Source organism: Leopardus geoffroyi, chromosome B1 (assembly GCF_018350155.1).
Source record: "Leopardus geoffroyi isolate Oge1 chromosome B1, O.geoffroyi_Oge1_pat1.0, whole genome shotgun sequence".
NCBI lineage: Eukaryota > Metazoa > Chordata > Mammalia > Carnivora > Felidae > Leopardus > Leopardus geoffroyi.
The window spans coordinates 172,138,839-172,386,002 of record NC_059327.1 but is presented as its reverse complement, the minus strand read 5'-3'; the positions used below and the strand labels follow the sequence as shown (position 1 = coordinate 172,386,002).

The following is a 247,164-nucleotide window of genomic DNA, read 5'->3' as shown; positions in this document are numbered from 1 at the left end:
TCCATTTTTCACTTTAATATACAAACTATTTTCACATGCTTTAGTGTAGTGGTTCTCCTAGTGTGGTCCCTGAATCAGCAGCAGGGGCAGCAGCATTTGAGAACTTGTTAGAGATGCATGCAGATTGTTAGGCCCACCCCCCACACTAGGGATGGGGTCCAGGAATTTTTTCTTTTTTTAAGAAGTTCTTCAGGGATTCTGATGTACACTCATGGTTAGAAACTATTAAAAGTCGGGATTAATTATCTAAGTAGTTCAAAGATCAACATCTGACTTCTAAATCCATCTCAGGCATATCCAATGAGTACCTGTTTCAAATACACCTGCTGGGACCCAACAATGACCACTCTTAATTCATTGATTTGTAATACCTGTAACGATCGTAATAATACTGCCACCACAATGGCTTCGGAAGGAAAACGAGCGCAGTGGATTTTCTGGGCTTATACCAACAACAAATGGGCCAGATCGAGTTCTGGAATGGTGTTTTTATAGACTAGACACAACCAGGCACATTAAGCCCGTGGGTTCTGGGACTGGCTGAGTCAGGACGGCGCTCACAGCCGAGTGGGGCCGCGTGAACCCGTTAGGTCGGGCTCAGCCTTCAGTCAGAGGCCACGGCTGGAAGCGGCGACCACACCACAGAGGCTCGAAGAGGGGCGGAGGCACAGGAGAGGACCCAAGAGGCCCGGGCAAGGCTGGCCAGCGCGGAAGCCGCACCCTCCTGGCCCCAGACGCCGGTAGGGCGGAGCCACGCGGCCGCAGCTCCGGCAGAGACGCGCTGCGCGGCGCGGCGCGGCGCGGGCTAGCGTTTGAGGCGTATGGGGCTACAACGGGAGCGGCTGCGCCGCTCGGCCGGGTCAGCGTCTTGCGCATGCGCGGATCCGGCGCCATTTTGGTGGCCGGCGCGGAGGTGATTCCACACTGAGGAGAGCGCGGCGGCCGGGGTGGCGGTGGCAGCGTTCGTGTGCTCGGGTGTGAGTCGCCGAGGGAGGAGGCGGTGGTGGAAGAGGTGGCGGCGGTGGCGGTGGTCGTAGCGGTGGCGGAGGAGGCGGGTACGAATCAGCTGCGGGCGGAGACATGGCCAACATCGCGGTGCAGCGAATCAAGCGGGAGTTCAAGGAGGTGCTGAAGAGCGAGGAGGTCAGAAATGAACTCCCGGACATCCCCCACCTCAGCCCAGGGTGGGAGGGTTCTTCCTGTAGCGACTTCAATGTCCCCGGTAACCCCTGGGTGGCCCTCCTTGCGGTCGCCCATCTGCCTGTGGGGAAGCAGCAGTCTCCCCCTGCCTGCTTCCGTCGCCTTCCCCTCCCCTCCCCGGGCCCTGGGATGGACCGTCTCGCGGGCGGGTGGTCTGGAGAGGAACACGGTTTGGGGGGCAGATGGAGAAGGGGGCACTTCTTGGAGGGGTGTGAGCTCTAGAGAGAGCCCTGAGGCTGTGGCAACAGCTGGAAGTGTGGCTGTAGGGTGTGGAGGGAGCAGGCCGAGCCTGAGAAAACCCGGGAAGTGGGTTGGGGGAAGGGGAAAGGTGGTAACTGGATCCGGAGAGCCGCGCTGCTTAAAGGCCCACACTTTTAAGGGTATTCTATATTATAGCCTGTTTGGCCTCCACCCCCCTTTCCTTAGGGAAGGAACGAAGGAACGGTAAAGGATCTTAGGTGTTGATGAAAAGAGACGATCAGAGTTACTCCTTAGTTCGGTGTTGGGAGAGAAGAGGAGACATAAGGAATACTATTTTATTTGAATGGGGGGATAAGGGAATTTTCACCTGAGGTAGGAAATTAATTCCAAATTAGATTATCTCGTTTTCACCCTCCCCCCCCCCCCCCCCCCCCAATTCCTAGGCCTCTTCTGTTGACATCTAAATCTTTTTGACTGGGTGAAGGCAAGTTGTTTGGTGTATTAAAGGCATTTAAATATTTTTCGTTAGGAAAAAATAATGGAGAGTATAAGTAGCTTATTTCAAAATACTGTTTACAAGTTACATATCAGAGTCTCTCTTAACACAATGCCTCTGTGACTGTTGGGTTGTGCCATGAAACTTCATTATGATGTCCCTCATAGTTAACTTCTTACTTTTGAAAAACAGCCCTATTTAAAACATGAGATTTCACCAGATATTAGTACATTATTATATCTCCTTATTGAGTAGGTTTATCCCGATGTAACCTGAAATTATTTAAAAAAAATTTTTTTTTTTTTTTTGGTCTCAAGCTGTTTATGAGTCCTGAGGAATTTAAATACTTTAGTGTTGGCCATATTTATGTATATAACATATTCACAACATCCTAGTGATTTGACTCAAAACTATGCAATTATCAGTACAATTTTTCATACCCAAATCAACAAGAATGTCAAGTTTTTCCTCCTTGGATTTAACAGAGATGAAAAAGTAATACTGAAATAGTTATTTTCAAGATGTCACATACCATTATAGAATGTATCATTGCTATTTGTATTTTTCTTATGTTGAACTTTGATAATCCCAAAGATTTGTGAAATTCAGCATTCTAAGTATGTGATGAGTAATTAACATAAACGATAACACTTGAGCTTTATATCACTGATTCTACAGTTACTATCTTTCCAATTAGACTTGGAGAATATAATTCTTTAAAGTTACTTAAAAATAACAAATACTAGCAGGTTTACTGAAGGTTGTAGTATATAAATAATGATCTGTTTTACAGAGCATGTGTATGAACTCTGACCTCTGTATTTGTTCAAGTGCCAAAACTCTGAATGGAAGGATGACTTTGTATTTTTTGTGGTACAGTGCAGAAATAGGGTCATAAATGTCTGTACTGATAAACAGTGAAACAATGATTCTAACTTTTTATTTGCAAGAAAATATATTCCAGCACAGTTGACATATATGTTCCTAGTGAAAGATTCATCTAATACTGTTGCCAACAGCCTAAAACATTTTTTCTATAAAGTTGTACATGCCTGAAACTTAACGTAAGACTTCTAATACTTTATTTTTTATTACTTAAAAATGGCAAGTTGCTGCTTGTAATTCATATGGTCTCTTTGCTTTATATGAGGAGGCTTTCACCATATTTTTAGTACTTCCAATTAAAGCTTAAAAAATCTTGTATTGCTCTCGCAATGCCTATTGTTAAAATAATACTGCTCTTTATATGTAAGGGATGATGAGGGCTGGCTTCGTAAGCGTTATAGTTTTTCAGACGAAGAGAACAGGAAATGCAAACACAAATTATTTTAAGAAGAGTGCCTTTATAAATTTGGAAGGAAACTTCTTCCAGAAAAGAAGTTGCAAAGAACATTAAGGAAAGGGTCAAATAATTTAATCTGGATTATAACCAATAAATAGCTTTATTTTAACCAATATTGTATTTCATCCTATTTTAGTAGGCCCAGTTCTATAAGTGTATTATGTTGGTTTTTTATTTGGAGCTCTTTGAAGGACTTGTACAATCCACATGTTTCCTTATTAAGTGTGTAAATGCAGTATTCTGAGCGTCTGGTCAAGAAATCAAGTATTTCATCATGTCATCTATGTAAATCTCCAGTTCACAAAGTTTGTTTCATATGCTTGTATTTACTAAGAATACTGACTGATTTAAGGGCTTTTTTTTTTTTTTTTTTAAGTTCTTTTATAAAGATAGCTGATATCTGCTGATTCTGACCTTAAGAAGTTATAAGTGGGCATTCTTGGAGTGTGTTAATTAAAATATAGCCTCCAAGATAAATCAAATGTGAAAAGCAAGGTGCAGAATAGTGTGGAGGAGGCCACTATTTGTGTTGGAAGAAGGAGGAAATATGTGTATTTGTCTCTGCGGGTGAAAGGATTAGTGAGGAGAAATTGCTAAAATGTATTAGTTATGTATAAAGGATTTGGGTGTCTGGGGTAACTGGCATCAGAGGATCCTTTTTGAATTTTGAGACATGCAAATATGTTATTTACTTAATAAATAAAGGCATCTAGGCCTTTTTTTCCTGGAGACTGTTTGGAAATCATCCTTTTATGTGTCAGACATTAATTTTAAATCTGTGTGAATTTTAAGTAGTATTTCAAATTGCCAGGAATGGGAAATTGATTAAAGTACCTTTTATAGTTACTTTATGAGTCGAATTACATAAATGTTGATTGTGAGGATATAATAAAACTATAATCTGTATTCACAGATTGTGTTATTAATTATTATTGCTGTTAACAATAACCACTATTTGTAGAGTGGCTCTCAGTACCATTTATTTATGCATTATTGCTAATTTTCAAGAACAATTCTTTAAATTAGATTTCTTATTTCTTAGATGAGGAAATTGAGATTCAAAGAAGTTAGATATTTGTCTGTAAACATACAGGTTTTGGGTTTGGATCTAGATCTCCTAGTTTTTATATTGTATCACACTGTCATGACTTTCCAAGGATAGGCATACTTTAATTATTTAAAAATAGTTGAGACTGGTTTGTGTTACTGGTTAAAGGATTTAAACCAATCTAATAGTTTAAACATTAAAATAAGTGTTACCTGTAATTAAAGATTTACTTGCATTTCAATACGCAAAATCCTTTTAAATTTGAAGCTCAGTGAAGTAAAATGCCCTTAGGTCAATGCACGTACTGTTGTTTGTTTTTGTGTTATATATTACCTGTAGTTTTTTCATATTGTAGCTGCACTTTGCTAACATTCTTTTTAGGATTCCAATAGGGAATATTTAAATCTGTGGCGTTAAAAATTGGTGTCATGAAAACTGTTACTGTGTAAGTTTTCTTTTAAGTGTTTAAATGGATTTTGTATTTAGTGTCATTTTAAATTTAATATATTTTATCTATAGAGCTAGTAGGCAAATCTTTAGAAGTTAAAGTCTTGATTACTGTAGACCATAGTTCCTTGTTTTGGGCACTGTTGACATTTTAGGCTGATAATGAATTCTTTGCTGTGGGTGGCTCTCTGAGTTGTAGGATGTTAAGCAGTATCCCTGGCTTCTATCACTGGTGGCCGGTAGCATAGCCAACCCTCCTCCCTACCCTTCCTGCCAGTTATAAACTAAAAATGTCTGCAGACTTTGCCAAATGTTGAGAACCACTGCTATAGAAAAAACTCTTTAGAAGAACGTTTCAGACTATTAACTATGTAAGATGTGTGGTATAATTTATTGAAAGGATGAATGAACAGTAAAGGTACAAAAAATTTTTATAACATGGCTATTACTAGCTTTGAATGTTGTTTTTAAGACTTTAAGTTTTTCCCTTTGTAAATTAATGATCATCTTTTTCTTGTAAACTTTTTCCTTTTTGATTTAAAGAGAAAGGTGAAATTCCCTGCTGAAAATGAATGTAACCAGAATTTGAACGATATTTTTAATAAGAGTACAAAAGTGGTTTGCTTTCACAGTTACATAAGTTACAGCTCTGTATAACTTAAATGGTGTGCGTTATGGGGTTCTCTGTGTGGATTGAGTGAGGAAAGCTTTTGATTGAGTAAAAAAAAAAAGTCTGGTTCAATAATACTGTTTGGGTTGCATTTCTTGTTTTATTTCACTATTATAAAGATTTTGATCAGGCATAGCTTAAATTTTTTTTTTAATGTTTATTTTTAAGAGAGAGAGACAGAGCATGAGTGGGGGAGGAGCAGAGAGAGGGGGAGACACAGAATCCAAAGCATGCTCCAGGCTCTATGCCGTCAGCACAGAGCCCGACGTGGGGCTTGAACCCACGAACCATGAGATCATGACTTGAGCTGAAGTAGGGCACTCAACCGATTAAGCCACCCAGGCGTCTCTGATCAGGCATAGATTTAAATGCATAGGGGATTCCCTAGCATGTCACCATTTTGTAAAGAATATGTGTTCTTATTTTCCAGTAAATAATGATATTAACAGTTATTGAGCATATTGACCATAGCCCCAAGAGACTTGGTTGGAGATAGATTAAAACTTAGTTAAATACAAAGGGTAAATGTTATGGGAGTTCTGAGGGTGTGTGTATGGAGGGAGGGTTTTTTTTTTCTTTTTTTTTTTTTTTTTTTAAGTTTTCATTTTAATTCCAGTTAGTTAACATACAGTGTTATCTTAGTTTCAGGTGTACAATATTGGAGGGAGGTTTTTGAGCTAGGGTCCAAAGGAAGGTTAAGACTGACCTCAAATTTCAGAAAGTGCCAGAGGAATTACAGGAATACTGGAATTTATAAGTACATTTTTTTTTTCTGTAGGCACCTGAATTGGAACTAGGGAGCAGAGATGATTGGCGAAAATTAGGCAAGAGACACATTTACATATTTTGAAAGATTGCATACACAGCCCTGATATACTGTAAACACGGTTGTGGAATTAGCACCTAAGTATCTTCACTGTTATCTTTAGGAAAAAACACCTTTTTCATATCAAAGTAAAATTTAACAATAAGGTGTGACCAGTACCCAGATCAGATCTGAAACAATATTATAAGCACCATAGGAACCCCCAACTGCCCCTTTCTAGTCACTTTCTGACTTGTTTTTTGAGAGAGTGATGGAGACAGAGCATGGGAACAGGGGAGCGGCAGAGAGAGAATCCCAAGCAGACTCTACACTGTCAGTGTGGAGCCCGATGCAGGGCTCAAACCCACAAACTCGGAGGTCATGATCTGAGCTGAAACCAAAGGTCAGACACTTAACCGACTGAGCCATCCAGGTGCTCCACTTTCCTGACTTCTAATAGCACAGATTAACTTTAAATATGTTTGAGTAAAGAATAGACACAAGTGTATACTATATGTGTTTTAATTTTGAAGGTTTTCAAAAGATAATCTTTAAAATATTTGTTCAAAAAATGTATTAGTGGTGTGTATATGTATATATATACATACACATACATAACGTGTACAGCAGACTATTGGCAATGAAAAAGAATGAAGTCTTGCCATTTGCAACAATGCGGATGGAACTACAGCGTATTATGCTAAGCGAAATGTCAGAAAGACATACATGATTTCATTCAAGTGGAATTTAAGAAACAAAACAGATGAACATAGGAGAAGAGAAGGGAAAAGAAGATAAAAACAGGGAGGTAAACCATGAGACTCTTAAATACAGAGAACAAGAAATTGAGGGTTACTGGAGGGGAGGTGGGTGGGGGGATGGGCATTAAGGAAGGCACTTGCTGGGATCAGTACTGGGTGTTGTATGTAAGTGAAGAATCACTGGGTTGTACTCCTGACACCAATACTACACTGTATGTTAATTTGAATTTAAATTAATAGTGTACTATATATATCTACTCATATATACTATATGCTACATATAATAGTGTCTTAGAAAACATGTTAAAATGCATGGAGTATTAGAATTGAAAGACACCATACATCTAGGCCAAATTCCTCATCTATAAGATCAGGAAACAGGCCTAGAGAGAGATTGATTGTTGTTCAGTGTCACAGATCTGGTTAACTAACCCAGGCTTTTTGCATACCAGTCCATTCCACCCTTTATATATGGTCACTTTACTGGACTTTTTTTTTTTTTTTTTTTTCCAACATTTATTTATTTTTGGGACAGAGAGAGACAGAGCATGAACGGGGGAGGGGCAGAGAGAGAGGGAGACACAGAATCGGAAACAGGCTCCAGGCTCTGAGCCGTCAGCCCAGAGCCTGACGCGGGGCTCGAACTCACAGACCGCGACATTGTGATCTGGCTGAAGTCGGACGCTTAACCGACTGCGCCACCCAGGCGCCCCTGGACTTTTTTTTTTAATGTTATTTTTGAGAGAGAGTGAGGAAGGGACAGAGAGAGGAGAGGAACAGAGGATCTGAAACGGGCTCTGTGCTGACAGCAGCGAGCCCAGTGGGCTCCAGCTCATGAACATGAGATCATGACCTGAGCCAAAGTCAGATGCTTAACCAACTGAGCCACCCAGGTGTCCTGGTACTGTTTTTTTTCATGAATAATACTATAAATGCTAATAAAACTTCAAGTAAGAGTGACAATTTAATATTGGCTATTGTATTTAAGTATATCTTGCTTTTTTTTCCCCTTTCGGTGTTAGAACTTAAATTTGGGAGGAGGCAGAGATATTTCACTCCGTAAGCATGATACAGTAAATTTAGCTTAGTGATTAAGAGCGTGGGCTTCAGAATTTGATTTGATTTGAGTCCTGACTTTTCTACACTTAACCTGCAGCACTGACTCTGTATCTTAGTTTTCTTATTTGTAAGAATGTAGGAAGATTAAGAGCATCTGTACAGTGCTTAGATCAATGCCTAGGACATATAAATGAATAGCCTATAAGATACCAAAGTTAGTGATATGTTCGTATTCTGCTTATTGTTGTTCTTGGATCCTTCAGTGGTGTAGTGATAGCTCTATGAGAATTTGCCTCAAGAAAAGATTTAAGATGAAGGAGCTTTAGTACTTCTGATAGTGATTCTTTGTCATCTGTTTGCAAACAACCTGTGGCCAAGGGGAATTCAGAAGAATATATCTGGGTTTTGTTCTCAAGGTGTTAATCTTTCTTTAGGAGACAGTTAAAAATTGGGGAAGAGTTTGTTAAAATGTGATCTTTTTAAGTGAAAAAGAAATACATTATTTGGAAGCCTTTCAGATAATACAGTGGATTATTTGGGATTTCTTGATATGGCTTTGGTTGCTTTGAACTGAACTAAGAAAACCAGATTCTAATTCTATGGTCTATGTAATCTTCAGTCTCTTCGTAAAATTCTTAATTTATTATTTATTTATTTATTTTTTTAAATTCCTAATTTAGGGGCGCCTGGGTGGCTCAGTCGGTTGAGCGTCCGACTTCGGCTCGGGTCACGGTCTCGCGGTCCGTGAGTTCGAGCCCTGCATCGGGCTCTGGGCTGATGGCTCAGAGCCTGGAGCCTGCTTCCGATTCTGTGTCTCCCTCTCTCTCTGCCCCTCCCCTGTTCATGCTCTTTCTCTGTCTCAAAAATAAATAAATATTAAAAAAAATTTTTTTTAATTCCTAATTTAAAATTGGGTCTTGGAAGCTAGAAAGTGGCAGTCACATCCATCTAACATCCGTGGTGGTCTCTTAGTAATTCTGAGATGAGATAACTTCATTTCATCCAAAATTCTTGCCCTTTTTCTTCCTTTAGTTCTTTGTTTTTATTACAAGTTTAAAATAATAAATACCTATAGTTGAATGCATGTTGTCTGCCATTTTATGTGTATGGCAGCCTTATGAGATTGATGTTATTCTTGTTTTCCAGATTAGAAAATTGGAGCTCTGCAGAAACTAAATAATTTACTCAGTATCAAGCAATTTATTGGTGGAAGAGGGGTTTGAAACCAGGTCTCTGACTCCCAGACATTTACTGATTAAGGTGTAAAAAAGAGTGTACAATCATATCTTCTGCTTGCTTCCTGCTCATTATTTTTAAAGATTTTTTTTTAAATTATGGAATATTTTACACTTAGAAGTTTAGAAGACAGAAGTTTAGAAGACATAACATCTTTTATGTCCATGGTATAGATTTAACAGATCTTAACTCTCTCATACTAGATTAACTCTCCCCTCTCCCCCAAGAAATAAAACAAAACATACAGATGAAGATCACTTTGTAACCTTTTCCCTATTCCATTCTCTTAGAAGTAATCACGTGCAGAAGATGGCCTATATCCTTTCCATTCATACTTTTGTTTTTACTATTGAAACCATAGTATTTTTGAGTGTAAAAATACTTTTTAGTGTTTTTAAAAGTTTAAAAAATTTTTTTCATAGTTGACTAATATTCTAAATTGGCAACTTTTCTTCTTAGCCTTTTTTTTTTTTTTTAGAATTTGTCCATGGCAATGCATATTGCTTTAGTTCTTTAAATTATGTAGAATTCCACATCAGGTTTTGTTTGTTTCTTTATTCATTCTCAATGGGCAGCATGAACTTTCAACATTTAGCCCTTTAAAAAAAGAGAAAAAAAAAAAAGAAAAAATCAAACATTATTATGTTTTCTTGGGCACATAAGAATTTTCCTAGGAAGTAGAATTGCAGGATCTGTGTGTGTTTTGCATCTTTTACATCACTGGGTGTTGCTTCATTGTTCTATGGATGATTGTATCATTACACTTCTCTAGTGGTGTATAGGTTCTGGTGACCTGACATTTGTAAGACTTAGATTTTTGTCAGGGCCCCTGGGTGGTTCAGTTGGTTAAGCGTCTGACTCTTGATTCCAACTGTTAATTTTGTCTCAGGTCATGATCTTGGGGTTTGAGAGATTGAGCCCCATGTGGGGCTCTGCTCTCATAGTGAAGAGCCCACTTAAGATTCGTTCTCTCTCCCTCCCTTCTCATACACACACACACACACACACACACACACTAAATAAGCATAAAAAAAAGGACTCAGATTTTTGTCAGTCTGATGGATGTGGAATTGTAGCTTATTCTAATTTTAATTTCCTTCACCAGTAGAGATATTAAGCATATTTTTGTGTTTATTGGCCATTAGGCGTTCTTTTGTGAATTTAGTGTTTTCATTCCTTACCCATTTAAAAAAATTTGGATAGTTTGTATTTTTCTTATTGATTTGCAGAAATTCTTTATGTATTTATATGTATTTATACGTATTTACATTATGTGACTTTTTTTTAACTTTTGTGCTCTTTTAAAATTGTGGTATGCTATACATGTAAAACTTAAACATCTTGTATATTTTTAAGTGTACAGTTTTAACGGCATTCATTAACATTGTACAACCATTACTACCATCCATTTCCAGAACTCATTTCATCTTGTAAAACTGTGAAATTCCCACCAAAAACTCTTTACTTCTTTGTTGCCCAGTCCTGGAATTCATCACTGTACTTTTTGTCTATGAATTTGACTATTACATGTTATTTGTCCTTTTATGACTGTCTTATTTTGCTTAACTTTGTCATTTATTATCTAACTGAAGTTTAATTTTTAAGTAGTCACATTTTTTGGGCGGTACCTCTGCCTCAGTTGAGTGTGCAACTCGATCTTGGGTGAGTTCAAGCCCCACATTGGGGGTAGAATTTACTTGAAAGAAAGCAAGAAGTCACATTTTTCTATCTTTTCCTATATGGTATGCTTTTTGTATTTTGTTTAAGAAATCTTTTCCTACTTTGATTATTTTAAAGATATTCAATGCTTAGTTATAGGAACAAATATAGGTTATATTCCCTAACTTTTTTTTTTTTTTTTTAGCGTTTATTTATTTTTGAGAGACAGAGAGAAACAGAGCACAAGCAGGGGAGGAGCAGAGAGAGAGAGAGAGAGGGAGACACAGAATCTGAAGTAAGCTCCAGACTCCCCAGCTGTCAGCACAGAGTCTGACGTGGGGCTTGAACCCACGAACCGTGAGATAATGACCTGATCTGAAGTCAGATGCTTAACTGACTGAGGCACACAGGTGTCTCCCCACCCCACCACCCCCGGTTTTTTTGTTTTTGTTTTTGTTTTTGTTTTGGTATTCCTTAAGTTCTGCGTTCAGGCTTTTATCCTGACCATATCATATGGAAGCTACTTCAGGCATTACCAGTATCTTCCGATACATCAGACTAACTTCTCAGCGGTCCATTTTGTATACCTTTCACTTCCATTTCTGTATCAGAACTTGCCTCTTTTGGTTATTCTGATCCTGCTTTTCTGGTTTTCCTTGAATACTATCATTTATTTTTTGTTTTTGTTTTGAGAGATCACACATGCACTCTTGCAAGGGAAGGGGACAGAGGAGCAGAGGGGGAAAAAGAATCTTAAGCAGGCTCCCTGCCTAGTACAGAGCCCGACTCAGGGCTTGATCTCATGACCATTAGGTCATGACCTGAGCTGAAATCATGAGTTGGACACTTATCCAACTGAGTCACTCAAGGGCCCCTGTGTCACTACTCTTGGTAAGTTGATTTCTTCTCCCATTCTCCATTTATCTTCTAAATCTTTGTTTCCTCTTTTACATTCCTTTTAAACACTCTTGGTCAGGTTTGCAAAGCTCAGGTGGGCTATTTATAGTAAAACTGTTTGCTTATTTACACTTACTTCTCTGCAACCTCTGTTCAACCCTCCTAGTGCCACGCCACAGAATTTAATTTTTAAAGTATGATCTTGTCATTTTCCTTTAGGTTTTCTATTGCCCATTGTACAAAGTCAAAACTTGTATACTTTTGTTCTAGTCTATCTTTCCTGACCTATATCCTGTCAAGTCTCAACACAGTTGCATGCCTACATGTACTTCACTCTCTCAAACCTTCAGCTACACTAAATTGCATACTGTTTAGTGCTGTGTCTGCCTGGGATAAGCCCTTACCTCCTCCTTTGCCTTTTGAAATTTACTTACCCTAAGATGCCTCTCCTGATAAATCTCTCATGAAAACACAGTTTACTTTTGTTCTCCAGTGTCACTTAGTCAGGATTTTGTTAGAGCAGTTAATGTATTGGTAACTGTACATATGTTTTTCTGCTCCTACTCGATATCATTGAGCTCCTTGAGATACTTACTCATCTTTATTTCTTCACCTTGTATAGTGCCTGGAATGTAGTGTGGGCTTAGTAACATTTAAAATAAGCCACGGTGCTTGGATGGCTCAGTCAGTTGAGTGTTCAACTCAACTCAGGCCATGATCTTACGGGTCTTGAGTTCTAACCCCACCTTAGGCTTTGTGCTGGCAGCATGGAGCCTGCTTGGATTCTCTGTCTCCCTCTCTCTCTGCCCCTCCCCTGCTCATGCTTACTCTTTCAAAAATAAACATTAAAAAAACATATTTTAAGCCAAAAAAAACTTTGATAGGCACCTAATATTTTTTTGGAGCTGCTGTCCAAAGCGCAAAACCTTTGCATAGGTTTAGGGCAGGCCTGTTAACTCGGTTAATTATTTTCAGCCTTTTTGCAATTACATATTTTTCTAGTGATTACAAATGCAGGACTAGTATATGTAACCTTCTCTCAAGTGACTGGGTATTTTTAGGTTTCTTTGTTTTGTGTGGACTCTCCTATTTGGAATTGGCATACTCAAGTGTAGATTTCTGATACTATTGCTTTTCAGCAGTGATAATACATTTTGTGCTTCATTTTTCTTAAATCATTTTGTAGTAGTTCCTTTTTTCTTTAAATATATAGAATATACTGAAGTTTATGCATCTGTTGAACATTTGGTTATTTTCCAGCTTTTGCTGGTGTACATGGGTAAGAATTTTGGGTGTGTATCTTAGAGTCATTGGGTGTTTGAATGAGGTATTAGGTGGTTAGATGTGTCAGACATTGTATCTATAGGCTTGCTCATACTTTGGCTATATCCTTAGGTGTTTACTTAGGTGCTTTATCTCTATCTGCTGGCTCTTAGGAACTGTGAGTGTGAGTCATTGAAGGCAGAGACTTATCTTACATTTTCAGTTCTCCATTGTTTAGCACACTGCCAGGTAAGCAGGAAGCACTTGTTTTCCCACATGAGCTTAAGGACTTTTTTAAGTGCCAGGGAGCTCATCCCCAATCACTGTAAAAGTAATACTGCTTATTCTGCTTCTGAGACTAGGGACTTTATAGTATATTGATAAAGGTGGCCTCTAGACGAAGTTGGGTTTCTGTTTAAGTGTTGATAATGTAGTCAGGTTGTGATTTGGGGTAATAGTCAAAGCCAAAAACTGGGAAATAGATGGTGGAAAGGCAATCTATTTTTGTTTTATTCTGTAGTTTTCCCTGTTAAAGATTTCAAGGAGCATCTATTCAATATTATATATGACATCGTCTGTATCAGTGTGGGTTAACTCTTAAGTTTACGTTTTCTCCACTTATTCAACAAATATTTATTGAATGCCACCTATGTTTGTTAGTAAGATATGGTCTATGCTATTATGGACTAAATTATGGTCTGGTAAGGCAGTGACACATTGACAATTGTATGTATGTTTGTTGAGTTTAAATAAGGAGAACTGTGGGGGTGAGGTAACCTAACCTCAGGGAAAGAGTTCCTAGGGAATAACCCTTAAACTGAAACTTGGGAGGGTAAATTGGAATTAACTTAGTCATACATTAGGATGATCAATTCTTGTATGCCTATAGAAAGCACTAATAATCATTATACAGTGAAGAATGTAGAACCATTTAATTACTTTTCCCTTTTAAATAAATAGCCGATTTTTGTGAATACAAAAGTAACACGTACTTGCTTATTGAATTTTGGAAAATACATAGAACTATAATAAAGTAAAAATTATGTGTAATCCTACCCCTGGGGATAATCCTTTTCTTATGTTTTTGTTTTGTTTGTGATATATTTTAGATATACAGAGAAACATCTTAATTTTGGTTATTTCCTTCCATTGGTTTTTAATGTATGTTCATATATACATGTATTTAGGAGTGGTTTTTTGTTTTTTAAGCAAGGCTTTTCTTAAAATGTTTATTTTTTTAAAATTCTTTTATTATTTATTTTTGAGACAGGGTGTGAGCAGGGGAGGGGCAGAGAGAGAGGGGGAGACACAAAACCGGATGTAGCTCCAGGCTCCGGGCTGTCAGCACAGAGCCCAACACGGGGCTTGAACTCCCAAACCATGAGATCATGACCCGAGCTGGCTGAGCCACCCAGGTGCCCCTAATGTTTATTTTTGGGAGAGAGACTGAGACTGAGCGTGAGCGGGGGAGGGGCAGAGAGAGAGGGAGACACAAAATCCAAAGCAGGCTTCAGGCTCTTCTGCTGTCAGCATGACGTGGGGCTCGAACCTGTGGATCGTGAGATCATGTCCTGAGCTAAAGTTGGATGCTTAACCGACTGAGCCACCCAGGCACCCCCATATTTAGAAGCTTTTAAAAGACCTTTGAATATAATTCGAATTTGACTTGCATCCCAGATTTGTAATTTTTAATGTCTTTTAGTCATTTGAAGCTGTCTTTCCCTACTAGAGTCCCTACTCTTGAGAAGCTCTAAAGTAAGCATCATGGCTCCTCTTTGTATCATCAGTATCAACACGTCTTTAATTGATTTAACAAATATTTGAAGGCTTCCTTTATGCGAGGTATTGATATGTGCTGAGAATATAGTGATGAGTGGGGCAAGGTAAGACAGACAAGTGATAAAAGTGCGGAGAAATATGTTGTATAGATGAAATTAATTAGTTGGGTTTTTTTTAATGTGTATTTTGAGAGAGAGCGTGCGTGCGCACAGGTGTGAGGGGGCAGAATGAGGGAGACGTTGAATCCCAAGCAGGCTCCCTTCTGTCAGCGCAGTGAGATCATGACCTTAGCCTAAATCAAGAGTCAGATGCTTAATCGACTGAGCCATCCAGGAGCCCCTAACTGGTTGTTTTTGATTGGATGTTTAGAAAAGGCCTTTCCTAAGACTTTAGACTTAAATTGAGATCTTAATGACAAAGCTTGTTTCTAGGGGAAGAAAATTCCAGATCAGAGGAAATAGTTAATACAAAACCCATAAAGTAGGAATGAATTTGATATGTTTAAACAAGCAAAAGGAGGTTATTGTAGCTGGAGTACTGTAGGTAAGAGGCAGAGAATGACGTAGGCAGGAGCCAGATGACATAAAACTTCTAGGCCCAAAGTAACGAGTTTGTATTTTAAGTGACTCTAAGAGGATTTAAAGAAAGAAAAGAACAAAATTTTTGTTTTTAAAAGACCACTTTGATGCCTTAAACTTCTGAGTAAGAAAAATAACGGTTTGGGTGATGCCTGAATCCTCACTGCTAACGTGAGATGAGATGAATTTCTGAGTGGGTAAGGTTGCCCCTAAGGTGACCTGCCTGTTTTGTGGGATCCTTGGGAGTCAGGATCTGCCTGTCCCCCCTTAAAAAAAAAAAGACCACTTTCGCTGCTGTGTGGAGAATGTATTAACCAAAGATGTAAGGAAGAAGGATTTAGGAGTTGTGGGTTGAGTTTGGCTGGGTGTAACCAAAGAAATGGTAGTAGTGGGTTAAACAATATGTAAACTCAAGAGAGAAGTATCCTAGAGTTGCGTGGTTAGAGGTTTTACAGTGTTAATAGACTACTAACTTTCAATTTACCAGTAGGAGTTTGACCCTTGTCCTTAAACTCTCAAAATGCCTGGCAGAGGTTCAGACAACATTTCTGAATTTTCAGAAAGGGAAACGCATTACCTACATGTCCAGCTGAGTTCACCCTTTTTAAAGAGCTTTCTGAGAAATCCCATTCAGTGACTTCTGTTTTTATTTATTTTTTATCCAGGATTGTGTCATAAAATCTTGGTTTAAGGAAGACTAGGAAATGTTTTTAGCGGAGCACATTGCTCCCCAGTTAAAATCAGCATTTCATTAGTAAGGAAAAAGAAAAGAAAATTGGTTAGGCATTTTGTCATGTGGGGGTGGGGAATGGCAGGAATGAATTTAGGAAGATTATTTGGGAAGCCTTTCTAGATAGCGTAGGCAAGAGATGATTGTAGCTTGGGGTTATGATAGAATAGGAGGCTGAAGAGAAGTATTTGGAATATGTTTTAAAGGTAGGGTCACAAGAGCTTGCTGATGTTACAGATGAAAAGTGAAGATACGAGAAAAACACCTAGACTTTTGTCTTTAGCAACCAGACAGATGATGCTGCTAATTTCTGAGATGGGAAAGAGTGGGAGGAGCACATTGAAATTGTCTGGGAAGATTAAGATTTTTGCTTTGTTCTTGTTAAGTTAAAGCTTAGACTGGATGACTTAACTCTAGGAGAATTTAGTTAGAAAAGGAGGGAGTCTAGGACAAAGTCCTGGTTTTTGTCATGGACCCCTAGCATCTTTTGAAGTTGAGCCTAGAAGAAACAACAAAAGATAAGAACAGTGAACTATTAGTGATATATTAGGAAAACCAGGGAGTGTGGTATCATTGAAACCAAGAGAAGACAGAATTCCGAGTGTGGTCAACTTTATTATGGTGCCGAGTGGGAGAAATGACATTGAATTTGAGATGCAGTGATTATTGATGACCTTGACTGGAATATTTTCATTGGAATGCTGAAGATGGAGTTATGATTGGAGAGAGTTAGTAAAAGAAAATGAGATAAGGAACTGACACCTTAAAAAGCTAAAGCAACTTTTTTAAGGCTTTGCTTTGACAGAGGAGCAGAGAAGAGAGGGGGAGCTGCAGAAGAATATGACTTCAGAGATCTTTATTTTTTTTTAAATGCTTCTTTATTTTTGAGAGAGACAGAGACACAGAGCGAGAATGGGGGAGGGGCAGAGAGAGGGAGACACATAATCCATATCAGGCTCTAGGCTCTGAGCTGTCAGCACAGAGCCCGATGTGGGGCTCGAACCCACGAACTGTGAGATCATGACCTGAGCTGAAGTCAGACGCTTAACCAACTGAGCCATCCAGACGCCCCAGCTTCAGAGATCTTTAAAAAAAATTCCGAGGGGCACCTGGGTGGCTCAGTCGGTTAGTCCTGCAACTAACTCTTCATTTCTGCTCGGGTCATGATCTCACGGTTCATGGGTTCGAGCCCTGCATTGGGCTCTGCACTGACAGTTCAGAGCCTGCTTGGGATCCTCTCTGCCCCTCCCTGCTTGTGCTCTCTCTCTCTCAAAATAAATAAACTTAGGGATGCCTGGGTGGCTCAGGCGGTTAAGCATTTGACTTCAGCTCACATCATGATCTTACGGTCCATGAGTTCGAGCCCTGCGTCGGGCTCTGTGCTGTCAGTTCAGAGCCTGGAGCCTGCTTCGGATTCTGTGTCTCCCTCTCTCTCTACCCCTCCCCCACTCACGTTCTATTTATATCAAAAAATGAATAAACGTTAAAAAAAATTTAAAAATAATAAACTTAAAAATTGATATTGATTATATTTATGTGTTGATGGATGGGAGAAATTGATTATACTAGAGAAAGGAGGAGTAATTGAATGTGTAAAGTTCTTGAGAAGAACGGAGGGGTGGTATCACTAGCATAAATGGAGGGATTAATCTGTAATAGGAGCAAAGACACTTAGGGCAAATGTTAAGTTTTCATTTGGGATTTGTGGTCTTCACTTGAACATGAGACCAATTAATGATGGTTGTGTGTTACTGTCCCCAACCCCAGCAGTGCTGCTTCAGGCAGACACAGAAAGGATTTTTGTTTTTTGTTTTCAAGTTAATTGGGGAATAAGTTTAACTAGCAGTGGGGCTTTGCCTTATGAGTACCTCGAAGGAACAAAAGCACCAAGGTTTGCAAGGGAGTGATTGATAATGAGGGAGAGTGGTGATGTTCAATTAAGCCAGCTAGTAGCTAGGTTTGGAGTACTAAAGTGAACTTGATTTCAAGAATTTCAGAATCTGAGAAACTTGAAATGGATTTCAGAGAAGGTGCAATTTTGGTGATGACAAAATCAAGTGTATGGCCATGGGTTTAAGATCTTATGGTCTGTAAATATCAGAAGCACAGTCTTTGTTTCCTTGTTCTTTTTTGAGAATTTAGAAATGTACAAAGATGACACATGTAAGCAACAATCTCATCAGTCACAGATATCTGTTGCTATTACCATCCTTTTTCTCTTTATACCAAATCAATGTCTTGGTTACATACTAAGTATTGTTTTGTACTTTTTTCTCTTAATATATCTTGTATTTTCTGTGTGACATTAAATATTCTTTTAAAACGTTTACTGTTTAGGGGTGCCTGGCTGGCTTAGTTGGTGGAGTATGCGACTCTTGATCTCGGGTTGTGAGTTTGAGCCCAAATTTGGGTGCAGAGATTACTTAAAAATAAGATCTTTACCTGGATGGCTCAGTGGGTTAAGTGTCCAATTCTTGATTTCAGCTTAGGTCATGATCTCATGGTTTGTGAGTTTGAGCCCCATGTTGGGCTCTGTGCTGACGGTGCAGAGCCTGGTTGGGATCCTCTGTCCTTTCTCTGCTTCTCCCCTGCTCATTCTCTTTCTCTCAAAAATAAACCTTTTAAAAAGTTTAAAAAAAAAATAGGGGTGCCTGGGTGGCTCAGTTGGTTAAGCATCCGACTTTGGCTCAGGTCACGATGTCACAGTTGGTGAGTTCCAGTCTTGCGTCAGGTTCTGTGCTGACTTGTGTCAGGCTCAGAGCCTGGAGCTTGCTTTGAATTCTGTGTCTCCCTCTCTCTCTGCCCTCCCCTGCTCACACTGTCTGTCTCTCTCAAAAAAAAGCCATTAAAAATTTAAGTAAAATAAAATCTTTAAAACAAAATGTTTACTGTTTAAATATTAAATAGTATTAAATATTAATAGTAAGTTACATATTTAATATTTGGTATTGCCTGACCAAACCATCCTTTTTTTTTATTATTTATTTTTTTTAAGTTTTATTTAAGTAATGTTTACACCCAACATGGGGCTCGAACTCCCAACCCCAAGATCAGGAGTTCTATGCTCTTCCCACAGAGCCAGCCAGGTGCCCCTAAACCATTCTTTTGTTGAACATTTAAAAGTTATTTTTTCCACTGTGTGTGTGTAGAGAGAGAAAATGGAATATCTTTACATAATTTTTATGTGAGTTTATTTTCCTAAGATAGATTTCCTGGAAAAAAGTTACTGGGTCATAGTGTCTGAACTTTTCATATGCTTATGACCAAAGTGCTTCCCAGAAAGTTTGTTGTCAATTTCTGTAGTACTGGCACTGCATGAGGCAGCCCATTTCATCATATTCTCACCATTAATACAATCTTTTTTTAAAGTCAAATAGAAAAATCAATTGTCCAATTTTATTTTTTTATTTAACTTTTTATTAAGAAAACTTTTGGGCACTTGGGTGGCTCAGTTAGTTGAGTCTGGCTTTAGCTTAGGTCCTGATCTCGCAGTTGTAGGTTCAAGCCCCACATCGGGCTCTGCTGACAGCTTAGAGCCTGGAGCCTGCTTCAGATTCTGTGTTTGTCTCTCTCTCTGCCCCACCCCCGTTGTGCTGTCTCAAAAATAAGTATTTTAAAAAATTTAAAAAATTTTTTCAAGTGGAAATTTGAAATATACTTACATTCTCACTACCTAGGTTGAACAATTGTTAATGTTGCTGTTATGAAGATAATTCACTACCAAAATCTTGAGCATATATCTCCTAAAAACAACATTGTTTTACAAAACCATGGTATCATTATCCTATCTAAGAAAATGTTAATTCCTTGATATCTAATATTCATATTACCTCAGGTAACTAAAAACTGTTTCATAGTTTTTTGGGGGGCGGAACAGGATCCACTTACAGTTTACAAATTGCATATGGATGTAATTTTTAGTCTTTTAAAATTTACACTGGTTCTCCCCCACACACCCTTCTTTTTTTTCCTTTTTTTGACACTGAAAATCCTGGAGATTTCCTTATAGTGGTGCTTTTTATATTTATTATAAACTGGGAGTTTATGTGTAAAGCTTTGACTAGGTTCAGTTAGACATTTTTGACAAGTATAGTATATAGTTCATACTGAGTCAATTTAATAGATCTGTAATAATATCAGGTTGTTTAGTGATGCTAGGTCAGTTGGATCTTGCCTGAGTCAGTTATTTCATTGGGGGTTGCAGAAATTTGGTTTTCCTAATTACCAATTTTACATTTGTATAGCTAATTATATATATGTATATATATATATGTATATATATATAATACGTCTACATATTATATATACGTATATGCACACACAGTATTCTTTTAGAAATGGGTTTTCTGTCACCAACTGGAATGAAAATTATTATTAAAGATTTGGTATAATAGTCCTCTCCACTGGCAATAAATGGTCTTTCTTTTCTTTCTTTCTTTCTTTCTTTCTTTCTTTCTTTCTTTCTTTCTTTCTTTCTTTCTTTCTAAGTTCATTTATTTTGAGAACTAGAGAGAGAGTGTGAGCAGGGGAGGGGCAGGGAGGGAGAGAGAGAATCTCAAGCGGGCTTGGCACTGTCAGGGCAGAGTCTGACTCAGGGCTCTAACAAACTGTGAGATCATCACCTGACCCCAAGTCAAGAGGCGCTTAACCAACTGAGCCACCTAGGTGTCCCATCCTCTTTCTCTTTCTTTCTTATCAGTGTGTGGATGTCTTAGTCCACCTGTGTTACCATAACAAAATGTCATAGACTGGATGGCATAAACAAAAATTAATTTTCTGACAATTTTATTAGAGTTGGAGACTTGCAAGTCACAGATTCAAAAGCAATTTGAGATTTGTTTCAGTTGTTTGAAATTTTTGTGGTTAAAATAACATTTATGCAAAATAAATTCATGTTGAATTTTATGAAAGTGTTTGTGTTTAGGGGTGCCTGGGTGGCTCAGGGTGTCCAACTCTTGATTTCAGCTCAGGTCATGATCTCACAGTTCCTGTGATTGAGCCCCACCTTGGCTCTGTGCTGACAGTGTGGCACCTGCTTGGGATTCTTTCTTTCCCTCTTCGCCCCACCCCTGCTTGGTGCACATGCACTCTCTCTCAAAGTAAATAAACTTAAAAAAAAAGTGTTTAGATGGAAGGATTACTCTAAGTGGTAGAAGTAATAGTATAGTTTGTCTTTCCCTTTTTTAAGAAAACTAATTTTGTCTCAGTTTTAGATACATATTCTTTGTCAAAGTAAAGGCTGTATTTGTCAGATTAAGGCATTTCCAGATACCTTTTTGATAAAAGTTTTCATGGAGTGAAGTCATTCTTGAATTCTTAGAATAAATCCCTCTTGGTCATAGTGAATAGTACTTTACATTTGTAATGGTATATCAACCAAGATTTTACTCAGAGTTGTGTATCTTTTCGGTGAGACTTGCCTGTATTTGTTCAGAATTGTCCTGGTTAAGTTTGGGGGCATCAAAGCCATATTTATTTTACAAAATGTGTTTATGATTGTTCTATCCATTTCATTGTTTTGAAACCATATGGGATTATTCTTTGTAAATTGGGGTGGATGTGTGTTTGAGAACCAGGTGGCTTTTTAGAGTGGTTGCTGAAAGACATATTTTTTTGTGAATTTTTCTTTTTCTGTGTTAATATTTTGTTCACATTCAAAATGTTTGTCAGTTTAGGTGTCTTTTAAAAAAACCTTTTACGTAATACATCTCATTATTTATGATGTTATTAATGTGTAAGTAAACTGAGGGCATGGTTTGCCTCAGTTTTTAGTTTCTTTTCTTTTTCCTGCCTTTAGTTTACTTATTCTTTGTCTTAACAGTTGAGCCTGTGACTTTTCAATTTTATTTTAGTTCCATGTTTCTCTTCCTTTTTGTTTCAGGTTTTTTCGTTTGTTTTTTACTTGTTTATTTTTAGAGAGAGAGAATCTTAAGCCTCCCTGCTCAGTGTGGAGTCCAAAGCAGGGTTCGATCCTACCATCCTGGGATCATGACCTGAGTCGAAATCAAGAGTGGATGCTCAACTGATTGAGCCACCCAGGCACCACATGTTTGAGTTCTTTAGTTTTGTTAGTTTTTCTTTTTTGTTGTCAGTACGTTTTATCATTTAAAGTTCCTTTGGCTTTGGGGCACCCGGGTGGCTCAGTCAGTTAAGTGTCCAACTTCGGCTCAGGTCATGATCTCACGGTTTGTGGGTTCGAGCCCTGCATCGGGCTCTGTGCTGACAGCTTGGATCCTGGAGCCTGCTTCTGATTCTGTGTCTTCCTCTCTCTACCCCTCCCCTACTCACGCTATCTGTCTCTGTCTCTCAAAAATAAATAAATGTAAAAAAAAAAAATTAAACTTCTTTTGGCTTTAAAAAGCTTCTGTATTTTGAGAGAGAGAAAATCCCAAACAGGCTCCACACTGTCAAGAGTTGGGTGCTTAACAGACTGAGCCACCCAGGTGTCCCTTAAAGTTCCTTTTTGACTTTTCTTAATGATACAGGAATTTGGGTGATTTTTTTTTTTTTTTTTTTAATTTTTTTTTCAACGTTTATTTATTTTTGGGACAGAGAGAGACAGAGCATGAACGGGGGAGGGGCAGAGAGAGAGGGAGACACAGAATCGGAAACAGGCTCCAGGCTCTGAGCCATCAGCCCAGAGCCCGACGCGGGGCTCGAACTCACGGACCGCGAGTCGTGACCTGGCTGAAGTCGGACGCTTAACCGACTGCGCCACCCAGGCGCCCCAGGAATTTGGGTGATTAAAAAAAAAAAAAGTTGTTTTAAATTAAGGATATAGTGTCTTTGTGAAAAATTTTTTAGTACAGAAATAATACAGAGTAAAATTTTTTGATACTTACCCTTTCCTTCCTCCCCTGAGTCCTCATCTTCTCTTTCAGAGGGAACTTTCAACAATTTTTTCTATGCATTTATATATTTAGTAAATACAGGAACTTTCAGTTTATGAATTTCCATAAATAACAAGGGTATAGCCACACTAAAAGCATTTTAGCTCTGTGTGTGATGGTAGTTGTTGTAAAGGAAAGCTTGTGCAGTATCCCAAGATTTAAGAAGAGCAACTTTTTTCAAAGTTTTATTTAAGTAATCTCTATACCCTATGTGGGGCTTGAACTCAGTGACCCCAAGATCAGGAGTTGCATGCTTTCCAACTGAGCCAGCCAGGCGCCCCCAGAGTATTTTCGTTGCTCTGGAAATCCTGTGTCATCCTGTCCATCTCCCCACCACCACCACTGCTGACCTTTCTGCTGTCTCCATAGTTGTTTTTTTTTTTTCCAGAATGGCCTATAATTGGAATTGCACAATATGTAGCCTTTTCAGATTGGCTGCTTTCACTTAATAATAGGCAGTTAAGCTTCCTCTGTATCTCTTCATGGCTTGATAGCTGTTTCTTTTTATTGCTGAATAATATTCCATTGTCTGGATTTACCACAGTTTATTCATCTACAAGTATGTCTTGGTTGCCTCCAAGTTTTGGCAATCATGAATAAAGCTGCAATAAACATCCACATACAGGTTTTTGTGTGGACATAAGTTTTCAACTCCTTTTGGGTAAATAACCAGGGAGTATGATTGTTGTATTATATGGTAAGAGTATGTTTAGTTTCTTGAGGAACTAACATTGTGTCTTCCAGAGTCACCGTATAATTTTGTATTCCCACCAGCAATGATTAAGAGTTTCTGCTGCTCCACAGTTTGCCAGCATTTGGTCTAGATTTTGGCTATTCTATTAGGTGTGTAGCGGTATCTCATTTTTTCTTTATATTTGTTTTGAGAGAGAGCTCGGGCAAGCGGAGTGGCAGGGGAGAATCTGTAGCAGGCTCAGTTCTGTGAGCATAGAGCCCAATGTGGGGCTAGATCCCATGAACCATGAGATCATGACTAGAGACAAAATCAAGAAATCGAGTCAGATGCTTAACCCACTGGGCCACCCAGGTGCCTCATTATCTCATTGTTTTAATTTACATTTCCCCCATGACATATGAAGTGGACCATCTTTTCATATGCTTATTTCCCATCTGTGTATCTTGTTTGGTGTGGTGTGTGTTAAGGTCTTAGCTCATTTTTTAATTGTGTTGTTTGTGATTGTTGAGTTTTTACGAGTTTGTTGTGTATTTTGGGTAACAGTCCTTTATCAGATGCATCTTTTGCAGATACTTTTCTCCCAGTCCCTTTTTCCTTCATTCTCTTGAGATTATCTTTTGCAGATCAGTTTATTTTTAAGAAGTTCTACTTGTCAATTATTTCTCTTATGGATTGTAGCTTTGATGTTAACATGTAAAAAGTCATAGCCATACCAAGTTTAATCTAGATTTTCCCGTGTTATTTTCTAGTAGTTTTACACTTTTGTATTTTACATTTAGGTCTGTGATCCATTTTGAGTTAATTTTCTTTTTTTTTTTTTTTTAAGTTTATTTATTTATTTTGAGAGAGAGAGAAGCCAAGCAGGGGAGGGGCAGAGAGGGAGAGAGAGGATCCCAAGCAGGCTCTGTACTGTCACCACAGAGCCCAATGTGGGGCTCGAACTCATGAACCATGAGATCATGACCTGAGCCGAAATCAAGTGAGACGCTTAACTGAGCCACCCAGGCACCTGGACCAATACCATGTCTTGATTACTGTAGCTTTATGCTAAGTCTTGAAGTTGGGTATTATCAGTCCTCTGTTTTTTTAGTTCTTTGATACCATTCATCAGAACTTGATGGTTTTCCTCATAGTTTTTGTTTTGTTTTGTTTTAATGTTTATTTTTAGAGACAGAGAGACAGCACAAGCAGGGAAGGGGCAGAGACAGAGGGAGACACAGAATCCATGAAGCAGGCTCCATCCAGTCTCTGAGGTGTCAGCACAGAGCCCGACAGGCTTGAACTCACAGCAAGATCATGACCTGAGCCAAAGTGGGATGCTCAGCCAATGGAGCCACCCAGGCGCTCCACCTCATATAGTTCTTTTACATATTTTGTTAGATTTATACTTCAGTATTTTAGGTTTTTTGGTGCTAATGTTAAGTGGTATTGTGTTTTTAATTTCAGATTCCACTTGCTCATTGCTGATATATAGGAAAGTGATGGACTTTTGTATATTAATCTTATATCCTTTAACCTTGCAATAATTGCTTACTAGTTCTAGGAATTACTTTTGTCATTTCTTTCAGATTTTCTACATAGATGGTCATGTCATTTGTGAACAAAGTTTTATTTTCTCCTTCCTAATTTGTATGGCTTGTCTTTTTTTCTTATGGCATTAGCTAGAACTAGTATAATGTTGAAAAGGAATGGTTAGAGGGGATATCCTTGCCTTGTACCTGATCTTACTGAGAAAACTTTGAGTTTCTGACTATTCAATGTGATGTTAGCTGTAAGTTTTTTTGTAAATATTATTTATCAAATTGAGAAAGTTCCACTCTACTCCTAGTTTACTGAGTGTTTTTATTGTGAGTTGTTTTTGGATTTTGTGAAGTGTTTTTTTTGCATCTGTTGATATGAGTGTGGTTTTACTACTTTAGCATATTGATGTGGTTTATTACATTAATTGACTTTTGAATGTTGAACCAGCATATATACCCAGGATAAATCCCACTTGGTCATGGTGTACAATTGACCCTTGAACAACACAGGTTTGAACCACACAGGTCCACTTTTACATGGATTTTTTTTTAAGTTTGTTTGTTTAGAGAAAGAGAGCATGAGCAGGGGAGGAGCAGAGAGAGAGAGAGAGAGAGAGAGAGAGAGTATGTGAATCCCAAGCAGGCTCTGCACTGTCCATGTGGAGCCCAATGTGGGGCTCAAACTTCCGAACAAATCTCAAGATCATCACCTGAGCTGAGATCAAGAGTCAGACCCCTTAACTGACACTTAACTGACTGCACCACCCAGGTGCCCCTTGACTTTTTTCTCATATGTATATGCATTCAATGTGACTCTTCCTCAAAGCACTATTTTTATCACATCCTGCAAATTTTGATAAGTTGTCTTTTTTTGTTTTCATTTAGCTTAAAATATTTTAAAACTTAAATTAAGGTGTCTTCTTATGTGTTATTTAGAAGCATGTTCCTTGTTTATATTCAATTTTTTATTTAAATTCTAGTTAACATATAGTGTAATATTGTTGTCAGGAGTAGAATTTAGTGATTCATCATTTACATACAACACCCAGTGCTCAACACAAGTGCCCTCCTTAATACCCATCACCCATTTAGCCCATCTCCAACCCAGCCTCCCTCCATCAACCCTCAGTTCTCTATTGTAGAGAGTCTCCTATGGTTTGTTTCCCTCTTTTTTCCCCCCTTCCCATGTGTTCCTCTGTTTTATTTCTTATATTCCACATATAAGTGAAATCACATATTTGTCTTTCTCTGCCTGACTTATTTCACTTAATATAATACACTCTAGTTCCATCAGTGTTGTTGCAGATGGCAAGATTTCATTCTTTTTGATGGTTGAGTAATATTTCATCGTGCATATATACCACATCTTAATCCATCAGTCGACAGATATTTGGGCTCTTTCCATAGTTTGGCTATTGTTGATAATGCTGCTAAAAACATTTGGCTACAGGTATCCCTTCAAATCTGTATTTTTATATCCTTTGGGTGAATACCTAGTACTGCAGTTGCTGGATCACAAAGTTCTATTTTTAACTTTTTGAGGAACCTCCCCATACTGTTTTCCAGAGTGGATATACCAGTTTGCATTCCCACCAACAGTGCGAGAGAGTTCCCTTTTCTCCACATCCTCACCAGTACTTGTTGTTTCTTTTATTGTTATTTTTAGTCATTCTGACAGGTGTGAGGTGGTATCTCATCATGGTTTTGATTTGTATTTCCCTGGTGTGTGATGTTGAGCATCTTTTCATGTGTTGTTAGTCATCTGTATGTCTTTGGAAAAATGTCTGTTCATGTCTTCTGCCCATTTCTTCACTGGATTATTTGTTTTTTGGGTGTTGAGTTTGATAAGTTCTTTATAGATTTTTGAATTCTGGCCCTTTATCAGATATGTTATTTGCAGATATCTTCTCCCATTCCATAGGCTGCCTTTTGGTTTGTTGATTGTTTCTTTTGCTGTACAGAAGCTTTTTATCTTGATGAAGTCCCAGTAGTTCGTTTTTGCTTTTGTTTCCCTCACCTTCAGCAATGTGTCTAATAGGAAGTTGCTGTGGCCAAGGTCAAAGACGCTGCTGCCTGTGTTCTCCTCTAGGATTTTGATGGTTTCCTATCTCACATGCAAGTCTTTCATCCATTTTGAATTTATTTCTGGGTATGGTGTAAGGTAATGATCTCACAGTTCTTAGGATCGAGCCCCCATGTTGGGCTCTGCACTTCTGTCTTATCTTTTATTGAGCATTTTATATGACTCCATAGTGGATTCATCTGTTTCTCATTATAGTTTTATTGTTATTGCCTGATGTATTTTGAAATTCGGTTCTTAATGCTCATTGACATCTTTATCATTATGCTTTTTATCCCTGGTAATCCTTCCTTCTTTCCTCCCCTCCCCTCCCCTCCCCTCCCCTTTCTCTACACCCAACATGGGGGTCAGATTTATGACCTTGAGATCGAAAGTTGCATGCTCCTCCAGCTGAGGCCATCCAGGTGCCCCTATCCCTGGTAATTTTTCTTGCTCTGAAATCTACTTTGTCTGAAATTGAAAGGACTACTCCAACTTTCTTTTGATTACTGTTAACATAGTGTATTTTTCTCCATCCCTTTATTTTTTCCAAAATTGTGATAAAATACACTTACCATTTTATTATTCACATTGTTGTGCAACTAATCTCCAGAATCTTTTCATCTTTCAAGATTGAAACTATTTTTTTAATTTTTTTTTTTTTTTCAACGTTTATTTATTTTTGGGACAGAGAGAGACAGAGCATGAACGGGGGAGGGGCAGAGAGAGAGGGAGACACAGAATCGGAAACAGGCTCCAGGCTCTGAGCCATCAGCCCAGAGCCCGACGCGGGGCTCGAACTCACGGACCGTGAGATAGTGACCTGGCTGAAGTCGGACGCTTAACCTAAGACTGTGCCACCCAGGCGCCCCCAGGCACCATCTTTAAGTAAGGTCTGAGACCTGCAGTTCAAGTTATAACCCCTGTTATTGCACAGGAACCCTATTGATGTGGTGGCTGGGGGAGGGAAAGCACTTTATAGTCCTGTAATTGGGTCTCAGTCTTTTTAGCTGTGATTTTAAATGCTTCTCAGTCCCCTTCCACCCTTAGATGTTACTGGAAGTCTGGAGGGATTTGGAATCGGATATTTTCCCTTAGGTTGGTTAGGTCTGTTAAAAAAAACTCTAGTTGGTTAGGGTCTGGTGAAAGTTTCTCTTGAGGAAAGGCCTTATTAAGCAGAATACCCTGGGTGTAGATATACCTGGGTGGCTCAGTTCGTTGGTCTGACTTTGCTCAGATCACGATCTCATGGTTTGTGAGCTCAAGCCCCGCGTTGGGTTTTGTGCTGACAGCTCAGAGCCTGAAGCCTGCTTTAGATTCTGTGTCTCCCTTTCTCTCTGCCCCTCACCCATTCACACTTTGTCTCTCCCAAAGAATACCATGGGCTTATTTCAAAATGGCTTCTTTCCCATTCCTCCTGCCAGAAGCATGAGGGCATTTTCTCTTATCTTCACTGTGTAAACCTGGTAGGGATCCTGGAGGTAAAAACTCAACAAAAGTGGGAAGTCTCCTTGGGAGTTTTTCACTTTAAAATTCATCCTGATTGTGTCTCTAGCAGTTTGTCAGTTACAGTTTAGGTTTTCCTACCTGAGTAATGGTTCATGCAGAGATGCTTGTGAGCTTTTGCCCTGGTAAGTTTTGAATCTTATTTTCTGTCTTCTCAGTTTTGGGGGCAGCAGTTTGCCCTGAGACTTCAATTCTCTGGTGGATTTAAGAAGAGTTGTTGGGGGCGCCTGGGTGGCTCAATCGATTGGGCGTCTGACTTTGGCTCAGGTCATGATCTCACGGTCCGTGAGTTCGAGCCCCGCATCGGGCTCTGGGCTGACAGCTCAGAGTCTGGAGCCTGTTTTGGATTCTGTGTCTCCCTCTCTCTCTGACCCTCCCCTGCTCATGCTCTGTCTCTGTCTCAAAATAAATAAATGTTAAAAAAAAAAAAAAAAAAAACGTTGTTGATTTTCAGTTCCCTTTTTTCCTTCTGTAGGTGGGAGTGATGTCTTCCAAGTTTTTACATGTTGGATTGGAAACCAGAAGTATACTCATTTATTTTTGTTTGTAGTATTCTCTATTAAATTGCACCATAATTCTTGTGGACAACCCTCAGTTAATGGATACTTAGGTTATTGTTTTTCATTATATTTAATGCTTCAGTGATTACCATTATGGTTATATATTTTTTTCTACCTATAATGAAATTATTTCTTTACGCAGTTTCTAGGAGTGGTAATACTGGGTTAAAGAGTGTGACAAATTGTATGGTGTTAATACTTCTTGTTGTATTGCCATTAAAAGGGTTTCTGAGCTTTATTGGTATCCCTTCAACTTTAACTAGTATTGGATATTAAGAATTTTGACAGTTCAGGGGCACTTGGGTGGCTCAGTTGGTTAAGCATCTGACTTTGGCTCAGGTCATGACCTGGTTCATGAGTTCAAGCCCCACATTGGGCTCTGTGCTGACAGCACAGCACCTGCTTGGATCCTCTATCTCCCTCTCTCTCTTCCCCTCCCCTGCTCGTGCATGCTCTCGCTCTCAAAAATAAACATTAAAAAAATTTTTTTTAATTTTGCCAGTTTAGAAAATGAAAAATGTATGATAAGATTACTTTGCATGTGGATTTCCAACTGATCTAGCACTGTTTTTGTTGAAAATATTTTTTTTTTCTCTATCCAGTTGCCCCTTTGTCAAAGATTAGTTGACTACATAGGTATGAGCCTTTCTGAGTTTCCTGTTTTGTACCATTGGTTTGTGTGTCTTTCCTCTTACCAATACAATGTTGTTGATTTTAGTAGCTTTATAGTAACCCTATCAGAAGTGGGATTTAATCCAACCAAAAAATGGGAAAAGGAGTGACTGTTCTCATACAAGATAAGGTGAAGTAGTGTACAAATGTGGCTGTGGATATCACCTTTGTTTTCATATTCTGATATGATTGTAAACATTAGAAAGTTTTAATCCAGGCATGTTTTAATTCTGGGCATGTATTTCTTTTATAAATTAGAGCTTGTTTAAGCCAGTTCTGGAATGTATGGAGCCCTTACTATGTGCTAGGTACTGAATTAAATTTAGACCCTGTTCTTAAATTCTTCCTCCCAGTAAGTGACTTTTAAAAGACTATGCTTGATCAGGATGATTATGTTAGGGATCACATCCCAGACTTAATTCCTGAAGATTGTTAAATAGTTCACACTAGTAGTGTGGGAAAAGGTTAGAATTTCATTGAGGATAGAAAAATGAGACCTACACAGCTTACATTCACATAACTTTCTCTTTGAAGTGTTCTTTATATGAGGTCAGTCATTTATTTTTTCATTCTGGATTTCACCCATTCTTCCCCATTCCATTTTGTTCATTACATTATCTGTCATCCTTTATTTTACTTATTTAAAGATTTTATTTTTAGGGACACCTGGGTGGCTCAGTAAGTAGAGCATCTGACTTCTGCTCAGGTCATGATCTCAGATCATGATCTCTGCTGTCAGCACAGAGCCCGCCTCGGATCCTCTGCCCCCCTCTCGCTCTGCCCTTCCCCCATTTGTATGTGCATATGTTATCTCTCTCAAAAATAAACATTAAAAAAAAAAAGATTTTCTTTTTAAGTAATCTCTATACCCAATGTGGGACTCAAACTTCTAACCCTGGCATCAGCAGTCACATGATCTACTGACTGAGCCAGCTGGGTACCCCTGCCATCTTTATTTTTACCCTCTCCCTCTCCACTATAGCTATCTCACTAGCATTTAAACATACTATTTAATGGTTATGTTAAGAAAACTTGTCCTTCTACCCTCTTTGTCCAACTTCTGCTCTACTTCTCACTCTTTATAACCAAAATTTGTTCTCTGTATGGTCTCCATTTCCTCACTTCTCATATACTACCTAATTATAGGGGATAAATTACCATTTGACTTTTGCAAGGACCATCAGTCTTTTTAACGTGTTTTGCAGAAAAAATTCTTTATGTGTTTAAAATAGTTTTCAAACAGTACCTTGGTCTCCCATTTACCCCAGATCCATAGTTCTTAGTTTTACTACGCTAAGCAAACCACTATTGCCAGTTTCTTATGTATGTTTCTGGAAGGGGTGTGTGTGTGTGTGTGTGTACACACGTGTGTACGTGTGTGTGTACACACATTCAGGGCTTTCAATGTGAAGAAAATAACTATTTTGCTTATTTTTTTCTTTATGCAGTCTTAAGAGTGATATTTGTAAAATCTAAAATGTCTTTAAGTGTAAAATAAAAATTCTATATGATAAAATATTGTGTTATAGTGTAAATAAAGGTGTTTTTTTCTTTTTGGCATATATCAGGGCATCCTGTAACTGATGGTATCTTAGAGTCAGTGAAATAAAATGTGTATATCTTGGCTCACAAGTCATTTTTCAAACCTGGCTTCACTAATTATTAGCTCTGTGACCTCCTTGTATCTCAGATTCCTTATTGGTAAATACATAAAATTGTTAATGAGGGTTAAGCGAGTTATTACATATAAGTCAAAATGCTACTTATAAGGTGTTACATAAGTATTAGCTATTATTATTACTGTCAGCAACATTAACTTACTCTCTCCTTAAACATTTTTCTTCCTTTGGTACCAGTGATAACAGACTATCCTGATTTTTGCTGTCTTGCTCATCCTCATATCTTTAGCCCAGATCACTCCTGAACTCTAGACCTGAGTTTTCAACTATGTACTTGGCCCTTGGGATATTCAGTTCTCAACATGTCCAGAACTGAATTTTTTATTTTCCCTTTCCCCAAACTCTGACCTCCCAATTTCTTGTTTATCTTAGTTTAATTATACTATCATCTACTCAATGGAAAAAGCAAGCTGTAAGAGTGATCCTTGTTTCTTCTTTAAGAGATTATACACTTTGTTTTAATAGCTTAGTCCTAGAACTCTTACCTCTCTTCTCTCTCTTAATTAATTTACTTCGTTTCATCTAAGTAGATTTTCTCTCTGTTTCTGCTTTAATCTACCTCCAGGCTTTTTCCCTTCCCTATAGTTGGTTATTCTTTAAAAGAATCAAATCTCATTGTCGGGTTACAACTTTCAGTGTTTCTCATTGTTTTTCATGACCCTGCATGATCTGGCTCCTGCCAACCTTTTTTGCTTCATTTCTGCTCCTTTATTCTGTGTATTCTAGGCACATGGGTGGCTTTTCAATTCTTAAACATGCTAGGTCCTTTTTTTGGTTCTGTTTTGTACAGGGTGGACTTTCTACTTGAAATGCCATCATTGGCTTTACTAGATTAAATCTTTTAATGGTAGTTTCCTCAGGGAAGCTTTTTCTTACTCTAAAGATTCCATCTTTGTTAAATATTACTCTCATGATATCCTGTACTTCATTTAATAATATTACAAATTATTGTTTAATACTTAAGAATAAAGGCTCTGTGGGAATAGGGTGGGTCAGAGAACATTTCTGGTCGATCATTTTTACCACTCAATCCCTGTTAGCCTTGTGAATAGTGTTAGCCTTATGAATAGGATACTCAGTAAATATTCATGGGGTTAATATGTTCAGAACTTTAATTATTCTGCATTATAGATTGTGTGAAGTATGTGATAGAAATTCACAAAGTAAAATTTAAATGACACACTGTTGTAATTGGAGAGGCTATGATTTCCTGGTTCTCTAGAGCTGTACTTGTCCAGTACTGTAGCCACTGGCCACATGTGACTTTTTTTCAAGTTTTAAAAAACTTTTTGAGTTTAAAAAATGTACAATTCAGTGGTTTATAATATGTTCACAAAATTGTGCAACTGTCACCGTTATCCAACTCTGGAACATTTCTCCTAAAATAATCCTCGCACCCATTAGCAGATCTTTCCCATCTCTCTTCCCTCTCCTCTCCTAATAACCAATAATTTACTTCCTGTGTCTGCAGATTTGCCTATCACATGTGTCTTTTGAACACCCGAAATGTGGACAGTCCAAATTGAAAAGTGTTACAATTATAAATTACACACTGGATTTTGAAGACTTAGTATTTTTAAAAAAATGAAAATATCTCAAATTTTATTTTGATCATAGGTTAAAATGATAGCTTTTTATATATATATAGGAGATAAATAAATCATTGAAATTAGTTTCTCTACTTCCTTTACTGTTTTTAATGTGATTACTAGAAAATTTTAAAGTACATTTGTGACATACATTATTATCTATTGAACAGTACTGTTCTAGAACTTGCAGTTGGTAAGGGTCATAAATGTTCCTCATGGCCTTCTAGTCTCTTAGTTTCCATGTCAACCTGCTTTGGGTATGTGACATGCCCCAAGTTTCAGAGGATCTTATTTTATTTTACTTTATTTTATTGAGAGTGAGTGGGGGAGGGGGGCAGAGGAAGAGCAAGAATCTCAAGCAGTCTCCACACCTAGTGCTGAGGCTGACATGGGACTTGATCTCTTGACCCCTGGGATCATGACCTGAGCCAAAATCAAGAGTCAGATGCTCAGCCAAATGAGCCACCTGGACCCCCCTAGAATTTTTTTTATAACTGCTTGAAAGGTGGAAATCTTTCTTATTTGGGAGGGCCTTAGGATAGTAGGGGAAAGAGAAGTCATTTATATTAAATTATGTGAACATAATGGCAACTGTTAAATCTTAAGCCTCTGGGGCACCTGGGTGGCTCAGTCGGTTCAGCATCTGACTTCGTCTTGGCTCAGGTCATGTTCTCACAGTTCATGAGTTTGAGCCCCATGTCAGGCTCTGTGCTGACATCTCAGAACCTGGACCTGCTTCAGATTTTGTGTCCCTCTTTCTCTCTGCCCCATCCTGCTTGTGCTCTGTCTTTCAAAAATGAATAAACATTAAAAAAAAATTTAAAAAGCCCTTTTAAGCCTCATTTCCAACAAATTAGGAAAAATTGAATTTCACATTCATTTGCATTATACCCTAAATTTTGGTAGCTGTGATTTTTTAAACCTTTTTTTTTTTTCTTAAGTGAGAGTGCTAGCAGGGGAGAGGAGGAGAGGGAAGAGGAGAGAGAATCTCAAGCATACTGAGCATGGAGCCCAGTGGATACTCAGTCCCATGACCCTGGGATCATGACCTGAGTTGAAATCAAGAGTTGGGTACTCAACCAACTGAGCTACTCAGGTGTCCCACTACTTGTGATTTGACTAGGACACAAATTAATAGTTTCTTTACTGGATATAAGAATTTATCTATAATTTTAGGGGTAATGTAGAGCTATATTTGTCTATCTAAATTTAGGTTGAAATTTTTAGAGTAAATTTTCCAGAGTAAATACAAGTAAGACTAATGTGACAAATTGTCCTTAAAAAAACATACAGTATTGGCTTTGGTGGAAGTTTTCTGCTCCAACATCATTGTTAAAAGTCAACATATTACAGTGTTAAATGACTATACATTCAGCATTTACTATATGGCGGGCATTGTTTTATATACTGTATTAGTTCATTAAATTCCCCCATGAACTGTATGTAGTAGGTACTGTTATAATCCCCAGTTGACAGATGATGAAACTGAGGTACAGAGTGGTTAATTAACTTGCTCAAGGTCACATAGTAAGTTTAAACAGGTTAAATAATAATGTACTTAGAGCTTGTTTATGTATGTATGTATGTATGTATGTATGTATGTATGTATGTATGTATGTATTTAGAGGCAGAGACAGTGTCAGTGGGGGAGAGACAGAGAGCGAGACAGAGAATCCCAAGCAGGCTCCACACCATCAGCACAGATTCCGATGTGGGGCTCGAACTCATGAAACCATTAGAACATGACCTGAGCCAAAACCAAGAGTCAGACACTTAACCAACTGAGTCACCCAGGTGGCCCCTGTACTTAGAGCTTTTATGATAAAATCTTTGTTTTTAGTTTTTCCTACTAGAATGTAAGCTCCAAGTGGGCAGGGACTTAGTTTTGTTCACTAACACTTGATATTTCTTTCTGGCATAGAGTAGAACCCAGGAATTATTTGAAAGAATTTTGTGATAATGGTATCAATTCACCAAAAGACTTGGCCTTGGAAATCTATTAAAACTGCTTTAAGTCCGCACCATTGCAAATTGGCAGTAATGTTAATTTACCACATCCAAATTACGTTCAACATTATGTGCTATTTTGCATATTTTCTGTTATATTTTAATAGATTATTTTAAAAATCTTTACTAGGAACTGTAGTTCTGTTCATCTCTTTTCCTTTTATCTGTTAGAAATGCATTGGAGCAGCAAAGGGACATCAGAAAAATCAAGACCAGCAGAGGTCCCACTGTGTGTTTAGTTGAGTTGGCAGAAGAAGGTATAGAAAAGCAGTTTTGCAGGTGTTCTCACAAAAAAATGTAGTACAGTGATAACACATTTCTTCAAGGTTTCATCCAAAAGCCTTAGCATTCCTGGTCATTAAAATGAATAACACATTGTTTTGTTATTTATTTTAAGAAACAACATTTCCATTCTTAGACTGGAAGCACAACTGTGAAATAAATTTTATAAAATAAGGCTTTGAAAGCAAAGGTTTTTATAATTGATACTGTCACTTCTATCCACAATATTCTCATTTAAATTGGGTATGTATTCTCATTTTACAGTAATAAAATTGAGAGATACTAAGTGACTTTGCTGAATTAATGCCACAAGTAAGTGGCAGAACTAGGATTCAACTCACATCTGTCCGACTTCCATACTTTTTAAAATACTGTCATTTTTTACCATTTTCCATCTTCCTTACAATACTTGAGTCTTAAGTGGGATTTTAAGTTAGTTTGCTGAGAGCACTGGGATCAGAATTTTGGATTGTGGAATAAACTGGATATTAAACTGTGGAGGTAACGAAGGGTAATTGTTATGTGATGGAAAAAATAAGCTGTGAAAAATCTGTCTTTAACTTTCCATTTTCTTTTTATCTTTGGTTATCTGCAGATAAGTACCTTACTCTAGACCATATAGGATGCTTCTTTATAATGGATTCATCATGGTGATTGTATTTTTTTTTAGCTAATTTAGTAAAATTTTCATACACTTATAGTGTACTTTCTCTAGAGAAAAGAAAGAAAAAAAGACCCATTTTCCTCTAATTATAATTTGGGGGTAATGAGGACAGAAATAGGACAGAGGTATACTAATAAAATTAGTAGTTCTTATTTAGCATTTTACTAACTCAAGAATTGGTGGCAATCCAGAAGGCCGCTTTTCTAATTTCCGTTACCTCCTCTTTTCCTCCCAAAACTTTAATCATGTCCTTTACTATCCTGACATTTTAGGGCTATTTACTTCTTTTTGGAAAGGGAGTACTGTGGGAAGCTATAAAGAACTTAGAAAGCATTGATGATGTGCAAGATCTAATTATTCTTATTTTACTTAGAACTGTCAGGGGAGAAATGGAAGTCCGTAGTTCTACTTGTGGCTTCTTAAATTGGTTAGTGAAAGTGTATATGGCGCCTCTGATTTTCATTTTAACATTATTCATTCCTGTGCATACTAGACGAAGTATTTTATCATTGGTAAAATTGTACATTTCATCTTCTGCAAATACCAAGGATGTTAATGATTTTTTAGGGCATAGGATAGAGTTTGCCATGGTATGTTTATAATTACTTTTAATTTTGGTATAAAATTAATTTCAGAAAAATATGAAATACTTTGATCCCAAATATTAAAAGGTTATTAAATAAACCTAATTGTAATGTTTTTAAAATGCATAAAGTTTTAAAATCTTATTAAAAGATAAGATTAATTAGGAGTCATGTGAAATCTTTTAACATTTGGGTTTTAAGTTACAGATTTTTTCAGTACTTAACATTCTGTATTAAAAGTGTTTAGCATAGCAAAAGAGTAAAAATGGTATTTTCTGTTGGAGGCTGGGGGAGGAAGGACCTTAAAACAGTAATTCTTACATTGTCATCCATTAACAAGTTTAAGAAGGTAGGTTTGAAATAAAAAAAATTTATTATTGAACTCTTGTGAGGCTTTTTCCATAAGAGCAGATATATTGTGTCACTTAGGTAACAAAATATGAAGTCCTAACCAAAAAAAATGAAAATGTAACTGATATATTAAGGATTTATGTTTTTAACAATTGAGAAAAGGAGATTTGCCATATTAGGAATATAGACCTAGACTAGTAAAGTGTAGTGTAGATTAGAAAATATAAGTGGAGAGCTCGTTTGCAGATGGGTACTTTTGAACATGAATGTGAATTCCACTGGAGGGTTTTCTGAATCATTTGAAGGTCACTGTTGACTCAGAATGGATTGAGAAATTGAAATGATACTATAGATGTGAAAGGACTTAGAGAAATACAAAGTGGGAAATAAATAGATATAGATAAATTTAAAAGTCTGTTTTGAAAAGTAGGTAGTTGCCACTGAAGTAAACTAAGCAGTTTAGCTTAGTTTAAAACTAAGCAACTTAAATTGAAGAAGGCATTAGATGATTCTGGTGAGGCATTGATGCTTCAAGAATTTTCATGGAAAGGGAAATTAGATGCTTGGAGTTTTCACCATCTGGGTAGATGGTATATTATTTCAGTTAACCTAAACATCTAGAGTTGTGGTTAGTTCAATTGAGACTTTATACACTAAATGGCTTTTAGTGACCTTGAATTTTCTGTTTATATGGATAGAATCCATGTAACCTGGGGTTGTAGTATAACAGCATTCATCTACAGATGAATAGATGGATCACTTTGGACTGAACATACATGAAATTGGCAAATGTAAAATAGGTGTCTGCTATTTTTGTCTAAACATTCCAGTAAAGTCAACAAGCCATTGTACTGTTCAAAGTGGTGTTATTTCATTAAAAACATTGAAGTGAAAAATTGTTAGTTTTTTGGTTTTAAATATTCTTAAAACTGGCTAATTAAATCCTAGAAAAGCACAGGCAATTATTTTTACTAGAGGAGATAATCAAGTTTATGAAAGAGGGTCTTCAAAAATTTTTATAGGTAATACTTTAAAATAGGCTTTTTTCTTGCTGATATGACTAACATTTATTTTCTGTTTATTTTTAAGACGAGCAAAAATCAAATTAAAGTAGATCTTGTAGATGAGAATTTTACAGAATTAAGAGGAGAAATAGCAGGACCTCCAGACACACCATATGAAGGCAAGTACTTTTTTCTGTATCAAAATATTGTGTGTATTAGAACTTGTCTGAAACATTAAATCAGAATAATCTTAAGCATCCTTAAACTACATGGAAGGTAACTTCATTTGGCTTAGGGTATTACAAGAATATTTAAATACTAAATTTAGGTATTTATATAGACCGATTTTTTTTTTTTTTCAACGTTTATTTATTTTTGGGACAGAGAGAGACAGAGCGTGAACGGGGGAGGGGCAGAGAGAGAGGGAGACACAGAATCGGAAACAGGCTCCAGGCTCTGAGCCATCAGCCCAGAGCCTGACGCGGGGCTCGAACTCCCGGACCGCGAGTCGTGACCTGGCTGAAGTCGGACGCTTAACCGACTGCGTCACCCAGGCACCCCTAGACTGATTTTTCTTATTGAATTTTAGCTCATTTTTTTCTTTCCCCAACATAGATTTAGTTAGGGCCAAATTACAGGTTATATAGTTAGAATTTAACAGGGGAAAACATCTAGCATGTCAAGCCTGTAATTTACATGGACTATAGATGCTCAATTATCCTTCATATGGTATCTATAACAAACCTTGCCTTAAATTTCTGACTGATAAAATATTTATTAAAAAAGCTTCCCTCCCTTTTGTCATTTAGCATTTCATTCATTCGTTTGTCTTCGTACAGGCTGTATTCCAAATATTTAATTTTCTTTATTCAGAAAAGCTTTGAGTGATCGTTTCAAGACACATAGAAAAGAAAGGAGGCAACTTTGCTGAACTTTGTGTTCACAGATTTAGTCTGTAGCTACTTTAGACAGTGGAATTGGGTGGTAAGATAGAAGGAAGCTTTATAGCTTTTTATTTCCTCATTAGGCAAACCTTCGGTAATGAATATTATTATAAATTTGGGTTATATAGCATAACCAAGGTTCTTGCATATAATAGGCACTCAAATGTATGGTTAATAGAAATCATATAACAGAATTTGTAGTAGTAGCATTTATTGACTTATTTTTAGAGCTTTACATGTATTTTCTCATTTAATCCTTGCAACAAACCTTATGAGGTAAGTAGTTATCATTGTTTCATAGATGAAGAAATTTAAGCTCAGAGAAGTAACTTGTTTAAGGTCACACATCTAAATGGCACATCTGGGATTTGAGTCCTAATAGCCTATGACTTCAAACCCTATGTTTCTAATTACTTTCTGCTTTCGAATGAATGAAGATTGACTGAATATTGGAAGTGGTGGTTATGTCTATTTTGATTGGGGCAGTCTGTAATGAATAGTTAACCAGAAGTTATCAGAAAACCAAAAGTTATCAGAAAAATTCAATATTCTAGAATATCTTTCAATTTTCATTTAAATTTTTAAAGACCCTAGGATGTCTTTAGCATATTGTACCAAATCTTAAATGATAAAATTTTATTTTCTGTTTTATAGTTCATAATTGCCATTTCTTGACCTCATTTAGTTTTAGATTGTTTATTGAGTGCCTCCTATATGCTAGGCCTTGTCTGGATGCTTTCATGGATGTTATTCATTTAGTCCTTTTGGCAGTCATTAGGTGGAAAAGAGATCTTTCGTTGTCTTATAAAAATCAAGTTCATCTTTTTTTTTTTTTTTTTTTTTTTTTTAAATTTTTTTTTTTCAACGTTTATTTATTTTTGGGACAGAGAGAGACAGAGCATGAACGGGGGAGGGGCAGAGAGAGAGGGAGACACAGAATCGGAAACAGGCTCCAGGCTCTGAGCCATCAGCCCAGAGCCTGACGCGGGGCTCGAACTCCCGGACCGGGAGATCGTGACCTGGCTGAAGTCGGACGCTTAACCGACTGCGCCACCCAGGCGCCCCAAGTTCATCTTAATAGTAGATGTTGTATGTAGTGATGCACTAGCTTCTTCTTAAAGGCAGGCATTATAAATATTCTTGAATTTTTTAGGTTGTTTAGGATAAAAGACGGTACAGCAGTAGCATTATCATTCTAGAACTCTTCCAGCAAACTGGTATTTATAAACAAGGCACCTCCTGAACCAAATTAGATAGGTAGAATGTTCATTATTCTCTTAGCAACCCTTAATAAAAGTAGATGAATTTTTAGAAATTGGATATAATACTCATTTGTAGTAATAATAAGTTATATGTATATATGTGTGTGTATATATATGTATGTATACATGTATATATGTATGTATACATGTATATATGTGTGTATACATATATATGTATATATATGTATGTACATATATATACACACATTTGTAGTAATAATAAGTTATATGTATATGTGTGTATATGTATGTATGTATATACGTATGTATACATGTATATATGTATGTATACATATATATGTATATATATGTATGTACATACACACACACACAAAACATATTCTTTATTAATTGGAAACAAGTTTGGTCATATTTTAAGTGTTTATTTCTGCTGCTGCCACTAAGTGAGACATTAATGTTGATAAGACTGGTTGGTTTGTATTTTTGTTTGTTTTTTGATAGACTAGTTTTAATATGCTTTTTGTATAAATTGTATTCTTTTTATCATAAAACTATTGAAGAAAAGCACTGAATATTCAAGGGCATAAACTTAGATACTATTTTTGAGACATGAACATGAGGAGTATTTTGATAATATTTATTGCAGGACTGATAGTTTTTGATAGTTTTTGTTTTGTCTTTTAAACCTCAATAGCTAAGGCAAGTGTTTCCATGTAGAATGTTAAAACGTTTATAATCATCATTAACTAATGAGGCAACTATGTTGTGTTAGAAGTAATCAGATTGAAAAGTAGAATACCCATGGAAAAATTACTGTATTGCACATGTTATTTAACTCTCTTTTCGTCTTTTGCCTTAAGAGCTGAGTGGCAAAGGAGCTATTTAGTTCTTGAGCCTTTTTTCCTAAGAGGAGTTGTGAATTTATGGAATAGTTGTTGATATTTTAAAAACCTTACCCCTTCCCTGTCTTCCTTTTAGATTGTTAAATTTAAAGATTATAAAGTTTTAATACCTAAAGCTGTTCTTAAAGAAGAAATGATTTATAGCAAAAACTTTTAATATGAATAATGTAGTTATAAAGTTGTCTTAGTTCTGTCACTCTGATATATTTATATATATCCAATAATATTATGATTAGTGTTAGTGGTTATATGTTGAAAGTTGTCAGAAAATAAGGCAAGACAGAGCATATAAATGGCATGTAGAGTAAAAATAGGATTGGGAGACTCTAGTCCACTATTTACATAGTATATCTGGGCTCTCATGCCCCTAAGAGAGAGTTTTGGACATTCAAGAAGGAACAACTTTATATGAAAGGTTATAGAGACCATAATCTAGAATTTATCAGAAAAAGTAAGATTCTTAGGAAAAAGAGCCTACACATTAATCAGGACAAATTTATTATACTTCTATTTGAAGCTATCATTTGTAACTGTAAATATAAATGTAAACAGGTGTATCTGTATACACAAAACTTTCTCAGGTACTCTTCTCTTACCTATCTTGTTTGTTTCTTTTGTTTTGACTACTTTCCTTTATGTTTATTTCACTGTTGCCATATGCTTTGTGATTTCAGGCACATGCATCAGTTCAACTCATGCATCAGTCATTATGGGATTCCATTAAAAAGAATTAGCAAGAAAAGGGCTTGAAGAAAGTGGTTACGAAGTGAATTGCTCTTTTGTTTTTCTCCCAGATCCACATTCATCTATTCTTAACAATGGAGGAAGTGGATTTGAGAAAATCCAAGATATACTGAGAATGGAATGTATGAAATTTTGAAGTTAATAATGCTAGTGCATAGTTTTTGTTTTATTTTACTTTCATTATAGAAAGTTTAAGATACATACAGAAGACAAATGGTATAATGAATCCTTGATATACTCCTAATCCAGCTTTAATAACTATCAACTCAGGGCCAGTCGTTGATCTTATCCATCCCTTGATTATTTTGATGCAAATCCTACGCATAGTTTCATATGTAAATACTTCGGTAGCACAGTTTTACTATGTTTTAGAATAATGAGTATTCTACATTAATGGGTCATAAAATCTTAGGATTAGAAGGTTCCTTAAAGTTAGGATTCAAATTCACCCTCTCATCTAGTGGAAGACTTCCCCTCCAGGGTTTTTTGAGAGACCATTATCTTCCCCTTGAATTACCCCAGTTAATGGGAAGCTAGATAAACTTTTTTAAAATACAATTTGGCTGCTAGTTGCTCAAGATAACTTCAAAACAGAAAGTTGCCTTCTGTTTATATATTACTGGTTAGAACCACCTCTTTTGTTGTGTTTAAATACCTATTTAGAGGAAGATAATAGCTTTTTGTCTTTATGCCTACCTGTTACTGTCGAATTTTATTTTTTAAATTTTAACAAGAAGTGTTGGCCTTTAATTTAGGACACAAGTTAAAAGTTTGGGGCATTTCTGCATGTGAGAGAACCAGTTAGAAGTAGATTTTTTCAGTTTATGACATAACCATATGTCCTTTTTCTCTGTACCATCTCTGCCTTTATACCTCCTTACTGTTTTGGTTTTTTTTTTCTTAATTCCTTCCATATTGTTTGTTATTTAGCAACTCTTCTCAATGTGGACTAGAAGAAACAAAAGGAGACGGGACCTGTATTACCTAATTGTTCCAATGAAGCATTGGATTGTCTGTGGATTTAATGTATTCATCTATCTCCAGTCCTATTATTCACTGATAAGCTAATATAGTTATATACAATGGCTATTTTATATGCTTTAAATAACCTTTAAAAACTAGTGTTTTTTTATTTCCTTTTTGGGTTTCAGTGTTAAAATGAATTTGTTGTAATTGAATATAAAGTAGTACATGTTTTGAGATGTTGTATCACTGTATTTGGCTTCACAAATTTGACATGAGCAGCATTCTTAACTTTGTTTTCCCCGTTTTTTAGGAGGAAGATATCAGCTAGAAATAAAAATACCAGAAACATATCCATTTAATCCCCCTAAGGTATTGTAAGCCTATTTTTTGTGCATGAACTTCTAAAAATTTTTTTTTACCCATTTAATTTATATTTTGGTGCTTACTAAGATTACAGCTTTTTGAGTTGTATGTGTAAATTTAGTGTGGACAAGATTTCAGGTAATGGCAGATGGTTTGCTTCTGGAATTAGAATGGAAAGCAAGCTTACTCAGAGGCAGCTAGTAATGGCTCTAGACAGGAATAGGAGTTTCATCTGACAATGGCTTAAATTCTAGGTCTGGAAAAATTGGCAGTGTTCCCAAATTTAGCGAACCCTTATACAAATTCTTACTTGCCTTGAAGAAGTATTTTTTTAGGGAAGAATATATTCTGAATTCATTCAGTAGTTATTTGAGTACTGTGTGCCAGTATAGCAATAAATAAGACATACTGTCCTTCCTTTCATGGAGCTCACATTCTAGCAGGAAAATAAAATTACGAACAAACAATTGTAAGTGGTGAATGTTAAAAGACGAAACAGAATGCCCTGGGTCATGTATAACAAGGGGAACTGAATTAAAACTTATTTTTTCACTAAACAGCTTCCTTTATTTTATTTAAAATTTTGTTTTAATGTTTATTTATTTTTGAGAGAGAGACAGAGCGACAGAGAGACAGAGCGTGAGTAGGGGAGGGGCAGAGAGAGAGGGAGACACAGAATCTGAAGCAGGCTCCAGGCTCTAAGCTGTCAGCACAGAGCCCGACGTGGGGCTTGAACTCACAAACTCTGCGAGATCATTACCTGAGCTGAAGTCTGACGCTTAACCAACTGAGCCACCCAGGTGCTCCTGAACAGCTTCCTTCTTAAAGTGCAGTTTTGATGTTTCTTTTCTTTCTTTGTTAATAAAGTCTAAACTCCTTAGCTGGGCATTTAAAACCTTCTACAGCTGGACCCCAATCATCATGTTCTGGAATTTATTCAACCTATTGGTTGTTCCCATTTAAGAAAAGACATGGTAATGGAAGTTCCAGGATGCGTTGGGGTCACCTGCCAAGTTTGGAGCGTCTATTATTCTGTTGCTTATGTACATCTATTTTCTGATAACACCAGTTTGATTTTTTTTAATTGTCATTAAATACACATAAAATTTACCATTTTAACCATTTCTTTTTTTATGTCTTTTTTTTTTTTTTTAATGTTTGAGAGAGTGCAAGTGGGGGAGAGGCAAAGAGAGGGGACAGAGGATCCAAAGTAGGCTCTGCGTTGTCAGGCTTATAGCAGCGAGCCCATTGTGGGGCTCGAACTCATGAACTATGAGATCATGAGCTAAGCCAAAGTGGGAAAGTCAACTGGGCACCCCCCATTTTAACCATTTCTAAGTGTAATTCAGTGGCATTAAATATAGTCACATTGTTGTGCAGTCATCACTACCATCCATTTCCAGAACTTTCGCATCTTAATCTGTTAAACAGTAACTCCCTATTACTTACCCCATGCCCACAGCTCCATAGGCAATGTTCTACTTTTTCTGTATGAATTTGACTATGTGAGGTACCTCAATTAAGTGGAATCACACAATATTTGTCCTGTTGTATCTAATTTCACTTCATATAATGTCTTCAAGGTTCATCCATATTACATACAGCATGTATCAGAATTTCATTCCTTTTTAAGGTTAAATAGTATTCCATTCATATATGCTACGTTAAAAAAAATTTTTTTTTAACATTCATTTATTTTTGAGAGAGAGAGACAGTGCAAGCAGGAGAGGGGCAGAGAGGGAGGGAGACACAGAATCCAAAGCAATCTCCAAGCTCTGAGCTATTGGCTGAGAGCTCATGACCTGAGCTGATGTTGGATGCTTAACCGTCTGAACCACCCAGTTGCCCCTATATATGCCACTTTTTTAACCATCAAGGAAGGAACATTTTGGTTGTTTCTACCATTTAAGCCTGGTTGATTCTTTTTTCTTGCTTTTTTTTTTTTTTTTTCCCTAGTATAAAAGTAGTTTGCGCTTTTTGTAGAAATTTGAGAAAATTACATATTGAATTATTTAAAAAAACATGTTTCAATATTAGCACTTAGAGATGGCCACAATTATTAAGTTTTCATCTTATATCTGTGACTTAATTTTCATCCTCATCCTGGTTGCCCTCCACTGGTTTCAATATAGGTTGCAGTGTAATCATTGGAATGAATAGTCACTTGAGGATACTTTAAATTGTTGAATACCATAAATTTAACAGAAGATTTTATTTTTTACTTTTTTTTTAAAGTTTATTTATTTATTTTGAGAGGGTGAGTGGGAGAGGGGCAGAGACGGAGAGAGAGAGAGAGAGACAGGGAGAGAGAGTCCCAAGCAGGCTCCACGCTGCCAGTGCAGAGCCTGATGTGGGTCTCAGACTCCCAAAACCATGAGATCGTGACCTGCTGTCACTTAACTGACTGAGCCACCCATGTGCCCATAAACAGATGTTAAACGTTTAGTGATAAGGTTGCCCTCATAGCCTACAAAAAATTTTTAATGGAAACAAGGAGGAAGAAAGAAAAGACCTCAAAAGAGACTGCCCTCAACCACTATATTTTTTACCATTAAATAATGGCAGTAGCAGCTGTCACTTGGTTTGTGCCAAAAATTTTATATGCCTTTCCTGCGACAGTGTTTATAATAGTCCTAATAAATGAGGGAACTGAGGCCTAGAGGTTAAATAGAACACAAATCCCATAAGGCCCAGTGTGCTCCACTTTTTTTTATCTTAATGAGGAAGGAGTGAGTCATAATCTCTAAAGCAGTAAATATGACTCCACCAAGAACAAGAGCAATTCACTGAAGTTCAGATGTACTTCAGCCATTTAACTGGCTTTATGATTTATTTTAAATCTCTGTGCCCAATGTGGGGATCAAACCACAATCCTGAGATCTAGAATGGCGTGTTCCAAGTGAGCCAGCCAGTCATCCTTGGCTTAATGATTTTAGGCAAACTGTCTTAACTGCTGTGTGCCCCAGTTTCTTCATCTGTAAATCCTCCCTTGGGATTATAAAGATTAAAGGAATTAATCCATGTGAAAATTATTTCAGTAATTCTATCAAACATTTTTTCACATATTTGATACATCTGACATCAAGATACACCTTTCAGTGGATGTGATGTCATAATTTAATTGGCAGAGTTTTTTTCTTAGGGTACATAATCTAATGGTGTATTAAATAATTCATGGTACCTGAGATTTAATGAAATAGTAGTACTTAACAACTATGCCTACACAAAGTAAGCATTATGTAAATATTAGCATTAACCAGCGACTGCCACTCTAAAAGGCCCTTCTTGAAGCAGTCTGTTGGCTTCCCTCTGTGACATCATTTGAAAATTCAGCATTGACACTTAAATTTCCTGTATAAATTGAAATTCTCATTCATTGCCGGAGGGAGTGTAAAATGTTGGAGTTGCTTTAGTACATAGTTTAGTCAAAATGGTTAATACAGGGTTAGCTTATTCTACTTCTAGGTATCTACCCAATAGAAGTGAAAACATCTGTCCACATAACTTGTACATAAATGTTCATACCAGCACTATTCATAATGACCCAAAAGTGGAAATGACATAGATGTCCATCAACTGAATGGATACACAAAATGTGGTAGGTTCATGCCATGGGATATTATTTGTGTTATAAAAATAAATGAAGTACTGATAACGTGGTACAAGATAGATGCACTTTGTAAACATCATGCTACATGAAAGAAGCCAGACACAAAAGGCCACACATTGTATGATTTCTTTAATATGAAACATTGGAAAAAGCAAATCCATAGAGACAAAAAACAGATAGGTGGTTGCTTAAGACTGAGAATATGTGAAGGAATGGGGAGTGATTGCTGATGGTTACATAGTTTCTCTGTGAATATGCTAAAAACCACGGAGTTGTGCACTTGAAATGGATAAATTGTGATCTCAGTGGAAGTGTTTATTTCCCTCTATAGTCTTATATAGCTCCAAAGTGATTGCGTAGCCCTGGCTCAGTTTCAGGCACTTGATATTTTATTTAATCATTGAAATCACTGTTTTATAAGTCCTTTTCTTATTAGCACAATGGAAAAAAGAGACTCATAATCTAAGAACAGACTTCATGTTGCTCTTCAGACCACAACTGTCCTAATTCCAGCCATTGCATATTTGGGTACCTTCAAGATTTAGAAAAGTCTTCCTTCTATCATTCAAATGTGTCTCCCTCTGGCTTCAACTAGTCAATCGTAGTTATAATTTAGTATTATTTTAAATATGGTACTCATTTATGGCATTAAGCTTTCGCAGTAAATGTTAATGAACATATAAATGTGTTCTAGATATGTACCATATTGATTTGAATTTTTACTGATGGGTAAATATAACAAAGAATGGAGTTATATTTGTAAATTTCTGGCTGGATTATGTTCACATATGTTTAATATTGTGGGCTCATGCTTAATTTTAAGCCTCATGAGATAAAAGTATCAAAGGTAGCTGGCTAAATTCTCTTACTGTGCAGGTAAAATTGCCCAAGATTGAAACTTAGATTGAGGAGCACCTGGTTGGCTCAGTCAGTTAAGCGGCTGACTTTGGCTCAGGTCATGATCTCGCGGTCCGTGAGTTGGAGCCCCGCGTCGGGCTCTGTGCTGACAACTCAGAGCCTGGAGCCTGTTTCGGATTCTGTGTCTCCCTCTCTCTGACCCTCCCCCGTTCATGCTCTGTCTCTCTCTGTCTCAAAAATAAATAAACGTTAAACAAAAAAAAATTAAAAAATAAATAAATAAAAGAAACTTAGATTGATAGCTTAATAGTGGTCACAGAGTATTTCTTATTTTTATTCTGCAATAAATTACCAACCTGAAGAGCAGAAAGTTTGCTTCTAGACGGAGGAGGTATATCTTTGAGTCAGCTGAATATAGTGTAAGAAGAATTTTATTCAATGCATACAATCAGTGTTATTTCTGGAGTGAACTATAATGAAAAAACTCATTAAATTAGGAAAACTCTAGCTCAATGATTTGTCCAATTATGTATTGGAGATTAGGTTGTGAATTTTCCTCTTTCGCCTTGGCATTATAAACATAGTTTTTATATGTGAAATTAAGTATAAATACCATTGCTAATAACCTTTTTAAAAAAATTTTTTTTAATGTTTATTTTTGAGGGAGAGACAGACCATGAGCAGGGAAGGGACAGAGAGAGACACAGAATCTGAAGCAGGTTCCAGACTCTGAGCTCTCAGCACAGAGCCCAACCTTGGGCTTGAACTCACAAGCCATGAGATCATGACCTGAGCCAAAGTTGAATGCTTAACTGACTGAGCCACCCAGGCTCCTCTCATTGCTAATAATTTTTAATGGGTCTGCCCATCTGCACAGGCATATTTAAAATAAAATAGTATTTTCTTTTGTACAATAAGTTAGTTAAAGTTGGTTTAATATTGTTTTGTGATCAGGGTCAAATATGACTAAAGTAGGTCATGGTAAGTGTCATTGTATTGTTACTTTTATACTTCATCCCCTCCAAGTTTTTTTGACATTTTTGTTGATACATAACAGAGATGTTAGCACTATGGGAGAAAGTGACGAATATAGTAGATCTGAATTGTGTGTATAGAATAATAGGACAAAATTCTGGGACACCTGTGGATACCATTGGTGATAGTAAGTCTTGAGAAAGATAAAGACATGAAAAATCTGAGAAAGGAGGTAGTTGATAATAACAAAGAAGAGAGGAATAGGGGAGAAAGAGTGGTAAACCACAGAAAAAACTACTAGAACATTTATTTACATCTATACTAGTGGATAATCAGTGTCCTCTTGAAAAATTTTTTATTAGATCATTTTTAAATTCAGAAGTTTTTTTTTTTTTTTTTTTTTAATTTTTTTTTTCAACGTTTATTTATTTTTGGGACAGAGAGAGACAGAGCATGAACAGGGGAGGGGCAGAGAGAGAGGGAGACACAGAATCGGAAATAGGCTCCAGGCTCTGAGCCATCAGCCCAGAGCCCGACGCGGGGCTCGAACTCACGGAGCGCGAGATCGTGACCTGGCTGAAGTCGGACGCTTAACCGACTGCGCCACCCAGGCGCCCCTAAATTCAGAAGTATTTATTCTAACTGTAGATTATAGTACAAGTAAGAGTTTAATAATTTCCTTGATCTTGCATTTATGCATGTTTGTCTTCATATGTCTATAGAGATCATGGTTTGAAGATGACTCTTTAAAAAGCAAGATACCTTAGATCACTTGCCTACACCATAAACATTCTGACAACTTCAGCAGTAATTTAAAATTAATTTTCCAATCTTGTTGAAAAGATTGAACCAACTTTTGTTTTAAAGTCACAAAATGCTATAATGTCCTTGAGTTACGGAAATTATGGCATCTGGTTATTTTATATCTTTAAAACATACCTGATTCATTACTTAAGGCTCTTTAATGACTTCTCATTCCCTTCATGTAAGCCCGCTTTCTGAAACCAACCTTAGCCTATCTCTCATGTCATCTTAAAAATATATATATATATTCAGTTTCAGAAGGCTGAATCAGGTATGTTTTAAAGGTTACTCTTTATGTAGTGAATCAGATATGTTTTAAAGGTTACTCTTGGGTTTCAATGTGGAGAATGGATTTGAGGAAGCAAAACTGAAGGTAGTAAAGTCATTAGACTGTTTAGTAACCAAAGTGTAGAATGATGGTCTTGTTTAATGAGATTGTGATTCTGTGGATGTCATCTTTGAAAGCAATAAAATTATTTTAAGAACAAAAAAAGGATCAGGGCATGGAAAGAGCCCCTCAGTTTTAGGTATTTTGTTGAAGTGCTTTTCCAGCATATAAGTTAGTGAGTAATTAAGTGAGGAAGCAGTAACAGGTAGTATAGACAAAATGAATCACAAGGAGAAAAGTGGAAGCTGTCTGTTTAGCTTCTTTCCATAAATAGCTTAGATTTGAAGCATATATTGATGAGTCAATTTTTGGATAAGCTTGGCTTTTATAGTAATTAATCTATTAGGTGTAAAGGAGTTTTGACTCAGATGACTATTGTAACATGTTAGATATAATAACAATAATAGGTTCCCTCCCCTCCCCCCAATAGTAATTGGTCCCCCCCCCTGCCAAAAAAAAAACCTCATAAGTAAGAGATGATGAACTACATTTCATTTCATGGTGATCTGTTAGAGATAGCATTTTCACTTTGTTGGTTTCTTACTCATCAGTGCTGAGACAAATAGGCAATTGGAGACTCAGAATCTGAAATGAGATTGTATAAGTGTGTGTGTTGTTCTATTGCTGGCTAGTTGTTTGATTTTGGATACATTTTTTTTTTCATTTTATTTTTAAAAATTTTTAATGTTTATATTTGAGAGAGAGAGTGCGAGTGGGGGAGGCTCAGAGAGAGAGGGAGACACAGAATCTGAAGTGGGCTCCAGGCTCTGAGCTGTCAGCACAGAGCCCAGCATAGGGCTTGAACTCACGAATGGTAAGATCAGACCTGAGACAAAGTCAGATGCTCAGCAGACTGAGCCATCCAGGCATCCCCTGGATAAATCTGTTAAACACTAAGCCTTAGTGTCTCCTCAGTGCCAGTATCTTCCAAATGTTTGTTGAATTATTTTTTTAAAAAGAAATTGAGGGAAAAAAATGTTGCAAAATATTAGAAGACATCTTACAGCTACTTACTACTTAAATGCTTCCAAGCACTGATTTTACTTACTTTGTCCTTCACACCTCTTCTGCATCCTACTTGACACTAAATAAATTGCCATTTACTATCTGTATTAATTTTGATTTTATATTACTTCATCTACCTAAGTGGATTTTAGTCTATGTTGTAGTTATTATAGCATGGAATATTATGCTAGGTAAATTATAAACACCTAATAATTGTTGGGTTTCTTTAGAGGCAGAACATTTATTAAAGGTTTAAAAATAATGTATGTCAGTGACAACATTCAGCTTACTGAATGCTTTGTCTTCCACACCCCTCCCTTCAGGTAGGCAAAATGATGGTAATGTAAGTATGGACATTTTTTTTTAATATGAAGATTTCATTTTCCTGTAGTTCTATTTGAACTATATGTGTTTTGTTTCTGTTACTTAAAAACTCAAGTGTGCTTTATATTCTAGGTCCGGTTTATCACTAAAATATGGCATCCTAATATTAGTTCCGTCACAGGGGCTATTTGTTTGGATATCCTGAAAGATCAATGGTAAGAGATTTTGAATTCACCTTCTCCCCTCTCTCATATGAATTCCAAACTATATTTAGAGTGTTACCTGTGTAATTGCCTCAGAACATAAGCATATATTATACTTTCTCCTATTTGGGCTGTAATTTTGAAACTTTATAAAGTCTCTTAAGTGCATAATCAAAAATGTGGTAGATTTGAGATCACAATCATTATTTAAATAGTGACTTATTAGGTAACGTTAGATACTAGATCTTACATCTTGAAAAGCATTGATTTCATTTATTTTGGTAAATTTAGTTCTTGCTATCTCTGAAAGATGTTTGTGAAAGACTAATTAAATATTGAAGTAATCAGCTCTGACTTGGATGTAATGTAGGCAACAAAAATATTGAAAGTTGTGTTAATTGGATAGAGTTAAGGTTCTCAGATTTGAAGAAAGGAGTGCCTTTGTAGGTGATATCTTCATTTGTATGGCACTTTATACTGCTTTCACATGCTTTGTCTGATCTGATTTTAGCAGTGTTCTTACCCTTTAAATTCAAACCTAGCTCTGCCATTTACTGAACTGTGGTCCTGAGCAAATTACCTAGCTTTTGTGCCTTAGTTTCCTCATCTCACAAATAGGGTTAACACCTGCTTCTTAAGGCTGTTAAAAGTATTACATGAATTGGTTTATGTAATTTTCTTAGAGTAGATCCCGGCATAGTCTAACAACATGGATGGAAAAAACTAAAACAAGTATAAAAAGACATTGGAGTGGGAGAAAACAGTAATAAGTTATGTGTTTGATTTGTTAAGAAATGGAAAGAATAGAATCTGAACAGGATGAAACAGGAATGACAACATTTAGTGTTTGGATGATTTGGTTTATTTAGTAACTGGATAAACAGACAAGAGTTGTTGGTTTGGTTTTGTTTTTCTACTCTTTTTTTTTTTCTTCAATATTTGTTTGTTTTTGAGAGAGAGAGACGAACAGACACACACACCATGAGTGGGGGAGGGGTAAAGAGACAGGGAAACACAGAATCCGAAGCAGGCCCCAGGCTCTGTGCTGTCAGCACAGAGACTGATATGGGGCTTGAACCCATGAATGGTGAGATCATGACGTGAGCCGAAGTCAGATGCTTAACTGACTGAGCCACCCAGGTGCCCCTTGTTTTTCTATTCTAATAGCACATCTGGGTAAAGCCGCCTCCCTCAGATCATCTCTTGGGATCTAGTTTCTTGATATATATTCCATACTGTTAAACATTGAGTAGTGTGGAATAGACCTAATCTGTCCTTCATTTAATTTGTAGCTTTTTGCAATTTATAGGACTCAGTATTTTTATCCATAAAGTTATCTGAAAGGCCCCTTATAATAGCTCAATCATTCAGTGGTACTAAGGAATATTTGCAGACATTGTACTTTTTATTCACTTGGTTTCTGGGATATTAGGTCTTCTATTTTCCCCTTTCCTATGTCCACTCCCAGACTCCTTGACTCCTTAACTAGTTTCTCCCTTTTCTCCTGGAGCTTTGCACATGACAGTACTTGAAAGCTAAGTCTTTACCTATGCTCCTCTTCATCTATACTCACTTTCTTGATATGCTCATCTGATTTTATAACTTTACTTTTTAAATACCAGCAACTCATAAATTTATCTTTCTTGAACTCCAGGCTCATATCCTGCTACCTGCTTAACATCTTTACTTGACTATGTATATAGTAGACATCTCAAACGTAAACATGTTGAAAACTGAACTGATAATCCCGTAACCCAAAACCTGCTTCACCCCATCTAAGTTATTGACAGCTACATCCTTGCATTTGCTCTGGCCAAAACCTCCTCATGATCCTTGGTTCTTGTTTCTCTGGTACCCTGTATACCCTGTTTGCAAATTTTGTTGGTGAAACCACCAAAGTCTTATAAGCAGTTGCACTGCTACTAACTACCTGGCCCACATCACATTACCTCTTTGCTGGATGATTACAGTAGCCTGCCCCCCTGTTTGTAACTTTGCCCTACTCAGCAATTCTCAGCAGCTAGAATGATACACTCGCCTCCCTGTTCCCCCCGCCCCCCTTTTTAAAAACAATTAAAGCACTAGACTGAAATTTTCCACCGACTTCCCTTTTTGCTCAGAGTTAAGCCAGCAGTACTACCACATCTGATTATCTCCCTGTAGATAGTTGAAAGAAGATGGTGAATGTGTAGAGAGAGAACTTGAACTTTTGTACTGAAACACTTTGTGTCAACTATTCTCATTTCCTTAGGCAGGTGTGAAGTAGCTAAATTTAGTTTCATTTCATATCTATATAATTGAAATGTTAAAAAATAATATCAGATAAAATAGGTGAGATTGGATATACATGGATATACTACCTACCCTCCCCCCCCCCCCCCCCCCCATTTATTGAGGTATAATTGGCAGTCAGTGGATATTCATGTTTAGGCTTCAGAGCTGGAATTTGGTAAAGAAAACTACAAGACAGTAATCTTCAGAAAAATAAATTGAGTAAACACTGAATAACTTGGGATAGGTGTGCTAGAAGACAGTTTGTTAGTCTTGGTCTTTTATTAGTATATATGGATGGCGATTTACCTTTAATATTTAACAACTTAATGTTAGTATGGTTTATTTCTTAACTATACAGTGTGTTGTATGAAGAAACTATTCTCTGGTGTTTTTCCACTGACACCTATTCTGAATATAGGGGATAGAAGAAAATAACTACACATAAAAATTGCCCTCAGTGAAACTGCCCTTCCAAAAGCCATAAACAGGCATTAAGAGAATATTTAGATGACTAATAAGCAATACTCAGTGTCAGTCATCAGGGAAATGCATATTAAAATTACAATTAGATACTACTACACACTTATAAATAGTTCTTTTGCATTGATGGTAGGCATATGGTTCAACCACTCAACCAGCAGTATCTACCAAAGCTAAACATACACCTTTGATATGGCATAGCAAATCCACTCCTAGGTCTATATCCAAGAGAAATAAGTGCACGTCCACCAAAAGACTTGTACAAGAATATTTATAGCACATTTAATCACACCATAACAACTATATATATATATATATATAGACACACAAATAACATGGATTATTCTCACAGGCATGTTGAGTGACAAAACCCAGACGTAAAAGAGCATGTACTGTATAGCTTTTTATAAAATTTAAGATAAGCCAAAACTATGATAGAAATTAGGACAGTGGTGGGGGTAGATGAGGGTTGTGAAAGGGAGTTGCATGAGAAGGCTTTTTGGAGTGCTAGAAGTACTCTATATTTTGATCTAGGTGATGATTACATGGATGTTGTATACATATATAAAAATTCATCTAGCTGTATAACTCTGCTTATTATACTTTAATAAAAAATTAAAACAAAAAAGTTGCCATTTTTAAGTAGTCAGTGTTTTAAATAAACATCAATTATGTTGATGGTCTTCTGGAAGACTCTTAATAGAAAATAACAGTCAACAATAGAGACAGTTCACATGGCTATTGTACATATTGAAGGCCTTACTCTGTATGCATGAATATATATTTTTTAATTTTATTTAATTTTTTAAATTTATATCCAAATCAGTTAGCATATATATAGTGCAACAATGACTTCAGGAGTAGATTCTTTAATGCCCCTTAACCCATTCCTCCTCCCACACCCCCTCCAGTAACCCTCTGTTTGTTCTCCATAATTAAGAGTCTCATGTTTTGTCCCCCTCCCTGTTTTTATATTATTTTTGTTTCCCTTCCCTTATGTTCATCTGTTTTGTCTCTTAAAGTCCTCATATAGTGAAGTCATATGATATTTGTCTTTCTCTAATTTCACTTAGCATAATACCCTCCAGTTCCATCCACCTAGTTACAGATGGCAAGATTCCATTCTTTTTGATTGCTGAGTAATAATCCATTATATGTGTGTATGTGTGTGTGTGTGTGTAATCACATATAACATATTTATATGTGTATGTATGTATATATATGTATGTATGTATGTATAACCACATCTTCTTTATCCATTCATCCATCGATGGACATTTGGGCTCTTTCCATACTTTGGCTATTGTTGATAATGCTGCTATAAACATTGGGGTACATATGTCCCTGTATGCATGAATATTTAATTAGCCATCTTAACTGTGTTTCTGTGATCTGAGCAAAATCGATTTACTTAAGATAGATTTGTAAGGTATGTCAACCACTGATTATTAAAATTAGCTGACACAAGTTGAAATTTCATAATCCTGTTTACCTGTTAGGATTTGTTTTTTACATACTAAATCCTAAAAATCTCAATGCATTGTGTATTTAGTTAGTACTGTGTAAAACAATAAATGGAATGAAAGATTGTATGTTCAGTTGTATTCTTTTTTCACATTACTATGTTTAGATTTAAACATTGAGCAGTCAAAAAATTCATATATTTCTTTACACTATCAAAGATGTTATAATTTCTATAGTACTTAGAGCCAGAAGACTAGGTTTTGTTTTGATAGTAATTTTATTACAACTAAATTAAAACAGTGTCATTCTTTACCATTAATTTTCTTGTCTAGCTTTTTAAAACTTTACATTTAGAGTGGTTTTTTTCCTCTTTATCATTTATTTTTAAAAATTTTTTATTGGAGGGGTGCACCTGGGTGTCTTAGTCGGTTAAGCATCTGACTTCAGCTCAGGTCATAATCTCGCAGTCTGTGAGTTCAAGCCCCACATCAGGCTCTGTGCTGACAGCTCAGGGCCTAGAGCCCGCTTCAGAATCTGTGTCTTCTCTTTCACTCTCTGCCTCTCCCCCAGTCACACTCTGTTTCTCTCTCTCTCTCAAAAATAAATATTAAAATTTTTATTTTGTATTGAAGTATAGTTGACATACAGTATTAGTTTCAAGTGTCATTTAGGTTTCTTTTTAGCTAACTAATTTCTTTTTTTTTTAATTAAAAAAATTTTTTTTAAGTTTATTTATTTTGAGAGAGACAGAAATTGGCAAGTGGGAGAGTGAGAGGGAGAGAGAGAATCCCAAGTAGGTACAGAGCCCAATGCAGGGCTCAAACCCACATAACTGTGAGATCATGACCTGAGCCAAAACCAAGAGTTGGTGCTCAACCGACTGAGCCACCCAGGCGCCCCTAGCTAATTAATTCTTAATGATTTATAAATACCTCCCCCAACATTTTATTATGAAAAATTTCAAGCATACAGAAAACATAACGTTTTCTCTTTAAGATTGTTATGAATGAAGTCTAAGATTTTTTTCTTCCATATTGAGAGCAAACTATCCCTTCTAACATGTTCACCTTTAGGTCCTTAGTTTCTGGTTTTTAAAGTGGTAATTTCAGAGGTCTACTATAGTAGTTTGTGTCTTCCCAATAAAGACAGTGGAAATAAAGGAAAAGTATTTTTAAGTATTTATATTAAGGACTTATGACTCTCTAAGAGAAGAGCTTCTCACTTTAAAAAATGTTTTTGAGGCTCCTACATGGCTCAGTCTTGAGGGTTCAACTCTTGATCTCAGCCCAGGTCATGATCTCACGGTTTGTGAGATTGAGCCCTGTGTCGGATAACAGCACAGAGCCTGCTTGGGATCCTCTATCTCCCTCTCTGCCCCTCCTCCCACACATTCTCTCTCTATCGCTCTCGCTCTCTCTCAAAAACAATGTTTTTATACTGTAAAATGCATATGACATAAAATTTACCGTCTTGGTGTTTTTAATTGACCTATAACATGGTAATCTTAGCTGTTTAAAATAAGTATACAGATGAGTATTATTAAGTATATTCACATTGTTGTGCTACCAGTCCCCAGTCCCCAGGTTTTTTTTTTTTTTTTTTTAATAAGACTTTATTTTTTTAGAGCAGTTCTAGGTTCACAGCAAAATTGAAAGAAAGGTATAGAAATTTCCCATATACTCCCTGCCCCCACACATGCATAGCCTCCCCCATTATCAACATCCTCCATCAGAATGGTACATTTGTTATGGTTGATGAATCTACATTGACCTATCCCAATCATAGTTTATATTATGGTTCACTCTTAGTGTTGTCCATTCCGTGCATTTGAAGAAGTGTATGACATGTATCCATCATTGTGGTATACTGAGTACTTTCACTGTCCTAAAAATCCTCTGTGCTTTGACTCTTCATCCTTCTACCACGCCTCCTCCCCACCCTTTCATGTTTTGAAACTGAAACTCTGCACCTCTACACTTATTTCCCATTCCTGTCTTGCTCTAGCCTATGGCAACCACCATTCTACTTCATGTCTCTGTGAATTTGGCTTTTCTAGGTACCTCATGAATCATAGTATTTGTCTTTTTATTCCTGGCTTCACTTATTAATTTAATGTCATCAGGATTCATCATGTTGTAGCATGGGTCTGATTTGTCTTTTTAAGGCTGAATAATATTTCATTGTGTGTAGATAGATAGATAAATATCACATTTTCTTCATTCATGGGTTGATGGAAATGAGTTACTTCCACCTTCTGGCTATTGTGAGTAATACTTGTTATGAACATGGGTGTACTAGTATCTAAGTCTCTGCTTTCAGTTATTTTGGGTCTGTATCTAGAAGTGGATTTGTTAGATCATATGGTAATTCTGTGTTTAGGTGTTTTTTTTTGTTTGTTTGTTTTGTTTTTTGAAGAACTGCTATAGTGTTTTTTGTGATTGTTGCTCCATTTTGCATTCCCACCAACTATGCCCAAGGATTCCAGTGACTCTACATCTTCACCAGCAATTGTTATTTTTCTGTTTTGTTTGAGAGTAGCCATCCTAATGGATGTGAAGTAGTGTCTCATTGTTTGGTTTCCTTAACAATTAGTGATGTTAAGCATCTTTTCATGTGCTTATAAGCAATTTTTATATCTTCTGTGGAGAAATGTTTGTTCAGGTCCTTATTTTTTGAGTTTTTGTTGTTAACAGCAATTCTTTATATATTCCAAACATTAACCCTTTATCAGATATGATTTGCAAATATTTTCTCTCATTCTGTGGGTTGCCTTTCACTCTATTGATTTTATCCTTTGCACAGGTTTTTCTGTCTATACAGTTAACTTTGATGTAGTTACACCAGTTTCTCCAGTTTTCCTATTGTTGCCTGTGCTTTTGATATCCCATCCAAGAAATTCAACCCCAATTGTGAAGCTTTCCCCCTATGTTTTCTTCTAAGTGTTGTATGGTTTTAGCTCTTGTACTTAGTTCTTTGATCCATTTTTTTTTATTTTTTTAAGTTTTTTTAAATTTATTTTTGACAGAGCATGAGTGGGGGAGGGGCAGAGAGAGAGAGGGAGACAGAATTCTTTGATACATTTTGAATTAATTTTCATATATGGTGTAAAGCAAGGGCCCAAATTCATTCTTTTGAAAGTTCATCAAGTTTTTTTTTAACATTTATTTATTTTTGAGAGAGAGAGAGAAAACTTGCAAGAGTGGGGGTGGGGGCAGAGAGAGAGGGAGACAGAGGATCTGAAGCAGGAAGCTCTGTGCTGACAGCAGAGAGCCCAACGTGGGGCTCAAGCTCAAGAACCAGGAGATCGTGACTTGAGCTGAAGTCGGATGCTTAACCAACCAAGCCACCCAGGCGCCCCAAGAGCTCATCAAGTTTTAAAGAAAAATGTTTATTGCCTTGAGATAAAAATATAAATCTATCTATGTAATGTTATTAAGGTTTTGCTAAGATTTGTGAGATTTTTAAGTTTATTTATTTATTTTGAGAGAGAGAGAGCGAGCTTGCAGGGTAGGGGCAGAGAGAGAGAATCCCAGGCAGGCTCTGCTGCACTGTTAGTGTAGGGGCTGACATATGGGGCTCAGTCTCATGAACCATGAGATCGTGACCTGAGCTGAGATCAAGACTTGGATGCTTAATTGACTTAGCCACTCAGTTGCCCAATGATTTGTGAGATTTAGACGGCTTTTATTTTACATGTTTTCATGTTTTTATTACAAGTTAAAATTATAGTGAGTTTAATAATTGTTTTAGTATGAAATATTCCTTTGAGTGAAGATTTATCTTTAATATTCAGATAACTTTCCTTGAAAGAAATAATTATATTAACTAAAAATTATGTAACTTAAGATTTTGTTTAATGTCACGGATTTTTTCATTGGTGTGCTTAAATAAGTTCAATGGAATATTAGAGTAGCCAGCTTAACTTTATATATCCTATTTCTGTGATAATTTGTATTTTTGTCTCTTCTGGATGATTTTCAGGTGATGGAGGTGAGCTTTATGCTGATACATGTAGGCAGCTTTTGATGTTCACGTACCTTTAAACATTCTCTTCAAAATTACCCAAATAGAGGGGCACATGGGTGGCTTAGTCAGTTAAGTGTCCAACTTTGGCTCAGGTCATGATCTCACAGGTTCATGAATTCAAGCCTCACATTGGCCTCTTCTGTCAGTATGGAGCCCACTTTAGACCCTCTGTCTCCTTCTTTCTGCCTTTCCCCTACTTGTGCGTGCACACACTCAAAAATAAACATTAAAAAATTTAATTACCCAAATAGACAATGAAAGTAGTGTATTTTTTTTAATGTTCATTTACTTTGAGACAGAGTGTGTGAGCAGTGGAGGGGCAGAGAAAGGGGGAAAGAGAGAATCCCAAGCTGTCAGCACAAAACCTGACTTGGGGCTCAATCTCACCACTGTCAGATGATGGATGACCTGAGCCGAAATCAAGAGTTGGACACTTAACTGACTGAACCACCCAGGTGCCCCAAAAGTAGTGTACTTCTAATTAAGAAAGATTTCACATTGTTACAGTGATAACGGCAGGACAAGAATGAACATTTAAGCGCTAAATACCGATTTTTATGCTTTGATTCCTGTCTTAAAAGAATATTCATTCTAAAGATGGTGTACCTGTTGGTTGAAAGTAACTTTTGTAAGCTCTTGGGAAATATAGAACCTTATTATTATTTTTTTTTTATGTTTATTTTTGAGAGAGAGCACGTGCAAGGGAGGGAGGGGCGGGGGGGGGGGGGACAGAAGCAGGCTATGCACTCTCAGTACAGAGCCCAGTGCGGGGCTCAGACTCAAAAACCATGAGATCATGACCTGGGCCAAAGTCAGATGCTTAACTGATGAGCCACCCAGGTGCCCTGGAAGTTTAGAACCTTGGTTTAGAAAAACAATCTCCATTTTTCCAGCCCTGTTTCAGAATTAGAAATTTCCATTACATAACCATATATAGTGGTTTAAAAAGCTTTTAAAATCCTGTTCTCTTTAATGCTAGTTTAGCATTTCAGCTAACTTTTGTGTCATAACCAGTCTCTTCCTTTTCCGATTAAACTTCTCAAAAAGGTAGATTGAGAAATAAAAATTTTTATTCTGGTAGCATTTTTTTTTTTTCAACGTTTATTTATTTTTGGGACAGAGAGAGACAGAGCATGAACGGGGGAGGGGCAGAGAGAGAGGGAGACACAGAATCGGAAACAGGCTCCAGGCTCCGAGCCATCAGCCCAGAGCCTGACGCGGGGCTCGAACTCCCGGACCGCGAGATCGTGACCTGGCTGAAGTCGGACGCTTAATCGACTGCGCCACCCAGGCGCCCTTATTCTGGTAGCATTTTTGATGATTCATTTGTGATGCAATTTTTCTCTCATATATAAAATACGGAACTACAGTTTTGACATTGATTTTATTATATTGGTTTAGAGTAGCCCTTCTTAATTAGCTCAGGCTGTAATCCCCTAAAACAGTATTTCTCAAACATTAGGTTGCATCTGAATCACTTGGAGTGGGGTGCCTGAGTGGCTCAATCAGGTGAGCATCTGACTCTTGATTTTGGTTCAGGTCATGATCCCAGAGTCGTGGGATTGAGCCCCATGTCAGGCTCTGCACTGAGCTTGGGATTCTCTCTCCCTCCCCCTTGCTTGTGTACTTGCTCTCTCTCTAAAATAAAAAAATAAAATTTCTTTTAATTAAAAAAAAGTGTTTTAAGATGTTAACTAAAAAAACATCACTTGGGGTACTTGTTAATCCTACCCTGGCATTTCTGATTCAGGAGGTCTGGGATGAGGCTGAAAATTTTCATTTCTTACAAGTTTCCCAGGTGATGTTGACACTACTGGTTGGTGAAACTACACTTTGTGGGGTACACTACCTTAAGGCATCTATTGTTGGTTAAGGCCTCCATTATTGGTAATAAACTAACCTTTATTGTAATAGTCAAAGATGGTACCATTCTTGGGAAAATTGAGAAAATAGTCACTCGGTAATTTTCTCTGTTCCGTGGTTAAAATGAGGAACCCAGTTGAAAAAGATTGGATTAGAATGATCTAATTTGTGTGGTTCAAATGGGCTTATTATTTAATGCTCCTTCAACTTTTTAAATATTTCACTGTTGCATTTATTTATGAATATTTCTATATTGGTCAGACAGCTTTTTTAATGGAAACACGAAGAATCCTTGCTGGTTATGTAGATACCATTTTTTTAGATAAATACTTGCTTACAAAATACATTTAGAAGCATGAATTTAGTGGTGATATGTTTTAAGTAAACTTGGTCTGTTTCAGAATGTTATGGAGTGCTTTTAGGCTTTCTTGAAAATAAGTGATATTTGCTTGATGGTATCTTATATGTTTATGGAGTGGGATTGAAAGAAAGTTACACATACTAGTTTATCACTTCATGTGTAGAGAAGTGGGTAGAAAATTAAGTCAGTGGATAAAGTTGACTAGAAGGATATTGCCAACAAAAAGAAAAGGAAGGCCAATTCAGGATGCTTTGAATTGTCTTAAGAAATAGACTCCATTCATTTTAAAGTCAAGAAGAAGAAAAATATGGTAGGTAGATATATACATTTCTACAATTTAGCTACATGATTAAGATAAAATCTAAATTATTTTTATCTCCAGTTTTTATATTTTATTTAGGAAACATCCACTTTTGTTTTTGTCATGCAGTGTGTTCTTAACTGGAATATTTTCCTGTTTGAATTTTAGGGCAGCAGCAATGACTCTCCGCACGGTATTATTGTCATTGCAAGCCCTGTTGGCAGCTGCAGAACCAGATGATCCACAAGATGCAGTAGTAGCAAATCAGGTAAGGTAGCTGCTTTTATAAGACCTTCTTATACTTACCTATAATTCTTTACTACCATAGTGGTTTGCAGTGTTAACACATGAGCATAGTTCCATTGAAACTAAATTTGGAAATGGTTTTCTTTCTTGTGGTGAGATTATTTTTTCAGATATAATAGTGAAAACTTAATTTACTGATTTTTAAAATACTAATTTAATTGGATATGTGATAGATGCTTTTTTTAAAAAACACATCAGTGAAAATTTTCAAACGCACAATGTGAAAAGAATTACACAGTGAACACCCATAGTCCTGCCTACATCTGGATTCTGTGATTATTTACTGTACATGCTTTATCATGTGTGTATCCATCTCTGTCCTTCAGTTTAGTGATGATCCCTCCCCTGATGATCATTTTAACCAGCTCTTGCTATAGCTGAAGTGGCATGGTAAATGTTACCAAGGATCTTAACAGAGGACAGTAAATTACAAGTAAATAATGTTTTATTGCCACACCCCTTTGTTTACTTTCCAGCCACAAAGTGGCAGAGTTGAACAGTTGGAACAAAGACGGTATGGTCTGAAAATTGAAATAGTTATCTGGTCTTTAGAGAAAGTTTGCCAACCTCTAAGCCATTAGGATTTACTGAGCTTTTTTTTTTTTTCCCCATCTAAAAATTTTTCTTCTCTTGACTTGAGATACAACACTCTCTTCATCTTGGTAGTTGTAGTTGTTCCTTCTTAGTTTCTACAATTATTTCTCTTTTTCCTCCCTCTTAAATATGGTTCCTTGGTTTTGACACTGTTCCTTTTATTTTCCATTATATATGGTAACTTAGGTGATCATATCCATACTGATACGATCACCTGTAAGTTGAGAAAATGTTTAGGCTTTGACCTCTCTCTGAGCCCAAAAGCCTATTCAGAAACAGGATAGCCCTATATGAATGTTTCACTGATACCTCAGCATAGTATTCCCAAAACTGAACCTAGAATCTTAAATCCTGTGAACTTTCCATCCTTATATTATACTATCATCAATTTAAATGTCCACATCACAGACTTGGAATTTCTTTGTCTCCTTTTCTTTTGTTGATTCCATTCCCAGTATCTCTTTCATCATACTTCTCTGATTTGCCTTAGTTCACATTTTTAAAAATATCTCCATTCGACTGCTCTTATACCTACCCCTTCTTCGGCCTCTTCCTTCCCCCATCTTCTACATTGATACCAGTTAGCTTTGTAAAGTACAAATCTTATTTTACTTTACTACTAAAAACCTATTGGAAGCTCTGCTATTACCTACTTGGTAAATCCAGATTCTTTAGTTCGCAGAGCTTTTCCATGATTTGAACTGTCTACAAACCCAGCTTATCTCATCTAAATTCTTACTGTTCCTTGGATTCCTTGCCTTTTCAAGATGGCATTCATTTATACTGGTTATTTCCCCCAATTTGTCATGTTTCCTCTGCCTGAGGAAACTTTCCTGTTAGTAAAACCTGTTCCTTTCCCTTGAAAAGCTGTTCACTCCTTGTTTAATGTATATACTTGTTAATATTATCTGTTTGTCTCAGAGTGCTTAGAATTAGGGTTTTACGTGCTACATATATACACTGTTCATTCCCTCTGGGTAGTCAAAACCATAGCTTGAGTCTCAGCTTTGAGTTCCTATTGGAGATCTGAGCCTCAAAGCCTGAAGTTGGTCTAAGCACTTTCTTCTTGTTCCTAAAACAGTTCAATAATTTGACTTATTCTCTTATTAAGAATTAACATGGTAGAAACTAGGTTTTTCATTTTAATATACAGTAGAAGCTTATCAGTCTTAAAATATTCAATACTTTTAAAAGAAGTATTAAAGTGAATTGAATAGTTATTTTAAAGTCATACGTCACTTGTTAAGTAATGTTGGCCTCAGTTTGAGAATAAATTTATCTCATTCCAATGAGAATGGGAAGTATTACATTTTAAAAGTACTTTATGGTACTTTTAAGAGATAAGTTCATAAACCTTTCAAAACATGCTGTAAATCAGGGCACCTGCCTGGCTTGTTCGGTGGAACACGCGACTCTTGACCTCATGGTTGTAAATTCGAGCCCCAAGTTGGGTGTAGAGGTTACTTAAAAATAAAATCTTTTTTTTTTCCTTTAAGTAGTTTCCATGCCCAACATGGGGCTTGAACTCCCATGATCAAGAGTCCCATGCTCTCCAACTGACCCAGCCAGGTGTCCCCAAAATAAAATCTTTAAAAAAACAAACAGGCATTGCACATGGCATATCCTTAAATCACTGTATGCTAATACAGCTCTAGCAAAACAGTGAAGTCTAGTTGTATTCTGTCATGAACTGTGGTTAGTACAAATGTCAGTTACATTTATTAGTGAATGTCCACCTAGTTTTAGAAGCAAATCATTCTGTTTAGTTGTATAATGTTTGACACTTCACGTCCAACTTCGGCTCTGGTCATCATCTGGAGGTTCATGGGTTCAAGCTCCACATTGGGCTTACATTGGCAGTGCAGAGCTTGCTTGGGATTCCCTCTTTGCCCTTCCCCTGTTTGTGCATGTGCTCTCTCTCTCAAAGTAAATAAACTTAAAAAAAAGAAAAACAAGTTCTTAGGCAATTAAGTATTGAATACTACTACTGTATTGTCATGTCATTTGATTTTTTTCTCCATATAGTACAAACAAAATCCTGAAATGTTCAAACAGACAGCTCGACTTTGGGCACATGTGTATGCTGGAGCACCAGTTTCTAGTCCAGAATACACCAAAAAAATAGAAAACTTATGTGCTATGGGCTTTGATAGGGTAAGTATATAAAAGCATACTTATTTTGATACATTTATTGATTGACTTAAAATTATTGCTGCAAATCCTTGGCTGACAAAAGTGTTTCAAAGATACTCTCTAAATCTAGTTTTGATAAACTTTCTTCTGTTATTATAATCAGTGATTTTTCTTTTCCCTTTGCTAATTCCAGTCATTGGTTTAGGAGTTTTTTATGCACTACAAATGCCAGGCAACTTAAAAAAAAAAAAAGAAAACAAGGTGTGATTTCTCAATATAAAGATAGTGCATGATTCAGTATTTTAAAAATATTTTCTTGAGATTTGATTTTTTTTGTGTCCCCTTTTCTTCTCTACAGAATGCAGTAATAGTGGCCTTGTCTTCAAAATCATGGGATGTAGAGACTGCAACAGAATTGCTTCTGAGTAACTGAGGCATAGAGAAAGAGCTGCTGATATAGTCAAGCTTGCCCTTTCTTGAGGAGCATCAACATCTGTTATTTTTAGGATTCTGCATAGATTTCTTTTAAACTGGCATTCTTGCCTAATGATGTTATCTAGGCACCATTGGAGACTGAAAAAAAAAATCCCTGCTCTGTAAATAAAGCTAATTAAACGTCTGTGTAAATTTAAAAAGGGGAAATACTTTAATTTTTTTCTTAATAGTGTAAAAATTCTTTGAGCTAAGCTGAAACCATGGAAAAAAACATGCTACTTTAGTGTTTAGCAGTGTACCAAGACTAGCAAGAGTTTGCTTCAGGATTTCGTTGAATAATTAAGATAATATTTTGAGTGTGTCAGGGCCATTCAAATTGTTGGTGTTGCATCACAGCTACCTTAACTGTTTTTAACATGGATCCTCTGTGCCTGTGAATTTACTTGCATGCTTGTACTTGACTTCTTAGGATGGGTAGCTGAAAAGACCACCATTTTAAGCATTTGAGAATTCTTAAATATGAGATTTATCCAGAATTGAAGATGGTGACCTATTCAGAGCCTTTTTGTCCTTGTCCACAGACTGGGACACCATATCTATTTTTCCCCCTCTTACCACACACAGCTAATATTCTGATGGTAAATTTGTATTCTGTATTTGTTGGGGAAATAATGCCGCGGGGCATTACCCCTTGCTCCATTTTTAGGTCGTCCATTTGGAATGTTTTGTTACAGTTCTCCACTCCTAAAACTTTCCTATGTGAGTAATAACGTAAAAATGGAGCTGCCAATTTTGTTCCTCTTGCAGAAACAGCAAATATTTGATGTTGCAGTATTCCCAAGATTTAATGAAAGAACCCAACTTAGTTTTTCAGTGAATTTGACATCTTTCTATTTTTAAACTGATGAAATTTTCTTTGAGCTCTTCCAAGGATGCAATCAACTATTTGCAGTTTTTTAGCCTAATTTTGGCTTTATAGAGATTGCTTTATCAGGTACTTTAAAAGTCACTCTTGCTTGCATTTACCCCTATTGACACATGAAAGCTGTGTGGTGTTTTACTGTACATACTTCACATACACATAGGAATAGAAGTGTGTTATAAATCTAGCTTTCTTTATGATGTTTCTGATAATATGAGAATTGAAAACTTTACCTTTTCTTGTACATAGTCAGACTTTCTATTCGTATTAAAGTTACATTTCATTCTAAGTTCAAAAGTTTGAAAATTATTAGTTTTGCAAGCTCAAACACTAATGTGACCATTTTATGAAGACTGAAATGGACTTATGCAGTCAGTTCTATACATAGAAACACAGTTCTTATTAAATTTTCAGGACCAATGCAAAATAACAAAAATGTAATGGAATGAGAATGAATTAAAGTAAGGCTGTATATTGAAAGTCATATTATAAAAGGTTTGCTTTCTTCAAGTGTTATTTATCCTAAATTACAATCGTTAAGTGTTTGCAAAATAATTTTGAACCATAAATTCAGCATAATTTCATTTGACTTCTCAATAATCTTAGAAGCAATAAAAGAACCATTATTAAATATATTGTAATGTTAAAGATGTGAAGGTTCTTCCAAAAACTTGTAAGGCTTTCCTAATTAATAGTAAGCTCTTGTAGTTGATATTATTGCATACTAAACACAAGTTGGTATGTTTTTTTCCCCTATGTGTTTGCTTAAGTATAAATTCCTTTATACAATCACCTCCTTTAATTGTTATAGTTTAGTTACTTTCTAAGATGCCAAAGGAAATAAGATTTTTCTTTATTTATTTTAAATAGCTAAAACCTTGTACTTTATATTTTGAAGTAAGGTTGGGATTGTGTGAAAATGTGAACAGTTTTGTTCTACTGTTGGTTAGAATTAACTTTTTTTTTTTTTTTTAAGTGGAGGGTGGCTTGGTAATACTTGGATTATTTTTAATATCAAACACATCTACCCAATTTACTATTTGCCTGTATTATCAGGGTATATTTAATTCTCCTGTGGTTAGACAAAAGAACGAACTCAGAGATTACTAAAGTCAAGCATTACATACTTAGCTTTTGGAGGCAGCTATACCTTTATACCTTGCCTTTGATTTTTATGCATATTAACCCCATCTACTCCTCCTAACTACTCAGTGCCCAGGAAATTGAAAAGTACAATACTTGGTATGAGAGGTTCTCCATAATGCAGTTTTCATTTCAAAAATTTATTTACCTCATTTACATTAAATGTGATAATTCCTCTTTCTGATGTATTTCCCACTGCCCTTCTTCTTTTTTATTTCTCTACAGATAGATGTATTTCCCCAAACATAGAAATTAAGGCAATTGCTTTTTTTCCTTTGGTCTTACATGTTTAGGAAAAGGACACTGAAAGTGCAGGTCTAGGGGAAAGGTACCCTGGTAGAAATTATTTTTATAATTCTCAGTTTTTTGTGATTCGTCGGTTGTAAAGGCCTCAAAAATTATGGTTAAATATATATATATAAATTTATATATATATATAAATTTATATATATATATAAATTTATATATAAATATATAAACTATGTACAAGAATATATATATATCCTTGTACATAGTCAAGAATATTTATATATATAAAATAGTATCTCATTTAGAGCAGGCAGATTTGCTAGAGGTCACTGATAATCTAGTAGGCTTTTATTATAATTGGGTCTATTTCCTGGGTATGTGCCCGACTTTTAAAAGGACAAATACTTGTATAGTATTTCACTACAGATTACTGAATGAATGAATAGCAATTTGTCACCCAAATAAATATACAGTAGATGGTTTATAAATATTTGAGGAACTTTGTACTAAATTAGATTCTGAGTTGGCTACCCAAAATATTTGGAATTGTGACTGTGGTTTACTTAAACGCATAACACATAAAAGTATGTATATGTTTGGATTCTGAGTATTTTGCTTTTGAGGAGAGTAATCTATGAAATGAACCTAAGACTGACTTTTTTTCTTTTTGGAAGTATTTCACATTTGTGATTGTTGGTGGCGCTTAAAACTATGCAAAAATAATTTTTTTAAAGTAACTCTAAGAAAGAATTGGCATTTAAACTGGATATTGCTTATTTTATGCACTACAGAATACAACATATTGTGTTACTATTTAGGCTGCTTATTAATAAGTTTATCGATGTGAAAAAGCAGATCTTGGCTATAAGTGTATGCCTGATTTTGAGCTTTTAAAACTCTGCAATAGGGGTATGATTATGATTCCACAATACAGGAAATTATAGGAATACAATAAAGCATTTTTATTGTTTTAAAGATTTAAGATGGATTCAGGCACGGAAGGGTTGGAGCCAGGTATACTTTCTTGTACAAAGATGGAATCAATGTTTGGATGTGAAAAAGGAAGCTGTTTACAGTTAATTTTATTTCATGGACTTTAGAAAATGATGTTGTATTAATCACTTTTTCTAGTTCAAGAAATTTCAATTCCAGGGTACAAACCATTGATTTAAAAAATTTGCATTTCCATTCCTTTAGTACCAGTTTAAAATAAATGCTTAACATCAACTGTTTGCTATCACTGGGGAAGAAGGCAATTTGAAGTACTTACTGATAAATGGCCTTTTTCTCAAATGTTACTTTTCTGCAGTGTCTAACACATAATGTCACATGTTCTGTTTGCACTGTTGCAATATGGATCAAAAATCTTGTGGCATAGGGATAGGGGAATGTTAGTATCTCCCTTGTCCTGTTTGTTCTGTTACTACTTTATTGGACTGATCTACCCTCATAAACCTGTGATCACCTAAATGTAAGTTGTGAATGTGTCACCTTTTGCTTGGTTATTTCAACCATGCTGCTATATATAATCAGGTGTGGCACAGTTTATCAGTTTGGTTCTAGGGGGTGAGTGAATACAAATCATTGCACTGTGCTGTTAAACGATCCTTGTGTGCTTGCTGTTACCTACTTTTTACAGGCATCATAATAAAAGCTAGACTATTTCTTTGGGGGGAAAGAGACTTATTTAATGTAATTTAAAGACTTTTCCAATAGAAAATGAAATACTATTGAAAATATCTATTTTTTAGCTTTCAGCAATTGATGGTGCTTTGTTGTGGTGTCTGCTGGAAGTCTACTGCCATTATAGGGATTCTCATTAACCTCACTGAGAAAGAACCTTGCTTGTTAGCTTCTCTAGATCTCTATTCTAAACAATCTGTTAGTGATGATAAATTCTGTAGGAGGGTCTATTCTGAGCCATTAACTTCCTGTAAGGGGAAAATGGGTGGGTTAACCAGAAAGACCATTGAAACAGGGTGGGTTATGGGTGGAGGGTCGGGTATTTGTCTTGAGAATTAAAAGCTACGAAACACTTTTGTACACAACTGATTTTTTAAAAAATAAACACATTTTTAAAGATGTTGAATTTTTTTTCCCCCTTACTGGGAATTCTTAAAAATAAATGCATGCATGTTTTCCCCTGAAAATGGTTATATCTTCTTTCTGGGTACTCCTCTTAGGGATAGGCAGTTAAGCTTCCACATTGCTTTGAGCAAGAAAAGAACCAAGTAGATAGGTCTCTTAGACAAAGTTCATAGTGATGAGCATATGATGATAAGTGGAATAAATTATATTGGGTCTTTGAATTTAAAACTGCATTGAAACTGTTGAATTCTAAAGTTATTTATTTGAAAATAGAACATTGGTTAGGTTCAAATCCAAAATTTAGAGTAATCCAGAATGAATCTGTACTGAAAGTAATGTTTATTCTTTTTTTATATATACACAGAAATCATTCTGGAAATGAGGGTGCCTGTTACCATGGAAAAAACTGAATTGTTTCAGAAAGTCCTGGGTTACTATCCTTGGATTACCCCCTACCTCCAATTCTGATAATTAAGAGAGGCTATGTTGGTTAGGGTTTGTACTAGTTCTTTCACAGGGCGAATCTGATTGTTACTTTATGTCTCTAGGGCATTCATAACCAGCTTTCAGCAGACCTATGACTTTTCTGTAGCCTGGAGATGGAATTGCTCCTGGCTGGAATACCAGCATGAAGTCCTCTTTTCATGGAGCAAGCTGAATCTTTACATAATAAATCAAGAATAACAGATGGAATTCAAGTGAGCTCTCATACCCATCCCTAGCAAAGGATGGTCAGTCAGGTTTAAAGATTTTCAGTGAAAAGCATGAAATTTACTGATCCCTTTTAGAAGTATATCCCACAGTAATGTATCTGCTCATGGATTTATGTAATGTTCAATTTACCCCATTTAATTTCAGTAAAAATACATTAAAGCACAACTTAACTCTATTTAATCTTCCTATTGTAAATTATCTTTTAATTAGATACAGAACCAAGGTCAAGAAAGCCAAGCTGTTTAAATACTCTGTACAATATTTGTAGAGCCTTTTTTAAAGTATACATAGGTAAAGCAAGACAAGTACTATAAAACTGGACATTGGAGAAACCCAAAGTATATTTTAATTCTTACAGCTAATATACCAAATACTGTGTTTCTCATTTACAGCATAAAAGCTTTGCTGCATATGCAGAATATACCTACCTTGATTGAAGGGCAGCTAGCAGTGTCTTTTCTTCACATACACCGCTAACATAGAGTTGTTGAGTTATTGTATTTGTTCCTCAGTTCATTTTTAATATGTGAGATCTATATATTCCTTTTGGTACACATTATTATTTGCATTAGATGAGTGACCTTTGTGTCTTGAGCAATATTGAGGAGCAAGAGTAATGACATTGGCATTGCACCGATATTCTTCTAACAATATAGAATTCTAGAATTTTAAGGAGAAAGGGTGACCTTACGGTCTCATTCCTTTATATATATATGTAATTAAATGAGTTAGATACCCAGAGACATGGGGGTTTTGTTGTAAACCCATCATACTGTTATTTATATGTCCCTACTAAACTTGGTAGCATTTTAAGACCTGTAATGCTATTCTTGTTTTCCTTAAAAATAGGAAATATGGAGGGATCATTTGCAAGCATGAAAAGGAAAACCAGTTCAGGTGGGAGTAAGGTCTTCAAGGAAAGTGTACCCAAACCAGTCAAACCAATGGTATGAATTAAACAATGTTTTGGTAAACTAATTTCAACCGTAATTAAGGTTCCATGACTCCTGATGTTGCTTTACATGTACCAAACATACTTTTTTTTCTGTTTTTGGAGTAAGAAAATAGCATTCTTTGTTTATCAAACCCATAAAAAATGACCTTTTTAAACCATAAAATCTAATTGACCCTAAAAACTATTTCATTCCATTTTTTTATTTTAATATTTTATTCCACCTCAGTTACTTCTATAGTTGTATGTCATACTTCTGTGTATATGAGGAGAGCTGTAGCTCCTTTCAGGTCAGCCTTAAGATGTCATGGCACAGAAGTAGTCAGAAGGCAACATTTTTTATAAAGGAACGAATTTGGAGTGCCTTGCTGGCTCAGTTGGTAGAGCATGCGGCTCTTGATCATGGGGTTGTGAGTACAAGCCCTACACTGGGGATAGGACTTACTTCTCCCCCACCCCAACCCCCATAAAAGAAAAAATGAATTCAGGGTAATAGTAATTAGCATGGTTGATTTTCCTTTAAAAATGTTTTCCAAATGATAAATGTGTATTTTTAACAACCATCAGTAGGGAAGAGTTCATAGTGGAAAATCTATAATCCTTTTCCTACCTGTAGTACTAATCCATTGAGACCATAGCTTTTAAATGTTTTGGTGGGTTTTTTTAAATATGTATTTTTAAGTTTACTTAAGGAACCTCTACCCCCAAAGTGGGGCTCGAACTCAGGACTCCAAGATCAAGAGTTGCATGCTCTTCCAGCTGAGCCAGCATTAGAAGCCACTAAATGTTTCCGGTTTTTGTTTTTATTTTACCTAAGCAATGTACTCACCTCTCTGTAAGTAACTCTAGGCTTTGTTGTTAACACTAAGTTAATTATATTTCTGTGCCATCAATTATACCTACTATCTCTTGACCTCCCTATCTTTGTCCCTAACCTTTACCTTCATTTAGTACAGATGGTCCCTGACTTAGAATGGTTTGATTTACTTTTTTTTTTTTTAACTTTATGGTGGTGTGCAAAAGCAATATGCATTCATTAGAAGCTATACTTTGGATTTTGGTCTTTTCCTGGGTTAGTAGTATGCAGTATGATATTCTCTTACAATGCTGGGCAGTAGAAGTGATCTGCAGATGTCAGCCACATGATTATGAGGGTAAATAATGATACACTTAGAACCTTTCTGCACACATATAGCCATCCTGTTTTTTACGGTTAGTGCAGTATTCAATAAATTACATGAAGTATTCACTTCATTATAAAATTGACTTTGTGTTAAATTATTTGGCCCAACTGTAGGCCAATGTAAGTGTTTTGAGAATGTTTAAAATAGGCTAAGCTGTAATGTTAGGTATATTAAGTGCATTTTCAATTTATGATATTTTCAGCTTACTATTGTTTTAATGGTACATAACTCCATTGTAAATTGAGGAATATCTGTAATGGAATTTAGGTTGAGGGAGGACTGTTGCATACATGAAAGCATTGAGAAAGTAGGGTGACTTTGGGGGCAGGATATGTATAGGTGAGGGGCACCTACTCGAATAGAAATTGCTTTGAAACTGATGTAGAGTTAAAGAAAAAGTAAACTGAAAACAAGGAAGTTATATCTAGATTGAGGTAATAATTAGAAGGTGAAGATAGAAGGAAAAGATTATGAAAGGAAGGAAAGGCAAAATGATGAAAAGGCACAAAGATCAAGGTTTTAAACCTGAGAAGGGCAGGGTAGGAAGGGAAAAGAGTGCTGTGTGGGAGGGAAGACATCCATGTAGGGACTGCAACCAAAAACCTTATCCCTAAATGGTAATCCTTTTTAATGTGCCCACGTTGCCCTTCCAACCTTCTATCACCAACTCTCAGCTTAATTCAGTAGATTAATACTTTGTTCACTGGGCCTTTGAGGAGCTGCTTCTTTTTCCAGACATAACTCCTTATACTCTTTATTACTTTCCATAGGTCTTATTTAGATTTTTTACATCACCCAGCAGTTCTTTTTCCCAATACCTCTTTCCATTAAACTGTTTATGCTTTTTTTTTTTTTTTCTCTTCTGCCTATTTCACTTTCTGTCATACTTAACAAATGCTGCTTCCTGAATAGTTTGCTTCCTTGACCTTTTCTTTAGTCTTTAACTCTGACAGTTTAGGTCTGGCTTACATCATTAATATGAAAATTGGTCTGAAAATTCTGCAGCCTTTCGAATTAGAGATAACAAAAAAAACGAGCACTTGTCCAGAGGTAACATGATGACAGGCATTGTCAGACTGAGAATATGGGTTTTCTAGCCAAAATCTTTCTTGTTTTATTTTAAAAGCATTTTGTGTGTGTATGATAAAAATATGCTCATTCAGGAAACTTAGACTTAAATTAAGTCCTAATCCTATTTCCTAGAATTTACTTAATATTCTGGAGTATTCTTTAATGTACTGTTTTTATACAACTAAGCCAATACTTGTCAATATTCAGCTTTTTAAAACATCACAGCTCTTTAAAAATTTTTTATGTAAATATTTTAAATGGCTATAGGTAAGCCATTGAGTAGGGTTATCATATTTTACATACCAGTTACCCTACTAGAGGTGTAGATTGTTTTGGATTTTTCTCTGTTACACATTATGCTGCATGGGCTTCTGATTAAAAACATGATGAGTACCACAAATGCTTTAATACTAGCTTCCTCCTAAAACTGAACTGAAATGACATATTTTTAAAAGTAGTAATCTATAGAGACGAAGCATGGAAAAGAAAACAATGCCAGAATACTTTTGGAAGATGGAAAGCAGACAGGAGTAGAAACTGATTTAGTAGTAGAGCACATGTAGTTCAAACCTAATTGTCTACAGGAGTGTTTATTTTAAAAGCAAGATGATTTGTTCCTTAAGACTCAAAGACCTAGAGCTAGGAGAAAACAGACCTTGGAGAATGTGGGTATGAAATGTTGGGCTGGGAGTGGGGATTGGTTGACAATGTATTTCCTTCTACCCAGTAAGGTAAGTAGCTAGGTTACTACTCTATCCTTACCATGGAAGTAGAAGTACTCTTGAGAATTTAAAACAAGTCTTCAGATTGAGATACTGTTATAGATTGGAAATGGAGATCAATTAAAATTCTGTATACTTGGATGGTAGATTCCTGGTTTCTAGAATGCTGACAGTTAAGTCTCAGGGAAAAGGAGACAGGATCCTTTTCTATAGAAATTCCATCATCCCAGAGAAAAGACCTTCAAAGAGATTCAGACATTTGGAGATTTTCCAATGAGAAAGCAAAGTTCCCTACCCAGTGAACCTCAAAGTATGAACAAACTCAAGAATTACCAGATTAAAAAAAAAATTTTTTTTTAACATTTTTGAGAGAAAGAAGGAGACACAGAATCTGAAGCACACTCCATGCTCCAGTATGTCAGCACAGAGCCTGACATGGGACTGGAACTCGTGAACCGTGAGATAATGACCTGAGCCGAAGTCCGATGCTTAACTGACCGAGCCACCCCTCAAGAATCACCAGATTTTTGAAGATTGCTCCACCAGTAATGACCAAGACCAAAACAGGATCAATACAGGGAGAAGAAAATCTGAAAATATAACTGTCTTCAAAGATAAGATACTGCATCCATGAGAAAAGTACAGAATGCTTTATATAGATTTTGTAAATTATAGTTCACATAAAATTTAGTTAAAACATTTGAAGTTTAAGGAGTATAATAAAAATTTTAAAATACAGAATGTTTGAAATTACAAGACCAGAAGGTTCAACATCTGGCTAATGGGACTTCTTAAAATGGAATGAGGCAAAGTATTAAAAAAATAATCAGGGAGGTGCTCCTGGGTGGCTCAGTGGTTATATGTCTGACTTCAGCTCAGGTCATGAACTCACCGTTTGAGCTCTACGCTGGGCTCTGCGCTGACAGTGTGGAACCTGTTGGGATTCTCTCTCTCTCTCTCTCTCTCTCTGCCATTTAAGGACACTCCTCTCTACTTTGAAAAAGCCTACTGCACACCCCACACAATGAATGAAAAAACACCCACAGCAGGACATATTTTGTTTCAGAACATTAGGAAAATGAGACAACCCAAAAAATGGAATTGGGTATAAGAATTTCATCGTTTCTTAATGATACGGGAAGCTAGGACAATGAAGCAGTGACTTAGAAGTTTTGAGTCAAAATTATTATTTTTTAATATTTATTTTGAGAGTGAAGAGGGTAAGGGTAGAGAAGACCATCACAAGCAGGCTCTGTGCTGTCAGTGCAGAGCAGGACTTTGGGCTTAAATTCAAACCATGAGATCATGACCTGAGCTGAAATCAAGATGCCCAACTGAGCTACCAAGGCACCCGAGTCAAAATTATTTCTAAGTATTCCCAGCTGAGGTGTCTGTAGACTAAAGATACTTTCATATATTCAAGGTCTCAAAACATTTTCGTCTTTCATTATCTTTTTCCTGGGAAGCACCTAAATGATACACTCGCCAAAATGGAGGAGTAAGCCATACAAAAGAAAGACAGCTACAACATAGGAGCTGGTTATGTCTGGAATGAGTGAAGAGAAATCCAGAATGTCAGCTGTGCAGCAAGCCTAAGCAGCCATTCCAATACATAGAGGACCAGAAGGATGAAATAGTCTGGAGAAGATCAACAAAATGAAAGGAGATGATATATTATCTAATATATTTTTACCATGTATAAAATTACATTGCAATTAACTGGAATGCAAGGAAAAAATTAACAATATTGGGTACATAGAAAAGTAATCAAAAAGAAAAAAATGTAAAAAAGGTATGGTCTTTTGGCAATCAATAACCATATAGTCCTAATGTAAACTATTATATCAGAGTTGTCAAATACTAAGACATGAAGAAAGGAAATGGTCTGTCTTTATGTTTTAAATCAGTGAATACAAATGTAGTATAAGTTTTCATACTATTTTGAAAATGTCTTTATAGAATGCAATGAGATACGTGTGTCAAGATATGCTGTGTGCTTTTAACAGACTTGCTGAGATGTAATCACATACCATATTATTCACCTATTTAAAATGCACAGTTCAGTGGTTTTTAGCATATTCAGAGTCAGGCATCTGTTAGCTCGATTCTAGTCCATTTTCATTACCCCAAAACAAAACTCTGCAGCCTTTTACTAGTCATGTGTTTTTTAACAATCTTTCAGGGGGCACCTGGATGGCTCAGTTTGTTGGACGTCTGACTGTTGATTTCCGTTCCGGTTATGATCCCAGGGTTCAAGGGTTCGAGCCCTGCATCAGGCTCTGCACTGACAGTGTGCAGCCTGCTTGGGGTTCTCTCTCTCCCTCTCTGCCCCTACCCCGTGCTCTCTTTTTCTCAAAAGTAAATGAATAAACTTTAAAAAGGAATCTTTTAGGAGCTGCTGGGTGGCATAGTTGGTTAAGCGTCGGACTCTTGATCTCATCTCAGATCTTGATCTCAGGGCCGTAAGTTCACGTGTCACTTTGGGCTCCGCACTGGGAGTGAAGCCTACCTTAAAAATCTTTTAGTAATAGTTCACTTAAAATCTATACTTATTACTTTGATAAAATAAAAAATGTATCAAACTACTCTTTTTTTTCCCCTTAATTAAGGACAATCTACAGAGGTTTGCTTTATTGCTAAAATACTTTCCTGTGATGTACTAATATATAGTAACACTAACATATGTGAAAGTGTCACCCCACTCTTGCTGAAATTTATGAATTTGTTTAAAAATACTTAATGTGAACATGCAAGAAATGTGGGTTTTTAAGATGTGATGGGGGCGGGCACCGGGGGGTGCTCAGTTGGTTAGGTGTCTGACTTTGGCTCAGGTCATGATCTTGCAGTTTGTGAGTTCAAGCCCCGTGCTGGGCTCTCTGCTGACAGCTCAGAGCCTGGAGTCTGCTTCAGATTCTGTGTCTTCCATCTCTCTCTGCCTGTCCCCTGCCTGTGTTCTCGTTCTCTCTCTTTGTCTCTCAAAAATAAACATTAAAAAATTTTTTTAATAAATGAAAATTAAAAAAAAGATACACTGTGATTGGGAACCTTTCAAGGGCTGATTTGTATTGGTATGCCTCTCTCTTCAGGTCTCTTGTTCACTTGAATTTTGCAGTCTTAATTATTTCTTAAGAAATTAGAATACTTCTTAAGATGTACTTTTTAAAAATTCTTTTCATTTTACAATTGAAGAAACAGGATGGGCAACAGACCAGGACTCAATGAATAGTAACCTAACTGAACCAGATTTCAAACTTAGACATTTCTCACATCCCTACCTATGTTCTTATTTTACCATCCTATTAAGAAACATCTTAGTTATTTTCAAAACTACATTGAACATCTGATTTCCCTTTAGCATTTCAGTGCTGACTTCTGATTAAAACTAAAATGGATTGGCACATTTATCCCTCATTTCTCCTAAAGACCACATATAAAGGAATACAAGATAATTCTACATATAAGCTGACAGCAATGGAGAAAAATAGGATAGACTCAATAATGAATAAAAATCCTGCAAAGTAGGAACCAAATGGGTATGCACTAGAGCTATATAAGGAAAAAGCTACAGCTTAGGTAAAATACAGAGAGCTTTGAACTGTGGAGAAGGATGGGCCTTGAAGGAACTAGGCATTGTGTGAAGATATAAGTTGGATAAGGGGCTAAAAATGGGAATTAAGTGAAAATGAGGATATATAACTTTCATTTGGTGGGGGCAGAGCAAGAGACAGCGTGAGCTTAAGGATCTTAAGGCATCCCTAAGATTTTAAGTAATCTCCACACCCAACGTGGGGCTTGAACTCACAACCCTGAGGTAAGAGTCGCATGCTCTTCTGAGGGCCAGGCACCCCTCCCTCCAGGATTATTTTAAGAAGAAGCCTGGCATTCAATAAACTATAGTCACGGTACTCTCAATCATCTTTCAGTGTCTATTAATCATATGCAGGAAACTAAGATAAAATTTGAGAAAAGCCTTCAACATGAAAGAGAAGCCAATGTGAAAAGAAAAAAAAAATAGCCTGGAGGAAATAACTTAGAAGTTAAAACAGAAATCAAGGTATTGACGTTGAAGAATTCATTGCACCCACCCAAAACGAACAGGATGCTATGAAAAAGAAACTTGGGGTGCCTGGGTGGCTCAGTTGGTTAAATGTCCAATTCTTGATTTAGGCTCAGGTCATGATCTCATGTTTGGTGGGATCAAGCCCTGTGTATAGCTCTGCATGGACAGTGCAGAGCCTGCTTGGGATTCTCCCCTCTCTCTCTCAAATAGATGTTAAAAACAAAACAAAGAGCTCTTAGAAATTTTAGTGATTACAGAGGTGCTTGGGTAGCTCAGTCAGTTAAGCCTCCAACTCTTGATTTGGGCTCAGGCCTCCTCTCACAGTTATGAGATGGAGCCCCATGCCTGGTTCTGTGCTGGGCATGAAGTTTGCTTCCCTCTGCCCCTCCCCTGCTTGTGCTCTCAAAAATTTTTTTTTCAATGATTACAAAGTTAAAAAATTTTTTTTTTTTTTTTTTTTTTTTTTTTGTTTATTTTTGAGAGAGGCATGAGTAGGGGAGGGGCAGAGAGAGGGAGGCAGAATCTGAAGCAGGCTCCAGGCTGCCAGCTGTCAGCACAAAGCTCGACACTGGACTCAAACTCAGGGATTATGACCTGAGCCAAAGTCAGACACTTAACCGACTGAGCCACCCAGGTGCCCCAATTTTCTCTTGGTTTTAAGGGGCCCCCCAAGCATTCCTTTTAATAATGTTAAGACCACTACCATCTGGCACGCACTTTATCACAACAAACTGCTTAAAAAACCAGTCCCAAGGAGGAAGCTGTAATCTTAACTGATTACTCAAACTTCTAAGACTCTTCAAGGCCTAATCCCATCATGGTGTGTGTGTGTCTGTGTCTGTGTTTGAGAGAGAACATGCACCTGAACAACAGAGAGAGGTGAGAGCGGGAGAGAGAGAAAAAGAATGAATCTTGACTCAATGTGGAACCCCATGCAAAGCTCGATCACACAACCCTGGGATCATGACCTGAGCCAAAATCAAGAGGCAGAAACTCAACCAACTGAACCACTCAGGAACCCTGCCTCAGTCATACTTTCGATCTTGGTCTACTTTATTCACCCAATTCAAGACTCAGGGTTATTTGACAACACCTAAACTTTTAACCCTGTAAAGCTATTGCATGATCTAACCCAGTCTAACTAACTGGCCCTCTCTTCACCTTCTTCCACCATACCCTAATTCTTAGAATTGTCAGGAACAAAATTGAATCTTTATTACTTCCTGAGGCCACTCTTTCCCCCAGAGTCTCCTCAATTGGTGTTTATATTTTTTTGTTTTATCCTGTCATCTTTGAATAGAGACAGTTATACTTATCTTCCAACTTGTATTCTGTTTATGATCGCCTAATTGTTCTCAGTGTAATGTTGAATGAGCGTTGAGAGAAGAAATTAATGTAATTTTTAAATTTTGAACTAGCCTCATATTCTTGGAATGAACTCCACTTGGTCATGATATATTATCCTTGTTATATGATGTTGGGTTCAAGTTACTAATATATTTTTTTAATGTCTATTTATTTTTGAAAGAGCATGAGCAGAGGAGGGGGAGAGAGAGGAGGGTACAGGGGATCCAAAGTGGGCTCTGCACTGACAACAGCGAGCCTGGTGTGGGGCTTGAACTCATGACCTGAGCCAAAGTTGGATGCTCAACCGACTGAGCCACCCAGGTTCCCACAAGTTGCTAATATATTTTGTTGAGAGTTTTTGCATCTGTGTTCATGAGGGATATTGCTCTGTAGTTTTCTTGTAATGTCTTTGGTTTGGCTAGTGATAGTCTCATAAGATGAATTGAGAGACTTTCCCTCCTGTTTCATTTCTTGAAGACATTTTGTAATACTCATATTATTTCTTTAAATGTTTCATATAATTTGCCTGTGAAACCATCTGGACCTGGGGTTTTCTTTTTTGGAAGATTTTGGGTACAAATTCAGTGTTTTTAATAGATATAGAACTATTCAGATTGTCTCTTTCATTTTGAGTAGATTTTGGGCTTTTCAAGGAAGTGGTCCATTTCATCCAGAATGTTAAATCTATGGGTATAGATATTTCTTTTTTTTTTATTTTAATTTTATTTTTTTAATTTGTATCCAAATTAATTAGCATATAGTGCAATGATTTCAGGAATAGATTCCTTAATGCCTCTTACCCATTTAGCCCATCCCCCCTCCAACAGTCCCTCCAGTAACCCTCTGTTCTCCATATTTAAGAGTCTCTTATGTTTTGACCCCCTGCCTGTTTTTAGATTATTTTTGCTTCCCTTCCCTTATGTTCATCTGTTCTGTGTCTTAAAGTCCTCATATGAGTGAAGTCATATGATATTTGTCTTTCTCTAATTTCACTTAGTGTAACACCCTCCAGTTCCATCATCCATGTAGTTGCAAATGGCAAGATTTCATTCTTTTTGATTGCTGGGTAATACTTCATTGTATATATATCCCACATCTTCTTCATCCATCGATGGACATCTGGGCTCTTTCCATACTTTGGCTATTGTTGATAGTGCTGCTATAAACATTGGGGTGCATGTGTCCCTGCAAAACAGCATACCTGTATCCGTTGGATAAATACCTACTAGTGCAATTGCTGGGTTGTAGGGTAGTTCTATTTTTAGTTTTTTGAGGAAACTCCATACTGTTTTCCTGAGTGGCCTCACCAGCTTGCATTCCCATATGGGTATAGATGTTTCTGTAGTATTCCTTTATTGTTCTTTTAATGTCTGTGGGATATCTAGTGATAGCTCCTGTTTCATTCCTGATATTGGTAATTTATATCTTCTCCATTTTTTTCTTACTCATTCTGACTAGAGATTTATCAATCATTGCTTTATGAAAAAATCAGCTTTTGGTTCCATTTATTTTTTTTTACTATTTTTTTTTTAACTTTCATTAATTTCCCTTTAATATTTATTGTTTACTTCTGTTTGCTTTGGGTTTAATTTTTGCTCATTTTTCTTAGGGTGGAGACTTCAGGTGCTGATTTTAGATCTTTTTTTTCTCATGTAAACATTTAATGCTAAAAATTTTTCTCTAAGCACTGCTTTAGATTTATCTCACACAAATCTTACTATGTTGTATTTAATTTTCTTTCAGACTAAATTGTTTTTTAATTCTTTTGAGACTTCCTCTTTGATCTAAGGACTAGTTTATTGTTTAATACCAGATATTTAGGGATTTTCTAAATATTTCTAATAATTGATTTATAATTTAGTTCTCTTATAGTCTGATAACATGTTTTTCAGATTTTTGTTACTTAAATTTGTTAAGATTTGCCATATGGCCCAGAATATTGTCCATATTGGTAAGTGTTCCATGTGTACTTGGAAAGAATATGTAATCTGACATTTTTGGGTGGAATATTCTGAATGTCAGGTAGGTCAAGTTGGTTGATGGTATTTCTCAGGTCATCTCTATCCATACTGATTTCCTGCGTACTTATCAATTACTGAGAGCAGAATGTTGACCTCTCCAATTATATTTATGGTTTTATTTTTTTATATACTTTTTTTTTTTTTCATCTTTTTGCCTTGTGTATATTGAAGTTCAGTTAATTTAGGTGCCCTGTGTTGGAGAATTGACATCTATCATTTTCTAATGTCCCTCTTTGTCTCTGATAGTATTCCTAGTTCTGAAGTCTATTTATGTGAAATTAACTATATACTCCACCTTTCTTCTGGGTAGTGTTTGCATGATATATTTCTCTTTATCCTTTTACTTTTAACATAACTGTGTCTTTATTTTTAAAGTAGATTTCTTCTAATTATCATATATACAATTGGATCTTGCTTTTTAATCCAATCTAACAATCTTTTTATTTAAAAAAAAAAAATTTTTAAGGTTTATTGATTTTTCAGAGACAGAGATAGCATGAGTCAGGAAGGGGCAGAGAGAGAGGGAGACACAGAATCCGAAGCAGGCTTCAGGCTGTGAACTATCAGCACAGAGCCTGACACGGGGCTCAAACTCACATGACTGCGAGATTATGACCTGAGCTGAAATCAGATGCTTAAACTGGCTGAGCCACCCAGGCACTCATATTTTTTTTTTTTTAAGATTTTTTTTAAAGTAATCTCTACACCTAGGGTGGGGCTTGAACTTACAACTCTGAGATCAAGAGTTGCATACTTCACTGACTGCACCAGCTAGGCACCCCCCACCCTTTTTAAAGATTTTACTTACAATCTCTTTTAATTTGTGTGTTTAGACCATTTACATCTAAAGTGATGATTGGGGCACCTGGGTGGCTCAGCCGGTTGAGCGTCCAGCTTCAGCTCAGGTCATGATTCACCTGGTTCACAGGTTCAAGCCCTGAGTCAGGCTCTATGCTGACAGCTCGGAGCCTGGAGCCTGCTTCATGGATTCTGTGTCTCCTTCTCTCTGACCCTCCCCCGCTCACACTCTGTCTCTCTCTCTCAAAAATAAACATTTAAAAAAAGATAAAAAAGTGATCATTGATATGGTTAATTTAAAATTCTCAGTAGCTTTTTTAAATTTCACAGCCCAGATTCCTGAAGTTTAGACATGTATACTCCTTGTTATTCACCCTTCTTTACCCAACCTAGATTCTGTGAACCATCATAATTATTCCTTGTCCCTTGCTTCCTCATCTTCTTTGCAAAGTCTCATGTGTCTGCCTACTCAATTGCTATACCTACATAGCAGAATTTACCTGGAGAAAAACACACAGAGTTATGCTGAATGTTCTCCCTGTGAGCTGATAACCACTATTTTCAAGTGTGCTTTTAGCACTTAGCTTCAATGTTATATCTCCCTAATCATTTCAGTTTTCCATTCTCCGATGTGACTATTGTACAACTTACTTGCTTCATATCTCCAACAGCTACTTCTAATTTCTCACAGCTAATGAACTAATTTATTTTTTTAACTTTTTTTTTTTTTCTTTTTTTGAGAGAGCACAAGTGGGGGAGGTGCAGAGAGAGAGGGGGACAGAGGATCCAAAACAGGCTCTGTGCTGACAGCAGCAAGTGCAATGCAGGGCTTGAATTCACAAACCATTAGATCATGACCTGAGCCTAAGTCTGATGCTCAACCAACTGAGCCACCCAGGCACCCCTGAACTAATTTCTTATATTATTGAGAGATACAAGCAAGGAGCACTGCATCTTTTCATTATCAAGTGTAGTGGTCTACTGGCATCTATTAGATACTATCTTCTGTCTTACCTGTTTTCAGATTTTCCTCCCATCTTTTTCTCTTACATTATTTCTCCCTTTTTACTTCAACCTGGAAACTTGTAATATCTCCATCTTAAAGAGAAAAAGGAAACCTTTATAGGCTCCATACCCTGTCCAGTCCAGGATTTGAACTCATGCAACCGTCTCCATGCTTTTAACCCCTGTGCAGAACATGTCAAACTTAGGTTTAAAAAAACAGAATCTTTGCACTCTCTTCACCTCCACCCAAAACTGCTGCTTCCTCTGTCTTTCCTTAGGTATTTGAAAGGTATCATTATTTACCCTGTTGCTCAAGCCAACCACCCCCCCCAAATCATCCTTCACTTCTATCTCTGCCTAATGGCCCATATTCATTAGCAGCTCTTATTAGCTCAACCTTTAAGTATGCAGTTGACCTTTGAACAGCACAGCTTCTAACTGTGGGTCCACTCTGTGGATTTTTTTTTTCCAGTTAATACAGTACAGGTACTGTAAATGTATTTTCTCTTATGATTTTCTTAACGTCCTTTTCTCTAGCTTAATTATAAGAATATAGTTTATAATACATATAACATACAAAATATTTGTTAATCAACTGTTTATGTCATCTGTGAGGCTTCTGGTTAGTAGTTGGCTACTAGAAATTAAGTCAAAAGTTATATGTGAATTTTCAACTACCCATAGGTTTGGTGCCTCCAACCCCCACAGTGTTCAAAGACAACTGTTCTGTCCTGTTTTCTACCTACTGCTGTTGCTACCTGCCTAAGCAAGCCACTTTCACATTTGCTTTGACTATTAGACATCCTCCATCCTTCCACTCTTGAGTTTCTATTGTCCGTCTGCCGTGTGGCAGCCAGAATGTTATCTTTTTAAAGTGATACTTTCAGCTCAAAATGAATTTTAACTAAATTTAGAATAAAATCTGTTTTCTTACCATGGCCACTACACTTTGTTACCTTACTGCCTGCTCTGCTTCTGACTATTCCTCCAGGTTTATCCCATCTCTCCCTTGCTCACCCTCTTCTAGACATACTAGCCTCATAATATTTGTCAAGAACTTCATGCTTCATTCATGCTTTGCTTCTTGCAAGCTCTGGCCCTTGGAAAACCCTGTTCTATCTGCCTGGAATAGTCTTCCCCCAGATCTTCACATATGTTGCTCAATCATTTTATTCATGTTGAAGTTCAAACGTCAGGCCTTTCCTGACCATTCTAACGAAAACAACATCTGCTTCCATTCCCCTGTCCCTCTACTTGTTAATTTTTTAGTAGTATTTACTATTAACCTTTTTATTTATTTGTGTGTTTGTTTGCTTTAAAGTTTATTTATTTTGAGAGAGAGAGAGGGAGGGTGAGCATGGGGGAGGGGCAGAGAGAGAAGGAGAGAGAATCCCAAGCGGTCTCCTTACTATCAGTACAGAGCCCGACATGGACTTGAACTCATAAACTGTGAGATTATGACCTGAGCCAAAATTAAGAGCCAGATGCTTAACTGACTGAGCCACCCTGGCACATCTAACCTTTTAATTTTGTCCAACGTGAGGATTGAGATTTGTTTTATTTACTACTTTATCTCCAATGCTTAGAACATTGCCTGGAACATAGAAAAATATGTAGGTCAGTCACCAGTAAATATTTGTTGAGTAAACGAATAGTAAATAAAGTAGAATATGTCTCAATGAGGGTAAAAAAAAGGCAGAAAATAGAAGCAAGAATATGAGGCATGTACTGGATCAACCCAGAAGTTCAGCAGCTAATCCCAGAAAGAAAACAAACTATCAATGGAGAATAGAAAAAATGTGGGATTATATTACCAAATAAATAGTACAAGAACATCTCAGGGCTGTGTCCTGATTTCAGTTTCCAGATTGAAAGATTTACCAGCTTAGTGCAATCAATGAAAAAAACCATATATCTTTGTCAAAATTTAGAGCCCTGAGCAGAAACAGTGATCCTAAAATGTCCCTTGAAAGAAAAGAGCAAGCAAGAATCAATAGCATCAGATTTCTTAAAAATCACTGTATTCTAGAAGACAGTATAACAGTTTTTAAACACTGATAAAATTATTTTCCATATAAGTTTTTTTAACTTTTTATTTTAAAATTATTTTTATTATTATTATTTTTTATGTTAGAGTGCAAGCAGGGAAGAAGGACAGAGGGAAAGAGAGAGAGAATCCCACAATCGGCATGGAGACTGATGCAAGGCTCAGTCCCACAACCCTGGGATCATGACATGAGCTGAAATCAAGAGCTGGTTGCTTAACTGAGTCACCCAGGTACCACCCCTCCATCTAAATTTTCATTCATCAGTCATTTCTTGGGATGGAATAAAACCTTTTGTTTTTAACATACAAAGATTCAAAAATATTACTTGTACACACCATTGCAAGAAGTTGATATTCTGCTGTAGGAAAATGGAGTATATCAAGAAATAAAGATAAACAGAGTCAAAGAAATAGGACCTAATCCAGAAAAGCAATAAAGGAAGAACCCATGGTAACAATATACAAAGCCCCAAGCTTTATTAGAGCAGGATAGGTGGCTTTGGGTGAGAGGACTCTTAGAAAGACAACTTGATAAAATACTTGATATAGACACATATTGCCTTATTTCATAACCTCATTTATTACCATGTAAGTCAGGCCCTTGCAGTTGTACACTTCATGTCCTATGTGGATGAAGAAGCTGGAAATGCATAAGAGAAAGACCATTGTAGGTACTTTAGGACAAGACCCTATAGTAATAGGAATAGTTAACTTTGTTCTTCCTCTCTTCCTCCCTCCCTTCCTTTCCCTCTCTCCCTTTCTCCCTCTTCCCCTTTCTATTTCTCTCCCTCCCTCCCTCCTTCCATCCCTTCCTCCCTCCCTCCTTCCATCCCTTCCTTCCTCCCTCCCTCCTTCCATACCTTCCTCCTCCCTCCCTCCCTCCCTCCCTCCCTCCCTCCCTCCCTCCCTCCCTTCTTTCCTTCCTTCCTTCCTTCCTTCCATCCCTTCCTCCTCCCTCCCTCCCTCCCTTCTTTCCTTCCTTCCTTCCTTCCTTCCTTCCTTCCTTCCTATGTATACTAAGTGCCCATAATTGTTCTGAGTACTTTTTACATGTATTAACTCATTTAATTTGATTTTACAACAATCCTGTAGATCCTGTCCTCATTTTACAGGTAAAGAAATTGACAGATTAAATAATTTTCTCAAAGTTAACACAGCTAGAAAGTGCCATATTCAGAGTGTGAACTTCAGTACGGCTGTAGAGCTGATACTCTTAACTAATATTCTGTAGGTCCACTTAAAGGAAGAAATATAATTAAAATACACAACTTAGCTCTTTTGAGCCAAACACTTTCAAGGCAATAAATACTTGATAATCAATTTAACGAAATGTAGTGATAGATCTATATTGCAAGTTGGGGGGAGTTCTAAGAATGCCACATTTTTATTTATCTTTTAGAGCAGATGGTAAATATATCCTGAATTTATAAAGTAAGAAATACTATTCAAAGCATATTATTTAAAAATATGGCTACTCCGAAGAAACGGTTTATATTACAAGATATTTTATTTCCTAAATGTTTGTCTAAGTACACATTGTGCTTCCTGCCTCTATGTATCTAAAATTACTGTTTCTTCTTTTGCATATGATTCTCTTCCATTTCTATGCATTGAAATCTTATCCTTCAAGTCTACCCCCAAATGTTGCCACCTCTAAGAACCTTCCTAAATCTCTCAGAAGAACCCTTCCTTCCTTCCTTCCTTCCTTCCTTCCTTCCTTCCTTCCTCCCTCCCTCCCTCCCTCCCTCCCTCCCTCCCTCCCTCCCTTCCTTGTCTCCTTCCTTCCCTCCCTCCCTCCCTCCCTCCCTCCCTTCCTTCCTTGTCTCCTTCCTTCCCTCCTCTTCCTTCCTCCCTCCCTTCCTTCTTTCCTTCCTTCCTTCCTTCCTTCCTTCCTTCCTTCCTTCCTTCCTTCTTCCCTTCCTTCCTTCCATGTGAGTGGGGGATGGGCAGAGAGAGGAAGAGAGAATCTTTTTTTTTTTAATTAACTTTTTAAAAATTTAAATCCAAGTTAGTTAACATATAATATTTCAGGAATAGAATTTAGTGATTCATCACTTAGATATAACACCCAGTGCTCATCCCAACAAGTGTCTTCCTTAATGCCCCTCACAACTTTTAGCCCTTCCCCGATGCAACACCCCTCCAGCAGCCCTCAGTTCTCTGTATTTAAGAGTCTCTTAGGATTTTCTCCGTCTCTGTTTTTATATTATTTTTGCTTTCCTTCCCTTATGTCCATCTGTTTTGTATCTTAAATCCCACAAATGAGTGAAATCATATGGTACTTATCTTTCTCTGACTTATTTGGCTTTGCATAAATACACTCTTGTTCCATCCAGTTGTTGCAGATGGCAAGATTTTGTTCTTTTTGATCACTGAGTAATATTCCATTGAATATATATACTGCATCTTTATCCATTCATCAGTTGATGGACATTTGGGCTCCTTACATACTTTGGCTGTTGTTGATATTGCTGCTATAAACGTTGGGATGCATGTGCCCCTTTGAATCAGCACTCGTGTGTCCTTTGGATAAATACCTAGTACTGCTGTTGCTGGGTTGTAGGGTAGTTCTATTTTTAATTTTTTGAGGAACCTCCATAATGTTTCCCAGAGTGGCTGTACCCCTGTGCATCCCACCAGCAGTTCAAAAGAGGTCCTCTTTCTCCGCATCCTCACCAACATCTGTTGTTGCCTGATTTGTTAATTTTAGCCATTCTGACTGGTGTGAGATGGTATCTTATTGTGGTTTTTATTTGTATTTTCCTGATGATGAGTGATGTTGAGCATTTTTTCATGTGTTGGTTGGCCATTTGGATGTCGTCTTTGAAGAAGTGTCTATTCATGTCTTTTGCCCATTTCTTCACTGAATTATTTGTTCTTTGGGTGTAGAGTTTGATAAGTTCTTTATAGATTTTGGATACTAACCCTTTATCTGATATGTCGTTTGCAAATATCTTCTCCCATTCCTGTCAGTTGCCTTTTAATTTTGCTGATTGTTTACTTTGCTATCCAGAAGATTTTTATCTTGATGAGGTCCCAATAGTTCATTTTTGCTTTTGTTTCCCTTGCTTCACAGATGTGTTAAGTAAGAAGTTGCTGCAGCCAAGGTCAAAGAGGTTTTTGCCTGCTTTCTCATCTTGGATTTTTCTGGCTTCCTGTCTTACATTTAAGTCTTTCATCCATTTTGAGTTTATTTTTGTGTATGGTGTAAGAAAGTGGTCCAGGTTCATTCTCCTGCATGTCACCGTCCAGTTTTCCCAACACCGTTTGCTGAAGAGACTGTCTTTTTTTCTATTGGATTTCTGCTTTGTCAAAAATTAGTTGGCCATACATTTGTGGGACAATTTCTGGGTTCTCTATTCTGTTCCATTGACCTGAATGTCTGTTTTTGTGCCAGTACCATACTGTCTTGATGATTACAGCTTTGTAATATAGTTTGAAGTCCAGAATTGTGATGCCTCCAGCTTTGGTTTTCTTTTTCAGAATTGCTTTGGCTATTCAGGGTCTTTTCTGGCTCCATACACATTTAGGATTGTTTGTTCTAGCCCTGTGAAGAATGCTTATTTTGATAGGGATTATGAGAGAGAGAGAGAATCCTAATCAGGCTCCACACCCAGCCCTGAGCCCAACTCAGGTCTCCATCTCATGACTGTGAGATCATGAGCTGAGCCTAAATCAAGAGTCAGACACTTAACTTACTGAGCTATCCAGGTGCTCCCCAGAACTTTATAAGTATTTCAGTACATATATCCATTATACTTTATGTTCTTGCTAGTTGTTTACCCTAGTTGGTTGTGAACTCCTTAAACACAATCTTGGTGCTTAATAAATGTCAAATGTGCATTGAAGAAATATCCAAAGGAACAGAGGAAATGGGACTAAAAATGGCACTATTAGCAACATTAATGGCATCAGAATGATGGAGCAGATGAGAACTAGTCATTGCATATTGGCAATAGTTTCAGCATTTTGTTAGTTTTCTTCCAGTAATCTGAGCAGTTTTGATCAACTCATGGAATTAGCAATCAGTTTAGAAGTTAGAAAATGGTGGGGTGCCTGGGTGGCCCAGTCAGCTAAGTGTCTGACTCTTGGTTTTGGCTTAGGTCATGATCTCATGGTTCATGAGTTTGAGCCCCACATTGGGCTCTGTGCTGACAGCACGGAGCCTGCTTGGAGTTTCTCCTCCCTCTCTCTTTGCCCCTCCCCAATTTGCTCTCTCTCTCAAAAAATTAAAAAAATTATATATATATATAAAAAAAGAAGTTAGAGAATGGTGAGCCAAAATGGAAAAGTTTGGCTGTTAAAAAGGGAACTAAAATAATTACCAATAGAGTCAATTGAAGGTTTGCTTTCTAAGGTAAGAGAAACTTGTGCATGGGCACATTTTGTGACAAAAGGAGAAAAGCCACTGGGGAGAGAATTGAAGATGCTGGGGAGATGGAAAATAATCTCTTGGTCAGAAAAGTGGGATACAGAACATATATAATCAATAAGTATATAAAGAGGTGCCTAGCTGCCTCGGTTGCAACTTGATCTTGGGTTTGTGAGTTTGAGCCCACAGTTGGATGTAAAATCTTTTTTTTTTTTTTAAAGAAACCTATAAAAATTGATATAAAATGCAATTTAAACATATTTTTAAAATTTTAATGTATTGTTACTATTTTGAAGGAATTATTGTCTGGAGTTAGATGGCTGCAAATATACACTGTCAGTAGGAGGAACCATAGACATCTTTCAGGTAAATCTCATTTTGCTGGTGAGAAATTCAAGCTGAATTGTGATTTGCCTAAGGTCATCTATACACTGCTAATGAATCTTGTAGCTGGGATTTGAACTATTTCCAAAACTATATTCTCCCCATTTCTCTACCCAGTTTAGAATACATATCGGCTTCCTGATGAAATCCTACTTAACTAAATGTCACTTTTCTGAAACCTTTTAAGTTTCTTTGAACTCCCTCTCAGGCACAGTAAATTTTTTCTAGTCTCTTATATTTTTTGTGTAAACTATTCTTATATAGCGCAATTAGTACAATTTGTTGTCATGTCAGTCATTTCCTCTTTAAGGGTTGGAATCCTGTCTTTTTACTTTTTTTTTTTTTTTTTTTTTTAACTTTTATCCCTAGTGCAAAGACTGGCAGAGAACTGGTGCTCAGCAATGTTTTCAGATTGGAATTCTTACTATGAATCATTTTGGTCTGTGGAAATAGTCCCACAGGTGCTATTTATAAACCATGCCAAAGAGATCCAGGCAGTTTATGCTTATGAACAAAATTTTGAAAACATAAGGCATCTAAATAGCCAAATAGAAATGTGAGGTGTCTCAACTCAAAAGTCCCAAATGACTTGGGTAATTCTAGTGATTGGAATTTGAGGCCTCTGTAAAAGCAGGCTAAGGGCTATTCTAAGAAATGAATTGGAAAAAAAAGGAATATGAATTGAAAGCTTTGTTTATAAGGGTTGTATATTGATTATAATTTTTCTTTTAAGCGTCTATTACTACTTTACCTCCTTCACATATTTCTTTTTTAAAAAAAATTTTTTTTTTCAACGTTTATTTATTTTTGGGACAGAGAGAGACAGAGAATGAACGGGGGAGGGGCAGAGAGAGAGGGAGACACAGAATAGGGAACAGGCTCCAGGTTCTGAGCCATCAGCCCAGAGCCCGACGCGGGGCTCGAACTCACGGACCGCGAGATCGTGACCTGGCTGAAGTCGGACGCTTAACCAACTGCGCCACCCAGGCGCCCCTCCTTCACATATTTCTTATCCATACCTTTTCAGGTATATATAAAAAAAGATTTGAGGCAAGTTGTAAGAGCAAGTAAAATTAATTATAAGTAAATTAATTGTATTAGGTGTAAGAAGAAGAGAATAAAGGGGCGCCTGGGTGGCGCAGTCGGTTAAGCGTCCGACTTCAGCCAGGTCACGATCTCGCGGTCCGTGAGTTCGAGCCCCGCGTCGGGCTCTGGGCTGATGGCTCAGAGCCTGGAGCCTGTTTCCGATTCTGTGTCTCCCTCTCTCTCTGCCCCTCCCCCGTTCATGCTCTGTCTCTCTCTGTCCCAAAAATAAATAAACGTTGAAAAAAAAAATATTAAAATAATAAAAAAAAAAAAAAAAAAAGAAGAAGAGAATAAAGAGTGAAGACCAAAGGACAAGAGGACTATGCAAGCATGAAATTGTTATGCATCCCAAAGTGCTTATGCCCTCTAAAAGGGGCCAAATCAAATACCATTAGTACTGTGTCCTGGCCAAAGTCCAGGATCTCTGGGTGATGTCTGTTGCTCTTCTTACTCTGATCCTGTCTGGATACTATGTAACTTGTGGACTAATTTGAAAACTTAACTGCATAACATACTCTATATAAAATAGTGCAGAAAAGTGGAAAATAGCTTAAAATATTTAAATATTTATTTAAACATTTACATTTTATACAAATTACTGAAATATATAAATGTTATTCAAATCATATAGCAAAATGTAGTTCATTGCTGCTGCTTATATCTGCAACTGGTCATGATGCAGTAGCTGATAAGTGTCACCATTATGATTTTTCTTTATTACAAATTCACTTTTAATTAGCTAACACCTCAATAGATTTGGTTTTTAAAAAAATTTTTTTAATGTTTTATTTTTGAGAGAGAGAGACAGAGAGATGGAGTGTGAGTGGGAGAGGGACAGAGAGAGGGAGACAAAAAATCCAAATCAGGCTCCAGGCTCTGAGCTGTTAGCACAGAACCCAATGCGAGGCTTGAACTCACTAACTGTGAGATCATGACCTCAGCGAAAGTCAATCAACTGAGCCACCCAGGTGCCCTGAGGTTTTGTTTTGTTTTGTTTTGTTTTGTTTTGTTTTGTTTTGTTTTGGAGATTACTAGTTTCCCCAGATTCCCCCACACCCCTTACTGCCACTGTTGTGGAACAGTAGTAATATAGATCATTCACCCCAATCAGTACTGTAACATTTTTCTGTCAGTGACATACCCACTGTATTTAACACCTGGGGTGAATCATTTTTGAATACCTTTTATGCTACAAAATTATTTTCAGAAATCATGAAATAAATACAAAAAAACCTGAAAATCATATATATATATGATGTTCAATAAAATAAAATTTAATGTTCAATAAAATTTAAAATTATCTATATTTTAATATATATAATATATATATAATATATATATATTTATATATATATTATATATATATATATATAATATATATATATAAAACATGCCACCCATGTTTTAAAATTTTGCAGTACAAAAAAGGAAAAGCAGGGGTGCCTGGGTGGCTCAGTTGGTCAAGAATCCAATTCTTGGTTTCAGCTCAGGTCATGATCTCATTTTATTTCTCTCAAAACAAATAAACAACAACAAAAAAAGAAAAGTAGTAGACTATGGTTTTATTTTTTTAATGTTTATTTTTAATTATTTTTATTTTTGAGAGGAGGGGAGAAGGGCAGAAAGAGAGGGAGGCAGAGGATCTGAAGTGGGCTCTGCGCTGACAGCAGCGAGCCCAATGCTGGGCTCAAACTCACAAATCATGAGATCATGATCTGAGCTGAAGTCAGACACTTAACTGAGCCACTGAGGCATCCTTTTTTTTTTTTTTTTTTTTTTTTTTTTTTTTAATTTTAGAGAGAGATGAACGAGCAGGGGATAGAGGCAGAGGAAGAGACACAGAAAATCTTAAGCAGACTCCATGCTAAGCATGGAGCCTGACATAGGGCTCAATCCCACAACCCTGGGATCATGACCTGATCTGAAATCAAGAGTTAGAAAATCAAGTAAGCTACCCAGACACCCATCTCTTGCTGCATTTAAAGTTCTCTCTTTGTTGTTGCCTTTTGTCATTTTAATTCCTATGAATCTTAGTGTGGACGTCCTTGGGTTGATTTTGTTGGGGGGGCTCTCTGTGCCTCCTGGATCTATATTTCTGTTTTCTTCATGATTTGGAAAGTTTTTAGCTATTATTTCTTCAAGTAAATATTCTGCCCGCCTTTTCTCTTCTGGGATTCCTATAGTGTGAGTGTTAATGCTTGATGGTGTTGCTGAGTTCCCTTAGTCCATTTTCATTTTTAAGTACTTTTTTCTTTGTCCTCTTCATCTCAATCACTTTCTGTCCTCCAGGTTGCTGACCTCTTCTGTTTCCTGTAGTCTACTATTTATCCATGCTAGTGTATTTTTGATGATTCTTCCCCCCCTCCCCCATTTTTAAATAAGTTATTTCTGCACCCAACATGGGGCTCAAACTCACAACCCTGAGATCAAGAGTCACATGCTCTACTGACAGCCACTCAGGTGCTCTGTAGTGTATTTTTCATTTTAGTTATTCTTCATATTTGATTTTTTTTATGTTTTCTGTCTCTTTGCTGATAGTCTCACTGAGGTCCTCCACTAACCCTGCTACTCCCAGGACAATGAGTATCTTTATGACCATTAATTTTTTAAAGTTTTTTTGTTTTGTTTTATTTATTTTTGAGAGAAAGAATGTGAGTCGGAAAGGGTCAGGGAGAGGGGGACAGAGGACTGAAGTAGACCCTGCACTGACAGCAATGAGCCTGATGTGGGGCTTGAACACATTAACCATGAGCCATGGCCTGAGCTAAAGGTGGTCGCTCAACTGACTGAGCCACCCAGGCACCCCATTATGACCATTAATTTAAATTCTCTGTTAGGCATGTTACTTATCTCTGTTTCATTGAGCTCTCTTGTGACTTTGTCCTGTACTTTCATTTGGAACATATTCCTTTGTCTTCTCATTTTGTCTAACTCTGTTTCTATGTGTTAGGAAAGTCAGATACATTTCCTGCTCATGAAAGTAGCGGCCTGGGGCAGCTGGGTGGCTCAGTAGGTTAAGCATACAACTAACTCTTAATTTTGGCTTAAGTCATGATCTCACAGTTGTGAAATTGAGCCCCACATTGGGCTCCATGCTGGGCATGGAGCCTGCTTAAGATTTTCTTTCTTCCTCTGGCCCTCCCCCACTTGTGCTCTCTTGCTCTCTCAGAAAAAAAAAAAAAAAAAAGAATAAAAGAAAGAAAGTGGCCTTATGAAGAGGAGGTCCTTTAATGCCCTGCAGTGCATTTTCCCTTGTTCACCAGAAGCCAGCACTTGAAGGGTGTCTCCTGTGTATGTTGCATGCACCCTACAATTGTGGCTGAGCCACATTTGCCTCAGTCCAGTCGTCTGCAATGGCTCTTTTTGCCTTTTTGGGCAAGTTTTGGTCCCTCTGTTGTTAGTGGGCTTGAGTTGAGTCAGACCAGGCATTTGCCAAGCTTTGGTAGCACTAAACTACAGGGCTCCCTCCTCTGTTGTCCCCTGAGAAGCTCCAGTTGGTGGGTAAGGCATGCAGTCAGACCAGGTGTTTGCCCCCCAGCCACTGCTACAGCCACAGTCTGACTGGTGTGAGTGGTTATCTTCCCTTCTCCTTGGGGAGGGAGTCACTTTGGAGTGGTCGTGACCACTCTTGAGGCTACTTACACATTGCTAGGCTTGTGGCACCACTTTGGATGGATTCCTGCTAAGGGCATGTTTTGGGGGCAGATTGTTAGGGGAACGTGGAGGCAGGGTGCATGGTGCCTGCAAGGTCCTCATTGGTCTGCTGTGGAAGAGAGCTTGCAGCTGCCTGGGAAAAGTGCCCAGGCTGGGATGGAGGGGACATGTCCACAGGAGAACATAAGGTAGGATGCACTGTTAACAAGCTAGGTGGAGAATGTGCTGTGCTAGGTACATGTGCTAGCGTCCATGTATCTAGGCTGGGAGGTGTGAGAGGGAAATGGCACCTGCCAGCTGTTTTGTTCTTGGAGGAGTCTCCCAAAGATCCCTGCCCCTCTAGCACTTGCTATGAGATTAATAAATAAATCTTCTCATATACTGCGGGAGTTTTTCAAACTGCAGCTTGTATGCTGTATCTCAGTGAGGGTGTTTGTTATGTTGTCTCTTTAAGGATGGGGACTCAGTTTCCTGTCACCCTCCTGTCTCTCCCAGAGCCAAACCAATGATTTTTTTAATTAAAAAAAATTTTTTTAATGTTTATTTTTGAGAGAGAGAAAGAGCATGAGCAGAGGAGGGGGCAGAGTGAGACGGAGACAGAATCTGAAGCAGGCTCCAGGCTCTGAGCTGTCAGCACAGAGCCCAACTTGGGGCTCAAAGTCAGGAGCCATGAGATTGTGACTTGAACAGAAGTCTGATGCTTAACCAACTAAGCGACAGAGGCGCCCCTCCCAGAGCCTAAACCAGTGATTTTAAAATTCTAGGTGTTGGGACACTTGGTCCTGACTCTTGATTTCAGCTCAGGTCATGATGTCACTTCTTGTGAGATCGTGCCCCACATGGGGCTCTGTGCTGATGGTGGGGAGCCTGTTTGGGATTCTTTCTCTCCTCTCTCTCTCTGTCTCTCTCTGTCTCTCTCTCAAATAAATAAACTTAAAAAAAATAAAATTCCAGGTGTTAAGCCCTACTGCTTGTAAGCACTCATGCAGTTAGGCCCCTAGGTTTTTCGAAGACGAATGTTACAGGGTTTTGTCTTTACAGTGCTGGTTTCTCATGCCTGGGGGTGGCTGATGTGGGTCTGCTCCTCTCCCCCTCCATCTTCCCAGAGTCCCTCCCTCCCACACATAGTCCTGTGGGCCCATTTGGAAACTGTGTTTCCACCCTTCCTACTCTCTTTGATGTGGCCTCTTTACATTTAGCTGTGCTGAATGTGTTCTGCCCATCTTCAGTTCATTTTCTGGGTTATTTACACTGACGTGGGTGTTATCTAGGTGTATCTGTGGAACAAGGTGAGCTGAGGAGCCTCCTACTCTGCCATTTTCTCTGAAGTTCTCTCTCAATTTTTTTTTTTTAATGTTTATTTCTGAGAGAGAGTGCAAGTGAGGGAGGGGCAGAGAGAGAGAGGGAAACACCAAATTTAAAACAGGCTCCAGGTTCCAAGCTGTCAGCACAGAGCCTGACATGGGGCTTGAATTCAGGAACAGAGTTCATGACCTGAGCTGAAGTCAGACGCTTAACCAACTGAGCCACCCAGGTGCCCCTAAATTTCTGTTTTTTGAGCATTAAGTCCTTCAAATTTATTAATGATACTGTCACAATTTTTTATGTTCAAAAAGTGGCTCTCCCCAGATTTGTCATTTATTCTCACTCACTAGTTAAGTGAAGAACACTATTTTAATTTTTGAAAAGTATTGCAAAGAGATCAACAAATTGTAGGAAAAGTCTTAAATATAATTTTTTAAACGTTTATTTATTTTTGAGACAGAGAGCACGAACGCGAGAGGGTTAAAGAGAGAGGGATACGCAGAATCTGAAACAGGCTCCAGGCTCTGAGCTGTCAGCACAGAGCCTGACGTGGGGCTCGAACTCACGGACCGCGAGATCATGACCTGAGCTGAAGTCAGACGCTGAACCGACTGAGCCACCCAGGCGCCCTGGAAAGTCTTAAATAGAAAGTTTAAAGTTAATGTGTGTCAAAATTTCAGAAAGTCCCATGTCACAGTATATTCCAGAAATTGCAATACTGTCAGTGTTTTTGCTTTTCAGGATTGATTCTGGCAATTTCAGTAGAGAAAAATTCAAACACACAAACTCCCCAAATTTTCATAAAGAATGACAAAGCTGAAGTAAATGAGGCTTATCAGTTTATCTGATTATTTTGAATCTAGGAGCTTCTGTCTTCTGCCTAGAATGTGAAGAAAGCCTTAAAGAGGGTGTTTACCACCCTAACACGAAAAAGCCAGGGGCACCTGGGTGGCTCAGTCAGTTAAGCATCCCAACTCTTGATTTCAGCTCAGGTAATGGGCCCAGGGTCATGGAATTGAGCCCTGTGTTGGCCTCTGGGCTGAGTGTGGAGCCTGCTTAAGATTCTCTCTCCCCCTCTGCCCTTCTCCGCTGCTTGCAACTCTCTCTCTCTAAAATAAAAAAATCTAATAAATTCTTCATATAATAAACATTAAAAAAAAAAAAAAGAAAGAAAAAGCTAGATAATCTACAAAGTCATAAATTTTCTTGAACCCATCAGAGAATTGAAGTAACCAAATGGCCTGAAATCTAAACAGAAGTGCCTCAGGCACAAGGGGAGTTTTCATCTACTCAGGTGCTTCTACATGGTCATTCATTAACACTCACAAGGACTACTGGGCACAGGTGGAGCCCAGAGACAAACCTTTCTTGGTAGTGCAGGCCTAGGAAGGTGAGTAGCTATTGCTGTGCAAAAGAAACCAAGCCCTGGACTCTTCTTCTGTAACAAAACTTGTAGCTACTGGGGAAGGAAAACAACTGTCTACCTCAGTGTATAGGTGAAGATCAGATAAGGTTGGGGAAAGAAAAAGAAATCCCTGTTCCATGGGGAAGGGGCAGAAAACCATCCTGGAACCAGACTGGTAGAGGCTCCTACTGTGGGGGAGAGGTCACGATCACCAAGGAAGCCATCCCTTAGGGCTTTCTTTTCTTTTCTTTCTTTCTTTTTTAAATGTTTATTTTTTGAGAGAGACAGAGAACAGGACCAGGGGAAGGGGAGAGAGAGAGAAGGGGAGAGAGGATCCAAAGCAAGCTCCTTGCTGTTAGCAGAGACACCGATGCGGGGTTCGAACTTGCGAACCATGAGATCATGACCTGATCCAAAGGCAGATGCTTAACTGACTGAGCCACCCAGGCACACCCCTTGGATGGTCTTCTACTAGCAGATCCATTTTCTAGTGAGGCCTCTCTTCCTGGATCTTCTCACTGTGTCCTTAGGTGGCCTTTCCTCCATGTGTGGACAGAGCATGCACAAGTGAGTTCTCTGATATTTCATAAGGACAGAAACTCAGAAGGAACTGACCAGTCATGATGAATGTGTTGGGCTCTGGTTTACACAGTCTTTTGTGTCCTTGGTTAATAAGGTCACCTGTGGCCATGGCCATGATGGAGAAAGTGGTTTCCAGATCTGCCTAGCTGAGAACCAGACTGACTCCAGCCAGTAACCCTGTGATGAGTGGAGCTCACTGATGGGAAGAGCGCTTTGCCTGTAAATTCAATTATTATTAGTTGTGGTGTGTTTTGTTTTTTAATAATGGTGTTTTTGACATGATGTGGATTTTACAGTCTGGTACTTAAGTAGATACTGCATTGTTTTGCATAGTTAAATACTTTTTGGAAGATGTCTCATCTTTTTTTTTTTTTCTTTTAAGTGACCTCTACACCCAATATGGGGCTCAAACTCATGACTCCGAGATCAAGAGTCACATGCTGACTGAGCTAGCCAGATGCCCATGTCTCATTTTTCTTAAACTTTATTGAGGTATAAATTATCTTAAATATATAATTCAGTGGTTTTTAGTAAATTTATTGAGTTGTGCAACCCTCACTATAATCCAGTTTTAGTACATTTCCATCACTCTGATAAAATCCCATGGGCACATTTACAGTTATTTGTTGCTCTAGCTCTTAGCCCTAGCCTCAGGCAACTACTATTCTGTTTTCTGTGTCTATAGATTTGCCTTCTCTGGATATTTCATATAAATGGAAGCATATGATATGTAGTTCTTTGTGTCTGGCTTTTTTCACTTAGCATATTGTTTCTGGGATTCATCTATGTTGTAGCATGATTAGTATTTTCTTCTTTTTTATTTCTTAGTAGTCCATTGTATATATACATTTTGTTTATATATTTGATATACATGTATAGATCAAATTTTGTTTATCCATTCACCAGCTGATGGAGTCATGTTTATCTTCATTTATGCATGATATTGTTTGCTGAAGATGTACATGGAGGCAATGGAATCCAATAGGTAGTCTCATCTCAATTTCTCCCCACTGTTTTATATTCATTATCTGTTTCCTTTCTTGCCCATATTTCAGTCACCATCAAGTTTCAGAGCCACTGTCGGCCTCTCAGTAATCTGGTGGAAAAGCCTAAGCCAGAAGCACTGAGGGGCACCTGGCTGGATCAGGTGGCAGAGCATGCAACTCTTGATCTAGGGGTCGTAAGTTCAAGCCCCACATTGAGCACAGGGTTTACTTTAAAAAACAAGTCACTGAGTTATGTAGTCAGACTGTTTGGGTTTAAACTCCTGATTTTATTTTTTTATACCTTAATTTTTTGTTACTTTTTTAAAAATTTAATTTGAGAGTGAGAGAATGTGCACAGGTGAGGGAGGGGCAGAGAGAGGGGGAGAGAGAGAATCCCAGCCAGGCTCTGCACTGTCAGCACGTAGAGCCCTACATGGGGCTTGAACTCACGAAGAATTCAGGAACCATGAGATCGTGACCTGGGCCGAAACCGAGTCAGACATTTAACCGACTGAGCCACCCAGGCGCCCAAACTCCTGGTTTTAAACTGCCCCATTCTTGCTGAGGAGACTTGGGCTTATTGTTTAAGTTCTCTGAGCTTCAATGGCATGTGTAAAATAGAGATGAACATAGTAGATGATTTATGGGCTTATTATGAAGATTAAATATACCGGTATATGTACAGTGCTAACCTTTTTTTTTCTTAAATGTTTATTTTTGAGAGAGAGCATAAGTGGGGGAGGGGCAGAGAGTGGGGAACAGAGGATCCCAAGCAGGCTGTGCTCTGACAGCAGCTAGCCTGATGTGGGGCCTGAACTCACTAACCATAAGATTATGACCTGAGCCAGAGTTGGATGGATGCTCAACCAACTGAACCACCCAGGCACCCTAAGCTTTTTTTTTTTTTTTAGGTTTATTTTTTTTTGAGGGAGACAGCGGGTGAGGGGCAGAGAGAGACAGAGAAAGATAGACTCCCAAGCAGGCTCTGCACTGTCAGCGCAGAGCCTGACACAGGGCTTGATCCCATGAACCATGAGATGAAGACCAGAGCTGAAATTAAGAGTCAGATGCTTGGGGCGCCTGGGTGGCTCAGTCGGTTAAGTGTCCGACTTTGGCTCAGGTCATGATCTCGCAGTTTGTGAGTTTGAGCCCCATGTCGGGCATCTGTGCTGATGACTTGGATGCCTTGGCGATGGCTGAGCCTGCTTCAGATTCTGTGACTCCCTCTCTCTCTCTCTGCTCCTTCCCTACTCTCAAAAAAGAAATAAACATAAAAAAAAAAGTTGGATGCTCAACCAACTGAGCCACCCAGGTGCCCCTACAGTGGCTAAGATTTGATAAAAGTTATTTTCATTAGCTTTGAGTGTGGGATAGGGGACTATATCTTCGTTAGAACAAATTTCTTCTGTGCCTCATTTTCTTTATAGGTAAAACAGAGCCAGGTGAGACTAGGCAATCAAGGACCAGCAGTCTCTGATCTGATGGTTAGGGTAGGAAAAGTGCTTAGTGGCCATTTTCAAGAAACCTAACTTATCCTTGCCTCAGGAAGGAAAGAAAATGAGGAAAATGAGAAGCATTTCAGTGGTGCTTTCCTAACTAGGAAAACATTCTGGTTTCCTCTACACAACCAGTTCCAACACAAAAGAAGGCATGTGTGCCAGGCTGAGATCCTACAGTACAAGTCCCCTTCATAGCCTCTAGAGTTCCTTGACTGGGCTTCCCTTGGAGCACTTGCCCTTCTGAGTATCTAGGAGAGGTGGTAATACTTCTGAGGAACCCCATTCTCCAGCAGAGCCAGGTTTGCCTTCCTTACCTCTGCATTTTTTTTTAAGTAGGCTTCATGCTCAGCACAGAGCCCAGGAGACCAACACAGGGCTTGAACTCACGACACTGAGATCAAGACCTGAGCTGAGATCGAGTCAGATGCTTGATCCACTGAGCCACCCAGGTGTCCCTGCATTATTATTATTTTTTTTCTTAAAATTTATTTATGAGAGTGTGTGCATGTGTACAAGCTGGGGAGGGCCAGAGAGAGGGAGAGAGAATCCCAAGCAGGCTTTGTGTTGTCAGTGCAGAGCCAATGCAGGGCTCGAACTCAAGAACCATGAGATCATGCTGAGCCAAAATCAAGAGTCTTAATGCTTGGGGCACCTGGGTGGCTCAGTCCGTTAAGCGTCAGACTTTGGCTCAGGTCATGATCTCACGGTTCGTGAGTTTGAGTCCCATGTCAGGTTCTGTGCTGACAGCTCAGAGCTTGAAGCCTGCTTCAGATCATGTCTTCCTCTCTCTCTGCCTCTCCCCCACTTATGCTCTATCTCTCTCTCTCTCTTAAAAATAAATAAACATTAAAAAAAAATATTTAAAGAGTCTGATGCTTAATGGACTGAGCCACCCTGGCCCCCCACCCCCTGCATTACTTTAAGGCACATTTCCATCACCACTTTGTTGCTACCTTGTTGCTCTTGTGAGGTACTCAACCCAAGCCTTGTAGGGTTCCTGCCTGAACTTACAGAGCATGTTTTCTTTGCCTCTCAGCAATCCATGCTCTCATGATTCAGCTTTCCTAAGGGGCAAAGATTCTAGTTGCAATGGCAGCCCTTTCTGAGCCTCTTTGCTCAACTATTATTGCTGAAAAATATTAATCATAAGCAGGGATATTAAAATGGAAGTGAACTCAGGCAGAAATCCTTCTAATCTCTTCCTTCCCACATTCAGAACCCTATTCTCCTCAAAGCCAAATGGCCGTAAAGGCCATGTTTACACAATGGCTTTCTTCCTGTCTCCACTCATTGTTATGGATATTTGTAATTCCTTCATCCTTCCATTGGACTGTAATATTTAGGTAGTTGTCACTCTCAAAACAAAATGCCAAAATTATCAGTAAGAAATGCATCAGTGAAGATCAGGTCTTTGGACAACAAACACTTTGTTAAAGCCATTTATGTTGTCATTGTCACGAAAAGGTGCAATCAGCAAGAGAGTAGAGATGATGTAATATTTGGTTTATAAAATCTTTGTTAAAAAGTTTCCCTCTGGGGGCACCTGGATGGCTCAGTCAGTTGAACATCCGACTTCAGCTCAGGTCATGATCTCGCAGTTCTTGAGTTCGAGCCATGTCGGGCTCTGTGCTGACAGCTCAGAGCCTGGAGCCTGCTTCAGATTCTGTGTCTCCCTCTTTCTCTGCCCCTCCCCCACTCACACTCTGTCTCTCTCTCCTTCAAAAATAAATAAACATTAAAAAAAATAAAAAAAAAAAGTTTTCCTCTGACTCAGCCTTGGAGACTGGGACCTGCTTGACTACTAGGGCATGGTGGATGCCTTGTGATCAGTACAAGATTCTAGTTGTATTTTTGGAGACAGAGAAAGCAATGGGATCTGCCTAGTTTTGATCCCAGTGAGCTATGGTTTCTAAAAAGGGGCCCTGCTGTTCATAATTATGATTCCATGGGCAGACCAAGCTGCCAATGCCAGATGGTCAATAAATGCAAACCCTTACTTACCTCCTGGACCTGTTCTACATGTGACATTTAAAATGGGGCGTCTTGTGGCACAGTTGGTTAAGCATCTGACTCTTGGTTTGGCTCAGGTCGTGATCTTGTGGGTTCATGAGTTGGAGCTCTGTGTCTGTCTCTGTGCTGACAGTGCGGAGCCTGCTTGGATTCTCTCTGCCCCTCCCCCTGCCCTTGTGCTGTCTCTCTCAAAATAAATAAGTAAATTAAAAAAAATAAGCCTGTGTAAAATGGTTACAAGTAAGGTAGTTCTAGGGGTACAGCCTTTTGCCTTTCAGTTCTTAGTCTGAGGTAGGTTGCAAAAGGGCAGGGTCCTCTTGTGTTTTGAGGCTGACCTTTCTCTTGAAGGGTATACTCCATTGTAAGCCAGGTGAAACCAGATGGCAAAATTGCCAAACCTTTTTGAGGAAAATGGTCACAGGAACTTTTTTGGGATGGGGGGGGGGGGGGTGTATGGCTACCAGGGTGAGTCTTTTCTAAAAAAGGCTGAGATCAAAACTAAAAGGGGTGCTTCAAGGGGACATGCTTGGGTCTCCACCAGAATTCAGTTCTTGGAAAGAGCTTTGTATACATAGTTTGTGCAAAGAAGGCACAGGAATTGCCAGCACACTCAAATTTGCTTGGGAAGGGAGTGCATTCAGGACAGTGGGTGAGCAAGTTTGGGGACTGGGGCCAGGTCTTCCAGAGTTTGCAGATGGAGTAATGATTCACTCATGGCAAGTGCTCAAGGTGTGTTTGCACTGCTGAAATAGCAGGCTTCTTTCTGGTCCTTCCCCAGTGGTGGGTTTGTCCTCCCTTAAGATCACATCTGCCCAGGAGGTTCTCAACGTGGAGAGCCACCCCTGCATCAGATCCAGCTCATCCTGAGGCCGAGGTTTGCTTTGCCCACTTTTTTAGGAACCTACGTCTCCTAATACTTCTCAGAATTACACTTCTATTGAAAAGGTAGAGATTTTCTGCTTCTACAGCATCTATCAGGGCTCTGAAGTCCAATGACCTGAAGCAGTCATATCTGCCTGTGTTGTGCTATTTGCTTTATACTGCTAGTCCTTCTAAGGCCCCCAACTTAGTGTTTTTAATGTCAGTCTCTGGCATTGTGCCTAGTCTGGACAGATTAAACAAATACCTATAATGAGGAAAATCGCTACCACTTATCCTTTAATTTTCTTACTGGCTTCCAGACTTGGACCTTACTCCTTACATGTATAAATGACCCTACTGATTGTTTTCCAAGCTTCTCCCAGGAGAATGGATACAGTGCTGTTTTCTAAAAGGAATGGCTCTTATTTAGAATGCATGGTCTTTCCTAGGAGTCACTAGAGAACAAAAAGGAAAATGCTCTAAGTTGACAATCAATATTGGTAAGTGTTATTTGAGAAATACCCCCAAATAGAAATCCCAATCACCAGCCTGGCCCAGATTCCTTAGAAATGAGACCTTGTACACGTTCCTGTTGGCCTTTCAAATAAGACATGAAATAAAGGTTTATTACTGATATGGAAGTAAAAATGTAGAACTCTGGTTTCTAGGCTGAGGAGGTGTGTGATTATGCACACTTGCTTCCGTTGATCTACACTGTTGCTGGTTTATAGCCAACTTTTAACTTCATGTGAGCAATGCCATCATTATGAGGCAGGCAGCAAAGCCTATTGTCAGGCTGTTAAGAGACTTGTTGGTCTCCAGTAGTTTCTACAGTTTATCCGTATGAATGGTGCTGGCAGAAAGGTCTTGACAATGCAAATATCAAAGTGTAGAATGATAATCTCACTGAGAGTAAAATACAGAACCAGGCATTTTATTCCAGATACATTAATGTAATCTGCTTGTTCTCAAGTAGTCCTTAAACTAAATGTGCATGTCCAAAATTTGCAATAGATGTATCATAGTATAAATGGAAGGCCACTTTTAAAAGTTAAAAAGCAACTTCTAAAGTTTCCCAAATGTCTATCAGAATTTATCATCTATTATGTTCTCCCTCAGTCACTGTAGGTCAGATCAGAGTATGTAGCCAGGAGGTTTGATTTGATTTCGTTATGATTACATTCGATTTCTTATAAGGGTATGCAGACTCCAGAATCCAAACAGAAAATATGCAAAGATATTTTATCAGCTTGTGACATACCAGGGGGTACATGAATATTCAGGGTTCCACACTACTATATAATGCTGCATTTCTTGGTTTTATTTGAAACAATGCATATTTTTAGCATTTTATGGTAGGATTTTACACTCATCATTTACACAAATTACAAGGTTCTGCTTCAAGTCTTTAAAAAAATTTTTTAAAAATTCAGCCCATGTGCAGCACAAGAATATGCAAAACTACTTTACATTATACACACTTTTTATCAAAGGAGATACAAAATTCTGGCTTGTAGTTTTAGACAAATACAAGAAGCTTCAAACTAGACACAAAGGGTTAACATTAATTCTCAAATATAAGTCTGCACTTTGTGTTGTGTTTCTCTGAGATGTGAATATCAAATTCCTAAGGGATTTAACTCTTTCCTTTTTCAAAGGAAAACTGACAAATGTCCCTTATATGTCCCTCCCCTAGCATCTGAACCTTATCATCCTATTCTCCCTTCCCTTAGTGCCAGACACTTGCATCACATTATGAAATTGGGGGGGGGGGGGGCATTTACATACACCTGTGGATCAGATCCTTTTAGCTAACTCCTCTCCTGCAAAAATCTAAGCAGCCACAAACAGATGCAGATGGTTCTGCTACATTATGTTAAATATGAAGTAACACTAGATAATCTAGTCGGCTGTGATGCTGAGTAATCAAAAGGAGAAAGAAGGTCCCTACCAGTGTGCTTTTTATTGGTGATGATTGGTGGCCTTAAGAATCAAGTTGTCTGATGCTAAGAGCACTTTAAAATCTTACTAAATATACATGTCCACTGTTTCCTTGAGGGACTTCTCTGATGCTTATGCATAGATATTCAGCATGTTGGAGGCAGTATTTTATACTTTCCTTCTAAAGGGTTATGAAGAGGCAATAAGGAAGAGAGGGCTTTTCCTGCCCTTTTAAAAGATACTGTTTTCTATCACTTGTATCCATTGTTCCCTAACCATCATCCGATACCTAAATGTGTGTACATGCATATTTGAAAGAATGACCCATCTTTCACTGGGTCAATATACAGCCAACTCTTGATTATCTAGGAGATCATGTGACATTACCAGCAAATCTCACATTTAACATAATCATTCTTTTTTTGACACTGTTGCACATCCCTCAGAGGCTATCAAGACCAAGTTCTAATGCAAATGTCGTTTAATGTCCTCTAACCCTCACTAGGAATGTGCAAGGAAACCAAATGAACACATTCAGTTAGGGCTCCGGGAAAGAGCCTAAAGTACAGAATGGGGGGCAGCTACAACTCTGCGTGTGAGAAAGGACAAATTTCAAATTCCTCCTGAGTTAGCTCTTGTAGTATACTTGCCTTCGTTATTTTAAATTATGACTGCAAAATTCAAAACCTGAGGCATAGTCACTTTCATATAGATAATGGAGAGTTGACTGTAACATGTTGTTTCTTTATGACTTTAGCCCTTTCACATAAAAAGAAACTCACAATATGATAAAAAGATTAAAAAAGACTACCGTATGACATCTAGAAGCATTTATTTTATGCAAAAACTTAAATATGATGATGTGTACACAAAGAGTGCACACACTACCTATGCTGAACAATATGCCAAGAAACAATATATTGATGCAACAGTCGTCTTCTAAAATAAACATAAAAACTGAGCCCAGACCGGCAGACAAAAGCAAAATACTTATTTCCCAACAGCACAATGCTGAAAATTGATAGCAATCCTGAACACTTCCAACTTTCCTTACAAAGCTGCCAAAGTCCAACTATTTTAAAAAATTGACTTTTTCTTTACATCAATAATAAAAATCTGGTGACAAACATTATAAAACCAAATGCTGGGCAGTCTTTACTCCTTTAAAATTCCAAATATTCCAACATAATCACAGGAGTAAAAACCATTTTAAAGTGATATGCTTTACGAAACAAACAACAATATGTACATTTATTGCAAATTATATTAAACTAAAATGGAGGGGAAATCAAAATATGAAGTGATATGAAATCAATAATAATTTTAATTATTTTCTCACTCTGATAAAAATCAGAAAGCAACATTTATAAAATTGCCACCACATCACTTTTCATAGCAGGGAACTGAAATCTGTACATCTCATTTTTGCAGAAAAGTAGGCAGGCAGAAAGAATTATACATAAAAGTTTCCAAAAGGAAAAACAAAGAAATATTTAATCTGATTTCTTTTCTTCTAAAAAATTAATTCAGTAGACTTCTATTTTTTTTCTTGTGTAACACGGGAATTCCTGGCTCTAAAATTGATGAATTTTCAGTGTCAGTGTAAGGACATCCTGTTACTTTCTTTAAAATAAAAACTGCAGCATGGAAATTAATGGTGTATTATGCCTTTAAACTCCAGATATGCAGGAACTGGAACCAAGTGTTAAGCAATTTGCTTAATTATTGACTTCTCCTAAGAAAAGTCTGAGGGGAGGGTAGGATAGAGTTGCTTTTAGCCTCTCTCTCAAGAGTTTCTGCTGTACATTTCCATCAAAGGACTTGTGGTCATGTGAAAAGGAAGTAATAGTTTCAGTTTTCAAGGCAGAAAGTGTGTTCTGAAGTTAACTTCATTTTCTGTTCAGGGACATTTTGAATCCAAGTTTTTGCAGAAGCTGGAGTCTGCTTCTGTTTGGCCTTCATTTTCTCCCTTTGCAAGTGAGTTTTCTTTTTACCTTGGGGATGGGAGTAGAAGAAAGCAAAGTTAGAAAAGATGTAAACAGGAAAATAAGCCAAACCAGAATTATTTCATTTGTATAGTTATTATCTAAAAATCTCAATTTTTTTTCCATGTTTCACTTGAGGCTTGTTTTAAGAAATCTTTCTATAAACTATATAAACACAAAATACCAATGAAAAAATTTTCATTTTTAGTCATTAGGTGCTGCTACTCAGTGGTGGATTTGCTTACAATAATAAAACAATAAGAGCTATTTATTTGAAATAACTGCATGGGGCACCTGGGTGGCTCAGTCGGTTAAGCGTCCAACTTTAGTTCAGGTCACCACCTCGTGGTTTGTGAGTTCCAGCCCCAGGCTAGGCTCTGTGCTGACAGTGCGGAGCCTCCTTGGGGTTCTTTGTCTCTTCCCCTCTCTCTGCCCCTCCCCTGCTTGTGCTCGCACTCGCTCTCTCTCTCTCTCTAAAATAAACATTAAAAAAAAGTGAAATAACTAATTTGTTATTAGTATTATTTCAAAATGGTATTACAGAAGAAAAGTTACTGGACACTATGGCAAAATGAATTTATAAGCAGCGAAGTTCTGACTTTTGAACTAGGTGAACTTACATTTTAGTATAACTAAAAAAACAAGGAGAAAGGTTTAGCTTAATTCTGTTAAGAGATGAGAGGAGTTGAATCCCCACCACTCCTATTGCCCTAATAAGGAGAGACATTCTGATATCTGGAAGCAAGAGCTTCTCCTCTCACCTAACTCCTCCTTCAGAGGAAAAACCCATCTAATAGGTGAGGGGCGGTGAGGTGGGAGGAGCTCAGCGTGCTGGGCTTGTCCTCTCCTAGATTTGTTTTTTGCCTCCAAAAAGAGCCATTCTGGTTGGTTTGTGGTTGTTCAATTTAGAGGCAAGACATTAGTAGCCACCTGGCCTGTGATTTCCATGTTGTAATCAGCCATATTAGGATTAAGACTATTTCTCCTTCTCAATGATTCCAAACTTGGAAGAGAAAGATAAGTGAGTTGTTTACTTATATTCCACTAAATATGTTTTATAAAGGTAACGCTTAAGTGATTGATTCTTAGAGATTATTAATTTGTTATAATATACAAACTTAATAATGTGATACCAAAGAATCCTCTACAAGCTGCCTGCTGCACCTTCAGGAAGCTTCCGTGTACTAGCTCTGAGTCTTCAGTATCTTCCTGGCTGCTCTCACAGATAAAAAAAAGTCTAAGTAAGGCTCTATGCCCAGTGTGGAGTCTAACAAGGGGCTTGAACCCACAAACTCAAGACTTGAGCTGAGATCAAGAGTTGGATGCTTAACCAACTGAGCCATCCAGGAGCCCCTGCTCTCACAGATTTTTACATTTTTTAAAAATTATTTTTATTTTGGGGGGGGTGGGGAGGGGGAGGGAGGGAGGGAGGGAGAGAGAGAGAGAGAGAGAGAGAGAGAGAATGAATCCCACCCTGAGCCCTGATGTGGGGCTCCATCCCATGACCCTGGGATCATGACCCGAGCTGAAATCAAGAGTCAGTCACTTAACTGACGACTCAGCCTCCCAGGTGCTCCAATATACAAGTATTTTAAAGCACTCTGTTATACAAGTTTTGTATGTATACGTAATGCCTTAGAACTAAACTTAATTTTACCTTAGAAGTACAATATAGCATGGTAGTTACAAACTCTGGAGTGACACTGGGTTTAATCCTGGCTCCATTATTTATATAAACAAAGACACCAAAAGCTACATGGAGCCTCTATGCCCGGGTTTCCTCTCCTTGTAACCTAGGAATGATGATAGTACTTACCACATAGAGGTGTTCTAAAGATTTAAAAGGTTAACAAAGAGCTTAGAAATGAGCCTGGCTCATAATCAGTACTATTTAGTGTTAGCTATCATTATTCCTATATAGCAATTTTTTTATTGTAAAATTTTTATGACCTAACACTTGACCTGACCATTTTCACCATCTTTAGGTACACAGTTCAATGGCATTAAGTATATTCACACTGCTGTACGATCACAGCCTTTCATTTCTAGAATGTTTTCATCTTCCCCAAATGAAACTCTGTACACTGAACACTAATGCCTACTTACTCCCTCTTCCTCCTCCCTGGCAACCACCACTCTTTTTGTCTCTATGGATGTGATGGTTCTAGATACCTCATATAAATGGAATCGTACAGTATTTGTCCTTTGGGGTCTGGCTTATTTCACTTAGCATAATGTCCTCAAGGTTCACCCACATTGTAGCACGTGTTGGAATTTCATTGTTTTATGTAGTAAACTAAAAAAAACAAACAAACTCTTATACTTTTTATTGTGTCAGTCAACAGACTGAACGTGAAAGTTTTCTGTTCTCTTCTGGAGTTGACAAGCTAAGGAAAAAAACTCTTTGAGGGCAAGAACCTATCCATATTGGATACATTTGTATTGCCAACACCCAGCATGATGCTTATCACTTTTAAGTATCTGTTAAAAGAACAAATGAGAAGTATCAGGAGCAATACTGATGGGCCTATAAGGGATTCAATTCTGTGCAAGAGGGCATCATGAGCACTTTAGTTTCTTTTCTTTTAATTTTTTTTAACGTTTATTCATTTTAGAGACAGAGAGAGACAGAGCATGAATAGGGGAAGGTCAGAGAGAGAGGGAGACACAGAATCCGAAACAGGCTCCAGGCTCCGAGCTGTCAGCACAGAGCCCGATGCAGGGCTCGAACTCACGGACCGCGAGATCATGACCTGAGCCGAAGTCGGTTGCCCAACCAACTGAGCCACCCAGGCGCCCCGAGCACTTTAGTTTCTGGAGTAAGTTCGGTTTCACTGAAGAGTACATCAGGATTCCAAGCTTAAGTCATAATGCCAGAATATAAGGACAGAGTTGTGTATTAGGTTAGGAAAAGATAAAAGGAAGCTTGGGAGAATGTTTCAGAATGCACTTCGATATTTTGCTTAGTGTGAACAGTTCAATCAGAAGCTTCTGAAATATGTGTGCAAAATACTTGATCTATTGTACTGAATTAACAGTACAATGTTATCATGAACATCTAATTTAACCATCTAACTTCACTGAGAATACAGAATCATCACAGAACTCTGTGTTTTGGCTAACACATGCCCCTGTGACCTACTAACCAGCATACTTGAGATTTCTAAGGTGCTTTATCACTCAAGACATTTTTAGTTTTTGAATAAGGCTCAATACTATTTTTAAATCAAGACCAGTCTCTGGCAAACAAGCCATTTTTGTTGGTTTGTTTAATGATGTTGGGGCACACATGGTGCAGCAAACGTGTAGCAATGGGTTTTATAATGCCCTAATCAGAGATAAGGTCTGGATGCTACTGACAGTGTTTTCAGGGACTAAATATGTACCTGGATGTTTTGGTTAGAAGGCAAAAGAATAGTTAATGACAGGTAAGTCAGGTGGCTCAAGTGGCCTGTGTGATGATCACACACAGTATAATGGATGTAATGTAATGATGTGATGATCACATCACAGTGTAATGGAACAGCTAGAACGGAATTTCAGAAACCCTTCAGAAAACTCTTGGCAATCTTGAGGGAAACTGTTCAACTTTTGTATGATTGAAAAGTATAGTAAGGGACAGAGAAACTAGAATTAAATAATTAAAAATGGTTACAACAATTACTGAGCATTTACTCACTATGAAAGGCACTTTGCTAAGTACTTTATGCTTATTAATCTATTTAATTCTTAGGACAGTCCTTTGAAGAACGTATTATTATACTGTCTTACTGATGACAAAGAGGAGGCTGAGGTTATAAACATGTTCTAGGTCAAAGGTGCAGATCTGAGGAGAAAAATGCTAAATTTGCCCCCAGTATCTTTCATTACTGTATTTATTAGTCCATAAAACTAAAAAGGAGTAGGAGAAACACTCATTACTTAGATCAGGTTTGGGCCTGGATCTGCTACTATGAGATGCTATCTAGAGGCAGATAAAATATAGGAAAATTTAACAGCTCCAAACTTCAAATTTCATGAATGGTAACTTAAAAAATGTACTTGTAAACACACATGCTGCAGGCAATACGGTACTTTATGAAAATGCTGAAGCAGGATGGTAGGGTATCCTGAGATGATCAAAACTGTTTCTTTCCTAGAAGGAATTAAGAAGCTTACAGTCTAATTCAAGGGGAGCTGAGTTAGGTACCAGTATACAAGGCAAAAAGAAGGGGGGTAGGGCTAAGTTCTAACAGGACACCAAATATGAAAGGAGCCAACTTTTGGAATTCCAGCTGAAACACCACCATTACAGGGGAGAAAAGCTGAAGTCCCAGCCCAAGAATGAGCAAAGATGAACAGCTGTTTCAGTAAGAGTGAGGTTGTTTCAGTGGAAAGTGAAGGAAAAGGTAAGTTGTTGACTTATATTAAAATTAATTGTAACAAGAGGAATTAAAGAGCAGGAAATACCTGTTTGTGTGTCATGACTTCTGTCTTCTCCATTCTGAGACTTTTTTACCCAAAAGGCAGCCCTTTATATTAAGTAAAGCCCATGTAGTTATGTGAAGGATACCAAGCAAAACTTAATATTGTCCTTGCTAACAAGAAATATTAAAACATGATATCCTAATTAAAAATTAATCAAAGCAGGTGTACCTGGTTGGCTTAGTCCGTTAAGCATCCAATTCTTGATTTTGGCTCAGGTCACGATCTCTCGGTGATAAGACTGAGCCCTGCATCTGGCTGGGTATGGAGCCTACTTGGGATTTTCCCTCTTTCCCTCTCTCTCTGCCAGTCCTCCCACCCCTGCCCACACATTCTCTCTCTCAAAATAAATAAACATTAAAAAAAAAAAAAAAAAAAAAGCGCTGGTGTGTCTGACTCTTGATTTCGGTCCAGGCCACGATCTCACGGTTTTGTGGGTTCAAGCCCAGCCTCGGGCTCTGTGCTAGCAGCGAGAGCCTGCTTGAGAGTCTCTGTCTCTCTCTCCACCCCTCCCCCACTCACACTGTTTCTCTCTCTCTCAAAATAAATAAACTTATATAAAAAAAAAACAAAGCATCAACTTCGGCTCAGGTCATCTCACGGTTAGTAGGTTCAAGCGCCACATCGAGCTCTCTGCTGTCAGTGTGCAGCCTGCTTTGGATCTTCTGTCTCCCACCCCCTCTTCCTCCCCCCTACGCACATGCTCTCTCTCTCTCAAAAATAAAATAAACATTAAAAAAAAAAAGATAAAAATAATTTTTTTTTTTAACATTTATTTTTGAGACAAAGACAGAGTGCCAGCAGGAGAGGGGCAGAGAGAGAGGGAGACACAGAATCTGAAACAGGCTCCAGGCTCTGAGCTGTCAGCACAGAGCCTGATGCGGGGCTCGAACTCACGGACCGCGAGATCATGACCTGAGCCGAAGTCGGCCGCCCAACCGACCGAGCCACCCAGGTGCCCCAAAAGTAATTTTAAAAAATTAACCAAAGGGAAAAAGGAGATCTCTCTTCAAATTGGTATCCTGGAGGTTATGAGGTAAAAGCAAATGCCATTATAACCTACTCAGGAAAACCAAGGGCAGTTTTCATTCCCAAGTGCCTAGGTGTTTGGGGGTGATTGGCACATACTAAGAATAAAATAAAATGTCTAAACTCAAAGTTCAGAAAGAATGGTGTACATTACCTTTGTAAGTCAATTTGTCTCTCTGCTGGTGTTGCCTTTTTGGCTATGTCTTGCAGTTTGGGTGCTTTGGCATTACCTGCTTCCAGACCCCCAGGGCTTTCCTGACTGACTGCAGCTCTCTTTCTTCCTTTGCCAAGAGGTTTATTTATATCATCATTTTTGGTTGCATTGCCCTGAGATTCAGACTTCGGTCGACGTCCTCTCCTGGGTTTTGAAGGGGCAGGTGGTCCTGATTCATCTACTTTCTCATCTGTTTTTTGTTGAATATTCTCTGCACCAGCTGCGGTTACTGTTCTTTTCTTTCCTCGGTCACTGCTGATGTTGCCCTGGGTAGTCTGATCAGAATTAATTTCCTAAAAGAGCACAAAACAATTCTATAAACACAAGTTCCTTAAATATCAATGATCTATACTAGAAAGAAGTATTTTGAAAATACTCAAAAGGAGCTGGAATTCCATGGCTTTTTTTTTTAAGTAAGTTCCATACCCAGTGTGAAGCCCAATGTGGGGCCCAAACTCACCACTCTGAGATCAAGACCTGAGCTGAGATCAAGAGTTGGACACTTCATCAACTGAGCCACTCTTAATTCCAAGGCTTCTAATCCATTGCTTATATCCCTTGAGGAATGTAAACTCCTTGAGGGCAGGGCCTGAGAGCAGTGCCCACCATGGTACTTGGCACATATACTGTACACAATAAATGCTTATTAAATAATATGCACAGATGGTATATATAAAGCAGAGAAAATCTACTTGGTTTTGCTATCACCCTCATTCTAAAGGAAAAGGTCTTCTTAAAAAATTTTTTCCTTTTTAACATTTATTAGAGAGAGACAGCGCGCGCGCATGTGCAAACATGAGCCGGGTAGGGGTAGAGAGAGTGTGAGACACAGAACCTGAAGCAGGGTCCAGACTCTGAGCTGTCAGCATATAGCCCAATGCAGGGTCCGAACTCACGGACCAGGAGATCATGACCTGAGCTGAAGTCGGATACTTAACTAAGCCACCCAGGTGCCCCAAAAAGGTCTTTTTAACTTGGTATGTTTTTTTTTTAAGTTTGTTTGTTTATTTATTTGAGTGGGGGAGAGGGGGGGAGAGGGGGAGAAAAAGAATCCCAAGCTGGCTCCATGCTCTCAGCATGGAGCCGGATGTGGGGCTCCAACCCATGAACCCTGAGACTTGAGCTGACTGAGCCACTCAGGCGCCCCTCCCCCTTTTAATGTTATTTTTGAGAGGGAGAGAGAGGGGGAGAGGGAGAGAGAGAGGGGGGAGAGGGGGACAGGGGGAGGGAGGGAGAGAGAGAGAGAGAATATGAGTGGAGGAAGGGGCACAGAAAGAGGAAGACAGAGGATTCAAAGCGGGCTCTGCATGGAGAGTAGAGAGCCCAAGGCAGGGCCTGAACTCAAAAACTGCTAGTCATGACCTGAGCCCTATTCGGCCACTTAACTGACTGAGCCACCCAGGTACCCCAATCAATGGTATATTCTAAATTTATCACTTTTTAAAAAGGAGAGCATGTTTTCATAATTGAATATGTTATTTTCTTTTTTTTAATTTTTTTTTAATGTTTATTTATTTCTGAGACAGAGAGAGACAGAGCATGAGTGGGGGAGGGGCAGAGAGAGAGGGGGACACAGAATCTGAAGCAGGCTCCAGGCTCTGAGCTATCAGCACAGAGCCCGACGCGGGGCTCGAACTCACAGACGGAGATCATGACCTGAGCCGAAGCCGGACGCTCAACCGACTGAGCCACCCAGGTGCCCCGAATATGCTATTTTCTTTATGATGCATCAAATTTCTGTAGTTCTGTGCCATGAAGTTCTTCAATTTCTCACTCCACTTACACATTCTAATTTTTGCCATTTTTGCTGCAATCATTAACCTACTTTTTTCTGAAAAAAAATTTTTTTGTTTACCAAATATATATATTAAATCCTCTAAAATGTTAAAGTAATAAAATCCCATTTTAAAATGTATTTTATTTTATTTTTTATTTTTGAAAGAGAGAGAGAGTGGGAGTGAGGGAGAGGCAGAGAGAGAGGGGCAGAGGATTTGAAGCAAGATCTGTGCTGAGAGCAGAGGGCCTGATGCAGGGCTCAAACTCACAAACCATGAGATCACAACCTGAGACAAAGTCAGACACTTAACCAACTGGGCCACCCAAGCACCCCACCCCAGGAATATTTTTAAAACAGTATCAAAGCAGGACATTTATCAAGTGAAAAGTGAAGGACTGTACACAGAGAAAAGAGGGAAAGAGCTTGGAAGATATAAGGAACTTGGACCATAAGGAGTGATGGGAGAGTGGTATGGGACAAGGTAGGAGAAGCAAGCATGGACCAGATCATGAATGCCTTACAGGACAGGTTCAGAAATTTGATTTCATTCTAAGTGCTAATGAAAGTCACTGAAGGACTTTCAAGACAGGACAAACATAATTCAAATTACATTTTAAAAAGATCAAATTGGCTGCTATATGGTGACTGGACTGGAAGAGAGCAAGAATACTAACAAGGTTAAAACTACTACAGCATGAGAAGTTGAGTTGGGTCAACACCCTGCTGGGTAGCAATGTCAAGTGTTCCACTTTTTCAAGGAAGCAATATGGAAATATCTAATCTATAATACACTTTACTCTTTGACTCAGCAATCCCACTGCTAGGAATTAAGCCCATAGAAATAAAACTATCAGTATATGTTTAATGCACATTTACTATTTAAGGCAACATTGTAGTGGCAAAAAAAGGGGAAAGATTTAATGTATATACACACACATGAAAATGATAAGACAAGAAAAAAATTAACAAAGATTAGGCTTTTTATTTATTTTATTATTTTTTTTAATTTTTTTTTTTCAACATTTTTTTATTTATTTTTGGGACAGAGAGAGACAGAGCACGAACGGGGGAGGGGCAGAGAGAGAGAGGGAGACACAGAATCGGAAACAGGCTCCAGGCTCTGAGCCATCAGCCCAGAGCCCGACGCGGGGCTCGAACTCACGGACCGCGAGATCGTGACCTGGCTGAAGTCGGACGCTTAACCGACTGCGCCACCCAGGCGCCCCAAGATTAGGCTTTTTAAAAGGAAACAAATGGGGCGCCTGGGTGGCGCAGTCGGTTAAGCGTCCGACTTCAGCCAGGTCACGATCTCGCGGTCCGTGGGTTCGAGCCCCGCGTCAGGCTCTGGGCTGATGGCTCAGAGCCTGGAGCCTGTTTCCGATTCTGTGTCTCCCTCTCTCTCTGCCCCTCCCCTATTCATACTCTGTCTCTCTCTGTCCCAAAAAAATAAATAAACGTTGAAAAAAAAAAAAATTTAAAAGGAAACAAATACTGCATTAAAAATCATGTACGCGACTTGGGGCACCTGGTGGCTCATTTGGTTAAGAGACTGGTTCTTGATTTTGGCTCAGGTCATGATATCACGGTCTGTGAGTCTGAATGCCACACTGGGCTCTGTGCTGCTGGTGCACAGCCTGCTTGGGATTCTCTATCTCCCCCTCTCTCTGCCATCCTGTACCCTCTCTCATAACTACATGACTCTCTACATCACTGTATTTACATATTTATGAACATTATGTGCATATGTCTAAAGAACTCATATAAAAGGCAAATGAAAGGAAATCCATTGGTCAGCCATAGGTATACAGAAAATGAAGACTCCTAAAGAGGAATACCGGCAGCATCGCCTGCCTGAATCCATGGGATGAGTCTTGCTTCTTTTAACTACCTCCCTTACTCATCTTTCATATTATAATTTGATTTGCCTCTCAGAGTAAATAACAGGAGAAAATGTCCTGATTTGTTGACATGCATAGTTTGCTGGATAATTTTTATATACATAATAAATTGGTTTATGCATTAATTTCTTTGAAAAATTGGGTTAGCAAGAAACACTCTCTTAGATCTTTATCTTCTTTTAGTATACCAACAAGATAGTTTTTTGAGACTACAAGACTTTTGACTCAGACCCCCTGGAAAGAAATAACATCAACTTATGGGAGATCTGACTGGTAGGTGATTAAGTTTTGTCAAAATACAAGCCTTGTGTGTTCAAGGTGACAGCAAGTTTGTTAAAACATTCTTTGGAAGTGTGAAAAAGTTAAAATAAGGGTTTGGAACAATATAGCATCATAGATTAATTAGAAAGTAACGTTTTGGCTTCTCAAAAATTAGAATTTAAATGTTGTTTACTGTTTCTATTTTTAAAAAATGTTTATTAAAATTTTTTTTTAAGATTTATTTTGAGAGATAGAAAGAAAGAGAGAGACAGAGAGAGAGAGAGAAGGGGCAGAGAAAGGGAGAGAGACAATCCCAAGCAGGCTCTGCACTGCCAGTGTGGAGCCTGATGTGGGGCTTGAACTCATGAACTGTGAGATCATAAACTGAGCTGAAATCAAGAGTTGGATGCTTAACTGATAGGCCACCCAGGCGCCCCTAAATATTCATTTATTTTTGAGAGCACACATGCCCATGCAAGTGGGAGAGGGGCAGAGGATCTGAAGCGGGCTCTGTGATGACAAGAGAGAGCTTGACGCGAGCTTGAACCCGTGAACCATGAGATCATGACCTGAGCGGAAGTTGGACATTTAACCAACTGAGCCACCCAGGCAACCCTATCTTTTTCCATTATAAAGTATAATTGACATATAACATCAATTTGTATCTTACACAGAATTTGATGTTGGGGCACCTGGGTGATTCACTGCTTAAGTGTTCAACTTCAGCTCAGGTCATGATCTCACAGTTCGTGAGTTCGAGCTCTGTGTCGGGTTCTGCGCTGGCATCTCAGAGCCTGCTTCAGATTCTGTCTCCCTCTCTCTCTCTGCCTCTTCCCCACTTGTGCCCTCTCTCCTTCTCTCAAAAATAAATAAACTTAAAAATAAATATTTATTCCTATACCACCTCTTAATACACATGGTAAGTATGTTTAAATGGATGTCTGTGGCAATATGCACTTTTGCATGTAAGTCTCAAGACTGTTTAATTCTAACAAGAACCCCAAAATACTTAAGTCTGTTGGCTTCTGAATTCCAAGAGTTCTGACAGTGAGAGGTTCCCTGTTATCTGAATCTACTGAAAAACTGAAGTTCTGATAATAAATAGGAAGAGGTTGAATAGTGACTGATCTAAAAATGCATCCTCATCTATTCAGCTTGAGTGGGATAGTTCAGTTATTGTGGAATAACTGTACAGCCCTGTATTTTATGTACCTGAGAGGGATTCCTAAAACATTTGAAGAATACTCTGTGTGTGTGTGTGTGTGTGTGTGTGTGTGTGATGTGTGTATGGTGGGCAATAAAAAGTAAATGTGTCAAGAATATGATTCTGTGGGAAAAGAAACAATAGTATTTCCATGCCATTCCTACTGAGGTAAGTTATCAATTTAATTCTACAGTTTAAATGGAAGCCCAGAGAAGTCAAGCAATCTGCCTAAGTAAACACACAGCTAGTGAGTGGCAGAGCCAGGTCTGATTTTCCTACCAATGTTTCTCTCCTGCTACAACTGTTAGGAAAATTAGGTGCCCTGGGGCGCCTGGGTGGCTCAGTCGGTTGAGCGTCCGACTTCAGCCCAGGGCATGATCTCACAGTCTGTGAGTTCGAGCCCCGCGTTGGGCTCTGTGCTGATGGCTCAGAGCCTGGAGCCTGCTTCTGATTCTGTGTCTCCCTCTCTCTCTGCCCCTTCCCTGCTCATGCTCTGTTTTTCTCTGTCTCCAAAATAAATAAAAACATTAAGAAAAAAAAAAAAAAAGAAAATTAGGTGCCCTAATTATAAGGTCAACAATGAAGAATGCAGCTATTAATAATGTACACACTCATCACAGGAGCTAACAAACTCTTGAAAGTAAGATCTCAAAAACTCTCAATTCCTAGTCTTTCAAGTTTTGAGAGCAGAAGTGTGGGAGAAGGATACTGTTATGGGTGACCACATAAACTCTTGAAATGAGTGGATATAGGAAGACTCATTTTCTGGAGAGTGAAGCACAATAAATATAGCTAAGAGGTGGTATATAAAATGTAGAATATGTAGTATATATTAACTTGTCCAGTGTGGGTTTCTTAACCTCTACCATGAAACTGTAATAAGAATCTCTGGGAGAAATCCACTTGTTAAATTTTAAAATTTACCTTATTCTTTACCGGATCAATATTCTTTACAGGAGTGACAGAAATAATTCTCACAGGGTTCTCTTCATTTTCACTAACTCCAGTTTCTACTGCCTCTGAACTCTGTTCCCTGTTGAAGAAAAATAAACCAAAGCTTCTTTATTTCACCACTTGGACAGAAGGTTTACCCTCCCACTACAGCAATAAGGAAACAGAAGCTCAGTCAAGTGAAGCAACATTAGCAAAATTCAAATCTTCTGTGGTTACAGACTATTGGTCTATTATATGGTGTTATTGGTGCCATTTAACCTTACTAATGAAAGACACAAATGGCTGCCTAAAACCACCCGAAAGAAAGATCAGTTATCAAGAAATGAAATACCAAAACTATTCTAAGACTTTCTCTCGTGTGTGGGAAACCCTAAAACAAAACAAAAATACAGTGATAGATGAGTGTATAGTATAGTTGTTTCCAGTCTTTTTTTTTTTTTTTCTTTTTAAGGTTTTATTTTTAAGTAATCTCTACACCCACTGTGGAGCTGAAACTTACAAACCCGAAATCAAGGGTCAGTCAGGTGCCCCTCTGGTCTGTGTTCTTAATGCTCTGCAAGGGAAGGAGGCTGGAAGAACAGGCCAGAGGGGAGGTATCTGGAGACCCACCATTTCTGTAAACCACAGATGTTCCATGTTAATTTACTTTATATTTTGGGGTTCTACTGCTAAAAATGTGTTTAAAACAATACCAACTGAGTTTATACTTAAAATTTCAGGAGTAAGAATCAAATCTTTAAAAGCTTCAATTTCTAGTGTTTTTAAGAGTAGAGTCTGGTGGAAATTCTTATGTAGTAGCTAACATGGTAAAAATGTGACATGTTAAAATAAGCATGGAATATTCTTAGTCCTTAGAAATGTCATAACAATGTTATCTTAACCCATGCTATATTAATTTGAATTAAAAATTAAAAAGCATAAAAATTCAATTTATTTAACGGTTATATATTCATAGTTTTCCTGTGTTTTCTTATATAAACATTTCCATATACATTAGTAATAATATGTTAGAAATTCTTACATTTGTTCCATTTAACTTTTTTACACTTAGAATGTTATATGGTTTCACAAGGTAATAATACACTGAATTTCCATCATTAATTATACTGAAACTCAGTGCCATTATTTTATACCCAAATGTTTCTTAAAGTCCATTTTTGTGATATAGTGCTTTAGGTAAAAATTAAAAGATCAACCAAGTATCAGAGCCTGGAGCCTGCTTCGGATTCTGTGTCTTCCTCTCTCTTTGCCCCTCCCCCACTCGTGCTCTGTCTCTCAAAAAATATATAAACGTTAAAAAAAAAAAAAACTTTTAAAAGATGAACCAATTAGTGAGTGATACTAACACAAACAACTGGAGAAAAAAACTTGCCTTGATCGGTTTCCGGTTGAAGGGTTCAGCTCTGAATTTACATTAATGTTGCTTCCAGTCTCAGCTCCGGTGCTTCTAACATATGGTTTTCTTCCTGTTGCTGATAAAGGCTTGTTTACTGCACCTAGTACTCCAGCAGGTTTTGGCTAAAAGTTACACATATGCATGTTATTTTATACCTTACTATAAGGAATTCATATAAATTTAGACACATGTAAAAGAAACTGTTTAGCTTAAGCCACGGAATTGTTGTTACTTTGGAAAGTTAAATCCTAAATTTATTAGAAATGATAATTTTGCAAAATTGGGCTTGTCTGAATACAAGTCACAAGCATTACTTCTACTTAAAAATAACCAGGCAATTAATTATTCCTTATTGCTCAATCAAAATGAAAAGTGCCCCTGAAACAATGCGAAGTACATAATAAATAAGACATAATAAAATATCTTACGAATAAACAATTAAATGTATATAGTAGTAGTTTAGGCACTGTTTTTCTCAAAAGTTAAATTTCTCTTGCTCTTTTATGTTAGGTGTCATGCTACTTTTATAGAATATTAATTGTCTAACTCATTAATACTTTAAAATTATTTCTTTCAATCTTACACATCTAAATTTATTATGACACTTTTCAAGAAAATCTGCTTTGTGGATTCTAAGTAACTTGAAGCCTACTAGTACTGATGAGAACACATGGCCGTAATTCAAAAGGGTCATTTATGGCAGAAGAAAGCCTGAGAGTACAAATGCCTTAGATGCTATAATTCACAATATGATCCCTAAGAATCAGGAACATAAAAATCCATGGGATATTTAAAGGTTATTTCTAAGAATAGCAGAAGTAATATACCCATGCAATAAAGATTTCCAAATTATCTACTACATAATACCTTTCCTGTTAACAGAAGCACTCTGGTCTCTTCTGAAATATAACTCTTGTCATTACAGAAGTCCTATCAAAAAAAAAAAAAAAAAAATCAAAGTGAATATGTCTATTTTTACCGTCCAAATAAGACTTCTCAGGCATTGTGCCTTACAATAACAATTACATTTGGGCTAGCATATATATATCAGTTGTTCAAATAAAGCATATTAAATGAACTACATCATTAAGTCTAGCTTTAACTCAATGGCACATTAAGAACTAGCAAATATCAGAACTCAATTACTTAAATCATATTTTAAATAAAACACACTATTTTTTTTTTTCATACAGTCCAGGGCAAACAAGGCTCCAGTTTATTAACTGAACTACTTTCTCTACTCTATTATACAATCGACTTCTTTTGGGATCCCAAAACATCCAAAATGGTACAGAGCATATTATAGGCACTTAATATTCACTAAAATCACTCCACCCTGGATCTCAAGAAAGTTACCCTCGTTGAAAAAAAATCTGCCTCTTGAATTAAAACTATTGTGTTTCTTGGGGCGCCTGGGTGGCTCAGTCGGTTAAGCATCTGACTTCGGCTTAGGTCATGATCTCATGGTCCATGAGTTCGAGCCCCGCGTTGGGCTCTGTGCTGACAGCTCAGAGCCTGGAGCCTGCTTCAGATTCTGTGTCTCCCTCTCTCTCTGACCCTCCCCCATTCATGATCTGTCTCGCTCTGTCTCAAAAACAAATAAAACATTAAAAAAAAAAAAAAACAAAAAACTACTATTGTGTTTCTTAGAACCATAAGACTGTCCAAATCACATAGGTATATAAACTGTCAAAATATCATTCAGTGAATTGTCCACCTAATGTGGACACTGATGGACTCCTGAAAGTTTTATCTACACAGAACTTAAGAATCCTTTGATGCTTCTGTTAAATATCCTGGCAACAGCGCACAAATAAACCACAATGATGTCACATAAGTAAAATGATTTACTATGACCAAGAAGTTCATTATTTAAAACATTTTTTTTTCAAGTTTATTTATTTATTTTGAGAGAGAGTGAACATGAACTGGAGAGGGGCAGACAGAGAGGAAGAGAGAATCAGAGGCAGGCTCTGTGTACTTCAGCACAGAACCCAATGTGTGGCTAGATCTCACAAACCATGAGATCATGACTTGAGCTGAAATTAAGAGTCTGCTACTCAACTGACTGAGACACTCAGGTGCCTTGAAGTCTATTAATTTGTTAAGTAATATCACTTAAAAATTATTTTTTCTTTTCTAAGTTTACCTTCATACTAGTGTCACAGGAAAGAACAGATGGCTTAAATGTGCCTATAAAGAAGTCACAATTTTGGCATGTGTTCCAGGCAAAGTTATTATCTTTTTTTCTTTCCTCCCTTCATTTTTTTTCCCCCCACAAACGCTTTTATGCAGCTACAAGAATCGTTACAAAGCCTGGGCACCAAAGTTCATTCACTTTATTCATGAAGATATACTATAGCTTTACTAGGCTCATGATCTTAATATGCCTAGTCTTCTAGTGTTTGAATTTATACCAGATTAAAAGCAACATATTAGAAAAGGAAATGAGAGGGGCGCCTGGGTGGCTCAGTTGGTTGAGCGTCCGACTTCAGCTCAGGTCATGATCTTGCAGTCTGTGAGTTCGAGCCCTACATCCAGCTCTGTGCTGACAGCCTGGAGCCTGCTTCTGATTCTGTGTCTCCCTCTCTCTCTGCCCCTCCCTGCTCACACTCTATCAAAAAATGAATAAACATTAAAAAAAATTAAAAAAAAAAAAAAAAAGAAAAGGAAATGAGAAAAGCTGTTCATTGAAACCAGAAAAAACTAGTTCATTTTAAGAAGGCTAAAAACACTAAGTTTCAGATATCAAAACAAAAACAACTAAAGTTAGGTATAGTGACAAACAGCAATTTAATTCTTTTTATTTTTTATTTTGTTTAAAGTTTATTTTGAGAGAGAGAGAGATGGGGGTGGGGAGTGGGGATGGGAGGGGGAGAAGCAGAGAGAGAGAATCCCAAGCAGACCCTGCCCCACCAACCGTGACATCATGACCTGAGCCAAATCAGATATTCAACTGACTGAGCCACCCAGGAGTCCCTTTATGTTTTTTATTAAAAAAAAAAAAAAGTTGGCTTGATCTCATGAAACACGAAATCATGACCTGAGCCAAAACCAAGACTTGGATGCTTAATCAGCTGAGCCACCCAGGTGCCCCATCTCTCTTTCTCTCTCTTTTTTTTTAATAAAGTAGGCTTCATGCCCAATGTGGGGCTTAAACCCATGACCCTGAGATCCAGAGTCCCCTGAGAGCCATAGCTGAAGGCTCTACTGAATGAGCCAGCCAGGTGCCACACAACAATTTAATCCTTGTTCATGGGATAGTTATTGTATGAAGATTATATCTGGGTACTATTCTTATCACGATAGCCTTAGGTCAACAATAAAGTAAATTTAAATTCAAGAGCTCACATACGATTATTTTTTGAAATTTTATTTCATTGTATCTTTAAATGTTTATTTTAGAGAGAGAGAGACAGCGAGGGAGAGGGAGGGGCAGAGATAGAGGGGGACAGAAGATCTGAAGCTGGCCCTGCACTGACAGCAGAGAGCTTGATGTGGGGTTCGAACTCACAAACTGTGAGATCATGATCTGAGCTTAACCAACTGAGCCACCCAGGCACCCCTTATATATGACTCTTTATAAAGACCAGTAAATTCAATTAGAGGGCAATAACTCTGCAATCTTTATTATTCCTAACAAAAACCAGGCACAGTAATGCTGAATACTAAATCATTAAAGAAAATCTGTTTAAAATTTTTGGCAAAGTATGGCATTCAAAGCAGGAAGCTCCATTTCCTGGTATGTTCTTCTGTAAAATACTCTTAGGAACGGTATTACCCTGAATATTCTGAAGCATATCTTCAGGTTTGAAAATGCATAAACAATTTTTAAATGTCGTATTTTTTCCAATTAAAAATACTTAGGCTTCTGGGCACACCTGGCTGGCTCAGTCGGTAGAGCATGCAACTCTTAATCTCAGGGTTCTGAGTTCAAGCCCCACAATGAGCATGGTGACTACTTAATTAAAAAAAAAAAAAAAAGATTCTGTTTTTTAAACAAAGCACAGGAAAGTTAAAACTTCAAAATACTTCCTCAAAGAAGGAGGTAAATAGATAGAAGAGTTAAAAAAAAAAGTTTTTAAATTCCGATTCAGAAAAACAAAGAGCTTTAGTTAGCTGGAAAATTTACTTACATGGAAAACTTAATTTGTTGATAGCAGAATAAATATACTGTGTATTAGTTATTACTACTATTTATTGAATGTTTACTATGTGACAAACTCTTAAAAACCTAGATGTAATATTAATAATCATATGTATTATCACCTGCATTTTAGACAGAAATTGAGGCTTAGAAGAGTTAACTTGTCTAAAGTCCCTCAAGTTAGAAGCAGTTGATTAGAATACAGGTTTATCATTTGCCAAGGCCAATTCCATTAATGCTAACATTTTATTTCATATACAGATGTATATAGGTTTATAATGTCTCAAACATTTGGTTTATTCCTTATCTGATAAAATAGTTTTAATAAAGTGAGATTAAAATTTAAGATCTGAAAATTCCTCTTACATACTAGAAATATCCAGAAGGAATAGCTCACATAAGAATACTACCAGTAAGCTTGATTTGCATTCTCCTACTCTGTAAGGTGAGAATGATACTTGTTCATTGGCTTTGGATGACAATCCCCCATTCCTTGATACAACTACAAAGAGGTATTTTTTATACTCTATACTCAAGACAATCCAGTATATGCCACTAGAGTTGATGGTAACTGAAATTTAAATCAGTTTAGTGTGGGGGTGCCTCAGTTAGTTAAGCATCTGACTTTGGCTCAGGTCATGATCCCACAGTTTTTGGGTTTGAGCCCCGTGTTGGGTTCTGTGCTGACAGCTCAGAGCCTGGAGCCTGCTTCAGATTCTGTTTCCCTCCTCTCTCTCTCAAAGATAAACAAACATTTAAAAAAAAAAAAAAAAAATCAGTTTAGTGTGGTAGAACAATGAGGAGAAAAAAATTACCTTTTCAGGTTGTGTAAAAAATTTCATTGGGAGGACTGGATCCTTTGGTGAGTCTGCATTGCACAAAGCACTTTTACTATTTATAACACACAGAGCCACATCACATACTGTATAAAGTTTCTAGGGAGGAAAAAAGAAACATCATATGTAACTTTCAGTAGTACAAAATAACCACAAGCACCAATTCTAGCCAATGTACAAAATGAAGTAAAAGAGGGATCTGTGGGTATTATTTATTCCTTCAACATTTTACATTTGTGTCTGGCACTTCTTATGTAGCCTCCTGGTAAACAAACAAAAAAACCCTTTACCTTAATTAACATGAAGTCCAAATATGCATTAAAAACAAACCTCCTGAAACCATTATTATACTATATGTTAACTAACTTGGACTTAAATTAAAACAAAAAAACCCAAATAAACCAAACCAAACCAAAGGAAAAGGAATATCTACTTGTGTGTAACTTACTAAAAGGTTCATAAGATAGCAGAGTAGTAAGTTTTATTTTTATTCCCCTACTCTGTAGAAGTTTTAATGTCCTTCTTCAGGGTAATAAACATTCCTCAAATAATAGAACTCAACTGTAACAAAATACAATAAAACTGACCATAAATATATATTTTTATAAACATTCTGTAATCTAACATATATTATGTAATAAAAAAAAATGGGACAAGGACCATCATATTTTTTCCTATAGTGATCTAAATACCCACTAGCCTAACACATATCTTACTTCATTTGTCTTGGATTCATCTGGAGACTGGGCATCTTTTGTTAACTTGATGTTCTCTGCCATCTTCTTCATAAAGGCATGGCTATTGTTTTCATTCTTTGTCATTAAAACTTCAAGCATGAACCATAGGCACCTAAATGATAAACATTTGCCTATTACAAGAGACTAAACGTAGGTGTTTTGTTTAATGGACTAAATATCTTATTGGGAAGGTCTGTTGTCTGAAAATAACAAAATAAACATAAAATATAAATAGACTAAACCATAAAACAAAACATTAAAAATGAAAACATAGCTTAAAATGAGAAAGTGTGACAGTTTCCTGAGGCATGTAAAGATTCATTCTACAGGTATTTGATAAGCATTTAGAGGACTTCACATGTGTCATTGCCCAGCAATGATGAAGAAAGCAGGAGACAGCAAAGTCTTCCCATTTTGACTGTTTACAAACTATGTAGGTCTAGGATTTGCATGTAATTCTGCTGTGACATGGCTGTGAACTGCATGTGCTATGAGGCTGATATGCACACTAACCAGGCATTCAGCTAAGCAGTCACATCTCAAACTATTTTTGCTGTTTTCCACTTGTTACTGTATATTCATTTAATACACAAAATATCTGAAGGGAACACCCAAATTTCTCAGTAAAAGTGAGTCTCAAATCAGGATGAACATTAGAATCACTGGGAACCTAAATCGACATCTAGGGTAAGTTCTGTTTGCAGTAAGTTCCTAGGATGATTCTCAAGCAGCCAATGGACTTATTGCTTTACTGCATCAACAGGGGAGAAAACATATGATGATAATATATGCATACTTCTTTGCTTATATTCTATGTAAATGTTTTAAGAGACTACTTACAAGGGGAAAATTTAGCACTAGGTTAATGAGTTCACTTTTAGTAGTCCTGTTTTAAAAGAACTATTAAACTGAGTCCTTTAAGGCTAAAATAAAAGGACACTAGACAGTAACTTAAAGCTGTAAGAAGAAATAAAGAACACTAGTAAACATAACCACATAAGTAAATATAAAAGCCAGCATTACTGAACTTTCAATTTGTAACTCTTTTTTTATAGGATTTTATTTATTAAAATTTTTTTTTAATGTTTATTTTTGAGACAGAGAGAGAGAGAGAAAGAGGAAGAGACAGAGAGAGTGTGAGCAGGGGAGGAGCTGAGAGAGAGGGAGACACAGAATCCTAAGCAGGCTCCAGGCTCTGAGCCGTCAGCACAGAGCCTGACATGGGGCTCAAACCCACAAACCGTGAGATCATGACCTGAGCTGAAGTCAGATGCTTAACTGATGAGCCTCCCAGGCACCCCTTTACATAAGACTTTAAAGGTATCAATGTATGACAGGAAGCCATCAAAATCCTCGAGGAGAAAGCAGGCAAAAACCTCTTTGATCTTGGCCGCGGCAACTTCTTACTCAACACATCTCCGGAGGCAAGGGAAACAAAAGCAAAAATGAACTACTGGGACCTCATCAAAATAAAAAAGCTTCTGCACAGTGAAGGAAACAATCAGCAAAACTAAAAAGCAACCTACAGAATGGGAGAAGATATTTGCAAACAACATATCAGATAAAGTGTTAGCATCCAATATCTATAAAGAACTTCTCAAACTCAACACCCAAAAAACAAATAATCCAGTGAAGAAATGGGCAAAAGACATGAATAGATACTTCCAAAGAAGACATCTAGATGGCCAACTGGCACATGAAAAAATGCTAAACATCACTCATCATTAGGGAAATACAAATCAAAACCACAATGAGATACCACCTTACACTTGTCAGAATGGCTAACATTAACAACTCAGGCAACAATAGATGTTGGCGAGGATGTGGAGAAAGAAGATCTCTTTTGCATTGCTGGTGGGAATGTAAGCTGGTGCAGCCACTCGGGAAAACAGTATGGAGGTTCCTCAAAAAACTAAAAATAGAACTACTCTACGACCCAGCAATTGTACTACTAGGCATTTACCCAAGGGATACAGGTGTGCTGGTTTGAAGGGACACATGCACCCCCATGTTTACAGCAGTACTATCAACAATAGCCAAAGTGTGGAAAGAGCCCAAATGTCCATCGATGGATGAATGGATAAAGAAGATGTGGTATATATACACAATGGAGTATTACTCGGCAATCAAAAAAGAATGAAATCTTGCCATTTGCAACTATGTGGATGGAACTGGAGGGTATTATGCTAAGTGAAATTAGAGAAAGACAAAAATCATATGACTTCACTCATATGAGGACTTTAAGAGAAAAAACAGATGAACATAAGGGAAGGGAAACAAAAATAATATAAAAACAGAGAGGGGCGCCTGGCTGGCGCAGTCGGTTAAGCGTCCGACTTCAGCCAGGTCACGATCTCGCAGTCCGTGAGTTTGAGCCCCGCGTCGGGCTCTGGGCTGATGGCTCAGAGCCTGGAGCCTGTTTCCGATTCTGTGTCTCCCCCTCTCTCTGCCCCTCCCCCGTTCATGCTCTGTCTCTCTCTGTCCCAAAAATAAATAAAATAAACGTTGAAAAAACAAAAAAACAAAAAAACAAAAAACAAAAACAGAGAAGGGGACAAAACAGAAGAGACTCATAAATATGGAGAACAAACAGAGGGTTACTGGAGGGTTTGTGGGAGGGGGGATGAGCTAAATGGGTAAGGGGCACTACGGAATCTACTCCTGAAATCATTGTTGCACTACATGCTAACTAATTTGGATGTAAATTTTAAAAAATAAAAAAAATAAAATTTAAAAAAAAAAGAGAAAAGGAAATGAAACAAACAAGAAAAAAAAAAGACTTTATAGGCATTAAATGCACAGAGTAACAATTACATCTATGTAAATGGAAATAATGTAAAAAGACAGAATTTCGGGGCGCCTGGGTGGCTCAGTCGGTTGAGCGTCCGACTTCGGCTCAGGTCAAGATCTCGCGGTATGTGAGTTCGAGCCCCACGTCAGGCTCTGTGCTGACTGCTCAGAGCCTGGAGCCTGTTTCAGATTCTGTGTCTCCCTCTCTGCCCCTCCCCCGTTCATGCTCTGTCTCTCTCTGTCTCCAAAATAAATAAACCTTTAAAAAAAAAAAAAAAAAAAAAAGACATAATTTCTATGAATAACAATTATTAAAAGTAGAGGGATAGAGATTATAGGAGCACAGGGTTTGTATACTATTGAAACTAAGTTGCTGTTATTCAAACTAGGTTGTTACAAATATTATTTGGAATCTCTAAGAAAATAACTAAAAATTCACACAAAAAAGGGAGTAAGAAAGGTTCACTACAAAAAACAACTAAATACAAAAAAGAGAAGCAGTAGTAAAGGAAGTAACAACATATATAACACAGAGAAAAACAGCTATATGGCAGAAATAACTCTTTCTTTATTGGTCATTATGTCAAATGAAAACAAATTAAAACTCCCAATTAAAAGGCAGAGATAAGCAGAATGGGAAAAAAAAAAAATCTACCTACATCTATCTATGAGAGATTCACTTTAAACATTCTTTAAATTTTTTTTTTTTTTTTGGAGAGAGAGAGAGAAGGCATGCGTGTGAGCAGGAGAGGGGCAGAGAGGGAGAGAATCTCAAGCAGGCTATATGCTGTTCAGCAGAGAGCCCAATGCAGGGCTTGACCCCATGAACCATGAGATCATGACCTGAGCCAAAATCAAAGTTGGACTCAACTGAAAGTTGGAGCATCTGAAAGTAAAAGAATAAAAATTTTTTTTTTCTTTCATGCAAATAGTAACAAAATGAGGGCTAGTAGCTATTTTATGATCAAACAAAATAGATTTAAAGTAAAAAAAAGATTATAAGGGGCACATAGGTGGCTCAGGTCATGATCTCACAGTTCGTGAGTTTGAGCCCTGCATCGAGCTCACTGCTGTCAGTGCAGAGCCCGCTCTGGATCATCTGTCCCCTTCTCTTTCTGCCCCTCCCTTGCTTGAGCGCTCTCTCTCTTAAAAATAAACATTAAAAAAAAATTAAAAAAAGATTATAAATAAATAAAAAAAGATTATTAAGACAGCCAACTACAATGATAAAAGGTTCAATCCAGCAGAAGATAAGATTATCATAAAACACATACAAACCTAACAGAGCCTCCAAATTTTATGAAGCTAAATCTGACAGAATTGAAGAGAGAAACAGATTAATTCTGCAGTAATAAACAGAGATTTCAACGTCTTATTTTCAATAATGGACAGAAAAGACCGAATAAGAAACAGAGAACTTGGTCTGGTTCAAGATGGTGACATAGTAAGACCCAGAACTCACCTCCTTTCAGGAATATATTGTATCTACAGCTACATATGGAACCAATTTCCTCTTTAAAAACTTAAAAGGCTGACTGAGTGATGACTACACATTAGGCAAAAAAGAAATAAAAACATATCAAAGTGGGGAGGAGAGACTGGGATACAATCTCGCCATAAACCCCACCCCTGTTGCTGTGACCCATAATTGTGAGGGAACGGAGCTTCTCTCTGAAGAGTGAAATGTTAAAACCCCACACTGGGCACCCAACTTCTAAGACATGAACTTGAGAGAGGAGTCCCCAAAATATTCTACAGATACTGGGACCCACAAGTCTGCAGCAATCTGAGAAATGCCTCTTAAAGGGTTCATATGCTGGAATGGACCCACTCCAGGGCCCAACTCACAGGCAGCTCAGAGTAAAGAAAGCTAACCTGCTTATAACCTCGACTTGTGGGGCAGGCATCTAATGTAACTTACATATCTAGGAGGCTGCTGGAACACTCTCCAGGGACGGAGACTGGTGACTGCCATCTTTGCATTCTCCCTTTACTGTGCTCTAGAGGACCAGTAGCTCCCAGAAGGGAACCTTTACATTTGTCTTGTGCCTTTTGTGGGTGCTGCCCACGGGAACGTTTCTAGAACACCTGGCTTTGGAAGAACAGAGGGGCTTGTGTTTCTGGTCACAGGGGAATGTAATAATCACCCAGAAAGAAGTTCATAACCTTTGCTGGCGCCCCAATTTTTGTGACTGCTGCCAAGGGACAGCTCTACATCAACTAACTCTGGTGGCCAGTGGGGCTTCTATTCATGAGTCCCAAAGGACGGTAGCCAATGTGCTACCAGCTACCACCCTACAGGGCACAGCAAGAGGCCACTGACCCAGGAGCTGGGTCTTTCTGAGAAGTAAGCCTATCAACTAATCATCATAACTGTGGCCTAAGGGTCAGGCTTCTAAACAAAGCAATCATCTAGAGGCTGACTGAAATCCTTTCCAGAGACCTCAGAGGGCAGGCGCTATCTTCAGACTCACCCTCCACCAGTGTTTCCTGGAAGAGAGCTTGGAGTCTGGTGCCTGATGTTTGGGGGACAACCCTTAATCACCCGGCTCTGTTGGCTGGAACGGCTTGCATTCTTGGGTCCCAACGGACTGTGGTAATCGGAGGGACTGCCTTTGGCAGGCTACCACCCTCAGGACACTGCATAGGCAGCAGACTGAGGTATACTCTAAGTTTTTCTGTGAAGAGGCCACTTTGCCTGTACTGGAGCTTTGGACTAGGGGCAGGACTCAGGTCTGGCCTACACTTAGTGGCCTATGGTGCTTCCAAAGGAACTCAGGCTATCAATGCCACCCTGGCGCTCTCAGTCCTTCTCCAGCTTGTCGGTATCTCCCAGAAAGGTGCTCATACACTCGTTTAGAACCCGACTTTTTGCCACCTAGGGGACATACCTCAGGATTGCTTGGCTCTGGTGGTGAGGTTTATGCTTGTGGCTCCTCAGGACTGGATATATCTGCATGCATTCATTCAATTTTATTTAACTTTATTTAATTATGTATGTATGTATGTATGTATGTATGTATGTATGTATGTATGTAGGCAGGCTTCACACTCAGTGCAGAGCCCAATACAGGGCCTGAACTCATGACCCTGAGATCAAGATCTGAGCTGAGATCAAGAGTCAGATGCTTAACTGACTGAGCCACCCAGGTGGCTCTGTATCTGCATACTTTTAAATAAAAGCAGCTGCCTAAAGGTCTGGCTTCCAGTCAGTCTGAATCTAGGTACAGAGATCCTCCATTATGGGACACTGACAGGTCCTGGCACATCCTTAACTATTGGGAGCTATTAAAAATATAACAGGTTGCTTGGACAAGCACAAAGTTTTGAGAGATGATCAAGAAATGGGGTAGAGCTGAATGAAAAGGTTCAACTCCTCCATAAGGTCATTCCTTCAAAACTGGAAGAGATGTTGTTTCATATACTATACAGAAACCAATACAGAAGAAATTCAGGAATATGTTCCAAATAAAAGAGTAAGATAAAACCTCATAAAAAAAGCCTTATCCAAAGGAAGAGAAGTAAACTGATGGAGTTCAAAGTAATGGTCATAAAATGCTCACCAAACTGGGGAGCAGCATGGATGAACAGTAAGAACTTTAACAGGGATGAAATTATAACAAAGTACTAAACAGAAATCAGAGCTGAAGAATACAATAAAAGAATTGAAAAATACAATACAGGGGTTCAACAGCGGACTAGATATGAAACAGAAAATATGGATCAATCTAAAGATAAGGAGGAGGAATGCACCCCATCAGAAGAGCAAAAAGAAAAATAAATGGAAAAAAAAAGTGAAAACAGCTTAAGGAAATTAAAGGATATCAAATGGACTAATATTTGCCTTGCAGACCTTCCAGAAGAAAAGGAAAGAAAGGCAGAAACCTTTTCTGAAGAAATATGACTGAAAACTTCCTGAATGTAGGGAAGGAAACAGACACCAGATCCAGGATGCCTAGAGTTCTAAAATATTTGAACCCAGAGGCCTACACCAAGACACATTACAATCAAAATGTCAAGGGGCGTCTGGGTGGCTCAGTTGAGTAAGCATCTGGCTCTTCATTTCGGCTCAGGTCATGATCCCCAGGTCATGGAATGGAGCTCCGCACTAGGCTCTGCACCGAGTGTGGAGCCTGCTTAGGATATTCATTCTCTCTCTCTCTCTCTCTCTCTCTCTCTCCCTCCCCCCCCCCCGGCCTCGCCCCTTTCCTCTCCCTGGCTCACGTGGTCTCTAGTCTCTAAAAAAAAATTTTTTTTTTTTTAAATTAAAAAGTTTTGGGGCACCTGGGTGGCTTAATTGGTTAAATGTCTGACTCTTGATTTCGGCTCAGGTCATGATCTCATGGTCTTGAGATCAAGCCCTGCACTGGGCTCTGCACCAGGCGTGGAGCCTGAGATTCTCTCTCTCTCCCTCCCTCTTCTCCTCCCCCACTCACATGCACTCATGCTTTCTTTCTCTTAAAAAACCAAAACAATAAAACAGAGTCTCCTGGGTGACTCAGTTGGTTCAGCATCTGACTCTTGGTTTAGGCTCAGGTTATGATCTCATGGTTTGTGAGTTGTAACACCACATTGGGCTGACAGTGCAGAGCCTATTTGACATTCTCTCTCTGCCTCTCCTGAGCATATGCACTCTCTCTCAACATAAATAAACTTAAAAAAAACAAAACAATAAAGTATCAAAAGTTAAAGAAGAGAATATAAGCAACAAAAGAAAAAAAATGTTACATATAAGGGAACCCCCCTATAAGACTATCAACAAATTTTTCAACACAAACTTTCCAGGCAAGGAGGGAGTGGCGTGACATATTCAAAGAGCTGAAAGAAAACAACTTCCAACCAAGAATACTCTACCTGCCAAGATTATCTTTTGGAATGGAAGGAGAGAGAAACAGTTTTCCAGAAAAGTAAAAGCTAAAAGGAGTTCATCACCACTAAACCGGTAGTGAAAGAAATGTTAAAGGGATTTCTATAAGTAGAAAAGAACCCTAATTAGTAATAAGAACACATGTGAAATAATATCACTGGAAAGGTAAAAAAATAATAGAGGTCAGGTAGTAGACTAATTACTTATAAAGCTAGTATGAAGGTTAAAAGACGAAAGTAGTAAAAATAAATGATTCAATAATTAGTTAAAAGATATATAAGATAAAAAGATGCAAAATGTGACATCAAAACATAAAATGTAAGGAGGAGTTAAAACGTTGAGATTTAGAATGGAATCAAGTAAGTTGTTATCAACTTAAAACAGACTGTTGTTAAGTTTTATATGTAAGCATCATGGTAACTACAAAATAAAAACCTATAGTAAATACACAAAAGATAAAGGGGAAGGAATATAAGCATACCACTAAAGAAAGTCATCAAACCACAAAGAAAGTAAGTGAAAGAAAGGAACAGAAGGAAACTACAAAAACAATCATAAAACAATTAACAAAATGGCAATAAGCACATACTTATCAACAATTACCTTGAATGTAAATGGATTAAATTCTCCAATCAAAAAACACAGAATGGCTTAACGGATAAAAAAAACAAGACTCATCTATATGCTGCCTACAAGAAACACATCCAGTGAAAGTGAAGAGATGGAAAAAGATATTACATGCAAATAGAAACCAAAATAAAGCTTTAGTAGCTACAATTGTTATCAGACAAAATACACTTTATTTTTTTCAGTAGGCTTCACATCCAGCACGGAGCCTAACATGGGGCTTCAACTCATGACTCAGATCAAAACCTGAGCTGAGATCAAGAGTTTGACATTTAACCCAATGAGCCCTTCAGACAAAATACACTTTAAAACAAAGACTGTAATAAGACACAAAAAAGGGTGTTACATAATGAGAAAGGGGCCTTTGTAAATATTTATGTACCCAACACAGAAAGACCTAAATATATAAAGCAAATATTAGCAGACCTAAAAAGAGAAACAGAAATACAATAGTATTTATATAATTATTACAATTCATAATATATAGGGACTCTAATACCCCAATTGTATCAATGAATAGATCATCCAGGCAGAAAAACCAATAAGACGACATCAGTTTTAAATGACATGTTAGACCAGATGGTCTTAACAGATATTTACAGAACATTCCATATAAAAGCAACAAATACACATTTTTCTTAAGTGCACATGGAACATTTTCCAAGTTAGATCATATGTTAGGCCACAAAGCAAGTCTTTTTTTTTTTTTTTTTTTTTTAAATGTTTATTTTTCAAAGAGAGGGAGAGAGAGTGTGAGTGGGGTGGAACGGAGAGACAGGGAGACAGAGGATCTGAATTGGGCTCTGTGCTGACAGCAGTGAGCCCAATGCAGGGCTCAAACTCACCAACTGTGAGATCATGACCTGAGCCGAGGTCGAATGCTCAACTACCTAAGCTATCTATGCACCCTGACACAAATAAGTCTTAATGAGTTTAAGACTGAAATGGTATCAAGCATCTTTTCTGATTACAATGATATGGAACCACAAAATTACACTAAGAAAACTGAAAAATTCACAAATATGTACAGATTCAACAACATGCTATTGAATAACCAATGAGTCAAAGAAGAAATCAAAAGAAAAATAAAAGATATACCTTGAGACCAACAAAATGGAAACATACCAAAATTTCTGGGATGAAGCAAAAGCAGTTCTAACAGGGAAGTTCATAGCACTAAACGCCTACCTCAAGAAACATAAAAAGTCACAAACTAATTTTACACCTCAAAGAACCAGGGGAAAAAAGAACAAATGAAGCCCAAAGTTAGAAGTAAAGAAAATAACAAAAATTAGAGCAGAAATAAACGAAATAGAGAAAATGACAAGAAAAAAAACTGATGAGACTAGAGCTGGTTCTGTGAAAAGATAAACAAAATTAGGGCACCTGGGTGGCTCAGTCAACTGAGCATCTGACTTTGGCTCAGGTCATGATCTCACAGTTTGTGGGTTTGAGCTCTGCGTTGGGCTCTGTACTGATGACCGTTTGGAGCCTGGAGCCTGCTTCAGATTTTGTGTCTCCCTTTTTCTGCCCCTCCCATGCTCTCTCTCTCTCTCTCTCAAAAATAACTAAAACATTAAAAAAAAAAAAAAAAAAAGGTAAACAAAATTGACAAACCTTTAGCTAGACCGACCAAGAAAAAACAAAAAAGAGGACTCAGAAATGAAAGGAGATTTATGACTGATACCACAGAGATACAAAGGATCATAAGAGAATGCTATGAAAAATTATATGCTAACAAACTAGACAACCTAGAAGAAATGGATAAATTCTTAGCAATATACAACTTACCAAGACTAAATCATGAAGAAACAAAACGTGAAAAACCAATTACTAGAAAGGAAATTGAATTAGTAACTGAAAACCTTCCAACAAGCAAAAGTCTAAGACCACAGAGCTTCACTGGTGAATTGTACCACACATTCAAAGAAGAATTAATATCAATCCTTTTCAAATTTGTCCAAAAAAGAGGAGGACTCTCTTCCAAAATCAGTTTACAAGGCCAGCAATTATCCTGATACCAAAACCAGACAAGGATGCCACAAGAAAGGAAGCTACAGGCCAATATTCCTGATAAGCATAGATGCAAAAATCCTCAGTAAAATATTAGCAAACTGAATTCAACAATACATTAAAAGGATCATACACCATGACTGAGTGGGATTTATTCCAGGGATGCAAGGATGGTTCAACATCCACAAGTGAATCAATGTGGTATATCACATTAACAAAATGAAGAATACAAATCATGATCATCTCCAATTGATGCAGAAAAAGTTCTTAACAAAATTCAACATATATTTATGATAAAAACTCTCAACAAAGTGATTATAGAAAGAACATACTTCAACATAATAAAGACCACATATAACTTCATACTCAATGGTGAAAAGCTGAAAGCTTTTCTTCTAAGATCAGGAACAAGACAAAGATGTCTTTACCACTTTTATTTACAAAGTATTCGGAAGTCCTAGCCAGAACAATTAGGCAAGAAAAAGAAATAAAAGGCATCCAACTGGAAAAGAAGTAAAACTGTCATTAGCTGCAGATAAGATGATATTATACATAAAAAAACCCTAAAGACTCCATCAAAAAACTGTTAGAACAAATTAAAGTTGCAGAAAACAAAATCAATACACAAAAATCTGTTGCATTTTTTACACTAATAATTATTAGAAAAATAAATTAAGAAAACATTCCCATTTATAATTGCATCAAAAAGAGTAACAACCAGGAGTATAGTTAGCCAATAAGGTGAAAGATTTTTTTTTTAATATGCCAACCACTGTTTGATTATTTTACACATACTATCTCCTTCAATCAATCCTCACAACTTATTATAATTTTATAAATATGAACATTAAAGCATAGAGAAATTAAGTGACATGAAGTAAGTTCACACAACTGGTAAAATGGTAGAATTTGCGCACAAATCTATTTGGTGACACAATCCAAGCTCAAATCATTATATAATACTGCATTTCTTAAATTTTTGTAATGTTTATTTTTGATAGAGAGACAGAGCATGAGCAAAGGAGGGGCAGAGAGAGAGCGAGACAGAGAATCTGAAGCAGGCTCCAGGCTCTGAGCTGTCAGCACAGAACCTGACGTGGGACTCGAACTCACAGACTGCGAGATCATGACCTGAGCTGAAGTCGGATGCTTAACCGACTGAGCCACCCAGGCGCCCCTATAATACTGCATTTCTTTAATACAGCAACTGAAGAGTCTCAAAAATATAAGGATGAATTAACACAATTCCAGTTAGAATACATAAAATTCTCCCAACAAATCCCACACAATGTAAAACATCAGGACATTTTCTCGCTCTTTTTCTTAGGGATAAGGAGGTGGTTAGGGATCATTTTCAAAGTAAAATAATAGTAATACCAGGTTGCCTAGGTGGCTTAGTCAGTTAAGGATCAGACTTCAGCTCAGGTCATGACTTCGTGGTTTGTGAGTTCGAGCCCCGGGTCAGGCTCTGTGCTGACAACTCAGAGCCTGGAGCCTGCTTCGGATCCTGTGTCTCCCTTTCTATGCCACTCCCCCACTTGTGCGCGCCCTCTCTCTCTCAAAAATGAATAAACGTTAAAAAAAAAATAATAGTAATGCCAAGGAACTGAAACTTCTAATGTTAATGTTAAATATATTGTAACTAAAATATGGCAAATGAAAAACTTAAATTGTCTTTTGTAACTAAAATAAATCTTTCTGATTCAATTAATTCTTAAGAGTCCATAAAGAGATAAACACTCCTGATACTCAAGACTGACTGATTCCCAAAACAGTATAATGGTTATTGATAGACTGAATTTAATCCTATGTATTTTAAAGTATAGCTATATATCATTTTGGTAAAGAAGAGAATAAAAAAGTATTATAAAGGGAATAAAAAAGTAATTTTGATAGATTATATGACCCCCCTCAATTTCTCATGTTATAAAGCTATCTTTTCTTTCTTTTATTTATTTATTTAAAAAAAATTTTTTTTCTTAATGTTTTTATTTATTTTGAGACAGAGAGAGACAGAGCATGAACAGGGGAGGGGCAGAGAGAGAGGGAGACACAGAATCTGAAGCAGGCTCCAGGCTCTGAGCCATCAGCACAGAGCCCAATGTGGGGCTCGAACTCACAGACCGTGAGATCATGACCTGAGCTGAAGTCAGACGCTCAACTGACTGAGCCATCAAGGCGCCCCTCTTTCTTTTAAAAAAAAAAATTTTTTTTTAATGTTTTTATTTATTTTTGAAGGGGGGGGGGGAGAGAGAGAGAGAGAGAGAGAGAGAGAGAGAGAGAGACCGAACATGAGTGGGGGAGGGGCAGAGAGAGAGGAAGACACAGAATTCGAAGCAGGCTCCAGGCTCTAAGCTGTCAGCACAGAGCCCGATGCAGGGCTTGAACTCACGAACTGTGAGATCATGACCTGAGCCGCAGTCGGATGCTTAACCGACTGAGCCATCCAGATGCCCCTACAGCTATCTTTTCTTGACCACAGTCATGCTTCTGACCCATACTGAAAACTAGAAGACATGAAAGATATTGAAGAATGCACAAATAAATAGAAAGATATTTTGTGTTCATGGACTGGAAGAATATTGTTAAAATGTCCAAGCTATTCACAGCAACCTACAGATTCAATACAATCCTTATCAATATTCCAATGGCATTTTTCACAGAACTAGAAGAAATAATTCTAAAATTTTTATGAAACCATAAAAGATCCTGAATAGCCAAAGCAAATAGCGACACAATAAATTAATAATTTCCACAAAGTTAAATAACCAGTTTGAAAAACATATTATTTAACACTTCAATTTACATGGAAACTTAAAATAATTGCTTAACGATATTAAAAATGTTGCATACTAGACAGAACAACAAAAAGTGCCAGTGATTTCAATTCTAACTCCAATTACTTCTTGTACATCAGTACTCTCCTTCTCATGTTATATAGCTTCTTCTCTTAAGTCTAGTCCTTCTTTCACATGACTGCTTTGCAACTGAAATACAGCTAAAATGTTCTCTGACATAGACCTCACGTTCTAGGCAAACACATACATCAGGTTTTTATTTTATGGAAGTGCTTTCTGGGAAACCCCAAACTCAAAGTTTTTAAAGAAAAAAAATTGTAAATACAAATGTAAACAATTAAAAAATAAACAATAATTAGAATTAGAAGACATTTTAGGAGTTATCTATTTTATCTCCATTTTATGAATAAGGTAATTGAAGGCCAGAGAAGTTTTTAGTTACAGAAAGACAGTATTACTGGAATAATGTGTTGGAAGCAACAATAATGAAATGACAAGGCTTCAAAATGTAAGGAGCTCATAGTCCAATGCTTAACAGTAATGTTGGACAAGATAACATCTCTTCCAGTTAAGATACTGACACAATTTCAGTGACAAAAGCTATAGGAGGCATAGATAAATGTTGATTACAACCTTAAATAAGATTAGGAATAAGGTTTAATGACATACATACAAAAATCATAATACTTTTATTATATTTTTTAGTGTCATACATACAAAAATCATAATACTTTCATTATTATATTTTTTAATGTTTATTTATTTTGAGAAAGAGAGAGACAGAGAGCAGGGGAGGGGCAGAGAGACAGGAAAACAGAGAATCCCAAGCAGGCTCCTCACTGTCAGCATGGAACCCAATGTGGGACTTGAACTCACAACTGTGAGATCATGACCTACACAAAAATCAAGAGTCAGATGCTCACCTGGCTGAGCCACCCAGGCGCCTCTCAAAAAAGCCATACTTTTATTTAAAAAAAAAAAAAAAAAAAAAAAAAAATTTTAATGTTTATCTTTGAGAGAGAGAGATAGAGTGTGAGCGGGGGAGGAGCAGAGACAGAAGGAGACACAGAATCCGAAGCAGGCTCTAGGCTCCCAGCTGTCAGGACAGAGCCCAACATGGGGCTCAAACTCACAAACCGTGAGATCATGACCTGAGCTGAAGTTGGACGCTTAACCGACTGAGCCACCCAGGCACTCCAAAATCATAATACTTTTTATTTTTTTGTCAATTTTTTAAATGTTTATTTATTTTTGAGAGAGAGCACGTGTGCAGGAGGGTGGGGCAGAGAGGGAGACACAGAATCCAAAGTAGGCTCCAGGCTTTGAGCTGTTAGCACAGAACCTGATGCAGGGTTCGAACTCACGAACTGTCAGATTATGACCTGAGCTGAAGTTGGGGGCTTAGCTGACTGAGCCACCCAGGTGCCCCCAAACCAGCCTATTTTAAAGACACAGCTGACAGCAAATAGGAAACAATCAGAAGAACCAAAAAGAGCTTGTTAGATGGAAAAATTTTCTAAGATGAAACAATAATTTATAAGAAATAAAACCATAGATAAGTTTTTATTCTAATGGGAACAGTAACAGGAAAAATATTTGGTATCTTATTAAAAAGTAAAAATAACTTCTAGAATTCTTGAAATTCTACATGACTTACTCTTTAATATCACGAAGCTGGTCAACATCTTGTGATCTTGTAAAATCTGGATCATGGGCTAGCAGGTGAATCATGTATGGAACTACATATTCAGGCAACAGTGATAATAATTTCTCTAAAGTGAAAACATTATTATCAACAACAGTAATAAGAGCTTTTATAAAATCCCTCTCTAGTTTGCTTTCTATCCACTTCAGTTTCCATCTTTTTCCTGATTTATTTTAAAATTAGAGGCAACACGGTATCTAGAGGATACTGAAACACTTTTATTTCAATGTGGAAAGCTATTAAAGCCAAAAGGATAATTTGAGATTATATAGTGAGTCCTTGGTAAAGCTAGGAAAGTAATTCTTTACTCTCTGACATCTGAGCAATGTGTTTAAATCAAGCCACACTGCTGATCCCATAAGAAAAATGTAATTCCCCCAAACAGTTTCATACATTATAAACAGGACCTAGAAACCAGATTTAATATGTTAAGTACATCACAACTATAGTGACAGCATCCTATAAAAATCCTAGTGTTACTATTAACTACAATAGAAATATAGGAAATAAACCCCCTGCATCCCCCAAGTTGGTACATTGACAAGATATGTTTGCACACTGAGAGCTTTCAAAATTACTTACCAGTAGCCATGGGATTCTGTTTAATGTACTCCCTGCGTATACTGATATTTTTTAGTAAACACTGTCGTGCATGTGCTCTTCTCTCCTTCACAGGATCTTTGGCACACAAGGCAAAGATCGCCATGTACTCCAATGGGAGTAGTAACTTCACAAGTGCCTTATGCAACTTCTGAGCAAATATCTGCCTTACTTGGTAGCACTCATCCTACAGCAGCAGAAAACCAAAAATAATTAAATAAAAATACTAGGACCTTTAAAACTATGACAAAATAACCTCATTTCATTAAGAAAAAAAATTGGCAAACATTTACCAAACAGCAGTTTATTCTGAACGCCTTCATTAAAAAAAGATCATAGTTATACTGGGGGAAATAAATAACAATATGTATAAGATATTTAGTTAGAATAGTTGTAATACAAATTCTGTTTGTGCACACAGTAAATGGATCTGTATCCATAGAAGGTAAATGTACTTAACTTTGAAGGGAAAGTAACTGACAAAAATAAGATGATTACTTACATTAATAACAAGTGCACAGAGCTGAAACTGTTCGGGGGTTATAATTTCATGGTAACAAGGTTCCTGAGCAAGCTTCATTATGGCACTACCAGCAGCTAATCGCAAGCGAGACATATCAGATTTACTATAAACAAACAAAAAAGAAATAAACATTTCCTATAACCATTATCATTCATAACAATGCTTTGGTCCCTTTTTGAGTGTTATGATCTTTAGCATAACTTATGCTTAAAATGACATAATGTATAAATATGGGAAAGCTACTTTTAGTTCTTGAACTCAACACGGGGGAAAAAGGCTCAAATCATTGTGACTAATAAATTTATCTGCCTTCATTTTTAGTTATGTTCTAGCCTAGATCCTCTACCATACATAGACAAACAGCCCTGCTTATGATTCGCAACTACACTAAGTGTAATGCTGGGAAGAACCATTTACATCAGGAACAGTATTCCTCATTTTAAGAGGAATACACATTCATTGTAGACAACTGATTAAACCACCTATCATATCAAATCTATTTCCCACAGTTTTTAAATGCATATATAGCCATTAGGAGGTGATTTATACCACGGAAAAGGAGGTAGCAGACAAGGGAAAGGATATGAACTGAGAGCCAGTGTCTATTTGGGGTACTAGTCTCTGGGACAGACTTTGTTTTGTAGCAAAAAAACCCCAGGAGGTTGAGCACTACCATCCCACCCAGTAGTTTTTTATTTCCTAAATGGTAAAATGTGACAATGGATGAGATGAAAGGACAGTCTTCTTTCAACTTCTATGTGAAACATAGCATGGTTATGATATTTAAAGACTTTAGGGGGGCGCCTGGGTGGCGCAGTCGGTTAGGCGTCCGACTTCAGCCAGGTCACGATCTCGTGGTCCGTGGGTTCGAGCCCCGCATCAGGCTCTGGGCTGATGGCTCAGAGCCTGGAGCCTGTTTCTGATTCTGTGTCTCCCTCTCTCTCTGCCCCTCCCCCGTTCATGCTCTGTCTCTCTCTGTCCCAAAAATGAATAAACGTTGAAAAAAAAAAAAATAAAAAAAAAAAAAAAAGACTTTAGGAAATGAGGAAAGCTGGCTGAGTCCATTATTAATCGTACAAGAAAACATCGCACTCTTGGACAGGAGGATTGTCAAAGTGAACACTGGTATTATTATTATTATTATTATTATTATTATTATTATTTTATTTATTTATTTTTTTTAAGAGAGAGAACATGAGCTGGGGAGAGGGGCAGAGGAAGGGAGAGCAAGAATCTTACGCAGGATCCACACTCAGCACAGAGACTGATGTGGGGCTCGATTCCATGACCCTGGGATCATGACCTGAGCCAAAGCCAAGAGTTGGGACACTCAACCGACTGAGCCACCCAAGTGTCCTGAACATTGGTATTTTTGAGAGAACTTCAAATGGCTTCTGACTCAAATGATTCAGGGATTAAAAAATAAACAACTACCATCTGGGTACTTAACTCTGTTAGGCAGTGAGTGAACACTTCACAGGCTTTATTTAATTTTCACTCTATGAGGAAACAGGTTTAGAAAAGTGATTTATACAAGTTCACACAGCTAGTAAATGGAGTATAGAGTTGTATAAGTTTCTGATTCTAGAGCCCAAGCTAAATTTACATAGCATGGTTACATTAGTGTACAATTAGCATAGGATATGTAACACCTAATTTAGATCTGCCTAGTATTTCATGACATGTGTTCCATAGTTAACCATTCCCCTATTTTCTGTGATGATAAAAAAAATGCTGAAAATATGTTCATATACACATTTTTGTATGATTCTCTTATATTTCATGAGTATAAAAATAGTCAAAGGGTAACATTTATAGGGAACTATACCCAAAATGCCAAACTGTTCTGCCAAGACTGTGCTAATTTATATTCACAGGAGTAAGGAGGGAAGCCATTTCCCTGATCCTGTGAAGCAGTGATGGCTTTAAAAAATTTTTTGTTGATTGACAGGCAAGAGGTATCACCATGTTTAAACTGCATTTATTATATTTAGTGATGTTAAACATTTATTTTTATTTTTTAGAAAAGTTTTGCTCATGTTATTTGAATGTGGGTAAAAGGAAAGAGTAGGGAAGTAGAAGAGAGAAGTGTCCTTTTCCTAGTGAATATAAATGATTAAAAAAAAATGTTTTATTTATTTTTGAGATAGGGGGAAGGGAGGGACCAGAATCCCAAGCAGGCTCCATACAATGTTAAACATTTTTAAAAAGGTAAACTGATAATTTGTAGTCTTCATCTCTAGTGGGTATCCTATTTATCACTAATTTATAAAGAGCTCATTATTAAGCCTTTGCCATACACTGTACATAGTTTCCCCCAATTTAAAACTTCTCATTATTGCTAACTTAGCTCTAATCTTCTTTTTTTTTTTTTTTCCTTCAACGTTTATTTATTTTTGGGACAGAGAGAGACAGAGCATGAACGGGGGAGGGGCAGAGAGAGAGGGAGACACAGAATCGGAAACAGGCTCCAGGCTCTGAGCCATCAGCCCAGAGCCTGACGCGGGGCTCGAACTCACGGACCGCGAGATCGTGACCTGGCTGAAGTCGGACGCTTAACCGACTGCGCCACCCAGGCGCCCCTTAGCTCTAATCTTCTAATCTGTTCCTACAAAGCTACCCTTGGCTTATTCTATGAGAAAGATAATTTCTCATGGTTTTCTTCAGTTTATCAAACCATTCAGCATCTCTACTGAAATTGCTCATTTCCTATCTCCTCCACTAGAATGCATATTCCTTAGAAGGAGAGATTTTATACCTTTAAAACAAGCATAGCAGTACCTAGGATGACAGTGCTCAATACTCAATGCATACATGAATACTTAAATCTGTCTTGTAATAAAACATTTTAAAGTAGGAAAACATCACAAGTAGAACTCTGTAGTTTTATCTGCTGGTACTCCTGGACTGTAGTAAATCAAGAATTGAAACAAACACGGATCATGAAAAATCTGGCTTTTATTTTCATCTTAAAAGGAATATGGGGCACACGAGTGGCTCAGTAGGCTCAGGTCATGATCTCATGATTGTGAGATGGAGCACTGCAGCCGGCTCTGTGCTGGGCATGGAGCCTGCATGAGATTCTCTCTCTTTCCTTCAGCCCCTCTTCCCCTCTGGTGCTTTCCCAAAACAAAACAAAACAACAAATAGAAGCAATAGTGATTTCACAAAGTGAAAATGTGTAGAAATGGAAACAATGTGTATGTGGCTTTTGCTTTTTTTTTTTTTTTTTGCATTTGCAGAACCTTGTATAATCTTCTGCAAACCACCAGGAGGGCTGTGACTTTTCCTCCTTTGAACCTCCACTGAAACTTGCATTCATTTCACAGTACTGTCACTCCACTTGCTCCATCACTATAATACAGGGTGAAAGGTAGAAACTGAATCTTATGTTTTCTCTGCAATGCTTTTCATGTGTTTTGCAAAGAGCAGTATTTCAACAGGTATTTGCTTAAGTGAACCAAATGTTGAAGGCAACTGTAATACATAGTGATTATGACTAAAAGTTTCCTGGAAAAAGTCTGGTCTTTAAAAGTGAAAAGAAACATTCCATTATGCTTGAGATGTAAACCTCCAGTACATCAGTTCTGATCCCAAAGCATATGGTACAATTACAACATTCAATATTAATTAGGCAAATAATTCCTATGTAAGTTCTACTAACATTTTGAGCTGTAAAAATTGGAAAGGAAGAAAAATCTCACCTGATTCTCTTTTGCTCTGTCAGGTCACCCTCACTAACCAACATCGCTGATAATAATCGAAGAGTTGAATTGGCAGATTTAGACTGGTTGTTTTTCATACCCAACAGCCACCTTACCAGAAGTTTAATTGCCTGTACCTATAAAATATTAACATGCTAAAAAAAGAATGGAACTTAAAATTTCAATTAAAGGGAAGATTAATTTATGTTAATTAGATTAATGAGGTTGCTTAATTGTTGGTAAACATGTTTTATGAAACAAGTCTGTAGGATAATAACCATAGCAATAAGAATATTTATCTTGTTGAATCTATAATAGGCACTTTTCCCAGAGCTGTAAATGTTTTAACCTATTTGATGTCCCAAACAATTCTACAAGGGAGGTATTTTCATTTCCAACAGATAAGGCAACTAGGACACATTACTATAATAGATAACTTGCCCAAAGTCTGGCTCTTGATCTCAGGCTTTTCACATTGCCCCAAAACTTCAAATTATTTGAAAATACATTTTTTAAAAATAACTATTTAAACTATACCTGTTACAGTGATTAAAATGTGCCATTTAGATAGACTTTACTATTTTTTGTAGTACTGAAAAAACTATTTTGAAGAAATTATGAAGTGTGATGCTGTGTGACTATCCTGAAATATAAAATTAGGAGATTCCCTAATTATTTGTGGTCATAATTACTTGGAGGTTTACACTCAAAAGACTGCTACCAATACACATGGAAAAATTAGCTAAAGCACCTAGGTGTTATTTACAGTATTTATTGACAACCTGGAAAAAGGAATTGATGGAACATGACTATGAAGCCACAAAAGGTGAAACAGATTTTAAGATAATGAAGACTTGTTGTCAACCCAATACTACCACTTTAAAAGTTAGCTTTATTGAGGTACATTTTGCAACTATCAAAAGTTACCAATTTGATGACAGCTATCCACTTTTGCCAAGTTAATATTCATATTTTTGTAGAGAGTGGTAGTAAGGCTAGACCTGAGATGCTTCTGAGCATCAATACCCTACAAACAATTTCTGTGTAAAACAGCCTCATTGAAATTATTTCACCAGGCAGGAAGTTCAATGGAAAATGCTGACATATATGTAAGTAACTCCATGAGGACTACAATTTCTTTGAGAAACACAACTTTTGATACTCATTTAATGTCAAGTTAAAGGGTATCTATGAATGTTCATTATTTCAACATAAAAGTTATCAAGGCCTACACAAATTTACCTTTGCTAGTACTTCAGGGGAAACCTCTTCATCTGGAGACCATAATTTTCCATTCTTCTCACCTGTTGACTATAGACAATTAAATATATTTAATTCTTAGAAAGAATTTTGAAGTTTCCTTCATTAAGTTTTTCATGCTGAATAATGCAGTGCTCTAGGAATCCTACAGGAAAGTCACCACGGCTTGAAAAAGAACAAAGTTGGAGGACTTGAGCTTCCTGATTTCAAAACTTACTACAAATCATACACCAATGGAATGAAACAAAGAATGCAGAAAATCCTCAACTATATGGTTAACTGATTTTTAACAAGGGTGCTGAGACCAATTACTTCAACAAATGGTGCTAAAAAAACTAGACGTCCAAGAGCAAAAAATAAAGATGCATTGTTACCTTATATTCAAAATTAATTCAAAATAGATCAAAGATCTTAATTTAAGAGCTAAAACTATAAAACTCTTAGAAGATATAGGAGAAACTCTTCATGTTGTTTGATTTGGCAAATATCTGACAAGGGTTTAATAGGATATATAAAGAATTCTGAGAACTCAGAAACCATAAACAACCCAACTAAAAGTGTGCAAATGACTTTAAATATCCAAAGATACATAAATGGCCAAAAGCACATGAAAAGAAAAAAAAAACCCTCTACATTGTTAGAAGGTCTTCACATTGGTTGCCAGCCATGTCTATCAAATCATTAGTGAAACACAAAGCAAAACAATGAGATACTACTTTATACCCACTAGAATGGCCATTATCAAAAACACAGAAAAGAGTAAGCATTGGCAAAGCTGTGAAGAAACAACACAAAATGGTATAGACACTGTGGAAAACAGTTTGGCAGTCCCTCAAAAAGTACAACATAGAATGACCTTGGGAGCCAGCAATACCGTTTCTAGGCATATATCCAAAATGATTTGAAAACAGGGATGCAAATGTTCATTTCATCATTGTTCACCAAAGTCAAAAGGTGGGAAAAAATCCAACTGTCCATCAACAAATGAATAAAAAAAAATGTAGGCTACACATACAATATTATTCTGGCATAAAATGAATGAACTTCTGATACATAACACAAATGAACCTTGAAATGATTATGCTAGTGAAATACACCAGGCACAAAAGGACAAATTTTGTATGATGAGAGGTATCTAGAACAGGCAAATTCAGAGTCAGAAGAAAGTACAACAGAGTTTACCAGAGGCTGTGGGGGTTACTGGTTAATGAATGCAGAGTTTTTGTCTGAGATTAAAAAGTTCTGGAAATAGTGATGACAGTTACACAACAATGTGGGTACATATTTTAGGTGGTGGCTTGGGTCATTTTGGAGAGTTATTTGGCTTTCCTGGGTATTTCCCATGTATACAGGAGGCATACATGGTATTAAACTTTTTTTTTTTTTAGTGTTTGTTTATTTATTTTGTGAGAGAGAGCACAAACGAGCAAGGGAGGGACAGAGAGAGAGGAAGAGAAAGACAGAATCCCAGGTAGGTTCTATATTATCAGCGTGGAGCCTGACGTGGGGCTTGAACTCATAAACCCCGAGATCATAACCTGAGCTGAAAGCAAGAGTTGGACGCTTAACCAACTGAACCACCCAGGTGCCCCTCAACTTGTTTGCTTCTTACAAAACAAAACAAAACAAAAATACCCACCCAACAACAAAAACAAGAATGCTGGTGTGTATGACGTAAGTGAATTGTACACTTAAAAATAGCAAAATTGCCAAAGTTTAAATCATGCATATTTTACCACATAAACAACAAAAAAGAGCCACCTTAAACTACAATCCATCAACAATCAAGTCATTTAAGAGGGGTCTTAAATTTCACACTGGTTACCAGCCACATCTATCAACAGTGCAAAACACAGCCTGAATGTGTTAAGTGGGAAATGACACTTTGGCTATGTTCTTCTATCCTTGTCTATTACATCTAAATGGGGGAAGGGAGAGGAAGGAATGCACGAAAATGTCTTTCTTTTTAAGTTTGGATATCGAAGGCTCCAAGACTACTGGATCACGTGGAAGGAATAGGTAAGCTGGATAAAATAGCACTCCCTTGAAAGTCATCAACAATGATCCAGCAGGTAAAACAGACTTGTCTTCATTCAACATTCATTTTTAATTTAATACTTGGTAAAGTGAATTCTTAATCAGGTATGTGTTTCAGGAATCTCTTGGGGAGCCTTTTCAAGCTACACATTCCTGGGTTCCAGCCCGGAGCTAATAAATTAGCATGTGCACACACACACTGTGAGCACCTACCCACCCACACACTTCAGCAACTAGAACAGAGTATGAGTCTAGTGCCAAAACTGCAATGTAATTATATTCCGAAATGCTAAATACAATTCAAAATGTTAAATACAATTCTACTTATATTTTTAACAACATTTGATAAAATTCTAGCATTCCAGTAAATTGTCCTTCAAATGTTAGGATAACAGCATTTGATTTATATTTTTTACTTAATGATTCATTCATCTCATGTTCTCATTTTTTCTTTCTTAAATGTTAAGTTCTGGTAATAGCTATACTGAAGTCAGGATGTCATTTGGAAATTTAAGTAAATAAATGAGGGAAAACACGCAATAATTTAAAAGGAAAAGAAAATTAAATAGAGAGGCAGAAATGTTTCTGTGATGAAGATATAAATAGTTTTAGTCTCATTATTCTAAATTTAATTAAATTAGAAACTTACCCTGTCATTCATTAGCAGATCTTTCACAATAAAATTTGCTACTACAGATTTCATTGGGGAAGCAAATTGATCTGGTGCTAACATAGAAATGTGGCCCAATGAAACTAATGGAGTTATAAGTTGTTCTGGTACATCAGCATTCAGACTCCTACTGAGTGGCTATAAAAATAAAACAGTCAAAATTACCAATTTTGTTTTATAAATATCTACATTCTATGGAAACAGTAAATGCTCCTGACCCTCCTGAATTTATTGTGCCCAAACAAATCTGTTCTAATGATATGATCAAAAGTAACTTCAGCCTTATCAGACACTTGATTCTTATTGTACTTACTGAAATTTAATATGATGAAAGAATGCAGAAAAAAGAAAAAGAAAACAAAAGCCCACGTAAAAGGCAGAAGTAAAAACAAGAACATTTCTGCATCATCAAATCAGCATTATTTTCAAGCCATGTACAACAATAGGCTTGTTATGTTGGTGGATTTCTTATCCTGTGGGGACATTTTAAATGCCCATGGACCATAAAAAATAAGGGTTCAAATGGTTTTGTTGATACTATATCCAATTTACAGAAACAAGAGTACTTTTCTAGTAGTGGAATCAGGCCAAGGATCATACATAAGAAAAGGCAAACAGGATTAATTTTCAGGTAGGGTTGATAGGTACTTTAAACTGGGTGGTTCAAAGTTATCTACTAATACTTTCTGAGGATAAGTGGACCACCGAGCCAATAAGGTGAAAATTAAAATGTTCTAACACAAACACACAAAATATTCTTCTAAATGTAGTATTTGAACATATAATCTGATGTAAAGTTTGTGAATACAGTGCTGGAAAAAGAGTGTCCCTGCTCCCATGGAATATATATACTAGGGTGAAACTAAATAGCCAAAAAAAAATTTACCTTCCATCTTCAACAAACCACACAGCATAAGAATAAAAATCAACATAGACACATCCTATATATATATATATATATATATATATATACCTCAAAAATCTGTGCAAGCTGGACTTCTTTATTGGTGAATATGGCATGTATACAATGAACAGCCTGTTTTGCTTGGTGTGGAGTACCTCTCTTTGCTTTCTGATGTAAAATGGGAATTAAGGTCCTGCAAAAAAATAATACCATAATTAAAAAAAATCCCATATACTACAAGTAGTTCTCCTAGTTGTCTCCTGCTTCCTCTCCCTTAACTGCTTGGATTTTTGCTGGTAGCGAAGCCTCTCTTAATTTTTAAGCTGTACGTATGTATGTATGTGCATGTGTGTATATATACGTGTATATATACACATATATACGTGTATATATAACACACACATGTATATAATCTCTACACCCAATGTGGGGCTCGAACTCATGACCTGAGATCAAGAATCCACCAACTGAGCCAGCCAGAAACCCTGATAAGACTCTTAAAAATTACCTCATCTGCGGAAAGGTTTAAAGCTCCTTCTCTATCCCCAACTATAATACAAGAAACGTCTCAAGAAAAAGGCTACTTACTGCAGGAGATAATTTTTATTTTAAAGCCACCTCATGAATATGGAGAAATAAACAAACCACCCTGAATTTATAATCCAAAACTTGCCCCATGTTATATTTTTATATTTACCTTCCAAGTACATATTCCTAATTTCCCACTTCCCTTTCACAATCCCTTCAGTTATTAAAAATAATTTTTTTCATGTTTATTCATTTTTTGAGAGAGAGAGAGAGAGAGAGACAGACAGAGGACGAAGTGGGGGCGGACAGAGAGGGAGACATAGAATCCGAAGCAGGCTCCAGGCTCTGAGCTGTCAGCACAGAGCCCGACTCAGCCTGAGAGATCATGACCTGAGCTGAAGTCGGATGCTTAACTGACTGAGCCACCCGGGCGCCCTTCCCCTTCAGTTACTTTAAAGCAGCCATGGAAGGGCACATGGGTGGCTCAGTCAGTTAAATGTCTGACTCTTGATTTTGGCTCAGGTCATGGGTTCACAGTTGTGAGATCAATCCCTCTGTCGGGCTCAATGCAGAGCACGGAGCCTGCTTGGGATTCTCTCACTCCCTCTCTCTCTGCCTCTCCCCTGCTCAGGCTCTTTTTCTCTATCTCTCAAAATATATAAATAAACTTTAAAGTAGCCATAGACAAAAAGTAGCAAAAGGTCAAGTTTTTTGTTTTTTTTTTTTTTAATTTTTTTTCCCAACGTTTATTCATTTTTGGGACAGAGAGAGACAGAGCATGAACGGGGGAGGGGCAGAGAGAGAGGGAGACACAGAATCGGAAACAGGCTCCAGGCTCTGAGCCATCAGCCCAGAGCCCGACGCGGGGCTCAAACTCACGGACCGCGAGATCGTGACCTGGCTGAAGTCGGACGCCTAACCGACTGCGCCACCCAGGCGCCCCAAAAGGTCAAGTTTTATTAAAGGGCTGAAATGAAAGCAGTAAAACAAAGTATGCAAGGATAACGACACATATATATTGGTAGAAGACTAATAAAAACATCTAACGATTATTGAGTACTTGTACCAAGCACCATTCTAAGTGTTTTTATGTGGATTAATTCAATTAATCCTCATAGTCACCCAAAGAGGACTATTACATTTATTAAACAGATGAGGAAACTAAAGCACAAAAATATTTTATTTAAGCTTCTTTTTTTTTTTTAACGTTTATTTATTTTTGAGACAGAGAGAGACAGAGTGTGAATAGGGGAGGGGCAGAGAGAGAGGGAGACACAGAATCCAAAACAGACTCCAGGCTCTGAGCTGTCAGCACAGAGCCCGACACGGGGCTTGAACTCACGGACCGTGAGATCATGACCTGAGCTGAAGTCGGATGCTTAACCAACTGAGCCACCCAGGCGCCCCTATTTAAGCTTCTTAAGGTGATGGAGCTAGGAAATGGTGGAGTTGGGATGTGAAAATGTGTACTTCTCCAAAATCCATGCACTTAACCTCCATACTGACATTGAAGGTCAAAGTAAAATAATAGGACAATATGGAAATAACACATTACAGTCTTAAAGCATTAAATGTTGATGATATAAGAAAACATTATATGAAGATGTAAGTACCAACCTATAAAAGAACAGGTATACACAGCAAGTAGATAGACAAAATACTCATAAAGAAATATCAAAGTGTGGATAATGACTCTTTCTCTCCCTTATATTTCCTAAAGTTTCAGCTTGCTTTTTTTTTTTTTAAAGAAACAGAGAGAGAGAAAATGACAGGGTAGGGCAGAGAGAGAGGGAGAGAGAATCTTAAGCAGGCTCCACGCTCAGCACAGAGACCAACGGGAGGCTCCATCTCATGACCCTGAGATCATGACCTGAGCCAAAATCACGAGTTGGATGCTTAAGCGACTGACCACCCAGGTACCCCAAGTTTTAGCTTTTTACAATGAACATTTAAGTATTCTTTTAATCAGAAGAAAAGCTATTTAAGGCAAAAAAAAAAAAAAAAATTTAAGAAAGATACTTGTCATACATTTAATGCAGTGGTTCTATTTTATAGATTATAAGGTCAGTGGTATCAAATACAATGATGACAAAAGGTCCTCTCATGAAAATGGGAGGCTAGACATTAAAAGCAATACCCGAGATCCCAGGTCATGTACCTCAACCAAAAAACTACAATGAATATATGCTAGTCAGTATAAATCTGATTTGACACTTACAAATATGACACATTTCTCTGTGTGCAGATTTAGAATTGTTAAGAGACAGATTTCCATGGCCCAGTAGCCTCCTTAACTGAACACTGTTAAAGTCTTTCTCACAAACTCATTTACCAGAGTAGCAGTTCTTGTAAATAACACAAATAACAAAGACATAGTGTTGATCAAACTGTTGTTAAATGTGTTACTAATTCTTCTTAGCCTAATGAAATGATTACACAAAAATCAACTTTAACCTTTTCCCTTGCTTTTCTAGTGTGCTATATAATCCGATGATGTCATCAGGGTTGTTTCTGAGGCTTGCATCGTTTTTGCTCCTCTGCTTTTCAATGATTCTCTCCCTCCTTCCTCATTAGTCTTAAGAACAATACGTTTTATTCCTTGTGTCCAAAGTTAACTATTTCACCTACCCCCATTTTCCACTGCTTCTGCTGGGACAGAATTCCTTTAAGAAGAAATCCTTTACCTTAAAATAGGTTTTCCTACCTTGAAAAACTCACCAGAAACTTTATCCTAGTGTGTCAATGATTTTTTTCCCCAATGTACAAGTACAAAGATTATGATTTCTAGGCTATAAACACCTTGAGACCAGGGACTAAGTGTGGTAATTCTTTTATATTAGTCAGTACAGTTCTGAGAATGAAGAGAATGTACAATAAATATTGACGTATTTCTCAAATTAAACTATCAGCTTACAAATTTAATAAAAACTTTAGGAATCAGGGGACGCCTGGGTGGCTCAGTTGGTTAAGCGTCCGACTTTGGCGCAGGACATGATCTCATGGTTCATGGGTTCGAGCCTAGTGTTGGGCTCTGTGCTGACAGCTCAGAGCCTGGAGACTGCTTTGGATTCTGTGTCTCCCTCTCTCTCTGCCCCTCCCCTGCTCATGCTGTCTTTGTCTCAAAAATAAATAAAACATTAAAAAAACAAAAAACAAAAAACAAAAACTTTAGGAGTCAGTAGTCCTCTTGTCCTATTATTACCTTGTAAGGAAAAACGGTTTGATTTGGATATATCCAGAACTATTTGCATATACCCTGAACATCTGACTCAACAGCTATCAACAATGTGTTTTTCCTTCAAAAGACATCTCCCACATTTTTTGTCTAAATATAAACTCTCAGCACAAGTTTGATCCTAAGGCAACCTCTTTATGATGTCGAAGTAAAAATATCAAAATGTATTTCATTCTTATGATGAAAGAGAAAAGGTAATCTTGAGGGAGAGATCAAAATTATAAAACCACCACTGCCAATAACCAGGCAACTAATAAGATATAATGTTAAACAGACTAGTTGATTATCCCATTCTTTGGTAAGACAGGTTAGTAGCAGCTACTGAATTTAAACCAGTTGGAGGGAAGAAAATGTACATAGATAGGGAAGAAACGCTAACCACAAATTCTAAATTCTGTGATAACTTTTGATTATTAATATTAATATTCAAAAATAATCTTGTTATAAACAAAGTTTCAGTTTGTTCCTCTAATTTCTTTTTCAGTTTGTTCTTCTAATAGTAGGGGAGGAGTATAAGGCAGAGAAAGGATAATACAAAGGATACAGAAAAGCTGCTTCTAAGAAAAAGTTGTCTTTCCTCTCCCCTATCTTCCTACATGAAAAAGAAAAATGACTGGCTCCTACACTTAAAACACTTTTGTGTTTACCATGAGAAAAAATATACTCACGATCGTATCTGGGGTAGGTCTGTTTCTATTTTGTGGCCTGTATTTCTAAAAATTTGTATAGCAGCTTCTGCTACCTTGTCATCTTCCATTCTGAGGCACTGTAACAGGGACTCATATGTCTCTGCAGAGTGGAACGAGGTAGGATGTGTGAAAGACAGAACCTGGAGGAATAGATATAGCTTTAGAAGTACAGACAATGGTTTTCATTCAAAGAAGAAAATTATTTTCTACTATAAATACAATTCAAAATTATGGGCTGCATATGCTAGCTATACAGAATAAAGATTTTATTTCATAGTCTCCTTTGTAATTTGTTGTGTTTAATGACATGTGAAAAGAAATACTGTGCAGTAGACTCCTTATGAAAGTTGATATATAGCCTTTGCCCTATTTTCTTCTTTACCTCTTAGTCTGTTCTGAAACTGGGAATGCAGAAAAATGTGGCTCTTTTTTTATGGACTGTGATACTGTGATGTAAACAAAATGTTAACACAGAGCTTTATTTCACTGGCAAAACGGTAGTCTAAAAGGAATATTTTAAGTGAAATCCATCACAAAATTTCACTAGTCATAACTATAAACAAAGAAGCCATAACTGTGAACTTTTAGTCACGATTAAAAACATGTACATTATTACTCCTTTATTTATTACTCTAGAAGTCCCAGTCTATCCCTAAGGAATTTATAGCAAGTTGGACATGTCTACAAAATTTACTTTCCATGAAGTGGAAACAACTTAGTTAGCATAATATCAGAGATAAAGGCTACAAGTGGAGAGGTGTGGGTAGGGGATGGAGTATGTAATCTTCATTAACTTACTTAATAAGCATTTAATGGGTTATAAACTAAAGAGATGGTCTCATTCAGTGAGATTCTTGCTGATAATATTTAGATAGTATGTTGACATGTTAGTAATAGGGTTGATAATATAAAACCTTGTAAATTTTACTTACAGAAAAATGGAGAATCAAATTTGAAAAAATCAATCAAAACTATGAAAAATGCTTACCTTCAAGATTTCACTCTTAAAACTATTTAAAAATATCTCATCATTAAAAATACAAAATCTTTCCATGAAATTAAAGACCATTCCAATACAATCCCATCACTCTCTTTTCTATCTAATGTCCATTGCACTGGTTTGTCTCTTCTCCCTCAGTTCATACATTATAGTTATCTAAATATCTCTTTCCTTCAATTTCCTCTTTACTCCATCTGATGAAAGCTCTGTTTAGTGCCGTGCCATAATGAAAGCCAGAAGGAAAGACCCTGATAATACCTTTCTGTTCAAAGAGCATTACCAATCTAAAACCAACCCTGTATCCCATTATTCCCCAAAGCAATCCTTTTTTTTTAGTTAGGCTAGACTCCCAACAATTCCTAAAATATGCCAAGAATTATTCTCTTTCACGATGCTGTGTTACCCTTAGATTTAAGCCATATCTTGTCCACAAAGTCTTGCCTGGTCTGCCTCTTACTAATTGCTCTATTCTCTGAATTCTTTGGCATAATATGAGTAACAATTGTTTAAAAATTTCCTGATAAGACAGATACTGTCATATAATTCCTTCAGCAGATGAAAGTTAAGACTAGATCATTTAGAACATACTGTTACAAGCACATGTTGTTAAATACAGGTATGCAAATGAGGAATGAAATAGCAAATCATCAAAACATGATTTTATAATGTAAAACAATTACATTATTGTAATGTGAAAGACATACATTTTTATAAAATATGATTTCTACTACAAATGTTTAATTTTTCAGTTTCCAATGAAATAAAGCCCAACCCTTGCATATCCTTAAGGGAATTGGAATTAAGACTGGAAATTCATGGAGACAGAATTATTTTAAAAGTACCTTAAGAAGTTCAAGTCCTGAACGAATAGCTGTATCTGGACTTACACCCTCCTCTTCATCATCTGCTGTTCCTTCTATTGATTTATTCATCAGTTTTACCAGTGCACTATTAAAATAAGAAAATCTAAATTAGCCACCTTAGTAGATCAGTAATTCCTAACTACATTGTGGTAGAACACATACAGAACCTAAACATTAGCTACAAGTACGTTCCTGGAGGAAAAAATTATTTTGTGACTTAAAAAAAAATGTTTATTTATTTTGAAAAAGAGACCCTGTGCGCGAGTGGGGGAGGGGTAGAGAGAGTGGAAGAGAGAGAATCCAATGGCTCCATCCCACGAACTGCTGAGAGCATTACCCAAGCCGAAATCAAGAGGAGAATGCTTAATGGACTGAGCCACCAGGCAACCCTATTTTGTGACTTTTTAAACTTTGCTCCCAACTTGACAGCTGAGATTTTTACTTTATCTACCCACAACTTTGCCCAAACTCCATGTACAACTCTACTGAAAAACAACAACATTAAAATTAAATGATATGTACTGGAAATATAATTTAACATTGATTTCTATATATAAAGAGATTGTTTACAACAATAGAAAAACAATAGATGGCAGTTGCTAAATGAAGAAATGACAATTCACTCAAAGTAAAAAACAAATACATGGACAAAGGAGTTTAAATTAATCCTTGGTGATTAATTTACTGAATCAGTAATTCTATTCCTAAAGATTTAGAGAAAAGAAGTTCATTAGAAGCATCATGTTATATTCATAAACAGATTCATCAATAAAAAAACATTTAATTGTCCAACATTATGGAATTAGTTTTTCAAACATACCTAACCACCACAAAACAGAACATTACCTGTGAATAAAAATCAGACTATGTAGCAACATGGTACTTTCAATTAATTAAATTAATTAATTAATAAGCAAGGTGAACGCTTTTTAAAAATGTTTCTTTATTCTTGAGAGACGATGGAGTGCAAGTGGGGAAGGGGCACAGAGAGAGGGAGATACAGAGTCTGAAGCAGGCTCCAGGCTTTGAGCTAGCAGCACAGAGCTGGGCGTGGGGTTAGAACTCATGAACTGTGAGATCATGACCTGATCTGAAGTCAGACACGTGCCCGATGGAGCCATCCAGGCACCCCTGATTTTATTTTTTAAAATGTTGATTTATTTATTTTCAGAGAGGGAGAGAGAGAGAGAGAGAGAGAGCGAGCATGCAGGTGAGCGCGTGCACACACAGGAAGGGGCAGAAAGAGAGGGAGACAAAGAATCCCAAGCAGGCTCCATGCTCAGCATGGAGACTGACGCGGGGCTCAAACTCACAAACTGTGAGATCATGACCTGAGCTGAAATCTAAAGTTGGAGGCTTAACTAACTGAGCCACCCAGGCGCCCCAACGTGGTACTATTTTAAGTAAAAACAAATATGATTTTTTTAAATCCTTAATTTAAATTTATTTTAAAGTTTTAATCAGTTAATATACAGTGTAATATTGGTTTTGGAAGCAGAATTCAGTGATTAATTACTTACGGACAACACTCGGTGCTCATTACAACAAATGCCCTTTTTTTTTAAATTTTTGTTTCCCTTCCCTTATGTTTATCTGTTTTTTAATTTTTTTTTTAAATTTTTAAATGTTTATTTAGTTTTTAGAGAAAGACAGAGTGTGAGCAGGAGAGGGACACAGAGAGAGGGAAACACACAATCTGAAGCAAGCCTCGGGCTCTGAGCTGTCAGCATAGAGCTGGACATGGGGCTTGAACTCACGAACTGTGAGATCATGACCTCAGCTGAAGTCGGGACGCTTAACTGACTGAGCCACCCAGGTGCCCCACAACAAATGCCCTTCTTAATACCCATCACTTACCTAGCCCATTCCCCCGCCCCAAACTACTTCCCTCCATCAACCCTCAGTTTGCTCTCTATCGTTAGGGGTCTCTTGTGGTTTGTTTCCCTTTCTTCTTTTTCTCCCCTTTCCCTATTTTCATTTGTTTTGTTTTTTAAATTCCACATATGAGTGAAATCATATGATATTTGTCTTTTTCTGACTGACTTATTTCACTTAGCATAATATATTCTAGCTCCATCCATGTTGTTGCAATAGATGTGATTTTTGATTTTGAGGCTGTTTCCTCATCAGTAAACTGAAAAAAAAAAAAACAACAACCCTTATTTTGGGGGCATTAAATTATTACAGCAAATGACCTAGTACATAGCAAATATTTAACAAATGGAAGTTAATCGTAACTGTTTCAGGTTAAAATTTTTCCCTTGGAAAAATACACATATTTTAGTCAAACTATTAAAAAATTTTAAGTATAAAATACATAAGGTCACAGATACATCTTCTATATAATTTAAACCACTTTTAGTACTTTTATTTCCCTTTTAACATCACAAGAATAATTTAAAAACTTCCTCAGTATCTTCAATTGATAAAAAACATTTTTTTAAAAAACAAATTAGGAGTGCATTAAACACTAGCTGGAAATATAATTTATGTATCATATAACTCACCTATTTAAAATGTATAATTCGGTGGTTTTTAGTTTATATTCACAGGGTTGTATAACCCTTACCACAATCTAATTTTAGATTTCACCCCATTCCCCAAAAAATCCCTTTTCCAATAGGAGTCACTGCTGTTCACTTGTATCTCCTCTATTCCTAGTCATTTACTAATTTGCCTTCTGCTGCTACACATTTGCCTATTCTGAATATTTCATATAAATAGACTCATACGATATATACGTAGTCTTTTATGAGTGACTCCTTTCACCTAGCAAACTGTTCTTGAGGTTCATCCATGTTGTACTATGTATTAGTATTTCATTTACTTTAATCCTGAATAACCTTCTAGTATATGCATGTAAGACAGTTTATCAGTTGATGGACATTTGAGTTTTTTTCTATTTTTTTTTCAGCTATTATGAATAATGTTTCTGTAAATATTCATATCCAGGTATGGACATATATTTTCACTTCTCTTGGGCATATATTTGTGAGTGGAGTTGCTGGGTCATATAGTAACTCTGTTTTAACTTTTTTTTATATTTAAAGTTTATTTATTTTGAGAGAGACAGAGAGAGTAAGCAGGGGAGGGGGCAGAGAGAGTGAGAGACAGAATCCCAAGCAGCCTCCATGTTGTTAGCACAAAGCACAATGTGGGGCTTGAACTCACAAACTGAGATCATGACCTGAGCTGAGATCATGAGTTGGACACTTCACCGACTGAGTCACCCAGGCACCACAAATGTTTATTTTTGAGAGAGAAAGAGCACAAGTGTGCATGAGTGGGGGCAATGTGCACAAGGTGGGCAAGGGCAGACAGAGAGGGGGACAGAAGATCTGAAGTGGGCTCAGCACTGACAGCAGAGAGCCTGATGCGGGGTTCAAACTCACAAACTGAGAGATCACAACCTGAGCCAAAGTCACACGCTTAACTGACTAAACCACCTAGGCACCCCTCTATGTTTGAACTTACTGAGCAGCTGCCAAACTGTTTTCCAAAGCAGCTTCATCATTTTATATTCCCACCAGCAATATATGAGGGTAACAATTTTTTGACGTCTTCTCCCACTCATCTTTTTTATTTATTCATAGCCATACCAGTGGGTATAAAGTGGTGTTTCATTGTGAATATATATATAAATATTCCCATCTCCACAAAAAATTGCCTTATGCCTCGTGTGGTCAATCTCCTTTTTCCACACTGGCAATTACTGATCTGGTTTCTGTCACTATAATTTTACCTTTTCTAGAATTTCACGTATTTTGTGTCTGACATCTTTTATGTGACATAATTCTCTTGAGATTCCTCCACATTGTTGCATAGAATCAATAGTTTGTTCCTTTCTACTGCTGAGAAGTATTACATTGTATGGATTTATCACAGTATGTTTATCTAATTACCAACAGATGAACTTTAGAGTATTTCTAGTTTAAAGATATAAATAAAGCTGCTACAAGCAATTAACTTGAAGTCTTTATGGGAATTTAGGTTTTCCTTTTTTGTAGGCAAATATCTAGTACTGGGATTCCTGAGTTGTATGGTAATATTATACGTATACTTAATGTTACAGCAAACTATCTCCTGTATCACCAACACTTGGTTCAGTCAGTCTGAAATATCATCAATACTTGGTATGGACAGTATCTTTGATTTCAGCCATTCAAATGGGTATGTAGTGGTTTCTCACTGAAATTTGAATTTATATTTCCCTAATGAGTAATAATGTTGGTTGTCTTTTCCTGTGCTTATTTCCTATTTGTATATCTTATTTGGTGAAGTCTGTTCAAATCTGTCCCCTTTTTTAAAATTGGATCATTTATTGAAGTAGTATGCTTAACTTAATGAGTTACCCAGGTACTCCATCATTGTTTATGCTTTTTATGTCCTATTTAAGATATCTTGCTTACCCAGTATTTTGCTCTACAAGTTTTAGCTCTGACATATATTAAAAACAAAAGTTATTTCCAATTTGAGAAGAATATCTGAAGTATGCTTTCTATTTGGAGGAAATCCTGTAAAATGATACATGAATTTAACAAGATTACAAATGTGTTTGAAAAAATTTATGAGTGTATCTAATTATTTTTAAGAGGTTGTGCATGCATTTATTTAATAAGTATTTACTGACCACCTATTATGTGCCAAGTCTTAAGGTCTATCCTGGAAATACAGTGCAAAACAATACAGTGCATCATCTCTGCCTTCATTATAATGTGGGTGGATCATCATTATGAGTCAATAAGCTGTAAGAGACCCAAGTCTTAAAACCAGGACCGCAGTCCTTTCTCTTATAAAAGTATTTTCGTTTCTAAATTAGAGAAATAATACATACTCCATATGCTTCATAGGGGTATCATGAAGCAAAAGATTATCACCAATTCAAGTGTCTGTTCAAAATTGCTTGGGAAGTCTTCTATGTGTCTCTTTCTTTTTTAATTTGTATAACAACTGTTATAAATCTTCACCATTCTAACTCAGGTCTAAATTCTTCCACTGAGCAGACTACTTATATTACTTTTAACCTGACAGAGAATAAAGGAGGCCATGAGTGAAAACTAATTTTCTATACCCTATCTTCTAAATTCCTCTAATTTGTATCTATCATTTTTTCATATCATGGAGAAGATTTTCTTCTTTCTGCTCCTCTTCTTTAGGGATGTTGCATTATCATAATTCTACCCCCCTTCCCCCATCTTCAGCCTCTCTTCTTTTCTATTAGCACCTCTCAAAGGTATTTAAATATTCAAAATTTCTTCATTAAAAACAACAAAAGACCCTTCCTCAGGCTTACTCTCTTTCCATTATCTAATTTTTCTCTTTAACATTTTATAGCTAAACTGTCCACAGTGGCTGTCCTACATCCCAATTTACCTCCTAAAGCAGAATTTGGAAGTGTAACAAGTTATTTATCCCTTGGATTTTCTCCTATCTCAAGGCTGCAGAGTGGGCCCTATTAGGATCCTGTTGAGCTAAGTCAATCACCTCTGGGTTTGAGCAGTCTTCTCTGCTCAATTTTTATCATTTTCTCTGTGTACCATGATGTGGATGTTGGGAAGGGCTAGCTTATGCTCTTCTCAATCCTTGGTAAACTGGGCTTGCCCCTGATACTCCAAAGAAACTATCCTAGCCATAGTGACGTTTTTTTCTTTTTCTAAATCCAATGGATGATTTTTAGTATCTATTTTACTTCTGGATAGCATCTGACCTCTCCAACTTTTAGTCCCTCTTTAGCTTCTGTGTTACCACTCTTTCCTGATTTTCCATTTAAAAATTTTTTAAAAAATGTTTATCTATTCTTGAGAGAGACAGAGACAGAGTGTGAGTTGGGGAGGGTCAGAGAGAGAGAGGGAGGCACAGAATCTGAAGCAGGCTCAGGGTTCTGAGCTGTCAGCACAGAGCCTGACGCGGGGCTCGAACTCACAAACTGTGAGATCATGACCCGAGTTGAAGTCGGACGCTTAACCAACTGAGCCACCCAGGTGCCCCCTGATTTTCCACTTTTGACCATGCCTCCTTAAAAACAATTTTTTTTTTTAAATTGAAGAATTGACATACAATCTTATATTAGTTTCAGGGGTAGAGGAGGGTGACTTGATATTTATAAACATGAAATGGTCACAATAAGTCTAGTTACCATCTGTCACCATACTATATTGTCAAATTTTTAAAAAATTTAATGAATTCCTGATCTTGTAGCCAACCTCTTAATTAATTTTCCTTAGGATTCAGTCTTCAACCCTTCTCTTTTAAAATTTTACCCTCTCCCTGCAGGTAAAATTTTACTCCTCTCTCCCACTATTACAATCACTACTTCACTTTCAACCACTATCTATGGATAAATAACTAACTGGAGCACACATATGTGTATTTGGATAAACACAAGTCTGGGGAAAATATACTAAAGAAAAATTGGTTATATTTAGGATGATTTTCTACTATCCTCATTCTTTTCTTCCAAAATCCTTCATTATGGTTAAAGCACATACTACTTTCTAACTACTTCTTAATTGCCTTTGTTTTTGTCTATTTATTCTTCTTAGAATAGCTACTAAAGTTCATTTGGTAATTACTATGTGCGAGGCACTGTGCTAAGTGTTTTATATACCCATGTTATTTAAGCCTCTCAACAATTCCAGTTGTTATTTTATTGCTGTGTATTGTTATTGTATTGTAAATGTATTATTATCCTTATTTTAAAGGTGAGGAAATTAAAGCTCAGAGTAGCTTAAACAATCTACCCAAGGACACAGGGCTAGTGGCCTGTTCTTCTGCAATCTCCACCTGACTACTCTCCATAATTCCTACTGATCTTTCACTACCCATTTTATGTGTGATCTATTTCAGAACCTGCTCTAATAACAAATTCATCCCACACAATTTGGGTTAAATAACTATCCTTCCCTAGTTACCCAATGTATTTTACAAATTGCTCCATTAAATGTGTGTTAAATGAAGAAACAAACCCTTTATTCACAATAGTCCATAAAGATTTGGTTACACAGAAAGAATATTATATGACATATTTCTCATTAAAATAAACTAGAATTTTGCATGAAAGTAGTCTCTCAGAAACCCTAACCATAAGTTGATTTCTCTGAGCCCAAACATGATGCTACTGAAAAAGCAGTGTTTGGTCTGTTAAGACTGGAGATCAACCACTAGCTTTACTATAATTTACTAAAGTAATGAAACCCTGTGAAGCCTCATGGAGACAAAGAGCAAATGCCATTATATGTATCTTTCAAAGTCAATATGCAAAGGCAAGAGTACTATCTACATGTACTATATCCTGATTTACCCCATTAAAATCAAATGGCATAGAGCAAAGGACACTGACATCAAAAATAATAAATGTGTTGGTGGGAATATAAATATATGGTATAGCCACTGTGGAAAATAGTAGGGAGGTTCCTCAAAAAATTAAAAACAGAAATATATGGTCAAATAATTCCACTACTGGGTATTTACCCAAAGAAAATGAAAACACTAATTTGAAAAGATATATGTATCCCTATGTTTACTGCATTTTTTATAATAGTCAAGACATGGAAGCAACTTAAGTGTCCAATGGCAGATGAACGGATAAAGATGTGGTATGTGTATGTATGTATGTATGTGTACACACAGGAATAATATGCAGCAATAAAAAGGGATAAGGTCTTGTCATTTGCAACCACATGGATGGACCTAGATAATATTATGCTAAGTGAAATAAGTCAGAGAAAGACAAGTATGATTTATGATATTTTTGATTTACTCATGTAGAATGTAAAAAAAACAAATGAATAAACAAACTAAAAGCAGAATCAGACCTATAAATACAGAGAACTGATGGTTGCAAGAGGGAAGGGGGATGGGCAAAAGGGGTGAAGAGGAGTGGAAGATATAGGCTTCTAGCTATGGAATACATCATCGGAATAAAAGGTACAGTGCAGGGGATATAATTAATGATATTGTAACAGCGTTGTATGGTGACAGATGGTAGTTATATTTGTGGTGAGCCATAGCATATGGTATAGAGATGCCAAATCACTATGCTGTACACCTAAAACTAATTAACATTGTGTCTGAAATATACCTAAATAAAAAAAATTAAAACAGAGGTGCCTGGGTGGCTCAGTTGGTTAAGTGCCTGACTCTTGATCTCAGCTCAGGTCTTGACTCAGGATCGTGGATTCAAGCCCTGCACTGGGCTCTGCATTGGGTGAAAAGCCAATTAAAAAATAAATAAGTAAAAACAAAAAAATTAAAATAAAATTACTTCCATCCTTTGGAAAAATAAAATAAATCTAGGGTTTTTGTCATTACCCAGCTGTGAACAAACCACTTACTCTCGGAAAACCTTACTTTTCTAAGCTCCAACTCTTAATTTCAGTTCAGGTCATGATCTTGTGGTTGGTGAGTTCGAGCCCCATGTCAAACTCTCTGCTGTCAGTGCAGAGCCCACTTCGGATCCTCTGTCCTCCTCTCTCTTTGCACCTATCCCACTCACTCACTCTCTCAAAAATAAACAAACATTAAAAAAAAAGAGAAAAAGGTAGACAGACATTGCTGTTATAAGCTGAATTGTGTACCCTCAAATTAAATGTTGGAGTCTAATCTACAGTACCTGATAATGTGAGTATATTTGAAAGTAGGGTCTTAACACAGATAATTAAGGTAAAATGAGGTGAAATGTGTGAGCCGTTATTCAATATAATTATTGTTCTTATAGGAAGGGAAGATTAGGACACAGATAAAGTAAGACCCTATAAGGAGACAGTGAGAGGAGGCCATCTGCAAGTCAAGAAGAGAGGCTTGAAGAAATCAAGAACTTGAAGAAATCAAACTTGATGGCACCTTGATCTTTGACTTGTGGCCTCCAGAACTGTGAGAAAATTAATTTCAGTTGTTAAAGTCACTGAGTCTGTGGTATTTTGTTATGGCAGCCCTAGAAAACCAATACAACTGGCATTTCAATACAACCAAAGCAGTAATTCACATACAGTGAAATAACTAATAGCTAGAATCAGGTCTCCTAATCCAAAGCTATTTAAAAAGAAAACCAATAAAGGTTGCCTGGGTGGCTCAGTGGGTTAAGCATCCAATTCTGGCTCAGGTCATGATCTCGTGGTTCGTGAGTTGGAGCCCCACGTTGGGCTCTGTGCTGACAGCTCGGAGCCTGGGGCTCCACTTCAGATTCTGTGTCTCCCTCTTTCTCTCAAAAATAAATAAACATTAAAAGAGAGAGAGAGAGAGAGAGAGAGAGAGAGAGAGAGAGAGAGAGAACACCAATAAAAACAAAAGAAAACAGAGAGAGAGAACCAGTAAGTACTATATAGTGACCCAACATGAAAAGGAAGATATACAGCTTGTCTACAGGAAAAATGATTAGTGCAAGGGAAAAGTATTCACAGAAGTTTACAACAGAAATCATCAGAAACAACTGAAATGCATACAATTATGGAAAACACTTAATAAAAAACAATAGCTGTTAATGTCTATTGTGCCAGGCTTCTTAGTTTTTATGTTATCTCTAATTCTGACAATCATATGACAAGGAGATGTTATACACATATTAAAGTTAAAAATAAAATTAAGAATTCAGATAGATTACCAGGCTTCTACAAAGACACAAACTGGTATGTAGCAGACACATGCTGTGACACCAGATTAGTCTAATGGCAACTTGTTCTCTTTTCAAAATACTATTCTGTTTTCACATATCTCAACTGAACAATGATACAATACATACTACAGGAATGTTGTGTGGCCATCAAAATGGCTAAGAAAACTCAAAGATTGACTGACAGCCTATAGATTTAAAAATTTCTTCTTTTTCCATATTTTGCGTTCTAGGGTTTTCTTTGATGAGCACAGATAGGCTAAAAATAAAACACAAGAACTCTAAAAAAATTAAAATCATTGAAGTAAGTCAAAGACTAGAAAATGAGTAAGCCCTTCTTTCAACTTGAATGATATATTAAAAAGGTATACAGGGAGACTTTTTAGGTTTTCTTAGGGACCCAGAATTTAAACTTACCACACTGTGGTTTCAGACCATATTCTATTTTTGAGTGAATAGATTTCCTGGCTTACCTTATGGCTTCTGAATCAATGTGCACAGGTGCAATTCTTTCCAACAGAAATTTGACCATCTCTAGAAAAGGGTTTGTTGGCTGCTTAGGATTTGCAAGTTTTCGAGCTATTTCTCTCTATAGAAGGGAAAGATTTTACCGTAAGTATGATTCACATTCATATTTTTCAAAATAAAAGTGACTATAGGTATCAAAAGCATTTAAAGATTCAAAACAAGCAGAATCTGCTTTAGACTTGACTAAATTTCTGCTTTAGACCCTGACTAGAATTATATACTCATTAGGTTATCACTGCAAAATCTGTACTGTGGAGGACAGAAAGGGGATAACATTGTGTGATTTATGCCTTTTATCCTATATTTCTCCCATGAAATTATTGCTTAGTAAACAATCTTTTTTAATGCTCTTTCAAAAAGTTAACAATTAATACTTTCATGGGTATCTTTTATTAGTTTATTTCATAATTTGACAGAATATTATGCTTTCAGTTAATGATTTGTCTTTTTAAAGAGGGGGAGATTCATAAGTATGTAATTATTTATAAAATTTTTAGTTCTGGAAAAACATAGGTGATTCCAAAGATGGTGGCATTACATCAAATAGTTCCTACAAAGAAAACATGTTATTGCTGGAGTTTCTAAAGAATATATTGGGACTTTATTAGAGAGCCTGATTCTCCCAAAGACAAGGTTAAATTCACAAAGTGCTGGGCACTGGGGGAAGAAGTTTAATCACAAATTTAATCAACACAATTTAATCAACATTTAATGAATATTTCTGCTGAATAAATATAAATTTTGGGTGAGAAGATAATGCATATTAAAAGTACATCCCAAACTATAAAGCAGTAACAAATAGTCACTTTATATGTTTTTTCATAAAAAACATAAAAAAATATATATTCAGGGGACAAGGGAAAAATGAAACAATTTCTACTATAATTTCAATGATATCTTGACACAAGTTAATTTTATAAAGACAATATTAAATTGGATACCATCCATGTTTCTCATTAGAGTGTAAGTCTCGGGAAAACTTATTAGTCATTAAGAGATGCTTGATTTATTTTGCAAACTATAATTAACTTAGCAAAACTTTAGCATTTGAGAAAATAAAAATACGTTAGTCAGTGTTCAGTCCTTACATACTTTGCTCTAATCCACAGGTATACATTTTAAATCTGAATTTAAGTACAGTTACTATCTTTTGAAATCAAATTTGTTTTGTGCAGGTCTCCCCAAAAGGGGACTTTTTTTTTTTTTATCCCTAGCATAAAATTTAATTGCTTTAACCTAAAATAAAGTCAGTGATCGTTTAATAACAAATAAGCCTACTGGAAAATTGCTAGGCAAACTATACTAGTCAGTACCCTGGAATAGGTTACTAAAAAAGAAAAAAAAAAACTAGGCATTAAGAGAGACAGTTATGGTACTAGAGACAAGCATAGAAAAAATAAAGGAAATGCTAAAGGGAAAAAGAATAATTCACAATTATATAAACCTAGTAATAATAACATATAAAATACACCTATGTACATAACAACACTAGATATAATTAACTTTTAAAACCTAATGTTTTTATATTCCAATAAAACCTTACATTTAAGTAATCTTTCATAATAATTATTGTATGTGATAATCTTAAGTGATACTGGGAATACGCAGCAAGCCAAATTAGTTTGCAGCAACAAAAACCAACTAGTTTGTAGCTCTGTTTTCTTTATGCAATTAAGAAAAAAAAAACAAAAAAAAAACAAAAAACACCCACACATACTTCCAATGCACAAACAGAAACATCTAAGACCAACAAGAAGTTTCATACCTGACAAAGCTTCAAACAGAAGTAATCATATGCAATCATTTTAGGAAATGACAGCAGAATGAATAAAGAAAATGAATTCTTTCTGCATCTCTGACAATGTTTCCAAAATTTCTCATCAACTATGCTAACACTGCAGATTGATACTATTACTGATACATATTTACTAGTCACAGAAATTGTTTAGTATATTAAGCACTCTTAAAGAATGTCAAACAAATAAATATTCCCTATTCTCAACAAGCTTATAATTTTTTAATCCTGTTATTATAACACTAAAGAGCTTAAAAATTCTGCATTTATATATCTCCTTTGTTCTTCATATTTTTCCTTTCTCATTTTGACAATAAAAAATATAAATGTTTGTTAAAAAAACTGTACTCTTTCACATACACAGTAAGTATCTCCTCTCATATACTTTGCTGTTTTCCTAATCAAAATGTCTCCTAGATTTAACATTATCAATTTTCACAGCTGGAATCAGTAAACTAGATAAAGCATAATTTCTCACAAGAAGCAGCTTCTAAAGGTTTAACTTTCATGATTCAGTGACCTGTTCTTTTCAGTTCCTAAACGTAATTCCAATGTGTGTGTATGGAGGGCAGGGCGGACTTCCCCCAATCAACAAGCAATTCTCCAAACACCAGCAGGGTGTCCTACAATTCAACTCAATTCCGACACTGTCTATCCAAGATAGGATTGGTTCCCACAGGTTAAGGGTTCAGTCTTAAGGGACTGCCTCCCACCCCTGCCCCTGCCCGGGTGTAAGCCCAGGTAGTTACCTATACTTCCGACCAACTGGCTGTAAATCTAGGTTCCCGTAACCCCCTCCTTCCTTGGGTCTGATTAACTTGCTAGAGTAGTTCATGTAACTCAGAGCAATATTTTACTTACCAGATTACTATAAAAGGATATATAACTAAGGAATAGTCAGATGAAAGAGATGCATAGGGCAAAGTATGTGGAAAGGACAGGGAGCTTCCATTCCTTCTGTGAGTCTGTCACTCTCCCCAAATCTCTACATGTCCACCAACCCGGAAGCTCTCTGAACGTTGTCTTTTTTAGTTTTTATGGAGGATTCAATACATAGGTTGATTGATCAAATCATTGGCCATTGGTGACTGACCTCAGTTTCCAACCCTCTTATCATGTAATTGGCTCCAGAGGCAACCAGTCCTCATCCTTAGGCCTAGTTGCTAAAGACACCACATTAACATAACAAAAGACACCTACGTGGCTTTCTGCACTTCGGTAACTTAAAGGGTTTTTACTTCTGTACCAGAAATGGGGGACAAAGACCAAATATATATTTCTTACTATAAATCACATCACCCCTGTATATCATTCTAACTATAGAAAGATTAAATTAAAAGAAAACAGGAAACATTTGATGATTATTACTAAATAGCATGCATTAGCATCTCTCTCCCTTTCCATTCTTTTCTTTACCTCCTCCAGGAACTATACCAACCAGTCTTGTCTTGAATTCCAGACTTCTAAACACAACTGCTGAGAGGCCACACATTGTTATCTTTTTCTATCCCTCCAATATCTTCTCCAATATCCAGTTACTGAGGCTAGAAATACAGCCAGTCATTCTTGATGTAGTGGGCTAATCCCTACTTACATAACTGTTAAGATTCAATTCAGGAACCACTTATTCTCGAATAAGCTATTCCAATTTCCACCCTGGCCTGGAATGGGGGCTGTTCCTTTGTGTTACAAAGGACATGATTCTTTCAGAATACTTATCACGCTATATTCTCTATTGAAATATTTGCCTGCCTCTGTCACCTAAACTACAACCTCAGTGAGAGACTATGTATAATACAATTTACTAAATTATGCAGTGCTTTATAATGGTGTAGGCTTGATCAAGGGACAACCCAAAATTTGGCCTTCAGAAGATACAATGCATATTCAGATAACCCTGTAGAAGGGTTTTTTAAGGTGTGATCTGTGAAGTACTCTAGCAGAATCACTTTGAGACCGTTAAAAAGATGGAGATTTGTGATCCCTTTCCACTTATTTTAAGAATTGCCAGTGTTTGTCATGTATATGTAGTACCACAAAAATTACCATTTATTTACATCTTATGGGGTAGCGCAAAGGTCTTATTTTAAGTCATACACAAAATTTCATTCCATCTTACTCTAACAATCTCATGAGGTTGATAATATTTATAGATGAAGAAAAGGAGGCTCAGAAATACTGAGTAACTCACTAACAGTCACAATGGTAGTAAATGGTACAGCTGGAATTTAAACCTAGGACTGTCTCAAATGCTCCATTAATAAGCTTCCTGGAAAATCTTGAAATTTAGGAGCCATGGTCATGCTAGAGCATCAAATAGCAAGCAGAGCTCATGCTATAGCAAATATGTGATCCTTCTCTAGAATAAAGGTGTGGAAACTCAATACCTGAAGTCCAAAGGGAAAGCAAACCTGAACAGCACACACTGCAATACCACTGCTCATCCTCTCTCACTATACCATCGTGTATATATGTAGTAAGCCATAGTATGGGTCTATTGTTATTCCTTGCTCAAAGTATTAGATCTCCATTCCTACAAAACTCTTGTTACTGAGTAATGTTCACTTCTTGAGAAGAAGTGATTGTCATTTAGAAAAAAAGGAAGTGGTGATACATACACATTAGTAGGGGATAGAGAGAAATTCTGAGAATGAAAGCTACACAGAATGACAGAAACTAAATTTTGTGTATTTCTTTATTCTTTTCTTCTATTTCAGAATGAAAGCAGCAAGAAAAAAGAATGTGATAATAGAGGATGTATATAACTAATACCAGTAGCCCTTGGGGAGAAGGACAAAAGGATATAGATATTCTGGAAAATGGCAAAAACTAACAGTGGTGTTTTCCTGAGTGTTTAAAGAGTATTATAAATCCTATTTTATACTCAATATACAGATAAGTTAAATAATGTGCTCAGAATACACAATGCTCATGTAAAAGCCAGAAAACAAATTACTGTGAAACCATTCACCAAAGAAAACAAACTAAAAAATGTGAAGAGTCTTCTAGAATAGACTTCTATTAGCTATTCTGTGGACCATTACCTAAAATATCTTCAGAATAATTTCCCCTCCAAAAAAGTATCATCACCTTGCTCTTTCCAGTGCAACTGCAGTCTCATCTCTACTTTCCTGGTTGCTAAAATCAGGAGCACTGATTGGCTACACTGCATGGCTGTGGTATTCATCCTGAGATATTTTGGTTACAAACATCTGTTTTGCATATACTTTTTGGATTTAGAAACTTTTAAATATTTATGGTCTGACAAATAGTAGGAATTCATGTTATTGCCATTTTTTCAAACTCAAGCTTAATTTCTGTTTCTCTCAGACCAAAAACACCACCTGATTGTTCTTTCTCAAGGTGCACATTTGTTGAGCAGTACTCAGTTTGAACTGGCTCTTCTGGTAAACAATGGAATGTATAGAAAGAACACAATTGTGGACTTATGATAGATCTAGACTCTATCTGAAGCTCAGCCACTATCACCAGATGTAAAATACTGGATAAGAAACCTTAAAATTCAATGTCTTTATTTGTAAAATCAAATGCTTAAACCAACTATTTCTAAGGTCTTTTCAAGCTATTTCATTCTATGATCCAATTATATTAGTTGATGCCCTGCAGGACACAGCACTCTGGAGCTAGAATTCTAAATCTCAAAGAAGTAAATGAAACCTTTAAATGTTTTCGGCAAACCACTCATTCAGAAGTGCAAAGGTTGAGGGAGTCTGGGTGGTTGGTATATCCATATTCCCAGACCCAAAAGAAGAGTCCACTGTTCTCTTCCCTAACTTGGCTTCCCCTCATCTTTTCCTAATTCCTGGTCTTTTTAGATCCACTTAGTGACCCAGTATCCCTAGAATGAATAAAAAATACCTATACCATGCCTTCATACCATTTCTTATACACATGTATCATAGTCCTCATCCCTTTATTACATAATTATCCCACTCTAATTCTTTCTAGAACAAAGTTAGACATAAGTATCTGAAATATTTTTTTTTCTCTTATTCATCTCTGTAAGCCTAGTCCCAAACATAGCAGTTGTAATATATGCGCTATACCACAGAAATACAATGTATTTAAATCCTAAAGGGCCATGTATTAGGACACACACTCTCTCACTCTCTCTCTCTCTCTCTCTCTCTCACATACACACACACACACACACACACACACACACACACACACAATCTTCTAACGATCCTGTGAGGTTTTCACACATAGATGAGAAAAATGAGGCTACAAAATATTGAACTTACTAAAGGTCACACTGGTAGTAAATGGTATAGCTGAAATTCAAACACAAAGCTCATAAAATGCTGAATAAAAAAATGGATGAAGTTCTTTCCTGATATTTTCAATGAATACTGGTTTTCTATAAAATAAAGAATCCAGGAATAGAATGAAGACAAAAGCCTAAATGGGAAATTACCTTCTCTATAAATGCATATATGACAATGTAACTGTTGCTAATTTATTGACAAGGGTTATCTCCATCCTAATACAGAAGTGAAGAAAATGTATGCACACACAAGGATTTAGAAAGTTCTATTTACATTAACAAATGTCTACTAAATGCAAAGCATACTGTCTTGCTCAATTCCTAGGACCAATCTCCCTAGCTTAGTTCTCTAGTGTTTTCCCTGGAATTTGGCTGAACACTGGTGAGACAACTAAGCTGATCACAGATATACTCCTGAGTAATTTAGAGCTCACATTATAGTTAAATTAACACAAATAATTTATGTAAGGCAGGTTTTAATGAAATATAAATTTCAATAAGCAAAGCTAAAAGAACAAATGTACAAGTATAATTTACTAACCACACAAACATCTGCCTGTTTGCAAGAACAGGTTGGACTGATTAATAACTCCAGCTGGGACCGCAATTTCTCATCATCACCGAGAACCTGGTTAAATTTCTTCACAAAATCTTGTGCTTTCCCAGGGTCAGGCAAATTCTCTATAAAAATGAAAGAGAATCAGTATTATAAAAGAAAAACTACTCTGCTAAACTCAGAGCAAGCTCTCTTAAAAATTATGCTGGATTATTTTCTCTTACTTGGTATTAAATTGTCCCATTGGGTAAGTTATTTGCCTGTTTTGATGTTTATTATGTTATATACGGAATGAATAAGCAAACTCACTTGCTATGGTCATCAGTTTTCCAAACATGGCAGAACAGTTAGCCTCTGACTGAAATTTAAAACAAAAAGAAGTCATATGAACAAATTTCTGTAAGAAAATCCAAACTCAATATTATACATTTTTTAAAATTAAAAAAAAAAAAAAAATCATCACAAACCAGCCACCAGAAAATCTATACCAGAAGTTGATAACAAAAAATTGTGGAGTAGCAACAACTATTAAGTCAGGACAAACAGAAGGAAAGGTGATGTCAGAAGGAAGGTATTTAAAAATTAAAAAAGGAATATACAATTTCCATAGAGAAAACATCTTGCCAGAAGATTGAACTGAAGATAACTGAAACAATTATCATACCAAAATTACTGTGAAACCATACATCAAAGAAAATTAACTAAAAATGTGAATAGGAAAAAAAAATTCTTCCTGAATAGTTCTATTATCTATTTTATGACCTATTACTAAAATAACCTCAAACAAACAAACAAACAAACAAAAAAAAAAACAACTCAGAAAATCACCTCCTTTCCAAAAAGTACTTCTGATGCTCGCTTCAGCAGCACATATACAAAAAGTACTTCCGTATTGTCCAACACAATAAAGTATGAAATTTGAGTAATTTGGATCAGAAATTGGTAAACTATGGTCCTACAGACCATCTGTTTTTATTAAAGGTTTGCTGAAACACACACTGTTTATTTACATACTGTCTATGACTGCTTTTGCAATTTTATAAAGGCAGAGTTGAGAAGTTCACCAAGACTTCATGGCTGGCAAAGCCTAAATTTTTACAACCTCATCAGTTACAAAAAAACTTTGCCAACCCTTGCTTTAGCATCAATAGATCTTTGAAGGGTCTCTGTCTATGATTCCCTAGTTAAGAACATCTATTCTAGCAACACATTGAGAAATATATTAAGAAATTATTCAAGTTTCTTTCCCCCATCTTCCAGAAAACATTGGGCAGAATTTTTTTGTTAATTTGACTTTGGCATATTTATAGGATTGGTCCTGGATTTGATACTGACTCTATACTGAAGGACCAAAAAATCATGGAGTAAAAAAAAAACCATGACTTTATATAGAATTTTATCTTGAGACTTAATTCTAATTATTTGAAAATTGATGAACTATGTATAAATGCTTAGTATCTAAAGTGATAAACTAGACATCACCATTTCTTTGCTCATGCTAGAAAATAAAATTTTGTTATATTCATTTACAGTGAAAATTTTGTTTAGAAAACTACAGAAATTATGTGTAACTGACATTTGGAAAATACTCAAAATACTTTTTGCTTGCTTCATTATATGTAACTAGAGAAAAACTGAATAATGACCATAACAAACTATTAATTTAAACAAATCATGAACCTACTGTAGGTTGCTTGTGCAAATCCAATAGTTCTCGTACATGACTTCTGAGCATGTTCTGACACTTCCACATTTCATTGAGAGCTCTGTTAATAAAGTTGTAAGCATGAAAAAGAGATAATGTAATATAACAATTCTGGTAACTACTCAACCATCCTACTTTTCTTGTTGCCTTGTATAAATACACCATGCTTGTATATCTACCTAAAATTTTAAGCACCAGCACTGACATTTATTTATTAGGATTAAGACAGGTTAGTTTAAAAAAATTTTTTTAAACATTTATTTATTTTAGAGAGAGACAGAGACAGAGACAGAGTAGAGGATGGGCAGAGAGAGAGGGAAGAGAGAATCCTAAGCAGGCTCTGCTCTCCGTGCTCCACTCTGTGAATGCAGAGCCTAATGTGGGGCTCAAACCTACAACCCGGGAGACCATGACTCGAGCCAAAATCAAGACTGATGGCTCATGACTGAGCTACCCAGGCGCCCCAAGACAGGTTAGTTTAAAATGGTAAACGTAAACCTTCTTATGAGAAAAAACATTTGAGAAGTTTAGGAGGATGAAAAAAATCTTTCCAGGTAAATGAAGGGACTGAAAGACATTCTAAGCAGAGATAGCTAGAATGTTCTGGCATAAAAGATAAAATGTCATCAAAATGCCTGCAACAAAGGAAACTTAAAAAAAATTTACAGATTTGGAACACAGACTATGAATGGAGTAGTATCAGGAAGCTGGAACATACTGTAGAAAAGGATCAGATTGTAAAGGCTTTTCATGGCAAGCTAAGACATATGTATGAAAGGCTGGAAAAATGAACTTCTTAGAAATGATGTAGATTCAAGGAACCAAATTTAACTTGAGTGTGTTTACTCTAGACTACGCTCTCTATGAAAGCAGATTTTCTTCTCTCACAAACACAGTCCATAATTCCAGGTGTCTAGAGGACCTCTGAGATATTAGTCTATCTTGGAGTATTGTTTGCCAATATTCTGAAATATAAACAGAGACTAAACCTTAGGCCAGGGATTTACTATCTACAGTGAGCATTAGGAATCACTCACAAATTAAAAACAAATGATGGCTAATGCCTCCTTACACGATGCACTAAGGATACTACGTTACTTCTGTAGAATTTCTGCTGAAAATGTATAAACTTAATCTAATAATGAGGAAACACTAGATGAACCCAAATTGAGGGAATATTCTACAAAATAACTGGACTGGACTATGCAATACTCTTCCCTAGTCATCAAAGTCCTAAAAGACAAAGAAATAGAGAGCAATGGCTTCAAGTTAAGAGACCAGACACATGACAACCAAATGCAATCTGTAATACTAGAAAGGGGGGAAAAAAAAAACCCATAAAGCACATTAATGAGACAACTGAGGAAATTTAAATACATATTAGATTAGACAATAATATTGTATCAATGCTAAATCTCTTGATTTGTCAAGAATACTCTGGTTATATCCTATTCTTAGGGAATATACATTGAAATATTTAGGGGTAACGGGATCTAATGTCTGCAAATTACTCTCAGATGGTTCAGAAAAAATATTTACGTAGAGATAAAGAAAAAGTATATGCAAATGGCAAATGATAAAGCAAATGATGAATCTGGGTATAAGGACATCATAATGCTCTGTACTATTCCTGCAGTCTTTCTGTAAATTTGAAATTATATGAAAGTTAAAAGATAAATATACAAAATATACACATATTGTAATAAACACACACACACACACACGCTGAGGTTCTTTTCAGAAGAACCAGGTATGTCAACAACAGGACTTATTCACTTTTTAAAAAGCTTTATTACAGTGGAGTGACCACATATCCCAGTGGCCTAGGACAGTTAAAGTTTATATCAACTGTCTGATGAAAAATATTAATAGTGCCTTTCAGTCTTAAAAATATCCCAGTTCAGACTACCAATCATATGGTCATTCTACATAGAGGTGATCTGGATATACTCTCTTGCTAAAGAAGTAGTACTTAGTTGTTAGACATAGTATTGTAAAGCTCCAATAGTGTAATTCAGACTCCAGTCAACAGGCAGACAAAAGTAATTTTGACATGGGGATTTCTTGGAATCCCTGAAACGATATATATATTACGGACTCAGGTGCCAAAATACTATCTATGTACATAGGAATATTTTTGCTTTTAAATTTACCTGAACTTGTGAAATTTTTCTCTATAAATATTTACCTGAGGTTCCTGATTCAACTAGAAGAAGCAACAACCCCATCAACAACAATTAGATAAGGTGAAGTAATTTTATAAAATCTTTACTCCAAACATTCATTTAAAAAGTAACTTACTTGACAGCATTTGGATCCAAACTAGCATATAAATAATATAAGCATTTCATTCTCTCTTCTGTTTCCAGGTTGTGGGGGACAAGATACTGAGCAAAGATTTTCTCTACCAACAGTCTATGAAACAAAAAATACCCACCAATAATATAATTATTCTATTTTTTAGAAGCAACAGGCATTTTATATTTTAACCATCTTATGCAAAAATATCAGACCTATACGTGCAAATGGTGATGCCTATATGTGCAAATATAATGGAAAATATTATTATGTGACTGGTTCCTTTTCTTGGAGTACAGTTGTGGGTTGGGTTTTTTGGTTTTTTTTTGTTTTTTTTGTTTTTTTTTAGCAATCTCTATGCCCAACATAGGGCTCAACCCATGAGATCAAGTCGCATGCTCTACCAACTGAGCCAGGCAGGTACCGTGGACTAGTTATTTTTAAACTTACAGCTAGTTGCGATTTGTGACTTTACTTTTTGTCAGTGTGGAACATTTGTTCTAAAAGGGTCATACATTACTCCTAAATACAAGGTGCTAGGCTGTTCCACCTATTCTTCTTCATCAGTCCTGATCTATAATAGTAAATTACTTAACACTACACATAAAGCTAACAATCAAGAACAGCTAACTGTCAAAAACAAAAACATTAACTTCCTCTAGTTACAGTTCAACTCTTTTCCCCGTGGTGTCATTACATAAAATCAGAAGGATCCTCCTTCATATTGCTTCCTGAAAAGTTAGCTTTTCCTGGGCACATCTGATCTCTCTTCTCTTCACAGTCTAAATTCCTTACCAATACTGCAATAACTTTCTTGCTAAGCTTATATTTATTATTCAATATCACTGGAATAAGAAAATACAAGAGATCCTCATTTATCAATGAAATGCACAGCCAATGATACCAAAGCAGTCAGTCTAATGCAACAAAACATTGCAAGTATTCTGCAAAAGCCAAAATCATCACTGCAATTCAAAACAGAATTACAAGTAAAACTTGAAAAATGAAAACAACCTAAGTCCTTATCACTAGAAAAAAAAATTTGTAACTAAGTTGCCATATCGTGATCTTTTCCCAATATATACAAATATAGAATGTTATACACACCTTAAACTAGTATGCTATGTATCAATTATACCTCAATAAAAAAAACGCCACAGTACTACCTCTATTAATATTTACAGTGTTTCAAAAAAGGAAGCATAACAACTAGCAGTTACTGAATAGTGCTGTATTGCCAGGCATTGGGCTAGGGAGCTCTATGTTCATTTTTTAATTTAATCTACATTACAATCTTGTAAGGAAAGCTTTATTATTACTCCTTTTTTTATTTTTTTATAAATTTTTTTTTTTTAATTTTTTTTTTTTTTTTCAAAGTTTATTTTATTTTATTTTTGGGACAGAGAGAGACAGAGCATGAACGGGGGAGGGGCAGAGAGAGAGGGAGACACAGAATCAGAAACAGGCTCCAGGCTCTGAGCCATCAGCCCAGAGCCCGACGCGGGGCTCGAACTCACGGACCGCGAGATCGTGACCTGGCTGAAGTCGGACGCTTAACCGACTGCGCCACCCAGGCGCCCCTCCTTTTTTTAGATAAAACCAAGATATACAGAAGATGGTTGTGCAAAAACACACGTCTAATAAGAGGCAAAATGAACATCTGGCCTCTGGTCTGACTCTGAAGCCCGTGTCTATTTCATTAATTATGCTACTTGACAATTATTGCTAGTCTTATTTAAATATAGTATGTATAAATACAATAAAGTGATTTCTAAATTTAGAAATAATTATAAAATAGAAGTAAATTATGTTAAAAAATTAAAAGCATTTTTATATTCAACCATTCTACCAACATATTAGACTCACTTGTCATCGATGCTATTCTGATAATAAATATGCAAAAGCTTGTCCTTTATCCAGCTGACTTTCTCTGCAGCTTCTTTTCCTGCTTCACCATGAAGACAGTATTTCTTATAAAGCTGAGCAAGACCCATCATAGCTTCTTTTCTTACTCGCCACTAAAAAGTATAGTTTATGGAATGAGTGAGATACCAAACTTTAGAATGCTAATCTGTAAAAAATTGCCATTTCTTCAACTAGGTTGTACAATCAGACTTACATGTATATAAACTAGCACAATATTTATTTTCCTAAGCAACAAATTGCTTTACCAACACTGAACAGGTTCTTATTTATAAATCTGACTACTTTAAAATTTGTCTAATGCAAATACTACTACATCAACCTACCAATTTTATTTCCCTCACAGCCAAGCCATCAGTAGTTAAATCTTACAGAAGACTTCATTAGATTCTGTCTTAAAAAATGTGCCCAAGTTTTAGAAGTGATTAAAAGGTAAAAGAGAAAGTGTGTGATTTACTCTGCAACCAAAAGCCCTATCATCTGGAATGCTGTATCCTAATTAAATTTCTTTTGTTATTAACTCAGAATAAGAAGAGCAAAATTTAATATCAAGATCTTAGAATTACAAAGTTGGAAAGTACCTTAGCAATCATCTTAAGTGAACTTCCTTACTTTATAGATTAAATGGGCAAATGATTTACCTAGCCACATACTACTAGTTACTGGAAGACTCTTTGGGACTTCTAGAGACTGGAACGGTTTACTAGGAGGAAAGAAAGGTAGTAGGAGGAAGGTAGATAAAAAAGGAGACTATAAAAACCTACAGTTAGAACCATGATAGTGAGATGTAGTAAAACAAAACAAAACAAAACAAAACCAGAAAAGATATTTATCCCAACAAGTCAGAACATATTATCTTTGGTTTATTTACATTAATATTTCTTTATAATTTTTTGTAAAATTTCCTCATTTTTAGGCTATTTAGTAGATGAATGAAAGTCTGTCCCCATACAACAAGTAATGGATGTCGTGTGACATTTCTCACATGAAACCAAAGAATGTAAGCAGTGAAATCTAAAGATTAAGTCCTGTCCTCACATTTTATAGAGGAGAAAACAAATTTCAGAAAGGCTATACCCAGGGCCATCTAATTTATTACACCAAAATCCAGGTCCTTAAAATGTCTAGTAGATGCTATATGACCATACCATGCACCCTCAGGAAGATTAATTTATTTAACTCCTTCGGAAAGTATAAACATTTACAGAAGCTGGAGCGAAAAATTACTAAAAGGAGGAAATAACACAAATGGTAATACCTTAAATCAAGTGTGTGTATGGGGGTGGGGAGAGAGTTACCAGCTAATCACTAGGTAGGGTATCATTTCATTTAAATTAAAGCCAAGAGGAAAAACTTGTTCAAAGTTAGAATTACTGATACAGCTGAATATGTTCAACAGTGCCCACTTTACATATTTGCCTCCTCTATTTTAAAAGAAAGAATAAATACCTCTTGCTATATTTCATATCCAAGAAATGTAGTTTTACTCTGAAATTATTACTAAATGACACTGGTTTCAGGAGGACAGTGTGTTTTAAACTATGCATCAAATAAAATAGCACACTGCAAAGGCAACCTCTGTTAAAGATGTTAGTAAGAAGCATGTCTAATCAGCCTGCCTTGCATGTCTGTCTCTTGCTTATAGTTGACACTATTCCTTAGGAACCACTTTTGTTGTTCTTAGTACTACTCTTATCAACCCATGTTTTTAACTGTAACCAGAGAGAGGAAATCACCCAAAAAAGTAACTAAAGAACTATCATTTCTGCCCTTAGCTTAGCAAAGCAATACAGAAATATCATTTTCATATAAAGTAACATATTCTTTTAATTCAATGAGTGATAGACCCAGCTAAGTTTATATAACATGTCAATTTTGAAAATGCTAACTATAAGAAAAAAAAAAAACAAAACATAGGTGATCAATCACTATTCTTTTGAAACTCATCATATAAGTGAAAAGGTAAAATAAAACTTTAATTGAGCTGCTCTTTTTTATAAAGGTAGGCTAGAAGACAAACCCATGCCTAATATCTGAAAAGCTATAGAACCCAATGTATTCATTTGTAAAGGTAATTATAAGATACACAGAAAACATAAAAATTTTTGGATTTTTACTTAGTACTGTATTGATTTGAACTTCACACATAAAAGTTTTAGGTATACTAGGAATAATTCCTATTGTATTTAACAAACACTTTAAATATAGCAAATTACAAAAGAATAAAATTCCTCAGATTTTACCCGTTTATCCAGTGTTCTTTCCCTTACAAAGCCAAGTAGCTGATCATTCACTAAGGCAAGGTCTCTTTTGGCAGCTGTTATTATAGTAACAATGACATCATGACGAATTGCTTCTTCTGGATCATGTGATCTAACTTTCAAATATTCTGTAATATAAGAAAAAAACTAAAGCTGAATGTTAGCTATGATATTTGTCATGTTCAGAATGACAGAAAAAACCAATGCTTTATGTTTTTATCCATACCAAAACAATGTTTGTAAAATGTGGCATGAATTAAAATAATTTCATTTTTGAGGAGGCAATACCCTACATAATCACAAAATAAACTAGACCACACTAGGTAGCTATTACTGCAAAGTCACATCTTAATAAAGAATGTATTTTGCCTCAACTACTCTGGAAAAGTCAAATCACAAAGCAATATCTGATTTATATAGTTCAAAACTTAAGTTACAATACCTCTTTTTTGGTCAATACCATTTTGATAAAAGCATGTATTTACTAACACCAAATAAGTGAGTTCAAATGCTCTAAGTTCAAGTGAAGAATGAGAAAATCTAGTCTACTCCAGAAGATACTTTCCCACTTACTATTAGATATGTTACTATATTTAATTATCACATAGGTATAATGATTTGTGCCAAATCCAATGTCTACTTCCTCAAATTACGATTTCCAAAAAATTCCAAAGGATTACAATATGAAGATTTCAAATATAATTTTATTGTACAAACATAAAATCATTTATAGTTCATGACTGATAGAAATCTGAAATAGTGTCAGAGTTAAAACCTATTCAGAAACTAAATTTAAGATCAAAGCTCCCATCTAAATGTATTTGTGTAATTGCTCCCATATTTGTAATAAATCAGCCAGCTTACCTGTGAGATCCTTTGCTAAATCTGGGTGATTCATTAAACAGTGGCTGGCAAATTTCACACTTTCTAATCGCACAGGAACGTGAATGTCATTAAATCTACATGGAAAAAGTTGCTAAAGATTAGTTGTAAAGGCAACATAATTACTGTCAAATAAGGTATATCCACATTATATAAATGGCTGTTAATTATTATGACAGTTAATGGGTTCTGAAGGTAGAATATAAAGAAATACATATTTTCACAAAAACATTTTTGAAAACAGAATGTTTACCACACCAAAACAAACAAAAGTATAAACATATCCCTCAACCCACACTATCTAACTCTGTAGTGCCCCAAATTTAACAGCCTAAAATGATACAAAACAAACAAAAAATAAATATTTAAAACCTAAAAAATCTACATGAAAAAAGTTTATAGAGGGAAAATACTAGGAGGAATAAGAGGTAGAAAGCAAGAGAGAGGCAGATCCAGAAGTTCAAAGATGATTTTATAAAATGCTTGTGTCATGCTGCCTTACAACAAAAAAGTTTCAAACCCTCCGATAAACTTGTATTTAAATGCTCTTTTAAAAGGTCTAGTACATTGTAAAATTGCAATAAGTATGAAACACTTCATGTAGATCCACAAATGTAAATAAAGAGTTAAGCTCAGCAATTCTCAAGTTTAAAATTTATTATGGGCAATTTAAAAAACATTTATTAATTATAAATAAAGTGATTCTAAAAAGCAAGAAATATTTTTATTTTTGAAGTAATCTCATAAAATAACCAATTAAAGTTATTTAATAAACATTTTATGTCCATGGCCTTTTACTTCCTTAAACAATTTTACTTTAATAAATCGTGCATTTAGGATTTATAATTTTATTTTTAAAATAGTTTAAAAATATTTATTCTGAGAGAGAGAGAGAGAGAGAGAGAGCGAGCGAGCACAAGTGGGGGGGATGGGGTGCAGAGAGACAGGGAGAGAGAGAATCCCAAGGCGGCTCCGTGCAGGGGTCGATCTCACAAACCATGAGATCATGAGTTTGACGCTTAATTGACTGAGTCACCCAGGTGCCCCTAGGATTAATGATCTTCTAACTGCCAGAAAAAAATGAAAACATTACCATTTATGACCAAGTAAATTACAAAGTATCAAAACACTTACTGCTAAATAGCTAAGGTAAATAATATGGTAAAACTGGTAATACTTCTTTGTTTCTATGAATCAGAGACTGATTATTAGATATAGCAGTGAATGTAAAATTATGAATATAAGAAACTGCTTACAGCTGATTTAGTTTTTACAAGTGATTGTTTTGCTATAAATATAAACACTGAGGCAATCACAAGGACAAAAATCACTCTTCTGTTTACTGACAAGTACAGTTGCTTCATTATCTCTAAGTTCTCATAAAATCAAGTTTCATTATTCAAAATAGCATTTAAAGACCTTCAGAATGGTCTGTTCTGGGAAAGTAAATTAAGACTGTCATTATGTCAGTGTCAGAGATTTCTCAGATTTGTTTGTTATACTGTAATATTTAACTTACAATTATTATAATGAATTTATCTTAACATAATTTCTAAGCCCACCTTCTGAACCAGTTGAATTGATAAATCTAAAATGTTCTCCAGAATACTAACAGTAAAAACTGGCTTTTCATGGTTTGAAGCAAAGCAACATGTACAGGGAATGCAACAGGGAGTCTGAAAAATTTCATATTTTTCAACCTTACCATCATGTTGAATAGAATCTAGTAATTCTAGATTCTTAAGAAAGAACATTAAAGGCTATCTGAATTGGGTGCCTGGCTGGCTCAGTTGCTTAAGTGTCCAACTCTTGATTTTGGCTCAGGTCATGATTTCATGGTTCATGAGTTCGAGCCCCACATCTGGCTCCTGCGCTGACAGCACAGAGCCTGCTTCGAACTCTCTCTCTCTTTCTCAGCCCCTCCCTGTTTGTGCACTCTCACTCTCTAAAAATAAATAAATAAACTTAAAAAAAAAAAAAAAAAGCTATCTGAATGAAGAGCAATTATTTTCAATTTCAAAGTCATACAATACCACATTAGTTCACAACATACATCATTCAATTAGATAAGCTACAAACCTAAAAGATAAACACTAGTAAATGAATACATTGCTGGACTGAGGAATGGCATGGCCTGGATCATTATGTCTTCAGTCTCATGATTTAAAAATCTTAAGACTGAACATTTTCAGATGTTGCCTAATGACATTATTTTAGCACAGAAAGATTAAAAAATGTTATGTGGTAAATAAAATAATAAGTATTTCTTCATAAAAAAATCTGATCTACAATTTGTTCTCCAAGAAAGACAGCAACATAGATACTAAAAAACAAACGTATCAATTGAAGTTTTGAAATGTATGGTTTTAATCAAGCAGACCATACTGACTGGCCTTTGAAACGTAAAAATTAGAATCCATAGAACTATATGTCCTCTTACCGTCCAAGAAAACATTGCCAAAGAGGACGATTCTGTGTTGCCAAATCAGAATCTTTAGAACCAAACAATTTAGCTAAAAGTCGAACAACAGCTAATCGTTCTTCTCCATCATTGCTCTAAGGAAAAAGAGAAAATAAATGAAGTCAAGGTTTATTCATCAGATTATAGAAAACAACATGATATATTCCCAAGAAGCTACAATTTCCTATTTCTGCTTACAATGACGAGAATTTTAAAATATCATATGCTCATATGCTCTTATTTACTATGTAGAAATTGATGTGAGTCCATGTTAGATCATTTGGTTCTTTGCTCTTATTTCACACCCCCTACAACTGCTAATTTATGGCCCCTCCAACTGCTTGTTTGCAATCTATAATGTAGAAATATGAAGATAATCATTCAATTCTAACATTCCCTAAGAGTTTGAGAAAAAATTCTGTGAAGGGAAAAGCTGCAAATAATTCCCACCCTAGTAAGTTTTCTTGTAAGAAATCTTTCCTGCCATTTGAGCTCCAGGGTAAACTCATATCAATTAAAATTTTGATATATGAAATTTTAAATGAGGATCCCCTAACTTACTGGAGAACAGGACACTGAAGAATGTCATGATTCAGGAAAACTCATTTTAATGGAAGAGCAAGAATTTTTAGAAGATTTAAAGGTCAGGTGAACTGAACGCTACAAAAAAAAATCAAAACTTAGTTTGAAGTTGTTTTTCGATAAAGGGCTCCAATTTTCTTATCCTAAATCAATATATGCTATGAATTCTGTTCCAGTTTCACTAGTGATGTCACATCTTAATAGAAATTAAATTATTCTGAAACCATACGGTATGTGAAACTTTAAAAATCACATATTCATGTGCTCACTTCGTTCGGCAGCACATATACTAAAAATCACATATTCACTAGGAAAACAAAGACAGTAACTAAAAGCAATTGCTAATTTTTTTCAAACATTCAAATTGTTTTTGAATACCAGAAATACCAGTAATACCAGAAATCAAATAAAGAAATATTAATGGAAAAAGATACTACATTAAAAAAATAAAGGCATAGGATATGGTCTTTTTTACGAATGGCTTATCTTTCAGGAATAGGGGTTTTATGGGTAAGAGAGGCACACTTATCAAACATGTAAAAATGAAAACTATATCAAGCTTTAACATTTATAATCATAAAAATGATTTTCTTTGATGAAGTTTTTCTCAAGCAATGTGACAACAATACAGATTAGAATCTTTTAGTAAGCCCAATCAACTAATCAACAGGATTTATTTTTTTAAAGAAAAATCAATCTATCTCTTAAATGTCAAAAACTAAAATAAGTAGAAGTTTTATTCTACTGGTAACTACTTCAGTAGTTTAGTGATTACTTCAAATGATGTGACATTTCATATCTATATTTTTAACTACTGAAACTGAATGAAAACTTGCCCCCCTACCTTTTTAAAATTTAAAATATATTCCTTGAGTGAAGTTGGAATATGGTTATAGTTATGGTAAATTTTTTTTGGTGCAAAAATCACTTGGTGTCTCCCTCAGTTACTTTAAGTCCACACAAAGAAACCTAGAAATCTAGTTCTTAATTCCTTCCCACCATCTATCATGGCAATCTTGTTTAAGGATTGAAGAGGTGTGAGTTTTCATATTCAGACTGTATGAAGAGATTGAGAGAAAAAATTTTAATGCCTTATACCTAGAAATAATTTGATATGGGAACATCTTTAGGCTGTTGTTAAATTCTTAATATTAAAAAATAAAACAAAACCTTGTTCTTCATGTGATATTTTCCACATAACAGGGTCTCTTTTTATTTTTTTTATTTATAACCCCCCCCCCCCACCCCAAGATATAACAGAATTTCTTAGAAGCTTGGTACGATGTCCTTTTATACTATAAATAATGAATATTTATAATAAAGACAATATGGACAATTCTTAATTATCATGTACACATGTTTTTTAAAAAGTCTAAAAATTGGAGTTCTAATCCTAAATTTTTATTTTTTTCTAATGCTTATTTTATTTTTGAGAGAGACAGAGCATGAGTGGGAGAGGGGCAGAGAGAGGGAGAACAGAATCTAAAGCAGGTTCCAGGCTCTGAGCTGTCAGCAAAGATTCCAGGGCAGGGCTCGAACCCACAAACCGTGATGTGAGATCATGGCCTGAGCTGAAGTTGGACACTTAACCAACTGAGCCACCCAGGTGCCCCTCAAATCTGTTTTAACTGTGTAACTGGGCAAAATACTTCATCTTAAGGTTTTCACTTCAAAAATCAAAACCATAATGTTGGTCCTAACTATACCACAGTTTGATTCAAGGATCAAGTAAGATACTGGATATATAATAAAGCCTTTCAAAAAGTCCAGAATATTAAGCAAATATAAGCTGTTATCTCCTATAGTGTGATTGGGATAGGAGATCAAGTGTCAAGTTTTCATATATTTGAGGAGTTATGAATTCCTTGTTGAGTTGGCCATAAAAAAAAGAGTATGCCCTAAGTCATACAGTAAAATTTTTGTCCTTGATCTATACTATGGAAGGTTCATACAGTTAAATCAAGACTCTTTGAGCACTCAGTTTGAAATCTTTTGAAGTTCTAAAACATACCTACATAATAATAAATACTATTTAATAACAATATGTATTGTAAGGGATAATACCATTTTGCATACCTATAATTTGTGTCATTGTGTTTATCAGATATTCAGCAACTAGGAGAGTTATAATTTTCCAATATAATTCTATGACACCCAAATGAGAGAGACTGTTTTACTGAAATGATTAAAAAATGTATACCTTAACTAAATGTAAGAAGTTGAACTCACGTTTTATTCTTTTATATAGAACAACTATATTTACATCTTTTACAGTTATATATAAATTTTTCTCTTAAAGCTTAAAGGGCTTAAAAATTATAGTCAGTCCTACCTTTAGTTTGAATTCAAGCTGCGGCATGACAGATAATAATAAATGCGGATCTATCGCAAAAAGTTCCTGAATCAGATCAAATACATGTTCTGACAAATCACTTACTGACGATCTTCCCAGCACCAGGACTTGATTGAAAAACTACAGGAGATAGTAAAAATAAAACATCCATTTAATTAAAAAATTTGACATGTTTTTTACACACATGTGTCTAAAAAACATAGATGTAGGCATTACATATATAACTGAAGGGGATGAAACAAAACAGGTATTTCAATTACTAATATATGATAGAACAGTCACTAAAATAAACCTCTAAATATCAAAATAGGAATGTCCAGGGAGAAAGATAAAAAAGATTAGCTTTCTTCCAAATTAAGATAGCATTTCTAGGAATCTTAACTTTCATAAAAACAAAACAACTTAGTTTTGTCACTCATTATAAAGAATTTTCAGAGAAATTTCTTTAAAACAGAAAAATTTTAAAGACAGTCTTTTTGTTTTTTATTCAAGTCTGACTAATTTTGCCATTAGTTTAATAAAAGAGAATACTTAGGGGCACCTGAATGGCTCAGTCAGTTGAGCGTCTGACTCTTGATTTTGGCTCAAGTCATGATCTCACAGTTCATGGGATCAAGCCTCGCGACGGGCTCAGTGCTGTCAGCACCTGGGATTCTCTCTTTCTCCCTTTCTCTGACCCTTGGGTAGAAAGGGTCACGCTGGCTGTCACAGGACTCTATCTCACAAACTGTGAGATCATGACCTGAGCCTAAATCAAGAGTCTGACACTTAACCGACTGAGCCACCCAGGCACCTTGAATTGTTTTTTTTTTTTTTTTTTAATACTCAGAGAAAGTCAAATACATTTGGATTCAGAGGACCAAGAGAAAGAAAAGGTGATGATATAAAAGCTAACTGATAATTTAAAAGAATGCTGGGAAGAAACAAAGACTATCAAAAGCACAAATTAAAAGAGACCTCTACTCCCTGCCAACATACATAACACACTTATAAAAAATATATTTAAGGGGCGCCTGGATGGCGCAGTCGGTTGGGCGTCCGACTTCAGCCAGGTCACGATCTCACGATCCGTGAGTCCGAGCCCCGCGTCAGGCTCTGGGCTGATGGCTCAGAGCCTGGAGCCTGTTTCCGATTCTGTGTCTCCCTCTCTCTCTGCCCCTCCCCCGTTCATGCTCTGTCTCTCTCTGTCCCAAAAATAAATAAACGTTGAAAAAAAAAAAAATTAAAAAAAAAAATATATTTAAAAATGCTAAAGAGGAAGTTGCACATAACTGACCTAAGTATATTTCTGGTAGTATCATCAAACAATATATGTCCTTTGAAAAGCAACATACATGAAAAGTTAGGTAATATTCATACTTATTATACAGACCATAGAAAAAAAATTAAAAATAGTTTTAACAAGTTAAAAAATACACATACACAAAAAATGAATAAGCACAGAACAGTAATTTTGGAAGGATATATGGAAGTCTATTGGTAGAGGTTATTTATGAGAACTAAAAAAAGGGTATTCAGGGTTGAAGAGAGACACTTTTCACTGTATATTCTTTTGTGAAAAGAAACTTAGTTTTACCATGTTTAAATATTAATTTAGTAATATAAACAATACTAATAATCCATACCACTGAATATACTCCCACTTGGGTTTTTTTTTTTTTATGTGGAAAATAACAATAGATAAATGCTACATTCACAAAGATAATTAATTACTAAAGAGAAAACATTGAACAAAATCTAAATGCAAGATAATAAGGAAATGGTTAGGTAAATTATGGGTATATGTCAGTTCAAAAAACATTTATAGTCATTTCTATTATAAATAAGATAATATTAAAATATAGAGATATATATAAATACAGACAATTCAAAATTTTATATAGCATATCTGAAAAAATAGAGGGGTATGAGCACATGTGCAACAGTGGAATTAACTGATACATTAAAAGAATTATAAATTACTCTAGATAAGTGATTTTTTTAGGTAAGAAAAAGAACTTCCATTCAATAAACTAAAAGCAGTATTCTTATTAATATGTAACAACTATTTAAGACAGAAACAAAACAGTTGAGAGGAATGACCCAGAAACATAAACATAAATGGACACAGAGAGCCAAAGGTAAAGAAAGGAGAAAGTAAGAGAGATCAGCATATTGGGGAGATAAAAAGATAAATATAAATACAAACGCAGTAAAAGGGGTGAAGTTGTAGACAAGTTTTCATAAAATATCTTCTATCTTATGCCATTTAAAAATGTCAAAGCTTATATATGTATTTTGTATTTGGTCACATCTGGATATATCAGTTCTTTTATGTATTTGTTTTAAATAGGTGAAACTGTTTATAGGCTAAATAAAACTATATGTAAAAGATTCCAGTAAGTTAATACAATGGATTAAGAATTATACAATTATAGAGTAAATATAAACAGAAATACATACATTGGCAATGCATGCCTCAATAGTCTGGACTGTCCTTTTCAACAGGACTTTTGCAAGGTCAAAGGACTGTTTATTTAAGTTCTGAAACACAATAAAAATATGCAAAGTTACAAAGGAGTTTGTGAATTTATGAGATAGCACCATAACGCTATTATCTTCAAATCTATAAACTATAAAGCAAAAAATATCACTGAATCTCATTTAAGGTTTTACCCAATATTCTCTAGATAAGTGGTCTTAAATGCAGAAGTTGCAAATAGTGCCGTAATTCAAAAACAAACGTACATTAGTTAGCCAAAAGCTCAACCCTATAGTATGTTTAGTTTTATTAAATAGAAAATGGACCTTAGGGTTTTTGGGTTTGTTAACCAGTTTGAACTGTCAATTCTACCCCTGAATCCTAAACGAATACACACACACACCCTAACCCATTATCCTAAGTATTTCATTGTCTAATCAATATGTCCTCTAAGAAAGAGTACACCTGCAAAGTATCTCAAGAAAAACAGCTGGTCAATTATACTTGTGAAATGTTGAATACTGTGTTTGCTCCTCAAGATTCCCTGTACACTGTAACAAATTAAAGGGTCTGAGAAAGATCACAGAAAAGACATATTTAATTTTTAAAAACTTACTTGGAATGGATTTCTCATTTTAAAGAGTACCTATCAATATCTCTATACTTGGGAGTTTTGGACCAAACTGAGATTCATTCACCATCATCCTGCACCTCTCCCAAAAAGATGCTAGGAAACTTTTTATGCAAAGAGCCAGATGGTAAATATTTTAGGCTTTTTGAGTCATACAGTTACTGCTGCAACTATGCAATTCTGCTGTTGAGCACAGCCATAGGCAAAATGAAAATGAATGAGCATGGTTGTATTCAAATAAAATTTTATTTACATAAATAACTAGTAGGCCAGATTTGGTTCACGAGCCACAGATTCTTGACCCTTGCTCCAAGATTTTATTCTACTGGCCAAAGGATAAGATTAGCTCAAAATTAAGGCAACCTTTCTATTTCCTAAAAGGAAATATATGTATATGTATGTATGTATATATATATATATATATATATATATATATATACACACACACACACACACATATATATATACACACACTAAATATGCTATCTATTCCTCAGAGTTTCTCCTTTCTTATTTTGCCTGACATATACTTCCCCCTGTTTGCCATACTCTCAAAATTCTGGCCAATTACAGATTCATTTGAATTAATAAAATGCAAATCATATTTAGAGGCAGGAGAAGAACGTATAATAATTAACTGTGTTATTAGAGAAGTGTAATTAGATACACCTTTCATCTAACATCTGATAATAGATCACTGAACCATTAGAGGAAAAGAGCAAGAAGGTGAATATCACTAAGGCAGACTGAGTATGGCCCTGTGGTAGAGTCTGTGGAAAGCTAAGTCCTTCAGTTCCTTAGGAAGACTTAGCAGAGAGAAACAGAAAAAGGAACCACAGGGAGAAATACACAGCTCTGCATCATCTCTTTCCCCTTAACATTAACCATATAGTTCCTGCTTCTACCAAATCTCTTTTTCTGAAAATGGCCAAGAAAAATGTAGGATATGGATTCTGAAAAGAAATACAATTCCTATGTTCCACGTCTATGTTATAAAGGAGGCAATATTTTTTTCTTTCCATGAAAACCCATAAACCACCCCCCCCACCAACCAAAATCTAACCAAGACAGTACTCTCACTTCTTTTAATTCCCACATTCGATATGAGTGGTGAATGTGAAAAATTCTTGTTTTCCAGAAAATAGGCAGCACTTCACTGAATGAAAATCTTCTACCATTATAATATGTTAATCAGTAAACCTTCTAAAAACAATGGCTACAAGACTGATGTGTGTTACATTATTTTATTTGGGACTGGAGAATGATAGTGGGAATAATTACATGACATTGCAATCAGTGAAAAACAACTATTTTTAGTTGTTAAACAACATTAACCTTTAATATCTTCATACTATACAGACCTTATGTGCAGGAATGAGGTTAATAAGAATGGAGTCCAATAATTCTTGAGTAACTCCATCACCTTCCATGATGATAGAACTCATCAAGTCTAGCATGTGCATTTGTACCTTTTTATTGTGGCTATTGCTTAAAAAAAAAACAGAAAAGAAAAAAAATCGGGCTTACAAAAAGAAAATTAAATTTCCCAGTTTAAAACAACTATCTCAGATATAAAAGAATTTTCCACTAGAGGGAACCATGCCAATAATGGCAAAGAAATTTTGATTGCTCTATTTACTTTCTCCCTCAGCTGTATGGTACCGTATTTTACAAAACCAAAGACCTTTAAAATGAATTAAGTCGCTATACAATTAGGATTCAGAGTGAGTTAAATTCAACCAAACAAAAACATCAACTTCAAAGAAAGGACATCTTTGCTTACATGACCCCAGATTCTAAAAGGTGATAAGATTTCAATTAAGAAAGTACAAGATAATGAAAGCAGACAGTCTTTCATCCCTTGTATCCTTTTAGATCTTAATATATTTCCCAAAATAAAACTTTATATAAACACCAAAACAGCCTCAACCAATACAAGTAATTTTTGCTATAAATCTTTGTCACTAGAGATTTAATTTACCAATACTGAAATCAAAAGTCTCATATCAAATGTTTACCAGAATTTATGACTAGAAGGTTCTGAAAACGTCAGTAGGTATCTCTCAAAGAATTTCAAATAAATGAAAAATCAAGCCTAGAGTCACTTTTACTCCTACTTCCTTAGCCAGTGAAGAGTCAAATGTAGGCTTCCTCAATAAATGTCTCTACCGCTGATATAGTACTTATCTAAAAAGACTAGCTATAAAATCTTTATAAGTGGTAGAACATCTAGTTTTCTCTCCTTCTGACTGCATCTTAACTAAAGACCTGACCTGTCTACTTTCACATTTATCAGATATATACGTAAAGACAAATCAAAAGAAATGATATAATTTAGTTATACTACTATATACAGGGAAGTTTAAATCAAGACCAAATTTTAATATTATTTACGTATCTCTTAATTAAAAAAAATAATAACATGAAATAATGTATAGGAGACCTGTGGAGCACTTGATGGTAAAATGCAAAGATGAAAATTTCTTAAGTTGGTAGAAAAATTATCACATTAGATACACCGTTTCCTAGAACTTTTGGAAAGATACCCCATTGCATGCCTTCTTCCAAATATCCTGTCTACTAAAGGATATTAGATCATGATGAATCAACTATATAGTGTTAAGGGGTAGTGTGTGTAAGGGGGTTAAAAAAAAAAAAAAAAAGAAATATTCAGGTTGACACACACACACACAAAAAGTGAAGAGAGCAGTTAACTCTCAGACCCAAATATACTTTGGGATAGGAAAGGACTAAAGTGAAGATGGTTTCAACAGGTTCTAGTCAAGATGCAATAACTGGGATAGAATTTACCTTCCTACCTGAAACAACTAAAAAACTGAACAAAATATATGAAACAACAGTTTTCAGACATTGAACATCATGCACATGTTTCTGAGAGAGGTTGACAATTTTCCCAGCTTATTGACTGGTAAGTTTCCAGTGTGGGTAGGGAAGATCCTGACAGAGACTAGTGGTTTTCCTGAGTCCGGAAAGACTAGAGTTTGCAGGGGAAAGACTAGAATATCAGAGGGGAGAGACCTATTCAGAAAGCAGGTTTGTAAAGGGTATCCCCTGAATCTTCAAATACTTAAAGACCAGGACTTGCATGTGAAGCAATTTCTTCAGTTTAGGGAAGATACTACCTGAAAGGAGGGAGCAGAGCGAAGAATCCTTGGAACTTACAAAGATCTTAGAATAGTGCATTTTCCAATCACAATAGAAAAATCTCACAGTTCACAGAGCATCTCGTAGTGGGAAGGCTAAACCTACATATCCAAGCCTCAGTAAGTCTCAAGCACAAGAAGAAGAAAGAAAACTTCACGATGGTACATCATAATCAAATTGCTTGAAACCAGTAATAAAGGTAAAATCTTAAAAGTGGGTAGAGAAAAAAAGATACATTGTGTAGAGAGGGACAAAGATTAAAAATGAAAAAGCTTCTCATTAGAAACAATGAGAACCAGAAAAAGATGGAGCAACATCTTTAAAAGTACTGAAAGAGAGAAAAAAAAGAAAAAAGCCTATCAACTTAGAACTCTTACCATGAAATAACTTTCAAAAATGAAAGTGGAATAAAGATATTCAGACACATAAAAACTGAAAGAATTCTATCAGCACCAGACCTGAACTATAGAACATGTTAAAGGAAGTCCTTCAGACTGAAGAAAAATAATAGCACACAGAAATCTGCATCAACACAAAGAAATGAGGAGCACCAGACAAATGGTAAATGTGTCAGTAAATACAAATCAATGAGCTTCTCTTTCAAAAGTCAAGTCTTTTACTCATACCTCATTGTGAATTAAGTAGATAGATAATGAGGTCAACAATAAACTTAGATCTTTAGGTTCAGGAAATAAAAATATTAATGGATCAAAGAAAGATGTGTGTATGTACAAGCAATTGAGAGAGGAAAGAAGTGTAAGGGCAGAGTGCGAAATGGACTTAAGGGGATATTTAAGGTCAATAAGATGGGCAGACTGATGGCAGTTTTAGGAGTTTTTAAATTTTGTTGATTTTAATTTTATTTTTTTTATTTTATTTTATTTTATTTTATTTTTATTTTTATTTTTATTTTTTATTTTTTTTTAAATTTTTTTTTTTTCAACGTTTATTTATTTTTGGGACAGAGAGAGACAGAGCATGAACGGGGGAGGGGCAGAGAGAGAGGGAGACACAGAATCGGAAACAGGCTCCAGGCTCTGAGCCATCAGCCCAGAGCCCGACGCGGGGCTCGAACTCACGGACCGTGAGATCGTGACCTGGCTGAAGTCGGACGCTTAACCGACTGCGCCACCCAGGCGCCCCTGTTGATTTTAATTTTAAAAGAAAAAGTTGCGAAAATGTGACAGGATGCACAAAATGGCCACAAATTATTCTCATCTCTGTATTCATATGCCTTTAAAATGTTGTTCCTCCCATGAAGATATGGAGTCTAACCAACCTTTGTATCTGGGCTTGATCATGTGCTTTGTTTGGCCAATAAAATATAAGTAAACATAAAGTGAGTAGAGGTTTAAAAAGTGCTTGTGAGGTAAATCATGCTTTTTCTTGCTACTTTTGAAACCTAGTCAGCATTTGAAAAGTCCTGGGCTACCTTGCTGGATGATGAGAAGATGAGAGAGACACATGACCTAGTTGTCCTATTTCTCAGCCAACTGCCAGACGTCTTGCCAACTGACTGCAAATACATAAGTGAGACCACCCCAAACCAAAAAGAATTGCCAAGCAGAATCATGAGCTAAATAAGATGGGGGCTATTTTAAGCTACCAAGTTTTGGGTTGTTATGCAGCAGAAGCTAACTAACACAAAAGGTAAAGTTTATATACTTTACCATTTATTTACAGGCCTTCAGTTAGTTGCCACAGGAAGCTTTTTTCTCATGCAGTCTCTCTATAAACGTCTATTTCTATACCATTGCAGTCCAGTCCTTTCCTGTTTATTCCAGGTTAAATTCTATTCCTACCATTCTATCTAAGGAAATACAAAACATGACAGTATTCATAAAAAACTACAGAAAACCCTAGAAATGTGCTGTCCAATATGGAAGCCATTAAATAATAGCCACTTGGCTATTAAACACTTGTAGTATGAACAGAACCACATATTGAAACAATAATGCTTTTGGAGGGGCGATTAGGTGGCTCAGTTGGTTAAGCATCCGACTTGGGCTCAGGTCATGATCTCGCAGCTCATGAGGTAGAGCCCTGTGCTGGGCTCTTGTGCTGACAGCTGAGAGCCTGGAGCCCGCTTCAGATTCTGTGTCTCCCTCTCTCTCTGCCCCTTCCCTGCTTTCTCTCTCTCTCTCTCTCTCTCAAGAATAAATAATAAACATTAAAAAAAATTTTTTTTTAAATAATGCTTTTGGATATTGTGGGATAAAGTATATTATCAAAATAAATTTTACTTGTTTCTTTCTATCTTTCTAAATGTGGTTCCTAGAAAATTTTAAATTTAGGGTGCCTGGGTGGCTCAATTGGTTAAGCATCCAACTCTTGATTAGGCTCAGGTCATGATCCCATGGTTCGTGAGTCTGAGCCCTGCATCAGGCTCCAAACTGACAGTGCAGAGCCTGCTTGAGATTTTCTCTTTCTCTCTCTCTCTCTCTCTCTCTCTGCCCCTTCCCCACTTGTGCACATGTTCTCTCTTTCTCAATAAACTTTATAAAAAATTTTTAAAATTTATGTGAGATATGTTTGTATATAGTGCAATGCTATAAAACATATCTCAGAAAAATGCTTGGTTTACTGTACAAAAAAAACAGAACAACAAAACACAACACAACACGGACTGAAATCAAGAGCTTGGGCTGTCCTGTTCAGTGATGTGTCCTTGGGCAAGCTACCACACTCCTTTCCCTGTGCATTACTGTCCCTACTTATGTAAAGAGCAATGCTTAAGATTTTTTTCTAGCTCAAAAATGGGAGTCAGTGTGCTTCCACTGAAGTACTATGATTTCCAGCACTCACTAATGGTACTTAAATACTTATAATTTCCACCTCATAACTTAGTACTTCATTATATAAGGTCTCACACCATTTGCTTTATAAGATTCAACCAATATGACTGATACTATAATTTCAAATGGTAGTATGAGAGCAAAGGCAGCTTTCAGACAACAGATCTTATGTTCCTCTTCATTTCAAGTCTTCTAAGGAAAACACCTTGTTAAAAATCTAAAAGATCTTAGTTACAGGCACAGTACACAGTACACAGTACTCCAATATATGCACAGCAAGAAAAAAAGACAAACAAATGCTTAAAAAATAACTTACTTGATCACTGAGAAGAGAGTCCTAAAAAGTTGAATAAAAATTTCATTGCAATCTTCCAATTCGAAGCAGATGTTATATGATTTAACCCAAGCTAAGTTCTTAAATAAATAAATAAATGATTATTTACACATGCACAGAATAATTACACAAAAGCAAACTCATTACTAAAATTTCATTTTCAGAATTACAAATGTATATTAAAGCTTATGAAGATCCAACTATACAAAATTAAAGTTGTTAAACTTTAGTTCTTTATATACTGTGACCTTTAAAAGACCTCTATCTGTTAGCATTATCCTTTAACTGAAAAATACTAAACTGTTAGATATTAGTAGACATATACACATACTATATACAAGGAACAGTGAAAATTAATTCAACTTAATCCCTCTTCAGACTAGAAGAGAATAAAAATAGAAAAATGAAAACAGAGTTTCAAATAGAATAGATTTTCCAGCAGAATGTACTTCATCTTAAAGAAGATATTTTATTAAAGGGGATTTGTATAAAACAAAAAAAATTCATTTTACCCAAGAAAGTTACTACAAGGAATTTATTACACGAATAGCATGATATTTATTAAAATTTTTTTTTTACCTCTAATAAATAAAAGTATCTATTAAACTGTGGACTCTTTGTATCCTCCAAACCTTTTAATTGTCTGGTAATAAACAAAAATATGTCCTGTTAAAACAAAATAAAATACATTAGTTTAGATACAAATACTTAATACTCTTTCTTTCACAATACACTAATAATAATCTGTATATATATTCTCTATTACATATTATAAAACAAAATTCTCCTTTAGCTGAATGACTTGAGTGAGACTGGTTTAGTCCATTATTCCAAATAATGAGAACAGAGCAAATCATATAAAATTATATCCTTTAGAAATGATTAAAAAAAAAAAAAGTTTACTATTGCCATAAATCTTTAGGCTTTCTCATTCTAGGAGAAACATAAGTTCTGTATCTTATTACCCTTTCTTCGACTACAGAACTTCTACTTACTATCTTCATCTTGCATTATGCCAAACAACCGTCTTCATTTTAAGAATCTGCACAAGAGTCTTTCCATTACTATTTCCTACCTGTAAATAGTAATTTTAGTATCTAGCTTGAATCTGTTGTGCAACTACAAATTTGTGTGGAACAAAAATAATAACAGACTGGTTTAAAGGTTGTACTTTTCATGACAATAGTGTGCCATTTCTTAATAAGCTTTCTTTAGAAGTTTTAACCCCAAATAGAATCAATATGCAAAAAACTGACTTGAGGACTATTAAAAAGAAAGCAGCTCAAAGTATTAAAATTTGCCAAGAATAAAATTATTCAGAATATGGAGTGAGCTCAAGAGGAACTGAAAAGAATTCCTCAAACATTCCAAACAAAGGCAGAAATCTCCAAGATGAGCATAATGTAATTGTGCATGTAACTTGCAGGGGGAAATCATCATTTGAATATGTAAATTCTGTTACACTACTGTTTTAAAAGTGTCATTAATCCACTATTTATCCCTACAATTCAGCCATCTGGGCTTTGTGATGGGTTACCATGAAGGTTACAGATGAGGAGACAGGGACTAGTTTTGATCTAAACCCTAAATGCCTCATAAAAATACCATTTTTGTGGATATACAAAGAATTTTAATTGAATGAATAATTTGTTTTACAATTTATGATATAATCTTATGATGATAGGTGAATAATAATAAAAACTATGTCCCTAAAGGTAACCTAAACTAGAAAAGTAAACTAATTCTGTAAAGACTATATTTACCTTAAGTTTATCGTGGGAAGTATACGGAGCTTCTGGGGCATAGATTCGAAAGATGTCAGCCAAACAACATGCTACAAGGAGACGCACATCTTTATTGGGATTCCTGAGGAAAAATTCAGATGCAAGATGCAAGGCTAGTGGGAGATACTGCTGTTTTTCGTCTTCTGAGTCCTGATCCATATCCATAAAAGTTTTTACTACCATCTGAAAAAATGTATGAAAGGAAAAAAAAAAATACTCAACTCCTAATATTTAGAAATTAGTAGAGGATATATATTTTTTAAAACTCATGTCCATTACAACACAAACTAGTAATCATTATCAGAGGATTCATAATCAAGTGTAGTATGGACACTTTAACAATATTCTTCCAATCCTTGAGCCTGGATTCTTCGTGAGAGTCATTTAAGACTGTTATCATTTTACACCTACCCCAGGTAAAAAGTTCTTAGCTTCATATGAACAGCCAAATTCATATGATATTTTGTAACATCATCAATTATGTTTCTTTTATATTTTATTATAAAAGCTGTCTTGACTTTGGCTCTTTTATTTTTAAGTATTTAAAAAAATTATTTATTTATTCTTGGGGGTGAGGGAGGGAGCAACACATGAGCAGGAGACGGGCAGAGAGAGAGGGACAAAGAGAAAAAGAGAATCCCAAGCAGGCTCCACACTGTGAGCATGGAGGCCCATGCAGGACTCGAACTTAGAATCACAAGATCATGATCTGAGCAGAAATCAAGAGTCAGATGCTTAACTGACTGAGCCACCCAGGCACCCCACCCCCTTTTTTTAAAGTTTATTTATTTGAGAAAGAGAGAGAGATCGTGTGTGCGCTTGTGTGCAAGCAGGGGAGGGGTAAAGGGAGAGAATCCAAAGCAGGTTCTGCACTCTCAGCATAGAGCCTGATGCAATGCTGAAGTCTCACAAATTAGGAGATCATGACCTGAGCCAAAATCAGTGTTGGAGAGGATGTGAGAAATAGGGGACCCTCATGCACTGTTGGTGGGAATAAATTGGTGCAGCCACTGTGGAAAAGTGTTGAGGTTCCTCAAGAAATTAAAAATAGAAACCATACACCCCAGTAATTCCATTTCTGGTTATTTACCTGAAGAAAATAAGAACACTAATCAGGAAAGATATATGCACCCTGATGTTTACTGCACCATTATTTACAATAGCCAGGATATGGAGGCAACCTAAATGTCCACCAACAGATAAGTGGATAAAGGTGATATATACACACACAAGAGAATATTACTCAGCCATAAAAAAAGAATGAAATCTTGCTATTCATGACACAGATGAACCTACAGGGTACTATACTAAGGGAAATAAATCATACAGAAGATGACATTACCATATGTATTGAATTTTATCATTTTTTCTGCACCTACATATTTTCCTAATTCTGTGAAAGTAAATCCCACTGACTAGTCTTCTAATTTTAATCCAAGTTTCTATTCCTAAAATCCAATTTTAGTCCAAGCTTCCATTTTAAAATAAAGCCAACTAGGTCATTGCATTTGTACACTTCTAGATTTGAGATGCTATTATTTCAATTTTTGCATTTCTATTCATGAAAGAAACTGACCTGTAACTTTAAGACAACTTGTCCATTTTAGAAATGAGGTTGTACTGGCTTAAAACAAATTGAGAAGCGATCCCTTCTCTTCTACCATGGAAAGTCTGTAGTAAGACTGGTTTTATCTTTCTTCCTTAAATATTTAGTGAAGTTCAACTCATCAAAGAAGGAATCATAAAGGAATTTAGAAAATACTCTGAACTGAATGACAATGAAAATATAAATTATCAATACTTGTAGGATGCAATTAAAGCTGTATTTATGGGAAATTTATAGCCATAAAAGTATACATCAGAAGAATGAAAAATCAGTGATCTACATGTCCATCTCAAGCAGTTAGAAAAATACCAAGTTAAATAAAAAGGTAGAATCAAAAGAGGAAAAATTAAGAACAGACACCAATGAATTGGAAAACAAACATACAAAAGAGAAAAACCAAATAATGCCAAATGTTGATTGTTGAAAAGACTGATAGAATTGACTTGCCTCTACAGGAATAAATCGAGGAGAGAGAGAGAAGTCACAAATTACCAGTATTAGGAATGAAAAAGAGGACATATTACCCATTCTAATAATAATAATAATACATGGTGGGGGGGCTGTCACATGAAATACACTATCTGAATAATCCTCTTTTTTTTTAAGTTTTATTTTTGAGACACAGAGAAAGTGCATGCGTGGAGGGGGAAGGGCGGGTGCGGGGTGGGGTGGGGTGGGGAGGTGTACTGGGGAATCCCAAGTAGGCTAACTGTGAGATCACGATCTGAGCCAAAATCATGAGTTGGACACTCAACTGACTGAGCCACCCAGGTGCCCCTTGTGGGAAGGTTTTTAATTTCAGATTCAGTTTCTTTACACAGAAACAGGACTATTCAGGGGCACTCGGGTGGCTCAGCCGCTTAAGTGTCGAACTTCAGGGTCTGACTTCAGCTCAAGTCACAATCTCATGATTCATGAGTTTGAGCCCTGCACTGGGCTCTGCGACAGCGCAGAGCATGCTTTGGATCCTCTGTCCCCCTCTCTCTCCGCCCCTTCCCCACTTGTGCTCTCTCTCTCAAAAATAAATAAACATTAAAAAAAAAAAAAAAAGAGGTAGCCAGTAAATGAATGTCTCACTCACAAGGTTGATGACTCCTTCAAAGCTAATTCAGCCAAACTTTGAAGTCATTTAGAAATATCTTACTAAGTATTCTGAAGCAATCTGAGCAAATTCAGTTGCAGGTGAGAGTTAAAGTAAAAAAGGCAAACTGTACTCCTAAATGCCATAACTAAAGAGTTTTATATTTTATTATACATGAAATGGGAGTCATCAAAAAATATATGTCAGGAGAAAAGTATATGTATTTGTCATCTACTGCTATGTGACAAAATACCCCCAAACTCCATGCCTTAAAACAACAAACATTTATTTGTCACACAGTTTCTGTGGAGGCAGAATCGGAGAGTGACTTAGCTAGGTGGTTTTGCTTGAACTCTCACATGAAACTGTAGTCCATCAAGGCTACAATCATCTGAAGGCCTGACAAACCTAGAGGATTTGTTTTGAAGGCAGATCATTCACATGGTTGGTAAGTGGGTACTGGCTTTGGGCAAAAGGCATCAGTTCTTCTCTATAGGGGCTCTCTGGACAGGTGCTTGAGTGTCCTCATGGAATGGCAGCTAGCTTTCTCCCAGTAGTGACCCAAGAATGCAAGCTGTACACGGCAATCTTTTTTTTTGTTTTTTAATATTTATTCATTTTTGAGAGACAGAGCGTAAGTGGGGGAGGGGCAGAGAGAGAGGGAGACGTAGAATCTGAAGCAGGCTCCATGCTCTGAGCTGTCAGTACAGCAGCTAATATGCAGGGCTAAAACCCATGAACCGGGAGATCATGACCTGAGCTGAAGTCAGATGCTCAACCAACAGAGCCACCCAGGCGCCCCATAAATGGCAATCTTTTATGACGTACCCTCACAAAGCATATACTTTCATTTCCACAATAGCTTATTAATTACTCAGGAGAGTCCTATTCAGCTGGAATATAAGGAAAGGAAGATCATTCAGGGCCATCTTGGAGGCTACCTACCATAGTATGTCTCCTAATATTTTCATCTTGTTTGGTCCTCTCTCACAAAGACTCTGGGTTTGAGCTCATGACTTACTTTGACCAACAGGACATTAGCAAAGATAAAGCAAGGAGAGGCCTGATAACCACTTGCACACCGGGGCTGGAATGCTTCCTACTGGAACCTAGCAGCCACACTTAAGAAAACCAGACTATCCAAGAAAGAAGAGACCACGCGTACAAACCTGGAAGATGAGAAACACACAAAGAGGCAGACTATGTAGAGAACTCAGAGCTCTAGCTGAGCTCCCAGCTAAATTTAGCTTGTAAGAGTAACCCCAGCTGATACCACATGGAGCAGTCAAATCACAGAACTGTGAGAAACAATAATTTTAACCCACTAGGTCTTTACACAACAAAAATTAACTGAAACCGCATCCATTCTGCAGTTTTTTAAATATTCCTTTCTGTACTGCAGAGGCAGGAAAGCTAAAAACTATATATCCTAGGTTCCCTTACAATAGGGTTACAGTTGTAATTTTGGTTTAGCCAGTCACAAGTACTTATTCATGATTTTGTAAGTGGAATTGTGGAAGAAGTTGTATTACTATTGCTTCTACTATTATCTCTATACAGATATAGATATATATTTTTTGGCTGGCAACTGTGAAGTAAAGGCATTTTGTGGTGTAGAGTAGCAGCAGTAGCATTAAGCTTTGAAGAGACAGGAAGGATGCATCCATTTTGTGCTGGTACTGAACTATTAGGTGTGTGAGGCTCTAGAGCAATCATTATGGCAAAGGTTTACTTATGACAATATTTCCTAGAAGTAGGTACAATTATCATCTAAGTTTATGGATAAGGTAGGTTGTGCACTCTGGATCACAAAGTCCCAGAACAAGATCAATACCAGCACAGAAGGAAGGGAGAGAAGAAAATAAAGAAACTATTAGAGTGCGTCACATATGATAAGGTTATTATTTAGTTCAAATCTGGTTTCAGATTAATATCACATACATGGCTGTTTGAACTGGAGAGCACAATATAAAGTATTTCTTAACATGGGTTGTAGTAAAAAGTATTTTTTGAAAGCTATGATAATGCTTATTACTTCCTTGCCAATATTTTACATCCTATTTGGACTGACATATAATTTAACTTTTTTTAAAAAAACGTTTTTATTTATTTTTGAGAGAGAGAGAGAGAGAGAGTGCGCGCGCATGCACATGCGTATGTGCGTGAGGGGGGAAGGGACAGAAAGAGAGAGGGAGACACAGAATCCGAAGCAGGCTCCAGGCTCTGAGCTGTCAGCACAGAGCCCAACACAGAGCCCAAACCCACAAACTGCAAGATCGTGACCTGAGCCAAAGTCGGACACTTAAGCGACTGAGCCACCCAGGCACCCCACGTATGATTTAACTTATATGAAATATCCAGAGTAGTCAAATTCACAGAGACAGAAAGTAGAACAGTGATCATCAGTGATTAGAGGGAGGAGGGAATGAGGACTTAGTGTTTAATGGGTACAGAGTTTCCGTTAGGGATAAGGAGAAAGTTCTGGAGATGGATGGTGCTGATAGTTGCAGAACAATGTGAATGTACTTGATGCCACTCAACTGTTATTAAACATGGTTAAAATGGGAAATTTTATATTATGTATATTTTGCCACAATTTAAAAAATTGGTACAAATGACTTCTAAAACTGGAGAAATATTTTTCTTACTTACATGTTAATTAATGTAACAACCAAGCGAAATAAACACAAATATATCAAAATACGAGTTAAGAATATAAAGTTCTAGATGAAGTAATAACAGTGTAATAAAAAAAAAAAACAAACAGAAACACAAAAGAACATTTGGTCCTTAGGAATAGCTAGTTAAGTCTTCAAGAGAGGAATGCTATCATATACACTGTCATTAAATATAGACAACTACAGCATGAATGACCTAACCTGGCAAAAACACAGACGTGGATGACCGAACATCACTGTCCAGATGAGCCCAAATACAAACATCAAGAATGGCATCTTAAAGAACTGAATGTAGTGTTTTTGTTATAAATGGCTTTGTGCTCATATAGGGCATGGGAGTAGGGAGAGAGGAAAAGAGGAGTAAAAATGGAAAAAGTTAACATCTGGAGAACAAAGAAGGCTCTTTTTACGGTTCTTGCTGCTTTCCCAAGCCTGAAGTTATATCAAAATAAAAAACTAAAATTAAGAAAGAATATTTACCATAAAATACAGGACAAACACACATATACTAATAGTTGAAAGTCTCACCAAACAAGACTTGTCTGAAAAAAAGTTTCTGATTTTAATAGAACATATTTATCATTGCATTATTAGCTTGACATAGAAATGTCAGATATGGAAATATAATTACATTTACAAAGTATTCTAATTCTACTTTTAAAACTAAAAAATAGGGGTCTCTGGGTGGCTCAATTGGTTAAGTGTCTGACTTCAGCTCAGGTCATGATTTCACAGTTCGTGAATTAGAGCCCCATGTCAGGCTCAGTGCTGACATCTCAGAGCCTGGAGCCTGCTTCAGACTCTGTGTCTCCTTCTCTCTCTGCCCTTCCCCCACCCTCTCAAAAATAAACATTAAAAAAACTTTAAAAAATAAATTGCACGCTTCTTTCACCTAAATTTTGTTAGGAAAATAATTTTTGTCTGTTAACAGCTATATCCTTACTGATTAGAACAGTGACTGGCACAAAGTGGGCATACACTTTTTTTTTTTAAAGAATATTAAAATTCATGAAATGAAGGCACCCCTCAGATTTCCTCTAACCTAATCACCTAAACAGCTAACCTAATCACCTTTTAGATAATGTGTAAGACTTCACAAATTTCAACCAAGCCTGGGTGGCTTAGTTGGTTGGGCATCGAACTCTTGATTTAGGTTCAGGTCATGGTCTCCCAGTTTGAGATCCAGTCCCACATCAGGTTCTGTGCTGACAACACAGAGCCTCCTTGGGATTCTCTCCCTCCCTGCCCCTCCCCTGCTCATGCTCATAGGCTCTCTCAGAAATAAACATTAAAAAAAAAAAATTCAACTCCATTTAAAAATAAGGGAAGGGAGCAGCGCCTGGGCGGCTCAATCAGTTAAGCCTCAGACTCTTCATTTCAGCCCAGGTCATGATCTCCTAGTTCATGGGTTTGAGCCCCACATTGGGCTCCACACTGACAGTGCAGAGCATGCTTGAATTCTTTCTCTGACCCTCCCATACTCCTGTTCCCTCTCTCTCTAAATAAACAAATAAACTTAAAAAAAAAACAAAAAACAAAAAACAAGGGAGGGGAAGAAGTGGGAGAAGGGGAGTGGAAGACATACAGAGAGAGAAATGGAAAACTAGAGATATTAACTGAAGAAATGAGTTAATGGTAGGTCTAGTACTAAAAACTAAAAGCTCCATCTCAGGATTACTAATCTAATATCTTCCTGAACACCATTTTAACTCTCACATGCCAGGGTTTTAAGTTCTCAAAATTTTCTTCACTTTACTTTTATTATTCTCTTTCCTCACTAGGACTTTTAAATTCTGCAATGGCAATAAAATGTATTCATTTGTGTAGTCCAGAATCTATAAAACTGTACGGATACATAGCACTCTACTTGTTGAATTATGAATGTAACAACTAGTTCAGACAATCTCTAACATATGCTAATCTTTAAACAACAGCAAAAAAAATCCACCTTTCAGAGGTGAAAACATATACACATGGTAATTAAATAAACATAATTTTTATACTAAAATGGTGGCTCATTCACTGAGTATATACATGGACCACCAAATCAGAATGAGCACTGAGCTGTTTGCCAGTATGTATCCCTTTTCCAGTTTCATGTGATTATTTAAACATAAATCTTTCTATCTAATATACAGCTGAGGTGAAACCTGAAAGAGCAATTGAGGCAGGAACACAGTTAATGCATAAACCATTAGAACTACAAAAATAAGTCTATCTAATGCATATTCTAATTTTGGAGTTCAACAGATTAGAGCAGCCTTTGGGCCTAAAGCTCAAAGTTCAAGTGACATAGTGACCAAACTTAACAATTATTGTCTTTTCATTGCGCGTAGATTCTAAATCTCCTTCAAGAAAACTTCAATATTCTTTTTTTTTAATTTTTAAAAATGTTTATTATTTATTTTTTGTAAGAGAGACAGAGCACGAGCAGAGTAGGGGCAAAGAGAAAGAGGGAGACACAGAATCTGAAGCAGGCTCCAGGCTTCGAACTGTCAGCACAGAGCCCAACGCGGGGCTCAAACTCACAAATCATGAGATCATGACCTGAGCCAAAGTCAAACACTTAACCAACCAAGCCACCCAGGTGGCCCAAAAACTTCCATATTCTTAAGAGCCCCAACTAGTTATCTCAAAAGTGAGTTACTTTCGGGGCACGTGGGCGGCTCGGTTGAGTGTCTGACTTTGGCTCGGGTCATGGTCTTGAGGTTTGTGGGTTCGAGCCCTGCATCGGGCTCTGTGCTGACAGCTCAGAGCCTGAAACCTGCTTCAGATTCTGTGTTTCCCTCTCTCTCTCTGCCCCCACTCCCAAATAAACATTAAAAAAAAAAAAAAGTGAGTTACTTGCACACTGAATACAGTTTATAAAACTTACATTTCTTCTTATACCCTTCTTACATCATACCCTATTTTAGTCTAATTCTCAAAATCAAACTCAGTGCTTCCAAGTTGTTCTTAAAATATCTATTTTAATGTTACCACAATTCAAACCATGGTTCCCACCAACCAACATCTTATGACATTTTAAAACATAACTCATACTTTTATCTTACTTTTATGCATGTATATATACCTGTATGTATACATATGTATATACAGATGGGGTATGTGTATATATGTGTACATGTACACATATGTATATGAATATACTTGTAAATTTAAAGTGTATATTGATTTCAACTCTTCACTGTAGTCAAACTAGGATTGTTTATTATCTTCCAAAAACATCCTGAGCATCTTTATGGCTTTGCACAAAAATAAGAACTCAGAGAGCTCAACACTTAGTAAAGAAATATATGAATATATCTTTGAACTGCTTCTACCCCTAACCATACTCCTCACCTCAAAATACACTCTTGATTAAAATATTACCTGCTCTTAAAGTTTCTGCCCAAATTCTACTTCCTCTTCTTGAAGCCCAATTTGACCACCCTAGTCTGAAAGATCACTGACTCCTTTGAATTGTAAACACTTTATCAGTTACAAAGCATCACCTTGCTTACAAAGTCACCTTGCAATGGTTATTAATGTAAAAACCATGAATCCTCAAAACGATTTTGATCTAAGGTCTAGGGGCCACATTGTGCGTATTCTACACTGGTCCTATAAAGTAAGATATAAATGTGTAATGTTTTCTGAAGGAATGAAACATACTAGAATAATCTTGATGTGCTCTACACTTTAGTGGTCGACCAAGTCTGAGGATGGAAATCTCTCTGAAATTCTGATTTGTCATTAACTGTGCAATCAATATACATTTCAAGACTAAGGGCTAATATTAAGATAAAACCAAAAAATAAAAATAGAACTACCATATGATTCAGCAATTCTACTTCTGAGTATTTACCTGAAGAAAACAAAAACACTAACTTGAAAAAATATCTACACCCTCACATTCATTGACGCATTATTTACAACTCCCAAGATATGGAAACAACTTAAGTGTCCATAGAAGAATGAATAAAGAGGGGCGCCTGGGTGGCGCAGTTGGTTAAGCGTCCGACTTCAGCCAGGTCACGATCTCGCGGTCCGTGAGTTCGAGCTCTGCGTCAGGCTCTGGGCTGATGGCTCAGAGCCTGGAGCCTGTTTCTGATTCTGTGTCTCCCTCTCTCTCGGCCCCTCCCCCATTCATGCTCTGTCTCTCTCTGTCCCAAAAATAAATAAACATTGAAAAAAAAAATTTAAAAGAAGAATGAATAAAGAAATTGTGTTTTACGCACATGCACGCGCACACACACACACACACACACACACACACACACACTCACAATGGAATATTATTCAGCTACAAAAAATAATGAAATATTGCCATTTGCACCAACGTGGATGAACCTCAAGGGTGTTATGCTAAGTGAAATAAGTCTGAGAAAGACAAATACCATATGATCTCTCTTTTATGTGGGATCTTAACAAAACAAAAACAAAAACAAAACACCAAGCTCACAGACACAGAGAACAAATTGGTGGTTGCCAGAGGTAGGGGGTGGGAGAAATGGGTGAAGGGTTTAACTTTTTAGTTTAAGTAAGCTGAATAATTTATAATTGAAAAAGAAAAGAAAGAAACCCTGTACCTGGGCAAGAGGGGAAAAAAATCCCACAATAAACAACAACAAAGCACCAATATACCTATTTCATTCAACTTCAACAAATTAACTTATTCTTTGGGAAAAAATTGTCTTACTAGGTTTTGTAGGTTTTAGTAGGTTTAATTTGTTTTGTTACTAATATATTTACTTAATGTTAGAGTTAAAAAACATGTATATTTAGGTGCGCCTGGGTGGCTCAGTCAGTTAAGCGTCTGACTTTGGCTCAGGTCATATCTCACAGTTTGTGGGTTTGAGCCCTGCATTAGGCTCTGTGCTGACAGCTTGGAGCCTGCTTCTGATTCTGTGTTTCCCTCTCTCTCTGCCCCTCCCCTGCTCACGCTGTCTTTCTTTCTCTCAAAAATAAATAAATGTAAAAAAAAAAAATTAAAAAAAAAAAAACACACGTATATTTGAGAGAGAGAGAGAGAGAGAGAGAGCGCGCGCACATGAGCAGGGGAGGGACAGAGAGAAAAGGAGAGAGAGAATCCCAAGCAGGTTCTGCGCTGTCCCACCAACTATGAGATCATGACCTAAGTCGAAATCAAAAGTGAGACACTCAACCAGCTGAGCCATCCTTGCGCCCCAATGTTAGCATTTTTTAATGAGATAAGGTTATCCTCTCATACCTAAATTGTATGGCATAGAAAAGTTAGATGCTACACATACCACTATCCTCTTCCTGAACTCCAAACCCAAATCTATTCTAAAGGTCCATTTTATCAGTCCCAAACCATTTAATAAGCATATACCACAAAACTACAAATGATTCCTGCAAGTTTCTAAATTAGAGGGCATGTTTTAAGGTAACCTAGTACTCCTAGGATTCTAAAAATAACCTGGACACTGACTCTAACACAGGCAGTCATCACAGAAGCTATTTTAGCTTCAAGGGAAATTCATAAGGTCCTAAAATATGAGTAGCCTTAAAGCTGAGAGTCTCATACTGAGGCTTCAGAGGTGACTTTCGTTTTAACATAATCTTAGAGGGGCCTCAGGTGGCTCAGTTGGTTATGCATCCAGTTTCAGTTCAGGTCAAGATCTCACGGTTTTGGGAGTTTGAGCCCGCATCCATTCTCTCTTTTCCTCTCTCTCTCTGTCCCTCCCCTGCTCGAGCTGTCTCTCTCTCAAAAATAAATAAAGGGGCACCTGGGTGGCTCAGTCAGCTAAGCGTCAGATTTAGGCTCAGGTCTCGCAGTCTGTGAGTACAAGCCCTGTGTTGGGACTCTTGGCTGACAGCTCAGAGTCTGGAGCCTGTTTCAGATTCTGGGTCTCCCTCTGTCTTTGCCCCTCCCCTGCTCACTCTCTCTCTCTCAAAAACAAATAAACATTAAAAACAAAACAAAAAAAAATTAAAAAAAAAACCATAATCTTAGATGTTCTCTAACTTTGGGGTACTTGTGAGGCTGAAAGGCAAAATGAGTTAAGGCAACATTATACAAACCCATTAATTACTCTCAGTTTGACCTTCATATAATAGAGAAAATTCTCAGTGAAAGCATATTTTTTATAGGTAGTATCTGTATTAGTACTAACAGCTCTCATTTGAGTTTTTGCTATGTGAAGGCATATTTCATATTTCAAGCTATTTTATTTATTTATTTATTTATTTATTTGAGAGGTGGGAGGGCCAGAGAGAGGGACAGAAGACCCTAAACGGGCTCCATGTTGTCAGCCCAGAGCCCAATGTGGAGCTTGAATTCATGAACTGTGAGGTCATGACCTGAGTGGAAATCAAGAGTCGGATGGTAAACCGACTGAGCCACCCAGGTGCCTATCTAGTAATTGAAATGTACTATTAACTCCTCTAATACAATGATTACTTATGGAAGGGCATTAACAGCTCCATTTAACAGATGAGGAAACAGGCTAGGTAACTTGCTCAACAGCATAAAAATTCAAGTCCAGGCAGTATGGCTTATCACTCTCATGTCTCAACCTATATATTATATAGTATAGTATAGCAGGATGAGTGGTTATCCAAAATGGCTACAGAAAAATAAAATACTTACACATAAAGCAAGTATACTATAGAAACTATACTGTTATAGCGCTATAAATACTAACTGGTTATGTTCTCAGGCCACCTCAAAAAACCTACTTTTCTCAGTGTATTTAGGTGAAGACTACAGTAAATAATTTAGATGGGGGCACATGGCAGCTTAATAGATGTCACTGATGTTATTACTTTAACTTCAAGCTTTCTAACTTTCCTTTTCCTAAAGGTGGATTATTTGCCCTACTCTTTAAATGATCAATCATTATTCAAGATCTTTCTACTCAAAAGTGCAATGAAAAGCTGCTGGCTTATCTTAAGGTTAAGTGGATTCGAATTTAGAAGAAAGAAGGAAAAGAAAAATGAGGTTCAAGCAGACAAGTGTATATATGTGGGGAAAAAACAGATGGAATTAATTATGGTACAAGCAGTGAAAGCCAAAGGATAAGCAATAGCAAGTACAGGGAAATTCTCCAGGGGCAAGATGAAAAGGGAATGGTGGGAAAGAGTAGACAGTGGCAGGGAAGCAGAACTGGGCAAAGACTCCTATATCAGTTGCCAAAAAAATACTTCTGCCCAGGAGAACTTGATGATTGCTACTGAAAGGGAAAATCAAAAGCTGGTTCTTTGAAAAGATCAACAAAATGGACAAACCTTTGGCTAGGCTGACCAAGAAAAAAGAGAGAAGACTCAAATAACTGGAATCAGAAATGAAAGAGGGGATATTACTATCAACCTTACTGAAGGTCATTATAATAAAAGGATATACATATACATTATAAAGGAATACTGTGATGAACTGTATGCTAATAAATTAGACTACTTAGATGCAATGCATAAATTCCTAGAAAAACACAAACTACTCAAGAAAAAAATAGAAAATCTGAATAAATCTTTAACAAATGAAGAGATTGAAATACCAATAAAAAACTACAAAGAAAAGCCCAGGCCCAGGTGGCTTTACTGCTAAATTCTACCAAACATTTAAATAATTAATGCTAATTTCCCCCCAACTCTTCCAAAATATAAAAGATGGTGAAAACACTTCCAACCCATCTTATGAGTTCAGTATTAACCTAACTCCAAAACTAGACAAAGATATCACAAGAAAACTATTAGACCATTATCTTTTTAAAAATACAGATGCGGGGCGCCTGGGTGGCGCAGTCAGTTAAGCGTCTGACTTCGGCCAGGTCACGATCTCGCGGTCCGTGAGTTCGAGCCCCGCGTCAGGCTCTGGGCTGATGGCTCAGAGCCTGGAGCCTGTTTCCGATTCTGTGTCTCCCTCTCTCTCTGCCCCTCCCCCGTTCATGCTCTGTCTCTCTCTATCCCAAAAATAAATAAACGTTGAAAAAAAAATTTTTTTTAATAAAAATACAGATGCAAAAATCTTCAACAAATACCAGCAAACAAAATCTAGCAACTTATAAAAAGAATTATACATTATGATCAAGTGGGATTTATGCCAGGAATACAAGGTTGGTCTAACATTTGAAAATCACTTAATGTAATACGTCATATCAATAAAATAAAAAACAAAAATCACATAGTCATCTTAGTAGATGCAGAAAAAATATTTCACAAAATCTAATATCCTTTGATGATAAAAATATTCAAGTAATTAGGAGTTGAAGGGAAATTCCTCAACATGATAAAGGGCATTTACAAAAAATCCACAGCGAATATCATTTTTAGTGGTGGAAAACTGGTTGCTTTTCCACTTAGGAGCAAGGCAAGGATGTCTGCTGCTTACCACTTCTATTTAACATTATTATACTGAAGGTTCTAGACAGGACACAAGGGCAAGATAAAGACATGAAAGTATCCAGATTAGAAATGAAGAAGTATAGTTATCTTTATTCACAGATTACATGATCTTATTTACAAAAATGCCTAAGGAATTCATTAAAACCAATATGAATAAATAAGTCTTACAAAGTTGCAGGATCCAAGGTCAGTAAACAAAACTCAAATTTCTAAATACTTGGGGATAAAAACAATCTGAGAATGAAATTAAGAAAATAATTCCACTTACAGTAATACAAATTATATTTAGAATTTAACAAAGGAAATGTAAAACTTAGACTCCGAAAACTACAAAATATTGAAGAAATTAAAGATCTAAATAAATGGAGAAACATCCTATGTTCATAGATGGGAAGACAGCCCTAAGATGGCTGTGGTTCCCAAACAGATATACACATTCAATAACATGCTGGCATGCTGATTGTGAAATTCATACGGAGTAGCTAAAATAATGCTGAAGAAGAACAAAGTAGGAAGATTCACATTTCCTAATTTCAAACCTTACTAAAAAGCAACAGTAATCATGATGGTATATAAAGTTCTTATCACAAGGGAAATAAAACATTTTAGTATCTACACAGGATGATGAATGTTAACCAAATTTACTGTAGCAATTATTTCACGATATATGTAAATCTAGTTATTATGTGGTACACCTCAAATTTATACAGTGTTGTATATCAATTTTATCTCAATAAAACTGGGGGAGGGTGGGAGGCAGTGTGGTACTGGCACAAGGATAGACACACAAATCAATGGAACAGAATTAAGTGTGCAGAAATAAACCCAAACATCAATGATCAACTATTTTCAACTAATTTTCAACAATGATATACCAGAGTCATCCAATGGGGAAAGAACAGCCTTTTCAATAAATGGTGCTGGGATAACTGAACATTCACACGCAAAAGAATGAATATGGACCCTTACAGAATACACAAAAATTAGCAACTCTTTATCAATTTCAGTTTTTCAGTACTTTGATAGAAACAGAGCAAGGACCTAAATGTAAAAGCAAATACTATAAATTTCTTAGGAAAAAACAGGCATATATCTTTGTGACAATCATTTTTAGATACAACACCGAAAGCATAAGTGACAAAAGGAAAAAAAAAAAGATAAATTAGACTTCATCAAGATGAAATATTTGTACTTCAAAGGATTACACAGAACAGGAGAAAATTTCTGCAAATCATATACCTGATAAGGAGCCTATATCCAGAATATATATAAAGCACTCTTATAATTCAGTCATAAAAATGACAAATAACCCAATTTAAAAAAGGGCATAGAATTTGAACAGGTATCTCTCCAAACAAGATACACAAATGGCTAATAAGCACATGAAAAGATTAATATCATTAGTTACCAGGAAAATGCAAATCAAAACTTACATGAGATACCACTTTAGATAATTACAACTGTTGAAAAGAATGTGGAGAAATTGGAAGTCTCATATACTGGTAAAAATATAAAATGGTACACACACTTTGGAAAAGCTTGTCATCACCTCAAAATGACCAGTTACCCCGTAATTCCACTTTTAAAAACAAGATGTATGGCCACACAACGATTTGTACACAAATGTTTATAGCAGCATTATTCCTTTTTAAAAGTTTATTAATTTTGAGAGAGAGAGAGAGTGAGCGAGCGAGCCCAGGAGGGGCAGAGAGAGAGGCAGAGAGAGAGAATCTCAAGCAGGCTCTCCACTGTCAGCATGGAGCCAGATGCAGGGCCTAAACTCACGAACCATGAGATCATGACCTAAGCTGAAACCAAGAGTTGGACACTTAACTGACTGAGCCACCCAGGCCCCCTGTATAGCAGCATTATTCCTAATAGCCAAAAGGTGGAATCACTCCAAATGTCCATCGACTGACAAACAGATAAACAAGATTTGATACAACCATACAACAGATTGTTATTTGGCCATAAAAAGAAATGATATACTGATGCTACAAAATGGGGGAACCTTGAAAACATTGTGCTAAATTAAAGAAACCAGTTGTGACAGACCACATGTTATATGATTCCGATTATATGAAATATCCGGATAGGGGAAATGTACAGAGACAGAAAGTAAATTAGTACTGCTTAGAGTTGGAGGGGCATAGGAAAGCAACAACTAAAGGATACAAGATTTCTGAGGTGATCAAATTGCTCTAAAACTGACTGTGGTGATGGTTTCACATATATATCTGTAAATATACTAAAACCAGTGATTGTACACTTTAAATGGGCGACTTCTATGTGAATTATATCTCAATAAAGCTGTTAAAAAAAAAAAAAAAGAAAATATGAGGCGCCTGGGTGGCTCAGTCGGTTGAGCATCCAACTTTGGCTCAGGTCATGATCTCGCAATTTGTGAGTTCCAGCCCTGTGTTGGGCTCTGTGCTGACAGCTCAGAGCCTGGAGCCTGCTTCGGATTCTGTGTCTCCTTCTCTCTCTGCCCCTCCCCAACTTGTGCTCTGTCTCTGCCAAAAATAAATACAATATTTTTTTAAAAATTAAAAAAAAAAAGAAAATAGGAGCGCCTGGGGGGCTGTCGGTTAAGCATCTGGCTTCAGCATCATGATCTCGTGTTCTATGAGTTCGAGCCCCACATCGGGCTCTGTGTTGACAGCTCAGAGCCTGGAGCCTACTTCTGATTCTGTGTCTCCCACTCTCTCTGCCCCTCCCCAATCATGTTCTGCCTCTCTCACTCTTAAAAATGAATAAATGTGGGGCGCCTGGGTGGCGCAGTCGGTTAAGCGTCCGACTTCAGCCAGGTCACGATCTCGCAGTCCGTGAGTTCGAGCCCCGCGTCGGGCTCTGGGCTGATGGCTCAGAGCCTGGAGCCTGTTTCCGATTCTGTGTCTCCCTCTCTCTCTCTGTCCCTCCCCCGTTCATGCTCTGTCTCTCTCCCAAAAATAAATAAACGTTGAAAAAAAAAAAATTAAAAAAAAAAATGAACAAATGTTTTTAAAAAAATTTTTTAAATATATAGATCAATATATGAATTGCATATATGATCATATATGCATAATTGCATATAGATCAATATATGAATTGCAGAGCTCTCCTAAAATCCTCATATTTTTCTACAAAACTATTCTTTTAAATGTTAAATGTATAGTTCCTTTAAGGCAATGAAAAAGATTCAACTGACAAAACTATGATTCATAAACCACCTTCTGACATTAGGAAAGAGAGTAACTAGAAGGGAAGACCCATAATTGCCCTAGACCATGTAAGCCAAACAAGCTAACCATGACTTTTCCTATATAATCCCTGGAGACTGACATCTATACCATATATTACTCTTCCCCTAACAAGTTCTAAACAAATGGGGAGGGAGGACAATAGTCACTTCGAGAAACTACAGGAGACTGCAAAGGCTCAAAGACAGGACACTCTTCTGCAAGGCAGAGTGCTTTCCTTCTATTGAGAGTAAAAGGCCTAGGGAATTATCAGACAATATTGTAATACCAAATTAAATTAAATACCAAATTAAAGAGGGGTGGGGAGGGACACATTATAGTGTGTGTACTATATAGCCCTTTACTATAAATGTGGAGGAGGGAGAAAGAGAAATTACCTGTTTTCAAGAGAAGAAAAAGTTAACTTCAGAGAAAAGATTTTACTTACATTACTTGTTGAGTATCTGGGATTTAGACATCAATCTTCAGATTCTCAGTTGAGAATTCCCAGACTAAGAGTTTAAATTTACAATTCACTCTAGGTCAAAGATCCAATTAACATCCTGGCATTATATTTCCTTATTCACAGAGGGACCATATACCCCAATTTGCCTCGGATAGCCCTAGTTCACAACTGTTGTCTCAGCATAATTACTAAAAGTACCTCTCATCAATTTATCTCATCAATTTTTTTTTTCATCTTTATCCTGCTTGAACCCCCTCATTAGAAACTTTTATTTCTAGGGGCACCTGGGTGGCTCAGTTGGTTGAGTGTCTGACTTCAGCTCAGGTCATGATCTCACAGTTAGTGAATTCGAGCCCCACATGAGGCCTGCTGCTTGCTGTCAGCCCATCAGCATAGAGCCCCGCTTTGGAGATTCTGTCCTCTTCTCTCTGTCTCTACCCCCGCTTGCGCTCTCTCAAAAACATACATTAAAAAAACCCAGAAACTTTTACTTCTAGTATCCTTAACTGTAAAATTTCCTTTTTAAAACATTCTATCTCCCAACTCCTCCATTTTTTAGTCTTACTAAATCTACCATTTGCCTTTAATCTGAACTCTAAATCTTCAATCATACTCTATACACCCGCCACCTCCCCCTTGCTTATCTTTATCTTCCTGTTGGCCCACACCCAAATGTACCATTTCAATCATGCTCTAACAATACTACACACACCCCCATCCTGGATTTGGTAATTCTTGACTTTCAATCTCCAATCCAGAGTGGTATCTATTGGCTGAGTCCACCAGGCCAGCAATGCTAACGATTGATGAGCATATATATCCACTCTACCTTAATCTCTGAAACAGAGCTTTCCCTTACAGCACAGAAAGAATACAAATTAAATTTGGATTTATTCAGACCACAGGTGTGAATCTTATTCTGCTTCTTAATGCATATGCAACCTGAATAAATTAGCCTTTCAGTGTCTGTAAGACAAAAACAAGAATATTGTCCTAAGAGATTGTGATATTTCAGATAACGAACGTGAAGTTCCCAGCCTACTATCTAGCATACATGGCTCTGTGATTAATAATTAGTGTATTTTATCAATTCTAAGACCCACTTTTAACACATCTGATATAGAGATGTGTCTTAAAATTAGTGGTCTTACAGAAAGTGACAGCCAGAAGTCATTGTAGGAGAACTGTTGTTGCTTGTACTCATACAAACTTCAGTTTGAAAACTTTATGCTACGATAATGCCAGATAACATCTACAAAACACTAGCACCAAATCTTGCAGCATTAAGTGTTAATGGCTTGGAAGAACAACTCAAAAACAAAAATGGAGCACTCTTAAAAGATATTCTGCATAACTAATATTTTTGATGAAAATGACATATGGAGAAACATAAATGTCAGTATCTAGTCAAAAAGATTTAAGAGGGCCAAACTCTGAATATGAACATTTTCAGAATGACAGCCAATTTATTTCATTTTCCTTTATGAATGTGAAAATACGAAAAAAAAAATTGTTATCTACATGAGCTCTTTCAACAAGGTAAAAATTTCTAGCTGTTAAAAAAATCATCAGATTATAATTTAATTGGTAATCTTTTTTTTTTTTTTTTTTTTGACAGTGGGCTCACATTCATGGAACTGATCTGTCTTCTACCTGTCGTATCACTAACAGCTAGCTTTACAGTGCAGTGGAATGGTTTACTGTTATAATACCATGGGAGAAAACAATGACCTGAAAAGGTGAGGTTCTCTTTTATAAAATGTGACATATGCTCTAAATTTGTGACCAATAAATTATGCTACTTCCCTTACAGTACATGGGTCTGGAATTTGAAGGCTGGAAATCAGAGTGCTTCCTCTATTATATCTAACACGTTACATTACATTCAAAGAATTTTTACACTTATCCCTAAAACTTTTGGTCTGTTAGAGATTTGGGTTTCCATAAGAATACTTCTTTTATAGGACAGAATGGTTACACTAAAGCTGAAATTGCCACCTGCCCATCTGGGCTATTCAAGCCACTGAAACAACAGGTAAAGAGGTTACTATGGGAAAACTAGGTTGCTACTATGCAATCAGAATAGGGAGAAAAAGGTTTGAATTAAGCAGATGGGCCAGGACAGTGTTCTCCATCCAGTGGGTGAATAACTAACCAGTTGTGGCTCTTTAAAAAATTCCAATACAATTGTAAAATACAAAATAATGCGCTTAGATGTTGTAGCAACAGAAAATAGGCAATTTTAGAAACATGTTTCTAAATGTTTACCCTCAATTTCTGCCTTTACCCTGTTATGCAGTGGTACCAAAATCTCAACAGCTAAGGCACTTCTTAGGATTTGTTGTTGTTGTTTTTTTTTTTTAACGTTTTTTAACGTTTGTTTTTGAGAGAGAGAGAGAGAGAGAGAATGGGCGTGCACGAGTGGGGGACGGGTGGAGAGGGAGAGGGAGAGAATCCCAAGCAGGTCCCACACTATCAGTGCATAGCTTGAACCCACAAAGCATGAAATCATGACCTGAGCTGAAATCAAGATTCGGATACTTAACCGACTAAGCCACCCAGGTGACCCTTAGGATTTCTGTGTGCAATATTAAAAGTTCATAGGAAACTACATTGTCCTAATAAAGTCAAGGGTTTCAGTCAGATCACTTGAGGATGAAGTTTAAGGACAATCTACCAAGTTAAAAATAAAACCTGACCAACTCAAGCCGAAGTACTGGGTGAAGGCAAAAGAAACAGAATGGGTTATGGAAGGTTATTAACTAAGGCCCTATAACCAGTACAAAAACGAGGGCTGTAAACAGCTATGCAATTCTGGTGTCACTGCTTGTAAAGATCTGTGTGTTGGTGTATTAACTTATTTTTCTTTTCCTTCTATCTAATTACTTTTTATTTTTTTATTTTAGAGAGAGAGAGAGAGTGCATGCAAGTCAAGCAGGGGAGGCGGGGGGAGGAGAGAGACAGAGAGAGAGAGAAAGACAGAATCCCAAGCAGACGTGTGGCTTTGATCCCATGACACTGGGATCATGACTCGAGCCAAAATCAAGTATCAGACGCTCGACCGATTGAGCCACCCAGATGCCCACCCCTCCTAATTATTTTAGATAAGAACAGTCAGTGGTGGTTTCCAATATATGTGCTTAGGGGACTGATAAACTTTTTCTGTAAAGGACAAGAAAGTAAATGTTTATGGTTGTGTAGGTCACAGGGTCTCTGCCATAACTACTTAACTGCTATATTAGTATGAAAGCAGCTACAGATAATATGTAAATGAATGAACATAGCTGTGTTCCAATAAAACTTTACTTATTGCCTTTGAAATTCATATTCCGTAAATCTTTCAGGTATTATGAAATATTATTATTCTTTTGATTTTTTCCCCCAACCATTTAATATAAAAACAATTCTTTGCTTCTAAGTCTATAAAAATAAGCACCAGGTCAGGTATGACTAACCCCTGAGTTAGACTATACAGATGGATTAGTGTTTTAACTAGAAAAGCAATTAACACCCAGAATTGGGTATATTGTCACCCAAAGATTGGCTAACGTGACTACTGAGAGCATCTGGAAAGAGATGAGAGCATCCTCATTTCTTAAAGATGGATAGTTGTACCTTTTAAATGAAAGCATGAAAATAATTATTCTTGTTCTGTGGAAATTCAAATATCAGGAGAACGGTGTGCTAATTATTTACATAATGTCTGTCAACTCCAAAACCACCCTTCTATACTATGTTCTCTGATGATGAGACTAGGATTCTGGAAAATACATTGCACGGACTTCTTTTGACAGGAAGCAAAGTGATAGGAGGGCAGGAAGAGAGAAAAAGGACTTTCTTCTTATTTTTCTTGCTATTCCTGCCAATGTCACTCCAGTAGTCTTCAGCTTCTTTCAGCACTCATAGCCCTTGGTTGTATTTGTATAGTAGTACTTGTTGTTAGTATTATGTTTTTTAATTTAAAAAAAAAAATTTTTTTTAACGTGTATTTATTTTTGAGACAGAGAGAGACAGAGCATGAATGGGGGAGGGGCAGAGAGAGAGGGAGACACAGAATCGGAAGCAGGCTCCAGGCTCTGAGCCATCAGCCCAGAGCCCGACGCGGGGCTCGAACCCACAGACCGCGAGATCGTGACCTGAGCTGAAGTCAGACGCTTAACCGACTGAGCCACCCAGGCGCCCCTTTTTAATTTTTTAATGTTTATTTTTATTTTTTGAGACAGAGAGAGAGCAGAGGAGGGGCAGAAAGAAAGAGGAGGACAGAGGAACCAAAGCAGGCTCCTTGCTGACAGCAGACAGCCAGATATGGGCCTAGAACTCACGAACCATGAGATCATTACCTGAGTAAAAGTCAGATGTTTAACTGACTTGAGCCACCTAGGAGCCCCTATTGTTAGTATTTTTAAACACTGAATGGCTTTAGAAAGGAGCTCTGGCTGCAGACTGGGTAATGTTTCTCCATGAATTCAGCTATAACTGAAGGATTGTTAAGCACTTATATGTGAAGCTCACACATTAAAGTAATTTCAACAACTAACATCAGCTGAATTACAAGAAATGTCAAGCTCCTTCTTCCTGTAATTGCCAAAAGTTTTAACAAAAAGTGAGAGCTCTACTTCCAGGCTCAAACTCCAATTCCAGCAGCATTTTTAGGACTGTAGTGCACATGCACAAGAAATTTCCACATTTCAAAGCCCATTTCAAACTGTAACTGAGGAGCTTCCATCTACCCTATAACTGGAAGCAATTAATTTACAATATAATGACATGCTAAAAGGCAATTATCAAGAGAAGAATATAAAAGAATTCTATAAATGCCTCCCAAACAATGAGTATGTTCAATTAAATCATATGCTCATAAACAGGTATCAATCAATATTTGGGAATGTCTAGCTCTGTGAAAAAACACTTTTAAATGAAATACACAAAACAGTATTACAAATTAGCATTAATAGGTGAACATCTGAAATCAATTCTGGTGATAGGGAACACAAACTTTGAACCTCAATTAAGTAAAATGTTAGTTCTACTCCCCCCCCCAGCAATTCCACTCTTCTCATTAATAGACCTGTATTACAAAAAAATGTACTGAATCATTATTGTTTGAGTTTTGTAAAAAAAAAAAATCTTGTGGAGCAATCCCTATCAAAATAACACCAGCATTCTTCAAAGAGCTAGAACAAACAGTCCTAAATTTGTATGGAACCAGAAAATACCCCAAATAGCCAAAGCAATCTTGAAAAAGAAAACCAAAACTGAAGGCATCACAATCCCAAACTTCAAGCTGTATTACAAAACTGTCATCTTCAAGACAATATGGTACTAGCACAAAAACAGACACTCACATCAATGGAACAGAATAGAGAACCCAGAAATGGACCCTCAAATGTACAGCCAACTAATCTTTGACAAAGCAGGAAAGAAGATCTAATGGAATAAAGACAGTCTCCTCAGCAAGTGGTATTGGGAACACTGGACAGCGACATGCAGAAAAATGAACCTGGACCACTTCCTCACACCATACACAAAAATAAACTCAAAATGAAGGAAAGACCTAAATGTAAGACAGGAAGCCATCAAAATCCTAGAGGAGAAAGCAAGCAAAAATCTCTTTGACCTTGGCCACAGCAACTTTTTTCTCAACACATCTCAGGAGGCAAGGGAAACAAAAGCAAAAATGAACTACTGGGACCTCATCAAAATAAAAAGGTGCACAGCGAAGGAAACAATCATCAAAACTAAAAGGCAACCGACAGGAATGGGAGAAGATATTTGCAAACGACATATCAGATAAAGGGTTAATATCCAAAATTTATAAAGAACTTGTCAAACTCAACACCCAAAAAACAAATAATCCAGTGAAGAAATGGGCAAAAGACATGAATAGACACTTCGCCAAAGAAGACACCCAAATGGCCAAACGACACATGAAAAAATGCTCAACATCACCCATCATCAGGGAAATACACATCAAAACCACAATGAGATACCACCTCACACCTATCAGAAGAGATGTTGGCGAGGATGCGGAGAAAGAGGATCTCTTTTGTACTGCTGGTGGGAATGCAAATTGGTGCAGCCACTTTGGAAACCAGTATGGAGGTTCCTCAAAAAAACTGAAAATGGAACTACCCCACGACCCAGCAACTGCACTACTAGGTATTTATCCAAGAGATACAGGTGTGCTGTTTCGAAGGGGCACATGCACCCCAATGTTTATAGTAGCACTATCAACAATAGCCAAAGTATGGAAAGAGCCCAAATGTCCATTGACAGACGAATGGTAAAGATGTGGTATATATACACAATGGAGTATTACTTGGCAATCAAAAAGAATGACATCTCGCCATGTGCAACTACGCAGATGAAACTGGAGGGTATTATGCTAAGCAAAATTAGTCAGAGAAAGACAAATATCATATGACAGATATCATATGACAAATATCATATGACAAAACAGATGAACTTAAGGGAAAGGAAGCAAAAATAATATAAAAACAGGGAGGGGGGAAGGGGCTAAATGGGTAAGGGGCATTAAGGAGTCTACTCCTGAAATGCTATATGCTAACTAACTTGGATGTAAATTTAAAAATAAATTATAAAAAAAAAATTTGTGGAAATTTGTCTTCCCTTATTGCGTAAGTACCTACACAGTACCCTTCTGACTCACAAAGCATAAAATATCTACTATCTGGCCCTTCAAAAAGTCTACTTACCTAAGATAAAGGAGTCCTTGCCTCTACCCAAAAACCACATACAGTGTTTAAGTACTGTTATTCAGAAGAGCAAAAAAACTATTAACCCAAACACCTATCAACAAAAGTATGGATAAATAAAAGAAATTACTGCACCTCATAACAATAAGGTTGAATCTCAGGCATGATACTGCATGATTCCATTTGTATCTAGTTTGATGGCAAAACTAATGTATTTTGATAGAGATCAGAAGAGTGTCTATCTCTGGTGAGGAAACACTAGTCAGCCTGCTACAGTGCCAGAAATGTTCTGCACTTTTGTCTGGATAATGATTGTGCGTAAATACACATATAAAACTTAACAGAATATTACATTTAAGGTTTATGCACTTTATATAAATTATATACATTTTTAAAAAGAAGACACATGTTAATGCCACACAGATCATCTCCCAAGTCCTTGAGACTTTACATTTTTCAGGCTGTACATATGGTTGAAGAGGACATAAGAAAAAGTAGGTAAACTTGAAAATCAACAGGAATTATCCAATTTGAAGAACACAGACAGAAATGATTGAGAAAAAATAGAGCTCCAGTGATCTGAGGGAAACATTAAAAAATCTGACTTGTGTAACTGGATTCTACAGAAGAGAAATGACCAAAGTGTTTTTTGTTTTTTTTTAACGTTTATTTTTGAGAGACAGAGAGAGAAACAGAGAGAGAGAGAGAGCATGAGCAGGGAAAGGGCAGAGAGAGAGAGGAAGACACAGAATCCGAAGCAGGCTCCAGGCTCTGAATTTTCAGTACAGAGCCCGATGTGGGGCTTGAACTCATGAGCCACAAGATCACAACGAGCCAATGTCAGACACTTAATCGACTGAGCCACCCAGGCGCCCCCCAAAATTTTATACATCTGGTTAAAGACATAAATTTACAGATCCAGGAAGCTCAGTGATATCAAGGCAGGACAAGTATGGGAGAAACACACCCTTTGAGACATCACAGTGAAAACTGCTGAAAATCAAAGAAAAAGAGAAGTACCTTGAAAGCAGTCAGAAATTGCAGATTACATACAAGGAACAAAAAATACATATAATCACTGACTTCTCATCTGAAACACTAGAGAACACAAGATGATGGAATTATGTCTTTAAAGTACTGAAACTCATGGGGCGCCTGGGTGGCTCAGTCAGTTGAGCGTCCGACTTTGGGGTGGGTCATGATCTCACGGTTCATGGGTTCGAGCCCCACATTGGGCTCTGTGCTGACAGCTCAGAGCCTGGACCCTGCTTTGGTTTTGTGTCTCCCTCTCCCTCTGCCCCTCCTCTGCTCACGCTCTCTGTCTCTCAAAAATAAATGTTAAAAAATTTTTAAAAATAATAAAGTACTGAAACTCTCAACTCAGAACTTTATATCCAAAAAAAATAATATCCTTCAAAAATGGAGGCTAAATAGACATTTCCAGACAAATAAAAACTATATAAAATTACCTCAGCAAATCCTCACTAAAATATACTAAAGGAAAGTTGCTCAAGCTGAAGGGATATTATCATCGGGTGGAAAATCCAATATTTGGGAAAGAAATGAAAAACCCAAGGAATGCAGTAAGTGCAAAAATATAAAAGTCTATTTCCCCTGCAATTTATTTAAAATACACAGAACTGTTGGAGCACCTGGGTGGCTCAGGTGGATGAACATCCAACTTCAGCTCAGGTCATGATCTCACAGTTTGTGGGTTCGAGTCTCACGTCAGGCTTTGCACTGACAGGATGGAGCCTGCTTTGAATTCTGTCTCTCTCTCTCAAAAATAAACATTAAAAATTTTTTTCTTTTTTTTTAATACACAGAACTGTTGGGGTGCCTGGGTGGTTAAGCATCCAACTTAGAAGTTGTTTAAGCATCTGACTTCAGCTCAGGTCATGATCTCATGGTTGGTTCATGAGTTCGAGCCCCACATCAGGTTCTCTGCTGTCAGCGCAGAACCTGCTTCGTATCCTCTGACCCCCACAATCCCCCCACCCCTCCCAAGCTCATGCTCACACATATGCGCCCTCCCTCTAAAAAAAAAATAAACATTAAAAAAAATACAATACACAAAACTGTTTAATGTGGGGTTTACAAATATATCTGTCGCATAAAGGGAGGGGGATAAATGGACCCATACTGATAAAAGGTCATTACATTTTACACGAAGCAGTATAAAAAGTCAGTAGACTACAAAAATTAAAAAATGTGTACTACAATCCCTGTGCAACCAGATAGATATAGATGCAGAACACAAAAGTATGCCCATAAAGCCAATAGATAATTAAAATGGAATTCTAAAGAAAAAGCAAATTAAGATAGAAGACAGGAAAGGAGAAAAACAGATAAACAGAATCAGTACAAAATGGTAGATATATATCCAACCACATCAATTAAATATAAGTGACTTACACACTCCAATTTAAATGCAAAAATTGTTCAAATGGATATAGCAGTTTTAAAAAATTTAAAAAGCATGACCCAATCATAAGCTGGATGCGTTTTAAATATAAAGACATACTAGTTAAAAAAAAAATTGAAAAATATATAATGCAGACAAAAACTTATAAAAAAGGTGGAGCTTAGATATCAAGAACATTTCATAATGTTAAAATGCCAACTTATTATGAAGGTCTAACAATCATAAAACCAACAATATGTGCCTTAGAACAGAGTTATAAAATAAATGAAAAAATAATCAATAGAATTAAGGGAGAAATATACAATTCCACAATCACAGGTTGAGGCTTTATCACTCTTTCTCAGCAGAACCAGGCCAAAATTTGTAAAAATCAGTAAAGACTTAGATGATGAATAACCATTTCAATCCCCTGACCAAAAGGACACTAACTGACCTTATAGAACATTATGTCCAACAAACAAAATACACATTCTTCCCAGGTGCAAATGATATGCTTGCCAAGTGAGGCCATATTGCTAGGTTAAAAAAACAAAACTTAATACATTCCAAGACTGTAATCTTATAGAATATGTTTTCTGATCACAGAAATTAGAAATCATTAACAATCAGATACTTACAAATACTTCAAATATTTGGAAATTAAATCACAATTTTTAAAGAACTCATAGGTCTGGGGCGCCTGGGTGGCGCAGTCGGTTAAGCGTCCGACTTCAGCCAGGTCACGATCTCGCAGTCCGTGAGTTCGAGCCCCGCGTCGGGCTCTGGGCTGATGGCTCAGAGCCTGGAGCCTGTTTCCGATTCTGTGTCTCCCTCTCTCTCTGCCCCTCCCCCATTCATGCTCTGTCTCTCTCTGTCCCAAAAATAAATAAACGTTGAAAAAAAAAAAATTATTAAAAAAAAAAAAAAAGAACTCATAGGTCAAAGAAAAAAATCACAAAGAAAATGAGAAAACATTTCTAACTAAATGATAATGAAAACATCATAACTAGTGAGATGCAATTAAAACAGTGTTTTGCAAGAAATGAATAGCTTTAAAAAGCTTATGTCAGGACAGTGGTTCTCAAACCAATTGGTGTTCCCCCCCCGGAGACATTTGGCAATGTCTGGAAACATTTTTAGATGTTTTTACTGGGAGGTAAGGGCCTGAAACTGGTATCTAGTGGGTACTTTTGTAGGATGCTGCTAAACATCCTACAATGCACAAGACACTCCCCCCCCCCCCCCCCCCCCGCAAACAAAGAATTACCTGCTCTAAAGTAAAGAGTGCAGAGGTTGAGAAAACCCTGTTAGGAAACCCAATCTATATTAAAAAAAGAACTGAAATCAACAGAAAACAAGAAATAGAGAAAATTATCAAAACCAAAAGTGAGATCTTTGAAAAGAGTAACAGATTTAACAAACCTCATCCAAGACATATCAATTTTAAAAAGAGAACCAACATGAGGAATGCAACAGGGGAGTATTACTACAGAACCTATAGACATTAAAAGAATATCAACTTTATGTGGCCAAATAACTTAGAAGAAATGGACAAATTCCTTGAAAATACAGTATTACCATACATTGTTGGTGAAATTGTAAAACAGTACAACTATTCTGGGAAAAAGACTAGCAGTTGCTTACTAAATTAAACATAACCTATCTTATGATCCAATGACTACACTCATAGGTACTTATCCAATATAAATAAAAGCATATGCCCAATACAAGACTTATACAAAAATGTTTATAGCACCTTTATTCACAATAGCCTAAAGTACAAACAGTCCAAATTTCCATCAATACAAGAATGGTAAAACAAACTGGAATATTCATACAACGGAATAGTATGGAGCCACGAAAAGATAACAAACGAATGATACATGGGTGAATCTCAAAAACATTACAGTGTATGAAAAAGGCCTTGCACACAGGTAAACACATACTATGTAGTTCTTATATGAAGTTTTAGAAGAAGCAAAACTAACCTAGGTTTTTTTTTTTAATGTTTTTATTTATTTTTGAGACAGAGAGAGACAGAGCATGAGCAGGGGAGAGGCAGAGAGAGAGGGAGACACAGAATCTGAAGCAGGCTCCAGGCTCTGAGCTGTCAGCACAGAGCCCGATGCGGGGCTCGAACTCACGGACCGTGAGATCACGACCTGAGCCGAAGTCGGACGCTCAACCGACTGAGCCACCCAGGCGCCCCAAAACTAACCTTGGTTTTAAAAAACTGTAAGTGTGATTACCCCTATGGGGGTAGTAAAGGAGCAGGGATTAACTAAAAGGGGGCATGAGGGAACTTTATGGGATGATGTTAATGTTCCATATCATGATAAGAGTTTGGGTTAGGGGTGCCTCCGGGGCTCAGTCGGTCAAGCATTGGACTCTTGATTTTGGCTCAGGTCATGATCTTACAGTTGTGTGCATCAAGCCCCACGCTGGGATCTGCGCTGGGCATGGAGTGTGCTCAAGGTTTTCTCTCTCCCTCTGCCCCTTCCGCGCTTATGTGTGTGTTCCCTCTTTTTTTTACCTCTCAAAAAAAAAAAAAAAAAAAAAAAAACCCTAAAAAAGAATTTGGGTTATACATGAACAAGCATCTATTAAAACTCATCAAACAGTAGTTAAAATATGTATATTAATTACCCTCTCACACAAAAAAACTATACTAACCGTGAATTAATGATACTCATGGTAAAGTGTTTAGGGGTAAAGTATATGATGAATGCAACTCACTTTGAAATACATTAAAAAAGGATGGATGGATAGATGTATTCATACACACATACACACAGACAAAAAAGCAATATATAGCAAATCCAGTTCAATTAGATAAGAATTGATTCAATCTCTAAAGCTAACAATCTGACAAAAGAGATATGTTTACTTCTGTGCATAAATATTATGTGCCTCAGTCTGTTTTTTTTATACATCATGTCCAGCATTCAAACAAAAAAGATGGGGGGTAGGGGAGATAGTTCCATTGTCAACAAATAAATTAGTAGAAGCATACTTAGAAATGTCCCAAATGCTAAAGCTATCAGACAAGTACTTTAAAATAATTATAATATGTTCAAAGATATAATAGAAAAGGTGGACAACATGCATTAAAAATGGGGAATTTCAGCATGTAAACAAAAACCGTATGAAACTGCTGAACATTACTGAACAGACTGTAGGCACAGTAGGAAAAGAGAAAAAAATGAAAAGAAATATTTCAAGAGATAATAATATTTTTCAATAATGAAAGATAAACTATTCATCCAAGAAACTCAGAGAACCCTATACCAGATAAATACAAAGAAATACATAAAAGATACGTAACAGTAAGAAAAAGAAAAAAATCCCAAAAGCAGCCCTCTTACTAAAGGATAGGGTGATTTGCTATTTGAAATGTTTTATTTAATTACTATCATATATTTCAAGCACTGCCAGTTTGCAAATAATTAAAGTGAGGTGATAAGTGATAAAGCCATAAACACTGTATTTTTGATGATTCAGAAATCCCACAAGAAAAAGAAAAAAGTCCCACAGGAATCATATCACATATGTAAATAAGAACAATTAGTTTTGGAATGCCACAAACTATTGAAAATGCAAAACAGATCAATGCTTACTGACCCTTCTATTTTGGAAAAAGCACAACTCTCATTAGTAAAATATATACAAATTACAATTTGAATTTTTTAAAAACTCCAACATGCTATATTTGTAGCCATCAGCTCAAATTAGAAAGACTAGGTTATAGAATGAAGACTTCATTTGGAAACCCAGAATGTCTGCTTTCATAAGTAAATAAACCCATCAAATGAGCTTGTAAGCTAATTACCCTTAGGGATTATTTTTGCTAGATTAAATTTGTATAACTACTAGTAAAATTGTATAACAAAATGTAGATTAATAAGAGTTCTAAATAACAGACTTCCACCAAATAAGGTAAAAGAGGTCATGGTATACATAGCTGTGTGCCTTCCAAATAAATTCAAATGTTTTCAGATTAGGGCTAAGTTTAAAATAATTAGGGAGTAAAGTTTGTTTCTGGGCAGAATTTAAGCTTAATGTAAAAATCCTAGAACTAATTTTAAAAATCTTCTTTAGATAAAATTTTTGAGAATAGTTAATATGAAATTTAGCAATAAGTAAAATATCTTTCTGGGGTTCTCAGTGCATATTCTCTGTATCAAGAACACTGGAGGGACTGACTAAAAATATAGGGGGAAAAGTGCAAAAATTGAGCCCACCTCTAAGCTACTAAATTGGGGGTGGATGGTGGGAGATTACCACATAATCTAATTTTTTTAAGTTTATTTATTTATTTGGTGGGGGAGGAGCAGAGAGAGAGGGAAGGGCAGAGAGAGAGAATCCAAAACAGGCTCCAGAAAGGCAAGTGTTGAGCACGAGAAGGTGGGGCCCAAACTCAAGGATTGTGAGATCATAACCTGAGCCAAAATCAGAAGTCAGGAGCTTAACTGACAGAGCTACCCAGATGCTCCTCTAATTCTTTTTAAAACCAGGTATCTAATTATTTTTAATGTTTATTTATTTATTATGAGAGAATGAGATTCACTTTAAACATTTTTAAAAAATATTTTTTGAAAAAAATAAAATATTTTTTTGAGAGAGCATGCATGTGTATACACATACATGAGTGGGGGGGAGGGGTAGAGAGAGAGGAAGAGAGAGAATCCTAAGCAGGCTCCTTACTGTCAGCACAGAGCCCCATGTGATGCTGGATCCCACTAACAGTGAGATCATGAACTGAACCAAAATCAAGAGTTGGACACCCACTTAACTGAGCCACCCAAGTGCCCCAGGTAATATTTAAGAATTCTACAAATCTAAGAACCACTAATGTAGATTAAAGTATGCTCATTATCTCCAAGATTTAAAATCTTCTGCATCCACCCCACTTTGGGTGAGCATGAGCCCTGTTTTAAAGCGGGTGAGCCCCATTTCTCTCTCCCTCTGCCCCTTGTGGGCTTCTTTCTCTCTCCCCTTCTCTCTGCCCCTTGCTCACTTACGCCCTCTTTCTCTCTCAAAACAAACAAACTTCTGCATCCAGTTAAAATCAGTAAATTTGGCACTCAGACTTCCATTTTGGCCAAGTAAGAGAAGTCAAAATAAGGAATATTAAGAGAACAATTCAACTTAGATAAAAAAAAAAAAAATAAGTAATACATAAATAATAAACATTTGAGATTTTCCATGGTAAAAAATATATATATGAAGGGGGGAAGGATATATAAGCATGGCACTATTTTATTTTTTAATTTACATCCAAGTTAGTTAGCATAGTACAGACAATTTTTAGGGCACTGAAAATACTCTAGATGTTATTGTAAAGATGAATACATGTCAATATGCATTTGTCCAAACCCAAAGAATGTGCAATGCTAAGAGTAAACCTAAGGTAAACTATGGACTTTGGGTGGCTATGATGTGTCAACATGGGTTCATTGTTGATAACAAACGTACCATTCTGGTGACTAATACTTATAATGGGGGAAGTCATGCATGTGGGGGGAAGGAGGTACAGTAAAACCTTGGTTTGTGAGCATATTTCATTCCAGAAACGTGTTTGTAATCCAAAGCACCATATATCAAAGCAAATTTCAAGAACCACTGGCTCAACTGTGATCATGTGACATTCATATTGCCAGACATCCCTCGTTTATCAAGTTAAAATTTATTAGAAATGTATGCTCATCTTGCAGAACACTTATAGAACAAGTTACTCACAATTCAAGGTTTTACTGGATTTAGTGTATATGGGAAATCTATACCTTCCCTTCCTTCAATTTTGTTGTGAAACAAAAATTGCTCTAAAAAATAAATTCTTCTAAAAAGTGTTTTAAGGAATTATTTAATAATATGGATATACTCATTCTGTATCATTCAATGAAAATGAAAACAATACATTTATAATATAATCAAAATTTTATTTAGAAAAATTTAAAAAAGGAATATGGACTCTGGGTGATGATGATATGTTAATGTCCACCAGCCATAACAAAACATACTACTCTGGCACTAGATGTATGGGGAGGAGGAGGTGGGGAAAAGACGGGGGGATAGGAGGGCAGACAAAGTTGTTGGGAATTCTGTATTTTTTTTTTTTTAGGTTTATTTATTTTTGAAGGAGAAAGAGAGTGTGTGTGCTCACAAAAGCAGGGGAGGGGCAGAGAGAGGGGGGGACAGAGGATGCAAAGCAGGCTCTGCACTGCCAGCAGCAAGCCTGATGTGGGGCTTGAACACATGAACTGTGAGATCATGACCTGAAGAGCAGTGGAATGTTCAACCAACTGGGCCACCCAACTCTGTACTTTCTATTTAATTTTGCTATGAACTGGGGCGCCTGGGTGGCGCAGTCGGTTAAGCGTCTGACTTCAGCCAGGTCACGATCTCGCGGTCCGGGAGTTCGAGCCCCGTGTCAGGCTCTGGGCTGATGGCTCAGAGCCTGGAGCCTGTTTCCGATTCTGTGTCTCCCTCTCTCGCTGCCCCTCCCCCGTTCATGCTCTGTCTCTCTCTGTCCCAAAAATAAATAAACGTTGAAAAAAAAAAAAATTAATTTTGCTATGAACTAAAATTGCTCTTAAAAAATAGTCTATTTAAAAAAAGCATTGGGGCGCCTGGGTGGCGCAGTCGGTTAAGCGTCCGACTTCAGCCAGGTCACGATCTCGCGGTCCGTGAGTTCGAGCCCCGCGTCAGGCTCTGGGCTGATGGCTCAGAGCCTGGAGCCTGTTTCCGATTCTGTGTCTCCCTCTCTCTGCCCCTCCCCCGTTCATGCTCTGTCTCTCTCTGTCCCAAAAATAAATAAACGTTGAAAAAAAAAAATTTTAAAAAAAAAAAAATAAAAATAAAAAAAGCATTAAGTGATTAATAAAAAAGTATAGAAAAATATAAAGAATTGAGACAGCAATAGTATGTTATAATTTTAAAAACCTGATATGACCTAAAATAAATGAATATAATAAACAAAATTATTTAACATTACTCCCAAGATATCTAAAATCAATTTCATTTTATTACTGCCTGATGATTTCTACCACTTTTTTCAAAGCAATTTAGGTACATGCTTCAAGAAGAAAACCAATTTCTAAACTTCTGCCAAAAAGAAACTAGTCTTCTTATACATGCTCACTCATCCTTTAAACATTTTTATTCAATGATTTTCTTTCTGTACAATGAAAAATTTACCTCTATTTATTTTATAATGTCTAGATGAAGGATATTTAATTCAGACATTTGAAATTATAGGACAATTACACATTGCCACTGAACTTACTTTTCAAGTATTAAACTTAATAATTTGGCATCAATTTATTATTAACATTTGAGGACATGAGCTAAGTGAAATAAACCAGTCACAAAAAGACAAATACTGTGTGATTGTACTTATATGAGGGATCTAAAGCAGTCAAACTCTTACAAACAGAAAACAGAATGATGGTTGCCAGGGGCTGAGGGGGAAAGGAGTTAAGTGGGTACAGAGTTCCAGTTTTGCAAGATGAAAAAGTTACAGAAATCTGTTGTACTAACAATGTGCACATGGAAGGGGCAGAGGGAGGCACACAAAAAATGCACAGGGGCACCTCTTGATTTTGGCTCAGGTCATAATCTCACAGTTCGTAGGTTCGAGCCCCAGGTCCGGCTCTGCACTGACAGTGCGGAACTTGCTAAGGGTTCTCTCTCCCTCCCCCTCTCTCTGCCCCTCGCTTGCTTTCTCTCTCTCAAAATAAATATATATATATTTTAAATGCACATAGTTAACGATGCTGTACTGTGGACTTAAAAATGATTAAGATGATAAATTTTATGTTATGTGTTTTTCAGTACAATAAGGAAAAATCAAGCAAAGATTACATTTATCAGTGGAAATAAAGAGTTAAGTTATATATGTATGTATAAAAATTGAATACAAACAGGGGCACCTGGGTGGCTCAGTCAGTTGAACAGGAGATTCTTGATTTCGGCTCCGGTCACAATCCCAAGGTCACGGGATTGACACTTGCATCAGGCTCTAAAGATTCTCTTTCCCTTTCCCTCTCCCTCTGCCCCCTCCCTCTGCCCCCTCCCCTGTGTTCTCTCTCTCCTAAAATAAAAACTGAATACAAACAGAAACCAAGTGTATATATATATAAAACTGATAACATAATCATACAAAAGAATTCAAATTCAAGTAACTAATAAATATGGTACTCTGTACAACCCTAGGGGGACAAAAAAAAAACTGCAAAAAAATCTTGCAAGGGATACTGGTATAGCACTGAATTTTTTCTTGAGCTTAGATTAGGGTAGTACAAAGAAAACAAATTTATCAAAGTTAAGGGAAAACAGGGTTTATACTGTAGGAAAAGGATGATACAAATAGGAAATGGAGGGGTGCCTGGGTGGCTCAGTTGGTTAAGCATCTGACTTCATCTCAGGTCATGATCTCATACTCTGAGTTCAAGCCCCACGTTGGGCTCTGTGCTGACACCTCAGAGACTGAAACCTGCTTCAGATTCTGTGTCTCCCTCTCTCTGTGCCCCTCCCCTGCTCGTGCTCTCTCTCTCTCTCAAAAATAAACAAACATTAAAAAAAATTAAAAAAAAAAAAAAAACAACAAATAGGAAATGGAGAAGTTTAAGAAAAACCACAGTGCTGGGTTTTGTTTTTTTTTTTCTTTTTTAAGTAAGCCCTGCGCCCAAGGTGGGGCTTGAACTCACAATCCCAAGATCAAAAGTTGCATGCTCTAAGGGTGCCTGGATGGCTCAGTTGGTTAAGCACCCAATTTTAGCTCAGGGTCATATCTCATGGTTCATCAGTTTGAGCCCCCCATCAGGCTCCACACTGGCAGTGCAGAGCCTACTTGGGACTCTCTCTCCCCCGCCTCCCCTGCTCACTCTCTCTCTCTCTCTCTGCTTCTCCCCTACTTACACGTGTGCTCTCTCAAAATGAATAAACTTAAAAAAAAAAAAGTTGCATGCTCTATAACTCTTCCAGCCAAGTGCCCCTGCAGTGTTGGATTTTAATTAAACAGAATGAATACATGGTTTAAAGTATTTATGTACATTTCTTAGGTCTACACACTGAAAGGACATGGATAAATTAAATCCTACTACCAATGTGAACATGATGCCAATGCCGAGACCTTGGTTTATAAACACCACTCTCTACTGAAAATGGAAATAGGCCTCTCTGGAAAAAATGAGCTATCCAAATCTGGGGCAAGAAAGCACAAGGTGAACAACTTGTACCAGGAAAAAAAAAAAAAAGGAGTGCTGAAAGACTCAGAGAGACATGTCAAAAAGATACTAGATGTTTCAAAAGGACACCAAAGCCAGCATGCTCATTTTGGGATAATTTGTCTCTCAAAGAGAATAAAGATAGCAATATATTATAATGCATTGAATGAAGAATCCATGACTATTTTTTTTTAATATTTAATGTTTATTTATTTATTTTGAGAGAGAAACAGCAAGAAAGAGAAAGAGAGAGAGAGAGAGAGAGAGACACTGTGGGGGAGGGAGAGAGAGAATCTCAAGCAGGCCCCACATTGTCAGTACAGAACCTGATGCAGGGCTCAATCTCATGAACCATGAGATTATAACCTGAGCTGAAATCAAGAGTTGGACATTTGACGGACTGAGCCAGCCAGGAGCCCTTATGAGTAATTAAAGGGGAGTGGGGGCAGGCTCTTCTCTACAGATGTAGAAGGAATGATAGAATCTACATATGTAGAAGGAGTGATAGAGTCAAAAAAGGTGACATTTTATAACAACCAAAGTAGATGCTAAATCAGATAAGTAATTGCTCGAAAACAAATCAAACTGCCACCTTAAACATTCCTTATTAATTGCAAAGTGGGGAAAGGTACATTTACAATGTAAAGAGTTGACCAACTGTAACCAAGTGATCAAATTTAGCATAAACCAACTGGATAAAATGACATTTTACACCTCCTGATGATGCAACTAACTATACATTACCACTTGCGTGGTAAAGTACTTGCTAAAAAAAGTTCAACCTGAATCTAAGCATGAGGCAATGAGACAAAAATAGACTATGGAACTCCTATAAGGCAAATGCTTCAAAAATGTCACATCGTAAATAACTCTCCCCTCCAAAAACAGTGACAGAACTTTCTAGATTAAAGTAGACTAAAGAAACATTACAAATGCAAATGATCCTATACTGAAATTTGGATGGAGGAAAAAACCCAACTCTTAAAAAGTCATTTTTAGGGCAACTGGGAGAATTTTATTATGGATAGTATAACAGATAACTGTACCAATTTGAGTGTGATAATGATCATTATTCTAAGAAGAATGCTGAAACATTCACAGGCAGAATGTCATGATTTCTGCAGGTAGCTCTCAAACAAAAAGTGTAGGTTGTCTTCCTCTGGGTGCGTGTATATGGAGAAACATAAAAGCAAACAAAAGTAACAAAATGTTAACAATTGGTAAATCTAAGTGAAGGGATATGGGTGTTGAAGGTACAATTTTTTCCAACTCTCCAGAAGTCTGAAATGTCTCAAAATAAAAAGTTGAGGTAAATCTTTTTCTTTTTAAAAAGAGAAAGAGAGAGCCAAGTGGGGGAGAGCGGTAGAGGGAGAAAGAGAATCTTAAGCAGGCTCCATGCTCAGTGCAGAGTCCAACCTGGGGCGCAATTCCATGACCCTGGGATCATGACCTGAGCCAAAATCAAAAGTGGGACAATCAACCAACGAAGCAACCCAGGCACCCCCCAAAAAAGTTGAGATAATTCTTTTTAGATAATTCCTAAAAAGGGGGTAGCACTGGAAAAATCATCATCATAATTAGGCAGAAATACTCTCTAGTAAAAATTCAAATAATAAAAGAAACAGAATTTTAAGATCAAATCATGAGACTCTCCCATAATTTTTCTCTAACTAGCACATATAAAATTTTTTAATTTTTAAAAATGTTTTATTTATTTTTGAGAGAGAACGTGAGCATGGGAGGGGCAGAGAGAGGGGGAAACAGAGAATCTAAAGCAGGCTTGGCACCGTCAGTGCAAAGCCCAATGTGGGGCTCAAACTCAAGAACCGTGAGATCATGACCTGAGCTGAAGTCAGATACTCAACCAACTGAGCCACCCAGGTGCTCCCCATTTATTAAAAAAAAAAACAAAAAGAAAACAATTCTTACAAATTTTTCCTACAGTATTTAAAATAAACTTTACAGGGGCGCCTGGGTGGCGCAGTCGGTTGAGCGTCCGACTTCAGCCAGGTCACGATCTCGCGGTCCGTGAGTTCGAGCCCCACGTCGGGCTCTGGGCTGATGGCTCAGAGCCTGGAGCCTGTTTCCGATTCTGTGTCTCCCTCTCTCTCTGCCCCTCCCCTGTTCATGCTCTGTCTCTCTCTGTCCCAAAAATAAACGTTGAAAAAAAAAAAAAAATTTAAAAAAAATAAAAATAAAAAAATAAAAAAAAATAAAATAAACTTTACAAATTTAGCAAGTTGGCTGCAGATATATACTACTGTTTTTGAAATTAAGTGTTTTTCAAATTTACGAATACAGCTACAAAGTTTGTAGTTAGCATACTCTAATTTGTCATAAGAGCTCCTGTGGTAGATTAAAGATGGCTACAAATTCCTTTCTTCTTCCATTGAGAAGCAATCATTTTTTCTCCTATTGAACGTAGATTGGGCCACAACTACTTTAACCATTAAAGTAAGGTAGACATGACATTGCCAGTTCTGAACCAAGCCTTTAAAAAGTACCGGCAACTTCCTCCACAGTGTCTTAGAGCCCTGAAACCAGGCAGAGAAGCCCAAAGATTACATCATAGATAGGAAAAAAGAGCACAGCTGAGTTCAGCCTTACAGCTGTTCCTTCCAAGGCACCAACTGTTTGAGAAGTCAGTGTGGATCTTCTAGACCAGTCTAGACACCAGCTGAATACTACTGAATGAGCACAGTAAGCAATGTAGAGAAGAATAATCAAGCTAAGCCAATACTTACCCAAATTCCTGATTCACAAAATTGTTAACAAGAAAATTTGCTCACAGATGTCAAAAGGTAGAAGCAACCCAAGTGTCCACAAATGAATAAACAAAAGTGGTTTCATACATACACACACACAGACACACACATGTACACAGTGGAATATTATCCAGCCTTAAAAAGTAAATTCTGATACATACAATGTGGATGAACTTTGAAGACATTATCCTAAGTGAAATAAGCTAGTCACAAAAGGACAATATTGTATGATTCTTATACTAGGCTCTTAAGAGTAGTCAAATTCAGAGACACAAAGTAGAAAGGTGGTTGTCTAAGCTGGGGGAAGGGGGAATTAAGGAGTTACTGTTTAATAGATACAAAATTTCAGTTAGGGTACATGAAAAAGTTTTGAAGATGGACGGTAGTGATCCATCTTCATTGATGGTAGTGAACCATCACATTGATGGTTATACAACAATGTGAATGTGCTTGTTACCACAAAACTGTACTCTTAAAAATGACTGAAATGATAAAATTTATGTTATATTTATTTTGTCCCCCGCCCCTTACTTGCTCTTGTAAACACTAGGTTTGGGGTGTTTGTTACACAGCAGCAAATGATCAGAATAGTTCCTCTATGCAAATGGAAGTCTAAAATAAGAACTGTGCTACAGTTAGTATTACTTCACAAATACACATTGGCTATATTTTAAGGGTTCATTTTAAGAAATCTTGCCTATTTTTTTAAATATTTATTTACTGATTTTAAGAGAGAGCAAGTGCACAAGCAGGGAAGGAGGAGAGGGAGAGAAGGAGAGAGAGAATCCCAAGCAGGCTCTTTGCTATCAGCACAGAGCTTGATATGGATCTCGATCTCACAAATGGTGAGATCATGACCTGAGCCGAAATCAAAGGAGTCAGACACTTAACTGACTGAGCCACCAGGCACCCTGCCTATTTAATTTTTTAATTTCTTAGCAGAATCTTTTGCATTAAAACAAATATTAAAATATGATATATGGACAGAACTGAGACTAGAAGTTACATACTGAATTATATGTAAAATTAGCATCCTATGTGGCATTTAGGAATGAATAAAATTCTTTCATGGAAGTGAAAATAATTATAACCAAAGTATGTATTTCTGGGGTCCACCTGAAGGAAAAGAAAGGAAAAGATTTCATGGCCTTCCTGCCTCTAATCTATTCCTCCCCTCTCCCAAACTACATTTGATGACAAAAGAGTGATGCTCTACCTTAATCAAGCACTCTATATCCTAATTCCTAACTATATCAAACAAGGCATACTACAGAAAGCAAACGTGAGAGTGTGGGGCAGAGGGCAATTGTGGACACATAGAGGAAAGTGACAGAAAAATACAAAAACACAGAAATAACAGCTGGTGGGAGAAAAATGGGGGACATATTCACAACAATAAAACCCTATTACTTAATCTTTCCTAATTCTTAGCACCAAAGTAATAAAAATTTTGATTTCTGTGAAAAAAAGAATATGGCAGATTTGGGTATGGAGTTAATAGCCAGAGAACCGTCTGGGGGTACTGAGCTCTTAAGACCAGGTAATAACAAATGGACATAAGAAACGATCTTTGGGGCAGCTGGCTGGCTCAGTCAGAGGAGCATATGACTCTTCGATCTTGGCACTGTGAGTAGAGGTTACTTAAATAAAAACATACATACTTAAAAAGAAAAAAGAAAAAAAAAGAAACAATCTTTAACCTGCCCACCCCTCTCTCTAAAAACCAAGCCTTATCAAGGACTTCCCATTTCCAAAAAAGCAAGTAATGAACAAAATGTGAATAGCATGTAGCTCTGTGGTAATACATGACATGAGACAGACTGCATATAACAAATTGTGGGCAGAAGCACTTAATGGAACTTTGTACAACACTGTTTATAGGTGTATTTGAATATGTTATAAAAGTTATCAGACATGACTGCTACATTAGTTTCAGAATCCTTAACTATATAGAAGGCAGGCCATTTGTGAACTATTGATCTTGATGCTTAATGTAACCTTAGTAGTAAGCTACCTGCTATCCTTTCTAACAGATAACTAACTTTTGTACAGCACATAATTGTACCATATGTAAGCAACAAAACTGTTCATATATTATTATTATTTTTTTAAGTAGGCTTCACACCCAATATGGGGCTTGAACTCACAACCCTGAGATCAAGAGTTGCATACTCTGAGGTGTCAGGTGGCTCAGTTGGTTAGGTATCTGACTTTGGCTCAGGTCATGATCTTACAGTTGGTGAGTTCAAGCCCTGCGTTGGGCTCTGTACTGACAGCTCAGAGCCTGGGCCCTGCTTTGGATTCTGTGTCTCCCTCTCTCTCTGCCTCTTCCCACCCCCCACCCCCCAATTCTGCCTCTCTCTGAAAAATAAAACATTAACAAAAAAAAAAAAAAAAAAAAAAAGAGTTGCATGCTCTACCAACTCAGCCAGCCAGGCAACCCTAAATAACAAAACTGTTAATGATCATTTTCAGCTTTCTGTAACTAGGGTTAGTCACAACATCTCAGACTCCATTTCTTCATCTGGAAAATCAGGACAAAACCAAATAACCTCTAAGCTACCTTTTGGTTCTAAAATTCTACATATCTACATTATCATCTCTGGTATATAATCTCAGATAAAAACTTGGTTGCCATTCACAATATTTTCAAACTATCCTATTTCATAAACAAAATTATTTCTCTATTCTATTACTATCTTTTCTAATCCAACATTCATTCACTGAACAAGTATCTGTTGGGCACCTATGTTCCAGGCATTAAATTTGGGAGTTGGCAGGGTATAAAACAGACATGGTCCTTGTATTCACAAAGATTACATATAAGTTGAGGAGACAAACCCAATACACATATGCATAAATGTATATCATAACTGTAATAAGTGATACGAAGGAATTAAAAAAATATGTAATGGGAAATCTAAGAGACCTCCTCTAAGAAGAACAAATGAGTGACAGAAGAACAAATGAATGACACATGAAGTTGAGACGGGTACACATATGGATCACATAATGTGGAATCAGTTTAGGCAGAAATGAACATGGCATGTACAAGGAAGTGACAGAAGGCCAGTGTGATTGGACATAAGAATATGTGAATTCCTTAGAAGCTGAAATTAAAACTTGTTTTTTTTTTCTTTTTTTTTTTTTTTGAGAGAGACAGAGAGAGAGAGCACATGTGCCAGCAAATGGGAGAGGGTGAGAGGGTGAGAGGGAGAGAGAGAGAATCTTAAACAGGCTCCACGCCCAGCGCATAGCTTGAAGCCCAAAGCAGGGCTCAATCTGACAGTGAGATTACGACCTGAGCCAAAATCAGAGTTGGATGCTTAAATGAGCCACCCACGCGCCCCTGAAATTAAAGTTTCTAATGTATCTAAGTGTTTTAGCAATTCCAAAGACCTACTCTAAGAACTACTTTCAAGAAAGTTTCAAAGCATCATAATACTTTCTAATGTTAAAAAAAAATGCTGTCCTACATCTTGCAAAACAGCAAATTAACTTAGACTCCTTTCTCTTTTCACTTTACCATTTTCAAATGCATAATAAAAATCACAACTTCTTAGTTCTACTCAGTTTAGATTCCTTTGAAGGAAATCAGCTATAAGAATGAAAATAAATATGATGCTATTGTTCTGGCTCTGCCATTTAGTTGCTCTATGACTGATCTTGGTGCATGTTACTTGGCCACTTTGGGCCGAATTTTCTCTTCTGTGAAATATGGGGAGTTCCAAAATTTCTTTAAACATCTTTGTAAGTCCACAATTACGGTTCTCTTGTAAAAATGCTTGTTCCATTCTTGAATACTGAAGAGAATGGACCAAACATCTCTGAATTCCACTGACCAAGATTTTACCTGCCTTTAAACCCTGTTTGTATTTATACAGCATTTGAACATTGTTGCTATAATAAAAAAAAACTACTGAATTTATAATACTGGTGCATAATGGTCTAATAAACACAAAAATTATCACAAATAGTTAAACACTGTTAAAAATCTCCACTTCCTATGAGACAGTACTACTTTAACCAACCAGGGATTCCTAGAAAGTACAAAGTCAAAACAGATTTAGAAAAACAGGGGAAAAACAAAATCATAAGACTGTTGAGAAAATTTTAAAAAAAATTTTAAGATTTTAATGTTTATTTACTTTTTTTGAGAGAGACAGAGTGTGAACAGGGCAGAGGCAGAGAGAAAGGGAGACACAGAATCCGAAGCAGGCTCCAGACTCTGAGCTGTAGCCTGACTTGGGGCTTGAACTCAAGAACCTGCAAGATTGTGACCTGAACCAAGAGTGGACATTTAACTGACTGAGCCACCCAGGCACCTAAGAAAAGCAAAATTTTAGCAGGATATTCAAAATGGTTCATATGTATGTTAATTTTAACTTCCACAAGAACTCATAAGAAATAGATATCCTAACCCAGGAGCACCTCAGTGGCTCAGTTGGTTGAGCATCGGACTTAGGCTCAGGTCATGATCTCACTGGTTGCTGGGTTTGAGCCCCATGCTGGGCTTTGTGCTGACAGCATGGAGCCCAAATTCTGTCTCCCTGCGTCTCTGCCCCTTCCCTGATCATGCTCACTCTGTCTCAAAAATACACTTTAAAAAGAAAAAAAAAAAAAGATATTCTAACCTAATGCTCATTGTAAACTTGGTCATATGCCCATTTATATAACAGTATTTCTGATAATCTACCTTCAAGCACAAAAGTACATATAGTTGTAACTCTTTTTTTTTTTTAATGTCTATTTATTTTTGAGAGAGAGAGAGAGACCGGGAGCGGGGGAGGGGGAGAGGGAGGGGGAGAGAGAGAGAGAGAGACAGACAGACAGACAGACAGACAGACAGACACAGAATCCGAAACAGGCTCCAGGCTCCGAGCAGTCAGCACAGAGCCCAACTTGGGGCTCGAACCCACAGACTGCAAGATCATGACGCAAGCCAAAGCCAGACGCTTGTGGTAACTCTTTTTAAACCAGATTATCCATCACCAGAAATCAAGATTTCAATATTCTTAATATGAAAATAAAAATTAAAAGATCTATACTTAACAGCTTTGTATTTCATAATTTTTCAGCATCTCCAAACATTCAATATAACCTTAAGGAGCAACAATGAAGCACCTCACTTCACATATACCTAGTATCAAGTTTATTTTAATGGAAGCTATTGTGTCCTCTTCCTTCCCAAGAGGCAACAAATTGCAGAATCTAATTAGATTTTAAAAACTAAGCTACAGGAATACTTTAAATATTCATTAAACACTCACAACATTGTAAACACTTACTAGGCACTACACTAAGCTCTAAGAACAAAGGGGCAAGATGATTCCCTAAAAATACACTTTACCAAGTTGCCCAAGATAGAAATACTATCAACATTGTTTCTTCCCTCACCTCCCACCAAGTCTAATTGATTTCTAAGTAGGAAACATTTCTTAGATCCTTCCCTACCTCTCTTCTCACTACCACAGCCCCACTTCAAGATTTCAACATCTTTCACCTACGTTCCTATTAACAGTTTCCTAGCAGGACTCCCTGCCTCAAATCTTTCCCTTTCCTTGCTCCAACCTAGCCCCAGTTGTGACAACCAAATGTCTCCAGGGTGGGAGTGGGGGTGGGGTGTCAAAGATGCCCTGGTTGAGAACCACTGCATCAAGTTGATCCCTTGACAAAAACAGCACTTATCTTGTAAGGCTGTGGGCAAAATCTATGTCTATGCAACAGAAAGCAAAAAAACTGACCAACCTAAGCTGAAACTTACAACTTTAATCTTAGGATCATCATGCTTTAAATAAGCTAACTTTATTAAAAAGAACTAAAATACTCTCTCTTGAAAACCCCTTTGAACATGTGGACCTAAATCATCACCTTACTTCAATTCTGAATTTTGAAGTCAGTACATTTTGTCAAAGTTTAACCATACTAAATACATATTTAAGTTTCTGGATATTAGAAAATTGTGACAATTTAATAAAATGCCCTTGTGATTAAATCAGTCTCCTTAGAAGCTGATGAAAACAGGAACTTTCCTAGGCAAACTATTGCCTACATATAAGGTTGTAATCTACTATGAACAGTATTCTCATAAATATTTCTAGAAAAAAGTTATAAAAACACTTAAATTCTTATGTTTGAAAAAACAGGCACACTCCTTTTAATTTCCCATAATGATTATGTCTCTACAGAACTTACTATTCAAAGATATAGCCAAGATAGAACAATACTTCTCGGAGAGAGTAAAAAAGGAGACTATAAGATACCTAAGAAAACCTGGTAGGTGACACTGTAAAGGCCAGGCCTAGCAGTGCAGTAACAGGAGAGAGCACCTCCCACCACAGAGGTCTAAGTGTGAACACTGTGTCCAGATGCTTACCTTCAGTCGCTTGATCATTTCATCCGTGGTGATCTTGTCGGTGATCTCCTTTACCCCCGGCGGGTAAGCGATCTTCCCATCTGCACTCACGACGCCACAGAGGGCAGTGGCAGGCTTGGGCTGCGCGGTGAAGTCCATCCTGGGGGACAACTTTTCTTTCACAGTCCTCTACCGGCCTCTATCGGTCAGAAAACAAAAGTTCAGCGAGAAAGGGGAGACTTTGTAACCTCTTTTTTCATTTCAAAAATCTCTAATCTGCAAAGGGCGCTTTCTCCAGGGAGGCCGGAGACTCGGCTGCGGCCCCGCCGCTCGATCCTCCCGGGCCTGGACCCTGGTGGCCGCCCCGCCGCCCCCACTCACGCGGGCCCCGCCAGCCCCGGACCCACGGGGCTCTCCAGCACCAGCCGCCGCGGCCGCGGGAAGCGCCAGGCAGCGCCAGGAGTTTCCCATTCCACCTTTCACAATGAAATCCACCCCCAAGCACCGAGGTCCGAAGTTTGGGATCCTCCCGAGCCTGGCGAGGCCCCCAAGGCTCCGGCTCGGTCGGAGAGAAACCCCGAGTCCCCGCCCGGTCGGTCCCCTCCGGGAAAGGAGACGCGAGGCCTATAGGGCTCGGCTTAGGCCGCAAAACTAGGGACCCAACCGGACCCACACGCTACGGCGGCTCCGGGAGACGAACGCCTTTGCCGGGCCGAGCTTCGGGACCCCGGGCGTCCCCGCCACGCTCTCGCCCCTCCCCTGTCCCGCGGGAGGGGAAAACAAGCCGCCCTCCACCCCAAACCCCACGCCAGGAAGCGGCTGACGCGGCTCTGCACTTCACATTTTGTTCCTTCAACTTCGGGTGAGGGACCCTGGCGGCTTCTCTCGGCTCCGACTGCTCGGCGCCGTCCGGCGCTGCCCAGGCCTTACTGGTACCTCCGGGCAGCCCCGCCGGGCCTAGGTCCCGCGCCCCCCCCCCCTCCGGTCTCCCCTTCCGTCCTCTCCCTCCACCAACCGAGGGCGGGAGCCGAGCCGCCGCCGCCGCCTTTACCTCCTCCTCCTCATGCGGGCGGAAGGTGCATCGAGCGCCCGGGCCTCTGTCAGGTGGTTGCGCCGCCGCCCCTCGTCGGGCTGCACACAAAGCGGCTCCGCGGGTCCCGCCGCCGCCGCCGCCCGCCCCGGAGCGGCGCTGGGGCTGGCGGTGCCGAGGAGGAGCAGCCGCCGCGGGGGGAGACGCGGGGCGACTGTGCGCTGGGCGGGGAGACACTGCCGCTCTCCGTCTGGCCGAGGAAGAGCAGCCTCAGAGAAGGCTCCTCCGGGAGCGTGTGCGCCTGTGTCCGCCCCGGACCCCCGCGGCCCGCCCGTCGGCACCTAGCGCCGGCCGGGTCCGCCGACCGGGACCCGGACGCCCCTTGCAGCGGCGCGCGCCCGGCCGTACGTGCCCCCGGGAGCCGGCGCTTCGCGCACACACCAGCCGGTCACGCGAGCGGTGCGAGAGCACGCGAGAGCAGGGAGCGCGCCTCGCTCCCTCCCCTTCCTCCGCCGGCCGTGCCTCCGCCTCCCTCGGGCCCCGGGCGGCCGCGCGCGGGGCGGACAGCGCCGCCACCCGGTTGGCGCCAAGACTTGCCGCGCCGAGCGCCTCTGGGAGGATTGAAACCAAAGGGCAAGCAGAGGAGGAGCCCCTGTGGCGGGAAGCGAACCCGGTCCCGGCGGTCCTGTAAGGGCACGAGGGACGAAAGGAGCTTTACGTTATGCCGTGGAGATGAGCTCATGACTTTTGGGGATCATGAGAGACTTGACGGAACTGGTTGAAAGACTGTTAATTACTCGGTGAAAATGAACGGATTTCCTCTCCAGGGACAGAAGATCTGCAAACTGAGGAAAAGTTTTACAATATGGCACAACATGAGCTACTCAGTCTTGTTTCTTCGGACAGTCACTGGAGTTTGCCCTCCCCTCTTTGGATTTCTAAAATTAATATTTTGAAAGTTG

The 247,164-nt window shown here is 37.0% G+C and overlaps 2 protein-coding genes and 1 non-coding gene across 5 annotated transcripts; 2 read left to right on the top strand and 1 right to left on the bottom strand.

Annotated features, from left to right (window-relative positions):
• Positions 1 to 744: 744 nt before the first annotated feature.
• On the top strand, positions 745 to 69,756 carry UBE2K (ubiquitin conjugating enzyme E2 K). The gene is made up of 7 exons (XM_045474987.1): positions 745 to 1,143; positions 38,318 to 38,411; positions 43,322 to 43,380; positions 51,471 to 51,553; positions 62,479 to 62,578; positions 65,236 to 65,364; positions 65,702 to 69,756. Exons 1-7 carry the CDS (start codon positions 1,081 to 1,083, stop codon positions 65,774 to 65,776), a joined length of 603 nt encoding a protein of 200 aa, XP_045330943.1. The 5' UTR covers positions 745 to 1,080; the 3' UTR covers positions 65,777 to 69,756.
• Positions 15,549 to 15,701, top strand: LOC123596665. The gene has a single exon (XR_006711801.1). It is a non-coding gene; the product is annotated as a U12 minor spliceosomal RNA (small nuclear RNA).
• A 35,789-nt stretch (positions 69,757 to 105,545) lies between the features above and the next one.
• On the bottom strand, positions 105,546 to 246,735 carry PDS5A (PDS5 cohesin associated factor A). Of its 3 annotated transcripts, none has more exons than XM_045474986.1 (33): positions 246,224 to 246,735; positions 245,194 to 245,371; positions 200,290 to 200,493; positions 199,106 to 199,192; positions 198,509 to 198,606; positions 193,594 to 193,720; positions 191,583 to 191,663; positions 189,120 to 189,260; positions 186,185 to 186,300; positions 183,727 to 183,821; positions 182,845 to 182,990; positions 180,545 to 180,696; positions 178,682 to 178,795; positions 176,360 to 176,441; positions 174,985 to 175,033; positions 174,661 to 174,800; positions 167,982 to 168,097; positions 157,881 to 157,986; positions 156,018 to 156,178; positions 151,656 to 151,779; positions 150,662 to 150,820; positions 147,958 to 148,026; positions 146,716 to 146,852; positions 142,991 to 143,114; positions 142,471 to 142,675; positions 141,841 to 141,955; positions 127,068 to 127,200; positions 126,331 to 126,450; positions 122,236 to 122,298; positions 121,345 to 121,490; positions 119,943 to 120,051; positions 113,819 to 114,171; positions 105,546 to 108,180 (listed from the first exon to the last, which is right to left on the bottom strand). In XM_045474986.1, exons 2-33 carry the CDS (start codon positions 245,329 to 245,331, stop codon positions 108,177 to 108,179), a joined length of 4,014 nt encoding a protein of 1,337 aa, XP_045330942.1. In that variant the 5' UTR covers positions 245,332 to 245,371; positions 246,224 to 246,735; the 3' UTR covers positions 105,546 to 108,176. The 3 variants fall into 3 exon arrangements, with proteins under 3 accessions (XP_045330942.1, XP_045330939.1, XP_045330940.1); XM_045474983.1 differs by having other exon boundaries at positions 246,188 to 246,636; XM_045474984.1 differs by lacking the exon at positions 246,224 to 246,735 and adding an exon at positions 246,014 to 246,107.
• Between the last annotated feature and the right edge of the window lie 429 nt (positions 246,736 to 247,164).

Bases quoted from the DNA above. Each gene is read 5' to 3' on its own strand.
- UBE2K (XM_045474987.1), top strand. From the start codon at position 1,081: ATGGCCAACATCGCGGTGCAGCGAATCAAGCGGGAGTTCAAGGAGGTG. The intron at 1,144-38,317 runs GTCAGAAATGAA...TTTATTTTTAAG, and splicing joins AGGTGCTGAAGAGCGAGGAG to ACGAGCAAAAATCAAATTAA. The intron at 43,381-51,470 runs GTATTGTAAGCC...TTTATATTCTAG, and splicing joins ATCCATTTAATCCCCCTAAG to GTCCGGTTTATCACTAAAAT.
- PDS5A (XM_045474986.1), bottom strand. From the start codon at position 245,331: ATGGACTTCACCGCGCAGCCCAAGCCTGCCACTGCCCTCTGTGGCGTC. The intron at 176,442-178,681 runs GTAAGTTACTTT...CTTTATTAACAG, and splicing joins TTGGATCCAAATGCTGTCAA to AGCTCTCAATGAAATGTGGA. The intron at 127,201-141,840 runs GTAAGTCATGTA...TTTATCATTTAG, and splicing joins CAGCTTCGTGATATTAAAGA to GTGCCTATGGTTCATGCTTG.